The sequence below is a fragment of the Micromys minutus genome (genome assembly GCF_963924665.1).
Source record: "Micromys minutus genome assembly, chromosome: 12".
NCBI lineage: Eukaryota > Metazoa > Chordata > Mammalia > Rodentia > Muridae > Micromys > Micromys minutus.
This window is the reverse complement of record NC_137981.1, coordinates 11781049-12069406: the sequence shown is the minus strand read 5'-3', so window position 1 is coordinate 12069406 and position 288358 is coordinate 11781049. Positions and strand designations below refer to the sequence as shown.

Here is a 288358-nt window from a genome sequence, read left to right as displayed (position 1 = left end):
TGAAGAGCGAGGCAAACAGACTTTCAAAGTAGAAAAATTCAGTTTTAATCAACAGTATTTAGAGTCTAGAAGTTTCATTGGTTCTTTGAAAACCACCCTGTTTGGTTTCTGCACCATTAAACTGCGTGGCAGTGAAATCCCCAGGTAAGCTCACAAAGTTGATTTGTCTTCTGATGCTGACTCCTCACAGCTACAGAGTAGACAAACTGGGGTGGGAGGCGGGGGGCTGAGCGAGGCTCATGGGAGGTGGCAGTTGTTGGCATATCCTATCTGTCTCTTACACAAAATTACAGTTGAATTTTTAAACGGAGGCCTCTTCTTGTCTTATTTGAGACAGGCTGAGACTGTGCTGCCCTGTACCGGGCACACCAAGGATGAATACAATAGGTGGACTCTCAGCCACACTGCAGGCTTCCTATAGCATAAAGACCTGTGAGATCTGGTTACACACCACACTCACATCACAACCTGACCTCTGAAATAGGAGGAATGTGTACTGCTTTCCAAATCATTTTAAGAACAAAAGAACCTGTCTTAAGGTTTTCCTTTTCTTTTAAAAGTACACAGCACTTGAAACACTAAATAGCTTTTGTCCATTGAGGCTGACTTAAACTATTAAAGCGAATAACAGAATGGACATTCTTTACCTTTAACTGGGGGCAGCTTGGGGAAGGAGGGAGAAACTGTCTCTGCACCTTCCTCAGGACTGGGCTCATCTCTCCTGTCCTCACAGGAGAGACACAATGTGAGATCCCTTTGTTTAAACTGTGAATGTATCCTACCAGCAGAGCGGCCACCAGCACGGGGTCTCTAACTTTAGAACCCATTAATACAGACATAGAATTGGGCCTTTGTTTGAGAGCTTTGGGGGAAGGGAGGCCCATGGAGGCTTCTGGAGTTTCATGGGAGGCCTGCAGGGACTTCAAAATGTGGCATTTAAGATGGGAATGTTTGCCTTGGGAAATGCTGGTGCGGATGCCTCATCCTCTCCCTCCCGTGCTTAGCAGCCAGGCAATGCTAATATTACACTGGTCTTTTGGATTTTCCTGAACAATACCTAACGAACAAATAGCACAATTCTGTGATGTTCAGAAGGATGCAAATTCCGGACACAGAAATCATGAACACCGTGAAGACAGTCTTCTCCGTGGGTCTGGAAATGAAGCAGTCCACTGTGTTGGGACAAGGCCAAGCGTTGCACTTCACCAGACGCTGCATGAAGAAGCCATTGTACATGATGTAGAAGACATACATGAAGACAGCTTCAAAGATGACCCGGAAGAAGATGCTGGTGGTGTAGGTCCACCACAGGGACCCTTCAATACGGACCTTCTGGGTTTTGATCTCTTCGATGTCCTTAAACTCGTTCTTTATCTCTCCCTTCATGAACTTCCGTTTCTTTTCATGTCGCCGGTAGGCCACATGCATAGCCACCAGGAGGGCTGGCGTGGACACCATGATCAGCTGCAGGGCCCAGAGTCGGATGTGAGAGATGGGGAAGTAGTGGTCGTAGCACACATTCTTGCAGCCAGGTTGGAGAGTGTTGCAGACAAAATCAGCTTGCTCATCTCCCCACACCTCCTTTGCAGCCACCACGAGGATCATGATTCGGAAGATGAAGAGGACCGTGAGCCAGATTTTCCCAATGCTGGTGGAGTGTTTGTTGACACCCCCGAGGATGCTCTGTAGTGTGCCCCAATCCATCTTGCCCTCTGGGTGGTAGGCACTAGAGAACACAAAAAAAAAAAAAAAAAAAAACAAACCATAAAACAGGAATCATCGGTTTGGCCAGAAAGTGGGTCCTATCTCTGGTTCTGGATATGCATTCTTAACTATCTTCCTGGGCAAACACCAAAGCACACACGGCCTTCTCTAGGATGCTGACACAACTTACTTTGCCACAAGTAAGTATGTAGCTCCTGAACCATCTCCAACATAGTTCTGTGTGCTCTCTAGTACAGTTCCCCCCGCCACCCAAAAGTTTGTTTGCCTGAGTTGATTCATCTAGTCTTTAGATACCAAAGATGTGGGTATGAGGTATACCAAAGCAGAGTACTTGTTACTAGGAAGGCAAAACCAAGTTCTGGCTAAGCCCACCTCATAGGTTTGCAGCCCCATACAGCTCACTTGGTGGGCTGTGTCAGTAGCAGCAAGCTTTGCTGTGTATCACAATGACAGACAAATGCTTGGGACAGCCTCACCTTAGAGGAATGGCTGCCTGGTTCCTATGACAGAATTTGTGAAATTCCACAGGACCCAGGTTTGTTTCCCTATAGTTTCTAGGCTAACGCCAGTTCTTTAGAATATTTTAATATTTATAGGCTTGGGAGGCAAGAGCCATATGCCATTACTAATGGTTTATATTTCCATTTGAGATTCCTCAACTTAACCTTTCACTATAAGCCTTGTTTCCATCTTCTGTGTGAGAGAAACGGGGCAAAAAACAAAGGAAAAGAAAACCAATCAACCAAACAACACTGAAATGAGTCTCTGCACTTAGGTTTTTATCCACAGGCTGGGAGTTCCACTATGGAGTTGGGACTGCTTGGCTCACGCTCCGTGTCTGTTTTGATATGTGTTGCAAGTGACTGTGGTTTTAACCTTGAAGTGATTCTAGAATAAATATATGATGAAAAATGAGGGAAAATTTAGCTCAGTGGTTCACCTGTTGTTGGTCCAAGGAACCACCTGATGGGGGTTTTGCCTTGGGTGACACCACAGTGTATATTGCCTTGGGTGGCACAGGGTGACATACTGTATACTGTCTGTGTCCTCACTGATTCATGCCTACACCTGTCTGTCACAATCAACATCTCTGTTGATTAAATCCCACCCTCCCTGCTGTCCTGACTCACTTGCTTGCACCCTTCCAAGCTGTAATGAATCCCTTGCTCTTTCTTAAAACTGTCCTACCCTCCTGTTCAGCAAGTGACATCCTGTTTCCCAGTGGACTCAAAGCAGGCAAGGAGAGAGTCCATCCTTGCCCGTAGTGGCTGTGGCAGGGCACCAGGGAACCCACTTGGTGGAACCCACTTGGTGGAACCCACTCTTTTCTGCCTTGGTCAGAGGCCAGGGGCTTGGAAGTTAAGGGAAGCTGACATACACTATACACCAGTAAAACGCCAAGTCCCATACAACTTGGAAAACAGAAACTCGGCAGGGAGAAACAGTGGCTGGGCAGGTTCAGCCCTGACCCATTTATACCTAGACTGTCGGAGGCCCTTAGGGAAGCTGGTTGTCCTTTGAAAGGTCTCACAGCTCCATGTGGTCTGCCCCCAACAGCAGAAAGATTGAAAAGCAACAGTGTTCCAAGTTTAACAAAACAATCTGATTGGAATTAGACCTTCTGTTCTTCCTTCCCCTCAGTTGAGTGGAGATCAGGACATCCACACACCTGACCCAAAGTACAGAGCTGGGGGATCCCTGGGGCATGTGCTTCTGCCTGCCACAGACTAGCCCAATTATCAACACAGGAAAAAAAAAATCAGCTTCTGCGTAAACTCTGCACTTGTTTATAAAATTAAAGTGTTTGCTGAGTTTGAATTTGCTGTGTTACCCAGGTTGGCTTCTAAATCTATGCAGCTGGGGTTAGCACGACGTGGGGGTATACATCTATAATAGCAGAACTCTGGAGGCTGAGGCAGGAGGATTGTGCTAACTTTTCTACAGAGCAAGACCCTGGCTCAAGAAACAAACAAAAGAGACAAAAACAAAACAGAACAGAACCAAAACAAAATTAAAAAAAAAAAAACAAAAACAAACAAAAACCGAGAAAGGGGTGGCCGGATTAAACAAACAAGGCCAAAGAGGAAAAACAAAACGAAACAAAAAAACAAAAAAACAAAAACTCAGCGCCTCCACCGCCAAACCAAGTAGCTGGGTCATAGCTGTGGGTCCCGCATATCTGATTGCAGCTGCTTGCTAAATCATCTTTCTGAGAGAGGGGGGAAGTTAAAATTTGACCTCTCAAATTTTAGGAGTACTAAGCCAGCAGGTGAAATCGTCAATATTCAACTGTGGTGTAGAAGGTGATTTCCAGGCTGGCCTTAGGACTAGGTGGTAGCATGCCGGTCCCTACCTGGGTCATATGCAGATTGACTTGAACCCTTTAATCATTAGTTCCTTAAAAATGGGGGGGGGCTTATTTATCATTCATTCATTCACTCACGGACAGTATATATGACCCTTATTTGCCTTGAAGGACACTTCGCCGAGCTGGTGGAACACTTCCAGATGCCCACCCCAGGGCACCCTTCTCACAATTGACTAGCTTAGCCCATAGTTTCCAAAGGACTCTGGGGTAAACGGAGCCATGACTGTGCCAGGCTTCTTAGAGCAGTCCCGTGGACCTGAGCAATTTGTCCCATTTAGGCTTATGCTCCTTTCCAATGTGGCAGCACCTAGGGGCTGATGCAAGAGTCCTAAGGGACACGTTTCTCAGCAGCATACCATCTGTAAACCCGTGCCTGGAAGCTTCCCTTCCTGCTGCAGCGTCCCGCCTGGACGCAAATCCTTAAAAAGCGTTTACGGAAAGAGAAAAAGCAATCAAACTCCCCACCCGAGTGCAGGCTGGGGTTCTCCAGCTCGCGGGAGCGGTTACGGACGCGCCGTTTTGGACGGTCGCCCACGTCACCCCAGTGCTTTAGGTGGTAAAGGTCAGTGTCTTCCCACGGAGGCCTCCTGCTTAACAAATAAAACCGAGTTTTCCTGCTAAGCTTTCGGTTAGTTAAAAAACTTTCAATGGCGGCAGATAACGCAGCCAGGAAGCCTCCGGGAAATTCTAGCAAAGGAACACTGGCGACACGTCGCAGTCGCGCGCGGAACAGCCTAGCCCCCGCGTCCCTCCCCACCCCGCGCTAAGCGGGACCTCCGGGCTAAGGCTGTGCGCCGCGGCGAGAGCAGCCAGCTCCAACCCCGAGCTCGGCCTGACGCCTCCAGCCGCAGACACGCATTCGCGGCTCGGGTCCCTATCCGCCGGTGGCGGTGGCCCGTGGGAACAGCGCAGTGCGTTCCGGCCTCGGTTCCCCAGGACCGTGGCGGCCCGCACCCCTCCTCGCACCTCACGCGTCCCTACTGGCAGAGTCTCGCGCCCCAGCCGCCGTGGGGGCGTCGCGATCAGGGGCGGGCTACACCGACTCACGGTGGCGCGGATTGGCGGTCGCACCTGTGTACCGAGGAACGTGCAGCCCTGGGTGGCGGGAAGCGGCGAGGCGCTGTCCCCTGTAAGGAGCAGGTCTGGAGTGGGTCCCGAGGTCGGTCCCGGGTTGGTCCGGAGTGGGAATCGGGTCGCTCCTGGGTTGGTCCGAAGCGGGTCGCCGGAGCTTGGTCACCGCGGGTCCTGGCGGAGGCTGCGCTCAGTAGGCGGGAGCGCCGCCGTCTGGCTGCGAGCTGGGGAGCGCGCCGCGCGCTGCGATCTCGGACACCTGCCGGCCGCGGCGCCTTTTAACCGAACCCCTCACCCCGCCTTCCTCACCCTGGAGCGATTGAGAAAGTTGCGGAGGCGGCGGCTCGGAGCGCGCCGCGGGCGGGGCTCTCCGGGAACCCAGAGCCGTCAGGACCCGTGAGCTCTCCTGGAGCCTAGGTCACTCCCCGCCCCACTCCACCCCACCCAACCCTCAGCTCTCTTGGAGCTCAAAGCTCTCCCAGTGTCCTGTCCTGAGCGCAGCCCGAGCTGAGCCCGCAGACCCAGTGTCTTCACCCAGGACGCGGGTCACAAAATTCCAAGTCCCAGCTCCCGGCTTTTCGCGGAGTGGGTGATGTTGAAAGAGAGTTATGTCGTTATTACAACTCCCACTAGTGGAAAGCGTGCTTTTGCACTCGAAGTTTTGCTGTAGTAACACACATTATGTATGTTAGATGAACGGATGTTCTGGTTTTGTGTAGACCCGCAGCTTCCAGTAGCGCACTGGAGGCTCCTTTCCCCGCAGCGCAGGCGGCTAGAATTTGCGTTCAAGTCGGACTAACAGAGGGCGCCGCCGGGGCTGGCCAAATTCTGGCTTCTATTTCCCTGAATTCCCGATTTAATTCGATCACTTTGAAACGGGTGCCAGTGGCAAGGCCAGGGGGAGAGGTGAGTCTCCAGGGCTGGCCTGGAAGTGGACATGTCACACAGTCTCTGAAGGGTTCTCTGCCTGTGACCTCTTTTCCACAACTGAGATCGTTTCAAGGAAGGGGGTGCCCAGATTCTGTGGTGGGGTGCAGAAGGGGGAGAAGAGCAGAGGTTAGGCAAACCCATCGGGGGGGGGATACCTAGGCCAGCTCCCTTCACCCTACTCAGTTACTGGCAACCCGAGTCCTAGAGGGGCAAGGTTTGGGGTGCAAATAACACATCCTCACAACGTTTCTTCAAATCAGGCTTAGATGAAGTGAAGAGGCAGCGATTCATTCTGACAAGGCTCACCTGGTCTAAGGAATGGCTCTCAATGAAAAACGACCATAGCTGGAGGTCCATGCTTTTCCTTGCAAAGCTGGTTCATTGCCGTGGGCAGACCTGACTGCTCTTGCTTGGGCAGAGGAGGGTTTTGCACGGGCTACTACCCCCACCTCCTTTCTAACTGTAAGTTTTAATCTACGAGGGAGTGTCTCTAAGGAAGAGAGCCTCAGATCCTTGTACAGCCCTTTAGAGAGAGATGTGTTGAATCAGCTTGTGAGGAATAACTGGTCAAGCCAGATGGGGTGGTACAACTCCCTTGGCCTGAGCACATCTAGAGATGAATTGAGGGGTGAGGAGGAGGTGGCAGCAGGCAGGGGCGGAAGGAAGTCCGCACCTTTAGCCTCTCATGGGCAGCACAGTTTTACAACAGTCGTGGAGCTCCTGTTCAGTGAGAATGAAAGAAGCTTCTAGAATCATTGTAGGAGGCTGACCAGAAAGAGATAGGTTGGCGATCAGAACTGATTCACTTTCCCCATTGAACAATTTCTCCTGGGGTTTAGTGCCCGTGTTATGATTACAGGTTCCCTAACTCACTTCCACAGATTTGCATAATGGCTTCGTGTTAGCTGATGGTCACAGCTGCTGGAATATTAAAACTTATAGTTCATCTCCTCCTCTGTTCCATCCATCCCCTCTTGTTTCTTTGCGTTATGTTTCCTTCCCAACTAGACCAGAGGCTCCTCTAGGGCAAGAAATGCTAAATTTGTTTGTGTATGTGTGTACTTGAGAGGAGAAGAGGTAAAGGGAGGGGAGGAGTGGGGAGAGGAGACGGAAGAGAGGAAGCTAGAACAGAGCCGGGACGGTTCCGTTGAGATTCTCTTCAAATGAGTCTAGATGTGCATCTGATTAGCAGATCATAAAAAGGAACTTGTGTACGGCTTGTTGTGCCTTACCTTGGTTAAGTAAGTGAGCACTGGAACTCACAGTCTTCTCATCCCAGCCCCCATGTCTTCCTGGTTCAACACTCGGACCCATGAGAAGCTCAGCTACAGCAACAGCTGGAAGGGAGCAGGAACGCATGGGCCCACAGCAGACCAGCTCACGTTTGTCTTAGTCGTGTGTAGAAGCTAACCGGACAGAGACTCATTTTTGATTTGGCTTTAAGCGGAATTCCATGGCATCTTGTAGGTTGGTGGTGAACGAAGGGAACGGCAAGGCCAGATGTGGTGAGGGGTGACCAGGGGCCTATGAAGCAGCTATTGATGATTAACTAGTGAGGATCTTTGACCACTGAACTTTGTCACCTTCACATGTCTGGACAGGAGAGGGCTGCTTTGCTCTGGTCAGTACTGAGACCATAAACTCTAGTTCATCAGCTGAACTTTCCTGATGATACTGAAAGTACTTATGAGGCCAGATGACCAATGTTTAAGCTATTTGGCATCTTAATTCTATAGTTGCTTTATATATATATATATATATATATATATATATATATGTATGTATATATACATATACACATACACACACGCATATATACATATACATATATACATACACACATGCATATATACATATACATATACACATACACACATGCATATATACATATATACATACACACATGCATATATACATATACATACACACATGCATATATACATATACACATACACACATGCATATATACATATACACATACATATATAAAATTATACAGCTTGCCGTTTTGACGGATGACTGCTTGCTGACTCCCCCTGGGGCAGTCTCTTGAATGCTGGGAAGGTTGCTCCGAACGCACATAAAAAACGTCTCGCATTTCTGACTCATAAATCAAGTGTAGGTGATGGCAGAGAATGCTTCCGAACAAGAAAAGGCTTGTGAATGTCTGGAGCTCCTGTCCTGCCACTTGATGAGTTTTCAGGCAAAATGGGGAGAGTCGCCCGCCCTTTGGGCTCCATTCTGCTTTCCCGAGTTTGCTATTGAACCATTAATCCTATCGGCATGATTAATAAATCATAGTCAGCTCTTCCCAAAATAGCCTGTGGAAACCGAAGGAAGCCTGTGGAAGCCTTCCTGGATAGTTAATAATGCCTTACACTGGTAATGTACGGTCATGGCCGAAATGGCTTCTCTGGGCCCTGCCAGTCTGCGTGGGTGATTATTTTATGGGATGCGCTTTCTCCACAACTTCTGTCTTTATTTTGTTTGTTTTGAGTCAGCTTCTCCAGCCCAGGCTGGCCTTGAGCTCTCTGTGTGGCTAAGGACGGTGTGAGTTACTGCTTCTGCCCTGTGACTTTAGTGCTGACATGGCTGGACCTCTGACCCGTATCTTTACTCACCCCGAGTCAAAGCAGTTTCCGTGCTCCCCAAAACTTACCAATCTGAGACCGTTTAGGGAGAAGAAACCAGTTGTTATATCCAGGGTAAAACCAGAAGGCATTTCAGACTTCCAACAATTTAACCTCTTCCAAATTAGTGACGTCTAAGTCCCTAACTTTTTAGCAGTGGCAGCCACTATAAGTGTTGTTTCTTCATTTCTTTTTCTTCTTTTAGGTTTTGGCACATAAGGGGATCCCGTGAAACCAAAGTGGCCGTGTCTCGGCTGTGAGCACGCGTGGGAGAGACCAGTCTCAGTGGCAGGGCTGGGTGAGCAGAGACTCTGGCAGTGTTTCTTTGGTTACTTAAGCAGACGGAGGAACAGTTACAAAGATCCTTTCAAACATGTCTGTGTCAAAAGCGCACACAGATCACTGTGAAAGCAACAGTAGCCACCTTTGCTGGCCAGGAGGAAATTTTTTTTCTACTGAATATTAAATTTCGTGTGCTGCTAGTCAGCGTGGACACTCCATTACTCACAGAGGAGCCAGCGAGATTTCTGTATTCCAGTTCTTGTGACAATGGTATTGTGCTCTGTGTTATTTTTAATTGTTTTTGGAGAAAGCTGGGGGAGGCTGGGGAGAAAACGCCAAAACCAAAAACAAACAAACAAGGCAAAACGAAAACCAGAAAACCTCATGTACTATTATAGAACAAAATTATAGTCAGGATTAATAATGGATTATTGGTTCTTTGGTGTATTATAATTGATAGACAATAGCAGTTCAGTGTGAAACACTTGTCTACAGGGTTCTGAATTTAAGGTTTTTTTTTCTGGGAACCACTGACTATGGTTTGGCTTTTGCTCCCAAGGTCTTAGTTATAGTGTGTTCTGCACCCTGCAACCCCCCCCCCCCCCCAAGTATTTGGTCTTAAGATTAGGAATAGAACTTATGTGGTAGTTATTCGCTTAAACCTCTCCTTCAACTGTTTGGAAAGCATTTCCACTTTGGAGGAGGGGGGTGTTCTTAAAAAAAAAAAAGGAGGAAACTAAATCTCAGGGCCACACAACAACCGCCTAACCTCAAATGCTTGCAATACCCAGAACTCACAGTAGATGGCACTGTTAAGACTCGCTCAGAGGCCCTGTACTGGGAGAGCAGCTTACATTTTATTTTTTTAGTTTACTGTTCCCCTCTTGATCTCCTGAGTAGGTTGGGAAATAAATTTATTTCTTCCTACCTTCTCCCCCTTCCTCTTTCCCAACCCTCACCCTCTTCTTCCTTAAGCATATATAAAACAATTAAAATAAAATTGAGAGAGAGAGAGAGAGAGAGAGAGAGTTTGCACGTGTGGACTCCCAGTTCTAGTGCAAAGTGCACTTCTTGCTGTCAGTCTCTTCCATAGAAAATGTGGAAAGCTACTGTTCTGTTCCATTTCCGGAGTGACACGATCTGTCACAGTGACTGCAGGCGAAGAGGCTTCTAACACAGAGGAAAGACATGGGGCCTCTAAATGTCTAAATCCTTTCTCTGCTGTGTCTTAAGTTCACAGATGGCAATTCCAGCAGGCTCCAGGCTTGCAAGATGTATGGTGGCTGGGCAGCTTAAGCACTTTCCTCAGGTTGGAGAAGGACATCTGGTCTGTTGCTAGACCTCTTTCCCCAGGACTCACTATTCTGAGCTGACAGCAATAACAATGCCTGGCTAGGTCTTCCTCTCCCCACTCCCCATCCCCATTCTCTCTCTCTTCTTTCCTCCCTCTCTTCCCCTCCCTCCCTCCCTTCTTTTCTTTCTTTTCTTTCTTTTCTTCTTTCTTTCTTTCTTTCTTTCTTTCTTTCTTTCTTTCTTTCTTTCTTTCTTTCTTTCTTTTGAATCAGGGCTGGCCTGGGACTTGCTGTGTAGACCAGGCTGGCCTACAGCTCACTGAGATCCACCTGCCTCTCTGCCTTCTCATGCTGAGATTGAAGGTGTGCACACCACGCCTTGCTTTTAGGTTGTTTACTAAATAAAAAGGAGTATAATTAGAGCACTGTCACTTATCCATCATTTTAGTGGACTCATGTATGTAAAGAACAACATGGAAATGTGCACATGTGTGATGTGTGCATGTGTATATGCACAGTTCTGTGTGTGGGGGGTATGTATACGTGTGACACAGTAGTGTTGGAACCTTTGTTTCAGTCCTTGTCTTCTACCTTTTTGAGACAGGTTGGCTGCCCAGCAAGTTCCCAGGAATTCTGCCTGCTTTCCACTTTGCTGTAGGAGCGCTGGGATTTCATAGGCTCTGAGGACCCAAAGGTGGGTCTTTATGCTTGCACAGAAAGTAACTTACCCGCTGGACCATCTCCCCTACCTCTTCTCGGATACTCTCAATGTGAAAGTTTGAGTTGGGTGTTCAGACTCTGAGAAGAGACAGCAAATGTTGAAGCATTGTGTCATCTCCTGGATTTGAAATGGATGTATTGGTGAGAAGTTTAGGGTACTAGTCTGCTGCTGTGGTGATTTGGGGATCCTGTATACATGCAGCTTACAGGCATGGAAATGGTGCTGATCGGTTTGCAGCGTCTTGGCATGACCATTGGAAGGGACGATTCACTTTCTCTGACAATCCCATGATCAGCATGAAGTCTACTGGGCTGCAGATTTTGATTTTGATTTTGTTTTTTGAGACAGGGTTTCTCTATGTAGCCATGGATGTTCAGGGAACTCTCTGTGTAGACCAGGTTGGCCTCATACTCATACATTCTCCCAAGTGCTGGGATTAAAGGTATGTATACACCACTATGACTGGTCTCTTGCTAGTTTGTTTTGTTTTGTTTTGGGGGCTTTTTTTTTTTTTTGCTTATGATTTATCAAAGGATGCAGATGTAACATAGCTAAGTTTAGATTGTGTAAGTGGTAGACAAAAACACAGATATACACACACACACACGTGAAGGAATCTCTGGGTATAAAGCAATGCAGGTTAGTGAGCTAATCACTTATGCAGAACTGAGTGTTTCTACTCATGCAGACTCTATCTGCTTATCTCATCGCACTATGAAGAAAGTTTCTGGTCTCTTGCATGCTTGCTTTTTCCCTAAGACAAGGACTTGTTATGGCATCCCTGACTACCTGGAAGTCACTAAGTAGACCAGGCTGACCTTGAACTTACAGTGCTTTCCTCTACAGCTTTTGCCTCCCAAATCCTGAGTTTTATAAATGGTGTTACCAATGTATCCTTCCAGCCACTAGAAACAGAATTAAGAATCCGAGAGTTGGACAGAGTCAGTGGCTCAGTTGGCAAAGTGGCCACGAAAGCATGAGGACCTGGTGGGGATCCACGGGGTTAATGGTTGGTGAGGGAGGGGAGGCTTCTTCCTTAGTGGAGGAGCTACTGGCATGTTTCCTATGTTAATGAGATCTCATAAACTTATATCCATATTCCTGTAAATAATGCTAATGAAGTTCATTCGTTCGCATGTGCAAACAACAATCCTTCTCAAGGCAAAAACACCCTGAACCTGACATGAAAGTAAAGGAAGGCTCGCTAAGAAGAGGAAGAGGATCAGGAGTGACGGGGACAGAAAGAAGGTCAGGGTCAAAATGTGCAGATATGAGAAATCATACTTAATATCTATGCTGACACAAACTTCAAACAAAAAGTCAACCATGAAGCTTCCAAAGCTTTCCCTCCCTGTAAGCTTCCTTAGGGGTTTTGTCACAGAGACAGAAACCTGACCCAAATGCAGTGATGACATCTGCAGTTTTATACCACATTTTCTCCCAACTGACTATAAAAGTGGCAGTTGAAACATGGTTGGAAAGGAGCTTCCCAGTGTTTGAGATCTGGAACCATGTTAGAGTTGACCACAAGGTGTGTCTCGAGCAATACTTACTCTTCCCTAGTTGAGACACTGAAGAGACCAGAGACAAAACATGGAGTGTGAGGGATGGAATGGTGGTCTGGGGGAGGAGTCAGGGGTTATTGTTCCCATTAGGGTTCAGTAATGTGCTCACATCTTCAGTCTGACCCAGCCTCAGCTCCACCTTCACCTTGAAATTCGACTGCTGAGGGTCTCAGTCTAACCTCTGGCAGAGAGAAAAGGGCTTACGTTCACTGGACTGGAGGTATTTTATACACCATCTCCACCATTTGGTAAAAGATTGTAAAGTGTGTAAAGAAGCAGGGAAATGAAACCCACAGTCAAGAGAATAAACACTGAGAAGTCGATCACAGATACATGGAAATTACCAGGGAGGAAGACAAGTTGAATGCCAACCCAAGTCAAAGGGAAGCCGAGTGCTATATCCTCAAACACAGCTCAAAGTAAGACAGGAGGAATCGAGAAGGCTCTGCAGGGCAAAGTGCCATTTATTTCATCAGGAAGATACCCATGTTAACTGCATACCAGAGTTGTAAAACACAAGAATAAAAACTGAAAATTCTAGGGGAAAAATGACATCTCTGTATTTGTAGACTAGCAGAGTTCATAGAAAATGTTCACAAAATCTTTACAGGCATAGAATATCTAAACCTTATCATTAATATTTGTGGAACATCAAGAGTCCCATTTCCATAAACTTACCTATTCATAACTGTCTCCCACAGGTACCATCTGTTACCCCCAAAGAATCTGAATCATAAAACAAGTCTCAATAAATTATAAAGAAGGGAAATTATATGAATGTTTATAGAACCAAATTTGATAATTACGTATCTAGAAGTTACCAAATGTTTGGGAATTGAACAATAACATATGAATAAAAAGATAATTATAAGAAAAATTTAAAATACTTTATTTTTATCTTATTTTGTTTTGAGCCAAAATTCTACAGTGTTGCCAAATCTGGTCTTGGCCTTTGGATCCTTTTCCCAAGTCTACCGAATAGGTGAGACTCATTTCAAATGGATAAAAATAAAAACATAAAGATAAAAGTCTTAGGATGCACTCTAAGTAAAGCAGACAGAGAAGTACATGCGTGCGTCTAAAACAAAAGACAGTTTAGAGCGATTCACCCACATTTCTATCTTAGGTTTCCCGAAAAAATGTGAAACTCAGTGTTGGAATAAACAGGTCATAAAGATGACAGTGTTTAAATTGGTGTCACAGGATTCAAAGCCATGTGCTGACAGACAAGAAATACCAACGGGCTTCTGAGAATGGATCAGGAGATAGTCAGAAGCACTCAGAATGGGAAAAAAAAGTGTCCCTGGGCGGGTTCTGAGTCACCTAGCAGGCTGCTTCTCCTCAGGACAGCACACTGGGGTGTAATATTTGAGGGCAAAACGTTAAAAAAAAACCTTGGAACATCTTTGATGAGACATCCGAGGTAGGCTGTGTGCACCCTTCACCACATCTCTACCTCCCCTTAGTCTCTGGTCCTTCCCCTTGTCAACTTGGTAGCCATAGGCAGAACAGCTTGGCTACCTGCACCTGTTCTCGAGGAGTTGAGGTTGCACACATTTACCATGTAGGGTGGATAACACCTGGTATGGCATCACGGTGGGCTCTTGAGGAAAAGATCCCTTGGTACAATGGAGGAAATCCTGGTTGGAAGAGGGCACTACTAGGCCAGAGCTCTCTCCCCACCCCCATCCTGGGAGGAGAGACTGTTTGGAAAGAGACCTTTTATTCAAATAACCACACCATGGAGGGGCTGGACCAATCTCCACAGAGCACAGAGCAAATGGGGACACTTGGTTCTCACCTGGGGATGTGTTTGCCTCCTGACCTTTTGTGGTACCAGAGGAGATAAGAGAGAACATTCTGAAAGAAAGAGAAAGAAGATAGCTCCAAAAACAAAGCAGGCTGCTGGCATAGAAGCCACTAGGGCCAGGGCAGCAAAGGACACAGAATGGAGTAAAATAACTGGATAAAGAAAGGAGGGAGACCCAGGTGAACTCAGCAGAGGTCTGAGGTGTGGCCTCTTTGGAAAAGAGCAGGTGCACCGTAGTGGAAAGGATGACTTACTGACCTCTGGAGGGTTGATCACCAGTATAATGCTGGAGACATTCTTGGTAGTCATGGGGTGGGGGTGGACCATCCCCAGATCTACTCCTTGAAGGGGACAAGTTGGGAAAGACCAAATTACTGTTTAGAGCCCATTGGGCTGTAAAGAACGATTTTAGTGTTTAGACAGTTGTTTTTATTACCCTGTGGCTGAGCAAGACAGATTTCCAGAGTGGATATTTCAGAGAGGCTGCTATTTTACAGGACTTACTGGAAATCGTAGGTGTTTCTCCCTCTATTTAGAACAAGCATGAGGATGGCCTAAGGAGCTTGAGAATTTCTGGGCTGTGAGATTAGACATTCTGATCATAGACTTGGGAACCTCTGGCCTGTGTCTTCCATGAGCACGTGACTCTTGTGATCTGGTCACTGGATTCACATGTTGAAATCCTGCTCAATGTGAAGGTTTTAGGAGGGATAGGATGGAAAGGAATTCTCATCCCATCCCTCATGTCCTTGAGGCCCCAGGCTCAAATCACTGCATGAAGTAAGAGATGGTTTCTCACAGGACACCAGTGGAAACTCATGGGTGCCTTATCTTGGACCACCGAGGTCTCCCACACTTCGAGAAATAGAGCTCCATTGTTTTTAAGCCTCGAAGGCTATGGTATTCTATTAAAGCCGCCTCAGACTAAGCCAGGACAATTTTGAAAAAGGCGCCTTGGACCCTCAAGACCTCTTCCCCAGCTAAAGTCACAAATCCCGTGCGTCTGGTGCACGGGTGAGAAGGTGTGACACATTTTTAGCCGTGATTATCTCTGACTCAAATACTGACGCCTTTGAGATATGATTCCATTCTTTAGGCCAGGCTGGCCTTGTGCTCACTGCCTGCCAGTGCTGGGATTACAGGCATGTACACCGCACTGTAACCAGTTCAAACCCCAACTCTTCACTGCTGTAAACTTCCCTCTCCTGTGACTATTCAGAGGCTCCAAAAGCAACATGAATTCTGCTCTGCGTTTCGCTTTTCCCTTTTCTGCCCAGGTTAGTCTGAAACTCACTATCTAGCCCAATCCCAGCACCCCTGCCTCAGCCTCCTAAGTGCTGGGATCGCAGGGGTGACCCGCCAGCTCAGTTTGTCCTCCCCGTTTCTGAGTGTGGAATGTTGAACAGACTGATGGCCAGCCTCTAGGTGTATTGATTTTTTTTTAAAGTTTTTATCTTTTATTAAAAATAGATTTTTTTCCCCTCAAATAGTCTTGACTATGGTTTCCCCTTTCTCTGTTCTTCCCGTCCCTCCACATCTCTCTTCTAGCTGGACCCACCCCTTTCTGTCTCTCTGCAGAAGACGAACAGGCTTCCAAGGGACAATAATAAAAATACAATGTAATAAGATGAAACAAAAATGACCACATGGGAATAGGACAAAACAAACAGAAGGAGAAGAACCAAGGAAAAGGGACAGGAGACCGATGCAGACATAGACACTCTAGAATCCCATAAACCCCCAAACCGGGAATCTATTATATATATATATATATAATATATATATATACAAAGAACCCGTTGGGTTAGGGAAAAAGGAATAAATGAATAAATATATAAATGAAAGAAGATATAAACGTATTTTTACAAGTGAATTCTGAGCAGTAGACTAGCCTCCCAGTGGCACCTGAGAGTCACACTGCAAACAGTTAAATGGTTCCTTACAACAAGATTAATGCTAACCAAAAATCAAAATACCACATAAATCCTGAGTCCATACATACACAAAGATATTAGGAGAAGTGAGAAAGGCTATTTTATTGCCTGTCTAATAAATCATTTGTAGAAATGATCTAGGCTGACAAGTACCTTCATGTTTCTGAGGCTGATGAATGACGGAGTCTCTTGCTCCTGGTTATTATCTTTAAAGAGATTCTTGGCCATCAAGCCCCAGCTCTCCCACTGTGCCCTGCCCTCTGAATGGTTTCAAGGCGTTCTTTTAAGGCACCAACTCCCCACCCCCACAAGACAGCCTGAAAAGGCCTTGGCCAGGCCTGCTCAGTTTGTCAATCTGCATTCACCTAGTAGTCCTAGGGGGTGAGAGAGACCATGGCAACGCAGTGCTGGCAGGCAGGACACTGTTTACTGGTCTTGGAGCCCCTAAGGTAAGAGTAAGAAAGCTAATGAGCCTTCATCCCTACCCAATAGCCACCAAAAAAAAAAAAAAAAAGTTGGTATTCCGGGTGCTGATCCATCCAACACACGTTTATGGGTTCTCATTATGTGAAGCATGTTGGGGGACAAAGGAACAGTTCCCTCCACCCCAAGAGGAGGACCCCTGAAGTAGCAGGGAGAACTCCAGAAAGCTCACATAGCCTAAGAGCAGGCTGGAAGGGAGGGTGTGGAGGAGTGGGCTTGCCCTTGGCAGAGGGAAAATGGCCACCGTGCAGACTTTGGACTGGTCCAGAGGATGCTGAGAAGACAGGAAGGAAGGACGTTCCAGGGTTAGAGAGTTTCTGCAGTGCCCAGAGGCAAGAGCAAGCCAGTGGCCTTGGAGAGCAGGAGACACCGGCTGGGGAGCCTTGAATGAGAGGACAGTGTTCAGGGCAGACAAGCAGGAAACCCAGTGACCACAAACTAAGATCCCACAACCCCCTAGTTAACCAATTACAAATAACTTCAGAAAGGTCTTTTCTGACCAGGAAAATTGATTCCTAGTGAGACAGAGTCTAGATACTGGCACTGAACTTAGCTCATTACCCCACAAAAGGCTCAGTAAGGACAGGCTATCTTGATGAGACTAGTGAGTGCTCTCTCCACCAAGAGTCAGCGAGGCCCACGTAGGAGCTTGGCTTTCATCCCAGCTGGAGCCCAGGCCTCTCTGCTCCGTGTTATGGTGTCTGCCTGGACTAAGGGGTTGCCTTCCTAACCCTGTGTTGTACTGTAGGAGCCTTGGTGGGAATCTTCCCCACCAGTGACCTTCCCACCAGTGGCCTCCCCACCAGGGTGTGGGTGGAGATCACAGTAGGAGCTAGAGCTAGTTCTGTCCAGCAGCCGTAAGGAACCCCACATACATTGGTTGTCAGTGGTAGCAGATACAAACTCTACACTTTCCTTCCAATTAACGGTGTCCAGAAGCCACCTGCCCTTGCCTTTGGGAGAGATCTCAGAGAGCATTGGCTGAAATAGCAAATTTTGATGAAACCCACATACGTTCTAAATACACTTGGTACTCATTCTTTTGTTATACTAAGAACCAAGAGTAACAATAATTAAAAAATCAATAGGCTGAATTTAATCCCTAGCACTCCTGTAAGAAGCCAGGCATCCTTGATTACCTTGCCTGTAATCCCAGGGCTGGAGAGGTTGGGAAGGTTCTCTGGGCCTTGATGAGTAGCCAGCCTAGAAGCACCAGTGAGCTCCAGGTTCTGTGAGGGGGTCTGCCTCCAAGCTAAGATGGAGGGAATGAAGATAACTGGCGCCAACTACTGGCCACCATACACACGTACACACATGTACACACACACATGCACACACACATGCACACACACATGCACACAGTCACACTTCACACATGCACACACATACACACACACTTCACACATGCACACACATACACACACTTCACACATGCACACACATACAAACACGAATACATGCACACACACTTCACACATGCGCACACACACATACACACACGCGTGCACACATGCACACACGCATACCACATACTCACACACCAAAAGAGTTCAAGCAACTGTAATAAGAGGCTTCAGTGAGCAATTATAAACACGTTTGAAAGAAATGAAGGAACAGAAATCCTCAGTGGAAAGATGGGTGGTTCCAGGGCTGGTGAGGTGGTTCAGAGCTAGCGTGCCAGCCCCACTTGTATGAGACGTCCATTCGGTACACAGCACCATAAACATGATGTGAAGAGCCAAATGAAAATGTTGGAGTTGAAAACTACAGCAGACAGAAAGTTCAGTGTGCGGCCTAGAGGCGGGTGAGTACAAACTCAGGGGGCTGGGGGTAGAGAGCCTTCTGTTTGAAAAGGGGGAGAACTCAGACTGGAGGAAAAGAGTTCCAGAGATGCCCCAATGTTTCTGTGTCAGAAGCAGTTTGGAAAAAGTTTGTGGAAAGAATATTTGCTGAAAACTTGGCAAATTTTGCAAGAGACCTAGCCTGAGAGCTAAGAAGTGAAAGTGGAGCAGGATAAACTCTAAGAAATCAATTCACGACATCACAATTAAACTTACTAAACTACGTACGTAGGTTCTGCTTGGAGACCAGGAACAAATCAGGAGGTATACACTTTACCTGATGAGGTAGGGGTGAGGGGAGCAAGCAGAGGGGTTCCTGTTGGAGGTGCCAGGGGAGCAGGCAGCCGGACAACTTCTAAGTCAACCCAGAATTCCTTTTTCAGCAAAAATATCTGCAAGTGCCAGGCACGCTTGGGATTAGGAGTTTGAGTGTGTGGCCTGGGTACACACTGGAATCCTATCTACAAGAACAACACAAAACAAAATCCTTCATGGATCAGAGGAGCGGGTTATGATAGGCCATTAAGAAAGCAAGCATGGGAGTACATGCCTGTGATCCGAGTACCTCAGAGACTGAGGTGGGAGGATTCCGTTTAAGGCCAGCCTGGGGAAACCAAGGATTACTTTTTAGTTTTTCTAGAGAGACTCCAAAGCAGGTCTTTTAGGAATTGGAGTGCTGTGTCAGGCACTCAATGCTTGCTCATCATTGACTAGGTGTCCTCCAGTTGATGTCATTAGTTATTTGGAATGGCGAAGCATTGAGCGGCATGCTAACAATCCCTTGAGAGAGAGGTTGTGTTGCTATTTCATTATTCTCAAGAGTGACCAGTCTGCACTGACCTGCTCACGCCCACCAGGAAGCCTATGTGTCCAATCTGGAAGTCCCTGAGGAGAATGGCATTTCCCCATCCCTAGGTGTGGGGTACAGGTGCTTTGCTCAGTCACTGTGGACCAGAGGGCCCAGGTGGCAAGCCCTGCAAGGTCAGTTTTGTCAGAGGCTGCTACTGGCTGGGTGTGTTCTGAGAGGGTGTTGCAATTGTAGTTAGTAGGCGATGTTGATGGCCGAACCTGAGAGACAAGGAACCTACCGGAAGGCATTAGGTCATGGCAGCCCTTAGGAGGGATGAACGATGGTCTTGTGGGAACCCCTAGGTTGTGATAGGCAACCTGACACATCCCCTGACTCACTGCCTCTCTCTGCCTTGCCTATAATCTCTCCCTCTCACACCCACTCCCACCATGAAGCCATTCTCCATATCCTGATGACCTGGAAGGCCCTAAGTGTTCAGGAGATGCTGGAAACCTCCAAGTCACATAGTCTCTAGCACTTTGCTACAATATCACAATATGGACCAAGATATTTGTATAAGACTTCCACCCTCCTTTTTCTTAAAAAGTCTTCCCCACACACAGGGTCTTAATATGTAGCCCAGGCTAGCCTAAAACCCATTGTGTAGCCAATGCTGACCTCTTCTTGCTCTGCTGTGTCTTAAGGCGCACCATCAAGGTTGAACTGACAGAGAAGACACTTCCCAGAGTTCTATGAGCATCACTTTCCGAGCTGAGGGAGCTAACCTCAGCCTCTGTTGGTGCCTACAAAGCAATTTATAGTAACTCTCCAGAAAAAAACTTACTAATGTTGTGGATTGTCCTGAGCTGTTTGTATTTTGATATTAATTCTACTTCCCCAAGAAGGGCTGCCTAGTCACTTACTCAGGTGACTTCATCAGAACCTTCTTCCCGTTTTAATTAGTAAAATAAAGGCGACAGCCAGTGATTGGGCAGGGGAAGGGAAGGTGGAGAGAGAGAGTCAGAAGAGAAGGGAAAGGGAGAGGGAAGAGAGGAGGATCAAGATGGAGCTCAAGAAGGATGAACTGGATCCAGGTGGACTTAATTGGCGTTAGGTAGCTGCGAACATTTTAAGGATTTTATAGGTCTTTTATCTCATATGGAAGGATGGTCTGTATCTTTGTCTATTGGATGTAATCTTATTGTATTGGTTTGTAGATTGAGAATTGAATATATTAACCTGTGTGAAAATCTATCAGGCATTAGAGTCATATTCGTGCTGGGCAGGGTGGTAATTCCACCCATGACAGAGGCAGTAGGGCAGGCGGAATGAACCTCCAGAGAAGAGAACAGCTTTCGGACTGAGTGACAGAGTCCGTGCACCCGACTCCACACTAGAAGCGGCGCCCTCGGAGTGATAAGCCATCCACTTTTAATATTTATTGCAACAACTAACACATCATATGTCTAGTGACAACGGTCTAGGGCCCAGAGGGTACAGAAATGAGCAGTGTACACAGAGGCTGAAGCAACAGGGTCAGGCTTTATTGGCGTGATCATGTTTGCACTGTTCACCATAGGTGGAAAGGCTGATTTTTAAAAAGGGTCCCACTTCCTTTGATTTCATTCTTATTTAGCAAACGGCACGATGTATATTGTCCAACGAACACCTCCCACCTTAAGAGCACACACTAGCTCATTACACTGTCCTTGGACAGTGTGAAGAAAACATTTATAATATGCAAGACCCTTTACAAGTACAAACTTCAGATCCTTGGAGAGCACTTGAAAAGCTAACTTTGTATATTTTTCCCAGGTGAGGAAGGCCAGTCATTAAAAAAATACTTTATATAAATTCAAAGTCAGAACTAAAATATTCATTTCTATAAAAATATCTTACTGATAAAACTATTAACTTCTAGATAAAATTGCTCTTTATAAACAAGTTATATAAATTTTCAGAAAATACTAAGTCATACAGTTCACACAGGGCTTGTTCAGGTGACTTCCAAGGTCTAGTTGTCACAGGGCTTGGTTTTCAGAGCTAGACCACAATTTTGACTTACATTATGTGTGAATAGTCGAGGTGTTCTACAATAATCGAACTCAAGTATCTATTTGCTAGGAGTCATTTATGGACAAACTCTTGATCTAGAGCAGGAGTCAGATCGACAGTGCCTACAGAGAGGGCGCATGCTCAGAAGGGCTCACCTACACTTGACCTTGAGATGCTTAACTCGGGAAGCTTGTGATTGCATTCTGGCCGCTATCTGAGATCAACTCATTCATTTCATTCTGCTTGCTCTCTTTCAGGGCATGGTTGGGGTGGTTTCTCTGGGCCTGCGTTCTTTTGGATCTCCTAAAGCACACTTTGAGCAGCAGGTAACACAACTCGGCCACATTGAGCAGCATGCAAATCACAGATGCCGAAATCATAAAAACCGTGAACACCGTTTTCTCGGTTGGCCTCGAAATAAAGCAGTCCACGAGATTGGGGCAGGGGTCAATGCCGCATTTCAGCACCCAGGGCAGGTGGTACCCATTGTAGAGGAAGTAGAACACATACATGAAGGCGGCTTCGAAGACGATGCGGAAGAAGATGCTGCTGGTGTATGTCCACCACAGGGAGCCCTCAATGCGCACCTTCTGACGTTTGATGTCCTCCAGGTCTTTAAACTCGTTCCTCTTCTCCCCACGGATAAACTTTCGGGCAGTTTCGTGTCTGTAGTAGGCGACGTGCATGGCCACCAGCAGTGCTGGGGTGGACACGAAGATCAGCTGCAGGGCCCAGAGCCGGATGTGGGACACGGGGAAGAAATGGTCGTAGCACACGTTCTTGCAGCCTGGCTGGAGAGTGTTGCAGACAAAGTCCTCCTGCTCATCCCCCCACACTTCCTGGGCAGCCACCACTAGGATCATGACTCGGAAGATAAAGATGACCGTGATCCACACCTTCCCTATGCTGGTGGAGTGCTTGTTCACACCCCCGATGACAGTGTGCAGGGTCCCCCAATCCATCTTGTACCTTTATCCTTAAACAGAGAGAAAGAAGCAAAGCTAATTAGTGGAAGGCATTTCCGAACTGACTCACCAATACCATAGTGAAATTACAAGGTTGTACTTTTTTTTTTTTTGATAAGGAACACCCACGATAAATATGTTCTTTATTTCTGACCACAAATAAGAAATAGTGGACAAACTTCATTTATTCCTCCCACGAGGCAACATCAACCAGGCAACTCCCTTATTAGGTGAAGGGTTTGTTTCAGTCAGTGATCGGCACTGTAAATAGATACTTAATTTCACTTTTTGCAAAATAACCATGCCTTTTACATGCAAAATAAATTGTCAAAATTCAACTGAACGCAGGTTGTACATTAGGTTGCTATTTGTCATTAACTCACCAATGCCAGTAAACAAGCACGGTTTTATTCAAGGACTCAGGATTTTTTAAGTTATTAAGCAGCTTATCCAAGCCACAAAACACAGCAAAAGTCTCTATTAGAACCGCACATTCTGATTAGCTCAGCAGACTAAGAAGAAACAATGTCACTGATTGACCTTTAATATTTATATTTCTAGTTTTAGCTTGAATGGGCCATCTGCTCAAATCATGTGCTGTTAGGAAAGTTAATATCTTCAACTACCTCTTCCAAAAGAGAATCACAAGGTTTGACATAAACTGTTTCCTTGTTCTCTGGTGGAAGCAGGCCATGTGTCAGCTGTTGCACAAAAAATACGGGTCCCATTGCACTAGGGGCCACAGCGGCCCAGGGCTGTCCTCCCTTCTGAAAGTCTGGGTTGGCAGAGAAAAGACCTTCTTCAGTCTGTGCCACTTCCTATTCTTGGGACCCTCTGATCCTGGGACCCTCTGATCCTGGGACACTCTGATCCTGGGACCCTCTAATCCAGTTCCTCATGTTGTGCTGACCCTCCCCCAACCACACAATTATTTTTGTTGCTACTTCATGACTGTAATTTTGATTCTGTCATGAATCACAATGTAAACATCTGTGTTTTCCAATGATTTTAGGCAACCCGTGTGAAAGGTTCCTTCGACTTCCAAAACTTGAGAAATGCTGTGCTATGTGGCAACTCTCCCTAATACTGATTCTCGGGGAGTTCATATCTTGTACCATGATCACAGTCACTTCCTAATCCTCTCATGTTTGCTCCCCATCCTTGTGCCCTCTCCCAAAAGTAAAAATAAAAATGAAGATAAAAATGGAAAAGAAAGAGAAAATAGCTGCTATCCATACACTCACCAGAGCGTGATCGAACTCTCAGTGGCCTGCCCCTAAACAGAACTGAGTCCTTCCCCCAGTGCACCCCACCCAGAAACCATCAGTTGTAGAGAGCTAAATTCAGCATCCTAATCACACTTGTAAAGAGTTTTCTTCAGTGACTTCCTGACTACAAACAGCCATTTATCCTACATGACCAAGAAGAACGAATTGGTTGGCAAGTTCTAAAAAAAAAAAAAAAAAAAAAAAAAGGTGTACATGACTGTGGGTAATGAGTGACAGACTCTGGACATCCTTAGAGACAAGTCCCCTCAGGCAACTTTTCATCCACTTGGAGGGAATAAGAGAGCCACCAAAGTCCTTTTGTTGGTGGTCTGGGTCACTCTTTACCTAACCACTGTGCCCCTTCTGATGTCCTTGGTTTGACTAATTTTAGAGTCTGTGTTTTTCTCAGAAAGCCACCCATTAGCAGCCATGCCCATCTGACATTTGTGTGCTGATCTCTGCTCCAGCTGGGTCAGACGGTGGCCTCTGAGGTGCACACAAAGGAAGTGAAATCGGGCATGATAGGAAATATCTGGAAATTTCCCTGTTTTGGATCCAAGAACTTGTCCCCCTGCCATGGGCCAGAACATTGATTGGAATGTTCATAATTCCGATAGTGATAGCTGACCACAGGCTGTGAGTACAAAAGAAGTATCACCAGAACGGGGTGGGGGGGTCCCGAGCCACACTGGACCTTAGCTAAAACCTCTTCTCCAGTACAGGTGTTAAACTGATTCAGTGATTTTAATTTAGCCTGGACTGATTAAATCTTAATATTTTAAAAATAGAAATGAGGAACTGAATTTCAGCATCAAAGGTTTGTAAAAGTGGAGGGAGGAGGGTTCTTAAAAATTGTGTTCTTGTTGTGAAGGGCAGGTGACAGTGGGGGACCTAAAGCCACAGAGAGGTGGGGACAACTCAGATTGGAGGTTAATGTAGAGGTCTAAACCTATAAGACAAAAAGGAAATGGGAAGACAATAGTAAAACATCCACACTATAAAATGGAGAGACAGATAGACAGACAGACACACACAGACACAGACAATATGTCCAAAGTACCAAACAGTAGTGGGTATAGTCTTGGATTACATTGCTATAGCTTTTGGCACTGCTGTTTCTGTTTTTGAGAGAGTCTCACGAGGCCTGGACTGGCCCGGAACTCTTGATTCTTCTTTCTGTACCTCCTGAATGTTGGGTTTATAGGCATGTGCCAACATGCCTCAAGCATGTGCCAATATGCCTTGCAGCAGACAGAACCATTTTAATTATCAACCAATAAAAGGTATCCATTTATTCTTAATGCTGGGGGTCAAACCCCAGAACTTTGTATGCATTAGGTGAGCAACCTACCCACTGAACTATATCCAGGAGCCTGACCTAGGATACTGTTTAACCTCCAGCAAAGTTCTAAAATGACACCCTTTAAGTATCTTGGTAACAATTATGCCAATGGCATGGGCAACATCTTAGGTATAACTAGTGCTTGTAAGCCATTTCATAACATCAGTCACATGATCCTTGCAGTTCCTTTAATAGTGCACCACAACTCTGTAGTACCTGAGCTCTGTAGGAGGAAGTCTGTTATCAGCAGGACGTGAGTGTCTTTCCTCTTAGAGTAAAAAAAAAAAAAAGACTAAGGTTCTGTGAGAACTGAGTGTCCAGGCTCCCTGAAGACAAACCCATTTCGTGGGTCAGGTAAGATGCTGGTGTTCCGGGGCACCTGTAGGAGTGTAAGTAGGTGGTGGAATCTTGAATGAGAGTCTCTTACTTCTCAAGGGGAGCAGCTAAGAGGCCCAAGACAAACTCGTTTGAGGGTCTGGACTGTAGGGCAGTAGTGTTGGCAGCTGTAGCAGAAAGCGTCACACCCTGCACTGACCTGAACGGAGAAGCTGGACTGAGTGTTTAGCATTAACAGCAACCTGAGGGTTTGAAAGATTGAAATAAGCTCTCCATAAAGCACTGATGCTCAGTCCTGGAAGTCTTTGGAGGCTGAATCCAATTGCTGATGCCAAGAACTGCTTGCTGACAGGAGCTTGATTTGTTGTCTCCTGAGAGGCTCTGCCAGAGCCATACTGATACAGATGAGGATGCTTGCAGCTAACCATCGAACTAAGCACGGGGATTGACTGCATGGAGAAGCTAGAGAAAGACCTGAAGGAGCTCAGGGGATTGCAACCCCATAGGAAGAACAACAATATCAGCCAACCAGATCCCCCTGCCCCCAGCTCCCAGGGACTAAACCACCAAGCAAAGAGTATGCATGGAGGGACCCATGGCTTCAGCCTCATATGTAGCAGAGGATGGCATTGTCTGGTATCAATAGGAGGAGAGGCCCTTGGCCCTGTGAAGGCTCATTTTCCCAGTGTAGGGGAATACCAGGGTGTTGAGGTGGGAGTGGAAGCATCTTCATAAAAACAGGGGGAGTGGGAGGGGAAATGGGAGGAGGGAAGGGATAACATTTGAAATGTAAATACATAAAATATTAAACAAAAAGAGAGAGAAAGAGAGACTTGTCTCAAAAAAGTCCAATAAATAAAAGTAAAATAGGACTGAAAAAAATTTCCTCTCATTAACTGATTAGCACGTAACTCCCACAGTCTGCTCAACAATTTACCCGATGGATGAGTTTTTTCAAATAAAACGTTTCCTCTTCCCCCAGGGCTGCAATGTTCATGGGGTCTGAATGGTCCTGTTGTTAGAGGCCTACTTCCTCTGTAAGCTCTCTATCATATCCCTTGTCACCAGTCACCTGACATCTAGGAAGCAAATGGATCAGGGTCTCAAAGGACCACAGGCAGGGCTTGAATGAATGCTGAGGGGCTGAGGTCAAGAGATCATGTTTTCTCCCTAAGAATATCTGCCCCACAATCCTAGAAGCAGGACAGAGACAAATGCTGGAGCTAGCTCTAATGTTTGTCCCCTCATGACCCTGGACCTCCAAGACTTTCTTCCTATCTACTTACCACACCTAAACAGAAGATAATCAACTTTCAATACACTTACTATATTACTAAAAGCCAAGCATTTAGCTCTGTGTGGTGATACGTGCCTCTAATTCCAGTACAGGGATAGCCAGGCAGAAGGCTTGGAAGCTCCAGGCCCACTTGGGCTATAGGCTCCTGTCTTAAATACTTCAAACCAAATAAAAACCACAAAGGAAAGCAACCTCAATGATGGATCTAAACCTTTACAGTGGCAGTTCTCAACCTTCCCGGGATCCTTTCAAACAGTTCCTCATGGGATGACCCCAACCATGAAACGATTTTTGTTACTACTTCATAACTGTAATTCTGTAATACCGTTACAAGTCATAATGTAAATATCAGACATTTACAGGGGTCTTGGGAACACCCATGAAAAGGTAAGTTTACCCCAAAGGGGTCCTGACCCACAGGTTGAGAACAGCTGATTTAAAGGAAGACATAGGATGTCTAAATCGCTAAGGAAAACAGGGCTAAACTTAAATACTGGCATATTTAGCCTACTGGTCACTCAAGACAACTGGGTAAAAAGTAGGGCACCTGATTCAAGGCATCTTCCTGAACAACTGTAATGACTTGTTTATAACAGAAGAAAGGAGTGAGAAAGAGGGCTATTATTACAATGTTCTGCAGCTCACCCTGGCCCTAATTGGCTGCACCAAGGGCATGAGGTGAACTTGAGCTGGTCTTTTCCATCAGTGAAATGGTTCTTGTGGTTTCTTTGTCTAGATTATGTCATTTCTGAGGGGGTCTTCCATAAGGTCTTGGGTATCTGTCCTACACAGCAGTTTTGTATGAGCCCGAAGCAAGAAATGGAGGTCACCTTACAAGTATCAGGAGCCAGGTCAGGGTGATGAATAGTTCTGGAGGTTCCTGAGCCCTACACTTTCTTATACATGACTTCTGCTCCTGGAAAAGCTTGGATGGTTCTCCTGGATGGTCCCAGGAGACTCTTCCCTGCCCAAGGAGCCCCATGAGGAGTGGACATGGTGGACAACTGGAGATTAAAGGACTTGTTCCTTCTGGCCTGCCTTCTCAGTGGGCAAAGGCACCCTGGCTAGTGGGACAGACTGAACATGGGGCCTAGGAAGTTCCTGCATCTTTGATTTGGTAGGTACCTGGGACCTCGAGGGATCTTTAGTTAGAGAGGAGAGAAAGTAGCCATCGCTCTGAGAAAAGGTCACTAATGCAGAAATCATTTCTCAAATTACTGCGGCCCCCAGAACCCTTGGCTGCTGCAGTGAACAAACTCCCACTTCACTTCCATGCTTCAGCTGGGCCAGAGCTGGGGGGAGGGGCCTTTTCCGTGGAAATCAAACTATTAGCTGTTTCTCTGTAGACCAGAGAGGTTCGTTTAATCTGACAGCTTTCTGGCTTGACTATAAGGAACAAATACATAGATATTCTTAGCCCCATAAATGTCACCTTACAAGAATGTGATTCCATTTAGGTTTAAGAAGACAAGTCACACATGTTTCTGTGATGTATTTAGTTACACTGCATAACTTTATACTCATTCTTTCTTGATCTTATAATTCCAATGCTAAATATTATAATTTAACACTAAAGTTACAACAGTGTGCTCACTTTTGGGACACACTTATGAAGTGGCTCTGTTCTTCCCTTTCACATTTCAAATAAGCTGGGTCTACTTTTGTTCCAGAAGTGATATAATTCCTTGATCACTTTTACGATCCTGTTTTGAGACTGGTCTCGCTATGTATTTCTAACTGGCCTTGGACTCCTAGGGTGACCTCAAACTCATAGCAATTCTCCTGTCTCAGCCCTCAAGGAGCTGTATGTTTTAATAACTGGCTTTTGAGGCTTCTGGTATTTGAAGTCTTAGGACAATTTTATTAAAGAGGAAACATCAGGGCAGGTGAGCTGTGATTCTCAGCAGCTGCCAAGGTGCGGAGGGGGCGGGTAAGAGGAGAGAAAGCCTCCCCTTCTGCCTTAGACCTGTATGCTCAGCAAGGACAATCTGAATCTTTTTTACTTAGGAATTTAATTACAGCTGGCTAAAATGTGTCATTTTAACTCCATGGAAGATGGGACCCAAAACAAACCCCTCAGCACACAGGGAGAGCTTTATTTTTCTACATCAATCTATAGTACTCTTTGGAAAAAAAATCATTTACTGGTTATTTACTAGACCAAAGAGGAAAGTGCATCCCTTACAATGCCCATGGAGCTCTGTAGAGTTGAAAGTACAAGAAAACCCAGTTGAAGCAAAACACCCAAACCTGAGTCTGTTCCCAAGGACTTCCAGTGCGTCCAGTTCAAGAGCTGCTGCGAAGTCCCTCCAGGAGGACTTCTGGCTTTCCCTCCTACTCCTCTGGAAGTCAGCAGTGTTAGTGGTGGTGGTGGCACTGTACCCCTGCTCTGTTTAGGGTGGCAGTGGGAATGTCACCTGTTGAATGAAAGGAAAATTAGTGTCGCCAATGTTGTCAAATTCTGTGCAAGTTCATTGGATGAACTTTGTGTCACCAGACACATTGAAGGGTGGATTTGGAAATTGTCGGTTTCCCCTGCCCCATGAAAGGCTCTCTCCAGGTGGCTTTATTTCCCTGTTAATCACAACAGCAATGGTGGTGATGATAATCCACTATCTCAAACCTCAAACCCAACTTTCAAATATGCAAAATGTGCTAGCATTTGAAAAGCTGGGTACAGCTGCATCCCCAGCACCAGAGTTAAAAAAAAAAAAAGCAAATCTGAAAAGTTGTCCTTTAATCAAGAAATCTCTAGAAATCTCAGGTGACCCAAGAGACAACCTGATAGTCCAGTTTGAAATTTAATGACGTAAACCATCAGGATCTGTGATTTCAAAACAGTGAGTAGTGACGGCGTCAGGTTTAGGATTCATATACCTTGTCAACATCGACTCGGCGCCAACGAAACCTTCGCTATGCCTTTAGATAAAGAATGGGCAGCCCACAAAACTGTGTTTCCTCTCCAGTTCCAAAAGACAATCCATTTTAACATCCCATCCCCAGGTCTTCTCAGCAGTTGCCTTTTCCAAGCAAGGCCCTCCTTTCTCCAAACATTTTCTTTAATTACAATAAAAAACTCTGAAAGAACAGGGGAGGTTCTTGGGACCCAGTTCTACTCCCCCAGATCAGGCACAAACAGCTCCTGAAAGTCCTGCCCAGGACAATGTAAGAGTATGGCCTCAGGGGCCAAGAAACTTGGCTTAAAAACAACCTCCCCATAATTGTATTCCACTTAACCAAGGCACCCAAACCTAGTCTCTGCAATTTTTTTTTTAGTCTGAATCAGAACCGCACGGTGAGGGTGTGCAAATCAGAATTTTCTTTCTCTTGACGGAGCTGTTCAAAGACCCTACCCAGTCTCCTTCTCTCCTACTGCAAGACAGAAAAAGAAACAGAACAAAGTCCCCACGGGGAATCTACCTTTCAATAGCAGCCACCAGTGTGATCTGGGTTGATGGAGCCGTCTTCTGGGTCGCAAGTCCCTGTGTTAGGTGAACTGGAACCCTTCACACCCCAGCTATGTGACAGACTAGCACCCAGGAGACTCACTCTGTCACCATGTCCCTTTCTTGGCACTGTTCAGACAACACCCCCAAAGCCTCTGCTGGATCCAAAGAGCTGACAAAGCTCTCCACAGGGGCAGTTCTGAGCAGCATCCTGCAGTTCTAAGGAAACTGCATCAGGACAGGACGTTTTTTCTTCTAGAACACTGGTTAGATTCTGCTAGAACTGGGGCAAAGAAAGTGTAGCATCTATTTGAAGGGAAACAGGCTGCAGTGTTAAACTTAATCAAGTACAAACTGACTGAAGTCTGTTGGCGTTCCTTACCTCGGCTTCCAGTGTCCATAGGTATGAACGCCACACTCTCTGAGACTGGAGGCCTGGTCCCCAGGAACAGAAGAGAGCCCAAGACTGCAAAATCCAGGCTGCTAACACCTGGCACTAGGCTCACTCAGGAAGTATTACCCAGGTCTGAACTTTTTAATCTGACATGTCACCAATTACTTTTAATTACTACTGTGGACTCTACTGTCATCTTTGTTTCATAAGTTCCCGAGTCTTAATCACGCAGTCTGCACGGGCATTTCTCTCCAACTCACAGGGTTCGACTGACTGTAAACATCATTCCTTGCTTTGCCTTTCTGTCTACTGCCCAAATCCAAGCGCAACAGGTCGGTGACAGTCCAAAACCAGCAAAGGAAATGAGAAAAGGGATTTAGTATGGACTCTGGTCACTTTAAACAACCTGATGTATTTATAAAACCTGTCGTGCAAGTCAGAGGGGCATAGTGCATGCAGAAGTCAAACTAATCCATCCCAGTTCCTGCTGCATTGCGCAAGGGAGGGGGCAGTGCGGGGGACAGCCACCCTGCTGCGGTTCTAGTGGGGGGGGGGGCGCACAAAGGCCGGATGCCGATGGGAGGCAGATAAGGATGCGGGCAACTCCCCCCCACCCCCGCACCGTCAAGATTCTGCCTGTAACCACCCGACCACCTGGGGACAGTCGCCACCCCAGCGACCCACAAATCTGATGAGGAAGGGGACAGACCACTTCCTTCACCTGCTCGGGCTTCTCTGAGGAACTGCTCCTCCTCGCGCTTACCTGCTCGGTGGGAGCCTGCTCCAACTCCCAGCGGCAGTGACACCCAAGCTCCGGTCCGGCGAGTAGGTTGGTCGGATCAGGCGCCGGCGGTTCGCAGCGGGAACGAAATCGGGGACAGTGCGGGTGGAGCCCCGGTTTCCACCTGCGGCTTCTTTTAACCGCGCCCCACCCCGCCTCTGCCTGACGCGGGCCACACGGGAGGGCTGCGGGAGAGGAGCGCGGGCACAGGACGCGCCTGCTGCGGTGTGCACCGCCCTCCCTCCGGGACAGCAGAGCGGGGCGGGTCCCCTTCTGTGGAGCAGGGAGCAGGGGGACCTTCTCTGTAGGGCCAGGGGGTGGGGGGAGCAGAGCGGTTCGTCTTAGGGGTAGAAAATTGGGGCATTCGTTTTGGACCCTTCTTCTGAAGCTAGGAACCACTGGAGTGTCCCCTAGGAGAGAGGCCAGGTGTAGGATGGTCTTCCCTTGGGTTGGGGACACAAAACATGTCCCTTCTTGTGGACGTGGGTGGAGCGTGGACCGTGATGGGCAAGCTCAGCCAGATCCCATCAAGGGCAGGGAAGAGTTGCCCGCTGAGGCCTTGCTAGGGCTGCCCAGAGTACCAGGGGAACGGGCTTTGGGTGAGTGGACCCAGCTAGTAGTAGTGTGTCAGCTCCCGTTGGTAGTCCTGTTAGGAGGCAGCTGGCTTGTTTTCATCCCTTTTGGACCCTTTGGGCACCCTCTCTCCTAGAGCAGCCTGGAGGTTCTTTATTCCTTAATGACCACTTAGGAGTCTCAAAGGTTTGTTTTTATTAGTCACCTGAATCCTTTACTGCCTCATTCAGGGAAGTGCAGTGGACTTCCCTCTTGAGAGACCCCACAGAGTCAGGTTACAGCCAATTCAGGGTAAGATCAGGGCAAGCATAGAGGGTGGTACAGCAGGTACTGGGATGGAAAGGTTGGAAGCCATTTAAGGACTGGGTTTTACAGGACCTGCTCTATGCTGCATCAGACAAGAGAAGTGTAACCTGGTTATTTCACAAAATTGGTTGGCAGGTATGTTCTTACCTATCGACACATACTCACTATAGCTACCTTCCACATGTTGGGTCATATCCTCTCACCAAACAAGAATAATAGCGCCTCCTAAAATGTCTCTCCCACCTTATAAAATATTTGAACACGGGGTTCCCAGAATTGGACCCGAATCATGAAAATCTGGAGCATGCATCAGATGGTCTCTGGAATGAACTTGAACCCAGGGATGGAGACAAAATGAAACAGCTGTAGGCTGCCCTGGTGTGCATTCCTGCCTCCCACAGTCTGGCTACAGCACGCTCTTAGTTCCTTCTCCACCCCACCTGAAGGCACAGATCCAGGCAGACTCACCTGTGGCCATTATTTCCCCTCAGCAGATTATAAACTTTTTTGGGGGGAATCATAACTTTCTTTTTAAAGTTTTAAGTTCTTGCTTTCTTTCTTCATTCCTACAGAAATGGTCACTTTGCACACAGTAGGTCCACAAGGATCTGTGCATTGCTTGACAGAGCTGAACCAGCCCAGCAGATAATCCCGGAGGACAAGTTTTGCTTCTTCTTGTAGAATGACATGGTATTACTCCGGTTCTGGCTCCTTGTACAGGCAGGAGGCAGATGCTGTAGGACCACATAGGACAGACATCAGATGAAAGAGCCCAGAGGTTTGCCTCGCCACTCGGGTGTCCAAAGAAGAGCCCACTCAGCACAGAAAATCACCCCCTTCTTGCTCACATCCTCTGTGCCAGAGCAGACGCCTTTGTTCTCCTCACATATTTCTTGGCACCTTCTTGGCACCTTCATTGTTCAGTGATCTCTTTTTGTTGGAACAGTTAAGGTAGATTTGGTGAGCTTACGGATCTGATGAGCTAGCTTCTCATCAGGAACTGACTTCAGTTTAAACATCATGTGGTGAAGACACAAAGAGGCCTGGAGTGGGGACGGACCTTGTGACTTTGTGTGTCAGATGTAAAGATGTTCAGGGGACAAATCTACCATCTCGAAGCATCAGACCACCCTGAGACAGGCCCTTGTAGACTTGGTTGTAATTGGCAACCGGAACTAGTTTGGATGCTGCCTTCCTTTTGCATTGCAATGGTGGTTTCTAAGGCCTCGAATTTAATGGTGCGAGATGTGTGACGCGTGGATTCTGCAATATGAGAGGAGAGGAGGTGAGCCCAAGAGGCTCTTGAGAACATTTCTGCCTGCTTGTTCCTTTGCAGAAGGAGGAGAAGGGGTTCTTTACTCCCCTGCCTGGCAGCTGGTGTATGTAAGGAGAGCGCCCTGTCTCAATGCTCAGACGTTCTCTGTCCAGTCTGGAAACAGAATCACTGGCACGGTTCTCTCTGTCAGGAAGACAGAAAAATGCGTGTTCCCTGAAATAAAAGCAAACATTTGTCAATTCACTCAGCAACAGGCCCAGATTGTACTTAGCAGAGCATCCCTTGTTGGGGTTTGTCTGATGCTGTTGGAAGGATTGACTGGGGGCTAAGTACTTTGAGAGAACAGCCATGGAAGGGAAGAGTTGTTTTCCACACATCAAAGACACATAACTAACAACCCCTCCCCCTTTACTGCTGATACCCACTGTGGCCAAGTGGCTGAGGTCGTGGCTGTCAGGTTTTGCCACTGCAAGATCACTCTCCCACTTCCACGTAGCACTTCTTTGAAGGAGGTCACTTGCACAGCCCACACCATCTGTGGGTTTCTGCAGGTGAGATCTGTCCCGTTTCCCAGCCACTTCTTCTGCATGTCCTCACAGGTATTTACTCTGCTCTTCGGATGACAAGCCAGTGCTGCGTCCACAGTTTTATTGTTCAGACTGTTTCTACTTTTTTACTCACTTCTCCCCTCCCTTTGCTGCGCCCCACCGTTGGGCATGTGTGTCTGCTGCAGCCATTTCCGTCTGTCTGTAAGATGCTGTAGGCTCTCTTCAGATACTCCTGGTCCCAGCCCTGGAATCAGGCATTTTTCTAAGGAGTTGTGTCCCTTTACTGGAGTTCCACTGTACGATGCATGCTTGCTTGCGTTGTTTTGTTGGGCTTCCTGCTCTGCTGTGAGATCCTCGCTGACAGGATCCGACTCTTCAGACCCCTGTACAAACACACGTGTTATGTTTTGATGTACTTTGGGATCCTGGAAGGTTGTCAGGTGAATGCATCTGAGAAGCATTTGTGGGACGGGGGATGTAGCTCAGATTGGTACCGTTGCCTAGAAGGCACGAAGCCCCGGCTTTGATGCCCTGAATAGTCTAAACTAGGCGTGGTGGTGGACACCTGTAACCCCAGCACTCAGAAGGAAGAGGCAAGAGAGTCAGAAAACAGTATCTTCTACTACATAGTGAGTTCGAGGCCAGCTTGAGTTATTTGATGGTTAATTGCAGACACTAGAAGAATCTGGTTTAACACAACAACAACTAATGGTTTAAAACAACGACAACACTGAGTGTCTCTAGCACATTTGGCCATCAGTCAAGTGCCTTGTACACAACATGGTGGCAGCTAGAACACAACATTGTGCTTTCTGTAACGAATGGTTCAACCAGACAGTGACGCATGACATACGCTTTTGTATGATAGGAGGGCATCAAACACAGATACGGTCCCTAACCCAGCCAGCCAGCCATTAAAAGGCGTTTACAGAGAACTATATGGGATAGCATTGCGGGTCGTTACTCTCCAGGTCCAGGAAGACTATTTTGAAGACACCATGCTCAGAAAGGGTTACATCCTAGGCCACAATGCCAGTGCATTTTCTGTTGGAGATGTATCTGCTAGGAAACACCCACAACTGATCTGCTGTTGAGACTAGAGAGAGGGTCATAAAAGCTGCAAGGTTTGAAGGGTTATTTCCACCACAAGAGCCCGATACACTGGCCTTCTGGTAAAGTGGTCTGAAGTATTTACAAGTAGGCCACCTTACCAAAGGATTCTGCACTGTCCACCTTTGGTTTCTTGCTGACTAACGCGTGTCCAGCCGACAGCCTGCAATGGGGTGGGCGGGTCTTCCCTTTGAAATGGCCCTGCAAGATTTAAGAATGTGACAGGGCTATGAGGTGATTAGGCTATGATTAGGCTTCCCCTCTGAAGAGATTAATACCTTCATAAAAGGGTGAGCTTGGTCTCTGTCTTTGCCCCTTCCCTCCTCCCATGTGAAGATGGAGTGCTTCTGAAAGCAGAGCTGTTCATCTGGCCAGCATCTTGACATTACATGTCCCAGCGTTCAGGACAGGAGCCAGTAACTTTGTGCTCATGGTCAACTGTTCAGTCTGCGGTGTTCTCTTAAGGCAGCGTTAAACCTGCTCAGTAGCCAGCAGCTATGGAAATTTGGATGGATATTATCTAAGCTACTACGAGCCAGCCATCCCCTGCCATGTTCTGACACAGGAGTCACAGCTGAGAACAGAACAAGCAGCTTGGGTGTGTCAGGCAATACCATGCCGAGGCCAGAGAATGGCTTTACAGGTAGGGAATGCTGAATGGGGCATGGGGTGATAGGTTTTCAAGTGACAGTGTAGAACTGAACCCCGGGGTCTGAGAATGAAGATTGCTGGGCCACAGTTGCCTCTCAGGAAGAAGACATTCCAGCGAGCCAGAGAGTCATTTTTTTTTTTTTTTTTTTTTTTTTTTTGCCACTGGCAGAAAAGAATGCTGACAGAGAATGCGATCTTAAGAGTACCGGGTGTTGGTGACCTTGGCCTTGGGCTGAGCTGAAAAAGCCCTTAGCAGTGCCGCTCTGGAGGAGAATACAAGCTCTGCTTCTGCCCCTTTGCCCTCACCCTGGGTCCTGTCTGTGTGGTTTCCTTCCGGTCCTGTGCCTGCTGCAGACATGTGCCCGCACATCCATTCTTCCCTGGCTTCATTCCTATGGAATCTCCTAGGCCCTGTCTCCTTCTCGCTGACTTGCCCCCACCCACCTACATTCTGGAACGCACTCATGGAAGTCATGAGACAGTACAGTTCAAATGGAATTAAATCAGCATACAGTTTGCTGGTCGGCCAGAGTGAGTTCTCTGTTCAACATAATTCAAGCCAGAGGAAGCCTTTGTACTCATGCCCCTGTGCAACAGAACACAACCTGCTTTAGTACAGATAATCGATTAGTCAATAAATCAGTCAGTCAGCCTTGGCAACTGAGCTTCAATCATTTCAGATGACCAATGGACACACATGAGTTGAAACACTATGCAGGGGACAGGTAGGCTGTCCCGTATGAGATCATTCTGACTCTGCCATAGGCGCTGTGTAGGCAACTACACTCTCCAATTCTCAGCTGCTCTGACACTGAGGCCTATTTGGTTCTAGAACTGTGAACAAAAGCCAGGGTTTGCCATAGCTTTGCATTTTGGTAGGAATGGGTTGGAGACAGTATGGAGGATCCAGAGCACACAGGCTCACCTGGGGTGGGAGTGAGAAGAAGGAATTAGGGAGGGTGACATGAGGTAGGGCAAGGGGAGGAGCCAGTGTGGCAATGTGTTCCCAGGCGGGGCGGTTTCCTGAAGGATGATGTGGGAGTGAGTCAAGAGTTCTCCAAAGACAGAGAGCCCACAGGCAGTGTGCGTGTGTATTCAGAGGGATTCACTTTAACGAATTGGCCTTTGAAATGTGGGGCCACCAAGTCAGTAACTCACGGGGCAGGCTGGAGAACCAGGTAGAGCAGGTGACTCAGTGCAGAGTCTCACGCCAGTCTGGGGCAGAGGTCCCTCCTTCTTAGCCTACCTCAGCCTTCTCTCTGGTGGCCTTCAGCTGACTGCGTGAGGACCACTCACATTTTGGGCCGTTTGTGTTATTCACATCTAAAAGTTTACACACATCTGTCTTCATAGTGATATCTAGACTGATGCTTGTCAAGACACATCTGGGACCTTTGGACTAGGGCAAGTTTGTATGTAACATTAACCAGCACATGTGGCCTCATTCATCCCCCACCAGCAGATGCTAGCTGATTCTTGGGTTAAGCTTTTGAACTCTGCAGCCCACAGGTTACTTCTTTGAGGATAATGGTTTGTAAGCATCCAAGTGTAGAACATTGGTAAGGACCATGCTAAGGTCAAGCAAGGGCTACATCCACTGTGGCCAAGAGTGTGACAGTCACAAAAACGTTTCTGGATGGAGCTGGCGCTTGTTTAGAGCCTCATTTTATCTGTGCTATGCACTCCCATAAATTTGTTGTGAGCCAGAAGTTTACTATACAACCAGGTTGGCCTTGAACTTGAGATCTTCTAGCCTTTGTTTCCTGATTCTCTAGATTGGAAGCCTGAGGATTTGACAGTTTTAGCAGGTGGGTAAGTTGCCAGTGGATGTTTTCAGGGCTTGGGCAGAAGACTGTGTGTTTTCAGTCCTGACGAAGAAGTAAGGAACCCAGCAGAATTACCAGGCAGCACTGAACACACTACTTGCTGGGCCAGGGAGTGTAAAGTAGACCATCTGCTGATAAGTCTCACTGGAGTCTTCCTCAGTGTTTCTGTGCAAACTTTCTCAGTAATGTACCATGATGGCTCACCTTCCATTGTCAACCGGCTTGGATTTGGAGTCACCTAGGAGACAGTGCTCTGGGTGGGAGTGTAAGGGCACTTTCAGACAGGACTGATGGAGGCAGGAGGACCCACCCCGAGTGTGGGCAGACATCCTTTGAGCAGAGGTTCCAGGTTGGACTTAAAGGAAAAACAGAACCGAGTGACATCATGCAGCTGCAATGTGACCTGCCCTACCATGGAGGTCTACGGTCTTCTTAAACAGCAAGCTGAAAAGAAACCCGAGTTCTCTTTGTCAGATAATTTGTCATAGCAACTAGAAAAGTGATGAGTATCCACCCTTTCCACCCTCTCTTGGCTACAATGGCTCTAATCACTCTTCCTGGTGAAGGACATTTTTCCTTGGCTAGTGGCAGTGTGTGTGGCATAGAGGTGGAGGGCATGTGGGAGCCTTGTTCCCTGGCTCTGGGGACACACTCAATGGGCAGCAAGTTGTGATTGTAATTTCAGACCATTCTGGGTATCATTTGAGAGAGAACAGGAGATCTGAAGCTGAGTGTGTAGGAGGATGGGAAAGAAGGCACAGGTCTGAGAAAGGCAGCGGGCTGTGCTGGAGACTGTAATATCTCCTATGACCCCTAGATGCAGTGCTATTTTGGGAAGTCCTGGAAACTCTGGGGTCTTGGGTCCTACCTAATAGAAATAGGTCACTAAGAGTTATATCTTATCTGTGTTCCTGCCTTGCCCTCTCTGCTTCCGGCCTCCACAGACCAAGCTCTCCCACTGTGTCTTCCCAGTCACAAGGAAACCTTTTGAAACTGTGGCTGACATAAACCGAAGTTGTCTACCTCAGGGATTTTGGTTACAGTGTCGTGACAGTGACTAATGCAAGCAGCTCCTACAAGATTCCAAACTCCCTGCCCTGCTGGGTCCCTCCTGTGTTTCCCTCAGAGTCCTAACCTCAGGAAGGCCTTCCCTTCTTGGGTTTTCAAGCCCAGTACACCCATCGCTCCAAAGACGAGAACACCCTACGAAGAATTGTGTCATGTGTCACCTGTTCACAGATACTACAGGTGAGGTAGGATCTCAACTGTCCACCAACTCACAAGAGATCTCCTTTTTAGGGAGGCCATTATGATTCCAGGATGCCCTAAACACTAGTTGCTTTCTACTGAAGCTGACCTCTGCAACTTCCTTCGTTCACTCTCTTTCATTCTTGCTCTTTAACTTTTCATGCATTTACATTTGGTGGTTTCCTGGATGTGACTGTCACTGTGAGCAGACTTCTGTGTCTGTGGCACATCCCTCAGCACATCCCCCATGGTTCTGAAAGCCTCCCTGGGCTGTGTAGGTTGTAGAATGTTTAACTATAGCCACGACACAGGTCTCATCAATGATAAATCTCAGCCGAGCCAAGCTGCAGCTGTGAAACCTTTGAAGGTGCAATGTGGGAATTTAGACAAGTTTCTACCGGTAGCTGACATCTTTGCAGGGTGTCCCTGACAGAATCATTCTTCCTTCTCTTCTCTTCTCTATTTCATATTCTTACTTCTTTCTATTAGTGCTATCCTTGGGACAGAGGAGCTAAGTTACAGAATTGTGACCTTAAAGGTGACCTTACCTCTGATTGTCCAGGCATAGTGTCTGTATATGCCTCCTCTGTTCCTAGTGACATCTCCCACACAACACACAATCGTCTATTAGACATTCCTATATATAACATCTCGTTTTTTTATCTTTTGCTCGTTTCTCTTGTCATGCTGTGCTAATGGTATTACTGTGTCACTGTGGTATGGGAAGCATTGTCTAGTCTAAGTGTGGACAGTGTCATGTTGTCACGGATGGTCCTCTGTTCCTCTGGTCTTTGGTGTCTCATTTAGCACCTGCACTGGATCGTTTCAATCCCCTGCTCTAAGATGAGCACAGGAAACACATGGCAAGGGAATGTGGTGACGTCACTAGGGCCACAGAGGCCATAGCCAGGGAGGAGCTGGGCTGTAGGCTAGAGCTGCTACCTAGGAACACTTTAAAGCATAGGCCTTGGGTTCAAAGCTGTCCAATGGGTTTCTCATGCTTTATTTTGAAAGATATTTCCTCAGAACATCTAATTGTTCCTTTCTCTTGTTCAAGATGTACTAAATGTGTGTTAGGTGTAGCGGTACACACCTATAATCCCAGGACTGGGCGGAGTGGGATGGTGAAACTTCGAATTTCTGACCAGCCTGAGCTACACAGTGAGGCCCTGTCTAATAACAAAAGGCGATATCTGTTCAAACTTCAAAAATTTAGATTTTTAGGAACAAAAGGAATTAGAGAAAAGATAATCTTTTTTAAAAAATGTGACAGTTCTCGCAAAATGGATCTCTGACTTAGAATGGATGATAGACCTGAATGAAGTGTGCAAAACTGTAAATCTTCTAGAAAACAAGTGGAAGAGAAAATTTAGGTGACGGTGGTTCATGATAGCATATTAGGTACAACATTAAAAGCATCATCCCAGAAAGAATTGGAAGCCAGACTCTGTGCCCCATTTAAGACATGGGTGGTGTGTGTGAGTGTGTGTGTGTGTGTGTGAGGATGTGCAGGCACATACTTAATTATGAGCTAGTATCAAAGACAGACAATGAATTCTTTAAACTGGGCCTCAAACTCCACAAACCATTCAAAGCTGGGAAAGGTGGCTCACATCTGTAATCCCAGCACTTGGGAGACTAAGACAGGATTGCCACAAGTTTGAGACCAGCCTGGACTATGCAGAGGGTTCCAGGCCAGTCCTTGTCCTGCTCCAGCTACCAGTTTATAGCACGAAAGGGCAAGAGCCTCAACAGACATTTCCCAATTATCTGACACATTATCGAGTGAGGCTGTCCCACGTGACGTCTCCTCAAGGAAACGAATGTTAAGACAGCAGTGAGGATGCCACAGCACACCCTTAGAACAGTCCAAGTTCAGAACACCAGTAACACCAAGTGTTGTCGAGGATGTGGAGCAACAGGGATCTTATCACTCCTGGCGGGGTGAAACATTGGAAGACAGCTTGGCACTTTCTCAACAAGCTACCTTATGACCAAGCAAACAAATTCCTTGTTATTTACCCAAGAAAGTCAGAACTGATGTTCCTATAAAAATTTGTACACGATGCTCATAGAAGTTTTATTTGTGAGTGGCAAAACTTTGAATCAAACAAAATGGCCTTCCTTCTACAGGTAAACAAAGTATGGTACATCCATGCAGTGAAATATTACTCACCAATGAACAAAAACCTGTATGGAACTAAGACCCCACAGAGGAACTGTGTGTGTGCTCTGGTGAGTGAAACAAGGCAGTCTGGGAAGACTGTCTACAGCAGGATTCTGACGGGAGTGAAAATGTCAGTGGATATGAAAGGATGCAAGAGTGAGTAGGTGTGGCACAGGATTTTAGATAGCACAAGAAATAAAATACAGTAAGTAACAGTGATATCTGCTAATTAAAAAAAAAAAAAAACTCTTGGTTCTTCGATGTTAGGTATTGTATTAACGGGAGCATATTCAATAACAGCATTTACATAAAGATAAGACAATAAGATGTTCAAGTACTTCCTTACCTTCATAAAGGTGTTGTCTTTTGCTTCTTGTGTTGACTTTGTTATTATTTTATTCCCAAGTAGTCAAATACTTGTTGTATCCCAGGCTTAATGTCCAATGTTTGTTGAATGAATAAATCCAGCTGAGAAATCTTAAGCTATGGTTCATTTGGATCTCAGATTGCACGAATGTCACTTTGCTCCTCACTCCAATCTTTATAGCTACAGCTGCCCCCAGCCTTCATGAGCAGGTCACCTTTTAACAACTCCTGTGATGTGGCCCATTAGGAGGAAGTTCAGAGGCTACATTCTTGTTTTTTTTTTTTTTTTTTTTTTTTTTTTTTTTTTTTTTTTACTGTTGTGTTGTTTCCCCAAAGAGAATCTCACTCCATTTCCCAAGTTGGGCGCCAACTCCCATTGATCCTCCTGCCTTGGCCTCTCGGGTACTGAGATTAGAGGAGTGGCCCATCACACCTCTCATTTTCATTAGAAACCAGCCTTGAACAGGACCCAAGACAAGTCATGTAGAAAGCTTTGTCACTTTCCCCAAACAAGGTTTTGTAAAGCACTTATGACCTCCTCTTACCCCAGGCTCAGAACTGGGGTGCTGAAAGAGTATAGGCTGGAGATTTGGGGATGCACTGTGAAGTGCTGTCTTTTGTACTCAAGAGCCCACAGCAGCTGTGGTTGCCTCGAAAGGCTTGCACAAGATCAAGCTTGTAAACATTCTAGCAAGGAGGGAGGCTGGGCTCATGAGGCTCCATTCAGTGACCCTATAGCTCCATGGAGCAAAAATGGGCAGTATTAGCTGGACTTAGTAGTCCAGAAAAACAAAATAAGAGGAGAGCATGAAGTTGGTAGGAGGAAGTAGAGATGTACTGGGAGGGGTCAGAGGGGAGCTGGATTGGGGTGGTGGGTCTGAGGAAGATACATTGTACACATATACAAGATTCTCAAAGGATAAGTAAAAATATTATAAACAAAAAAGAAGAAAAAAGATGAGCAATGAGCTACTTCACAGGAGTATCCAACCTGACTTCAGTCTTGGCTCTGTGGACCAGACCTGTACCTACACTTTGCCAGACTTTGACTGGGAGTCTAAGCTGTTTATCTTCCAGGCTCTTGTATCAAAGCCCCATAGCGACAGCAATCCAAGCAGACAGGATTCTCTGTCTTAACTGATGAAACCAGATTATGCCTCACTGCTTTGAGTCTTTAAGTAAACACTTGGCCCAGTGGAGAGCTGGCTGCATAATCACTAACTACAGCCCAGGGAAGGATCAACGTCCATCTTAAGACTGGTGATAAAGGAGTCTGTCTTCACCTTGACTGTTCCAGCTGGTGTCAGAAGGCACCAGAGCAGTAAGTATGCCACGATACACTCTCGTGTCTGAGAGGCTTCATACTGGAGGAGCCTCTCTGATGGGTTGGATTATACACTAGGGCCACTGCTCACCTACTTGACCCAGGCGAAGAATATCGCCTGACAGATTGAGTGACGTGCTTGATGTTGTTTCTTGTGTGATAGTTTTCCAGGGAGCAAGGGAATGGGGAGAATATGAAAGAAGAGACTTTGAACATCTATTATTTATAAGGCTTAGTTTCAGCTCCTAGCAAGGGGGTGGGCAGCCTGGTGGTTAGTGATGAGGTCAGAACAATCTGAAGATTGAAGGAATCCTTTCTTCCTTCTGGGCCTATCTCTGGCCAGGCTCTGGTAGCCTTCTCCTCTCTGGCTAGACACCTAAGCATCTTCTATGCCTCTGGAGCAGCAGTCAGCTACCAGCTCTGTTCTTTTCTTGGATTTTAATTCTTCTTTCTTTCTTTCTTTCTTTCTTTCTTTCTTTCTTTCTATCTTTCTTTCTTTCTTCCTTCCTTCCTTCCTTCCTTCCTTCCTTCCTTCCTTCCCTTCTTCTTCTTCTTCTTCTTCTTCTTCTTCTTCTTCTTCTTCTTCTTCTTCTTCTTCTTCTCCTCCTCCTCCTCCTCCTCCTCCTCCTCCTCCTCCTCCTCCTCTTTCTCCTCCTCCTCCTCCTCCTCTTCCTCCTTTTCCCTCTCCTCCTCCTCCCCCTCCTTCTTTTAAGATTTGTTTATTTATTATATATAAGTACACGGTTGCTGTCTTCAGACACACCAGAAGAGGGCATCAGATCCCATTACAGATGGTTGTGAGCCACCATATAGTTGCTGGGAATTAAGTTCAGGACCTCTGGACAGCAGTCAGTGCTCTTAACCACTGAGCCATCTCTCCAGCTCCTTCTCTTTTCTCTTCTCTCTCTCTGTCTCCCTCCCTCTCTCCTTCCCCCTTCCTCTCTTTCCTCTTCCCCCTCCATCCTTGTCTTCTTTCCCTTTCCCTTCCTCTTCCTCCCTTAACCCCTCCTTCTCCCTTTCCCCTCCTCCTTTCTTTCCCTCTCCCAGCAGTACTAGGGCTTGAAACCATGACTTTGCAATTCTAGGCAAACTTCCTACCACTGAGCTCTTTCCCCAACTCTTGATTTTTAGAGACAGGACCTCTCCATGTAGTTCAAGATGGCCTTGAACTCAATCCTGTACCACCCAGCAACGCAACACCATGCCTGGCTGGTTCCCTATCTTTTTGATGGCTTGCTTTAGGCCCTTGGGCTCCTTTTCATTCAATCAACAGTCTTCTGAGTACCTGCAAGTGTTGTGAAGCCCAGGCCACAAACAGGTCACCAGCCTCTGTCCCCATGCTGATGCCCTGCCATAGGAACAATGAAGGAATACTATAAGCACAGAGAGGATTTAAAATGAGATGGATGGGACACTGGGAAGCTGGTGGCACCTCCTGTGGCTTTCAGATAAAGCATTCTAGAGGCTGTGACACCTGACAAGGAAAGGAAGGGACTCCTGAAGCACCAGGAGCATGTCAGTCAGGTGCGCCAGCTCTCCCCTCAGTCACAGTCTGCATTGTACTTTAGGTTCCCAGAGCACACAGTTCCCTTACTGCCACGCAGCCCAGCAGCCGGAATCTGCATACAGCTTCTCCCATTTATGTTTCGTTTGTTTTTGCTTTTTCATCTTCAAAAGTCACTTTTAGTCTTCAAGACTCAAAGATAATTCGATCCTCACAAATAATGATGATTTTTCCCTCTGACCTGAAACATTTCTCTTTTGCCCATGTTATTTTGGATGTTGTTTTGCATGCCTTTAGAGTACAAAACCCTTGGTGACAGAAACCTCATTTCCTTGCCTAGCACCTAGTAGTACCTCATAGCACCACCAGCACCTAGTATCCAGCTCTTAGCGTAAAGGTGGCGTGGAAAGAGCAGGGTTTTCACGAAGTGTGAAGTCCTGAGCTGAATGAACACTGAATTTCTAGTCCGGTTGGCAGTCTACGGAAGATGCCTCCCTCACTAAGAAATCATCCCAGACTTACAGCTTATTAGACACTAGGCATCTGTAACTGTTTACACATGAGCCGTGGCTAGATACCGCGGAGAGGGTCCGGAGCACCAGGCAGGCCACAAGGAAGGCAAGGCAGACGTCGCTCTTCCTTTTCTCGCCTTTGTGGGTCTATCTGTTATCTATTTTTAAGAGCATGTGATAAGACCTGTCTACAGTGTCTAAAACATGTTTGACAATTGCCCAATAGGATCTGCAGAGCAACTGATTATACCTCCTCCACTGCACAGAACCATACCTCAGGGGACAACACTTGCCTCTGTCTAATTGAAGCGGGCATCTCCTGCATCCGCCCGGCTGCGTGTCCCAACCTCCTCCAAGAACGGAGAGGGAACAAATCAGAAAGTAAATGGCAGGATACAATAACATTAGATAGTCCACTGTGCCAAATTTAAATAGAAAGATTCGGAACATTTGGTAGCAGCAGGATGGCGACTGAGAACCATGAACCAAGAGCCACGACAGCTCAGAGAAGTACAACGCAAAGGCTCTTAGAGGGTTTGGGGGAGTCAAGCAAAAGCTGTCCCCTGCAGCGCATGTCCGTAGGTCAGGGATAGGTGTAGCAGGAGTGGCGGGGCTTGAGGGCTGGAGTTCCAGGTCCCTGAAGCTCGAAGATCCTGAAGGAATGCATTCTCACCTGTAGTCCAAGTGCAGGCAGGGTCTTAGAGACTGAGGTAGGAATGAATCCTGCCTAGTCGCTGGTCCTGTCCCACTCTTAAGCGAGCTTCTTGCCCAGGGCAGAAGCCTTAAAGCCAGGAAGCTTTTGAAGACTCTGTTCCCAGAGAATTTTAAAGGCGAGTCTTACTTCTGTGGTGAGGAAATAGGCTGGGGCTGGCTCCAAAAGCTTTCACACATCCAGTTATCTTCTGGGAGCAGGGCTCTGAAGTCTTCCCTTTCCTTCTTCCTTCAATTGGCTAACAGTTCTGTCTGTAAAGCTGTAGGCTATTGGCATTTACAGGGCTGTGGTTGCAAGCTGTGCTCTGGTTGGCTGAATATGAGTAAAAAAAAAAAAAACTAAAGTGGAAAAACATAGGCTCAATGAGGGACGCACTGTGAAACTTTGTAGAGGAGAGAGAGGAACGCTGAGCCCATCAAAAGTTGCTACAAGTTCACAGTCTATGTCTATGTCCCTACAGAGGAAGGGATCTTGTGAGAAAGTTTCTGTCTATTCCCAGAAGCCACTGTGGCCTTTTAAAGGCTTCCGGCTGCTACCCTGCGTCCAGCATTTCTTTCAGCCAGGCCTTTTGTTTCTCTTTGGAATTGCTGCTTCTGAATTAGCCCCTATCAGCAGTTCCTTCTCTGATGCTTTTGCCCTTGAGCCTGTGGCTCTCAGGAAGCTCTGTGGGACGAGCTGTTGGAGCATGTGTAAATTCTACCCATAGCCCTTTCCAGCCTGATAGGCCTGGAGATTTTGCTGGGACAACTTCGGGCCGTTGAGGAGTCTGCTGACCTGGGACAGAAGGTCTGGCTAAAAGAGCCCACAGACCACTTCTAGCTCCACGCTAGAGGGCTGTGCCACTGCGATATTGATCCGTAATTATTTCGCTTTCTTTTCAAACTCTTCTTCAGAAAAATGCTAGGAAAGATGAAAGCTTTGACATAGAAAACCGTTTACCTTGAAAACTCTTTCTTCTGAAACAGAGTGTTTCATTTCTCTCTTGGTCCCAGGTGCCTGGTTCTCTTAGTCTCCCACCTTCTTACACGTGATCCATTTATAACATCCATTTCTGATGCTTCCACAGGTTGACAATGTGCACGGGCCTCATCAATTTCTTTCTCTCTTTTTTTTAAAGGTTGGATTATTATGATTATTGCTTGGTTTTGGATCCTGGACAAGGGACTGAGGTACATATTTTACATATCAAAGCAGGCCTGGCCTCCAGGTTCTCCCAGCATTCCTACCTGGCATACCCTGCCCCCAACAGTGAACTCTCCAGCCCAGGGCGGCCCTTCCTCCAGAGGCTCTTCCCTACATTATGTAGATGTTTTGCACACTCTCTCCCTCCCCCTCCCTTCTCTCTTCCTCCTACTTCTCATTCTCTTCCTCTATCCATGTCCTTTCTCTCCTCTCCCCATGTCCCCTCAGTTCTTAAGGTCAGTGAACTCACCCAATAAACCTGCCTTTAATACACTCTCATCTGGCTTGAACTGGCTCATTTCACTGGGGTAGAGAAATAACCTATCAATTGTTATTGTTATTATTATCATTATTACTATTATTGCAGGTGTGCATACCTGCATGCGGATGTGTGCAGGGGACCTCAGCGGCAGAAGCATCAGATCTCCTGTAGCAGGACTTACGGATGGTTTTGAGCAGTTTGGCACAGGAGCTGGGAACTGAACCTAGTTCCTACTGAACAGCAGCAAGTGCTGTTAACTGTGAAGCCATCTCTCCATTTCTAATTTCCCCTCTTGTTTTTTTATTCTGCAATCATTCATTCTTTCTTGTTCCCCTTTTATTGTTTTTCCTTGAGACAATTTCTCACGTAGGTCAGGGTGGCCTGAAACCCTCTCCAGGAGGAAACTCTTGAACTCCTAGGCCTCCTCCTTCCGTGCCTGGATTGGTAATTCTCTTCTATGTGGCTGATTGTACCTCTCACTTTCATAAGGTTTGTTATTGGAAAACATGTTCTTTGAGCCCCAACATGTTCTGCGCATTTCCAAAACACAGAAATTATTGAGTAGCCACCTGGCACTTTGTTATTCACTGTGAAAAACGTCTTAACATATTCATTTCCTCAGTTTATGGGTATATATCTGTGTGGTGGTTTGAATATGCTTGGCCCAGGTAGTGACACTATTAGGAGGTATGGCCTTCTTGGAGTAGGTGTGGTGTTGTTGGAAGAAATGTGTTACTGTGGGGGTGGGCTTTGAGACACTCCTTCCAGTTGCCTGGCCTACAGACTTCTCCTGACTGCTTTTAGATCAAGATGTAGAACTCTTAGTTCCTCCAGCACCATGCCTGCCTGGACACTCCCAGGCATCCCACCATGATGATAATGGACTGAACTTCAGAACCAGTAAGCCAGCCCCAATTAAATGTTGTCTTTACAAGAGTTGCCTTGGTCATAGTGTCTCTTTACAGCAATGAAATCATAACTAAGGCAATATTGTTTCTTCTATGTGTATGCACTGTCTGAAACTTGGGAATATGGCTAACAATGAAAGAAGTCTCAGCCCAGGGGGTTTTTATTGGAAACTTGTAGTTTTACAGTTTTCTGACAAGAGTGATAAATTGACAGATGTCAGGAGCTACAAGCAGGAACAACAAAATTATAGACAATTGCATGCACTTACTATGCTGCTGCTGTTGGTGCTGCTGCTGCTGCTGCGTGTGTGTGTGTGTGTGTGTGTGTGTGTGTGTGTGTGTGTGTGTGTAAGTGTGTGTGTGTGTGTAATGAAAGCTGTTGCTTTTCTACAGGAGTGTGTCTTCTCCTTTGCCTTCTCCTGGAGACAAGAATGTGTCCTGCAGTTCTCTTTCTCAGTCCTATAAGCACCCCCAACTGGAATCTGGGTTTCATTTAAGCTAGAATCTCACCCATGCTTGGGAAATGTATTATAGAATCCTTGTGAAGTGACCTGCCCAATAACAGCACGCTCTTGGGTGTTGGACCACTCTGAAGCCTCATTTAGTTCTATGTGAGTATGGAAACTGATCCTCCAACATTAATAAGAAAATGAATCACAGCTACCTTTTCAGCAGCTGTGTGTGGAATTAGCTCATCTCAATTTTATAAAGACGAGAACTCAACATGGGGAATTTTCTACCTTTTGCAGAATCATGTTGGACAGTGTTCCTGTGGCGGTTTGAATGTCCCCCACAGGCTCAGATATTTGAAAACATGGCCCCCAGAGTGTGATATAATTTGGGAGGTCCAGGGGGTGTGGCTTCCAGGAGGAAATATGTCACAGGGGGTAGGCTTTGAGCGTTTAAAATTTTACCCCATTTCCAGTTTGTTCTCTCAGCCCCCAGGGATGCTCATCCCTCTGGAACCATAAGTCCAAATAAACTCTTTGTTCAGTACGTTACCATGGTCACGGTGCTTTACCACAGCAACAGCAAATAACTAATATAATTCTTTTCAAGGCCACATAAAAGAGAAAGGCAAGCCAACAGTTTGATTGACCAAATCAACTGAGAACACAAACCTTCTCATCCTAAATTCCTCAGTGTGCTTTTATTTTTCATCACACAAATAGCCACTGATACTTTAAGTTATATTACTTGTATAGAATGAGTTCACTATGTCAGTTTCATGTTTATATGCTGTACTTTGAACATATCCACACACCTCTACATACCATTTTCTGTTCCCCACATGTTAAGACTGGAAGTCTTGTATTTTAAATTTGTTATTAAGTCTTTTGGGTCAATGGGATCATAAGATGATGTCTGTGGTTCTAATTAGTGGCCAGCTAGATACCTTCAGAATCAATGACTAGTGGGCGAAAGTGAGCAGACAGTCCAGGTCAGCAGCTAACAGAGCATCAGTGAGAGATGGACAAAGAGAGCTTTCATCAACCCCTAACTGGGTGGGCAGCGTGTGAACAAAGTGTGATCATCACCTTGCTTGGACCTGGGAGACCGGACTAGAGCGTGCAGGCCCTCCATTGGCTTGGCCCATGACAGCCCAGGGAATAAGCCAACCTCAGCAGAAATTACCTCAGTCTTTGTCCAGTTTCTGATGTAAGTCTCATTCAAAACAAACAAAACAAGCCCAGACAAAACCAGTTTGTTGTCTTTTTCCTGTCTTGGGAACTGCTCCCACTCAGGAATTTCTCAGTTTCCCTCAAGAAAGTTTGCTTCCTTCCACACACATCTGTGTCTTTCTGGTTGGAGACTATGAACTTGATAGCCCAGGTTGAGCTTCCTATACCCTAAGTGCCTGGGTCAACCTGAATTGAGAAGGGTCCCGTTATTCTCAAAACTGCATCAGTAGGTCAGTTGTATACTCTCTCACTTAAGCATGTATGTATGTATGTATTCATGTATGTGTGTGTGTGTGTGTGTGTGTGTGTGTGTGTGTATGTATGTATGCAGTGGGGGAAGTGCCTTTGTATGTCTTAGCAATAGTCATCTACATGATTTTGAATCCATGTTACTTTTTTCCCCTCTTTCAACTTTATTTAAAAAAAAGACAGATACATGTACAGATTTTTAAAGGCATTTTGGCATAACACTTTATTAATATATTTTGTGAGTATTTAATTCTTTAAAAAGTTTGATAGTATGCATTGAAATCTACTGGTTACCATAAGCATAAAGTACATGTAGAACAGAATGTAACATGGAAACAGTCAGAGTTTTCTTGGTGTGTATAGATTAAACATAACGATTTCTGAATATGAAAAATTGCCACAAGGCTATATTCTTAGCTCTTGGATTATTAATGATTTAAGGTCTGGGAGTACCACACTCTGAGAGGGTGCTATACACTTATTTTTTTTCCTCAGAAAGACTGGGGCTTTCACTTTTTGGCCATGTTACTTTTAAAGTAACCAAATTCAAAGACTAGGCAAAATTTAAAAATTAACTTAAAAAATGAGCTGGTTTGCTTACTTCCCTGATCTTAACTCCTTTTTGTGAATGAAACTATAGGTGCTGTGATGAGGTGACTTATTTAGGTTTAGGGGTGACAGAGAAATGCTGACAATATAGTCTTAGTTAGGGTTTTACTGTTGTTAACAGACACCATGACCAAGGCAACTCTTATAAGAACAACATTTAGTTGAGGCTGACTGACAGGTTCAGAGGTTCAGTCTATTATCAACAAAGCAGGAGTGTGGCAGCATCCAGGCAGACATGATGCAGGAGGAGCTGAGAGTTCTACATCTTCATCTGAAGGCTGCTGGTGGAAAACTGGCTTCTAGACAGCTAGGATGGGGGTCACACATGCACTTCTTCCAGCAAGGTCACACCTCCAAATAGTGCCACTCTTTGGGCCAAGCATATTCAAATCACCATAGGTACCTTTAAAAGAACGCATGCTTCGGCTTTAAACATTGTTTATCCTTGTAACAGACTGGTTTGAGATCTCTCTGCAAAGGGAATGTTATCATTAATTGAGAATCTTTTCATTTTTTTTCTTAGTGTATATTCATTGTATACTTATAGTGCTGAGTTTTACAAAGGCATTTTCTATTTATTTACATCCCAAATGTTGTCCCCCTCCTAGTCCCACCTCGAGGAGTTTTCTCCCCCAACCCCCCATCCCCTTGCCTTTGAGAGGGCACCTCCTTCCAGTATCTCCCTACCCTGGTGAATCAAGTCTCTGGAGGATTAGGTGCATCCTCTCTCACTGAGGCCAGATGTGGCAGCACTCTGGTACATATGTGTTGGGGCAGGGGAGGCTCAGACCAGCCCGTGTATGCTGTTTGGTTGGCGACTCAGTCTCAGGAAGCTGCTAGGAGTCCAAGTTAGTTGACACTGTTGGTTTTCCTGTGGAATTGCCTTTCCCTTGAGGGTCTTTACTCCTTCCCCTAACTCTCCAACAGGGGTCCCCAACCTCTGTCCGATGTTTATTTGTGGGTATCTGCATCTGTCTCAGTCAGCTGCTGGGTAGAGCCTCTCAGAAGCCTGCTATTCTAGGCATCTGTCTGCAAGCACAACATGGCATCAGTAATGGTGTGAGGCATTGGTGCCTGGCCATGGGATGGGTCTCAAAATGATCTGGTCCCTGGTCAGCCATTCCTTCAGTCTTTGTTTCATCTTTGTCCCTGCATTTCTTTTAGACAGGACCAATTTGGGGTCAAATTATAAAGGCATTTTCATGTTAAGTGTATAATATACTTTGACCATGTTCTCCCATATTCTCTTACCCTTTTGTTTGTCTCCCTCCTTTTCTCATTAGTAGTCTTCGTTCTGGACAACTTTACCTCTACTTTCATGGCGTATGATACACACATGATTTAGTGTAACATAACATGGAGCATCTACAGATAAAAGAAAGCCTTCGATATTTGTCTGAAACCTGCTCAACGCACTTAATATGACAACCTCTGTTTTCCTACAAATAAGAGAATTTCATTCTTCTTTATAGTAGACTAAAATTACACACACACACACACACACACACACACACACACACACACACACACACTACATTTTTTTCTCCAATCCCTCTGTCTTTGGACACCTAGGTAGGTTCCATTATGTAGCTATTGTGGGTGACGATATGTTGACACAGAGTTCTTTGGATAAATACCTAGGAGTGGTGTAACTGAATGGCAGTCAGTTGAGAAAACAAATAAGTTGGTGAGCACGTGGGAAAAGGAGGCTTTTACACATGGCTGCTGGGAATGAGAGTCAGTCTAGCTGCTATGGAAATCAAGGAGAGGGTTCTTCAGAACCTAAAAACAGAACTGCCGTATGATCCAGGCAATCTTTACAGCTGATTGATTTTTGTCATCTGTGCTTGGGTTCTTGTCTCTGTCAGACATAGAGAAACCAGATCTCAGGCGAGAACTTCCTTCCTTCTCCGTATCCCCTTAATCACCCTCTTCTTGCTTGCCTCAAATTGTGGAAGTGCGTCTTCCATCAGGTACCGAGAAGAGAGAGGATTTGAAAGTCACATGTCACCTTCTAGCAACTGGAAGAACCAAACACTCTGTATCTGAACAAAAGACTTCACATCTGCTTTGTAGCTCATGGAAGACTCAGCAACAGGCCCACCGAAGCCACACAGAACAGTAGAGGTAACAGGTTGAAACAGCTTCCAGGAGGAGGGGGAGGAGGGCTGGAGAAGTGGGATGTGTAAGTCCAGGTAGAGAAAGTCATTGGAGGTACAGAAGGTTCTGGCAACCCGGAGGAACAGCAGCTGATCCACCAGCTGCAGGGCCAGGCCTCTGGATGCAACAGAGCCAAGTCAGAGCCCAGCTGGGCCTGGCTGTGTTCCACCTGCTCCCTGGGTGGCCCCAGGCAAGTGACTCCCCTGAGAACTGACTTCAGTAGTGAGCAGAAGAGGGGTGGAGTGACAATAGCCTCTTTCCAGGGTTACTTAGAGGACTAAATAATGCACACACAAATATACATATACACAGACATATACACATAGACATACACAGATACACACACATATACATGCACATACATGGAGACATATACATATATATACACACACATAGACACACATATATACATACACAGACATATACACATACAAACACACACATATATAGACACACACACATATAGATCACATATATATACACACAGATATACAGATACACATTTGCACACAGACACATATATACATACACAGACACATACACAGAAACATAAACACACATGCAAACACACTTATGCACACACACACACACACACACACACACACACACACACACACACGGGTTTAGGAACTCTGCAGCATCATAAGCTTTGTTTTCATCAGCTTAGACAGCAGTAGCCTAGGAATGTTAGTGTGCAAAAGTATTTTTTAGGCAAGGGAGAGACAGAAAGTGGTTGTGGTGGGGGAGCGAGGCTCGTGACTGTGAAGTGGGCAGTGTCTAGTATTTGGGGACAGTTGAGATTGGCAGCTCACTGGCCCCTGAATAGAGTTGCTGCTCACAAGTGAGTCCAGTGGAAACTTTTAGTCTGCTCTTAGGAATTGTGTGTTCAGCCTTGGAAACTGAAGATGTTCCTTTAAAAGAAAAATCATGCTTTTGAAACTCCAGTGACAGTATTGACCATGGTCTGCTCTCTCTCTCTCTCTCTCTCTCTCACCAGTTTTCTTGGGATGTTATCAGGGCCAGCATCAGAACAATGCTCACTTCTGTCTTGTGTTTAACCTGAATGACAAATGACCAGTCAGCCGATGTAGGTCACTCAGGGAAGTCTGCCTTTTGGATTGGGTTCAGGTTGAGGCCCGGTGGCTGCTTCATCGTTTCCTTTTCCTTTTCTGAGCAGCGAAGACTGTTTGAGAACTTGACTGCTGGGCCCCTCTGACATTTCCTGTTGCCAACTGCTTACTCCTTATTCGAAAACAGCAAAACAAGCCCAAACTACTTCTTCAAACAATTCCGAGACATACCGCACAAACAGAACAGACGGAACCCATCAGTAACCCCAGCTTTCCCCGGAATGTTTGTGAGAACCAGGATATTTTTTGATCACTACTAAATTCTATCTAAAACATTTAAAAAGGATTTTTCTTTCTCATTTTAAAATTTGTTCTTTGAATACAATGTATTTTGATCATATGTGCTCCCCTCCCCCAACTCCTGCTTCTATCAAGCCAACCTGGTGTCCCTTTTCCCTCCCCTCCCCACTTCCCCTCCCCTTTTCTTCCTTCCCCTCCCCTCCCCTTTCCTTCCCACCTATCAAAGCCAGTTTGAACTTTCTATATACTCCTTGGATGTGTGCCTGTCTTCTGGAGGTGCTAATTTTCAACAATATAATGAAAAAGTTTCCTCCTCTTTCTCCTTCTCCTCCTCCCCTCTTCTCCCCTCCTTTCCCCCTCCTTTCCCTTCTCCCTCCCCCCCCCCGTCCTTTGTCCCTTCCCCTCCTCTTCCTTCTTCCCTCCCTCCCTCTTCTGGAGGTCATGGTAGTACTGGGAGTCAAATCCAAAGCCTGACACTCTAGTGCTGATCGAATGCCTGACCCTTCTTATTTTTATTGTCCACATTTATTTCTTTGAAGGAGGAATTACATAAAAATGAATTTCTGGGCCGTGGCAGGCTTTAGAGTTCTCCAGAACCTCACCCTGACAAGGTTTGTGCTGATGGGTGACACTTAGTTTTTCCCATTAAACAGTGGGCTTTGTGGGGACAGGGTGACATTGTCTTCCACTTGCTCTGAGTTCCCTGAAGACATCACCCCACCCTCTCACCCACCCACCCACCCTCCCACCACCCCTACTGGTGCCCCAGTCTCTATCTAGACAGGCTGCAGGGCCCCTGCTCACAGTTCTGTTTTGACTGTGCAGTGGTCAGCGCAGGCAGGAGCTGGCCTTTGTAAGGCTGGCCGACTAGAGCAACGCAGAGCTGGCTGGGTACCAACCAGGGCTGCTCTGCTGAAAGCTGGTTGGTTTTCCAGTCTGAGCAGGTGACTGTGACTTCAGGACCAGGGTCTCGGTCAGACGCATCTCTTTATCCATCCTTCATCTTATCCCTGTGTTATGAATGCAGATGGTAAGTGAGTGAGGAAGAGAAGGAAGGTGGAGGACCAGTCTCACAGGACTCCTCACCCGGCCAGGCTTGCTCTGAGCAAGTCTTTAGCAAGTTTGGTGGGATCTGAGTATTCGCTGGCCCTTGCAGAGGCTGTCCCAGGTCTGGTGGGCTTCAGCCAAGGTGTCCTATAGAACACCGGATCCTCAGACAGCAGCTGCCGTCAGAGACAGCCATCACCCTGAGCATCTGAGACCATGCCAAAGCAGAAGGTGCCAACATCTGCATCTCACTGCATGGAAATGCAGTTTGTTCTTTTTCTACCTTTTGTGTTGTAGGGCCGAAAAGATGACATGAAAGAACTTTAAAACTCCGCTAGGGTGTTTTGCTTTGTTCACTGTAGAAGGTCACCGAGAGTTCGAGAAAACAGGACAGGGACGATAGGGATGCTCATGTGCTTCTCTTGTGAGCGGCAGGGCCAGCTCCTTCTCAAAGGCAGGCTTTATCTACAAGCTGCTGAGAAGGCAGGAGCCTGGGAGGAGGGAGAAACTGATTTAAATATTTTCATCAAACATTCATAGCTGGTGGAAATTTCACTTGTCCTCTCCCTCCTAGTCCCCCACACTTCTGGACAGGAGGGAGAGGACACATGCAGACACGCATACTTACCTGCAAACACGTGCACACATACTTGTGAACACAGTGATGTGCTCTGACGTTTACTTAAACCAGTCTTACTACTGAACCATCTCCTCTAAAAAAGTATGATCAAAACACAGTCGTTCTAAAAAGCAGACTCTAAAAGACTGACCTAGTCTCTGGCAAACGAGTTTGGGAGTTAGCGTTTCTGCAAGAGAAAATGCAGCTCTTAGTCTTGTTCGCAAACCTGACACAGTATTTGTTGATTTAACAGGCAGGACTGACAAACCCTCAACATTGATGTTTTCTCTGTTCGTTTACTCCTTAAGTGCTATGACTGCATCCAAGTGAGATACTGCATTTGCTGATGCATTAAATAGGCCGAGACTCTTCCAGAACACAGCATGGTGGGGGAATAATATTGAGTCTGGTTTAGTAATGTCCAAATGTTTAAAGAGAGAATAATCTATGTATGGGGAACACTCACGAGCCTCTCAGTAGTTACTTTATAGTGGGTAATGACAAAATAAAGGTAGCTTCCAGTTTTCGAATGTTTACTGTGTGTAGATGTAACCGTTGCTAATCACCACCTTTACTTAATCCAAACAACAGTCCCATGAAGTACAACTATTATTATCCCCATTTCACAGACAAACAAACTGAGGATTACAGAGGTTAATAACTTGCCCCAAGTCATAGCACCAAAGGCTTTGGGAGCCATTATTTATTTCAGTCAAATGCTAACCGAGTGTGCACGGTCTGCCATTGTGTCAAAGAAGGTGCTCGCCTGTCTGTTTTATTTATATTACTTGATGAGATGGAACTACCATTCCCGTTGCATATGAAAACTCCTAAAGATGCCTGCTTAGGATGCTGTGTGATTCCACAAAGCTGTTGCTAGACACTGTCCTAGGGGCTGGAGATATGGATCATTTGCTGGTGTTCTTGCCTAGCACGCCTGAGGCCCTGGGTTTGATCTCCAGCACTGCATAAACCTGGCATGGTGATGCATTCCTATAATCCCAGGACTCCAGAGATGGAGGAAGCCAATCAGTCCCATCACCCGCTACATAATGAGTAAGAGACCAGCCTGGAACACATGACACTTTGTCTTTAAAAAATTGACATTCCTTTTGACAGGTATCTTTTTTGCTTTTGTAAATTTTCACCCCGAAGCTTTGCACTGGTAATGGTACATATCTGAAATTTCAGCAATCCAGAGGCTGAGGCAGGAGGATTATTGAGTTCCAGGTCATCTGGGTCTAAACACAGAAGGGAAGTAGAGCTTTGAGTGGAAACCATGTTCAGATGCCCAGTGGTCCTCAGAGTTATGCTTCTGGCAGATACCATGCAGCAGCAGCAGCAGCAACAACAACAGCAACAACAACAACAACAACAACAGTTGCCTTCAAAGGGAGGGCAGCCTTGCAAAGCTATGATTCAAAGGAGAATTGTCCTTTGGAGTCTGAATGGATTTGGACTGCTCTGACTGGGTCCTTCCAATTCTACTGGCATCCACACCGAAAACAAACAGCGGTGCCCGGATTGCCACAGACACTCTCTGCTGGGCAGACGGCGCACCGCAGTTCCCAGGCTGTTCTGCCAGCATCTCTCAGGTGTTCAGCCTGGGTGGGGAATTGCAACACTTGTAGCCAGCCAGGTGGCCCTGCAGAGCCCGCCTCCCGGTGCTTCTGGGGACACAAAGAACATTAGGGCATGGAATGATTCTGCCAGTCTCTTTGAGGGAAGCCCTCGCTCACCACACAGCGTCTTCCCCTAGATGTATTCCTGCACGTATTCTCATGTATTTTAGCTCTGTATTTATCGTGAGAATAGTTATGAGGATTTCAGGACTGAGCGTGACTGAACCAGACAGAGACAGCAGCCCCATGTTGCTGGCAGATCTTACACAGGGTTAACCTGGTTACAGCCACCAGACCAGCTCCCTGTTCAATGGGAGATGGAAAGGACATCTTTTCTGTAAGTCCTGTGGGAGAAGGGAAGGTTTACACATAGTTTTTTTTTTTCTTTTCTTTTCATTATTTGTTTTATAAGTCATGATTTTATTCACTAGTCCAGGCTAGCTTGGAGCTCACTCTGTAGCTCAGGCTGGCCTTGAACTCTTAGCAATTCTGTTTCAACTTCCCGAGTATCGGGATTATATATGTGATACTCTACCTGGCTCCCAGATGTGTTTAAAAGCTTCAACTTCCCAATGGGCCTAGAAGCTTCTCTCTCAGTTTGAGAAACACAAATTCACCTCAGTCTTTGAATGTAATCACAATTCTCTCAAGGGTGTTTCTGAAGCTTATGAGCACCTTGGAGCAATCTCCCGTAATGGGGAGATTTGTTTCTTCATTCACTTAACTGGTAAATTCACAAGTATACAATGTTATTCATTTATATAATTCCATTTAATTAATGGAGACAAGAGGTGTGATTGGATAGGAGGAATAACTTAATATTCTGTAGTGAAGTAGGTAGTCATCTATGGTTGACAATAATGAATGGAATATTTAAAAGTAGTTACTAGAAAGTGAGAGATGGCTCAGCAGTTAAGAGCGCGCACGCACACACACGCACACACATGGGTTAAGGTTCGATGGGGCTGGAGAAATGGCTTAGTGTTTAAGAATGCATCCTATTTTTTGCAGGGTACAGGGGTTCAGTTCCAGAACCCACACCTCACGTAGCTCCAGTGCCAGGTTATTTGATCACAGATATAGTCTCATACATATACACAAGAATTAGAGAACAATAAACAAGCCAGGCATGATGATGCCTGCCTTTAATTCCAGAACTCAGACAAAGGCAGGGAGAGCTCTGTGAAGTTGAGGCCAAAGGCCAACCTGGTTTCTACAGAAATCCCAGGCCTGCCAGGGCTTCAGAATGAAATCCTCTCTCAAAACAAACAAGCAAAATGACAAATGTGCAAAATATAAATATTTCCAAAACATAGCTGGTAGAGAAGATTCTAAACATCCACAGCACAAAGGAATGGTGGATATCTGAGGATATGGAGTTGCTGGTTGCCCTGATCTGGTAATTAACTCTACATTGCATACACATACTGAAATGTCACATGGTACCACATTGTCTTAGGGTCTTAGTGTAAAGAGGCACCATGACCACAGCAACTTTTATAAAAGAAGACATTTAACCGAGCCTGCTAATAGCTTAGAAGTTTGATCCATTACCGAAATGATGAAAACTGAGGTAATGTGTAGGCAGCCTCAGTGCTGGAGAAGGTGCTCACAGCTCTGTATCTGAGTCCTCAGGCAGAAGAAAGAGACAGGGAGCCACTAGACCTAGGCTTGAGTTTCTGAGACCTCAAAGACTACCCCTCGTGACACAGTTCCTCTAGCAAGGCCATAACTTCTCCAATAAAGTCACATCTCCGAATAGAGCCTCTCCCCACGGGCCAAGCATTCAAAGACACGAGTCTATGGGGGCCATTCCTGTTCAAACCACCACACCCATAGTTGCAATACCTGTATGTCAGTTAAAAATATACAGATAAAGCAAACACAGAGTGTAAAACTGAGGAGAAAAGTAAGCCGAACCACACGCAGTGGTAATACAGAATGATTTTTATTGGTGGCCAAAGCTGGAGGATGGGGGCCCAGTTTTAAATGTATTTCTAATTGTATTCAATTATTTGAGGTTCTTCATTTATGAATTGTGTAAGCCCCTGACCAGGTGTTCCTGTTTCTCGGACATACTCTAGGATGTTTGGGAGCCCTGCAGGTATTGGAGAGGTGGGACCCACTCTTAAGGCCTGTGTGTCATCAGAAGTGGAAGGGGAAGAAGCATGCTCAGCCCTTGGCACTTGGGCTGTGTTTCTCAGTGAACTCTCCTTGCTGGCTTAGCAGTGAATGGGATGCAGAGGGCGGTGGCAGGAGAGAGACCAAGAGTCTTCTGCCTTGGTGGACAGTGGGGGACCAAGCCCAGCAAGGTGCTCAGAAAGATGCTGTTCTCTCATGACCCCTTCCCTGCTCCGATAATTTACACTGTCTAGCTGGAGTTCCTGTCAGCTTAAAAACAGAATGGAAGAGCAATCAGAGACACCTGATGATGACCACACTATGATCACACCAGGGGTGCCTCCCAAGTTCACCAAAAGGGACTTTAGCCTAGGCAGTGACTACACCTGGAACAAAAACCTTATTTTGGAGAAAGCAGATTCCATTTTTCTGTGGCCCTCAGGTGCAATGGCTTGCTTTTAAGGGCATCTACTAATTGCCTGCCAAAGCTGTCTTCCTTGGTGCTAGGCTTCCGTGAGATGTCCACATATGTTTAGACACTTAGTCTTCAAATGCTGGCACCATTTGTGGAGTTTACAGATCTCAGGGTGATGTGGCCTAACTGGCTGACTTAAGGCCACTGTAGGTAGACCTTGAGTGTTACAAGGTACCAGTCAGCTTTAAAATCAGTGCTGTGTGACAAGTAGCTGTTGCATGATCCCATCATGGGCAGAACCACCTGCAGCCATGTGTTCCCCACCACGATGGGCTGAAGGTCCCTTGAAAGCCCGAGGAAACATAAACTCTTCTCTCAAGTGCTTCTGCAAAGCATTTGGTCACAGCAATGGGGAGACTCTGGTGTTAGCCTAGACCATTGCTGCCTTGAATGAAAAATAGCTTTTCTGTGCAGTGTGGTGTTGAACATGTGTGATTACAGTTTGAAGCAGGAGAACAAAGCATTTGAGGACAGACTGTTCCTCATAGTAAGACACTCTCTTAAAAAAGAAAGGTGGGGGAAGCTCATAGACTTTTCTGACTTCTTTTCTTCTGGCTTGGTGGCTAGATTAGGGTGGAAAGAGATGAAAGGGGATGTGTTGGGGTGGAGCTTCCTGGAAGGCTGATTCAGCTGGGGCTAGGCAATTTTGATTTTTAAAGTATGCAGCTGCTTGGAATACGGATGTACCTGCTGGCACACAGCGGCCATAGTAAGTCTGACATGGTGGTTCTCAACCTGTGGGGCTCGACCCTTTGGGGTGGTCGAATGACCTTTCACAGAGGTCGCCTAAGACCATAGGAAAACACAGATGTTTACATTATGATTCACACAGTAGCAAAATCACAGTTGTAAAGTAGCAGCGAAATGATTTTATGGTCGGGAGTCACCACAACATGAGAAACTATTAGAGTGTTACAGTATTAGAAATATTGAGAACCACTGTCTTATGGTGACCTTGAGACTAGAAGCCCTTGGCTAAGATGGCAAGGCAGAAAAACAGCCAAAGCCCAAGTCACGGATGCCTTTAGAGACATCAAGAGAATTGTGGATTTTCTCTAAATGGTAACAAAGGTAAACTGTGTATTTGAAATGGTATGTTATATTTCAATGGAGTCAGACTCTTTGTTCCCATTTTAAAAACCTTGTCTCTATTAAATGTTAGCAGTCTGTTATCTTACCTCCGCCCCACTTACTCATGACCTCCACTGCCTCGTTCCCAACCCGTTCTTCCTGTCTAGTGTCTCTTAAACACTGACTTCTTCCCCCACCCGAGTCCTGCAAGTGTCCGTTTGTCAGCTCCCTTGAGCATGGCCAGTTTTTCCTTCTTCCCTGCTGTCTGCTCTGCTCATTCCGTGATAAATCCAGCCTCAGGTGTCAAGCCCACACCTCACACCACATCCTACACACTGCAAGGACAAAAGGAGGAGACATCGACACACCCTTGTAGTTTAATGCTCCACTCCTTGCTTCCAGTGACCCTCCTGCCCTCTCCCTACACCTCTCAGGGCAGCCAGCCTGTCTCCACCCAGCCCACCCAGTCTGGGATGGCTATTGAGGTACCCTGGCTTCCTTGGGTGGAACAGCCCTCTTTGCTCCAGTTTGCTCTCTGACTTTGGCCTCCTCACACTGGAGCCTATGGGTTTCTTGCTCACTTCCCAGAGGTCACCCCAGCCTCTCAAAGGTCACCTATGCTCTATTTTTTCCCACAGCTTTGATTCTGAAAAGACTTTTGTACTTTACCTTCTTCTCACTCACCCTTTGACCCCTTGCAGACGGACTGCCACCTCATTACCTCAGGGCAGCTGTCAGAGTCACCCCTGGCTGACACCTGGGAGTACTTTTGCTGCCTTTAATCTCCCCTGCTTTTGGGTGTTTGATATGGGGCTGGTAGTGTCCTTCTCTGAAGGTATTTCCTGGGTTGTCTGCTGACACTCTCTTGCCCCTCATCTCTCTTCTTACATAGCTGTGCCTTCCCTCATGTAGGTGCCTTCTTACATAGCTGTGCCTTCCCTCACATAGGTGCCTTCTTACATAGCTGTGCCTTCCCTCACGTAGGTGCCTTCTTACTTAGCTGTGCCTTCCCTCACGTAGGTACCTCCTGCTACAAAACCCAGACACTACCTTCTCCACCTATGGTAGTTTGAATAAGAATGCCCCCCCCCCCCCTTAGGCTTATATGTTTGAATTCTTGCTCTCCAGTTGGTGGAACTGTTTGGGAAGGACTAGGAGGCGTGCCACTCCTCCAACAAGGTGAGTGTTGAGGTTTCAAAAGGTAACATCATCTGCAGTAGTTCTTCCTGCCTTGTATTTGTAGACGTAAGCGCTCAGCTGCTGCTCCAGTGCCATGCTTGCCTGTTTGCTGCCATGCTTGTCATACTGTAGGTCATAAATTCTAACTCTGGGACTGTGAGCCACAAATTAAATACTTTCTTTTATACGTTGCCTTGGTCACTGTGTTTCACCATGGTGACTGAAGGTGCACATCTATAGTTTTATATCAGGGTCAAGTCATGTGTCAATAACCCACAGGGTAGCTTATATTTCTCATTTCCCCAGTTAATAACTGCAATGACTATTCTTGGCTACCAGCTTGAACAAATTTGGATTTAACTAAAACACTTGAGCAGCTAGCCGTACTTGTGAGGAATTTTTTTGAACCTTCAAAGTGAGAAGACTTTCTCTAAATCGGTGCCATACTTTCTTGCAGCAGCCTATGTAAAGGGCACAGAAGAAGGCTTTTGATGTAATCCCAATGCTTAGGAAGCCAAGGCAGGGGAGCATCTCTATGACTTTGGGGCCAGCCTGTTCTCACAGAGTGAGTTTCAGGACAGCCAGGGCTACACAGAGAAATGCAGAAAAACCCAAAACCAAAAGTGTATGAGTGGCTTGTTTTCCTATGTGTTATGTGCACCATGTGCATACCTGAACTGAACCTGGGTCCTCTGCAAGAGCAACAAGTGCTCTTAACCACAGAGCTACCTCTTCAGTGCCCCACCTCCCCTGACCCCGTATCTTCTTGAAGACATTTAAGAACACAGTGTTTGTGCATGCCTACCATTCTACCAACTATACCTATATCTTCTAGGACAATTCTGATTAAAACTCTTCATTTTCTTTCCACACAGCCATGAAACACTCTAGTAATAAGAAGCAAAACATACCCACCCATATTCTCTAAACCCAAGTATTTCTAGAACTCTGAAAATTAGGAGTGGTGCTCAAATCTATTTTTAAGGAAAATGAATCTCTATATCAAATAATTCTGAATCTGTTTTTAAAAATACACCAATCAAGAACAGATTTTGAAGCTTAGTAGTTAGTTTACTTATTTGACCAGAGAGTTGTAAGCTAAAATAAACCCTCCCCTTCCCGGGTTGCTTTTAGTCTTGGTATTTATCACAGCACTAGAAACCCAACAGTGTCTTTATCATCAGTTGATAGATTCTTTTATCCTTTAGGAAATATTGGGCTTGGGTACTTATTTGTTCTTCTGAAACTGCATCTCATGTAGCTCAGATTGGCTCTGTAGCCAAGGATAACTCCAGACAAGGATAACTTTGTACTCCTGAATTGTCCTACCTCTACCCTTCAGGTGCTAGGGGGTCACAGGTATGTGAATGGAATTTGTCTTACTAATGTATTTTCTCTACATTATTAAAATAAGTCATGAATGCATTTTCATAGTCATAAACTTTTATTTCTAGATCAAAATCATCTTTTTGTCCCATTATTTTGTGTTCTGGGTGTGGGTATGTGTGTGCACAGCACACATGTGGAGGTCTGAGAACAGCCTCTGGGAGCTGGCCCTCTCCTTCCACCCTGTGCGTCTTGGGGATGCGATGGAACTTGGGTAGTCAGGATTATACCCACTGACTCACCTTGGTGACCCCAGGTCCGTCCTTTAGTGTATTTGTCCTGGTTGGTTTTTGTTTGAATTTGTATTTGTTTTGTTGTTGTTTTGTCAACTTGACACAAGCTAGAGTCATCTGAGAAGAGGGAACCTTAATTGAGAAAATGCCTTTACAATATTGGTGTGTAGGTACATCTGTGATTAGCATGGAAGGGCCCAGTGCACTGTGGGTGGTACCCCTGGGTTGGTGCTTCTGGCTCCATAAGAAAGGAAACCGAGCCAAGAGGATCATACAAGTAAGCAATGTTAATTAATAGTCTCTTCTTCAACTCCTGTCTCCAGGTTCCTGCTTTGAGTTCCTTTCCTGATTTCTCTATGATAGATTGTGACTAGAGATTTTTAGCTGAAATAAGCCTTCTCCTTCTGATGTTGCTTCTGATCATAGTGTTTATCACAGCACAGGAAATGACCTACTTGGGTACTTGCTATTGTGAGTCTTGTGCATGAACTATGGGGGCCACACCAACCTTAATGTGGTTGGGTCCTAAGGATCCAACCCATGTCAAGTGGCAAGCCATTTGACAACTGTGCTGTCTCCTTGGCTCCTTTCTTTTGTTTTGCTTTGTTTTTGAATGAGCCAAATCTTGAATTTGAAGTATTCTTCAAGGACAAAAAGAGCTCAGGGGCACACACTTAGCAAGGATCCCACAAGGACACAGGAAGGGAGTGGGCATTTGCAAGATAGGCAGAGGCCTCCCAAGAAATTGGTTCTGCCTATACCTTGATTTTGGATGTCTAGCCTCTAGAATTATGAATGTATTGCCTTATTTTGCAAATCTGTGACTGAGAGAAAGGAGGGTGTTATTTGTTTTAGCTCAAGTTCTAGTACAAGGTCACTTGGCTCCATGTGCTTGGGTGGAATATCATGTCATTTGGCAGAAGACAGCCATTCACTTCATAGGGGGTAGAATGCAGAGGACAAGAGGAAGGAAAAGGGACTGGCACTTAGGTGCAACATCCCTGGTGACCTGCTTATCCCAGCTGGGCTGATACCTCCTGAGGGTTCCAGCACCATCCAAACTAGCACCACAAGCAGGAGAACAGGTTTGAGGGACATTGTGCATGCAAGCCATAACAGAGGGAAGAAATTTCTGCCAAGTCATAAGTAATTCTGCCTTAAATATTAGAATCCCAGGGAGGCTGATGAAACTCAGTGGCAGGGCACTTGCTTGAGCTAGAGGCTCTGGGTCCCCATCTCTCCTATAGAGTTTCCCAGCGTCTTCCCTTGGTGTTAGTAGTTTCGGGTCCTCTTGCTCTTCCCATTAAATCTAAAATTCACATAGGATGATTTTTGCTAATGATGAGAAAGGGTTCATTTTATTCTCATTAAGAGAGTCATCTAAGAATCTCAAACACACACATACATATGCATATGTACACACACACACACACACACACACACACACACACAAAGATTATTTGCAGCCCCTTGCTCATAGGTGATGCAATTGCTGTGCATGTGTGTCTTGTGAACTATGTTCTGTTCACTTTGGTGGCTCACCAGCCTGTGCCCACACTGACTGGAAGAACAGGTTCTCTCTGGTTATCCGTAGCACATTGCATTTCCACACAAAGTTTTTTTCACCTTTGTTGAAATACAGTCAACAAACAAAAATTGTATCTCTTCAGGGTGCATAACTTGATGTTTCTATATGTGTACCCATCATAAAGGGATTATCACGATCAAACTACATGTGGTCATCACCTCACATAGGTGGCCTGTGTGGGGATGCTCGGGATTTTAGCAGATTTCAAATATAATCAGCCAAGTCAGCCCTGTCACCATCAGACCTACAGAGCATTTTGGTTTGGTTCTGGGACAAGGTCAGGCTATGCAGTATGGTTTGGCCAGGAAGTCAAATAGCCAGGCTGGTCTCAAAACTCACGCTCTATCTGCAGAGCCTCCTGAACACTGGGATGATGGGCCACGCACACCTCATACCCAACTTTAGAATATAAATTGAACTTCGTACCCTTTGACCCATATTCCCACCACTACCCTCATTCACTCTGTGTGTGTGTGTGTGTGTGTGTGTGTGTGTGAAAGAGAAAGAGATTCTCAAAACAAATGAACAAATAGATAAGCAATAAACAAACCATTAAAAAATTCATTGTGATTTCCCACATGTATGTAGGTGGCTAGAAGAGAGGTATGTGGAGGTCCTGGGGGTTGGGGGGACCCAAGGCTTTATGCCCGGCAGGAAAATGCTTAACTTCTGAGTCACACCTACTATTTTTCTGGTTTAGTGTGTTTGTTTGTTTTGGGTATTTTTTGGGGGGGTTGGTTGGTTGGTTGGGGGGTTGGTTGGTTGGTTGGGGGGTTGGTTGGTTGGTTGGTTGGGGGGTTGGTTGGTTGGTTGGTTGGGGGGTTGGTTGGTTGGTTGGTTGGGGGGTTGGTTGGTTGGTTGGTTGTTGCTTTAGTTTGGGTTTTTGAGGCAGTGTCTTGCTACATAGCTCAGACTGACCTCCAACCTTTGCTCTCCTGCTCTGCTCCTGGAGTGCTGCTGGGATGGCAAGCACGTGGCAGCATTCTTGGAAGATAAACGCAGAACTGGGCTGGGGAGGCAGCTTGGTGGGTAGGATACTTGTTTGTTGTGCTTGAGGACCCAAGTTCTGATCCCCAAGTCCATGTAAAAGCCATGCAGGACAGTATGTGCCTATAACCCCAGCGCTGGAAGGCAGATGAGCAGACTCTACAGGATCACCAGCCAACCTGTCTAGTGGAAATCACAAATTTCAGATTCAGTGACACATCTTGTCTCAAAAAATTAAGGCAGAAAAGTGATCAAGGAAAGACATCTCAACATCAACCTTTGGCTTTACACAGGTGAGTATGCACACACACATACCACACACACACACACACACACACACACACACACACATACACACACTACAGACACATACACACCACAGACACATATACCACAGACACACATACCACAGACACACACACACCAAAGATACACACACAGACATGCACACACCACAGACACACACACTCACACAGACACCTACCACAGACACACACAGACACACACAGAGGCACATACATACACCACAGACACACACACAGACACACAGAGACACACAGACACCACAGACACACACACACAGATACAGATACAGACACACACACAGACACACACAGAGACACACAGACACCACACACACACACACACACAGATACAGATACACACACACACACACACCACAGACACACAAATATACACACACCATAGACACACATACAGACACACATACAAACACACATACACACCACAGACACACATACAGACACACATACAAACACACATACACACCACAGACACACATACAGACACACGTACAAACACACATACACACCACAGACACACATACAGACACACGTACAAACACACATACACACCACAGACACACATACAGACACACATACAAACACACATACACACCACAGACACACACAGAGACACAGACAGACACACATAGACACACAGACACATATACAGATATACACACACCACAGACACACATCACAGATACATACCACAGTCACACACAGATACACACCACAGACACACATAGACAGACACACAAACAGACACACACCACAGACACACAGACACATACACACCATAGACACACAGACACATACACACCACAGACACATGCACACACACATATGTACAGACACAGACACAGACACATAGAGACACACAGACAAACACACACAGAAACACCCCCCCCACAGAGAGGGAGGGGGGGAAGGAGGGAGGGAGGGAGGGAGGAAGAAAGGGAGGGAGGGAGGGAGAATATTCCATGACACTTTTCTTTCCCCTGGATCTCGGGATTGAACCCAGGGACTTGTTCATGACAGCCAAACACTCTGCTACTGAGCTATATACCCAGGCTTTTTGGGATTCTTCTTGGAATTGCATTGGTTTACTGTGGGCATTTTTATGGTACTGAGTTATTCATTCAAGTACATAATACATTCTTCTGTCTATTTAGATTCATCTCTCGCACTGCATTGTATTTATTATGAATGTGGGTGAATGTGTGCCACCATGCACGTACGGAAGGTTGGTTCTCTCTGCAATGTGGGTCTCGGGTCATCAGGTCCAGCTGCACTGAGCCATCTCACCAGGACTTTGTTAATCTGTATACTTTGTGCTGTAGTGTTTCACAGTGCCTGCAGAGAAGCCTTGAATATCTTTAACTAGTTTCATCCTCAGATACAGGTGTGCTGTTATTTGTGGGTTCTGTATTGGCACATAAATGACAAGAACTGGACACTTCATATTTGTATCCTGTTAGCAGTATTATCTTTTGAAATCTTCAGATTGAAGTACTTTCTGTTGATACTAAGAAATCCAATTAGGCAGGATATGTGGCACATACCTGTAATCGCAGCATTCAGAAAGCAGGCCCAAGAAGACTAAGAGAGGCTGGCCTGGGCTATGTAAGACCCCGTCTCAAAAGTAGCTAATCTAATTAATATCTTTTAAAATAAATTGAAATCAAGAAATACCATTATATTTTTCATAACTATAAACACATTTATTAAAATCATTGGAGCTGGAGAGATGGCTCAGCAGTAAGAGCACTGGCTGCTCTTCCAGATGTCCTAGGCTTGACTCCATTCCAGCATCCACATAGCAGCTCACAATTGTAAGTAATTCCAGGTCCAGAGAACTCAACACCTTTATCTGGCCTCAGTGGGTACCAGGTGTGCACATGGTATACAGACATGCATGAAAGCAACAACACTCACACACACAAAATAAAAAAATAATTGTTTAGCAGGGCCCAGGCCTGCTGATGCATGCCTGTAATCCCAGCACCAGGGAGGCAGAAGCAGGTGGGACTCTGTTAGTTCAAAGCCAGCAAGTTCCACACAGTAAGTTTCAGGACTACATAATGAGATCTTATCTCAAAGAACTATTCAGCATAAGAGATTACACTTGAGAGTTTATTGATGAATAACTATAATGCTCATAGAAAATATCAAATGTTCACAACTGTTCTTTTTATCTGCTTGTTTTATAATATTATTTTCAATGTAATATAAAGCCTAAACGATAAAATTTATCAACCTAATTGGGAGTCAAATTTTACAGTACATCATTGTGGGTGCAATTAAAAGAGAGTGGACCATACACTGTGACCCGATGACTTAATGAATGTTCTGGAAAACCAACAAGCAGCTCCACCAAGAGAGCCCACACGAAAACATCCTCCCAGTGTGTCAAATGGTTGACCCAGGATCAGCTACTTATAATTTCTGAGAAGCAGCTCTATAGTTTTGAGTTATTTCATTCTTAATTGTTTCACGATCATGCAGTAAATGTTTTGAGACATGCAGTACCGTGAGTTTTAGCACATGGCAGATTTGTGTGGTCACCAGAGGCCATGTGCTCAACAGTTCATCCCCACCACCCACCATGCTACTCTACTGTGGTGGGTGAGACTCTAGCAACCATGATCACTTCTCTGTGTCTTTTCATACCCAGTGTCTTTTCTTGTTGCTATGATAAGAGACATACCCTGGTAAGACCAACTTTATTAGTTACTTTTCTATGCTTCGATTAGATGTCATGACCAAGACAACTTATAGAAGAGAGGTTACTCGGGCTTATGGTTCCAAAGGGACAAAGTCCATCATGGCAGGAAATCTTGGCACCAGGCAGCAGGAACTGAGGCAGGAATAGAGGAGAACTCACATCTTAAACTTCACTAAGGAAGCAGAGAGTGATCTGGGAATGGTACTTGGCTTTTGAAACATCAGAGCCTGTTCCCAGCGACATGCTTCCTTCAGTAAGGCCACACCTTCTAAGCCTTCTCAAACAGTGCCATCAACCGAAGACCAAGTGTTCAAATGCTCAAGGCAATGGAAAGACATCCCATGCAAACCACCATAGCAACTTAAGGGAAAAAGGTTTTTATATGGCTTGAAGTTGCAGGTCATAGACTTTGTGGCAGAAAGTCACAGCAACAGGATCTGGAGGGAGTTGCTTACATTATATCCACAGCCAAGCAGTGAACAAATGCATGCTAGCACTCTGTCCATTTTCTCCTGGATATCCTGCCCAGGGAAATGTGCCACAGATAGTAGGTGGGTCTTCCCACATCAATTAGTGTAATTAAGATAATCCTTCACAAATGTTTTAGTTAGTGTTACTATTACTGTGATAAAACACTATGACCAAAGCAAATTGGAGATTAAAGGGTTTATTAAACTCACAATTCCATATAGCAGTTCATTGTCAAAAGCAGTGAGGGTAGGAACTCACTACAAAGCAGAAACCTGGAAGCAGGAGCTGATGCAGAGGCCATGGAGGGATGCTGCTTACTGGCTTGCTCCCCGTGACTTGCTCAGCTCACTTTCTCATAAAACCCAGGGCTAGCCCCACCCTCAATGGTCTGGGCCCTCCCTCATTAATCACGAACCAGAAAAATGCCCTACAGGCTTGCCTCCAGCCTGTAGGGCATTTTTCTCAATTGAGCGTTTTCTCAATTGAGGCTTCCTTCTAACTGGTGACTTTAGCCCGTGTCAAGTGGATATAAGACTAACCTGTATAGCAGACACAGGGGTCCATCTCCCAGGTGACTTCTAGATTATGTCGGGCTGACAGTTAACATTAACCATGTTATGTTTGTTGACCAGTGAAACAGGAATAAAGCACCAAGTTTTTCAGTCTGAACTTTGACTGTCTCTCTACTGAGTCATTTGAGTTTAGCTTAATTAATTAATGTTCACATCAGTTACCCCTCTCCGGACTGTGTCTCTGGCTCACTGAAACAGGCTAATATATATTCTCTCTCCAGGAGGATCCCCTGGTGTCCTGGGTGTTGTTCTAGTCTTGTGCTTTTTACGCGTATCTACGGTAATCTCCTCATTAGACTACGAGCATTTAGGGGCAAAGACTACCCAATTCGACTATTTCTTCACTGCATGTGCACTTATAGACACAACTAGTAATTGTTTATTAATACTGATTGAACGGATGAATAAAGAAGAGAGTACCCAGAGCCACACTGATGCTCCAAAACAGTGTCTGGGTGTGCAAGTTAAGAGCAAACAACAGGTGTGACGTGTGCAAATTTCAGGAGAGGGAAAGTCAAATAGAGAGGTATTGTAACTTCAGCTCTCTGGTAGATATTGTAACAGTGCACAGATGTCCAGGTATCTTAGCACAAAATACTTCAACAACAATGCTTAGCGGGTGGCCAGGCAGGATGGCTGGGAATAGAAACTTAGGAGAGAGCAGTTTTTCCAGGCGTGGAGCTTCCCAGCCACCCCTTTCTTCATAGTTCTAATAAGCAGCTTTGGAATCCATTCCAGAGTCCATTGGTCTGAATGATGAGGATTCAGAGCTCTGATCTCAGCCATAATCAGAGCTTTGCTTTCTTTTGTTTTTTAATTGGGAGAAAGAATTCCGGTACTTGAAAAATTAAGTTTGAGAGCCGTTATCTCAGAGCTGGGGTGAATGCAGTCCCTGTCAGTACATCTGTGCTTGCTCCCTGGACTCCCTGTATTGGGGTGTGTGGGGGGTGCTCTTCGGGTCTATCCTTTCCTTTGATACAAGGTGTAAGTCACTGTTAGAGTCCACTCTTGCCCTGCTATGTTCTGGAAACTTCTATTAGTGTGACAAACCTGGAGGTTTGTCATGGGAATATGGTCCTTAGCAAACTTCCTAAACTCTTCCATTAGACACCTGACACCCAGTTTCCTCCCCCCTAGCAGTTAGTGGTGCAAACTTTCAACAGGCAGGTGCAATGATTAACTATGCTTTCTCCTGTTTGAGTAGTTTGTTATCTCACTTACATATGGTACTTGTCACACACAACACACACACACACACACACACACACACACACACACACACACACACACACGAATCTTGTAAATAACATCATCTGAATTCCTAAACTGAACTCCCTAGAACTGTAATTTAAACGCAATTAGGATGAACTCACACTGTGTAGCTTTAACTCACCATTTCTGGCTCTGAGGGGGAGTGGTACTGATGGCCATCTGCAAAGGAAGGTATCTAAGGAGTAGGAGAGCAAGTTCAGGAGCAGCTGCCAAAGGAGATCAAGCTCCCGGGCTGTGAGTAAGAGGGAGGGTAGACGTTCCTCCCAGGAGGCCCTTCCTAATAGGAGATCCTGGAGGTGGAACAGGCCAGAGCGGTGACATGCTGACAAGATCAAGATGTGACAGAGCTGGTGGGTGGCTGAGCTGGGAGGGGAAGGCCAGTGCAAAGGTAGAGGTCAGAAGGCCACTTAGGTCTCAGTTCTCTAGGTAAATTCAGTGCTTTGTCACAGCCCCCAAGAGAGACCGACCTTCCGCCTCAGAAGTACCCTGGGAAACTTTTAGCAAACTTTGGCTGCTAACTCAGTTCCGGGCAGAGTCCTGTTCACAAGAGAACAGGATAAACAAAGGTCAGATAAGAGCTGGTTGGTCAGTGGGTACCATGTTGGCAAAGGGCTGGATAGGAGCCTTTGTACTGAAAACATGGGGATCGGAGTGGACCCCAGAGCCACAATCTGGCTGGGCCCCGGGAAAATGGAGAAAACCAATCTAAAAGAAGACTTTGGGCACTGGGATTAACCAGGGATGAAGAAAAAGCTCCTTTCTACTCAGTTGGGCCCAGATGCCCTATGATTTAAAGTGCATTTACTTATTTATTTATGGAGACAAGGTCTCATGCAGTCTAGACTGGATTTGAATTCTCTATGTGTCTGAGGCTTGCCTTGAACTCCTAATTCTTGTTCCTCCATCTCTGGTGCTGAGATTATGGGCACATATGACTACACCTGTGCTAATCACAGGACGTGAATCCTTCCTTCAGCAAAAGATTGTCATCAGATCTTTGTGGTGTGACAAAGTCTGAGGTAAGACTGTGTTGACAGAGAAGGTAAGGCGGGTGGCCATTAGATCTGTCAGATGTAGCCATTGTATGGCTGCTCCAGGGGCAGTTCAAGAAGGGAACGCTGTCAATTAAGAAAGTAAGCATGAGTTTCCCAGGGCTGCTATAAGAAGGAACCCAAGCTGTGTGGCTTAAAACAACTCAGAAAGTTCTGAAGGCTAGAAAATGAGATCACAGTGACCACGATCCCTCTGAACCTCTGGGCAGATTCCTCCATGCCTTTCCACACCCCATTCTCATCCTCATTCTTTGATAACTTTTCTGAAAGTAATGCCTGGCTTGTATCACTTAACAGTGTCACTTACTGTATTGTACTATGTTTCAAATGTTATTCCTGATGGCCATGTACACAGAGACACACAGACACACAGACACACACACAGAGCACACACATACCATATACACCATACACTCACACATAACACACATAAATGTATACACAAGCACATACACACACATAAATGCACACACACATGCATATCACAGAATGGGGAAGGGGAGAGAGATTGGGAGAGATTTTGTTTGAACACATCTGTTCATGGATTCTGGGGTTGTTCTCATTTTCTGGAGTTGTGATTAATGTTGCTATAAACATTCATATATAAGTAGATGTTGGCGTCTCTTTTCTGCTATGAATCAAGCAAGGACTGGAATTTCTGGCTCAACTGGTAATTTTGTGTATAGCTTTTTGAGGGATCACGGAACTGTCTTGAATAGTGGTGACACCCAGTACACTAGGGTTCTGATTGTCCCCGGTCTTTGACACCACTGAGTGCTGTTCTCAGTCCAGTCATTCTCATGATGTGAACATGGCTTCCCGTTCCCTAGTCATGAGTGGCACCGAGTATCTTTTCATCATCCGTTTGCCTGACATTAGAGAAACAAGTCTACGCAAGCATGCTACATAGCTTTAAACTGGTTTCACTTCGCTGTTCTCGAGTTACAGAAGTTAGGATTGTCCACAACAGACCATCAGAGAGATGATTTGCAAATGTCTTCCCCTATTTTCTGTACCATCTTTTTATTCTTCATATTGCTCTTGATGCATAAAGTTCTCAGGTTTAGTGAGGTATAATTTACACATTTTCATTATGATTATCTGTATTTGAGTCTTATCTAATAAATCATCAAATTCAGGGTCATGAACTTTTCTCTACGTTTTTCTCTGAGAGTTTTATAGCTTTTGGTGGGGGGGCAGGGTGTCTTATGGTTGAGCCATTGATCTTTTCTGAATTTATTTACTTTATTTGTAGATAGAGTGTCAATGTGTAGTCCTGGTTAGTCTCAAACTTGAGGTCCTCCTGCCTTGACACCCCCTCCCACACAGTGCTGGTATTACAGGCATACTCCATGGTACCCATCTCTGGTCAGTTTTGTGGTTAACATGATCTTAGAGTGACTTCTTTAGAAATCTGTAGAAAAGTCGAGAGGTGTTCACCGGTTGACTCTGAGCTTGGAGCTTCTTTTATCCCTTTGGTACTGAAAGCTGAAGTAGGGGAGAGTCCAGCCCAGCATCACTGTTCTGGTGACGGTGATCTGACTGAGAAAGCCACCGTTCACACATGCACTCTGGGAGGAACTCTGCAGCAGTCAGCTTCATGTTACTATGACAAAATGCCCGCAATAATTAGATTACAGAGAGAAATGATTTCTTAGCTCCTGGAGCTGGAAGTCCCATAATCTCTGGCCCATTGCTCTTGTTTGACGGAGTAAAGTATGGTAATGGCAGGGAGCATGTGATGGAGAAAAAAAAAAAAAAAAAAAAACAACAATGGACCAGTGCCCACAGCCCGCTCCGACAGTATCTTCAGAGCGCTAAGGCCCTGCATTTTGAAAGTCCCACCGTCTCTCCGCGTGCTGCACTGGACTCCAAAATTTAAAATACAGACCTTCAAGGGACATTCAATGTCCAAATCATATTGCCCTTCTGAGTTTCAGCTGCCCTTACTTCTGTTACTTGTCATTAGACTTTCACATTCCAAAGAAACAAAACAAAAAACAAACAAACAAACGAAAAGCCAAAGGAATCCTTAATTTTCGTCAGGCTTGGCAACCTTCTGGTTACCCATGGAGAGGCTGTCTTCCAAGCCTTGTTCTGACACCTGTGACATCATTCCTGTTTGTTTTGTAAATTTTGATTCTCTGGTTTTACCCTTTTGTGGGCGTTACCTTAATACCTTGATTACCCTGGCCCCCTATTTTCATAACCTTTATTTCTTCTCATTTCCTGAAAAACAATATCTTGTCCCCCTTCCCCCTCCCTCTCTCCACTCCCTTCTGTTTTGCTTTCTCTTTTCTTAAAAAACGCTCCTCAGAGACCCAGTTTACTACTAATACTGAGGGAAGTATGGTTGGAAAGCTGGTTGGGAAGGTCACATGGAGGGTACGGATGGACAGATTTCCCTCCAGAGGGATCGATGGGAACCTGGTACCTCACTGAGGTCAGGTTTCTCATTGTTCAGGATCCAGATGTTCCCTGAACATCTGTTTTTAAGACCATTATATGGATATTCCTAAGGCCAGTGTTTCTTAGGTCCAACCACTCCGGAGAGCCTGCTTCTATCTCCATCCGCAGAGAAGAGCCGGCTCCTGCCTAGTGCCTGTGGTCTTAGCACTCCTCAAGACTTCTTCCAGTCCTCATCTCAGCTCCGCCCACTTTTACCCTTAGAGGTTCCCATTCCCTCAGTGTCCTGTAGGCAGCATGGGCTGACCACACACGAAGATGAAGAGGCTGCAGTTGTTGGGGTCTTTTGAAATGGCTGCCACTCGGCCATCTGCTGTCTGCTCCCACCTTGTCACCTTGTGATGATATCTCTCTGTGTCTCTGTGTCTCTCTTTGTGTCTCTGTCTCTGTCTATGTCTCTGTCTCTGTCTCTCTCTCTCTCTCTCTCTCTCTCTCTCTCTCTCTCTCTCTCTGCTATTGTCTATCCCTGGCTCTATCCATAGGGATTTGTACATCTCCCAGATAATTCTCTGGACATTTTAATGAGACTTGGGGAAAAACAGTGATTAAAAATTTGTTCGTCTTTGCCCCCATCTACTGCGAGAATGAAGACCATTCTCAGCAATCAGACGGTCGACATTCCAGATAATGTGGAAATCACTCTGAAGGGGCGCACAGTCATTGTGAAGGGCCCCAGGGGAACTCTGCGGAGGGACTTCAATTACATCAATGTAGAGCTGAGTCTTCTTGGGAAGAAAAAGAAGAGGCTCCGTGTTGACAAATGGTGGGGTAACAGAAAGGAGCTGGCCACTGTCAGAACCATCTGCAGTCATGTTCAGAACATGATCAAGGGTGTTACACTGGGCTTCCGTTACAAGATGAGGTCTGTGTATGCCCACTTCCCCATCAACGTCGTTATTCAGGAGAATGGGTCTTTGGTTGAAATCCGAAATTTCTTGGGTGAAAAATACATCCGCAGGGTTCGGATGAGGACAGGTGTTGCTTGTTCGGTCTCTCAAGCCCAGAAGGATGAATTAATCCTTAAAGGAAATGATATTGAACTTGTTTCAAATTCAGCGGCTCTGATTCAGCAAGCCACAACAGTTAAAAACAAGGATATCAGAAAGTTTTTGGATGGCATCTATGTGTCTGAGAAGGGAACCGTACAGCAGGCTGACGAATGAGACCTCAGTTTCCTAGCTCCAGAAACAAGACCCTGATCACAAGTACAATTTGGGGACAATAAAAAATTTAGATATTAAAAAAAATTTGTTCAATTGACCATATTTCCACATTTTTTTAATATAATAGAGATAGAGGAAAACAAAAGTCACAAATGGTGCGTGAAACAAAACAGGAACTGATCTAGCACTTGGTTGTCAGAAAATGTGTCACAGACAAACTCCAATCATGCATGGTCAACACAGATAGTCTTGAGGTAAGGTAACTATGACCGTACTCTTTTTTTCCAGTTTTAAAAGATTTATTTATTTGTGTATGTACTTACATGTGCCTTCGTGGGTTTATGTGCACCACATGTGGGGTCAAAGAGCATTGGATCTCCTGGAACTGGAGACACCAGGTAGGTGCTGGGAACTCAACCCATGTCAACTGTAAGAGCAGTCAGTATTTTTAACCACTGAGCCATATCTCCAGTCCCCACTTCATTTCTTCTTTTCTTTCCTCTCTTTCCTTCCTTTCTTCCCCTACCTCTCTTTCTTTTAGCCTTTCCTTCTACATGAATCTAACAAAATGTATGCATTGCAAGAGTCATACTCCTTCGTCTTCCTTGGCCTCTAATGGTTTACCATCCATATTCTTCCTGTGATTAACAGGGCGCTATTAGTCTACACAACTAATACAGAATGGCTCCAGTTCTAGAACACCCCGCTCAGTGTAGGCTCCATGCTTCTCCTTATGAAGGGGAACAGAAGACTTAGTTGAAGGAGTGTACAAGTACATATCATGGTTTTGTGGCATAGGAGGTGGAATTCGGAGCTTTGCACATGATAGACAAATACTCTATCACTGAGCTGCTCCTGACCCAAGAGGGATAGATGCGTTAGTTCCCACTACATAGCAAATAAATATAACCAGAACAAGCTGCACTGAGTATTCTGGGTGGTGAGAAGATGAACATTAGCCTTAGTGTGGTTAAATAGCCCTTAAAAACAACCTTTGGTTCTATCCAAGAAATGATTATTTGGCCAAAATAAAAGTGTGCAAGTTGACTTTGGTTCCCCTTAGAGGTTATGATGGAAGGTAGAGAGTGTGTAGGTGGTTTGAATTTTTCTGACTCCAGAAGAAGAGTTGAAGGAGTTGAAGAGATTTGCAATCCCATAAGAGCAACAGTACCAACCAACCAGAGCTCCCAGGGATTAAACCACTATCCAAAAAGTACACATGGACGGACCCGTGGTTGTGGAGAGCCGGTGTGGCGGCAGTCCAAAGATGGCGCTTGGGACTCTGGCCTAGTCTTGTGACTAGCACTTGACTTCCTCCTGCCACACCCCTTCAAGATTAGCCACTCCCACCGTGCGAGTTGCACAGGCGCATCCATGATGCGAGATCAGGCCAGATAACACGGACCTATGAACCGTAGCCACGCAACATCAACTGAGGATGTGGAGTTGAGAGAGGATAAAGGGACTGTGCTTGGGGGCAGAGGGAGAGAAAGAGAAACAGAAAGAAAGAGAGAGAAGGGGAGACAGAAAGATTTTTAACTTGCATGCTGTAAGGTTCCTGAATGAACCACTTTGAGAAGAACTTTTCTGCTGGCCGGAAACGGTAGTGACACATGGTATCAGCTGCACATGTATCAGAGTGTGGCCTTGTTGAGCATCAATGGGAGGAGAAGCCCTTGGTCCTGCCAAGGCTTGATGCTGCAGTGTAGGGGAATGTCAGGGTGGGGAGGAGGGAGGAGGTGGGTGGGTGAACACCCTCATAGAAGCAGGGAGAGAGGGATGGGATAGGAAATATGGAAAAAAATCTGGGAAGGGAGATAACATTCAAATGTAAATAAAATATATCCAATAAAAAGAATTAAATACAAAAAAAAGAAAGAAAAAAGAGTGAGTGGGTGAAGCCCATTTCTTTAAAATGACTCCCTAACTCAAGAATATCCCAGAAGTTAGAATTCAGGCATATAGCCATGATTTTGAAATAAATAAAAAAATATACTTATTCAAGTGTATCAGCCAATGATTTGAGTTTTGTTTTTGAGGAAGAAGAGGATAGATAATGAAGGATGAGAAGCAACTATGGAATAGAGAAGTGATCATTTGAGAGGATCTTTTCACTAAAAACAAACAAACAAACAAACAAATAAATAAAGAGGCAAAATTAAAAAAAATATATAAAGAAATTTTCTGACCCTAGAGGAATTAATGAATATGATTAACAGTGGCCAGTACCAGCTCACCTGGTGGCATCTGCTACTACCTCTGTGACTGGTGGTGTCGTTACTTGATGTGACCATGGTAGGTGCTCAGACTCTCCCTCTATACTGTGTGTTGTTGTGGTCAGGAGCTTGTCCAAGTGGTAGACAGACCTTCGTTCATCATTCATGAATGGAGGTGGGGAGCTCTCTACATGTTAACCTTAGCAGTCATTCAGAATCAGAGATGTAAAGACACTTGTCCACATGGTGGCCCTCCCCAGGTGTAAAACTGGCCTCTGCCTATGGTCTTCTTTGGGCTCTAGTGACCTTTGTTCCTTGATCATCATTTGGCCATGCTCCTGCCTTAGTATCTTTCTCTTACTGAAAGTCTTACTTCCTCATTTGAACTTCATCCTCATCAAGTATCTCCTTCTGAGACCTCTTCTGGTGACTATCCATCTAGCAACATTCACGCACACACACTTAACCTGCCCGCCACCCACTCCGTCTGTTTTCTGCTTTATATTTCCACAAAGCTGTCAGTACCACGTGCTCCCTTTTCTGTTTCCCCTGGCAGAATGTGCACTCAACAAGCACAGAATTTTTCTTCTTTTCTAAAAGCTACAGCAAGCATTCCCTAATACAGAGTGGCTCAGTGGGGGACCAGTGGGACAGGGCAGTCCAGTCCAGGAGTGAAGGGGCATAGTACAGTGAGAGCAGCAGAGCCTGGGGACACATGGGACAGTTTTCCTGCACCTCGTCTTTAGGCATACCCTCTGAGGTGTGGTGTCCTGTCCAGCTCATAGCCAGTGCTCTTCTGGTAACTGCTCGGTGCTATGCTAAAGTTGGTTGGTGGCAGATGCAAAGAATGAAGCAGCCAAGAGAGAGGGAAGGGTGAGTGCTGTCCTTTGGGTGCTGACCTGGAAGGTGCCTTCTAACAGCTCTGTGACAAGGCTGAGGCCACCATTAACTATTAACCGGTGAGAGAGATGAGGTGCAAGGTGGATTCCAAAGCCAGAGAGCATGCAGGATCAGAGAGTGGATCCTCAGCCCTTCCTGGGTCCCTCTTCAGCCACAGGTAGGATGTGAATTAGGTCCAGCTTGTCCTGTTGAAGCCATCTTGCCAACTGCCTGTGCAGTGTGAGTCATGGCTGCCTGTTCCTCATTATGGAGAAGGTGGGGAGGGAACCATCAATCCTGTGGCTTACCCCAAAGACTAAGACAGTATAGAAACAGACTCCTAAGAGGTAGAATGCCAACCCATGTGTGTATCTGCTTAATGTCAAGCGTGTTACAAGCTTCATTCCACACCCTCAATGTTCACATCCACAGAACACCCATGCAGACTGGGCAGTGTTACCCTATTATATTTCCTATGAAGAAACATGGTCAGAGGCATCGGGTTACCAGCTTAAGACTCAAATACCAGGTAGAACCTGTCTTGGACCAGATCTTCCTGGCTGTTCTTTCTATTGACTGGGATGGCCCCTGATAGCAGTAGGGCAGTGTCCGGGCCAGGATGTCACATCTGTAACTCCATCACCTCTCACCTGCTTAGCAACATTCAAGAAACTAAAAGAAGGGTGTTCCTAGGGTGGCTGATGTCCAGAGAGTCTCCTCCCATCCTGAACCAGGCCATAATTATTTCCAGTACAAATCATGAACCTCTTAAGTTTGGTGGCTCTGTTTTCTTACCTCACATTTTTTTTTAACAGATTCTCTTTGTATCTGATATATAAGAAGACTCCAGCCGTCACCCAGGGGGCTGGATGACAGGAGGAACAGCGTTAAAAGGTGTCTTTTGAGTGTGAAGAGCCCTGTACTACAGTGTGATGTGTCAAAATCCAAGGAAATCTCATTGAGCTGAACAAGTAGAGCCAGACTTCAGGGTACACAAGAAGATACAATAGCAGGGCAGGGTTTTAGGGCAGGGATCTAGCACGGTCATGGTAGAAGCCCAGGAATGCTGGTGGAGACTCGGGGTACTTCCTGGAGCATAGCTGACCTATGCAGGCTTGACTCACTGCTGTGAGCTGAGACAAGGATGGTGGTGTGGCAGGCTATGCCCAGTTGGCAGACGATTGAGCTCTGCCCTGGCCACAGTGGAGGCGTCTTCCAGCACACCACGTAGTTCAGTTAAGAACCTAGAAAGGACCTGCTTCAGGAGAAAGGCCACATCCTAGAGGGAAGGTCACACCCTGTAATTAAGTTCAGAACCTAAACAGACCCACCCAAACAAAGTAAAACCACACAAGTGCGGTCCTCAACAGCCTCTATTAGCACATGACCTTGTCCATACAGAACACCATCAGCAGTGTAGAGCATAGAGGTTATAGACGTGTGAAAAATGGGGTCTGTGACCCATAATCAAGAAAAACGACAGGTAATAGAGGCAGGCCTCCTGACCATCCAGAGGTTGGAATAAGCAGATGGGAAGCTGAAGACTGAAAATGTAAAGATGTGATGTATATTTATGTATGGAAATGAGCAAATAAATGAGAAGATGGATGAACCAGAGCAAAGGCAGGAGGGAGATTCTTCCTTATTTGTAAGATGGGGCCATATTTGTTCTAAATAGATACCTGTTATCAACTGTTGTAACTGCAGAGAAAGCATGATTGGGGGATTATAACAGAATCTTAAGAGGCTTCTTACAGGCTTAAAATAAGGCAAGAAAGAAAGAACCAAAGACTTGATGTAAAAGTAGAAGAGCCCCACGCGCAGCATATCAAAATGACAGACACAAATCCAAAACTCACAGCAGTGTAGGTGATTATCTGGATGTAAGAGGATTATGTAAATAGATGCACTCTGGAAAACACACGTTAACATGTCCTGATGGGTAGGCAGAGGAGAGAAAAGGTTATGTCATCAAAGCGATAAGTGGCCCGAAGAGAAGGTTCAATGGATAAGAGCAGGCAGGGTTCTAACCCAGGACCCAGATTTGGTTCCCAGCATGCCAGTGGCTCACAACCACCTGTAAGTCCAGCTCCAGAGGACCTGGTGCTTGATTCTTAAGGTACTTGTACACACACACACACACACACACACACACACACACACACGTAGTGAGAATTTTGGTTTCTTTAGAAACCCAGTAATGTTAGGGGATTATGCTTTTGTTTTAATCCCAGATGTGGAATATGGGGCTAGGAGGGGTGTGATTTTTGCCAGCTATAGATAGTTTATGTTTGGAATTCTGGAAACTCTCGAGAAAGCTATATGAGAGGGTTTGTAGTGCCTTCTGTGCCTGCTGCTGCTGCTGCTGCTGCTGCTGCTGCTGCTAGATTGCTGATTGGAGATATCCTTTCCCCTTTCTCTCCTACCTAGTGCTGGGGTACTGGAAGGGACTGGGGTGGAGAAAGGTGGTAGGTAAAAGAACCTAATAAAGTAGCTCCCAAAAGGTCAAACCACAACACATACATACCCACATGCACAATTGTAATAAAATAAAATCTTTGTAGATAGTATGACTGAAGGTGCAGCCTACCAAAGTTGGCCTGAAGGGCAGTTGGCCACCCCTGCTTCAGAACTAAGGTGGTATCATTAGTCACCTTGAAAAAACTGGTGTCTAGTTGGATGCAGTGTCTGACTCAGAATCCAGCAGCAAGCCACTCTTCTGATGAGGAACATTAGAAGTTTAGCTAACTCTCCACATTAGATTCTTCTATTAAGAATCATGTAATCATGCTTTTCATGAATGAGAGTTTATTGTAAAATTTAAAAGTGATATCCATACAGTTTAGTATCTAATTTAATGTTTTAAAAACTTAATGAGAATGTAACAGAATCAAAGTATTTAAAATAAATACACTCACTACCCATTCCAGAAATTCATGTCAACTATACTCACAATAGAATATAAAAATAAATAAATTCAGAAGCATAATTGCTTTAAAATACAGCACTGCTTTTATCAATAGAGACCAAGGGGCTCACACAGCCTGGAACGTTCATTTCTGTATCCTGAATACAAACCCACTAAATACTTGTTAGCCTGTGTTTTAAGAAAGGGAGTATGAGTTTGGATTTTAAGAGATGTGTTGGCTTTTCTAGGAAGGAAGGAAACTTAATTGTATGGCGTGTTCTTTCTCATTAAAGAATCTAATATCAGGAAACATTTAGAAAAGTTTTAACAACTTGCCATTAAAGGTGAAATTTGAAAAGGCAATAAATCCTGTAAAACAATTACATGAAAAAAATGTTTTTATCGCTGGACATACTCTAATGAGGCTGATTATTCTGCATCTTGCAAATGACATTAGACGGGCAAGCTGCAGAGAAGTAAGAAGCATTCTCTTTCAGTGGCTATTTTTACCCTATAATCAGTGGGAAAAATTATCTTAGTCTATTTTTAAAAATGCACCTAAGTAAGCTGGACATTGGGCTATACATGCCTGTAGCCCTAGAATTTGGCAAAAAGGATCAGAAAGTCACCATTATCCTTGGCTACCTAGCAAATTCCAGGCTACCTGAGACCCTGGCTCAAGAAAAGATAAAATGTACCTGAGATTAGCAGCACTAAAAAAGACTCACCCTTGCTGGATGTGCAGTGCACGCCGGTTATCCCACAGGAGATGCAGACACTGGAGGACTGTGGATTCAAAGCCAGCCTGAACCACACAGGTCTCTTCTGAGACACAGTAAAATATACTCCAGGCTAACAGAGGCCTGCACACAGACCTGCATTTGTTCTTCTAGCACCACACTTTGCCCATGTTTGACATAAGCACCACACCGTAAGTGATGCTTTTGTGTTCGAACCTTAGCAGCTCAGCATACTGGCTTTGTCTTGAAAGTGTTAGTGAATGCTAGAAGTCTGCATTGGTGGACAATATTGATCCACAAATGAAGTGTGGAATGAGTATTTCTGTTCACTCTGGTCTCCTTGGAACTGATTGATTTTTTTAGATTGATTTGTCAATGTCTGTCGCTAAGCAGTATTTGGCCATTGCCCTTCTGAGCACCGAATGACTAACGTAACTGACAAGTGTGTCACCCTCAGGCTGGCCTAGCTCCTCCTGACACACAGGTTTGCAGTACTGGGATTTGCAGCTGACCCTCTATTCTTAACTTTAAATGGGAAGCAGGAGTTTTGCGTTAAGTCTATTCATTTATCTGCATCCTATACTTACAAAGAAAAATAGGTTTTATGAATCCCCTTTTTCCTTCTTTGATATAAACTTATTAAAAAAATTTTACAATGAAATTTACCTTGGGAGACTAGAGGAAAAACAACTAAGGTGACAGGACTTAGAATGCACATTGAAACTAGTAGCTTGTAGCTTTTACTCCTTGTTACCCCATTCAGTGAAAAATATCACGTTTTCTCCAAAGTTCTAAGTTAAATCAATACTAATATGTACTCATCATCAAAGACAAAGATGTAGTAAATGTGGGATTAATGTTTAGTTCTGGTTGTGAAATGTTGATAATAATAGTAAAATGTGATTTTTTAAAAAATAAGAACACTTGGTGTGGCTATTTTAATGTAAGATTAAATTAAAGCAAACTCTGAGAAAAGGCAGTAGAGAGGCACCATTTTATCTGGAAATATACATTGATCCTAGTACATATGCCTCAGAATAGAGCTTTGTAAAACATGAAGGAGACCGGGCAGTACCTAGGGGCAATAAATAAACAATAGTATGTAGATGTTTTGAATGTCTCACAGTAAACGGTAGATGAAGAATGAATTAACATTTATGAAGAATATCCTCAGCAAAGGACTATAATATCCAATATATTTTCAGGTTTACATGGAATATTCATCCAGGCAGGATACACGTTTTATGATAAAGTAAGTTTAAAAGATTTTTGTTGTTGTTTTGTTTCCTAGAGAATATGTTCTCTGAATACAATTGATTTAAATTAGAAATCAATAGCAATAATGTACCTGGAAATGTTCCTTAAACTTCCTAAGTATTTGTGAGTTACAAAGTATGACGTATTTCAAGCCAGGTAATAATTAAAAGAGGCATATACGAATGTGTATGATAACGTTAAAATTTAATTAATAAACCATTAGCAAGACTGGTCACAATATAAAGACAGAAAATAATGATCAGTAATAAGAACAAAAGATGAGTTACTGAAGGCCTAAATGCAGTTAAAGAATCAGGCAATGTTAAGATGCTGGCGCTTGATGTCAATACAGTCCACACAGTGGCCTGAGTTGGCGAATATCAAAGAGGAAGTAACTCTTCAAGCCTAGCGACCCTATTTCCCATGATGCACTGTGCCCCGCCCCCTTCTGGATCCTGGTGATTCCAGAGCACTTGTTACTCCTGTGAATGGCACAGAAATGGCATAAAAATCCCTGGTCACAGGGAAAGAAATCTCAAAAGGGGGTCGACCTCATCTTGCAAAAAGGCACAGAAAATCCCCGGAGAAGATGCAGGCAGACGCCGTGAAGGCAGTGCTCCAAGCGGCAGGTCATCCCAGGCCCTTGGGAAACCCATGGAGACCCAGGCCAAGAAGAGGCCGGAGGACCCCAACCAGGAGCTCTGTCTGCTTGCCTTCACTGTTCACCCCAGGAATAGGGTTTCATAGATACAAGACCAAGGACTGCAGATTATTCTAACCAAGGTCATGGATCCATCCCAGGATCCCAAAGGATTTGTTAAGGTTTGTGTCTGCCAATGCGGACACAGATGGACCAGTGTTACCCCTCTACCGTCATACTTCGCACATGATGTGCTTACACAGGATCTGGTTGCTGTTGTTTTGTTTTTGTAACTCAAAAATCATAGCAAAGAGAAATGAGAGTTCATAATGGCTTTAAATCTAGCAAGGAAATTGAATTTATAAGGATAGATATAATGTAGAGAAGAAATATTCCCGATTACAGAAAATAAAAGGGGAGGGGGAATCTCTTGGTTTATGATGCTGGCATTATCCTGATGCGGAACCAGATGAAATCATTGCAAGAAGAAAAATCCCAGAGCATGAGGTGCTGGCTCAGTGGTAAAGTGCTTGCTGCAGGTGTGAGGACCAGAGGCCCCCCCACACAAAGCACAGCAATACACCCCTGTGGTGCTAGCACCTGGCTGAGGGCCAGGGGAGACAGGTTCCTTGGGATCTGATAATCAGGCAATGTACCCAAAACAGTGATCTACAGAGGGAAAGGCCCAATGTCAGCTCTACCCGAACACCCATGCATATATGTGCAAACATAGACTGACATTCCTCATGAGCAACTACGCAAAAATCCTTACCAAGCACTGGCAAACTGAACTGAACAATATATAAAATGAGAGACTGGTTAATTCTGAAAGAAAACCACCACAGCAATGTAGACATAAATATTTTGCAACTTACTTTTAATAAGGGTTTAGCCTCTCCTCTAGCCTACCACCCAGAAAAAGTAGTAGAAAAGTTATTAGGATATGGGGAAGTGGACCTGTTTAACAATAGTACTTTGGGGGCAAGCTCCATCTTCCTTCGGAGCAGTTCAGTCCTGTAGCAAACACCAAATAAAATTCAGCAGCTGCAGTCCTCTAAGCAGGCAGACACCAGGCACAAACCAGCAGCTACAGTCTAGTCCTTTCAGCAGACATCAGGCTGCTGTAGCTTAATGGTGGCATTACCACAAGTTTAATTCAACAACGCTTTGGAAGGCAGACCAACACATGTGTGTCTTTAGTGAAGAACAGCGAGGCAGGGAAACCCAAAGCTCAGTGATCGTCTCCCACTGTCTGTGGGGTCATATTTATACTCCTTCATCAAATGTCCTTCCAAGTGTCTGCTATATCCAAACTTCCTTTTACCCGAGTCTGCTTCTTGAAAACAGTCTTTCATGTGTTTGCTTTTTTAGCAAGACAGTCTTTCGCCTATATGCCCCAGGAAAATATCATTTGATGTAACTAACTATCCAACGAACTAGAATTTCCCACTTTACAGCAATCCTTTTTATTCTTCTCTCATACAATGCACCGTGACAGCAGCCTCCCCTCCTTCCGTGCCTCCCAGTATCCCTGACACCTCCCCTCGCCCCCAAATCGACTCCTCCTCTGTTGCCCTTCAGAAAAGAGCAGGCCTCCGAGGGATATCAACTGAACCAGTCATAACAAGGTACAATAAGACTAGGCATAAACCCTCATATCAGGGCAAGAGGAGACAACCCACTAGAAGCAAGAGGGTCCAAGAGTAGGCACAAGACTCAGAGACACCCTCACTCCCACTGTTAGGAATCACACAAGACCACCAAGCTAACAACCATTAACGTACTTGCTGAGGACCTAGCACAGACACATGCAGGATCTGTGGATGCTGCCCCAGTCTCTGTGAGCCCCTATGAGCCCTGCTTAGTTGATTCCCAATACAGTAATCCTAATGCTAATGCTTTTGTTTTTCCACAGGTCCAGACAAACAGCACCTTTGTTAGTAGTGCTGGGGTCCTTAGAGATTTGTGTGTGTGCTGACGATTTCCCAAGGGTAGCTGTGGTATGGCCTCAGTGTGCAGGACAACACTGGACTTGAAGGAAGCTTCGATGCAGTTTTCAGCTCTGCTTTATAAAACTGAGGTTTTGTGACATTTAAGTAAGCAGATGTAGAGCTGTTGCTAGAGCTATACTGTCTGGGAGTTCTGTGTCCCTATCACCAGCCTTGCTGTGTCATGGGCAGATGCTGTTACTCCTAGCTCACGTGAAGGAGGCATAGGTGGCTGGTGGTGCTCCTGAAAAATGTTTGCCATTATGTTCATGTAAGCCAGTGTAATAGATTCTCATAAATGCACCTGTTAGTTCTGTTCCTTTAAGTAACCCGGTGCAGCGAACACGTGTGCACCAAGACTGCCTGTGAGCCACTGGGTAATTCTATCAGTGCCCTGCCAGTCTACCTGATGCTCACTTAGCTTTTCCAGGGCCGTTTTGATTATTTTTTAATAGAACTGCCTAGCATCTGAATGGCTATGTATTCCTTGGCATTGAGAGTAATCCTGAAATTGGATGGTATTCTGTGGACTGATTTAACAAGTGTCCTTATCTGCCACATCTATATTATTCTTCCCCAATTCAGTTAAACAGCACAGACACTGGAGTGACCATCGTGTGCCTGGGCTGGGGAGAGCTTCAGAAGGACAAAGAGGAAGGAGTGGCATTTTGACCTGTTTCTTTCTATTTCACTTTTTAAAAACATTTTCAGTGATTGTCAGAGGACATGTGTGTGGCATGTTGCACATGTGAAAGGCAAAGAACCAGGTGGGTTCTGGGGCTCAAATTTAGGACATCAGGATTAGCCATCACATCAGCTCCTGTTTCTTAATTCTTTATGAACAACACAGTCTGTAGTGGTTTGACTAGAAATGGCCCTCATAGACTCTTGGTCCATAGAGAGTGGCACTATTAGAAGGTGTGTGTACCGACTGGTTTTGTGTCAACTTGACACAAGCTGGAGATATCACAGAGAAAGGAGCCTCCCTTAAGGAAATGCCTTCATGAGATCCAGCTGTAAGGCATTTTCTCAACTAGTGATCAAGGGGGGAAGGCCCAGCCCATTGTGGGTGGTGCCATCCCTGGGCTGGTAGACCTGAGTTCTGTAAGAAAGCAAGCTGAGCAAGCCAGGTTCCCCTGCTTACAAGCCAGTAAGCAGCATTCCTCCCATGGCTTCTGCATCCACTCCTGCCTCCAAGCTCCTACCCTGTGTGAGTTCCAGTCCTGACTTTCTTTGGTAATGAACAGCAATGTGGAAGTGTAAGCTGAATAAACCCTTTCCTCCCCAACTTGCTTCTTGGTCATGTTGCTTTGTGCATGAATAGAAACCCTGACTAACAATGTGGCCTTGCTGGAGGAAGTGTGTCATTGTGGGGCTGGCTTTGACGTCTCAGAAGCTCTAGCCAGCTCACTTCCTGCTGCCTGCAGATCTGGATGTAGAACTCTCACTCCTCCTGCACCATGTCTGCCTGCACACTGCCAGGCTTCCTGCACTGATGACATTGGACTAAACCTCTGGAACTGTAAGCCAGACCCAGTTAAATATTTTTTATAAGAGTAACCATGGTCACAGTGCCTCTTCAGAGCGATAGAAATCCTAAGACACAGACACTGAAGCCAAAGCATCCATCAACTTCACCCTGACGTCACAGTCATGCACAGGTGGTAAGTAGAAAGTAAGCAGAGTGGTTGAGTTCATGTCTTGCTCCCCTCCTACCCTTCAGGTCCCACCTATTGACTTAGATTTTAAGTAGAACTAAGATGCTGGATTCAACAGGAGAGACTGTAGCCAGAGTACAATGGGTAAAGGAACAGAAATGGATGGGGTGGACTTTAACAGGCTATGATGAGAGGCAGCCATAATGCTATGACTTAGTCTGGAGAATTCCTCACCCTGAAACTAGGGATTCCCATGGGCACCCCTTAGGAGATCCAGGGCCTCCTCCTATTACAACACAGCCCAGAAGTCAGGATCTATGGTGGGGACCCTGATCATCAGAAGTGTCATTATACCTAGAGTTACCTGTTTGAAAGACATATATTATATGTTAAAGTTATTTTAACAGCATGAACATGGCTAATTCTATTTTACCTATGGACAAAACCTTAAACAGCCCTTAAACACTTGTGTAGGTGGAACATCCTGCTCTTCAACAGGCTAGCTATTTTGACAGAGCTACGTCAGGAAGGACACAGTGTTCGACATTGGCCATGGGGAGCTGTTGAAGAATTTCAAGTGAAGACAGAAGATAGATGAAGGAAGGTAGGTGAAGCCTGGAGGTGTGGAAGCCCCTGGGATGCTTAAGAACATTCCATGAGAAATGATAATGATAAGAGAGGGCAGTGGAGAAGAATGTGAAAAACTATGGTGTATTTGTGTGTCATCATGACAAAGCCCAGTGACCAATCAGATGTGCAGATAATAGAAGTATGATTCAGATTGTCTTGAGCAACTGGGTGTATGGTGGTGACATCTAAGATGGAGATGAAGATAGAGGTTTCTATTCATCATTGCTCAGGATGATGAATATGTACTTGGCATAGCAGGAAAATAAGAGCAGAGAAAGAGACATCAAGATTAATATTAAAAAAGCCAATTGGCAGAAGGACAAGAAATCTTCCCCCACCATGGCGACAATGTAAATAGATGAATGAATGAATGAATGAATAAATAAATGGGATACACAAGAATGCCCTCATTTCTCCAAATGTGAGAAAAACCTAAGCAACCTAAAATGGTCATGATGCTGAGGAAGAGGGAGACTTTTGAGGCTTAGACTCACTATCCCACTTCCATTTGGGGGGGCATTATTCTCATATTTATCATCTGTTCTCATCTTTATCATTATCTGTGTGTCCCTGGTCTCTGATTCCTTGTTCTAAGACAGAGGAACCTGGAACTCTCAGTGGGTCCCTTCTAGATCCACATGTGTAACAGTGGCACAAGGTTGGGTTGTAGGGGTGAAGAATGGATTTGGGAGGAGTCAGTGATAAGTCACTGGGGTGGTGAAAAGACCCAAGGGAATATACGTGGAGCCATGCGGGGAGGAACTCTTGATGCTGGGGGGACAGTTGATAACTGCTGTCTCCATTGTAATGTTAACCATCTTGGTCACACTCAATGCTTTTGCAAGCAGCATAACTTATGAATTATAAGGCAGTACGTAAATTCCTTGACTCTGGTAGTTTCCAATCCCCTTTATTCTGATTTGTTTAATTGCAGAGGTTTTGCTCTAAAATTAGCGAAGGCCCTGAAGCGGCCACACAGAAAGCACCTCTGAATAGACTGCCTTGATGGCCCACATGTAGCAGCGTGCTCAGCTTTTCCTTGATTTAGAAGAAGGGATGTTCAGATTCCAACTACACCAGTTCCCACGTTCTTAGCCAGTGGTTTGCCTGAGTTGTCAGAGTCTTGAAAGAAATATGGTTGGACAACTGAGCACAAGTGCATCCAGGGAAGAGATATATGGGTAGAACTCCTCCAAATGGGCAAAGCTGATGTGGATTTGAGTATCCCCAGTGAATGCTCACCAGAGTGAAGGGTAAGGAGACATGGTAGGAGAATGCATCCTACAGATACCAGGCAACTCCTCTCCCTAGCCAGCGCTCTCATTGCCCAGTGGGCTCATGAGCAAAGTGGCCATGGTGAGGGGAAGAAAGTTATTGATCAGCTAAATACAGAATCACATTCCCCAAGGCTGAATGCCTAACCTGCCAACAACAGAGACCAGCATTAAACCCCTCCCCTAAAAAAAAAGTGTATCATTCCCCAGAGTGATCAGACAACTGCTATCTGTAGAGTTATAAAGTGTCTTACCCAACATTATGCTCTCCCACAAACATTGCTCTGGGCCCAGGAACTCACTTCACAGCAAATAAACTACAATGAGCACCGAACATACAATCTATTGTCTTACCGAGCTTTCTACTTTACTCAAGCAACCGACTCACTAGAATGGAGAAATGGCCTTTAAAGAATTTAGCTGAAGAAGGCTGCATATGCTCTGAATCATTATCAAATATACATGTTGTTTTTTCCATAGTCAGAAATCATGGTCCAGCAATCAAGGGTTAAACATGAGAGCAAAACCTCTCACTTTGCTCCTAGTAACACTCCAAAAAGCATTTAGTTTCTTATTCCTAAGACCTTAGGCTTGGTTGGCCTGGAAGTCTTAAGTTCAGAGAAGGATGTTTGTATTAAGATTCAATAGCAGTGCTACTGGACTAGATTAGTGTGAGGCTTTTCTTGAGGCCCTGAACATTGTTCCTTCTCTAAAACCAAGAATATATTTGCCAGAGCCAGTAATGACTTGGGCCCAGGCTCTGGTGAAACTGTGGCTTCAGATCCTAAAATCCCAATCCTTCCCACCCTAAGGAGCTATGGTTGTCAGTCCCAAGGCTGCTGGGAGCTCAGTCTGTAATGTTTTAGGATACCCTGAGTCCTCTTTACACAACGCTTCTTGCTAATTAGCTCATGATATTGTATGATAACTCTCTGTTGACTCTCCCCACCCCCCACACAATATATAAGATGTTGTACTTCTTAATAAGTTTGGTTGGCATAAGACACAGATAGCTTATATAAGACCTCCTGATCTCAAACTCTCCTATATTCTTATCTTCTGATCACCTGGTCCTCCCTTTCAGGAACTTGATGCTGAAGAACAACTTGCTGAACCAGGTCAGAGTCGAAAAGCAAAGCTGAGTTACTGTGCTGGCTGGAAAGACAGATACTGACTCCCGAAGCAATGCTGGGCTGCTCTTCCAAAGGAGGGAAGGAAAAGTGTGTCTGGGATAAAGGAAATTCCTTAAGCCCTCTTTCAACATTTTTATGCCCAGAGAGTGAGGTTGACAGAAAATCACAACAACTCACTTAAAGCAGGGTTGTTTATAAAATGGTCCAATCAGTCCAGGTTTGATGATTTGGGTCAACCCACTAGGAGGAAAAGAAATCACAACTGGGAGCTTGTTTGTACAGTATGGACTACACAGTAAGACTAAGGTAGCTATAAATTCATTTGTGTACATGTGACCAAGTACAGAAGGTAAAGATGAGTCTTGTCAGAACATTCTTCCCTATTTCTTCATATACATGGAATACACTGACCTTAGAGCTCTGCATTTATATATATGGCTAACTTTCATCATATTATTTTAGTTATAGCTAATTAAAAAGAAGAGCAAATACCACCGAAAACTTTGTATCCTCTATGGGAAAGAGTGCACTTTTGTTTGCGTCCTGGATAGTTGTATTAGGCTGAAGTGTGGCCTTGTTTAAAGAGATGTATTAGTGGCAGGCTGACATTGGCAAACACTGGTGAAAGACTTTTATATGTCAAGTTGTCTGAGCCATAGCTCCCCAATGGTACACAAAATGCTATTCTGGATGCTTTTGTGAGGGTGTTTGTTTCAATTACTGTGACAAAATATCAGAGTTAACACCAACTGAAAAGAAAGTATTTGGGCCCACAATTTCAGAGATCTCAGTTAGACCACAGTGGGTCATTTGGTGTGGTCTATAACAATGGGAGCTTGTGGTAGATGAGGCCTGCTCATTTGATGTTAGCTACAAAGCAAAGTGAGAGACAGTAAGGGCCAGCCCCCCATCTCCCTTCAGAGTCTGTCTCTGCTCCAATGACCTACTGTCTACCCTTGAATTACTTCCTAAGGCTCTACTATATCCTTGTAGCACCAAAGGCTGGAGACCAAGCCTTCAATACATGGCCTATAGAAGACATTCCAGATCTAGACTATAGCAGGGCATTTGGATGAGATTAACATTAAAATGAGTGAAGGTTGAGTTTGGAAGATTTCTGTGCCCAATATGATGGCCGTGTCCATCCATCTAAATCCTAGATATAAATAAAATATTGAGCTTCTGTCTTATTTTGCTCTTTTATCGCTCATATAAGACATGCAACCAAGCCAACATACAGATTAAGGTGTTTATTTGAAGCTTAGAGTTTTAGAGGATGAGTCCATGTTCATCACGGTTGGGGAGCATGGCAGCAGGCAGGCATGGTGCTGGAGCAATAGCTGAGAGCTCACTTTTTAATTAAAAATTTTAATTGAAATGTATTTCATACAATGTATTCTGATCACAGTTTTCTTCTGACAACTCCCCCCAGACCCACCCCACCCCTCCATCAGCCAATCCCATGCCTTCTTTCCCTTACATCTTGTGACACAACCCTGAGGCACAACACAGAGAGGCACAGGGAATGGCAATGAGTTTTTGAAATCTGAGAGTCCATCCCTGGTGACACACCTCCTGCAACAAGGCCACACCACCTAATCCTTCCCAAAATGTTCCACCAACTATAGTCCAAGTATTTAAAAATAGAAGCCTGTAAGGGCTATTCTTATTCAAACCATCACAGTCTTCCTGAAAGAGAGGAAACTCTTTATAATGCAGTTTTCAAAGGGGAGATTCCACAACAATAGCTCTTTGGGTCTCTAGCTCACTAACTTACCCTTAAGACTGTGTGCTCACAACCCTTGTCATCATGTGACCCCATCTCTTGGAGTAAAACTTTCTGTTTATAAAGATCTGTGTCTATATTGTCACCACCATCTATCTCTGTAGTGAGAGTTTGGGTTTCTATTTTTAAAAACACAAATATTATGGGAATATGTTTTTGTTTTAATCCCAGGTGTGAGATATGGGGCTGCTTCACAGCATCTGACTATGATTTGCATCATGCTCTAGCAGGGGCCTGGGTTTGCCTGATGCAGGTAGTTTCTATGGGTTGTCTGACCTTGGGAATCCTGGGGACTTTTCAGAAGATATATTAAATAAGTGCTAGGGCCCTGAGAGAGTGGGTGAGCAGTTATTGGTAGATTGCTGTTGATTGCTTTTGGTTGCTGTAGCACAAAGAGATGAGAGGAAGATATTAGATATCCTGGCAGCTAAGATCAAACTTGTCTCAAGGAATTCAACACTCCAAATCAGCAGGAAGTAGTGTAATGGTATCATCTCCACCTTTTCTACCCCAGACCTTATTCAGGGTCTCTCCCTCTCCCTCTCTCTCCCTCTCCCTTTCCCTTCCCTCTATCTTTCTCTTTCTTTCTTTCCTACTTAGTGTTAGGGGTTTGAAAGAGTAGAAGAAGAGGGGTGAAAGAAAAAAGAACCTCCAAAGTAGCAAAAGTATGGTTACATATATCTATATATGCTCTGCCATTTATATATCTATAGAAATGATAGATAGATGTGTTCTATACCTTCCTCTAAACTTCAGTCTGGATGTTGAAATGTTCTGGTTTCTGCCTCTGGAGTGTCTGGATTAAAAATGAGATATCATGCCCATCCCATTCTGAATCTTTAGTATACAAACTGGAAGGGAATCTGTTTAGCTTTGTAAATCAAGATACATCCAAGTGATAGCAGAAACTATATAGATGCTTCCCGCTCACAGCTTAGAAGCAGGCATATCTCTGACTTTTCTGATGCCTAGAATACAGATGAAGCCACTCATTAATCTCTGGGCACAATTTCCTGGGGGAATAAGTTGAATCCAAAGAAACCCAAAGATAGGGAGAAGGTTTAGAGTGACAGGGCCGGCTTTGTACGTTGAACAGAAACACCGAGTTTCTGTAGTTGTGTCCAACGTCCCCCCCCCATACCCCATGAGGCTTCTCACCCTGAACAGCAGATGTTGATGGAAACCCTTGGGCCGGTCCAGTGAAGACTAGAGGCTGGTTGTGTATGGTTAGTAAGAAGTTGGAGATTTCTGCTCTACAAGCTGATGGATTGTGGCCATGTTCATTCCATGCTGTGGTCTGTGCATGGAAGAGACTTTCTACAAGCATGCTGAGGCTTTTTCTTGGTGGGTGTATTACATATAAGTTGAAGAGTATATAAGTTTCTAAGTTAGTTTCCTAACTGTGTAGTATTAATTTCCTAATGACATGTCCCTTATAGGCAGCAAGGTCTTTGGAGAGCAAGACTTTAAAGGCTAAGCAGCTGAAGCCCAGAGTCTTCCCATGGCTTCTTCTGTGTGACTATCTAGTAGGCGAGACAAGCCTTTTCATAACTGAGGGTCAAGTTCCTAAAAAGCACCACTGTAAATGTCCTTTTGGAATGGAAGTATTTAGCACAAAAATAGTTTGTGTAAGTTCTCTCTACATTACACATAATCTCTAGAGATAAAAGGGTGATATCCAGTCCAAACCAGGTCTCCCCACCCTATAAACCACTGTATACAGAGAACTGACAACTGAGGGAGAAGCACCTGCCTCCATTCCGGCCTGTCCTGTGGCCACCTCTGTTTTGCAATGTCTTTGAATCCCGAGCTCAAGAGATTGGGAGAAACCTCATTCAGCATGTGTGGGCAGACCTTGAGTTCTGACTGTCACCTCGCAGAGATGATGGGCAGATCCAGGGTGTCAAATGACTTTCCAAAGATAACCCAAAATAGAGTGAAGCAGGGAGAATACATACGCACCTGGCCCTGGTGGCCTAGTCACTTTTTCACACTACTTAGAGCTAGAGTGGGCTTTTTCCTGTTTTTTCAGTAACTGGGGGGAGGTTTGTCCTTAATGAAACCAGCTCCATGTCATCCCAAGGAGGCAAAAAGTCTGAAAATATGAATACTAGTGAGTACATGACATGGTTCAAGGGACGTTCTGTCTTGTGAACTTATTTCACATGTATGTATGCGGTTGCATGCACAAGTGGAAATACATGTGTGTGTATGTGTGTGTTGTGCAGTTGTGTACATATGTGCAGGTATGCACATCTGTGTGAGTGTGTGTGGGGGTCACAATATAAAGTTCTTCTTCTTATTAGTTATGATCTAAAGTGCTTTTTAAAAAAAGCAGAGAAGGCTATGCTGGCATGAGGCTCCTTTGGGAATGTCTGGCTTAGGATGTTAGGTTTTCCCATGTTTTAACAGTTCCCCTGTCCTTCCCACTCCGCCTTTGTCTTTCTCACTGTGATCCAGATTTGCCCCAGAGGGGGAGAACACAGTAGGTAAGGGTTCATACTGTACTTCCATGTTAATTAAGTGATGTGGGAGTCTCGGAAGGACCGGGAGGTTTTTCCTGTCTTCCCAGGAGCTGAGGGAGGTTCATCCTTAATGGAACCAGCTCCATGCCATCTCCAGGAGGCAAGAAGTCTGGAAACATCAGTAATTACTCAGTCACAACAGCCCATCCTCCTTCCTCCCCCTAATCCTCAACTGCTGACTTCAGATGAAGTCCATCTGATTTCAGTCAGACTGGAAGACCAGTCAGAGGCCTCCTCCAGCTTCTGGGCTGCAGCGACAAGCAGCACAAGTTACAATACCAAATGCTTCCACATTGAAAGCTTCGCACTGATCATGCACCAGGCTGGTACATGGGCCCTTAAAAGCAAATTATCCCCGGAGACTTGCATTTTTGTAACACATATATACTTACACATATATGTTGGCTTTGTTTTTTCTGGCATGCTGCGAAAATGCCTAGGATACATTTAAGGATGCAACATCAAAGTCATTTCATGGAGTAATTATTATAATAGTACTAGTTTCTGGGGGAGTCCATTGAAATATTTCCCAGTGTAAATTGCCAAGTTAAAACAACATAAAACGTTGGAGGACTCTCAATGGAGCCAGAAGGCCCTTGTTAGTCAGATCTCAGACACATCTGCAGCCAAACTTTGAACTGAGCTGCAGATATACCAACCTTCGATGGGAAAGCTACAAAGCAATGTTGGTCTCTGCTGGCCTCCTGTAAAATGGACTAATGGATCCTTCTTCTAAAATGCTACAACCAATCTCTTTCTTTCTATTCTCTGTTGAGACAAGATCTCACACTGTAGCCTAGGTTGGTCTGGCTACACTCACTAAGTGACTCAAGGTAGCCTCAAACTCTTGGCAATTCTCCTGCCTCCGCCTCTCAATTCACAAGTGTTAAGACTACAAGAATGAGCCATTACACCAAGCTCCTAATTGCTTAAAATTTTAAACGTTATGTTTGCTTTAAGAAAAATAAAATTGGGCTGAGAGATGGCTCAGAGGTTAAGAACACTGACTGCTCTTCCAGAGATACTGAGTTTAATTCCCAGCAACCACATGGTAGCTCACAACCATCTGTAATGGGGTCCGATGTCCTCTTCTGGTGTGTCTGAAGACAGCAACAGTAAACTCATATACATAAAATAAATAAATTGTTTTTTTAAAAAAGAAAACCATCTTATTCTGGTGAACTAACTCATTGAAGCATCACATGATTGGATTAAGGAAGCCACTCAAATGTGGCCCGTCCCAAACTCGTCAATCTCAGTGAACTGTGCACAGTGTGAAGGTGCTTCCCTTAATAATTCACACTTTCACCTTCCACTCTCAGCTAAAATTCTTTTACACCTATGTACCACAAAACAGAAAACACCACCACCACCACCAGAACAACAACAAACCACTATAACAGAATTGAAACTAGAAAATAAATTGCTTTATATCTAATCTGTCATGATTCAGGTGTCCCTCTGCCTACATTCTGTTTAATCCCTTTCCTAAAACACAGTTCAGCTTCTGCCAGAACCAATAGAATCCCTGACTAAAAATGAAAGTCGTTTTCCATTAGGTCAACAGGATTAAAGTGTGGCTTATGTACTTCTTTTGTTTTGCTGGAAGTCATCTACAAATGACTTATCTTTTGAGTCATTAATATATGAATATATATATTTTGAGTCATATATGTATATGTATACACACACACACACACACACACACACATATGATGTTATGTCATCTTTATCTTTATAAGCTTAAACGACTCTTTGGGGAGGGTGGAAAATTAGAAAATGGGGGGGGGGTGGGAACCCGGCTAAACTAAATGTGGCACATTTAGTACCGTACAGATGTAGTTCAACAATTAAACCTGAAATAAAAGCCAGAGCAAGATGGAGGGAGAATTGAGATGCAGAGAGCAAGATTGACAGAAGAGATGGGACTAAAATGGCTTCCTTCTTACAAATTATATGTAAACATATCAAAAAATGGACGATCCTGTAGATTGAAACAACTGTAGTTTGGACCACGGCTGTCCTGAAAAGGCCTATGCACAGAGATTTGGTTCCCAGCCTATAGGGAGGTGATAAAGCCTTTAAGAGTTGGAGCTGAGTAAGAGGGAAGAGGGAAGTCTCCAGGGACATGCTGCTAATGGAGACATTTGAGCCCCAGTGCCTCCATCGCTTCCTTTTGCTTCTGGTCCACCGTGGGATCAGCAGTTGCTCTGTCACACAACCCTACCATGGTGTTCTGAAACTGGCTCAAAACTAAGCCTTTCCTCTTTGTAAGGTGATCTGCTGCAGGGAAAGACGACCAACTTAGAAACCCAGTAGGATAAAGCCTGAGAACACTAGAGAAAAGTGTAGAAAGCATCTTACATTCTAGTGCAGAAACATCATCATCTGAGTAGGGTTTTTTTGTTGCAGGAACAAAACTAGAATCCCCATGAGGTTAGCAGATAGGCTAATAAGAAAAGTTCATTGTTTTCCCAAGACTTTTTATGCACTGAGGAGTCTGTGAAATTTGTTGGTGACTTCTCCCTGTGGCAGTCATTCTGTGAGGATCATATAGTACTGAGAGTTCATCACGCACATCAGGATAGGTCCTGCCTTCTCAGATGAACCTCTTTGCAAACATTCTCATGGACACATCCAAAGCTTGGTGTCCTGGTGACTCTAAATCTAGTCGAGTTGACAATGAAGATGAAGCACCACTCAAATGAGGACTTTAAATGCTAAGACAATACAAGATGCTGTGCATCTGTGTCCTGTGCAAAACACCTGACCCACAACTTAAAGGAGAAAACACTGGTTTGGGGAGGCACATGGAAGTACAGGGCAGAATGTTCAGCCCAAGGTTAGTCTGAGCATCATTGAGGTGAGAATACATGGAGAAAGCTATGGTGACCAAGAAGCAGGGAGAGAAAGGGATTCTGGGACCAGGTCTAACCTCCAAAGGCACAACCCTTGAGAACTCCTTTTTGTATCTCACCCCCTCTCCAGCCAATGTCCCTAACACGTCTCATATTAGAGGTACTACTGGACCAAACATTGATCATGACTTCACTTCATATCTAGACTATGATAAGCAATTTGCACAGTGATATAAAACACTGGGAATCATGTGTCTGATGAAGAGACATAAAGAATAACTACAACTCAACACCAGAAAGACCAACAACCCAACCAATGAGTGGGCAATGGACTGGAGAGACATTGCTTTAAAGAAGATATGTAAAATCTCCCAATCGTGGGAAAAGCAAATAAATACAACACTGAGGTATCATCTCACACCCACTACAACAGCTACACTTCATTTAAAAATAAAACAAGAAAAGAAAGAAAACAAATAAAGATAACAGACAAGAAGAGAAGAATTCGGAGAACTACTGCTGAGAGGGATATAAAATGTACATCAGCTGTGGCATTTTGGAGAGTCTTCAAAAGCTAAATGTAGATTTGCCTTGTAACACAGCACTTCCACCCCTAGAAATAGACCCAAAGAGTTGAGAACAGATACGTATAGTTGAATAGTATGATTATATGTTATCACTAAGAGATGAAGTGTGTGTTTTTGTGTATGTTCTGAAATAAGAAAGATTTAGACTTTAGTCTACAAGAAAACCTCAAAGTAATACAGAGCACTTTGCAAGCTGGTGCAATGTCTGTGGCTCCCAGAGAGTATCAAGATGGAGGCTGATTGGCAAAGGAACAAGCCAAGCTATTGTAGGTTGGAACCACACATACCTCCTGTGGGTAGGAAAAAGAGGGTAGAACTAATCAAGCCAATGATGAAAGCAAATATACCTTCATAGGAATGCCCTTAAAACACATGAGCATGGGGTCAGAGGGCTTCCAGGTTGGGAAGCACATGGAAGTACAGGATATACTTCCAGAGATCATGGAGTTGCCATAACCCTCTCTTCCCACATGTATTTTTTCATGAAGTCTCTTCCATTTCATTGTTTCTGCATTGTATCCTTCATAATAAACCAACAGACACAAGTAAAGTGTTTTCTTAGCTGTTCTATCAAAATACTGAGCCAGAGGAGAGGCGGTCAAGGGAACCTTAGATACGGGGCTAGTCTGAGCCAGAGTTCAGCCTGGAATATCCATAGAGATAGTCTATGACACTGCATTCTCTTTAAAGTATGGGGTTCACACTAACTTGGGGACTATTGTCATGACGGAATTAAACTGTAGGATCTCCAGTTGCTGGAGAATTTTTTTATGTGGACTGTCCACACATATTTGGTTTCTAAAATGTCATAGAAACAGACATTTCAGCTTCTCCGCAATGGAACATCACCTAGGTGTAATAAGGCGTTAGGTAAAAGCTTCAACACGGATGAACATTAGGAAACATGCCAGTGAAATAATCCACACCCCAAGGGACAAACAGGAAATGACTCTTCTTGTAAGCAGAGGCCAGCTTAAAGAGACAGTCAGAAGGTGTGAGTACCAAGGACTGGGGAGGGGGATGATAGCTAGTACTCTGTGGGTGCTGAGTTCCTCTGGGGGTGAGGGCGACAGTTCAGAGGTAGATAACAGAGATGCAGGACTGTGAATGGGCTCAGGGCCACTCACTAAACCAAACACCCTAAGCGTTTTCAGTAACAAAATCCATACTTACATAGACCCTCTGTAGCTTGAAAAGGTTCTTAAGTAACATTCCCCAAATCACTTTAAACAGGGAAACCATATGGAATATCAATCTGTTTCTGTGAAGACGCTTTGTAAAGTGCATCTCATATCAGAGGTCAGAAGAAGGAAAGCTTGCTGGGAGTGGAGTTGGCTGTGTATCTCAGAACTGTTTTCGCAGGAGGAGTGTGCGCTCCAGGATTTGGCAGCATCTCGAATCATGCCTTGTGAGGGGCAGGCATGGTGCGTGATCCTGGGGATTTTCTGTTTTTAGTGTTGTATTTATTTTAAAGACATTGCTGAGTTCAGCAGAAATGTCCTACATCCATTTGTATTTTCCTTGGTACTCACTTCCTTACAAAAATGATGATCAAAGCAAAGAAAACAGAGTCTTCATATTACCCCAAAGCAAAGTGAGTACACTTCTAATATTATAACAGAAGACGCTGCGGGCCCTTAGGCAGTGCTTTAGAAGCTGGGCAAGGTGGCGGGTGCCTTTAGTCCCAAAGTAAAGTGATTTTCTCCAAATGTGAGAGGCCCTTTGACGATGGGCTAACCCCCACAGTACATGAGGACTGATTGGCTCTGGCTCCTGTCCCTGCTGTTTATCACAACACAGTACTCTACCTGTACGGTACCTCAGGCTGCTAATTGCTAGTTCCCAGGATGGCAATGCCCCCATCGCTCTGGAGCCACTGAGGACTGTTGTATCAAGGTACTTACTTTCCATGTATACTATGAAGTTGTGGGTGGGTCACTAAGGCACAGTTCAAGAACAGCATACGTCTGAGTGGTGGGAACCTCTGCTGTGATGAACCCTACAGCGATGTCACTGTGAACATTGAAGATATCTCTCAAATGCTCATGCTGGAAACTAAGCCCTCCGGTTTCTAGTTGATGTTTCTAGAGGTAGGAGTTTATGGGAGGAGATTAGGATTAGATGAGGTCGTAGGGGTGGGGCTTCCACAATGGCATTAATTGCTTTATAAGAAGCAGACACGACTGAACTAGCACATTTGCAGTCTGACTGTGAGAGAAATCTGCTATATCTTGTGAGGCATGTGAGAGAGGCTGTCACCAGATGTCCACACCACGTATTTGGGCTCCACCCTCTCCAGAATCATAGGGTTTTGAACCTCTATTCTTTATAAGTTTTCTAGCTTGGAGCATTCTGTTACAGCAGCAAGAGCTAGACCAATAAACATCTGTCCTTCCCATCTGTCCTGTATGTACTCAGTGGCTCTTTTTGGTGATCTAATCGAACAAAAATGTTTAAGAAGGCTATAGCTCCCTATGCCTAGCTTCTCTAGGTTGGTTCTAATATGTACCAGTGACATGGTCTCAGGTGGCTCTAGTTTGGAATTTGGCCCATTGCTATCTTTTGGCTCAGGTCTTTTCTACTCTCAAGAGGGCTGCCTTGGGCAAAGTCATTTCTAGACTTTAACCTGAAGCTGAATAGGATTTCCAACAGAACTCTACAGTGAGTTTGACTCAGGACTCACCTAAGAGATATCCTCATGTGACCAGCAGTGTCATAGGGCTGATATGCTCTGGTTTCTGTTTGGCAAGAAGCTTCCCCACCCTTCAATCCTAATTTTGCCTTAATAAAAGCCCTTGATTAAAAAAAGAAAGGCAATGCTGTCACCTGGATCTTCTGGGTGGTTTCAATCCTGGTCCATCCCAGATTCTGTACATCTCTTGAGATCCTCCCCTTGGCTCTGACTCCCATAGGGGTTATTCACCTGGCTGCCTCCTGGCTCTTGTAAGTTTCTTTCTGTCTTTTTCCTTTTAAAATAAATATCACTTAAAATGCGTTTATTCAGCATACACATTGATCTGCCCAGAGCAATTTCCAGAGTCTTCAGCATTTAGCAGCAAGCATCCAGCTCTGCCATGAAAAGCTGTCTGGGTCTAAATGAGAATACACATGCACTGTCTCCACTGGAAGTGGGGCTGGAGGCTCTGGAGAGAGCTGTCGGGGCTCCAGAAGGATGTGCGTTTAACATTGTCTTGAGGGCTCTGGGAAAAAAATCTAGAAAGTAATGTCTACACTATGAGCAGAAAGTTCAATCAGATTTTAATCAAAATGGTCTTGGGTTCTTAGATCTGATCCACTCCACAAACAGATGTTCTCTGATCTCAACACTTTTGACACCTCCAACCCCCACATGAAAGCTTTTTAAATGGTTAATTCACGAAATGAGAAAGCTGTTAAGAGTAAAGCTCTTGTACTCAGATGACATTGACTGATCACAAAGCACTGTCAAGTAGTTCTTAGAATTCCATTCTCTGGAGGCAGAAACATGTCCCATCTTGGAGCCGTTGATGTCTTTTGTCTTTATCATTAAAGGAACCCATGAGTTATGTGTAGAGTACCAGGTTTTCTGGGAGGGATTTTGTTGCTGACAACTAGACATTTGACATTAGATTAGTCTGTGTTGATCACACTCTTCTAGGAAAGTTTGTGGCCTCAAGAAGACAGCAAATTAAAAAATGTTAAAGGCACATAGATGTGATGGACTGGGGTTATATCTCTTACCTAGAATGTGTGGGGCTCTAGGTTCAATCCCCAGGACATCAAAGACACATAGATGTTCCTCATTGTAAAAAATTTATAAGCAATACTCATTAAATTTAAATAAAGGACCAAATCCTGACTGAGTCACGTATCTGCCTCTTGGTGGGAATCATGTTAGAATGTAAACCAAGAATAGTCACACAAGTTAAAGTGTTGAGGGGAATAAGGAGACCATGTGGAGTCTTCCAAAGTTCTCAGGGTTTCCTAAAGTGGGTAAATTAATCTGAGATAAGAATGTATACCCAGAGGGATAAAGGCATAAGCATATTGGACAGTGTGTTTTCACACGCATCTCATGCTATGAAGGAGAGGTGCTGGCTTCTTCCCTGAGGAGAATTTAGTGTTAAAGTTTGGGGCTAAAGGTTCTGATTTCAATTTTCAGCAACCACATGGTAGGTCATAATCATCTGTAATGGGATCCAATGCCCTCTTCTAATGTGTCTGAAGACAGCTACAGTGTACTCATATAAACAAAATAATAAAATCAAATAACCAATCAAACAGGGAAAGTTCATCTTTTAGGACCTCTGGTCCTGACTCCAGATGTTATTACCTGCTGGGCAGTTCTAGGTGGCTTGAAGCTGTGTGATCCCAGGAACCACAAAGCAAAGCAAAGCAAAGCAAAGCAAAGCAAAGCAAAGCAAAGCAAAGCAAAGCAAAGCAAAGCAAAGCAAAGCAAAGCACTCTGTTCAGTAATAACTCTTATTCTACTGGCTCCCAATTGCTAGAATTCGGGTGTTTTGGGTAATGGAGGTTCATTGGTATCATAGAGTTCAGTTGGAGTACTTCCTTTTACAGCATCAATCTCTAAAAAAATCAAATGGCTTAGATATTATAGGCAACGGACAACCTTTTCAACCAGAATAAAAACCAAACAACAACAACACTAAAACAATCAAACAAACAAAACCAAGCAGCTGGGCCCCATAACATACAAATAACCACAAAACTGAGAGCTGTGGAAATGTTAAATAAGTAACTCCTAGAAGAGCTAGAATAAAGTCTAGATTGGGTCACATCATACACCATCCCTGCAAAAGTACAGATATGTAGACAGTGTCTTCTCATCTGGCCTATGTCTCATCGATGGCGTCTAAGAGGTACCTGTCAGAGAGGCAAGATAACAGAATCAAAACACCAGGAGACAGGTAGAGTGAGCTGGGTATTTGATAGCACATCTGAATGACCACAGCATACACAATTGTGCTAGCTAGTTTTATGCTAACTTGACACAAGCTAACGTCATCTGGGGGGAGGGAACCTAAATTAAGAAAATGCCTCCATAAGACCAGGATATGGGCAAGACGGGGGGGGGGGGGAGTGATTGGCAGGGGAAGGCCCAGGTCATTGTAGGTGGTGCCATTCCTGGACTGGTAGACCTGGGTTCTATAAGAAAACAGTCTGAGCAAGCCCTAAGGAGCAAGCCAGTAAGCAGCACCTCTCCATGGCCTTTGCATCAGCTCCAGCCTCCGGTTTCCACAGTTTCTTCCATAGGAGTTTCTGCATTGACTTTCCTCAATGAAGTGTGACTCAAAATACATAAGCCAAATAAGTAATCTTTCCCAAGCTGCTTTTGGTCATGGTGTTTTGTCATAGCAACCATAACCCTAACTAAGGCAATGTTGTACTTCAAGATAATTAGAAGTTTTTCAAAGAAAGAAATTATAAATATTTCAGATGATAGAGTTGCTTGCTGTCCTGACTTGGTTGGCACATCTGCTATATATGCATTCAGTTGTTGTTCTGTCCCCCATGAAGGTTAAAAATAAAAACTAGAGCAAGATGTTTAGCTATGCAGCCTTGGGCAAGCCAACACGAATGCCCACAGGATCTTTCTATAACACATAGACCGTTGTTTAGAATTATCACTGAGCGGAATGAAGGGAGGCTCACCCTGAGGACAGCCCTGCATCCAAGGGCAGCAATGTACCCTGTGTGACTTGGGAAGCTGAGCCTAAGGAGAAGAGGGTGCTATGTTCAGAGAGTGAATGGTTCAGCCTGGAGCCCCAGAGAGAAAGCCAGAGGCTGGACCCGGGCAAAGGACCCAAGACTTCTTATGGAGGAGGCTTCCTGCCGTCTGAATAAAAGGACCTTTGCCTCCATCTGGATAGCTTCCCTGCTGCCTACACACACACTTAGCTTAGTCATAGAGCTTTTCCCTAGCATGCATAAGGCCCTGAGTTCAGTTTCCAGTACAAAAGAAAGAAATTTGTAGACCAATAGATGATGTAAGTATTTATTATTTATAAAAATTGTATGGGGATGGAGTAACAGCTCAGCAGCTAAGAACATTGGCTGCTCTTCCAGAGAACCCGGGTTCGATTCTCAGCACCCACATATTGGCTCACAAAAGCCAGGCCTGGTCATGTGCACTTGAAATCCCAGCCCTGGGGAGGCAGAAACAGGCAGATGCCTAAGGCTCACTGGTAAGCAATCTAGACTACTCAATACAAGAAACAGATCTCTAGCCTAGGCATAAACCCCTCCACACACTCGGTATCTATCTCTTGACACATGCATTCTCTCACACACAAATACACATGCATACACACATATCCACGCACAAATTATAAAATGTTTTTGACAAAAATAATCCACTTGGCAGTCAAGAATTTAAGCTAACTAGCCAAGTGAAATGCAATTTATGTGATGATATTAACCAACAATATTATCATATTGAATATACCATTCTAATTCATAAGATGCTTTGCTCTGTGGCGTGCCATTGCTTCTGAGTTTGCCTTGAAGTAAAAGTAGCTGTCTCTACTTTTGGAGGGTGTACTGGCCAGCTTTCCACTGCTGTGACAAACTTCCCGAGGTGGGGAAAATAACAACTTAAAGAGCAAAGACACGGGATGTGGGGCTCAGGCCTGTAGCCCCAGCATTTAAACACTGCATCTTGTCTTCATTCTATTGGCTTGGACTCATGTGTGGCTGGAGGCTGCACAGGACAGTGATGTGAGCTCTCCAACAGCTCAAGGCTCCAGGAAAGTTCTCTGTACGGCTCAGTTTGAGATAAAGCTCCCAGAAGAAATTGCATTTCTCTGTTATGGTTGGGAAAATGCCTGCTAACTATAGGTCAGTTAAGTAAGACGTGGCCAGGGTGTGAACAAGGGAAGACTGGGCCTTGAAGGCACTGCGCAGGAGCTTTCAAATGTCCCATCTTATTAGTGTTCCACTCAGGGGTAGCATGTGCAAGCCCCAGATGTGTGCACCAGCTTTGATTGGTGCTGGAGGTTACCCGTTTCCTGGTGATCTTTGCCAGTTTTTCTGAATGGCTAATTTATCTCTGGACTCTGGCCTGTGGCTGATACATACGTAGTCAGGTACTCAAAAACCCATGGAGGCAAAGGTCCTTTTATTCAGGTCTCTTTTGTAAAGCTCTGTAGTCATGGATACAGTGCTCTTTCCCTGGGTCCAGCCTCTGGCTTTTTTTTCTGGACTCCAGGCTGAGCCAGTGTCTGGCCCCTAGTCACTCCCTGAACATGACGTCCTCATCTCCTTAGGCTCAACTTCCCAAGTTGCACAGGTTACATTGCTGCCCTCAGACACAGGGCTGCATTTGGGGTAAGCCTCCCTTCATTCAGCTCAGTGATATTTCTAAACAACGGTCTCTGTGTTATAAAGGGCCCTGCAGGCATACACGTTATCAATTTAGTAGCTATGCCTAAGGTTGCATAGCTAGTAAGTGGCAAGACACACACACACACACACACACACACACACACACACACACACACACGCTTGTGCTTGAACACAGCACACACACAGGCACAAACAATGTATTGAATAAAAGAATTATGTTTTTTTGCATATTTAACTGTTTTATGTCAACTTGACACAAGCTAGAATTGAAGAGGGACTCTCAATTGAGAAGATGCTTCTAGTTTTTGTTGTTGTTGCTTTGTTTTTGTTTTTGCCTGTATGAAAGTCTGTAGGGCCTTTTCTTTATCGGTGATTGATATGGGAGGGCAACCTATTGTGGACAGTGCCACCCTGGGGGTTGGTGATCCTGGGTGCTATAAGAAATCAGGCTGCGCCTGCTGTGGGTGGGTACAAAGCAGTAAGCCGCACTCCTCTGTTCCTCAGCTGCTCCTGCCTCCAGGTCCTGCCTTGAGTTTCTGCCATGATTTTTTTAGATGATGAAGTGTAATCTGAGAGTTGTAAGCTGGAACAAATTGCTTTAGGTAAAGGAGAGGAGAGGAGAGAAGAGGAGAGGAGAGGAGAGGAGAGGAGAGGAGAGGAGAGGGAAGGGAAATGTAAGCATTTTCAGTAAACTTTGAATTATGGCAGTGACTTCCACCCCTCAAGCTATAGGTGGTTAACTGCGGTGTGTTCCAGGCACCCAGGGTGACAAAAGACCTGGATAATGACCAAAGGATCCTAAAAGGGTATGTTAAGGGGTATGTTAAGGGAATGTTAAGTCCCGCATTCAGAGCTTCCCCAGGAAGCCTTGACAGTTTTCAAAGATTCAAGCTGCTCTTGAATCTTGCAGGACCACAAAGACCCATGTATTTGGAGGCTTTTCCCAACCATATTGGGAGATGGAGAAACCTAGAAGGCTGAGCTAATGGAAGGAAGTTAGGTTGTTGATGACACAGTTTGAAAGGAATACGCTTCCTCTGCCTCTTTTAACATTGTTTTTTAATGTAGTGTATATGCACATGTGTGCATGCAGCTACATACATGTGTACATAGGAAGAAGGCAGGAGAGGACATCGGATCTCTTGAAGCTAAGTTACAGGAGCCCATGGGTTGCTCAGCTACGGGGTCTGAACCCCAGTCCTCATAAGTGATGAAGCACCTTTAAATGCCCAGCCATCTACCAGCCCCTTGCCTCTGTTTTCTGACCCCAAGTGGTAGCCATGTAGAACCAAGTGGTGGGCCCATGATTCCCACTTAATGGATTTCGCTACTCTATGTCCAAAACAGTGTGGCCAAGTGACCATGGCCTGAGACCCCTAAAAACAAAAAGCCAAAATAAACCTTGCCTTTCCCTGTATCTGCTCTCTTTTACATTCCCATTGAAATGTACATTTTGGTTGTTTTATTGACTTCAGATAAAACCATTCTTAGTTTTCCTTCTTTTTCTTTTGAGTGAAGCAGATATAAAGAGTTAAGTTTGCTCCACAGACTAGTTCTCTCTTTTGTGGATTCCTATTTCTTCTTTTATTTCTCTGTCTTCTCCAAATTCATCTCTTTCTCATTTGCTGAAATGTATTTGAAGAGCTGACTCTCAGGCCTTGCTAGCTTACTAATGCCAGATAGTCATGCATGCATGTGCATGTGAGTGTGTGTGTGTGCATGGGATTGTGTGTGTACATGTATGTGAGTGTATGCGTGTGCATGTGACTGTGTATACATTCAAGTGTGTGTGTATTCATGTGCATGTGAGTGTGTATGTGTGCATGTGACTGTGTGTGTGTGTACATGTATGAGAGAGAGACAGAGAGACACACAGAGAGAGACAGAGGGAGACAGAGAGGCCTTGAATTTCCCAACCTCTGAGAAAACAGGCTTCTGGTAAACTTCATCTTTTACATTTTACCTCACTCTTTTAATCTGATTTGTGTGTGCTGTTCCTACAACAATCTTTGATAAGATACTTAAAAACAAAACAAAGTCAACCCCCCCCCAAAAAAACCCCACTTATTTCTCACAGTTCTGGAAGCTGAGAATTCCCAGTTCGGCATTAGGTTCGGTTTTCTGGTGAGGCTGTATCTTCTCAGACAGGAGGAATGCTGTGTCTCCGTGGCTGGAGGTCCAGCAGGAGGAGTGAGGAGTCTCCGTCAGTCCCTTTCATGAGCATATACTGTCTATACAAGAGCCTTGCCCTCATGATTCAATCCCCTGCCTAATGTCTCACTTGAATGTTTTTCTGTTATTTTTGAGATTATACTACAGTTATTTCCCCTTTCCTTCCCTCCTCCAATCCCTTCCATATAGCCTTCCTCATTCTCTTCAAATTCATGTTTTTTTCCTCATTGATTGTTGTTCTATGCATATACATGTTTTAATATACACATGTATATTCCCAAATGCACAAATAGAACCTGTTTGGTCTGTGTAACATTACTGTGTCTGCTTCCAGGGCTGACCATTTGGTATTGGATAGCTAGTCAGCTACTAAGTTGGCCCTCATTCAGGCCAGTTCTCACTCAGGAGCATCCCTTGTTTCTGAAGTGAAAGGGCCTCAGCAACAGGGATTTATCTTCCACCCCGGAGGGCAATAGCAATATCCTGCGTGCTTCAGGAGTCTGTATAGTCTGTACCAACAACTCCAAAGCCCCTTGCTCTGCTCTCCTTCCTGTCCTGACTTCCTCCAGGGAAGAGTGGCCATATGGAAGTGCATGCCAAGTAAACCCTTTCCTCCCCAGGTTGCTCTTGGTCATGGTGTTTCTTCAACAGTGACCCTGACTAAGACACCCCCTTTCCCAGTTCCCCAGTCAGACTACCCGTATCCTATCACTCACCCGTCTCCTGTCCACAGTGGTCCTGTTTTTATTTTCCTGGTTTCTGTAGTCACATCTAAAGGTTTGGATCTAGAATCCTCTGATGAAAGAGAACACACAATGTTACTTCACTTGGTGTGATATCTTCAAGTTGTGTTTATTCACAGAGCTAGGCCCTGGAGAAGGATGTGGAAGATCTATCCCTTTACTCTCCTTTGTATCGAATCACAGCTTATAGTTTCAGCCAAATTTTAGGTTAAACCTTTTTGGTATTACCCTTACTACTTCACATCACATAGTATTCAAAGCTCTTTAAACAAAACAAAACAAAAACAGAAAACACCAGGGACACGAGAGATGGCTCAATGGTCAAAAGCATTGGCTGCTTTCCCAGAGAACCCAAGCTTGATTCGCAGCACCCAGAGGACTACTTACAACCGTTTGTAACTCCAGTCCCAGGGATCCAACACACTCTTCTGGCCTCTGTGGGCATCAGGCTTGCACGTGATACCCAGACATAGATACAGGCAAAACATTCATACATATAAAAATAGGTAAATAAATACATATTTAAACCCTTTCCTTATCTGAAAGCATCTGCATGTTGACTTTTTTAGATGTCCTTTCCTTTTGTCCTCAGGAAAATAGGTTACCTCTGTATCACTGTTCATAGTTTTAGAGAGGAAGTCGAGGCAGGTAGGGACGCCTGTGGTGTGGCAGTTGGGAGCCCCATGTGCAGAGGGAATGCAGGAGGCCCAGAGGGCTTCTCATTATCCCCACAGCCTAGACCTCCTCCCTCTGGTGACGGGCTTGGAGGTCAGGGAGAGGCTTTCAGAGGGGCGTGAACAGTGTAGATTTCTGTTTGGGGAAAACCATCTATCGGAGGGCAGAGGACAGGGTGGAACCCAACACAGCTGGGAGCTGGGAGCTTGCTTGGCTGGGCAGTAGTGGAGAGGAGCCTCACAGGAAAGATTGCCTCTGGGGTGCAGGGGCTATGATACTGCCCTATGAAAAATACTGCCTCATTGCCTTGGCAGTTTGGATCCTGACCCAGTAGCAGCTCAGACAATTGTTATATAAAGTTTCCAAAATCCAAACCTGCCCCCTTCCTTTCTTCCTGCTTCCCCCTTCCTCCCTCCCCCTCCCTCTCTTCATCCTTCCTGCTTCCTAGCTACCTGTGCGCCCATGAGTGGTAGAGCAGGTACTCACAGAGGTGTGCCCACTACAGCAGGTCCTGCTGAGCAGGTGGCTACATCACTAAAGAAAATGTTTCCCTCCCTCTCCTCTCCCTCCCCATTACTTTTATTGCAAAGCAGAGCCTTACTATGTACCCCCCCTGCCCCCGCAGCTGTGGACTTCACACTTTTAATCCTCTGCCTTGGCCTCTCTGGTGTTGAGATTACACACATACCTGTGTCACTATGCCTGGCTTCCAACACTTCTTTGAGTGCTGACAGACACCTCAAGTGGAAAATTCCTGTCCTTGCTTCATTTGACAGATCACAGTGAGAATGAAAGCCCACTAAAAATACTGTATAGAATTATCTACCCTCAGGCTGTGTCTAAGGTGGGTAGGAAACACAATGACTCTCATGTTTAGGCTTCAGTCCTGTCACTGAGACACCTATCTCTTTATATCTATAAAAGCATTTCACAATTTGAAAAATTCTGAAATAGAAAATGCTTCTTGTCCATAGCATTGTAAATAAAGACTATTCAAGCTTGTATGTACAGCAGAATTGAAAGGGAGATTCAAGTATGCACAGATGCATGTGTGCATGTACCAGCAAGCCTGACAGTTCTCAGGGCTGCTGGGCATAGACTCAGGTGGCTGCTTGACATATTGGTGCATGCATCTTTGTTTTCTCCTTTGAGTTTTTTGGTTTTCTTTTCTTTTATTTATGAACAGGATTCTATGCAGCTCAGGCTGGTCTTGAATTCACTGTATAGCTGAGGATGACCTTCTTCTGCCTCTACCTTCCAAGTGCTAGGGTTTTAGTTACATACTACCACACCAGGCTTATGCAGTGCTGGAGCTCAAACCCAGGACTTCATGCTTGCAGGCAACCAAGCAGGCTCTCAATTCAGCCACATCCTTAGCCCTCTCTGTAGGTCTTTTGATGCACATTTTATTAGCATGTATTATGTACATGCATGTATGCAGATCTCTCTCTCTCTCTCACACACACACACACACACACACACACACACACAGACAGACAGACAGACAGACAGACAGACAGAGAGAGCAAGGACACTTGAAATTTATGTTTATGACTAAATGTCAAGTGTGTGTGTGTGTGTGTGTGTGTGTGTGTGTGTGTGTGTGTGTGTGTATACATATGAAGACAGCTGTTTACAAACACACAGATTTTGGACAAAAAAAACCTCACTAGGTGTAGTGTTTGCTGAACAAACCTGAGGACCTGAGTCTGGATCTAAACACCTATGTTACACTCCAAGTGAATGTTACACTCCAAGTGAATGTTAAACTACAAGTGAATGTTACACTCCAAGTGAATGTTACACTGCAAGTGAATGCTACACTCCAAGTGAAGCAGAGTGAGCCCTCTATCCCAGGACTGGGGAAGCTGGGAGGCAGGGTGGGGTGGGGAGTGGAGACAGACACACTCCTGGGACTTGCTGACAAGCCAGTGTAGCTGAGCAATGAGCTTCCAGTTCAGTGAGAGAGCCTGTCTCAAAATACAAGGTGGGAAGCAGTAGCAGAAAATACCCCAAATTAACCTCTGCTCTGCATGTGAACCCACATATAGGCATAACACACACACACACACACACACAGAGGGAGAGAGAGAGAGAGAGAGAGAGAGAGAGAGAGAGAGAGAGAGAGAGAGAGAGAGAGAGAGAGAGAGAGAAGAGAGAGAGAGAGATACCTACTAAGAGTGGCTCAATATTTCTGAGCTCCCAAAAGTGCCTAAAGAGCTAGCCACCACAATCAGTGACCCTCTGCACCTATCCGCTGGGAGAAGAAGCCTAAGGACCCTGCCCTGCTCTGGCCTAGAAGGTTTACATCCCACACCCAGTACTTTGTAGCTGGGTGTCCATCAGCAACTTACTTCACTCTCCTGAGCCATGGCTGTCTCATCTTTAATGGGAGTAATTATAGCACAGGGCGGGTACAGGAGTGTTGCAAATACTAATCACAGGAGCCTTATTATTAATCCTAATAACAGCCTTGCAGGCAGGCAGGACTCAAAGGCATTACTGGTTTATAAATGAAGAGACAGCTCAGCACAGCTCAGATGACTCATCCAGGGTCACAAGCTGCCTGTGGGGAAAAAGGAGCCGGGTCCCAGCTCCTTCCACACTGGTTCAATACTATTTTCCCTACACCCTAAGTGGGGAGACAAGGTAGACCTGCAACTGACATCTTATGGTTTCTGATTAGTAGTTTAAACATAGCCAAGAGCCATATTAGATCTCACCCCTTCTTATAGTTTTACATAAGGCCTGGTTTCATGCATTTGATTCGCTTCCATTGTGTCACGACACTGTAAAGGTAGATAGCTGTGTTCTATAGGCAGGGATGTTCAGGAAACTCTGGAGCCACCATGGAAAGTGCACCAGAGGACCGACTGCCCAGGTGGCTCACATAGCTGCCTCCTTTGTGAATTTCTTTATGAGAATTCTATTCGTAAACTCTTTGCATCAAGGGATGACACAATTAGATATATGTGTACATGCAGAAAGATGGGTGGATACATAAATAGACTTAGAGCTTGCTGTCACTCATGCCGAGTGACAGGGGCCTGTGATTAATGTGCTGTTTGCAGCTAGGTGAAGGAGACCAGTCATTTGTGTGGGCACCGTCCTTGGCATGTACCAGATGCACCAGCCCAATGCACTCTTCAACAGAGTGAGGCCTCATTAGTTTTAAAGGTATTAAAAGGCTATAGACATGGGGCTGGAAACAGAAGGCCAAGACATTTTCCAGCCATGAGAACCTGCCTTTTCTGTCCAAATATTCCAGATTCTTCTTCTGTGGCCAGCTGGCTTCCCCTTAAAATGCCAGCTCTGGTTGGATGGCGGGTGGCTCATGAAGGAAACTGTCAGGCTGTGATCAGCTATAAAAAGATAGTCCAAGGAAAATGAGGCTGTCACTAGGTAGCTAGGAGGCTACACCCTGCACACCAGAAATTGCCTGAGTCTTCTTTACACTTCTAGAACCAGAAAGAGCATTTGGACAGGCAGAAACTGAAGTTTAGAATTATCTCAGGAGCTCAATGTGATTTCCGGGTTCCTATCAGAAAGATTTTTCCGTGTAGCCTTGTAACCCATGAAATAAAGAACCAGAGACCAGTCCACTGGGACGTGAGCAGTGTTTACGATGGAGGAAGCTCCCCGGAAGTTCACCTGGCATCCTTGGGAAGTAAAAGGAGGCAGCTGCTTAGTACAGTATTATTTCTTCACCTTGGAGAGAGGCATTGAGTCCACACAGGAAGAACGACCTGCCTTGGGTTATTTGATGATCCAGGTGTGTAATTTAGGTCACTTAACTCATTGGTGTTTTTCTTTTCCATAAAAGGATCTATGGCTTGCTTAGCATGTTCATCTGCTCCTACCAAGCCCAGCCTCTTCCCTGTCCCCCACTCTTCTCACCCAGGTGACTTTAATTAAGCCAAGAAGACTGTCAAGTCTGGCAGCCTTGCATCAGAACAGGTCCCCAGAACTCAAGCCTGAGGTCAGGACAGACAACACAAGTGACCCACAGGGACAGCGGGCTGTTGTATGTGACTGAGACTCATCACACACATGTTTAGTGGAGACCCACATCTAGAAGGCATCCTTAGCTGAGTTTGTTCCTGCATGAACATTCTGGACCATTTCATCAGTCATATCAGGAGGTTGCCGGTGCAGTTAGGAGGTCAACAGGAGACATCAGAGGCTGCCTCTGCCTACAGTGATTTTTTTCTTCCCTTTTCTTTCTGGGGAAGTATTATATAGTCTGGGTTGGCCTGGAACTAGTTTTGTGGCTAAGGATGTCCTTGAACCTCTGATCTTCTTGCCTGCCAAATGCTGAGGTCACAGACATGTGTGACTTATGACACATGAGTGGCTTATGAAGATTTTAATGAGTAAAAACACGGTCTGAAATAATAATAAAAAAGAATAGTACAGTAACACACAAACCAGTGACCTACTCCGTAAGAAGCCAAGCTCGGTTCAGGTCACATGGTGGTGATGGACTAGGTGCCACTGAGGCTCAACTCCTGTGGAAGGTCTAGTTCACCCCCTGTCTTTATGTGACTGTCACTCCAGTGAAAGTTATTTTCTCTTAAGAACTCTAGCTGACCAAACCCGACACCTTTCTCTTCCCACTTAGCTCTGTTGCACTGCCTGAAGCAAATGCCCATGGGCATCCTGCATGGTGAACAGCAGGACTTAGAGCAAAGCAAAGGATGGACCATCACTCTACCGAGAACATTTCTATGCTGGCCTGCAGGTAGGTGGATGGAGATTGAGCCATCAGCTTGAGCTAAAGCCTTACGTGCAGTATACGACAACAAGCCCAGCAGAGCTGTGTGGTAGTCACAGAGGAGAAAAGCTAAGGCATGGGCAGAATTTCAGTCTTGGTTTGATTCTTCATCATTCGTTGGCCTCCTCATGAATGAAGATGGAAAATGATCATTCTTGTGAGAAGTTAAAGGAAAGTTTATAAAATACCCACAACTCCGCTGCCACAGAGGCTGTAAGCGTTCAATCCCTTCTCTGGGAAGAAAAAAAGAATCACATCACAAGATGACTTTAAAAATGGGGGTGTGGCCACTGGAAGAATTACTAAATGATTATCCTCATTAACCCCTCTCCTCGGGGACCAGGAAGCTGGGTGGAAGAGGAGGCAGGAGATTGTAAGAGCAGAGGAAATGGAGAGATGCAGGACACGGAGAAAACAGCGTCTTCCAGACACAACAGGACTCACAGATGGTAGCGGCCCATAGGATCAGCACACGTTCAAGACAGATGGGGTCCCAGCACCAAGCGGGGCAAGTGAATATTATCTCCTATTCCTAACCAAGACGCTGTCTCAAATTGACAACTGCTTCACAGGAAAAATTGGTTTTCTCCAAAGGAGTCTCACTAGATATGAAACCACACTAAGGTCAGCTCATGCCCGCAGTAGATGAACTCAATGGTATTTGGGGACATTTTTCGTGTCATGGTGCTTTGTCATGCATTATGACTTCCAATTTTGTGCTTTTATGGATTTTTTTGTGTGCGTATTCATGTGTCGCTGCTTGTATGTGTATTTCTCATGCTTTCTCTTCTTCTCTGCCAGTTTTGTGTTATTCTGGCTTGTTCCTCTATTTGCCTGTTTGTTTTCTAACTAGAGAAAGAAGGAGGACATGGAATTAGATGCATGGTGAGGTTCTGGGAGGAGAGTGGAAACTGGGATCAGAATACATTATAGGAACAAAACCCATTTTCAATTTTAATGAAAAAAAAAAAAAAAAAAAACATACGCCAAGGATGGAGAGATGGCTCAGTGGTTAAGAACCTGGATTGGATTCCCAGAACCTACATGGTGATTCACAACCACCTGTAACTCCAGGAGACCCAACACCTTCTGGCCCCCTTCAGGCAGCGTGCACACATGTGGTGCACAGACATACATGCAGGCAAAATACCACACTCAAACCGTGCTAAGCCATCACATGCCCCACCCATGGTCTACTTCTATTTGTCCCCCCACCCCCACCACTGCTACCCCTAACCCCCAGTCTAGTACCTCACTTTTTAGGGAGTATAACATTGCCTTCATGGATATTTCTTATTCCTTGGAAACAAGGGCTCTTCCTTCTACAGAGTTCTCCTGCCTGAGGTTGTTTCCCCAGGGCCACACTTTGAGGGTCCTTGGTGTGTGTGCCTTTGCCCAGGTGGCACCCAGTGCTAGGTGCCCTGCTAACTGAATGGATGGGCTTTCTCAGCATTGTCTTCTTGGTCTCCATCTTTGTGCTTGAGTCTTCTGGACCACCAGCATCCTTTGCAGGACAGGGCTGCCCTGGGCACCAGACCTTCCCACAGTTCTCTAGAACAGATGTTTCTAAACACTGCAGGGTTTGCCTGTCCTGCCCTGCTTCCTTACAGAGACACTCCCTGAAGCTGCAGAAAACAAGAGAGCAGAGAGGTGACCCTCTCCACAGGTGTGTGGCCAGAGTCGCTCGTCCATGGTGGCCAGGCCTATCCAAATATTAATGATGGTTGTTCCCTGCTTTGAAGTTGAGAATGCCGGTACTCAAGAGTCCACCCTGAAGAGAGCACAACCGCATCTGTTTCCTTCCAGGGAGTAGGGTTTGTGTTGCCCTTCTTCTCTGTCTGTGCCCAGAGCATGCATCTGAGCATGCCCAGAGCCAAACACAGCATCTGTTTCCCACTGATCTTCACAGCTGGACATGCTCCACACAGCCAGAGGCTCCCTGGGGAGCCCACAAAGCAGGGTGCACCAGGTGGAGCTCTGGGGAAGTTGCTTTCAACTCCGCCTTGGCAGGGCTTTGCCTCCTGCACCTGGCTTTAGGACGGCTCCAAGATGTAGCATAACATGGGACGGATATCAATATCTTAATGCTACTATCTGATCTTATAACAAAGGTCAATTTATAAAAGTCAGAGGGAGTTGCACAAGTTACCAAGTCCTTTCTTCCTTCCTGTCTTCCACACCCTGCCCTCTAAGATAAAATGGATCCAACTGAAGCCAGAGTGTGACTGGTAGGGTCTGACTGTCACTTCTTTGGGGTGAATTTTAATGCCAAATCGGCCAGCAGTGAGGCCGAGGAGAGCCAGGTTCACACACAGTTCAGCATGAAATTTGAATTCAATCCTGTTGAATCTGCACTGCCGTGAGCGGTTTAAAGGGACAGCGGGCTCCTGGAAGCGCATGCTCCGACACAGGTGTCAGCCGTCAGCTAACGTGCTTTTCCTACAGCAGAAGGCATGAAGTCAGGTCTACTTAAGGCTTCTGATGTCTGGCATCACCTAAACGTAAACAATCAAAATGTCTGTCACCCGAAGAGTGACCAGACAAATATGGCAAGTCCTTTTATGAAGATTCCTGCCGTTCTCAGCCATTAAAAGACACACTGTAGTGACACTGACCACGACACACCACGTCTTGGAAATATTAGGACAAGTGAAAGAAGCCAGTTGGAAAAGGCTGGATAATGTGTACATCCACCTGCATGAACGGGTGTAGAGAATGGGGGAGATGCAAAGTCTTCTGAGGCTGAGGAGACAAATGACAGGGGCATGGCTGTGGAGTGATCGAAATGTCCCAGAGTTGGTTTGCCAATGGCACAACTCTGTGAGTGTCCTGAGAGTCACTGGGTTATCTACCCCAAATAAGTGTGCTGTGAGACTCAGTCTCTGTGAAACTTGTTAAAGTAACAAGGTCTGAGGAAGTGTCTTGTGGAGAGCTCTTTGCTCCATGTTTAATTAAGACAAATTACACATGCAAGCCTTTTATTATATAGACAAAACCACTTAAAACAACTCAGTCTGCAGCTGGCAGGATGCTTGGCAGTAAAGGTACTTTCAACCCACATAGTGGAAGGAAAGACACATACACACACACACACACACACACACACACACACATATACACACACACTGTGTTTTAAAAGATCCAGATTTACATAATCAACAGTTACTTTAAAAAGTTATTAAATTTATCTCGTGTGTTTATATGCCATAATACACACGTGGAGGTGGGAGGACAAATCATAAGTGTTGGTTTTTGCCTGCCTGTGGGTCCTGAGGATCAAATTGTGGTTGTCAGCCTTGGTGGCAAGCTCCTTTATGCACTGAGCCAGCTTGCTGGCCCCTGGGGCTACTTTTTTAAAGGAAATATTTTATTTTTCTTGTGTAAGAAAGTAAACCTGTTTCCTCTACACCTTGGACTAAGTCACTTGACCAGATATGTGAATGTTAGGTGTGATTAAGGCTCAAATAAGAAGTTATTTAAAAGAAAAACTAAATACATTAACAGTGGTAATAAATAAAAGTGGATTAAATCTGCCTCTTAAAAGACAGACTCCAAGCCTCTCCACAGACCATCTGCCTTCCAGGTGTTTTCAAATGCACATCTCCAGCTCCAGTGTCAGTCCTGTGCTCCAAACATCTGTATCTAGAACAGGGCTCTAGACCTTAGCACTACTGACTCCATGATGGTCACCATTCAGGCTGCAAAACTCAGCACACAGACAGCACCTCCTGCCGAAATGAAAACAAAGGCCTAATCCATTCAAGTCAACAGCTCTTGCAAAGTTTCTAAAAGTACTGACCTGGCTTTTTGGCTTCTGTCTAACTGTTCTTCTTAACTGAAGTATGTCAACCCAGAACATGATTTTTGTGTTTAAGGCTCACCTTGAGAAAGGATCAGTGCGGCACTAGGATCCCAAACTCCCAATGTAGTTGTTGACAGTTAATAAAGACTCTCTTTTTCTTCTTTCGTTTTTTGTTTGTTTGCTTTTTATTGTTTTTGTTGTTGATTTTTGTTTTTGGTGTGTGTGTGTGTGTGTGTGTGTGTGTGTGTGTGTCTGTGTGTGTCTTGGAACTCACTCCATAGTCCAGTCTGGACTCAAACTCAGCATCCCAATAAAGATTTTCTGTTGCCTTAACCCATGTCTGAACAGTATTGTCTGGTGAATGCCCCACAGCACTATCTTCATCTGAGACATCTGAGATTTAATCTGACCAAAACATGGTCGATTTCCTTCTACTTCAGTCTTTCTCATTTTAGTAGATATGTCACCAGTGGCTCGGTGACTCTTGGCCTCATGGCGGCTCTTGGTTTTTACTATCTCTCCAGACTCTGCTCGTGGCAAGCTGTGCCACTTTCTCTCCAGAGCCCTTTACAGACCTGCCAGCATCTGTCCATCATTACTGACATCCACGTCCACCTCCTGAGCAGCTCAACATCCCTCTGCGAGTCTATCCTGCCTCCAGTACATCCCATTTCCTTTGCAGGTCGTGGGGATGGAGCTGGGGGTGGGTGTAATTTATAGTATTCTATATTATCAAGATTATATACACTGTATTTCATAGCATATAAAACGACGCTTGTGTTCTCAGCGGGCCCACAGGGAGAGCAGTTCAGGCTCTGCTGTAGACTCTGGGCTTCAGCGCTCCTGCTCTGCCTATGTGGCCACCGCTGGATGGGGGAGGGGAGGGCCTGGTTCAGTGTCATTGAGCCCCCACCACCTTCGTTTCTCCCCGCAGAGGCACTGACCATGGAGGTGCTCTGGAGTGGGGGACGGGCTCCCCACCTTGGGCTCTCCACGCAGGAATGAAGCTGGAAAGGGGCCATCCTGGAAGGGGAGCAGATGTGAAGGAGGTTGATTTCTTCTATCTTTATCAGGACAGTACTTGGGGACTTGAGGGGACTTGAGGCAGGAGGATTGCCAGGAGTTGCAGCACAGACTGGACTACAGAGAGTGATTACCCCCTGGGGGTTGGGGGGGTAGCCAGGAAATAGGACTGAGACACCTCAATGAGTTTCTTTTACATCGAGATTGAAGGGGTCTGAAAAAATAAGGATGGAATTATATGAGCTCCTTGGAGTATTCATAAATCTAACAAAAATATTTATGGTTATTAACCAACAAAAGCAAAAAACAAACAAAAACAACAACAACAACAACAACAACAAAAAACAGTCCCCTGCAAGCTCTTGTCAGACTTTTCTCTCTTCCTTGGGGTCGCAATCACTGTGCCCTTCTTTCTGCACTAGGGCCTTTGCTCCCCTTGGCATCTCTACTTTAGATCTTCTGAGAGCTGGCTCTTTGTATCACCTCAGATATCACCTTCCCAGATGGACCGGCTGTTACTACCTTGTTTGTTTAAGTAAACAAACCCACACAACCCTATCTTATTTAGGGTTACTATTTCTGTGATGAAGCATCATGACCAAATCAAGTTGGGGAATGAAAGGTTTTATTTGGCTTACATGTCTACATCACTGTTCCTCATTGAAAGAAATCAGAACAGGAACTCAGTGGTAGGAACCTGGAGGCAGGAGCAGATGTTGAGGCCACGGAAGAGTGTTGCTTACTGGCTTGCTCCCTCTCCATGGGTTGCTTAGTCTGCATTCTTATAGAACCCAAGGCCACCAGCCCAGGTGTGTTCCTGTCCACAAGAGGCTGGGCCTTCCCCCATCAATCACTAACTTTAAAAATGTCCTGACTTTACAAGAAGGCCAACAGAGTCAACTAACCTGGACACTTGGGGGCTCTGAGAGACTGAATCACCAACCAAAGAGTGAGCATGGGCTGAACCTAAGCCCACACACGTATGAGGCAGATGCACAGGTTGGTCTTATGTGGGTCCCTAACAACTAGAATGGGGGGTTGTTCTTGAATCTGCTGCCTGCCTGTGGTCCCCATTTCTCTAACTGGGCAGCCTTGTCTACCCTCAGTGGGAGAGGATGCACCTAGTCCTGCAGTGACCTGATGTGCCAAGGTGGGTTGGTACCCAGAGGGGCTCCCCCTTCTCAGAGGAGAATGGGAGGGAGATTGGGGGGAGGATCTGTGAGAGGGGGTGCTAGGAGGAAAGGGGGGCTGATATTGAGAAATAAAGTGAATAAATAAATTAATGAAAAGAAAAGCTGCCCTATAGGCTTGCCTATAGCCAAGAATCATTTTCTCATTTGAGGATAGCTTCTCTGATGACTACAGCCTTTGTCAAGTTGACAGAACAAACAAACAAACAAACAAACAAACAAACAAAACAAAAACCTACCCAGCATGCACCTGAACTATGCATAATGAGCTGTTTTGAGTTTGTGTCAGTGTTCACGTATGCTACTCTTTATGAGAAATTGTCAATGTGATTGATTCCTAAAACTTCACACACGTGAGTGTGTACATTCCAGATAACTTTGGAGCATTAGAGACCAAGTCAGGTTTGCAGGCAAAGGTCTCTCCCGAGGGAGGTCAGCAGACAGACTCTACTCTCTTTGGCACATGACTGGTGGAATTCGGCCCAGCCCCGAGTGTTTTTCCCTCAGTTCCTCTAATGAATCTGTCCAGATGTTAATGTACATTGTGACTTTGTATGTTTTCCCAGGGTCATGAAGAAGGCACCGGGCACCTTCCCACCTTCCTGTTGACAGCAGGTTCAGACTGTGAAACAACCTTGCATCCCCGAACCCCTCATGGCTCTTTTTGCAAATTCTCTTCCAATTAAGTAGCTGGAAGCGATGCTACAGGGATCCTCAGAGTCAAAGTGCAAAGCAGTGATTTGTACTGTTGCTTACACTGCAGACTTCTGGGCTCTTATTCCAACCCATTCTTTCGAGCAGAACCTTAGATTTGTACGGTTGCACCCCACATCAAGTGCAGGCAGCCTGCTGGTAATGCTGAGACAAACCTCAGGGAACCAGCTGGGGACCCATCAGTGTCCGAGACGTACAACACCTCTTCCTGGGGTCTGGCCAAGGGGCCATCCATTACCAGAATGAAAGTTCCAGACCCTCTGGTATCCCGTTCACCAGCACTGTAGTACTGTCTTCTCAGCCGTACTGTTTGCTAAAAACCTCCGTTGAGTGAAGCTAGTCATTAAAAATTTGCCTTGGTGCCTCTTGCCAAGGGCTATTTCTGTTGTTGTTGTTGTTTAATAGCCCTAGTTTATGCGTTCCCAAAAGACAGAGTGCAGCCAAATGGGGTGAATACAATCTCAGATTTTCTTGTCTCCTTCACAGAATCAGCTTAGAACTAGATCACCTGGTCCTTTCCCTCCCAATTCAAAACGTTTGCACCTCTCAACACCAGCATATTCTTCTTGACCAGAAAGGAAGAGGTCAGAACACAGAAGCATCCAAGGTCTGTTAGTAATGGACCTTTTTAAAAGGAGCTTTTCTAGGTTTACAGTAAAATTGAGCTGGGTATGAAGACCTCCACCTTCTCCTCTGGTTTCTGTGTTTTCTAAATATCTTTTATGGTATAGAGATGCCTTTATCAGGTCATGGAAACCGTGGCCTGTTTATTAGTGTTCATTGTTTCCATGAGGGTCACCTGATGTCATACAGCTGTTGGTGTTGTCATGTGGATAACACATACTCACCATCACAGCGGTACACAGAATGGGCTCACTGTGTTCCTCTCGCCCTTCCTCTCTTCAGACTGTATTTTTTCATTTTAACAGATGTCCTCAGAGGACTGAGACCAGCCTCATCACTCATCCACCCGTTTTTATAAATATATTCAGTCCCAAAGTGTGAATTCAGATCACCCTTTGAAGGTGACGTGATGGATTGGATTGCTCCCGGAGGCATAAGCAGCACCTGAGTCTTATCTTACGACGCCCCTGGCACCTCAGCTGGCGACTCAACAGCCAGCATTCCAGAGCTGCTGTGACCTGTGTGCTTCACTGAAATACATCATCAGCTGTCACAGTCAGATGAGGATGCTGGGCTCCTCAGAACCAAGGAGGGTTTGTGGAAGGTGCTGGATTGCATTACAATTCACAGCAGACTACAGCTGGAGCTGAGATGTCATGGTAGCCTCGGTCTCCCAAAGAAGGCTATTACCAGCTGGGACCCAAGACCATTATGGACATCCCAAACACTGGCCGATACATAGAGATGCCCGTGTCTACTTGGGAGGATTTCAGGGGCTACTTACATTTATTTACTGGCCTATGATGGAAAGAGGTGAAGGCTTTATTTCCTGTCCTCACTTCTGCCATGTTTTCCCCAACAGCATTGTGTGTTGGAGGCTGTGTCCTCAGAGCAGGAGAGGGTGGTTCAAAGGCTGAGCCCAGTGGGTGCTGGGTCACTGGTGACACTGCCCTCAGCTGGAATTAATTCTACGTAGTTCTTCAGAGACTGGGGTGTTGTAAAAAGGCCAACCCTGACCTCTGATCCCTCTGACGTCTGCTCCTAGCATGTGTCCTTTTCTTTCCAAACATACTGTACCAACATGGTGTCCTGCGCCCACCACTCTCCAACGAAAGAGCCCTCAACAAAGCCTCCACTCAGGAACTGGGAACTACTCCAACCTTCTTTTGTAAAACATTCGCTAGCCTCAAATATTGCATTATGGCGACAGAAGAGACTAAGACACCTAAAGACAGCTACGGATGAAGAAAATGACCACGTCTGGACGTGAGGACATCATGGATGTTGGCTATCAGCAAAGAACATAAAGTTCCCATTCTCACAGATATTCTGAAACCTGCGTATTTTGTGTTTGATGGAGAAGGGCAGCACAGAGAATGGTAAATTAGCTAGAGGGAACTTGTGAGCACTTTCCCCTCACACAAACAATGGGGCCTAGTGTCCGTTCCATTCTCTTTGTGCTGGACCGAGACCCAGATGGCTCAGTGTCCCTCAGTATGTCCCTGCTGCTTCCCTGCTGAGATCTCATTGGTTGTGACGCACTGCCCTGCTCAAGCCAGGACACTACTGTCTGTCTTCCCTGTGGGAATGTGTTCCCAGAGCCAACTCCGACAGCGCTGACCTGGGCATCACTTGGGTGGTGCTAGAGTGAGCTGTAGGCTCTGGTCCTGCTCTTGTAGCCTGGGGTCCTATTGTCATTCCCCTGACACAGCAGAGAGGGCCAAGAGCAGATCCACTGGCTGTAGCCCCGTGGTAAACGGCTAGACCTCCAGGCAACGAACAGTCCATGGGCTTGAGAAATCAGAGGCACAGCCAGAGGTACAGGAACCAGCCAGACAAGAATGGAGTTTGCTCTTGGGACCCTGCTGCCGCCCCAGCCCGCTGCACTTCCTTCTCCACAATGTGTCCACTATCAGAGGGATGCCAGGGCTGAGAGAGAACTGCCCTGTAAACTCTCTGCCTGTTAGAAAAGTTGACCAAAAGCCTGAGATGTGACAGAAAAGGACAAAGGGAAGTGTTTCGTGGCATTTGGGCCACAATCATCTTATTTGTAGCCTAAGCTGACTTTGAGTTTTCAATCCTCTTGCCTCTACCTCTGGAGTGATAGGATTGCAGAACTTCAACATCATGCCTGGCTTTACCTTGGTTTGCTTGCTGGCCATGGGGAATGAACTCATGGCCTTGCACATCCCAGACAAACACTTCTACACAGCGACACCCCAGCTTCTCCGTACCAGCCTTATGGAGATGAGCACTCTCCACAAATCCCTTTTTCAGTCACCAGTTCAGGGAGTGGTAAGAGCATCGTGATTGCCTACCAGGGTATGTTTTTCATCACTCTGGAGAAAGAAAAACCATATACATATCATTGGGGAAGTTCTAAGCTATTTCCTCTCTCTGTGTATGTATTACTCTGGAGATTCCACATAAATGGATTCAAACAGCACTGCCCTTTACTCTCTGGCTTCTTTCTCATATGGTTTGGTCAGGTTGTAGCATATGTCAATGTTTTGTTGCTTTTTGGTGGCTGAATAATATTCCATTGTATGGGTGTGCCACACTGAGCTGATGCATTCATCTACTGAGCTGTTCCAATTCCTTTTAGTTATCATGAATTATGCTGTTATGAACATTTGTGTCCATCCTTTTGTGTGTCTTCTACTTTCTGGGCACACTCACCTTTTAAGTGAATGAAGCATCACTATAGATGCCTCCCCTCTGGTCACACCTGTCCTTACAGCTTGTTCTTCTCCATGTTCTGGGTTAAGTGTACTGAGAAGGATGCATGTTGCCACTGAATGCTTCTATTCGACACTCTGAACTGGGGACACGTCACACAACAAGACAAAGCCTTTTGACTCCTCTTCTGTGTGTCTCTGCCTGCTCTGTCGCCTTAGCTTGGTCTAACTCACATGCTAGCTGATGTAACTGACCACTCTTCTGCCTTCCCTCTCCCAATGGAACCAACCTGCTTCACCCCATACCCACTGGGGTGTTCTCTACCTACAGTCAGAGCCCAGTATCCCCTGAACTATGAGACCCTTCACCTGCAGAGAGCAGCTTAGTGTACTTCAATACTGCTTACTGAGTCCCAGGCTCCTGTGTGTGTGTTTGAGTCTTTAAGCTCAAACCCTTAAACAAAGAAAGTTCTATTGGTGAGACAGAGTTCTTCCATCATTGAATTCCAATGTTTAAAAGGGAAACAATCAAGAAATAAGAAAAAACAAAACAAGTGTGTGTGTGTGTGTGTGTGTGTGTGTGGTGTGTGTGCATGTGTTTATTATGTGTGTGCAGGTACATGTTTGCATATGCATGTAGAGGTCAGAAGACAATCTCAGCTGTTCCTCAAGGACAGTTCGTAGTCAACTCTCTCTCTCTCTCTCTCTCTCTCTCTCTCTCTCTCTCTCTCTCTCTCTCTCTCCCTTCACAAATACATGAACGAATGTGTGTTTTAAAAAAGAAGTTTTTCAAACTTAAGGTGGCCCATATCCCAGCTCCCCCTGCACTCTGACTGTACCAACTGGAGCCACTCAGGCCAGCCCCATTGATTCGGCTCTGTATCAACACATCTGCTTCACAGATCATGCTCCGAGAGTGACTCAAAGACCAGAGCCCCGACTTCCAATGGCTTACAGCCTAAGGGTAGAGAAGTTACCGGAATTCTGGCAAGATACCAGGTATTGTAGGAGGGGTAGGGACCTGGGGAGGAGTGAATGCATTCTGTGTGGAAGATACAGGAAGGACTGGCAGAGCTGGTGATATTTGAGTTGGTGTTGGGCTGGTAAATGCAAGGGAGCATCTCCCAGGTTGGGGGTCAGGCACACTGGTAGGGTTTTTCAGCCATCCAAGTCAAATGGAGGGCAGGTGTCTGGATTTAAGGTTAGAGGGCAGGGAAAGAAAGTGGAGAGGAATGCCTGGGACTGTACCAGAGTATGTACAGAGCACTCAGTTAACACTCTGAAGAACAAAGGTGGACGGTCTCTGGGTGTGAGACAGAGCAGGTAAGGTGGGCTAAGAGATGGTAACATCACTATGCAATAATCCAAGATAAAAACCTTGATGATCTCTGGCGGGGTAGCAACCAGGGTGAGGGGTTTTTAACGCACAATTCAGTTCAGCAGGAACTCACACACCCTGGAGGCACTGTCTGAACTGTCCTGTGTGATGCTCTTCATCAGACCTGGTGTTCACATGGCCGGTCTAGTCACAGAACAGGGCATGTATCAAGTTTTTGAGACGCAGGAAGCAATGGAAAAATTTATCTTATTGGTGATTGACGTGCAAATGATACGAGGTGCTAATCACCAGAAGATGACTCTTCCAACCGGGTGGGGGGAGGGGTTGGGTGTCTGCTGACTCTATGAGTCTCTGACCTTGTGTGTAAGGAGTCACCGGGGTGTGCGGTGATTCTGGCCAGCACTGACAGGCCTCTCTTATGCAGTAAGGACCCACCATATTAAAAATCTCTGCTCTGGGCTGGTGAGATGGCTCAGACAGTAATGGTGCTTGCACCAAGCCTGATAACCTGATTTTGATTCTGGGAAGCCTGTATGTTGGAAGGAGAAAACTGATGTCCCTTGATCTCCATACGTGACATACACAACACACACATACACACACACACACACACACACACACACACACACCACAAAACCCCACGTCTCAGCAGTCTGTACTACCTGCTAAGCACAGTTCCAGTCTGCTTCTAACTGCCTTGAGGCCAAAGATGGAAAGCGACAGTACCAAGCCATGTCTCCACACTGAAGTGAGTGAGGAGAGAACCAGGCAGCCTGGAAGTCCTGGCTCACCACGATTCGTCCCCTACATAACGCCTGGCGGGCTGCTCTGGCAGTGTCCTGTCTTCCAAATGGGCTTGCTACATTCCTCTCCCATCCGACTGACTCACACCGGCCCAGTGCTCTCTATTCCAAATCACACCCAGCCTTCAAAATAGTCTTGAATATCAGTGGAAGACATCGGTGGAGACCTGTCCCCCAGGCCTCTCCCTCCCTTTGCACCTTAGTGTGAATAACTTCAAGCTGAGCGGCCAAGGATGATCTTCAAAATGCTTCCTATATAATAAGACAGGAGTTCCAGTCAGATAGAGTCCTGTTGAAACCAGGAGTGTTGTGAATGCCTGTAATAACCCCACTTCTTGGTCACCGATGAGAGGATGGTGAGTTTGAGGGCAACCTGGGCTACATAGCAAGATGCTGCCAGAGGAAAGCCAGTCTGGTCACAGGTAGCAGGCCTAGGGCTGCAGGACTCTGTGTATTCTAGCCAGTCTTTTAATTTAGCTCTCGAAACAGGAATGTCACCCAGGTCTTCTCTCAGGAAAGTCTGTCTCCCATATTGCACAGAGCTAACGGCACCAAGCCCTGTTTTTCAGTGTGGGTTTTGCCCCAAGACCAGCAGAGTTCTACAGTTTTTAGCCCACCAAGGGGACGCTGCTGGTATTCCTAAATCATACTGCAAAGAAGCACAACCCTGGCCCTTCCAGCTGGCAGGGGTCTCCCCACAGACTCCCGCCCTGTGAAGAAAAGACTGATCTGTCCTGGGTGAGCATTTGGAGTACGGCGCTCTGAGCATGGAGTCAGCAGACAAGACACGCTGCTGTTTGGTTTGGGCTTGACTAAGGCATTAATTGAAAGCTGGCATAAGCGCAAAGATCTTGTTCCATCGCTTCTCCCAAACAAACAAGGTTGGGTAAGAGTGATTTCCTTCGAAGACCCTGCTGGTTCTTCTCTTCCTCTCCAGGGAGGTCCATGGGCTAGTCCTGGCAGACACGGCCCTGACCGTTCACAAAGCACGTCTAGGCTGGTTGCATGGATGGTACAGCCCCACACAAAAAGGACTGGATGGGGAGTTCAGAAGGGAGAAAAGGAAAACATCAGGAAGCTTCAGGGGATCGCCTATATCATCCTTGCCCTTGGGGAAACTCAAGAAAAAGAGGCTTGGTTCCCTTCCCACTGTTATAGCAAACACTCAAGGCTGGGTAAGTTATAGAAAAGTTACAGTTCTGGGGTCTGTCCAGGGTGACTGCAGGGATGGTGTAACACTCTGAGAGAGGGGAGAGGAGCTCCCAGGCCTGCCCTCATAATGACCAGCTTACTCTTCATAACTGATTAACTCCTCACTCACCAGAGTAGAGCCCTCCTGTCCCCAAGTGCTTCTGAAGGGCTGCTGCTCTGAGTACTGAGCCTCATTTTGGTGGGGACAAGGCACACAGTTTGGAGTATTGGACACCCGTCTGTGGCATAGGCCTACCTTTACCTCAGATCATTTAAGTTTACCCTGCATTTACCACACAAAACAGTCTATCCAGAAAAGTTGATGTGATGTTCCCTGAGAAAGCGCAACTGAAATATACCCAATAAAAACTCGCCGTCTTACAACCAATGCCTGGACCAGCCTGGAACCTAGTGTCCATTTCTGGGATTTAAGCCAGAACAGCCAACTTAACTCAAATCTGTTCCTATGCCTTTTCTTCTCCTTATGGTGGAGATAGAGCCCAGGTCCTGCTCATGCAAGGCAAGCACCTCAACCCAGGGACACACCCCACCCTTCTAGGCAGACTTGAGGTTTCAGTAAATAGCTAATTTTCAGACCCCATGTGTAGTTGATTTGTAGCAATATATGTGGAACGACCACAGGAGCGAAGGACAGGTAAGGACAGAAAGCAGCTGTTGATGTGAGGGTTTTCCTTCAGGGGAACCAGTCTGGGTCGGACGCTGACTGACACTGAGAAGCCGTGAGTGAGACTCTCCGAGGGAGCCCCTGGCGTGTTTTGTGTGTATTTCAGCTGTGTTTTCTTAGGCCACACCACAGTCACTTTTCTGGAAGGAGTTTTTCTGTTTAGGTGTAAGAATGATTCTTGTCTTTCTATGCCGGGAATCTCAGTACATGGAAGGCTGGTGCAGGATAATTGCCAGGCAGATTGGGCCAGCCTGGTTTACACCCTGAGTTCCAAGGGACCTGGGACAGCGTGAGACCCTATCTCAAAAAGGAGACGGAAGAGGACCCCTGAGGTTCTGTGGTGTTGTGTATGCTTGTGTGCACATTTCACGTATGTTCACAAGTATGGAGGTCAGTGGCTGACATCAGATGTATTTCTCAATCACTCCTCCCCGTTAGTTTCTGAGACAGTCTCTCCACAACCTTGAAGCCCACTGGCTGGCATGACTGACTGCCCAGCCAGCTCCAGGGATCCTCCTGCCTCTCCCCTCACCCCCAGTAAGTGCCGAAAATCCAGCCCGTGCCCTTCCTCATGCACTTGGCGACTGAGCCGTGAGTTTGTTGTTTGTTTGTTTCTACTTTGTTTTGTTTTCAAAGAAAAAAATGGCCCATGCCTGGAACCCAGGTCTGTGGTTGCTGACAAACCCTCAGGTCAGTATGCAGAGGAGGCTTTGGTGTGTGCTGAAGGGGTAGCTCCTTATTTAGGACTCTGACAATTCCAGCCTTCTCCACTTGGCTGGGTTTGGTTAAGGAGAAAAACTGGATTCCTGGTTCCTGTTTTAACTAGTCTACCCCCCTTTGCCTCCCCAAGTGAACTCCCATCCCTGTGTGTAGCTCTTACAGTTCTTGATCCTAGCACTTCTAAAGCAGTTGACGATAAGATGCATCCTTAAGGGAGGGATTAGACTAATCTCCAGCTGCCCCAAGCTAGGAAGGTGTCCAGTGCCAACATGTGTCCATCTGCCAACACGCAGAGAGAGCACTGTGGCTGCGCAGTTTAAAATCAGAAGCTGGACACGGTGGCACGGCCCCTGTAATCCCATCACTTTGGAGTCTAAGACAGGAGTGCTACAAGTTCAGAGACAGCATGAGTTACGTGTTTAGATTCTGTCTCAAAGTTCTATGACTACTCTCTGATGCACCGCATTTTCACAGGCACGGGCCTCAGAGACCTGTCAATTGCTTACCTCAAGTATTTTATTACAGTAAGAGAAAGCTGTCTAAGAAAAATATGATTCTTAGATGACAGTTTTAGACATAAAATAAGAACACATTTCTCACAATAAGACTCCTATGCAAACTTCACAGAGGTTTGATTCTTAAAAGTCAAAACTTTGAAGAGATAACCCCCAGCGAGTCCATTGTCCATCAACAGGTGAACGAGAACCATGGCATAGCCACCCAGTAAAAACCACTTACTATTCACTGATTGTTGCATAATCATGTGTGTGACTCTCAGACACACTGCAGTAAGGACAACAAACCAGACAGACCAGAGTCCCCAGAAGTGATTTTCTTTGCACAAAGTTCCACATCTGGTAAATCTCATCTCTCACGACAAACTTGCTGCAAAGGAGGAATGGACTTCATACAGGGAAAGAATGTCCCACATCTGGACTGGGGTGATTTGGGTGCTAGATATAACATACTAGCCCAGCTCATGTGAGACGCTGAGTTCAAGCCCAGAGATAATTTACAGAGGCACGCGAATAGCATTCATATCTACTATATGGAAGCTGGTTAGCTAGCACACAAAAGTATTTCAGTCTTTCATGGATGTTGCAGAAACTGGTTCTGAGATTCAGCATTCATTGCAAGGTGCTGGACAGGACTGTGGTGGCTTCATCAACGGCCCTGGATTTAGAATCACCTGGGAGACACACCTGTGGGCATCCCTATGCGGTTTAACTCAGGAGGGAGGACCCACCCTGAATGTTGGTTGCACTATCCGGTGGGTTGGTTCCAGGACTGCTTTAAAAAAAGGGAGAAAGACAGCTGAGGATTCTGCTTCCCAAACTGTGGATGCTGTGAAACCAGATCTTCACACCTCATTGCCATAGCCTCCCACCATGGTCGGACTCATCACGCTGAACCAAGACAACCCTTCCTTCCTTAATGTGTCAGGCATTTTGACACAGCAGTGAGAAAAGTAACTGACACAGAGACTCGTCTTTGTTGGGTCTTAGTTCCCAAATCTCAGGAGTCAGGAAATGACTCTGCCTGTTCAGTGGATTCTGATAGAGCCTCGGAAGTGCTGAAGTCAAACGTGACGTGAAATTCCCCACAAAGCACTACTGTGCTGGCAGGATTGCTGGTTGAGCTGGTGTGTATTGAATTAGTATAATTTCCATTGCATTTTCACACTGAAACATTTTATGTTAATTTAAATAATTCATAGAATCAACTGGAGCCAAGAAACAAAAATAATTCAGTTATCTATTTTAAGCAATAAAGAAAATAATTGCCAACACAAAATACAATACCCATAGAAAATAGCATTAGAAATTCGGGATCAAATTAAGATCTTCACCAACAAACTTTACTATACTAAAAGAATCATTATTACATTTTCAGTCAGAAGAAATAAGATATTAACCCAAAGCACAGAAATACCAGGAATACTAAAAGAACAACAAATGCATATTTATATGTAAATATGCTCTACTGGTTTATAAAACTAACTGTGATACTGTAAAACTTGAACCGTATTAAATTAAAACTCATGACTATGACAATATAAAAGTTAGTATAGGGTCTCAAGATTCTATGACTTTGGCAAATTTGAGTTGCAATGGAAAGAGTGAGCCATCGAGTACAGTAACTTGAAGCCAGTATTCTGATGTCCAGTTCTGGGCAGGCATGTGGAAATAAGTAGCGTGGATTTTATCTAAAATAGATTTGGAACGTGTTACATGCAAATACTCTGTAGTCATCATGAAAGAGCAGAAATGCCTGCTTTGTCTGGTTCTGTAGAAGGTGGTTCTCCGGGCAAGACATCCGCCATCTTTATCAGATCATCTGCACCTTGTTGGAGGAGGGGTGTAGATGGTCATTCAACCTTCCCAAGGAGATTCCAGCTGCTTTTCTCAGCCATGTGTGTGTAGTTCTGCCCTAACTGCACAAGGCTTCAGAATTCTAGAAGTCCTAGACTGTATAGGCTGGGGAAGGTTAGTGAACTGTGTGTGGCTATGGGGAACCATCTTCCATCAGGGGTAAAAAATTTCCTGTGTGGCCCCTGTGAGGAAGCCCCCACCTACACTCAATAACTCAATAAGTCAATTCAACAACTCCTTGGTTCCCCGTTACCCCAGGGTAAATTATGGTGGAATCAATTTTTAAAACATGGGCAAAATCAAAAGTTAAAGATGTTGATGTTTTTGTTTGTTTTGACTTAGTTAATAATTATCTTATTATTGTACGTGTATGTGGTATGTAGGGACACATGCAGGGGCACAGGACAGCTCTGTGGAGTAGAGTCTTTCCTTTCAGCCTTATAAGGATTCCAGAGATAAAACTCAGGTAGGGTGGCTGGACAGATGGCTCCGTAGTTGAGGCCACTGGAGGCTCTTACAGAGGACCAGGGTTCAGTTCCCATCCCCAACATGATGTCTCACAATCATTCATAACTCCAGTTCTAGGGAACTGATGCCTTCTGCTGACCTCTATATACATAATACATGCAGGTAAAATATCCATTCATATAAAACAAGTTTATAAAAATCTAAAAGAAAAGAAAAGAAAAAAAGAAAAAGAAAAAAAAAAAAAAAAAGAAAAAGAAAAAAATTAAAAGAAATCCTCAGGTTTGGGCAGGACGAATTTTACCCACTGGGTTTACACTGAAAAACTAGAGAAAAAAAAATTGTGCCTAGAGAGTGATTTGAGTATGACAGAGTAATACATTAAATACACGAAAATTCCAAAATAATGGAGGACCCCTCCCCCCCAAAAAACCAGAAACATTAAACTGCATGGATAGAGAACAAATAGTAGGTAATAATTATAAACCAAATGTATTGTAATTACACCAGGTGTTGAAAGATAAAAGACACGGTGCTTTTAAGTTCTCTGCAAATGACACATCATCAGCCTGAAAGCAACATCTTAAAAAAAAAAAAAAAAAAAAAGTTGACCTAGGAATGTAGCTAGCAAGCACGAAACCCTGGTTTGGATTCCTAACTCTGGATAAATTGGCCACAGTGGTTATGTCTCTTGAGGTAGCTTTGTGGAGAAATAGAAATAAAAATAAAAGGCATTTGAGATGGCCCAGGAAGTAAAGGCGCTTGCTGCCAAGCTGATGTGTAGAGCTGATCCCTAGAACCCAGCTGGAGAGAACCAATTCCCACAAGCTGTGCTCTGGCCTATACACACACACACACACACACACACACACACACACACATACATACACACTCACACACACACACACTCACACACACACACTCACACACACACACACTCACACACACACACTCACACACACACACACTCACACACACACACTCACATAGACACTCAAACACACACACACACACTCACACACATAGACACTCATATACACACACACTCACACTCACACACATTCACTAACACACATACACACACATACACACACACTCATACACATAGACACTCATATACACACACACTCACACACTCACACACACTCACACACACACACTCACATAGACACTCAAACACACACACACACACTCACACACATAGACACTCATATACACACACTCACACACATAGACACTCATATACACACACACACTCATACACATAGACACTCATATACATACACACTCATACACACACTCACACACATAGACATTCATATACACACACACTCACACACATTCACTCACACACATACACACTCACACACACTCACACACACACCCTCACACACACTCACACATACTCACACACACACACACACACTCACACACATAGACACTCATATACACACACACACTCATACACAGACACTCATATACATACACACTCACACACACACTCACACACACACACTCACACACACTAACACACACTCACTCACACACACACACACACACACACACATCTTTAAAAAGCAGCAGCTAAGAATTTATCATTTCTCTGGATCCCTATTCAGTCAGGTGTTCACCCTCCGTCTCTGCCCTTCTACCACAATACAAGAGGGATGTCTGTCCAGTCCACCTATCTGAAAGGGCGGCACATGTTGCTTTTTAAAACCAAATTCCCCTCATTTCCTCACCAACCCTCACCACTCACAGCAGAGTAAACACGGCACAGAAAGATATTACAAAACCGTGAACACGGAGAGGAAATTAAGGCCGTTTAAGGCACACCTGGGCAGGAACCGTGACTCAGATCCAGCAGCCAGCATCCCTAGTTCCCAGACAGGCATGTTTGTACGATGCAGCCACACACCTTCCCAAAGACTAACCTCAATAAATTTAATGTCAACAGCCAGACACAAAGAATAGGAATCATTTGTTCAAGCAATCCCATTGGTTATCACCCAAAGAAAACTTTACCCCAAACTGCAGTGCACGGAACATTCTTGTACTTGTTGAAACATTTTTTGCCAATGTATACGAAAGAAGTTTGTGTGTAAACAGAGTTCTGTTTGGAAACAAATTCAGGCTGGTCTTACACTCATGGCAATCCTTCTGCCTCCACCTCCAAGAGCCTAGGCTGCAGGCCTGTGTCATCACAATTGATATCAAGACATTTAGAAGTTCCTTTGTATTGCACACATATTCGCTTTCTGATAACATGTTCTGAGCAGTGGAGAATTACCTGGCTTTATGTATAAAATAATAGTCTTTGCAAAATTTCTTACAGCAGTAAAAGCATTATGGTGATTGAACAGAAAGGAAACAGCTATGTCACTGTGGGAAAGGAGCTGCTAAGCTCAGAGCTGACATGAAAACGGGAATTAAAGAGAATCCCAGAAAGCAGGTGACTGCAGGGAAAACGCAAAATCAGGGGGTGGGGGGAACTCCCTCTAGGACCTTGGCTACTTTAACTGGAGCTGGTGATGCTGCTGTTGCTGCTGCTGCTGTTGCAGTGGTGGTGGTGGTGGTGATGGTGTGTTTGTGTGTGTGTGTGTGTGTGTGTGTGTGTATGCATATGTGTGGTGTATGTTTGTGTACATGTATGGTATGTGTATTTGTGTGTGTATGCATATGTGTGGTGTGTGTTTGTGTGCATGTATGGTATGTGAATGTATGCATACATGCATATATGTGGTGTGTGTTTGTTATGCATGGGTATAATAATTATGTGAGTCTTGTGCCAAACCAACAATGTTTTTTTTTTAGACATATTATTTTCTTAAGATTTATTTGTGTGTGTATGTACATGTGTGTGTGCATGCATTTGCACACTCCAATGCTGGAAGCCTTACAGACGGCTGCAACCTCAAGTCCCCTTCAGAGTTTGGCAAACATAACAGCTGTTCTTGAAGAACTAGAAGCCCTGTGCCCCGAGGAGCCTGCGCCTCATCCTGAGACTAAGTCCTAGATCACTGCAAAGCCTGAAGAACAAAGCCTGAAAGCAGGGTGACTTCAATAGCAGAAGTTAGTGCAATTCAGAGTCTCTACAGCACACCCACACACTTCAAATCATCATAACTTTAAAATCACCAGACAGAAGAAAAGCAAATAAACAGTCAATGAGACCTGTGATGGGAACGCAGAAAGACTGTGGTCCGCCAGACACTGTTTCCTGGACAAGGGATTGACACCAACGGTTAGGCATGCTACAGTAGCTATAAGAAGGGGTGGAAGGAAGGAGCAAAGAGATAGGCTCTAGGTGGAGAAATGTGGGCATTGAGTTATAATCTGAAAATACAGTTCTGACTCTGACGAGCCATTGGCCCGGCTTCCCTGAGACTGCAGTAGCTAGAGGACTATGACCTGCAAACACATTAGGAACAGTGTGCGGGCCTTGTAACCCCAACACTGAGGGCTAGGCCAGATGGCAGGTGTATGTAGTAGTAGCACTTGGGAGGTAGATGTAGGAGGATCAGGAGTTCAAAGTCACCCCAGCTTCACAACTAAGATAGTCTGGTCAAATAAGTAAGTCTGTAAATGGATGGCAGCGCTAGGGAGATGGCTGACTCAGCAAGGTGCTAGCTGCCCTGTCTCTGCGTCCTGGGTGAATGCCAGGAACTGGCAGCTTACATCTGTGACCCAGTATAGGGCAGAGAGTCCTGGAGCTCGTTAACCAGTCAGTCTAAAGATGAGCTCCAGGTCCAGGGAGAAAGCCTGTCTTGAAAAATAAGGTAGAGAGTAACCCGTGATACAGACCTCTGATTTCATGTGCATGTGCCTGTGGACCACAAACATACACACACATATGTACACACACATCACAGGCACACATAGATACATACAAACACATATATACTACAAACAGACACATACACACACACACACACACACACACACACACACACACACACACACACACAAACATATATATACATATCACAGACATGCATAAATTCAGGCCAAAATCATTTTCAGGCAAACACTAAACACATCTGTTGCTGATTTCCTCCTGACATGGAATCTTGTATAGAGAAATAGGCTAAGATTCATTGCATTGCTCATTTAAAATGGGTAGCTTCTGGTATACAATTATGTCTCAGTAAAGCTGGTTTTAGAAGCTCTTAGGACTGAAGAAGCAGCTTGGTGGTGAAATCTCAGCCAACATGCATGATGCCCTTGGGTTCTATCTCCAGCACTACAAAATAAGTAAATAAATAAGAAGGGTTTTGGTGCATTTCTTTCTAGGAAGTCATAAAAATGACCACTAAAGAATAGCAAGGTGTAGCAATACTACCCATCTGTTGGGTTATATTTGTAATCCTTCTTTACATCATGAATCCTTTAGTAAAGCATCCTTTCACCTCTGTCTGCTTCAGTTCCTTCACAGGTCTGCCCCAGCAAAACACCATCCGACACAACTGACTTTCCAAAGAAACCATAGTTTTCAGACGAAGATGAAGATGAATTAGATGCTCCATGATAAAATTATATAGCAATAGACAGAGAGTTCTGACCTTTGATGTCTCTTCTGGCTCCAGTAATCTATAATTTGCATCTGACAAAGGAGTGATTTTAAATGAATACTATAGTATGGAAGACAATATTTGCCAATGATGAGGGTGACTATAGCAATTCTGGTATTATTTGTAAAATAAGTATGGTAATTTAAATGAGATTGGTTTCCGCGGGCTCATACATCTGAATATGTAGGCCCTTGCTAGTGGAACTATTTGGAAAGAACTAGGAGGTGTGGCCTTGTGGAGGAGGTTTTTGGGGGTGGGTTTTGAGGTTTTAAAAATTGTGTTGCTCTTCATTAGCTGCTTCTGCCTCCTACTTGTGATTCAGAATATGAGCTCTCAACTGTTCTAGCCATTACATTTTAACTCTGCCATCTTGAATCTGTAAATTGTTTTCTGCCATCAAGTGTAAATTGCTTTGGTCATGCTGTTTGATCGGGCAGTAGAAAGGCAACCAATATACACTAGTTGTATTGTTGCTATGACCAAAATACCCAACCATATAAAAGAAGGATTTTTTTCTTAGTCTGGCTCATGGTTTTAGAGAGTTAGTTCATGGCTGCTTGGCCCATATCCGTGAGCAGAATATCATGGTAGTAGGAGTGTTTGGCAGACTGTTCACCTCATGGTGGCAGAGACAGGGAGGCAAGAAGTACCCCAGGATAAGATACTCCCAAAGGCCAGCTCCTAATGACTTATTTCCTCCAACTAGGTATCTCTTAATGTTTCTAGAACTTTCCAAATAGCATCACTTATCTGGTACCTGTGTCCTTGGCACATGAGTTTATGGAGGACTTCCTTTTACCCTTGGAGGACACCCTGAGAAGCCTGCTGGACCTCATGTTTCTCCTGGGGAAGGGTTTGACATTTGGCTTTTGTCATTGTTGTTTGGTGTGTGTGTTTTGACATGGCGCCTGTGTAACCCAGGCTAGTATCAAATTCTCGATATTCTTTCCTACCTCTTCCCAGTTTGGATTGCAGGGTGCATAGATGCACCTGGCCATGAGTTCTTGTTATGTTTGTAACATTTAATGAACCATAACACAGCTTTTAAATTTTTGTCTTCTAGAATAAATTTTAAGAAATAGATTTTCTATTATACCATTTTCCCCAAATTTGCATTGAACGATCACATGTGCATTGCTTGTAATATTATCTTATGTTTGAATGACTACAGAATCTGGGACTGACCTAGGGCTATGTATGACACCAAATGACCTCTGATGTCATTGGGCCCTTTTATCAAACTGTCTGGCTCTATTTGTATTGTATCCCTAGAGGGGCACTTAGTATGCCGTTTTATTCTGTTTGTTGAATTGAAGCATCAAATAGAATTCAGGGGGAAGGGAAGGTCTTCTCCATTTCACTATGTCTGAATCTTTGAATTTCCAGTGCCACTCCTCCTGGAGGTCATCTTGTCTCTCATCTCTTCATTTTCATAGGATCTAAACAAGGTCTATTCTCAATAAGTATTCATTAAATAAACTAATGACTAGTTTCATGCACACACACACACACACACACACACACACACACACACACACACATGTATTCATACAGATAGATGATAGATACATATCCCCTAAAGACACAAAAAATATAAAATAAGACTGCAAAGATAGAGGTGATATGCACTCTGAAAATTCCCAGAAGGGACATACCATCAAGCTAAGATGCTCTCAACAGCCAACCTGTATCAAAAACCTCCCAAGCCAACAGGACAGGGGTCTCAGTTGCCAAAGATAGGTGATGCTTTTCCCTGAGTCATAGTTTTAGCCTATTAAAGGATACGTTCCTGGGCTTATACTACTAGTAATGAATTCAAAAGCCTCATTGATCACCTTCACACCAGCTATGACCAACTCATACTGGAAATGCAGGTAAAGCATCTTACCTACTTTTTATTCAAGGAGGATACATTCTCACTCTGTGTATTCCTGTTGATGGGTTGAGAATTGTCGGAGGATATGGTGTTGAGCCATGGTTTAGTACGCACAAGGTCCTGGCTTTAATTCACCAACACAAAGCAACCAAATATAAAAAAGAATGGTGGAGAACCTGAGGATGCTTTTCGGTAAGCAAAGTGCTTGTCGTGCAAGAAGGAGGCTGATTTTAACTCCCAAGAGCCCATGTAAAAGCCAGGTGGGCAGGAGATGTACATTTGCCATTCTAGCACTGTGAGATAGAGATGGAGGGTCCTTAGGGCTCACTGGCTGATTTAGACAAATCATGGATTCTAAGTTAGACTGAAGAAATAAGATGGAGAAAGACAAAGAAGACAAGTGATGTTGACCTTTGACCCCTGCACACATGTACAAATAGAGGCATGTATACCTGACACACACACACACACACACACACTGAGACAGACAAACAGACAGAGAAAGGCCTCCTCACACTCAAAGATGTCTCCAGTCAATGGAAGCCTGCATTTCTCCTTTTTGATCACCATTTAGGCTCAAGAAGATGTTTTCTGTCTAAATTTAACTGCATGGCCCGGCATCTTTCTATGACTCCTCTCAATTGGCTTGAGGATAAGAGACACATTTAGATTGCATGTGTATTTCCCATCAGCTTCGAGGGTGTGAGTGAGGTAAGATAAAGTTATTTGGGGGAATCATTCAGGTGAAGAAGAAGAAAATCAGCAAAATCTCTCTTGCTATATGGCTGCTCTGGGAACACAAAATTAAAAGGCAGTTTTTCAAAAGGAAAGAAAAGACAAGAGAAAGATAGGAAGGACCATTTAACATAGTCATGTAGTATGGAGAGAGGCAGCCCTGAGCCTTAGAGAGGTTAGGTGGAAGCCTGGCTGACTGATCACCGTGTAAGGTCACTCTTGTCCTAAGGAAGGGTGGATGAGACAGAATTCTAGTTGGGAAGGTGAATCCTACATCAGACTGCTGGAGGGTGGCAGAGGGGAGGTGGCATTTGCATCTGAGCTGATAAAGGATACAGAAAGTCAAAAGCCTACAAAGAGGTAGCTTATTTCTACTAGATACAAATGAGTCCCCTCTGTGCACCCTACCCCTGGGAGGGGACACTTTTTCACTTGGAAGAGAAAGGTTGGGAAAGGAAGCTTGAAGGAGGCCTGGTCCTCTGCAGGCCCTGACTCCCTTCCCTTCTATAGCCTTTGGCTTTGGGCAGGCAGAATTTGAGGACAAAGTGGCAGATATCCTTGTGACACTCACTGAAGGTCCTATCTATACAGAGCGATCTCTGGACATCTTTACGTACTGGCTTTAAAGCTGAGGCATTGCATTGACAAAGCTGGTTAACTTTTACCTCAAAATCTGACTCAGCCCACAGGATCTTGAGAAACAATGGCTGACTAAGCCTCCTAGCCTGTGGTCTGTACTGCTCAGATCCAAGCATCAGGTGAAAGTCCCGGCCACACGTTTCTTGGGACTGAGGGTGTGGCTCAGCGGTACTACACTCCCCTAATGTACAGAGTGGTTTTGAGCCCTGGCACCACAAACATTCTTTTCCTGTTCTTCTTGATTTATCTTATGGCATTGGCCCTGAAATGTAACACTGACAGAGATGGTGAACTCTAGACTCAGAGCTTCATCCCTGTACTGCCAGTGAGAGGTTGAGAAGGACCCACAGCTCTCTCCACAGTCACCCCGACTGGATGCAGAGGTACAGACGGGGAGTCTCCAGCAGTGTTATTAGAAGGTTGAAAGATACCACACTCATGGCTCACACCATGCAAAACCTCGAGGAGTTGCATACAGCTGAGGCCATCTTCCTAAGTCTTTTAGAGCTCTTGGAAATCTGTCCTCAGGTTAAGTCTGTCCTCTCATCAGAATTCACAGCTGTGTGATGAGGACACAGAATGTGTCTTGAACCAAACATCAGACCCTAAGACTTGCCTGAACTCCAACATGTCCCCATGGTCTAAGTCCCATGGATTGGAGCTTTTATTTATAGTGAAGAATTACATTTTGCCTCATCTTCAGAAGGGTTCCTGACTCATCTGTCTCCCTCTAATCTTCCTAGTCCATTCCCAACTGTCATGGTACCTCCTGGCTGCTCCTGCTGAGGGTCCTTTCTCCCAGCCCAGGCTGGAGCCAATGTTTGCCTATGTGTACCTTCCCAGAGTAGCATGGACCTAGAATCTCCTTTCCACATCCCAGAGAAGTCTGCCAGCCCTCCAGCACTAGTGAACCTTCTGCAGCTGCCCTGCCACAGAACTCCAGGGCATCCTCTAGTCAGCAAGCCATTTGTTTATCTACCCACTTATCTTTGTTTACCATTTCCCTTGGGTGAAAGACATTTCCTAGAGGAGCTTCAACACACCTGTCTACTCCCACCAAAGTAATGATGGCACCAAACCTGGTGCAGTCCAACCTGGTGAACCATGAGTTTTTATTGTAATTACTAGCAGAAATATGGGTGACAGGTTCCTTACGGGAGCGAGGATGTCAAAAGAAGCTGCACCGTCCAAAAGCCCACCTCAATATGGGTGATGTCTCACAAAAGCTGTATTTTTGGATTTTTTTCTGCATGACCTGAAGGCAGCTCATTAGGGTCAAGATTCTCTCCACAACTGGGCCTGCTCACTGCTTCCATAACCTTGGAGAAGGTTTCTTGGGAATCCTGTACACTTCCTTTTTCTCTGGCATTAAAGTTTTTTTGCTTCCTTATTAACCTCCCCTCCCTCCAATCCCCCATCTAATCTGAAGGATGCTGGTGGTGGTGGTGGTGGTCGTGGTGGTGGTATTTAGACAGTGATAGTGGTGAGAGGGATGGAGGTGTTTGTGATGGTGTTGAAATGGTGGTGGTGAGTTATTGAAAGTTCAGTAAGATCTCACGTCAGACCCCAGCACTCTGCACTGAGAACGTCTCCTGTATGTCAAGGTACTTGGGTTCTCTACTGCATATAGCTGGCTCCATCTGTACATGGTTGAATTAGTTTACTGAGGTCTATCATACATGTGAAGCCAGCCAGGGGAGGGTGCTGGAGACCATGCTCACCAAACTCTGGTCTTGAATGGTTGGAAGTCCCTAGAGCAGGAGGTTCAATGTTAACAGCACCCTAGCTTTTAGTATAAAAATAATACATGCTTGTGATAAAGACAGAGTATAAAGGAAAACACACACACACACACACACACACAGAGAGAGAGAGAGAGAGAGAGAGAGAGAAGAGAGAGAGAGAGAGAGAGAGAGAGAGAGAGAGAGAGAGAGAGAGAGATACTGTAACCATCTTTTCATTCCAATCCACAGAGTTTGCAGAGGCTGGCCAGACTAGGGGGGAGCTGACCAGAACACACTGGGTATCCATGTTGCTTGGAGCGTCAAGCAAGGCTTAGTAAGGTGTCCCTTGAACCTGGGCTCCTCTCAGAGTAAGACTCAAGACCAAGGCAAACTGGTGAGCTAAGCACAAGATGCAGCCATGCCACCCGATCAGCCCCTTGGCAGAGGGGCACCTTCCAAGTACACCAGAGAGGGTGGCTATGAGGAACCGGCACCCAAACTACACTCGTTCTACATATATTACCCTTCCCCACCCACGTTCATTACTCTTATTTTCTGGTATGTGTGTGTGTGTTCACACTACAGAACACAGTGTGCATGTGGAGTTCAGAGAGCAGTGTGAGGGAATCAATGTGGGAAATTTTCTTCCTCTTTTTTTTTTTTTTTTTTTTTTTTTGCTTGCTTTATTTATTGCTCTATCTTCAACATTTGACGTAAGTCTTGACATATGACCGATATTCAATAACTGTTAAGTGAATCCACTGGAATTTAATACATTTCTAACAAACTGTGACAGCTAGTGGGACAGTCTTGGCCATTCTTGTGGTTTCCCATAAGGGCCCACTCTCTGACGAGGTCAATGAGAATCAAGGCCACGCCTCAGCTGTATGGAAGGCTGCTAGCTAGCTCTGTCACTGTGTATGCCAGGACAATGCAGTCACCGTTAAACACAGGGGATGAAACAAGGCCAAGCCAAAAGTTAGCCTAGTAGTAAAGATGGCCACATGTAAGAGAGCTACTCCCACTTACAGTAGGTCACCTCCATCAGACCTTCTAATCGCCTGAACCTACAGGTGGAGTCTTCAAGGTCCTGAACGCTTTTTCAGGGGACAGCATGGTTCTCCCAGCTCAGCGATCCCATCTGGGCCCAGCTCCTGAGTGCTGAGATTATAGATATGTGTCTTTTAGAATGGAAACAGAGATGCTGGGTATGGTGATGCACCTATAACCCTAGTTTCCAGAGGCTGAGGCAGAAGGATAGAGCGTTCAGGTCATCTTAGGCTGTGTAAGATGTCAAAGTAGTTAAAGTCATCTTTTGATCCTCAGCAAAAGCTGAGCAGGAACTGTAGGCAGTCCGCTGTTGGCATCCCAAATGGAGCAATCATGGGGAGTCAGTACACACAGACACTGTGGCTGCTTTGGAAAAGACACTGGGTACATTCATCATGCTGAAAGAGATTTATGGTTTTGTAATCCCAAGAAAATGATTCAGAAACTAGTCAGGATGATATTTGATCAGGCAGGTCCTTCTGATTGACTCCCTGTTTTTTTTTTAATAGTAGCAATTTGAAATAGAGAAATGTATCACTGAAGCCTATGGACAAAGGCCCAGCAGTATTACTTGAGTGTCACAGACCCAATTATGAGGTGTCAAGGGTCACTTTGTCTAATCCCAAACCACATCTCCCTTTAACCTCCATGTTTGGCCAAATCCTGATTCTTCCCAGCTGCTTCCAGAACCATCTTCCTCAATCTGGGTCTGTGCTTCCTTCCATTTGTCCTCAAGTTTGATCTAACTGTTATTTTCATGTAGGTGAGGGCCTGCATTTGCATATCCTATCAGCTACAAGACCTTTCTGCTGTATCAGATCCTCCCTAAGAAGCCGTAAGATTCATTCCAGGATTCCTGTGGGCACCCAAATCCACAGATGTTCAAGTTCCCTATATAAAATGGCTCCATATATGCAAAATATTCCACACACATCTGTCTACATACTGTAAGTCATCCCTAGAGGAGTGACAGCAGCTTGTGCAGTGTAGATGCTGTGGGAATGATGCTCTAGCAGTAAGGGAGAAAGTTTGTACATGATGCTTTTTGGAACTTTCTGGAATTCTTTCCAAAAATTTTTAATCTCCATTTGGCCAAATTCCTTAGATTGCCAATCTGCAGATACTTCTAAACATGTCTGACTTTCCCAGGAAGACGTGGCAACAAAAGTAGGAAAATATAGCTTAGACGTACAATAAAGACCAATGGCTCCAAGTGGCACCACCTCTGTGCCTGTGACCCCACAGCAATGCTGCCCCTGCCTGGCACCCCTACATGGCCAGCCCTTCCAGGACTCCCCGGCCCATCAGCGCCAAGAGCCAGACAGATCACAAGTGGGATCTACCGGTGCCCGGTGCTTAGCTAGGCCATATGGGTGCTCAGGCGTGGCCTGGGGACTGCATGGCTTTCAGGACGCAGGGAGGGGTAGGCAGGCAGCTCTGCGAGTAAAGCTGTGACTGCAGTAGCACTGGAAAGTGCCTTGAAGGGAGGGATAGGCCAGGGTTCTCTGTTGGCTGGAGCAATAGACCAGGAAGTTTGAGGGCCTGAGTCACCAGCTCAAGGAGCTGAGGCTCAATCAGGCAAAGAGGCCGAGGCCCTTGAGGCCCAACACTTCCTTTCCATCTGTCACATCATCCCAGTGAGGCTTTCAAACACATTCAGATCTCCTGCCCTGCCTCTCACTTTCTGACCTCCAACAGGGCATGTCTAGCACTGTCAAGGCATGACAAGCAGCTCCTACCTGCAGGCATCCCCGGTCCACCTCCTGACAGCCCCGCAGCAGACTTGCCTCCAGTTTGGTCCTTTCTGCTGTCAGAGTGAATGTATGAGAGTCTGACCGGACCCTGTGCTGAGGTCTAATAGCGTGGTCTAGGGTCTCTTCCTGATCAGGCCCATTAGGGCCTCTCTGCAGAGCTCTCTCCTGGCCACTGTGAGCTGAGCCATTCTATGCATAGCCTGCTCTGACCCCACATTCTTCCTTTGCTGGGAGGTGCTGGATGATTCCTGCTGTCCACCGAGGCTCACAGCCCAAGTCCTTGAGGCCTCTCTTGCAGGACCTTTCAGTGTTACCATATTCCTCCATGTTGCACGGACACTAGAATGGTTTAATGGTCACTTTATTGCTTCATGGTAATCCCAGATCCTCAGCCACTCAGAATATGCTGAGGACACAGGGGTGTGTGGATTAGGACTCACAAATAATTGAAAATGATCACTTCCTAGTCAGGGTCACTGCTTCCACACCAGAGCAGCCTCCACCTTGAGGAAATGCAGCTCCCTACCACATGACAGTGACATCCTCACCCAAAACTGCAAGGTCAGCACCTTGCCAGAGCTGCCCAGAAGCCCTGTGATGGTGTCCAGTAACCAGAGTCGCCGTGAGAGACATAGGACAGGTGTCCTCGGTATCCTGGGAGCTTGTGCCCGGAACAGACCCCACATTGTAGGAGGTTCTAGAAATGACTGCGAAAGCAGATCTCTCTTTGGCTGAACTCTGCACCATTTCATTTACTACAGACACGAAAATCGCAAGGGTTGGGAAGCCTACAATGTTCCTGAAACAACCACAGGGTACCACTGAAAAGCTTGGCCAAGTACTAGTGCAAACTGGAGGACTGTGTGTGTGTGTGTGTGTGTGTGTGTGTGTGTGTGTGTGTGTGTGTAGAAACAGACTGTCTCATGCAATCAAGACTTTATTCAGAATAATAAGTGGCAGCGGACTGAAAGCAATCGCTTTCTCATGCAGAGTTACAGGACACATGGAGTGAGATTAGAAAATGATTACAAAAAATACACTTGAAGAAGATTAAGGAAACAAAAAACTGCAAATCATCCCTGGAAAGGCATGTGTGATCACACTGGAAAGAAAAGGTGAGAACCTTCAGCCTGTTTGCCCAGGTGTCAGGAAGCCCACGCCTCAGGACCTAAGCTGTGCTTCCATATCCCGGTGCACGGTTAGGCAGGAGTGACCAGGAGACGCTTGGCCTCCACAGCTGCCCACGGTGAAACACCCGGGGAGCAGACCTGGGCTTCTTGATGCTGCATAGGGATTGGATCAAGAGCTTCTCATCTCTCTAACAGAGCTGCCCAGGAAGGAGAGGCAGTGGCATTACAGGACATTCACTGGGACTGCATCTGGTGCTTCAGTTTGGAGAGTTTCATGAGACAGTCATCTCTCCACTGCCTCCTGGCAGCTAAGTGCTCCGGATTATCAGGAACCTTCATGCACATGTCCTGGGAGAAGGAAAGGGGAAGAATAAGAGAGTGCACACGCAGAAATCTGCCAGGAATGTAACTGTTTTCTTATTTATGCCAGCTGTGTGTATCGCTTCTAAACCCCATCGTCAACAAAAGCTCCAGATCCCCAGAGATTTCCCCAAGACAAGTCAAAATGAGCTGCTGGTCACCATTGCCTTGTCCTTAGGTATCCTGGAGATCAGGACGCAACTATGGGCAGGTGGGAAAAGCAACTTTCAGAATGGAGGGTTAAGACTGCAGCTACTGACAAAGCCCCACCCACGGCTGGCATGGGAGGGAGATGGCTGGTATGTGGTAGCTTGCATCTTTTCACATACCTGGTTAACTTTCTCCACGGTGGCCCCTGAGAAGTCTGGAACAGGCCCAAAAGTCTTGAGGACACGCTTCATTCCTTCACTGTATCTGTCACAGTAGCTTACCATACCTGTAACGGTGTGAAAACAGGGACCCGCACATCAGCATCAACAGTCTGTAACTCCCACCTGAGACCTATGCAGAAGGTTCTGTCCTGGGAAAGGGGAATTTGCAGAGAAGAGGCAGGAGGTGACCTCTGGCTTAGGTAAGCACGACCTTATCCTAGATTTCTTGATACGGAACCCTGTAAGAACACCCTCATGCCTGCCAAGTATCCTTCACCAGCACATCTCAGGGGTCCTTGGTCAGAGCATCTCAGGGGTCCTCAGTCAATGCATCTCAGGGGTCCCCAGCCAGTGGTATTCATATTTCATACTCTGGTGTATTCAAAGTATCTCTCCTTCAGCCATTTGCTGTTAAGGGTGCATGCTGGGCTTCAGTGCATTTTTTTTTTTTAATTTACTTCATTTCCCTTTTTCTTTTACCTCCCACCCTTCTCTTTCTTCCAGAAGGAGGGGCCCATGTAGCCCAGGCTACACAGATGACCTGGAAGGTCATGTCCCACTTCCACTATTCAAGGGCTGGGATTACAGGCATGTGTCACCACTCCTGCCCTGCTGAATGCGGATCAAGGGTGTCATGTGTGCTAAATGAGGACATCGTCAGGTTCCTCTTCACCCCCTAACCTCCTGCTTTGAGACAGAGTTTCACTTTGTAGCTCACGATAGCCTTAAACTCCTGGTAATCCCCTGGCCTCAGCCTCCCAAATGCTGGCAGTTCAGGCATGGATCATCATGAATGGACCTCAGATGTCAAAATGAAAGTCACTCCCTCCTTACCGTGCTCTTAAGCCTCCTGGGCAGGTTATGCTTTACCTGGTATTTATGCAGAGGGGAGGCTGCACCAGAGCTATATTCACCACTGACTTATACTTCCAGTATAAGGGGGCCGGAGCCCAGCCTGCCTGAATCCCTGTGCACAGGCTGCCCAGCCCAGCCAAGACGATCAGTTCCCCACTGCAGGGCTTTGCTGGAGAAACATAGGGGGTGAGGAGGGGCGCACAGTTGGTACGAGCAGCTCCAGGGCTGTGTGGGCTGAAGCCAAGACACTGAATCCAGATGAGTTCTGAAGAAAAGCTCAAGCCTGGCCTAGCCTGGCACCTTTCCAAAATATAGCCACCCACCCCAGGGCACTCAGTCTTCTCCTTTCTCTCTCTTACAGGCTGAGCCTTGGGTCTGCATGAATACGCAGGGCTAGAGACAAGACACGCCAGAAGCCAGGCTTAGGATCCCAGAGGTCAAAGTGCTGGAAGTCCAGGCTGTGCTGACCCCCACCCATATCATTTTTTTCCATTTTGTGGTACTGGACTTGAGTTCTACCACTGAGCTAGCCCTGGGGGCCTTGTTCAGTCTTCAGGGGCCACAAAGCCCCAGCATTAGAATGCTGTGGCACAAGGTTCCAGAATTTGAAGACTCTCGGTTACCCCGTGAAGAGAGTATTTGATTATCTAAAACAAAATGAACACCAGATACTCCTTTAAAAGAAGAGCTTAGTTTGGGGTTGAGTTTTCATTGATCTACACCGTAACAGAAGCCAACTTTGTCTGGGTTTCTATTTTGTTTCAAATAGCTTTGCTTCCTTTTCAGTGTGCCAAAGAGCCTTGGTTTTGCAGAAGCTAAGCCTAATCTTTTAAAAAGATTTATTGATCCTTATGTCATGTGTGTGAGTGTTTTGCCTGCACGTGTACCTGCTCAGTAGCTGTAAATCTCCGTGTGGGTGCAGGGAATAGAACTCAGATTCTCTGGAGTAGCACCCAGCACTCTTAACTGCTGCTCTCAACTCTTTGACCCATGAACACAATTTCTTAAGAGACGCTTTGATGAACAAAGAACACACAGAAAGGAGTTGATTCTCAAGATTCAATTCAGCTTATCAGTTCTCTAGCTGTAAGACCTGCCGGGTAAAACAGGGGCTTTCCTTAACCCTAGCACCTCTACCAACAGGAAGCCCTCCTGTCTGCCGAATGTATGGGTTGAGACATGGCCCACCGTGCTGTACCTGGCTGGCACCCACACCTGACTGGCATTCCCCAATACTGAACCCACAACTACATGGATTCACTTCAGCTAAGATGGTTTCACAGATTTTATGAAAACAGGTCAGAAGGACCTGAAAACAGAATGACAGTATCATATGTCCTTCAAGAACAGAGCTGTCATGACAACAGGGCCCACTCCAGCACACCCCCCCTTTCCCAGCGTAGCTGCTCCCATCAGCAATGGTGACTGAACGTAGACAAGACCTCCAGCAAGCTTTCTTCTAAAAAACCAGGTAAGTGTCTACAAGACAAGGAGCGATCAATTCACCTCGAGGGGGACTTGGGGTGGCCAGATTCTCAGATGTTGTCCCTCCACAGAGACAGCAATACACAATGTCCAAAATGCTGTCAAGGCCAGGCCAGGCACAGAGTTTCAGTAAAGAAACAAACCTGGCCTGATGCTAAGGCTTCCTCTACCCCATAATCAAGAACCCGCCTCATCTACACTTGCTCTGTATTTCTCCCTCCAGCCTCAGGAAACTAAAACCAAATAAAAGCTCTGGAAGAGTAATGAGCTAAACCCAACAAGCTGAATGAAGATAACAGTTAAACACGTGTAGAGCTCAGCCTCACATGTCTAAGGCTCTGGGTTCCAGGCCCCGGCATTGCCACAACAAATGAAGATAAAACAAACAAAAGGTCATTTACTAAGCACGTAATCTATCTGGACCTTCCAAGTGGTCTCTTTGCACATCTCCCCCATCCACTTGCCAGAAGTGGTTGCTGTCCCCCCACTGAACAGCTGAGAAAACTTAGGTGCACTGAATCAAGTAGCTGGTCTAACAGTAGCAGCTAACAGATGGAAAAGCCAGGGTAGGAATCTAACTGTCTTGCTGGTTGGAACCTCTAGTCTGAAGCACACTGTTTCACAAGAGACGCTTTTTAAAAAAGTAGACAAGAAAGCAAACCGAGAAAGCACCTTACCCTATTGCTTTCCTATTTAATTAGAATTCTCCCCTCACCCACACAGCTTCTCAAAAGCACCTCCGCCACAGGGTCTTCCCAATTCTCCGGGTTTCTCAGCAAATGGCAGCTCTTTTCTTTTGTTTCTCTATCTTTCTTTCGGATACTAGCCAGAGTTTGCAAACACTTTCCCTGGAACTCTGGGAATTTTTCCTTGATCTCTGAAGCTTCCCCAGCCTTTCCCCACACAGGTACTGAGGCTTCCCTGACCCTCCCTCAAAAGGCAAAACTCCTCTTCAATAACCCCCTTCTCCTGGTGGCTGCTGACATTTATACCTTGCCTGCCCTGGTGTTTTCTCTCTAACTGGAATAAAATTATCCTCTAGTTTTATAAATAAATAAATAAATAAATAAATAAATAAATAAATAAATAATCTTAGAGTATCTGCAGTTGTTTTGGGGGTAGGGTCGGGGATGGAGCAGTTAAGCCTAAAAACTTAACCTGAGATGAAAGCCACGTCAGCAAAGCCAAGAAGCTTGCTCCCTACTTCAACCTTCCGGCTGACAGCAGAAGAATGAAGGGCCATTGGTTCCCAGCCAGATCTTCTAATTTTCTAGCTCTGGGCTTTGGAATGCTCAGAAGTTGAAAGCTACATCCGACCCCTATGATCATATTAAGCCAATTAAGCCTTCTTATCATATCAGGTTTTGTTTGAAAAATTGTTGTGGCCTCCTTCCTGTCTGCCACCCCACTGATGCTGGAGTGTCTGGTGTCCCTGGCTCCCGTTTCTATTTGTTTGAGATTCAAAGCTGTTCTCAGTTCTCTCCCTATTGATTTCTCACAATTCCTTAACTATCTTAGTTCTCCCAAGTAAAAGAAATATGGTGGTTATCGGGCAGAGCCTATGTCCATTTCAAATGCTTGGCTATGCTCCTTACTCATAAGGTCTGGCTGAAAAGATGTCTGAAATGATCCAATCCACTTCAGTGACATCTCAAACCTCTTATTTCACATGTGTGAAGGTGTCTTCTTGGTGTTTTTTTCTCATATTCAGCAATTATCCTCCCACACAAGGTTGGCAACTGCTGGGGCTCCTTTCTCCCGTTGGCTGCTGTGGACAAGGTTTGCCTTTAAGAAAGACTAGGTTATCGGACTGCTAGTGCAGGACTTGTGTAGTGGCTCCATCCTCAAGCCATATATTCACCCTCAGCATATAATGCTGGGTCTGGGAAACCTCCTTGGCTCCTGGTCATTAACTGCTGCAGTGGAACCTGGCTGAGCTAGTAGCAGAGCAGCAAGGGATCATGGGATGAAAGTCAGACCATCAGCTCCAAGGCACCACTGACAGTAATTCCCTCTCAACATCTACTGTGGCCCTTTAGCTCATCCAGGGTGTGAGCTCTCCCTTCCCAGGTCACTAGCACCAGGTACTAGAAAGTTCTTTCTGTCACGTCAATCACATATTAAACATAAACCTGTCTGCCTGTTATGTCTTCCATTCTAGTCCCAACCACTCAGAAAGCAGGATGTAGCACAGTTGTGGGGTGGGGGGGGCTGGTCTCTTGTAATCAATCCCAACACTGAGAAAACTGAAGCAGGAGGATTACTTGATATCTGAGACTAATTGGGCTACACAGTAAGTATCGGAACAACTGGGATTAGAGTGGGCCTCTGTATCCAAACAAAACAAAGGGAACACATTCCTACCCTTCTCCCTGCAGGGAGGAAATCTCAGCTCCTACCCCTCTGCCCTACCACAGGGGGAGATCTCAATTCCTACCCCTCTGTACCTCCTATGGGGGGACATCTCATGTCTCAATGTCTCTTTTGACATACAGTCTTGACACTACAAATAGTATTTTTCTCTTCTACATCTCACTGTAGAAGCTTAAAGCAACAGAGCAGTTAAAAAGATGATAGTTACCTGTCACTCAGCAGGGTGGTGGTGGTGGTGGAAGAGGGGTGCTTACCTAGCATGCAGAAGGCTCCAGGTTTTATTCCCCAGCAAAACAAAAGAAAACAAAAGGGAAGAAACCATAAACACCATTTCCTAGTGTATCAGATATGGCACATGCCCACAGTTCCATCAGGAGATCAAGCACTGTGGCTAGCCAAGGCTATGTAGTGGGACTTCACTCCAGGCCAAGAAAAAAAAGGGAAAGTTACCATCATGTTAATACTAAGAGATAGCTAAAGTATAGGTAGCATCTTTCAGATTTTGGCACATCGCTGCACTGGTGTGCTTTAATTTGGTCTGGGTTTCATCAGCTCGTCATCTTTGGCTCTTCGATCTTAACTTTCAAGTTATCTTTCTTTGGAACTGCCAGGTCACTCTGACTCCCGCAGCTTCCGGACAGTTGTCTGGCTTGCCCTACCCTGCCAGGCCCCTCCTGTGAAACACCTGCCTTGTGACTCCTAGCCTTTGGGAAGGCCATCCCCCTGCTCAGCAGAGGCACCCACAGGCACTCCAGTGTAGACGGTGTAGACGAAGACTCCGGAAGCGCCAAGCCTTTCTGTGTTTTCCTTCTTGCACCGTGATTAACAAAGAAGCTGCAGCCTCTCTCCAATCAAGCAATAGATGCACAGCAAGGTCACAGCGCTTTCTTCCCTTCCTCTCTGATTCCGTCAAGGACGCCTCAGGATCCAGAGCCCCAAGCTTCGCAGACCCCGTGAGGACTTACATATCAGCTCATATCATATCTGTGCGAGCACCTGTCTGAGTTACTAGGGTTGAGCAGGGTCCCTTCTAGGTACTGCCATTACTACTCTGTTTAAAAGGAAACAGCACACATTGGTGGCTAATAAAGCCCACAGAAATAGTCAACAGCACAGAGTTCCATCTTTGTTGCAGGCATACCTTCAGCATTGAGGTGCATAGTCTCCAAGGGTCCAATGAACGCGTACCGCATGCCAAGCCCATCTGACATGACCAGGTCCAGGTCGTTAGGAGATACTATTCCTTCCTACATGGGGAGAAGGCGGCAACACACAGGTGAGCTCTTTGGAAAGGCGATTTTGTTAATGTTGCTTGTCCTAACTTCTTGTAGGCAGTACCCCCCACACCAAAAAAAGCCCCCACTTGCCAATGCACTATAATATTTTAATGAGATTTTGTGAATCCAAGCTACCCTATATGCATGGGTCCTTGAAAAATAAGATGGCTATGGCACAAATACCCCTCCTCCAGGTTACCATCCCTACAGGAGAATTTTCTGGATATTTGATCAGGGGTGGAGGTTGGGGGGAGTTAAACACCCCGGAGAACGGGAAGTGGTTCTCAGGCTTCACCTGCCTGCAAGTCAGGCCTTGTTCATCTGCTAATGAGTTTGTTTCTTTGATGAAACACAGTTTAGGATGGGTTTGTTTGCTGAGGTGGGGCCCAGGAAGTTTCTACAAATACGAATTGCCAAACAAGAGGGAAGTTGCTGTGTGCTGTGCTTATGTGCAGACCAATTTGTGCTCATGGCTTTGGGCATGGGGCTGAACTCATTAGTGGTGTATCCCAGGAACACACTGTAGGTTTACTCCCTGCTGAGGACCTCTGTACCTTGGGCATCTCAACTCTTGGGAAGGCAGAGATGAGAAAAGAGAAGCACTTCCCCAGAACTCCCCACTGACTAGCTGACTAGACCAACAGCATTCCTCAGGGACCCTTTCCTGGGCAGTTTCTTTCAGAGAGGGCCTGTGGGGAAGCCACTTTCCTATAAGCAGCCTTGGGGGCGGGGCTATCAGTCCATAGCTGGAGGATCCAGTTCCTATACATGGACACACACTGTCACGCTATGCACCTTGCTCCCAGTGACAAGCTCAGGCAAGCAACCCATCAGACATGTTACCTCAGTCTGGGATTTAGATCTTTCCCTGAAAGGGCTGTCTGACATCCTTAAGAAGACAAGCCTTGTCAGCCTGAAGGAGGGACCTGAGAGGTCACAAGTCCTTGGTCCTTGTGGTTCCATAGGGAGGAACCCTTTGTCCTTCTAGTCCTTCTGATACCCCTGGGATTTGGGCCTCAGAGACTAAATCGCCCCCTGCTGGCTTGAGCAGCTGGTACTATCCACTCTACAGACTGACTCCAAAGGTAACTTAGAGCAGCTGGCAAAGTGGATTTGTCACTGTCACTGCCACTGCACCCCAACTAATAAGTGACATAGGAAGTTCTTGGGTCCGTGTGTGCTTGGATCACCTCACTGGAGACAGCTTATGGGAGAGGACAGAGTTTCAGAATGAAGATGCAGGAGAGCCCACCACCCTGACATGCAAACATAACCCATGTCTGACTGGGCAACTCAGCTTCACACTTTCATCCAGTTGCAGCACGTGAGGTGTAAAGTGCAGAAAGACTGTGTGTGCTCCAGATGCCTGCACAGTGGGAGAGTCAAGATGGAGTAAGACACTGGCGCCAGCTCACGGTCTTCCTAAAGCCGGACACCCACCCCTTAGGATAACCATGTCCTGGCTCTTGAGGCTGGACCTCAGTGCACACTCCTCAGCAACAGAGCTTGCTTGCTGCACATTTCTAATCGATCAGATGCATAATGTCCGTTCTCCGGAGACTTGGTTCTATTTCTCAATATCATGTTTTTAAGCTACACAGTGGGATGGGGGTGAGACTGAGTATTTTTAGAGCCGACTTTAAAAGAATTTCAAGATACCCAACCAGTGAGCTACCCAGAGTCGTTAACCTTTGTTTTGTTTTTCCTTTTTTTGCTGGGAATGGAAGGAACCCAGCCTCACAAGTAATCCCTAGGAGCTTGTGTTTCTTTCTGATGTCCTCTGGAGGATGAGACTGTTTTCCTCAGTCTGGCCCCTACAGGACAGACAGAAAGGGAAGAGCACTAATCTTCACTTCTGCATTCTTTCTTCTCTGTGTGGCATTTTCAAGGGGATTCCTCAAGTCTGTATTTTTTTTTTTTTTAACCTACAAGCTAATCTAGAGGAAGAAATTGGCCGTGGGTATTTCCATTCAACTGTGACTCTGTGTCGCTGTGGCAAATGTGCACACTTCTCCCGGAAGCTGCACTGGACGCTCACCTCCAGATCTCTTACTCGGGATGTGCTGGTTCTGCCCCTGAGCTCATTTTTACCCCAGCTGTATAAGAATGTGTGTGACAGTATATACGGCAATGTTCTCAGGGGTGGAGGAGGTAGGTGCCATGCTGATGGTGAAACACCAAGCTAACACATGACTCCTGGGACCTGGATGGGCTCAGCACACTGGTTTGCAGCATGGAACCCAATGCCAGCCCAGATTAATAGTTATCGAGTTAGCTATCAGTACTTCCTGCATTATGCAGCAAAATTCTCAAGACGCACATACAAAGAATAGTCCCAGGAGGTTAGAGTCCTAAAAACTCGTACAAAGCAATGAACACTGCTGTCACTGTTCTCGGCCCGGCTTTTGTACCACGTTCTGAGAAACCTCGGGGTGAAGAAGGCCCAGACACAATGGCAAGGAATCCCCTTTCATGGAAAAACTTCTGGGCTGGTCTTTCTTTAAGATCTGGGACTTACCACAGTCTGCACTGATGCATCAGGCTGGGGAAATGGGAGGGGCAAGACAGTCATCAGAGACGAGAACACAGGGCGGTGAATGAAGTGTTCAGTTACCCTGATACTCATTTTAAGCATAATTAAAAGTTTGGGGATTCTATTAGTGGTCTCTCTCTCTCTCTCTCCCTCCCTCCCTCCCTCCCTCTCTCTCTCCCTCCCTCTCCCTCTCCCTCTCCCTCTCTCTCCCTTCCTCCCTCCCTCCCTCCCTCCCTCTCTCTCTCTCTCTCCTTTCTCAGTGTCCCTGGAGAGTTTACTGCAGAATATCCTGTCTTCTCTTACTGAAGACCATAAATACCGAAGTCCCTCAAGTGAAATGGTGTGGAACTGCCTTAAAGCCTATGCGTATCTTCTCATGAATTTCCCACGTCTTGGTTACTCACAACACAGAACACAGAACAAATGCTGTGCAATAATTTGGTCCAGCGGGATGACTCAATGCGTAAGGTGTTCATCAGCCAAACCTGATAGTTTGAGTTCCATCCTTGGGTCCCACGTGGTGAAATGATAAAAGGAGAGAACCAATTCCTGGCAAGTTGTTGTCTGACCTCCATCTGTATTCATGAATGCATCACCCTACCTTACACACACACACATACACACACACACACACACACACACACACACACACACACACACACACATGACAATGGACTGGTGAGTCTTGAGAGCCCTTAGTTGAGTTCTTTAGACTTCTTAACCAATTAGTTGCAACCCACCCCAATTATAGAGAATACTGCCCTGTAGTTCAGGTCAGCTGATATACTAAGTCCCTCCAGGAGCAGCTCTACTCTGTCTGACCCTCGACGCATGCACCCGAGGACCGACAGTTAGCAAGGCAATGCACAGTGTGACTCTGACTGGAAGGGACCTTGTGTGGTGCACAGTAGCTGAGGACTGCATCCTGTGACTGTCACCACCACTACAGGTCGCCAGCTACACACGTGTGTCTTCCCCTCCCTTAACTGCCCATTCTTCTGGTTTATTCCTACGTGGTTGCTTTGCCCTCATTTTCCCTCCACTCTTCCCATTTAATCCAGGCCACCCTCCCTTATCTAATTAAAAAGACAATATGTTTTGTTTTTCCATTTCTGCCTTGTTGATTTCCCCAAGCTTGGTCCCGGCTTGTCAAATATCTCAGAACACATAGTTCTTACTTGGCCACCATGGTCACCTCCAGGGACCCAGCCTTGCTACTAGGCATGTGGATAAGATTCTACACATGCCCCCCCCCAACCTTCACCCAAAACTGTTAGGGTGTATGCCCAGGGTCTTGATAAACTACAGAAAAAAATGAAGGGTGAAGAGAAAGAATAGGTTACATCACGAATAAATCCTAAACTGTGATATGGAAGGATATAGGCCTCCACCATCTTAGCCACTAGAAAGAGGTTACAGGTCAAGAGACCATGTCAATCCCTATTTACATGGAATGACCTTGAGCTGCAGCAATTTCTGTCTCCTGAGGTGTCCTGGGTAGGTTGGATAAGACAACCAACGGGTATGGGTTTACTCATGAGAAACCTCTTCTTACTCTTCACCCTTCCATTTTTTTCCTGTAGTTTCTCAATTAAGACACCTGGACATGCACACTAACAGTTTTGGGTGAGGGTTGAGGAGAAGGGGAACTCCTATAAGAGCCAGGTTCAGGGGTGTCCCATTCAGAGGTACTCACTCCTGGAGCCCTTGTAGAGGGTCCAAAGACAGAGTTTCAGGTCTGGAGGTTTAAACTGGGAACTCTTTAGGCTCCGTAGCTTAGTGGATAGAGCACTGGTTTTGTATACTGAGAGCTATTGCAATGCATTTCATAGGAGATTAAATGAGACCATGGACTAGCTCTCTCCGCTGGTGTAGTCTTCTATATTCTGTTCTGCAGTTTATTCTCCAGGTCTTACTGATCTTCGATGCACCACAAACATGGCAAGGGCTGTGGGGATGCCAGAGAGACGGCCAGCAGTCCAGAGTGCACACTTCCCTTGCAGAGGACCTGAGTTCGGTTCCCAGCATCTGTATCAGGTGGCTCACAGCAACCTGTAACTCCAGCTCCAGGAGCAAGAGCAAAAAAAGTCCTGGCCTAAACTCTCCCTCCACACCCAGGCCACCGTCAAGGGAGATGTGAGGCAAGAAGAAATTTTAATAAGGAGAAAATAAAAGACATCCAAGAGCTGCTTCATGACCCATAGTTACTCACGGGTTTGTGAGCAGCATGGCCGCTTACCAACACTTACATATTTCTTTGGAAGCAGGACACAGACATTCCTGCATGATGACATGGGCAGATTTAGCTAACTGTACAAGAAGCTACTGAAGCCCACATTTAGCTCATGCAACAAGGCACTGAATCGCACCTAGAAAACACACCCTGTCAGGAGCCATCTGAGAGAGGCTAAGGAGCCAGAGTGCTGGGAACGGGAAGGAGAGGCAGCGGGTGGGCCTCACTGGTAAGCCTGCTGGTGACAGGTATCCCGTGGGCCTCTTGGGTGGCAGGAGAAGCATGGATCATTCTCGGGGACATTCTGGTCACATCTAGCAAGAGGAAAAAGTCCTTCCTTGGCCTGGAAAGCTTGCACCCCAGAGTATCCATGGAAAGCCCCAGCGGGAGTAAGGCACAGGTGCACAGGGGCGGCTAAGTCTAGGTCAAGACAGAAACAGAAGCTACCTCAAAACAACCTACACTGAGAGGAACATCCAAACACTCCAAAGCCTACCAAATGAAATGAGGAAGCTGTTAGCTGTCTACAAATAATACTGGAGCAAAGCATTCATGTTAGGGAAGAGACAAAGGCAGAGGTATTTTCCACTTTGAATTTTCTTTAAAGTTTTGAAATAGGAACAAGCCAAAAACCAAAATAATCAAAAAAATAAAAATTTCTGGAGCACTATTCCTCAATGTGTTATACAGATTACTGTGTTCGGGGAGACAATGAACCATGCTGCTGAGTTTGAAGGACAAAGAATGTCTACCAGACACCGTGAAGACAGTTATACAGACTAAGAGGTTCTTTGATTGAAATGCTGAGGACCAGAAATATACTCAGGACCATCAAGGACTGGAAATACACAAGATTATACAGTTCTTCATACATTAGAATATTTGGATAGACTATTGGTTGAGCACCCTAATCTAAAAATCTGAAATCTAAAATTAATTTTAATCTAACATTAGAATCACTAGGTTTTCTATTCGAAAGTATTTCAGATTTTGGATTGACTTGTTCAGGGGCACTCAGCCTGAACCATAATGAAAGGGCCACCTGGGAATACAGTTTGCCACAAAGGTTTGAATAAGAAAATACAAGACATTGGCATGAAAGATACAGCATGGCGTAAGCCCTGACTGCCTCTGGCACAATGTAATCTTAGAGCTCAGAGTGCCAAGACATAAGGGTGAGTGAGCGAGACCAGTCTGTGTTACACAGCAAGACCCTGTCTTTAAAACAAAAACCAAAAAGCTACCTCAAAAAAAAAAAAAAAAAGAGTTTCAGATTCTGAAGGCCCCAAGTTGGCTTTCACTTTCAGCTGGTGGAAGGTGACAATCCCCCCACCCCCAACCCCTGGCAACAAGGGTGCCTAGGTCTGGGTACCTGATGCTCCTTCCTTCTTTCTCTTTGGTACCTGATGCTCCTTCCTTCTCTCTGAGCATCCCTTTATTCCTCCATTTCAGAGACCCCATTTACCCTGTCTGTTAACCTTCCAGCTTCAACCAACTGACCTGTCACCTGTGTGAGGGTATTAAGGTAGAATAAAAACAGCATTTTCACTTACAGCCGACTTGCTTGCCTGCCATTCATCCCCCCCCTTCCTGATTTTAAACTTAGGATCCTCCTGCCTCAGCCTCATACACTAGGCTTGCAGGTGTATGCCAACACACCTAGCATGTGTTTCTTAGTTGCTATCTCTTCACAGAAACTTTCGGAGGTCTATGTCCATCTGCTTTTGTTTAAAATACTTCATGGTTAGTATTGTTTTGTGTGTGTGTGGAACTAGAGACATTCTATTAGACAATAAAATACAAAATAACTCTCTTCAGAAAACAGAAATACTTAAATCTTTCCTGCAAATTGCTTTGTCTTTACGACTGGTTTGATAGCCATGAGTGTGTTCATGACTTGTTCCATAGTCCCTATACTGATACTGCACTGATCACTGGGGGGAGAAAGGCACCAAAAAGCCATGGCTCAAAATAAACAACCGTTTTCTTTCTCTTCCTGTCCTGGGTGCTGTGAGAGCCTGTAGGTTACCGTGCTGACATGGCCAAGTCCAAGAACTATACCACACACAACCAGTCCTGCAAATGGCACAAAAATGGCATCAAGAAACCCCAGTCACAGAGATACAAATCCCTTAAGGAGGTTGACCCCAAGTTCCTGAGGAACACGTGTTTTGCCAAGAAGCACAACAAGAAAGGCCTGAAGAAGATGCAGGCCAACAGTGCAAAGGCAGTGAGTGCACACGCAGAGGCCATCAAGGCCCTTGTGAAGCCTCAGGCCATCAAGCCCAAGATGCCAAAGGTCCCCAGCCTCGAACTCAGTCATGAACAAGCTTGGGAAGAGGATCCAAAGCTACGTGGCTAAGGGTCGTAGGCTCTGCCAACCAAAGCCCAAGGTTCAAACCAAGACAGAGGCTGCAGCTCCAGGTAAAGCCCAGGCCTCAGCTCCAGCTCAGGTTCCCCGAGGTGCCCAGGCCCCTGTGAAGGCTCCATAGAGAAGGCTTCTGTCAGTGTGCAGACAGACGGACTGACACACCTTCTACATGTTATTTGTAGATGACCAGTGTCCTATGATGTTTTTACAAATAAACTTGAAGCAGGATCTGGAAAACATCATCTAGAAATCCAGCATCTCTTAAGTTTATCTTGTGACTTCCTCAAAATTATTCTTTATCATAATTTTGTTGATGCTGACAATGTTAGCTAGGGCTGGAACCCAGGGCAATCAAGGCAAGTGCTGAGACCTGCTTTCTGCCACCATAAGATTTCTTTCCTGGATAGAGCAATTCCATCAAAAGAGCCACCAATGAAAAAAATCTTCCTTTCCCACTACCATGGCCCAATAGTCAGTCACACCACCCATCTGCCGGCAGAAGCACCATCCGTGCCCGTTTCTCCTGATACACTGGCCTAGAATTCCCAGAACCTCAAAATCCCAGGTACCATAACCTGTGCCAAGAGTCAAATCTGAAAGAAAAAGGCAGAAGTCTAGCCTGAGCTTTTAGCAGGCCACTTGCTTATTGATAGCGTGTTTTATGAGGATCTACGTCAGTGAGCAACACCATCAATGAATGAGTGGTCTGCTGAGAACCAAGGCTAGGACAAAGTCTAATGCAGATGATTCTCAGCCAAACAGGCTCAGTTTCTGCAGCACTGGAGGGCATCCTGTAGATGGCTGTCACTGTGTATAGGCATGAATGTGCTCCCCTGGGAACTCAGACGGGGTCAATGTGCTCAGCAGGAGAAAGGAAACCGGAACAAAGCTGAGCTGAGCTGACATGTCCAAGGAGACAGCTCCGCAGTTATGCTCAGTTGACTCAGTTGCCCTTTCTTTGCACCACGTACCCACTCTTCCGGGAAGATCCTACACTTCTGGAAGCTCATATCCGAATATGCTTTGTGTTACAATCCTAACACACTTCACAGGGTATCTAGACTCTTCCCAAAAGAAGACCACACTGGTTTTATGGAATTTAGATAGAGATTGTGCTGAGTCTGTATATCTCCTGGGCCTGGCATCTTTAAAACACTGACTAAGAAAAGCAAGGAGGCGCAGCCTACACTAATGGATTAGAAGACCTGATCACGTTAAATGTCCACCCCACCCAGGAAATTCGTTTACTTGACAAAATTTAAGTATTCTTAATTTAATTTTATTTTTTGTAGCTATTGCAAACTTAAAAAAAATTGGATAGTCCGTTGTCAGTGTATAGAAGTGCTTTTATACCTTACACCTTTATTGAATTTTAGCTTCAGTGTTATACTTGTGAACTGCAACTGTATCTGTTGTAACAGGGCTTCCCCCCACCCCCTGCCAACATCTTTAGTGTTTTCTGTATATAAAACCACATAAGAAGAGGAGATGATTTAGTGATTTAGCCTCTGTCCAATCTGGATGTGTCCTGTTTCCTCTTTTGTGTTGTTTATCTAGAGAGGATGACTAATGTGGTATCCAACAGAAGCAGTTAAATTGACAGCCATGTTTTTCTTAATCATAGAGAAACAGTTTTTGACTTTGAGTTAATGTACGATCTCTGAATTATGATGTTTGCTGTGAGTTTGTTACACATGGCATTTATTGTGTTGTAGTGTGCGTGTGTGTGTCTGTGTGTCTGTGTGTCTGTCTGTCTTCTTTTCTTTGAGACCTGATTCTCAGGGCAGCTGGGGCACCTCAGCCGGGCATCCTGCACATCTCTAAGAGCCATCACTTCCCAATGCTGCTGGCAGCCAGGCCTGCCCACTTCCCCTTGCTGCAAGCAAGGGATCTGGACACAGCTGTGACCTACAGCCCTCCCCAGAGCTGTGTCTCCCAGGTACCGGCTCCTATTCACATAGGTTCTTTCCTCCCCAGAGCTGTGTCTCCTAGGTACCAGCTCCTATTCACATAGGTTCTTTCCTCCCGAGAAACCTGACAACTATTTGCATCTCTGCTCAGGAAATCAAAGGGTGGAGTGTGTCTGGTGTTACACATATGAGCGGTGTAGCCAGGGAACAGGTCCAAGTGAGACAGGCTCCGGCCAGTAAGCTTATGGTTGGTAGAACAGTTCTCACCTCTTGACAATTACAGTCTTGTGTTTGTTCTGACCTGTTTGTTTTTGTTTCTTGAGACAGGGTCTCATTAAAGCCCAGCCTGGCCTCAAACTCCCCATGGTTTGTGTGGTATGTAAACGAGCACCTCATACACACTTGGCAAGCACTCTACTAACTGAGCTACGTCCCCAACCCATACTTGTGTTTTAATGAGGATGAATTAAGACTTTTAAAACCAGTTTTTGGGCTGGAAATACAGATAAACACCTTTAATCCCAAAACTCACAAGGCAGAGACAGGCAGATTTTTGTGAATTCAAAGCCAGCTTGGTCTATGCAGCAAGTTCCAAAACAGCCAAAACTACACAGTGAGGCCCTGTATCAAAATCGATTTTCACATCCCTTTAGGAAAAGTCAGAGGTATTTAGTGCTTTAAACTGGGGTTCAAATTCATATAGTGCCAATATTATCTGAGTCTCTATTTAAGTAGAAGCTGGTATCAACAGGACTGCATCCCAGATAAAAAGACAGAACAAAATACATAAGCAGCCAAAGAAAGATTAAAAAAAAGCAGTTGAGAAATAAAATGTCATATATCTCTGTGAAATGAAGACTCCATCAGGTACAAGCTAAATTAGTATTAATGTCCAATTAGAAAACAAAGAGCTACCAGTCAATTAGGCTACCTCCCCCCCCCCCCCAGCTGTAATGGACAGAGTTTATCTTTGAACAGATGAGACCGTCTAGGGAGACCTTCAGGCCCGGGCCTCAGAAGTCACATTCAGGGCTACTTTAATATTGACATCCATTAGAACCTCTAGCTTGTCACAGTGTGGTCTGATCCTGCAGCCTGGGAAGACCTAGAGACTGCATTTCTTATGAGCGCCCAGGTGAGAGAGATTGTCTCTACTAAGCTAAGAATGTGAAGACCACGTCTTAGGATGTCCCTGGTGGCAGCTGCTGCACATGAGAAGCTAAATCACCTAAGCCACATGGCAGACACTGGTCTAAACCCTTACAGAGACCCCCCACCCAGTCCTCTCAGATTCCAGTAAGAAATCATCTCTGCTTCACAGACCTTGCAGCAGAGGTGGGTCTTAATTCCCAACCAGGTTGTAGCTCGTGGACCAAGCCACTTAATGGATTAGTCACTTTACTATTGTGTAAAGTCTATACCAGTAACATGCTTCTCCTGACAGTGAGAAGTGACTGGCAGGTCTGAAAAGATCTGATCATGGAAAATGAGAAAAAACGCTTCCCAGGTTCTGAAATCCTATACCAGAGGACAAGACTGCCATGAGCAGGTGACGGCTCCAGGTGGGCTCAGGTGGGTTTGGCTGATTCCTAATTCTTGCTCCAGTGTCAGGTAAGTAACCACCTGCCAATCTGATGGCATGACCATTGAACCACACTTTGTTAATGGAATGATCCTCCCAGCACTTATGTCTGAAACAAAGCTTGGTGATAAAGTTATAGAACCCCCAGGGAATCTTGATCAGATGCACAAACTATGCCCCTTGTGAGAAAACCAAGAGACTAAGCACTGAATCCAGTAGCTCGTGATGCAGGGGCCCATAGTCTGCCCACAACACAGTACACCGTGCGCAGACTTTAAACGGAGTGTTGTGCATGCTGGCAGATGCTGGCAGACTGTATATGCATAGACTACCCTTCCTTTTCCTGCCTGAAGACTAAACTTGCCAAAGAGGAAAATAGCTGCAGTTTCTCTAAGTATCACAGGACTGTTTTCCAGGTCATTCATTCTGCCTAAAAACCACAGCCCCTCAAATACGTTTTATAGTTCCTCACTTCCCTCCCCCTTACAAAGAAGGGGCACACAGGCATCTGGACCTTAAGAAGTTATCCAGCACTCACTCACTGTCCTGTGATGTCGTTCTGCTAGGGAAACAAATGTACATGCCTTATCATTTGTCATTCTATTGTTAAACCTCTTAAGGACAAGAGGGATGCTTTCTTCTCAACCTTATAGAGCCCCAAGAACAGGAATCCTGCTAGGGATTATACTGCTCATAAGGATAAAACATGAGGTAAGCAATTTCTAAGGCTTACTGCCAAAACATGCCAACAGGCTGAGACCTTGCTGATGGCTTCATGACTCATTCCAGGTTCCTCCACCCACCTTGCCCAGATGGGGAAAGAATTTATGGACATTAAACTCAGCCATTGTCTGGCCAAAGAGTTTTCATCACTACACACATTCCCTCAGCGTGTTACTGCCTCAGGAACACAAACTTGAAATTACATTCCCAGCCAAAAGGATCTCATCACCCAGTGACCCAGCCCTGACAGGGAATAATAGTGTTACTAGACTGCACCCAGACTTGCCATTTACCAGTTCATGAAGGTTTCCGTGCCACAACTATGAAGCCAAACTAGAACAGGGGACAAAACAGGACTAACATCTATGAGACAATACTACAGACCCTAGCTCCTTCATATTCTTGGATACTATTCCTCTCCAGAAGGGGTGAGGATGGCAGCAAACAGCCTGTCATAGTTAGGGTGTGCAAAGAACATGCCTCTCACTGCTGCACTTTCTCTTTCTTACCTAGATATGCTGCCACAAAATGGCACTCTTCACGAGCGCCTGCCGAGCACATGTCCACAGGTAAACCTTCTTCCCATCAAGCCTCCTTTGCTTCTCTTAGAATCAGTCTTGTTTGCTTAGCCATAAGAATTCTGCTATGCCCTCACTAACTAGTGACTGAAATTTAAAACAGCAAAATTAGACACTGAGAGATGAAAGAAAAGGTTCTGCTGTTCAGACATTAAATGTCACCCAAAGGCCCATGTGTTAAAACCTTAGCTTACAGCTTGGCATTATTAGGAGGTCTTCAGAGGTCACTGGGAATGTTTCTCCAAAGGGATACTGAACCCTGGCCTTTCAATTCTTCTCTGCTCCACCCTCACCCCAAAGCTGGTCACTATAACATAAATAGGCTTCCCTTTCCACATGCTGATATGCTATCTTGTAGTGCCAGCCGATCATGGACTGGACCCTCTGATACTGTAAGATGAAATAAGTGTCTGTTCTTTGAAAGTTGCTAATCTCAGGTGTTTCATTACAGTGATAGGAAGCTGACAAGCACAGTTTTGCTTCTCAGAGTAAAATTTACAAATAAGTAAGATGACAAATCCCTAACCAAATGCAATGAAGTTAAAAAAAAAAAAAGCAGACACAAATCATGAAATTCAGAACGAAAACCAAAGACCTCACTATAAACGGTGAAGCCATAAAATGGATAAAAATAATATTATGAACAGCTTTACACTTATAAAGTCAATATGTTGGGAAAATCAGAGCAATTTCCGAGTAACCATAAACAATCCAAACTCAATTGAGAAGAAAACAGAGAACAGTTCTACAAAAAGCTGTATTTGTCTTTTAAAGGTTCCTGAAAAAGATTTTCCCAGTCTCAAGTTATTTCACTATAGATCTGTCAAATATTTAGGGAGAAACCTTTCAAAAATGGAAGAACCTTTCACAATCCACTTTACAAAGAACTACCCTGAATTCAAAGTCACATAATACAGCACACTAACTATCGGTAACGTCTACTGTGGATTCGGGTGCAAACATGAGCAAATCAAATACAGCAATGTCTAAATGACATACAACATGAGAGTGTGCAGCATGCAGACATGGAGAACAGGCACACACAGGAGTGTGCACCATGCAGACATGGAGGACAGAATGAAGAGTCAAATACCACTGTGCATTCTACAACTAAACATGATTATTTATCGATTAAAACCAACACTTCTAAACTAAAAATGAAGAAAAAAAATACAAGTTCCATAATCAAGTGAGAGTTATTCCAGACAGGGCTGGCTCTATACCAGCAACTCATAATCACAGCAAATGAGCAACACAACCACTTCTCTGTCTGCTTTTCCCATGTCATCATCAAAACATGCTGGGCGGAATAAATAGTCCAGGTTCCCTCCAGGCCTGGATGGAACTTGTCCTGCCCAGCATATACCCTAACTTAGGGTCAGAACACGGACAGTCATACTTGGCTCTGATCTGCTCTGAGCCACTTTCACACCAACGACAGGGAACAGAATTACTCTTTTGGGCCTGCTGACCTAGCAGCAGGGAGCCAGGACAGAGAAGGCTCAGAGGACCCACTTCTAACAGGCTTCCTTTACAAGCTCTACTCATGAATGCAGTGAGCTTGTGTGGAGCAGAAAGAGCTTTTCCCACTTTCAACTTGCTTTGTGACTCCAGAGAACCCACAGTGAGTTGGGGAGGTGGAGAAAGCCTCCCCACACGTGGAAGTTCTTTCTGTTTTCTCAGTCTAGCCATTTGAGTAAGCCAGCCCAGGCTTCATGTGCAAAGAGAAGGTCTGAGCCAGGTCTTGTGGTGTGTGCCTATAAAGGGAGATCAAGTGGTTCAAGGCTCACACAGGATGCATGGTGAGTTCCAGACCAGAGGGATCTTCTTTAAATGACCTTGTATACAAAAGCCAATGAGAGAGGGCGAGGACAGGAGAAAGAAAGGGAAGGGAAAGGAAGGAAAGGAAAGAAAAGAAAGGGGAGAAGAAGAGAGGGAAGAGGATGGGAGGAAAGAGGAGGAGAGAAGAGGGAATGGGAGGAAAGAAAGGGAAGGGGAAGGGAGGGAAAGGGAGGAAAGGGAGGAAAGGGAGGAAAGGGAAGGGAAGGGAAGGGGAGGAGAGGGAAGGGGAGGGAAGGGGAGGGAAGGAAAGGGGAGGGGAGGGAGTGCCAAGGAAGGCTTTGCAAAGCTAGTGACTAGCCTAGATTCTGTTCTTTTTGATATTTAAGTTTTGAAGTAAACAGAAAATCCCAATCCAAGTTGAAACACCCCAATCAAGTTGAAACATCCCAAGATTCAAGTTCAACTGGCTCTGTCCAAAGTTGTGAGTTGGAGTCACCTAACTCCTGCCTACAGAGAGGCTCAGAGCAGGCAGATTTGCAGCAGGAGGGCAGGGCTCTGGAGAGTTTTTCTAATCCTTGCTGATTGTCCTGTTTGAAGAGGAATCAGGCCACAGGCAGCATGAACCTTCCTATAAAAACTTATACAATGGTCAGGGATCCTTTAGCCAGCCCCCAGCAGGTACAGTGTAGCTGGCAGTGACTGTGGGGGGGATTTCTCTAGAGTCACCTCAAGATGAAGCACAGCCTATCACTCAGCTCTGGAGACCTGAGAAAGAAAGGGATCCATGTAGACACCTGGAAGCCCATGCCAGCAGCTGCCTCAGCAGAGAGCCAACATCCCCTGAATCTGCTCAAGTTCCGGGAGAGAGTTAAGGAGCTGCTGCTAAGTTGACATGTGAAAGGAAGCACACTCCCGGATTTTACATGGATGCTCTCTGCATCCCTTCTGCCTCCCTGTCTATGTGTAGAGCCCAGGGCCACACCTACAGCGGGGCGACAAACCTCCAGTTTAGTCCTAACAGCCTTCGGGTCACTTTTGCGTTTGAGTGTAAGTTATCTTCTAGAATCTATTGGAAGGCAAGACTTTGGGGTTGTAGGACCACTTTCTTAGCCTTCCTGTGCCTTTTCCTGTCAACACAAGATGTGACCCGTCAGACCTAAGACAGGGGCACATGTGAAACTGGCTTTCTTGGAAAGTTGTCAGACCTGAAACCCGTTATTCTGCCAACCAACAAAACAAATCCATGGGGCTTGCCGTGAGCTCCTGGGAAGGGCAGACAGAACAAGCCAGAGGGGCTTCCAGGGCTGCGAACTCAGCATCCTCTCCAGGGTGCTCTCTTCTAACAATACAAGGAGACACACCAACGCTGCTCAGACCTTCCGGTCTACAATGTTTCACCATGTGGCCAAAAGCAGGCAGTTTTCTATGCACTCCTCCTGCCTAAGTCTATGCAGCCTTCTGAAGTTGGTTCACAGCTTTCAGAGTAAAGTAAGACTTGACTCAGAGCACTGGCAACCAGATAGATCCAAAGTTAAAGCAGCCACACCACCGCTCCTTGCTATGTTGTACTGTAGTGCTGGTTTCCCCCTTGAGTCTGTTAGACCTTCGTTCTATTATTTTAAATAGACCTTTTTTTTTAAAAAAAAAAAAAAGAAGGGATTTTAAATGCAGGATTTCTTTAAAGCATCCTGATATCAGTTGATTTCTAAAACAAGAAAGGAGTGTGAGATCCTGGCACGTATCTTGCAGATGTCGAGTAGGAGGCAGATTTTAAATACTGAGTCACACAGCACAGCGACTAGTTAGTGCACACGAAGTGGGGTCACAGGATGACTCTAACAGGGCGAGCCGAACACATCATCCGCACCTGCTGAAGACTGGAGGAAATGCTGGAAGGAAATAACACCCACGAATGGCGAGCTGCAACTGGCTTCCTGGTTCCCGTTCTGAGTGTTCTGAAAGGAGATGTGGGGCTACACCCAGTGTGGAGTCTGAGCTAAGTACCGCCCTCCTCACCCTCACGCACTTTCCTATGGCCTCCATGGATGTGGCTTCTATGTGCTTGACCCACACGGAAGCTTGTCAAGAGCTAGAGATCTGACCCCTAGAGCATGTAGCCTTTACCTCCAAATCCTCGAGACCACTTTGCCCTCTTTCCTGACAAAAAGAGATCTTTACAGCAATGTTCATGACAATATATTCAGCCACATGTGTTTTCATATGTAAAATACTATAATTAAAGGATGAGGCTAAGCTATAGAGGGAGTGCTTTACATCCGTGAGGTAGTTCTAGGTCCCCCCAGAGATACCAACTGATGGGTGGTCAAGTTTATTACACCATACAAGTGATGGGATTTCAGGTGTGCGCCATCCACATGTGTTAAGTAATCTAGATCCATCGTCAGAAAAGATATATATATTTTTAAATATTTTAAGCCATGATTAATTGAATGCACAAATCCTAGATATATGGATATATATGGTACACACATGTGTAAATTTCATTATTCACTCACATACATATTCCTCATACATATGTAAGGCCAGCCTATTACTAACAAGTTTAGTACTCATCATGGTTTTCCTGGTTCTCGAACTAAAACTGAGTCCTTTAAGGGAACAAGTTTCCTCTGCATAAAAAGAATTTGTTTTAGTCCTGAAAATTTTAGACACCAGGAGTAAAAATCTGTCTGTGGGAAACGCAACATGTCACACACAGGTAATTTTGTACAAAGGGCCAGAGTTTCTCATTGTATCTTGCTATCAAATAGTAACTTAGAGAAGGGAGTCTCTCAGTGAACTGCTATGTTGTATTCTGTCTCCAAATAAAATGCCCTGGGTCTCCAGAATACAACAAGGAACCCTGAGTGTCCCTTAGCTTTTAGAGACCCAGAAAGTGACTCCTGCCCTACTTAACCATAGAGGCAAGGGAGAACAAAGGGGAGGGGGAAAACAGACAAGAGAGGGAGGGAGAGAGGGAAGGAGGGGATGGAGGTCAGGAGAAACAGGGAAGGAAGAAGGGACATGGGTACCAACCTCCACCAGCCTCCAGGACTCACTGATGATAGCGTACTGCAGGCGGTTCAGGACAAAGCCGTCAATCTCCTTCAGGACTCTCACTGGGGACTGTCCAATCTTCCTCATCAAGGCATAGGTTCTGTCCATTGTGCCTGGATCCGTCTCTGGGTGAGGGACTAGCTCAACCAGCGGGACATAATATGGTGGGTTGACCTTAGGAGAGGGAGAGAGGAATAAGAGGGTCAAGGTCATGGCCCACGGCCGGGTGTTGCTCTGGCTCACTCTACCCAGCTATGAAGCGGCAGATTGGAGGTGGGCAACTTAGGAAAAGTCCCCAGATTCTACATCCAAAGATAGGGCTTGAGAAAGGGATGCATATATAGAATTGTATGGTTTTGCTTTTGAAAAGAACACACAAGTTGCCCCTTGCCATCATACACTTATGAAGAACCCCAAGTTCTGTGGTCTCCTCAGGACAAGGTTTCTGTACCAGTAACTGACATAGCTTTATCCTTCCCCACTGTCCGGAACCACTTTCCCTTGCTAGCCTTCTCAGGCTCGGCCACTCTCCAGTGTCCATGTTAAAAACAAAACAGGAAAGTGGGTGTGGCAACTCTTGCCCGTAACCCCAAGGCTAGGAAGAGGAAGCAGCGGATAGACAGACACTAGCTTGAGTTATGAGTTCTAAACAGCCTGGGCTACAGAGTAAGCAAAAATACTCCATAAAGAGAACCTCCCAACGCTTGGCACTTCCCTGATTCCTCCTGGTGCACCTCGCCCACTTTGGCAACTCTGGAAATCAGCAGGTTACATAGCACCTCAGCAGTCTTATACCTTAGAGTGCCTCAAAGCAGGAGAAACCCAGTGGTGTGGCCCTCAGCTCTGATTTTCCTGGTTCACACTTGGTTCCTTGGTTATTTCTCATCAAGAACTACCCAACATTCCAAGAAAACACAGCTTAGTAGTTACTAAAGAGCCTGTACTATGCCAGTCTGCTCCATGGCTTTTCCTCTGTGCACAGTGATGGCTGTAGATGATTGCACCGATATCCTCCATGACTAATGGTATGTGTGTGTGCGCGTGGGCACATGCATGTGCCTATGCTCAGGTCTACTCAAGAATAAGCTTTAGTATTTGTTGTTATTTTAAATTGTATTGTATCTTATTTGGTTTTAGAAATCAGCTGTTGATAAGAAACTCACTATGCAGTCAGGACCGGCCTCAAACTAACAGAGATCCCCCTTCTTGGCTTCCTGGGTTCCGGGATTACAAGGATGAGTCTGGGGTCTTTTCTTTTGCTTTGATTGGCTGGTTGGTTAGTTGGGTTTTGGAGACAGGGTTTCTCTCTGTAGCCTTGGTTGTCCTAAAATTAACTCTGTAGACCAAGCTGGCCGAGACTTTCAGAGACTGGCCTGCCTCTGCCTCCTGACAACTAAGATTAAAGGTGTTTGCCACCACTGCCCCCACATTTTTGTATTTTTAGTGCGGGGAACTGAACCTACGACCTCACTCACTCTAGGCAAGCACTCCACCTCTGAGCTATATCAGTGACTCAACTCTAAGTGAATAATTGATATAAATCAGTGTTCCAGTCTAATCACCTGACTCCTGCCAGATTCTTATAAAATCACTTAACTCATGACATTTAAAAGTCAAGATTATGGAGGCCAGTGAGATGACAAGAGGGTGAACCTCCTTGATGCCAAGCTTGACAACCTGAATTTAATCCCAAGGACCCACATACTGGGAGAGCCAACTCCTGCAAGATGTCTTACAACCTCAGCATGTGATGAGCTGTACTTTAGTGTAGACTGGAGAAGCTGGGCTCCAGGTCTCTGAAGCACAAGTGGAAAAACAGACATGTGTCTCCTGAGATCATGGAGTCATTTTATTCTGCTAATATATCATAGGGTGTGCAGCGGCGGGGACTGAAGAGGGAACGGATGTTTAAGGAATAAGACTCGTTCAGGAAGGGACGGTTTTCACGATGAATCGTTAGGAAAAGCACAAAGGTATGTGTGTGTTTAATATCTCTGAGCCACCCCCTGAGGATGGCTAAAGTGATCAATTTTATGGTAGGTATATGTTATCACAATTAAACGTTTAGAAAAATTTCTAAAATCAGAAATTACAGTGTTTCGAATTGTAGCTAAAATTTCTGGCATGATTTCCTGTAGCCAGTATAAACGTGTGGCAGGGCTGGGCATGGTGGCTTGGGCCTTTAATCCCAGCACCCAGCTCTCAGGAGGCAGAAGGAGGTAGGCCTCTGTAAGTTTGTGGCTAGACTGGTCTACACAGAGAGACCAGCCCAGCTAGGGTTATATAATGAGAAGTGGTACATCTGGATCCTTCAGACCTCCTAAATCCAGACCCAACTGCTTTCACTTTATCCACAAGTCCAGGAGGAGCTCTCCAGGAAGATGTAACTCCACCCAGAGCACTTGCCCTCTGACATTGAAGCCAGTCCCTGTTTCCAGTTTGAGGTGGCAGTGATAGTGCCTTGGGCCATGCAGTAAACAGAGGACAGGAGAGTGCAAAATGCCCCAGAGGACAGAGGAAGCCCACTTCTAAGCCTACCTGGCGGGGTGTTCTTCTCATGAGTCTGACTAAGGCAGGGTGATGCCTGGTAACTTGCACAGATGTCTCTTTCTAGGTAATGGGGTCATGGTCTCCAGACACTACAGGACAGTCATTCACCCACATGCATAGGGGTCCCTCCTCTCAAGCTTCCTGGAAAGTAAACTGAAGACCCCCATATGAGCATGTCCTGATTCCAGCCCTCCTCCAGCTAGGTGCCCTGGGTACCCAGAAGTATGTGTGTGCAGCACACCAGGGCTCCCTCAGCCAAGGGTGTAAATCCATGGGACTAATTTAGTGCCCACAGAAAAGTCACAGGGAGCTGGCCTTTCATCCCAGCTCCCAAAAGGCTGAGGCAGGAGGTCTCAAGCTTGAGAACAACTTGGACATCATGACAAGACCCTGCAGAATGAGAGGGTCGGGGTGGTGCTCATTGTTAGAAAGGGAAGTCCTTTCCTAAGAAGCATGGTGGCAGTGACCACAGACACTATGCAAGAAAGCAGGTCCCAATCTACTTCCAGAAAGAGACGCCCAGCAGCTAACAAGGAATCCTTGTCCACCCCAGCATCTGTGGCCAACACCGAGACAACCTGGCCTACGGACCTGAGCGCCGAGAGGGGCCATAAACTCCAGACGACACCTTGATTCCTTAACAGATCAAGAAAATAAATGAAGGCTGTTTTTTAAAGTGGGGCCAAAATAGGTACGTTGTTCTGCTGCTTGGGTGGGACAGTCTCTCTGTCCCGCCCTCTGTGCGAGTCCCTCTAAAGCCACCCTCCCTACAAAAAGAAAACTTGATATGAAATACATCCAAGGGCAAAAAGGCTATAACCAGAAAGGTGGGTACATGAACACCCCTCCCCTTCGCATGCAGCTCCATATAACAGGTCTTCAGAAGCCTCTGAGGGGGCAGTTCAGGAAGCCCTGTGCTGAAGCCCATGTGAGGCTGACAGCACACACCTTTTCCTCAATACTTCTACTTACTTCTGGACCAGAGAGGACCAGAAATTCTACCCTCCCCTGCAAAATACATGCTTGAGAACGTGGAGCTGTCCTAACATGCTGGCTGAAGCTTCCCTGTGTGGAGGTGGAGGCCATAACCTACTGCAATGATAAATATCCACCTTGCCAGGGCCTTGCAGGGGCATGACCAGGCTTCCTTCTCCACATCTCATTTCCTGTCCAGGCAAAAATCCCAGAGGACTACAGGGCTGAGGGCGTGAGCTCCGCCACTCTGCTCCAGTCTGTGGGGCTGGAGAAAATGTAGATGCTCAAAGACTTGGGATTACTCTTGAATATCTAGGACTGTCCAAATTATCCAAGATGGTACACCTAGTCCCCTACACGCCATGCAGTGACAGAAGCCAGAGGTCTAATTTTGGTCATCTGAAGTGCTTTAGTTAACATCAATTTTGGCTAAAAACATACTTTATAGAAACAACAAAAAATTAACTCTCTCTCTCTCTCTCTCTCTCTCTCTCTCTCTCTCTCTCTCTCTCTCTCTGTGTGTGTGTGTGTGTGTGTGTTTGTGTGTGTGTGTGTGTGTGTGTGTGTGTGTGTGCATGTATACTCATTTATACACCTGCTAGGACTGAGACCTAGGGCCCTTTTGTAGGTGAGGCAATTTCTGTACCACTAAGATACAGCCCAAACCAGAGATCAATTTAGGGCGGCTTTTATATTTCTTTGACTTTTTGTTTTTATTTTTTTGAGATTAAAGTCTTACTCTGTAGCCTCATGTCATCCTCGAACTTATGAATGATCCCCCTGCCTCAGCATTCATAATCCTGGAATTACAGGGGTGAATCACTGCAGCTAATTCTACAGAAGTTTGGATTTATGCTTTAGTTTGTGATCTTTTTAATTTTTGTTCTTTAATAATTTTTATTCTTAAAATTTAAATATAATTATACCATTTCTCCCTTCCCTCCCTCCCATGTACTCAATTTGATATCCCCCTTTTCCTTTACTATATTCCTAAACACAACATCCTCTGTCCATATAATGTTACTCATATTATATACATTATTAATATTTCAGGGATGACCACCTAGTATTTGATAATCAAGTGGGGCCACTTCTTTGAGGAAGACTGTTTCTCTCTCTCGGCATTCCTTAGTTGTCTGGGGTTGAGGCTCCATGAGATTTTTTTCTTCTACATATCTATGGGTGTCTTTTTTATTCAGGTCCATGGTCTTGTTTCTCTGGCTCCCCCTCTACCATTAGAATCCCAGAGCCTCAGGTGCAGTTGGGCTATGAATACAGCCATTGGGACTGGGTGTCACATGATTTCTTCTCTGCATTTTAATTGGCTCCACGTGATCTCTTGTTGGCTGTGGTTTACTCTCAAAGTTTCTGTTGCAAAGGGACATTTTGTTGATAAGGAGTGAAAACTATGCTTACCGGTGGGTATAAGAGTAAATATTTGGAGTTTAGCTAGGAATTATGGTGGTTTAGTAAAGTGGTGATAATATGTTTTCCTCTAAGATCAATGACATAAGAGGCCCACTACTGCACCCTTGGAATTATTGTCCCATGCTGGTTATTTTTGTAGTTCATAGGTATTGTCACCAGGTAGAACTATGTTTGCTTCTCTCCCTTCATGTCTTGTATGACATGCTCTAGTATCGTGATCCATCTTTGGTCCCCCCAGTCCTGTGTCCAAAGCATATTGTGTCTTCAGCAATTATTTTGTGTTTGGGCGAGGGTCTCATAAATCCTGGCAGGCCTCAAATAGACCATGAAGCTGAGGGTGGTCTCCAGCTCCTAAGATCCCCCTGCCTTCATTTCCTGAAAGCTGGGTTCCAGGCCTGTGCTAGCCACCCCACCCCCCCACATCAGTTTCATGCATTGCTGAGATCGAATCCATGGGCTCCTCATATACACTAGGAAAACCATTTACTAACTGAACTTGCCTTGTGTCATTCATCTTTGCCTAAATAAGGTAAAGTCTTTTTGAGACTGTACAAGTAATTTCCAAAGCCTTTGATTTAAGTTCCAGTTTTATCTAACTTAAATGCAAAACAACTGGTTAGAAATAAGCAGCTTAATACAAGCAAATGCCGTCTTCTGCAGTAGCTGGTGACTGTTGTCAGAGGGACACTTTTTGTGACATCTGTCTATCATAGAAGAAAAGAGAAAGTCATAGCCTTGATCCCTAGGTACTTCCAGTTAGTGTCCCCCTTGACTCTGAGGTCGCTAGTGCATTTTGTGCCTGATTGTGGCCATTTCTAGTCTGTATTTTTGGTTCTGTGGCTGTGCCTTTGGTGATCTATTGCCTTTCTTTCTACTGTATCTCACAATACAGCAAACCTTTGAGTCTGGACTGCCTGCATCTTGACATTTAGTATCTGGTGGGTGTCCAGCTGCTCATCCCTTTTCTTCACACTAACCTGTCTGGCACCTCCTCCCAACTGCTCCACTTTGGAAGAAAACTTTCCCAGCTCCCCACTCCGGCCCTGAGCCTTTCAGCCTTCAAATGTGGCTCTATGTGCTGCACTGTGGAGGCGAGGAGACCGTTACGTTCCCAAAGCAGCATTTCCAATGCACCGTGCTGCTGCTATGTCTAACCTTACACAGTTCTTCAGACCAACTTTCATGATCCTCTAGAACATGGCTGGTGGGGTTTCATCATCTCCAAAATGTTCTGGATATCTGAAATGTTTTGAGCTCTGACACTGTGTTAAAAGATATAAATTTTGGAGCGTTTCAGATTCGGGGGTTTTACCTCTCAACTGGTAAAGACTGTGTAAATTCTGAAATACTCTCAGTCCCAAGAATTTTGGCCAAGGAACAGTGCTGTGGTTTGGATATGAGGTGCTCTGTGAGGCTAGGTAGACCGCGCAGCAGTTAAGACACTAGCTGCTCTTCCAGAGGACTCGGGGCCCAGTCCCAGCACTCACATGGTGGTTCACAACATGTGACTCCTCTTCTGGCCTCCGAGGACACAAGACATACATCTGGTATCCAGACACATAATCAAGCAAATCACCCAAACACATAAACTATATCACACACACACACAGACACACAGACACACACACACACACACACACACACACACTGTGTCAAAAAAGAAAAAGAAAGCCACTAGCTCATGTGTCTGACACTTGGTCCCCTCTTGCTGGTGCTGTTCTGGAAGGTTGCGGACCCTTTGCTCAGTGGAGAGAGTGGGTCACCATATAACAGGTCTTGCAGTTTGTAGCTGACCCTGCCTCCAGCTCTTTCTCTGCTTCTCTCCACTATGCCTTCTCTGCCATGATAGCAGCTATCCCCTCAAACCAAGAGCTAAAACAAACCTGTCCTCCTTTTATTTACTTCCTGTCAAGTAGTTGACCAAATCAACAAAGAAAGTAGCTAACACAGATGTCCAGTATATATTCTCTAACCTTCCAACCTCCTCCTACGCCCCCATCCTGCACCCCTGCCTCAGTGTGTGGGCTCTCCCAGTGACGTCATCATGACCCATCCCATATACTCCTGCTTGTTCCTGTCCTACGGCCTCAGCTTATTCAATACCTCAGTTCCCAGCACAGTTCTCATCACTCATAGCCAGGCTGGCACTGTTCCTTGGTGTAGCTTTTGGCTAGTAATGATACACACTAGGCCATCACATTTATCATGGTTGGAGCTAAGTTAGCCTTTCCACCCAAACAGGCTGCCCTGGTACTTCATGGTCATGCTGAGTTCACAGTCAGGACCCCAGCATCATTCACTGAGTGATCTTTAAAGCCCCTGTGCTTGCTTCGTGCCCTCCCAATGGTGCATTAACCTCAGAAAGACTCCCGGAGCCCTTCCTCACCCACTGATGAGAACCCGTAGCCCAGCTTACCACATAAGGCGTTTCTAATGAGGAAACGTGTTTAGTCAGTTACGGTGGGTGGTGAGAGGAGCATCGGGGGAAGGTTTCAGCTCAGACACCCTACATCAGAATTCTGACAGTGACATCATCAGATCTGCATCTTAACAGATCTGGTCCTACTGTGAATGACACAAAGCAAGTGGCATGTCTACAAACTCCTGCGTAGCATGTATATTTAAAATCTCTCCCTCTCCCCTTCCCTCCCTCTTTTCCTCCCTCCCTCTCTCCCTCCTAGTCTGTCTCTGCCCCCCCCCCCCGAGTGCTCAAGTATACACTTGTGCTATGGTTGCATGTGGAGGTCAGAGGTCAACCAGTCAACCATGGGTGTGAGTCCTTGCCTTGTATGAAAGGAGATTTTGTGGCTTGAAGCTGCCTACGCAGGGCAAACTGACCCTTGGGCTTTCAGAGTTCTCCTGCCTCTACTTCCCCTCTCCCTGTAGGAGTCCCAGGATTACAGAAGCACACTACCATTCTCAGGGATTCAAACTCTGGCCCTCTTGCTTACAAAGCACAGGCCTCATCCACTTAGCCCCACCCCCTGCCCCCACCCCAGCCCATGGATATTTAATGCAGCACCTCCTCATCCCTCCCGCCAGCCCACATGGACATTTAATACAGCACTTCTCTCTAATGACTGCTTATCCAGCAACTAGCCCTATATCACATGATAAGTGCCCAGAGGCTTAAAGCAGTAAATACTGCTTGTTTTATGCCATGACACTTTAGACGCACAGATAAAATTCCAAAGAATTTTGGATCCTATTCCTTTTCTATTTTTAATGATGATATTGCACAATCCTAAATGTATACAAAAACCACCAAGTTGTATAATGTTGGCTAACAGATTGTATGGCATGTGGACTATATACTCAATAAAGCAGTTCAAAATATTTGCAGGTCTGGTGCAAATTATTGCCCCTAAAAAAAGAATGAGACACAATCAAGTCCCAAACTTACCACCCTCCCTGGGGCTAGCGTGCGCCTTGGTACTAGCATGTGACAGGACCCGGGTCTGGCCTCCCACACCACAAAGGAACAATCAGCGTACTCACGGGATGAGCCACAATGCATTGTTTCACGTGCCCCAAGCCGGTGAACAGCTTGGAAGGCAGCAGACAAGAGCTGGAGCTACTCAGGATGACTCGGTTGTCCACGATGCGGTCCAGCTGGGCAAAAATCTTCCTCTTCAGTTCTAGGTTCTCTGGAACACACTCCTAAAAGTGACACATTTAGATGACTACTTACGACCAAGACAACGGTTGGGCTGTGTTGGCTTTGTTTCTAAGATGAATCAGTTTGGAAGTGATGGATCTAGGGACCCACAGTCCCATCATAGAACCTTGAAAACAGCTGATCCAGGAGGCTTGCCTGGCTTTTCCCTGGTCTCCTCTGAGACACACCAGAGATAAAGAGGGGTCTTAGCTTTGAAGACAGGGATTCAGACAGGGCGAACCCTGCCTCGGAAGCCTTGCTCATTTCCTAGTCTCTGACCACTGGGTCAGGATCCCTTTCTCTGCTCCTTCACCTGAACAAACATTCTCTCTTTACCCGTCTGTAAAACCACATGGCTGTTCTGGATCTGACGTTTGGCCAGTCCTAAGCCATACAAAACTTTATTAAGGTGCATGTGTGTTCTTATAAGGCTTCGTTTTGTTATAGGAACCTCAACTACAGACCTCCTCAGAAGAGTGGAAAGACCACCCAGTGTCCCTGGCAAAGCACAGCAGGAGTGTAAGAGCAGAAAAGACTCCTGGCTGGGAATGAAGAATGCGGGGACTCTTGGTTTTAGATGGGTCTGAAAATTTTTATCCTAAGAAGCTCTGTGGGAAGGCACTGGGGGGTGACTCTGATCCCACTTCCCAGGACCAGGGCTGACAGGGAACCTGCCAACTGAAAGTTCTCATGATGAAAAGTCAGGGAGACATCCTACAACAGAACTCACAGGAGCCCTCCCTCTGGCAAACCGCTATGAACCTGAGTGGAGTGCTTTCATCAGGGCATACCTCCCCTATCCGCCCCCAAGATCCTCAAGGGGAAAATCTCATCCTACAAACGAAGGCATTGCACCTGTAACTCCCCGGAGGCACTCCAGGACCTGTTTCTAATTGGGAGTCCTTTTGAAAAAGACCTTTGTTTCTAACAATTGCAAAGTCCTAAATGGGGTGGGCAACTGGATAGAGAAGATAGAGGAGTGTATTTGGATTAATTACTGCTGATAACAACCACTCTGAAATTCTAATTATAGGCCGGGTAGGCCTGAGACAGCAATCAACAGCCCAGGCTGGCCACAGGGAGTGTTCCTGGGAACTTGGGTTTGAGGAGGACAGCCTGCTCTGGATGGAAGCAACTGTGAGAAAGTGCCCTTCTGCACCTATGAGGACCTCACTGAGGGTCACTCTTACCAAAGCAGGTCCCTGCTCACCAGGAAGGCAAGTGACCTCCAACATCCCTTTATGACATTCACTTTCTTTTCACAGTGGCCAAAGAGCCAATGACTGGAATCAACTAGGTGTTTAACTAAAAGAATCTCAAGCCCCTATGCCTGACCCTAATACGGGTGGGACTAAGGTACCTGCATTTCTCACAAGCATCCCGGTGATTCCTAAAGCTCAGAATTACTGTTCTCAAGTTCAGCTTCAAAGAGCATTGTGACTATTTTAAAAGAAAGAGTGGGTATGCCCCACATTTGACATTCTTCCAATGTCAGGGTCCCCTACCTCCTAAGTCAGTGGTCCTCAACCTTCCTAATATTCATCTTGATATAGATATCTGATATGCAGGACGCCTGTTGGGAACTGCCGAACTAGCTGTGCACACCGACAGAGTCATACTAGCGCATGGGTCACTTGTACACCTCTAATCGGCCAGCCTATTTCACTGGGGCATTTCATTTATGTAACGTTTAAGGGAATAAAAAGAACCCTGAGAGCCCAACTACAGAAACTCAGTGTCGAAGCGATGTCAGGATTACCTCTCACAAATAAAAAACATTTCAGTCTAATCCCAGCATTTGGGACAGAAAGGCAGGAGGGTCAAAAGGTCAAGGGTATCTTCAGTTTCGTGGTTTGAAATGGAACAGGACTATACCATGCCTCAGAAGAATATATAACAGATAGATGATAGATGATAGATAGATAGATAGATAGATAGATAGATAGATAGATAGATAGATAGATAAACAGATACTCACAAGAAATAACAAACATAACAGAGGCTAAAGAGATGGCTCCAAAGTTAATGGTATTCGTTGCTCTTGCAGAGGACCTGGGCTCAGTTCCCAGCACCCATATGGTAGCTCACAATCATCTGAAGCTCCATTCTGGGGCAGCCAATGTCCTCTTCTGGCTTCTGTGGGCACCAGAAACACACAAGGGCACAGATATACACACAGCCAAAATGCCATCACATAAAATAAAAAGGTTTTAAAAGTTTTATTCAAAAGGGAAAGAATCTACACTGTGTTTGTTTATACTTTTAAAAAGTATAACCAGGCCAAATAAAATTTTATTAAGACCCAAAGGCCATATAAGCATCACATCTCAAACAGAACCAAAGAACGGAGTCATTTAAGAACTGTAAAGCCCATTGTGTTCTGTCCCCTTATCAAAAAGGGAAAAGAGCCACAGTAGCTGGCTGTTCCTATTGAGTCACTCCTGGATCAGTTAAGTCTGTGAGGCGGGGTCAGTTTAAATGGAGCCTTGTAGTCAAGCCAGAGGTGAGGACCGACGTGGAGCTCGTGTGAGCGGGAAGAGAATGAGCTCATTGTGCGCCGTCCCGCAGATTCTCCTCTGAAACTCTATGCCTTTCTCCAAATCGTTTGATCATGACAGAGGCAAGAAAACTCGAACCAGAGGAAACCCAAACCTGCTACAATTATGTAAGGGTTCCCAGTGGCCTTGAAATCTGGTTGCTCTTGCTGTGTAACCCAGTTGTGTGAGATGGATGGAGTCGCAGACCTCAGGCTTCAGTCCATGTCATGCACGCATGGGGCTCAGTTCCCCACCATCTGCTAAGGTAGCTTGTGTCTGGAAAGGGGAGTGGGCCATTTTAGTCAGGATCCCAGACCCCCAAGGGTGCAGCCCTCCTTGCCTTGAAGGGCTGCTTAGATGGGACAGACAGCTATGGTAGAGGGATGTGGATACTCAAGGATCTCTCCTGCTTCTGTCAGGCTGCCTTGGCGGGGCGCATGTCTATAAAACGCTGCTTTAAGTGAAGTAATTCCGGTGGCGGCCATCACTTCGGCAGGCAACCAGCTTGCCTCTGTCTAATTAAAGTCTGACCACATCTCCCTGCGGAGCTGATTTATTATTGTTTGTTTGGGTTTACTTTGCTTTGAGGGAGTAGGAATGAAGCCACATCGAACCAATGATATGGTCCTACACGACCAATAGCGCAGGCATGCCCAGATTTGGGCAGCAAAACCAAGCAATGAACACTGACAAAACTCAACTGTTAATTAAGAATTCTTAATGGTTATCAAAATCAGCCTCTTTTGTTTGTTTGTTTGTTTGTTTGAGGCAGTGTCCCGTAGCCAAGGCTGGCCTCCTACTCAATATGTAACCAAGGGTGATGGGAAACTCTAGGCCCTCTTGGCCTCACCCCTCCCCCGCTTCTCAAGTTCTAGGATTCCATGAAATAAACCTGCCATGCCTGGTTTATGCAGGGTTAGGGATCTAACTCAGGGTCTGACAATTGATCCACTAGCCTCCAGACCCAGACAGTAGGATGAATCTAAACTTAACTCTGCTTCCTTTTCCCCTTCCCTTCTCAGACAGAAGAAGCTGAAAGATGAAGTTATGGATATACGTTTGTACTAGAACTTTTATAACAGCAAATTACAGACAAACGGCAGTGTTTCATTGGCAGCTAAAGCTACCCGGATTGCTGAGAGCTTTCAGGGTTGTGCTTTGGCGAATCTGCGCGATCACAGCAGGTCAGCTCACTGGACGATTCCCAGAGAGCACAAGTACCTGCTTTTCAAGTCCCGCCACTGGCCACAGGACACGCATTCCCACAGACAGCTGCCATGAAAGGCAAAGACAAGGTTTTGTTGAGGTTTTTTTTTTTTCTGTTGTTGTTAATGACTCCAACCCCACCCTGCCCCACCCAATCACCCCACACAATTTAAACAGCATCCCGTGACTCATGTGAAATATCTAGATGAAAACTTCAATGTGCTTTCCAAGAAAACCCAGATGACTGCAGTACTTGAGGTATTTTAGACACAACATGGCTTTAAGAGCGGCTTTGAATGTGGAGGAAGAAGTCTCAGGAAGGCCAGGGAGAGAAGCAGACAGCGCTCCATGGAGAAGCCAGGGCCAGAGGGGAGTGGAAAGTGGACTGAGCTGCATCCTGAATGCTGGTGTTGAATTTCCCGGCTAATTGTGTTCTCCTCTGTGCTTTCCCCAAGAGCACAGTCTTTAAAACCCTAGCATTGGGCTGCCACTCCTGAGGAGGTAGACAGTAAAAGCGAGAGAGGAAGAGGAGGAGAGACCTGAAAGGAACAAGGAGTTTTCCTGCTCCGAAAGAAATGGTGTCAAGTGTCAAGAGAAAAAGACATTCATTTTCAGCACCCAACCTCTCAGCCAAACGACTAGTACTTTGCCCAAAGCAGGAGCTCATTTACCCCTAAAATCAAATTAAAGTGTTTTGTTTTTTGTTTGGTTGGTTTTTTGAGGTTATTACATGTGCTCACTTTGCTAGCCTATAAGTTTCCACAATGATCCAAAACAAATTACACTCAGAGATCTCCCCAAGGGAAACAGGTACTAGGCGGGTTTGAGTTGGGGAGAGCATTGGCGGGGAGGGGTCAGGGAGAGGAGCAGCAGGGCACTGCTAGCCAAGTGGTCAGTTCCCTGAGCTTAGATGTTCTGCTTATAGAGATTAGCCCTGTCTATTGTAAAAACAGTCCTACCTCCCATGACGTCACAGCACCTCAGAACCGACTGTGGCCATCCCTCTGAGCGCCTATCCCCATCCTCAATCCAGGGATACTTTTGTTCCTTTAATGAGGTCATGTATTTAGAATTTAAATGCTTGACATGAAAAAAATAATAGACTAAAAACAGTTCACTTATATCTCTATGTATTCTATTGCTCTAGGGTATTTCTTAGGAGGAAGAGGTAAGTACCATGTGTAAGCCATTGTGCAGCCGAGCTTCAAGAGGAATGACATTCTTAAACACAAGTTACACTGAGGTTTCTTTTGTTCTTATAGGGTGTCTTTTGTTTTTTTTTTGTTTTGTTCTGTTTTTTGGTTTGGGTGTATGTGTCTGTGTGTTTGTATGTTTAGACAGGATCTCAGCTGGCTCAGGCTTGCCTTTGCCTTACCATGTAGCTCAGGATAAGTAACCATGAACTCCTGATACTCCTGTCTACCGCATCCACCTCCCAAATGTTTGGATTACATGGATGAGCCATTATACTTAGCTACAAGTTGGTTCAACTTTTTTTAAAAATTATTTTTAAAGCCGCCCAATCACAGTAGACTAGACCTGGCTCTCACTCTGTAGCCTAGGCTTGTTCAGAATTCACTCGGTAGCCCAGGTTAACCTCATCTCTGCCTCTGGCTCTGCCGCCATGCTTGGCTGCTACATTTTAAGACACTTTGCGATTTCCAATATGTTAAAAATCAACTTTAAAGCCACATTTGTTTTCCTTAATGTTGACAGCTGGACACCATGCTTGTATCTTCCCGATTCCTTTCTTATCCCTTTGATCTGTTTTCCTCACCTCTGTACTGCAGAGAGGACACACACTGCTCTTGGCTTGAGGCAACACCTCATGTGATCTGGGCTGGCCTGGCTGAGGGGCCGACGATAACCTTGAGAGCCAGAGGCAAACGATCAGAACTTTGATGGCACCCCGGGCTACGAGAGACTTGCTTTCAAACATAAAATAAGATTTGAAATGTCTAATACCAGCATAGACACGGTAACCCTCAATTTGTAGTGTAACCCTAGTCTGCGTCAACATGAACTACCCAAGCGTAAGTAGCTGGCAATCACTCCAAATGAAACCCACCAAGCATTCATATGATGAGTGCGGTAGGGCAGAGACAGCCATTGGTCCTAGGGTCTTAAACAGGAGCTCACCAAAGCCATTAAGTTTCCTTGGAAGTAGTAAGAAGGCAGGGTAAGGACCCCATGTTGATGACCTGCCTCACAAGGCCCCATAGAACTGAGGGAGAGGCTAGCATGTGGCTGTGCGTTATGCTAGGATGTCTGTATTGGTTTTCAGCCATGGTTGTTGATCTACAACTCCTTATCTAAGGCCTACTGTAGAAACCTTAATGCTCTCCTGCCTTTAACTGGCCATAAAGAAATTCTCAGACCTTTCCTGACAGGTAGTAGTTTATACCCCTTTCCAGAAGAGTCTTGCTCGTAAAGAAGGAATGCCTCACAGAGCGGCCGAGCAGCTTGCTGGATCCCTTGCTTCTGTCACTCTTACTCAGTAAGTCTCCCCAGTAATTCAAAGGACAGGCTCAGATGTCCTGCACTGACAAACGGGTGGGAAGGAAGCTGTGAAGGGTGCAAGCCCAGGGGAGGGTCTTCTGTCCTGGTCCTGACACCTGAGCCTACATATCTCATTTGTAGCCTTTATGATATGTTTTACAATAAACCAGGAAAGTCCTTCGTCTGCACCCTATAATCTGATAGGACAAATTAATCAAGCACAGCCATCCATCGGACTGTGGGAACCCTGATTTATAAGAGGTGCAGAGAAAAATCAGGTGGGCCTGGGGGCCTACAGCTGTAAATCACAGCAGGGAGAGGCGGAGGTAGGAAGCTGCGGGAATCCTGACTGGTCCTACTAGTTCCAGGAACAACAGCTTGTCTCTAAAACAAACAAACAAACAAACAGAAGAGGAAAGAAACCAGGAACTCCTGGAAGATTTGCAGGGGTGGGAAGCAGCCTTAGGGGCTGTTGTGCCCACCATTCACAAGACTGATTGGACTCTAATTCCAGACAGGTAGATAGAACTTTCCAGATCTGACTTAAGCACAGCCTCTAGCTAGCATCTGCTGCTGTGGAATTCGAAGCTTGTTTGGTGGGGGTTGGGGGGAATCACACCCACTTTTGAAGTCTGTTGACGGTAAGAACACATGTGTCACCTTGTGACTGACACAAACAAGAGCTGCATGGCAGTCTTGATGGTTTACCGTCTCCCATCAGCAGAGGATCGGAAAAGGAGATGCTTCTTATAAGTGCATATGTGTGCTCGTTGGCGGGTTTATCTCTATGACCTTTGGCCTATAATAGAATACAACTCAATAGAGTTCTCACCAGGGGTCCCCACAGGTTCCCAGATAGCTATTAAAATAAAATAACAGAAATATTCTATGACTTTGAAAACACGGGTAGACAGTTTCATTGCAGAGAGAGAGAGAGAGAGAGAGAGAGAGAGAGAGAGAGAGAGAGAGAGAGAGGGCACTGCCAAGTTGAAATAAACCTTTCTCCCATCAAATATGTAAAAACTTCTGATTCTAAAAATATGTGCTGGAAACGTAGTCCTCCCTTTTCACACACTGGATGATTCTACACAAAGCCAACTGTCCTTTTAAATTAGGTATTTCACTGTCAGAAAGTTGTTGTTGTAATTAATCCTCTCTTAAGATACTGGAGGAACCTAGAGATAAGCATTTTCACGCACCTTAACTTTTTCTATTGGATGAGCAACTGTCCGTTTCAAAGCACAGGGGTAACATGCCTGAACCGGTCAGCAGACTTTTAACATTCTCAGAGTTCCAGGGCTGGGGGCAGGGGAGGCAAGCGTGTTCAGGCTTCCAATCAGGAACACACTCACAGGGTCATTCCCTAGGAATAATGATGACAAAAGATAGACCAGTGTCCCTGTCTCAGCTCAGCCACAGCTCCAAGTACATTAGGGAAACTTGCTTCTAGAAACACACCTCCAGAGACAGCATCAGCCGGGAGCTTGGCTTTATCACTGTCTCACAATTAAACAAAGAAAAAATAAATACTAAGGACCCCATGACAGAAAAGCAAGGAAAAACAGAAACAGGGCCAAATGGCACTCATAGAAAGTATTCTCAGATATGTACTTTGACATAACAATAAATAATACATTTAAGAAATTAAAAGATTTTTGAACATTCTCAAATACTGAGACTGTAAAAGGAATCAAATGGAAATTCAACAACTGAAAAAATATAATTAACTTAAAATAACCTAGAGGATGCTCTTCAAAGCAGATCAGACTTAGCTAAAGAAAGAAAGACACGTGAGGATAAAATATCAAAACCAAAGAATGGATAATACAGGAGAAAGCAGGGCAGGTTCACAGAAGTGCTATGAGATGCTCATATACAGGTAGGTGCACCCAGAAGTGTCGCAGGAGAGACAGTGGATGGGTGAGGGAACACTCAGGAGGAGCAAGGGATAACTTCCGAGTCTGATTAAAGGAGTTGCTTTATTCGTTTGCTTGGGTTCCTAAGGATCTATTTTGAAGGATTTATTTGTAAGGGGAGATGAATGTGCACACGTGTACATTCAGAGGTCAACTTCCACTTTGGTTTTTGAGACAGCATCTCTCATGTGGGACCTGGGCCTCACCAATTAACCTAGGCTGGCTGAGCTAGCAAGCCCCAAGGATAGTCCTATCTCCACCTACCCAGTTCTGGAGTTTACTAAGCCCTGGGGATTGAACTTGGGGTCTCATGTTTTCAATGCAGGCACTTCCAGAACTGAGCCATCTCCCCATTCCTTTTTAAAGACTTTTTGTTTAAGGTTCAACTAGCCTAGCACATTAAGAATAAAAAAACAAAAACTGTCTCAAACAAGGTAGAAGGCAAGGCCTGACACTTAAGGCTGTCTTCTGACTTCCACACGTGTCCTCCCCTCCACACACACAATCACACATTACATTACACACGCATATCACATACACTGACACATAAAGACTTTGGGCTTTTTTTTTTTTAAGATTTTAAAAAGAAATAAAAATTCTACTCTTGGGAGATGGCTTGTTGGTAAGACCCATTTGCCATAGGACCTGAATCTAACTCCCAGAATACATGTAAGACTGGAATGCAGTGGGGTGCACTTGAAATCCCAGCACTGGAGAAGGAGAGATAGAGGACAGCTTGTCTAGCCTAGTGAGCCACAGGCCAATGCACTCATGCTTTTTTAAAAAGCTATGTCTAAAATTTCAGTCTAAGAAAGGAAAGAGCCCTTCCAAGTGGAGATGTAGAAAGTTTCTGTAGCATTAACTACCACTAAATCAAAGGCTCTCGCTCACATAACACTCACCCAGGGAAGAGAACTGATTAGGAATATGATAAGCCAACACTTCAAACAAAGTTACAATCCTTCTTGATTATAAAACTATGGAAAAATAAAACTTCTGAAGTCATGAGTCTCAGTCTTAAATAACGAAGGACCAAGAGAGGCACTTAGGTGTCAGCATTGTCAGGGTCTCTGCTGGTTTAATTAGGTCTCTGATGTCTACTACAGTGCAGGGGGGAGGGGAGTGGGGGGCTCTCAGTGAAGGACAATCTCTCTTCTTTAAAATAAAAATGCATGACTGAAGACTGAATGGAAGGTGTCTTGTTGCCCTAACGAGTCTATTTTGAGAGTTGAAAACAATTCTACAGAAAACCCTCAACTTCAAAATGACTGTATTTATTTAACTGGGTACTACAGAGAACATCCATGGTACCAGTTATTAGAGATGCTGGGATAGGAGAATCCATTGAGCAGAGAGGTCCAGGGCTATAGTATGCTCTACTGATTGGTGTCCACACAGTATTTGCCATCCTTATGGTGACCTCTCAGGAGTGGGGGATAATGGGGCTCTACATTATGCTCAGCAGTAGGAAGGTGCCTATGCACACCCACTGTAGCCTAGACAGTATGGACAGATCTTCTCATTTAAAAAGTAATAATAGTAATTGTAGCCATTGTCACTGCCATTGTATTGTGTGCAACTTATGATAGAATTAGTGTCTCATCACTGTATTCACTCTGAGTAGCTGCTTTTAGCTCAGAATTTCTAAGAAGCAAGCCCAAAGACAGGACCAATCAAGAGCTAGCACATAACATCTCTGTGTGTAAGGAACAGACCTCCATTGGCAGCTAAAAAAATAGCTTTTGGTGCTGAGGATACAAGGTTACTTCTGGCCATGGGACAGATTATCAGAAAAACCTGCAGTGCAGGATGACTTTATAATGTACGTATGACTGCTCTCGGTGGCTTTCACTCCTCGGTATGAACGTCCACAGCAAAGTATGGGAACTGTTGACCTTCCTGCTTGGATGAGAGTGGTGTGAATAGCCAACAGAAACAAGCAGGAACAATTGAGGTTTTCTGTGACATCAAGTGTCTCATGGACTGTGACATGCACATGTTTTTGCCTCACTGATGAGCCCTGAGATTCCCATCACTGAGCTAAGTGAAGAGGAACAGGAATAAAAGCCTGATTCCTGGAGGAGGCGGGAGAAGGGATGCTGCTCACCTCAGTGCGAGCCCCGAAGAGCCTCCGAAGCCCCAGGGACATAATGCCTGAGGCAATGGCTAAACCACAATCTCACCCAGACCGATCTTCAGTCATGGGTTAGAGGAGTTTGAGGAGGAGAGCGTGGACACAGACCTTCATGGGGGACTTGGGAAGGGAGGACGAAGAGCACAGGACGAAGAGCACACAGGAGAGGAATCGTATAGAAGCCTCTAGGCAACCAGTCCTCACCTTAAGCACACGGTGTTACTGACAGGATGAGAAACCTTCAATGCATCTAGGGTAACCATAGCAACGCCAAACCTTAAAATTTACCCACCTCTTAACCCGGATTAACTCAGATTCCCCACAATGAATGCCTAGCAGAAGAAAAGGTGTGCCCACGCAGACATAGAGACTGTTTTTACCAACATCTACTGACTTTTTAAAAGTCAGCCTATACAAAGAACAATGTTGATTATCCTAAGATTCAGATGTGGCTCAGATATTAGGGTGATTTGGCAGTAAATCAATATGCTAAAGTCACTCATGAAAAATGCAAAATCACATGTATTGTTTCAGCAAAGAATCAGAAGCCATTCGAAGGTGACTAAGAGAATGTTAGAGGAAAGGAACAAAGTAACAGAGGTAAAAAAATGTCTCTAGACAGTTCACAGGTAGACACAAGTCAGTTAGAAAGGAGTTGGAATCCTTAAAGATGGGTTTGACTTACTGAAATCACCCAAAGAAATGAGCAGAAAGGCTGAGAACGGAGCATCAAGATCTCCAGTAACATCAAATAAGCCAACACACGTGAACATGTGGGAACTGAGGCAGAGGATGGAAAGGTAATGATTAATGGCTACAACTCCCATACAATAATGAATCAGGATGTAATATATGAGAGATGAATTTTTAAAAGCTATGATCTAGGTCAAGGTCATTGTGGGTACTTCCCTTCAAAATGATTAATTCTCATGGGGACCTAGTTAGTTCTTGAGGAATAATAATTACAAAAGAGCAAGCCTGCCATCTCTGTATCCTTCTTGCCTCCCATCTTACAAGTGATGTGAGCAAAGGACCCTCATCAAGAATGATTAACAGTGTTTAGACTTTCAGCCAAAAGCTGTGATCTGAACAAATCTCTTCTTACCTCCTCAGTGGTCTAATGGGTAGGGCAAATATCTTTTCTTTATAAAGTCCCCAACCTCAGGTATTTTGTTATAGCAAAGAAAACAAGTACAAAACTGTCTGGTGTAAACATGAACATGAGGAACTATGCTAATATTTGAGAAGAAGACCTCACGACAAAGAACAGTATCAGACAAGGCAGAGCAAGCACCCTGGAAAGTGATTGCAGTTCCAAGAAGATACATAAATCCTAAGTGACAATGCCTCTCACAGCAGAGCATGCAGCAGAGAAAGAGAGAACACAGAAAACTTTAGGACAGTGAGCGACTGTTTGATACCATATTTACAGACAGCTCGGTGTGCTCTTGACCTATGGAACATACGCCACCAGAATGAACTCCACCTTGACCTGAGGATGCTGATTGGTGTGTTCCAGTGTGGTTTGGCAATTGCATTCACTAATATCACTGATGGTGGAGGAGGGGGCAGCTGTGTGGTAGGATGGTTGTGGGAAATCCTGTGCCTCCTTCATTCCACTGTCAAGCCAGCACTTTTCTCGAAAGTAAATAAAGATATTAGACAAGATATTTTAGGTATTAAATACTAATTTCTTAATAAAGTTAAAAATATATAAGTGAAGTAAGAACTAAGAATCAAAAAGAGAAATAGGCAAGTCCATAGCTACCACTGGAGACCTCAGTAATTACTTCTCAGGACAAGCAGACAGAAAAGGCAATATTGTTAACAGCAGCTGTTGGTCTGTTGTATCAGCCAACTTGCTTTGCTTGACTACTCCTTCATCAGGAGAGGCTACACACTCTTCCCACAGGCATGTATGGACAGGTCACAAAGATGGAGCATATTCTGGCCATGCACTAAACATACCACCCAGGCATGCTCCTGCATTAAAACTGAATTAAGATTGAAATAGACAACAGAAAAATAGTTGGGAAATATCCAAATATCTAGAAATTTATTAATGTCGATCTTACAAATCCAGAGTGAAATTATAGCTATCATGAAAAATTACAATTATTTTGTTGAGACAAAGTCTCACTCTGTATCCCAAACTAGCCTAGGACTCAGCTAGTTATATATATATATATATATATATATATATATATATATATATATATATATATATATATATAGAGAGAGAGAGAGAGAGAGAGAGAGAGAGAGAGAGAGAGAGAGAGAGAGACAGAGACAGAGACAGAGAGAGACAGAGAGAGAGACACAGACTGAGAGAGAGACAGAGAGAGAGAGACAGAGAGAGAGAGACAGACAGAGAGAGAGAGCTTAGGCTGGCCAAAGTGGAAATTAGAACATTTTTGATTTAACTAAATGTAAACAACACATAAAATAATTGGTTTCAACTAAATCAGAGTTGAAGGGCAGTTAAACTTGGTGAGAAAGAAGAAAAGTTAGTAAATTATTTTGGCTCCTATGTCCCTTTGAATTTTCTTTTTGTTTATTTATTTTTCAGTGTTGGGATAGAGCCTGGAATGCTAGGTATACGTGGTCACTGCAGTGCAGCCAGCCTTTGAATTTTTGAGACCAGGTTTTGCTGTGTGGCTGTTCTCTCAAATTCACAGTGTTTCCATCTGTGCCTCTCCAGTGCAATTTTTTAAAGATTTATTAATTTGTCATATATAATTACACTGTAGCTGTCTTCAGACACACCAGAAGAGGGCATCAGATCTCATTACAGATGGTTATGAGTCACCATGTGGTTGCTGAGATTTAAACTCAGGACCTCTAGAAGAGCAGTCAGCGCCCTAACTACTGAGCCATTTCTCTAGCCTCTCAATTTATTTTTTTAATTGATACATAAAGGCACAAAAACTGGGGTTGAGGAGATGGCTTAGTGGGTGGGAGCTTGCTATGCAAATATAAAATTTTATTAAAATTCAAGACTGTCCCTTAAGAGACCCAAAAAGAAGAACTGGGCATGTGCTGCATGCCTGTGATCCCTGGGCTTGGGAGGTAGAGAGGCAGGGGAACCAGGTGCTCAAAGCTGTCCTTGGCTACATAACAAGATCAAAGCCAGCTTAGAATGCATGACTCCCTGTCTAAAACAAGCAGGAAAGCAAAATTTCAACAAACTAATTCCTGAAAGTAATATGAAAAGTAAGGCAGGTCTGTTGTGGGCTTCAGAGCATATTCACATCTCTGAGTTCAATCCCTGGCATCCAGAAATCTTACCAATCATACAAAACAAAGGAGATATTTTGAACTTCAGTACTCAACATTATAAAATCTACACATCTCAAAATATTACATAACACCCTACAAATATGTATGATTTGTATGGGGACATGTTGCACTCATATGGCTGTGTAAGTACACAGGCACAGAGAAGCATATGCCAAAGCCAGAAAGGATATTAGCTGTCTTCCTCCATTGCTCTCAGCCTTATTCCCTCAGGTACGGTCTCTCACTGAACCTGAAGCTTGCCAACTGGTGCCAGGCTGACTGGCCAGCCAGTGCACTCCCAGGATCTACTTGTCTCTGCCCCAGGTGAGGTTAAAGGGTATACAGCCAAAAATGACCCCTTACATGGGTGCTGGAGATTCAAACCAAGATCTCTCTTTTGTATAGCAAGCTCTCTCACCCACTGAGCCATCTCCCCAGCCTTGAGTTTTGTGTTTTTATGTATTAATTTAAAAATAAATTGCATTGGAGAGGCACAGCAGTGGCCATGTGTCCCGAGCATCCCAGACATTATCCCGATACTGCAAAACAAATAAACAGAGAAATTTTAACTGAGAAAAAGAGAGGGCAAAGGAGCCAAAATAATTCTGAGGTATTATTAAGTTCAATGATACACACATTCTGATTTCAGATGCTAGGTTTATATGCATGTGCTGCCATGCCTGGTTTATGTGGGGCTGGAGCTCAAACCCATTGCTTCCTGCATACTAGACAAGAATTCACCAACCAAGCTACAACCCTGCCCCAGAATGTGTCCTTTTAGGCTAGTGAGGTATTTTTAATGTGTAATTTATTTGTGTTATGTGAGTGACTGTACATCATGTGGTGCCAGAAGAAGATGGTGGATCTAGACATGAGTCTTGGGAAGAAGGTGGTTAAACTCAATTCTCTGCGAGAGTAGCGAGACTTTTAACCATTGAACCATCTCTCTGCTCTCAAAGCCCGTGCGTTTTATAATTCTTGTGCGTGTGTAGATGCAGAAGCACATCAGGGCCCAGTGCTTTCGGGGTCCAGAAGCCAATCTTAGATGTCATTCCTCAGTTACAATCCACCTTGGTTTTGGTTTTTGGCTTGTTTGTTTGTTTCCAGACAGGGTCTGTTTGGCCTAAAGCTTGCTTGCAGAGTGGACTGCCCTGGCTGGCTATAGTAGAGCCCCAGGGACCCACCCGTCTCCACACTAAAGCCATGGCTGGAATTTTTTATGTGGATTCTAGTAATCAGACTGAGGTCCTAATGTGTATCAGTGTGACAAGCTGTCTGCTGACCAGAACATCTTCCCGGAAGTATAGCTCGTTAAAAAAAAAACTGCGTTCATTTTTATTTTAAGTGTTTGGAAGTTTTGTCTGAATATATATGTCTGTGTACCACATGCAGGCTTGGTGCCCACAAAAGCTGAAAGAGGGCGTCATATTCCCTGAAACAGGAGTTACAGAAAGTTGTAAGCTATCATGTAGATGCTAAGAATCAAATCCAGGTACTCTGAAAAAGCAATGCTCTTAACCACTGAGCCATCTTCCCAGACTCCTAGACTACTTCAAATTATAGGACCTCCTGCCTGCCTGCTTCTCTCCCTCCCTCTCCTTCATTACATGGTCTCACTATGTAACCCATGCAAGCCTTGGATTCATAATAATCCTCTAGAGCAAGCTTCATTTCTGTTCTCAAGTATGGACCAGTGCTTAGGAACCACTTGCCCATACTGAATAAAGGGATTTGCTAGGAGGCCTTCCCCTAGAAGATGTACCCAGCAGGACCCTGTGCATGGTCATGTGCACACCCCCGTAACACCCAGGGCTGTGAAAGACAAGAGATACACAGTGAACAGAGAGCTTGGACAGAGTGTCACATTAAGGAGTCTGCCCTGTGTCCAACCAATAGGAAAAAAAATGATGGGAGAATTTTAAATGATGGAGAACCAATCAGAATAACCATCTGGAAATCTAAGCCAATGGCAGAAGAGACAAAGGAGAGGTGGATCTAAAATAAATTCAGGGAGTTGGGTGGACAGTGAGGGGTCTGGAGCTGAGGATATGTGCCAGGCATCTGGCTCAGTGGGTTGGCAGAGAGTGGTTTGTTTGGCAGTGCTCTCCAGGCTAAAGACACAAATGACAGTCTTGGAGTAGGCGGACGTTTGGATGTGCTTTTAGCACCCGTGTGGTAAATGTGATGGCCGAGCCTGCTTCATGGGAGCAAGGCAACAGAATAAACTAGAGCAGGTTTGAGCACTGTCCTAAGGGATGCTCTGGAGCCCTTCCAACCTCTTAGGCAGAGAAGACTTTAGTGACTCGCCAGTGTGAATATTTCTCTGGCAGCTTTCATCACCAAGGAAGCCATTACATACCTACACAAGCCATTTAGCACCTACGCTTAGGATAATAACCATATTCTCAAAGATATCACAGGCTTCATCTGCTTAGCTTTGTCTGGGCCTGTGGCTACGCAAGACTGGCATCATACGGGAGCCTCCAGTCTAGCAGTTCATTTAATTGTGGTCAGTCACAGGGGAGGTAACCAGGTTCACCCCTTCCTAAAGCAGGGGGTACGTGATTTTGTTTCCGAAGGCCTGCAGCAATGTGTCTTCCCACTGCCTTCATACTCTGAAATCAGTCAATGGTGATGACGTTGCACCCAAATGTAAAAAAGCAGAGAAATGCTGGCATATGTTATTATCACTAATATTTCCAAGTATTTTGAATGATACCGATTCATGGCAAGCCCTTTATATGCTGTCTTATTTAATCCCGAGTGTAAGGCTGGGGAGATGTCTTAGTTGGTACAGCGCCTTCTGCACAGCATGAGTACCTGAGACTGTACACCCAGCACCCACATAAAAGCCAAGTGTGGTCACATGCATCTGTAACCCCAGCCCAGGGCTGTGGAGCAGTGGGGACAGGCAGATCCTGGAACTCACTAGCCAGCTGGTGAAGTCCACATCTGGCGAGAGACCTGATCTCTACAACTAAGGTGGGCACAGTGTTAATTAACTCTGGCTGTCTCTCACACATGCAGGCAAGCACAACCACATATGCACAAACATACACATGCACACATACACTACACAGATAGACACACAAAAATAAATAAGCAAATGCCAGAGTAACCTCATTACAGTTTGGATTTGAAATGATTCCCAAAGACCCTTGGGACAGTGCCTTAGTCCCTAGCCTATGATAATACTAGGAAATAGAACTCTTATGAGGTAGAAGACCCTATTGAAAAGTCACTGCCCCTCAGTGGGAGAGGCATTGTTTTAAAAGGAACTTATGATAGGCCCATTCCTCTTCCCCTTTCCTTCCTGGCTACCATGTGCTCCCTCATTACAAGCTCAAGAGACCAGTGATGAGCCTCATCTCCTCCACATTTTATAAATGAGAAGCATTCATGAACTCGCGGAACTAAGTAACCAACAGTAGTAGGACTTAAAGCCAGGTCTGTCCAGCCTGCAGGCTTTGAACAAACAGGACAACTAAACCTGGGTTCCCATCCATGAAGCCAGCTCTAAGTGACTCATACATCACTCATGATTGCCAAGAGTGACCCGTGTGCAAAGCCTCTTTTAAAACCCAAGTGTGCTTGCATTGCTTCAAAGGCAGTATGTGTTCACTACAAAGAATTTAGGCAAGTCTCACTCAAATCCTCTCAAATAAAAACATTTCAAAACAGTGGTATTTTGTGGGGGAGGTGGAGATAAGAGATCAGCATGCACACAAGCTGGTGTTGGAGATGGGACTTTCCCATCACTTCGGCATGGACAATCATGCCATACACAGTGATTGCTAGCTCAGTGTTTGATTTTATTCAGGAAAAAGAATGAATGAGGCTCCTTTATTGTTCTGGTGAGAGCCAACTGGTATCAACTTGACATCTCTCTCTCTCTCTCTCTCTCTCTCTCTCTCTCTCTCTCTCTCTCTCTGTCCGTGCCTATCTCTGTCTCTCTTCATCCTTCCTTTCTACCTTTTCTTTCTCCCTCCCCTACCCCTCCCTTCTGTTTTTTCACTGAAAATCTTGCTATGGAGCACGGATTACCTGGGACCTGCTATGCTGCCCAGGCAAGCCTTAAACTCACAGTAACTTCCTTACCTCTTCCACGCTGGGATGCAGGAGAGCACAACCACATACAGCCAGCAAACCTGTCCTCTAATAACTTTCAACCTCCAACAGGCTAGAGACTTTTTACCATCCCTCCTTTGAGTCAGGTGCTACACTGACCTCATGTTGAAGGTCAGTGTGACCCTGCTTAAACCCAAAGCCACCTCCCACACTCTCCTTAAGCAGAGACAGGCGGCTCAAAACAAAACAAAAATCTAACAAACCTAGCACTGAATGGGATGTGGATAGATTTCCTGGCTGTGGTTGGGAAAATATGTCCAGTGACATGTTTTGGACAGTGTGACAGTATGAAATGACATAAGACAACATGAGCCGGATATACAGAAGTCCTTCAAGCCTGGTATGTTAACACGAAGCAGAAACAGTCATGTGACCACAAGAAGGCCACATACAGCTGGGTGGAATACCATTGTATCTAAAAGCAAGTAGGTAAGAAAATCCAACACCCATCAAACCAGGAGTACATAATCTGTAACGCTATCCTGTTAACTGACTTTCATTTGATGTCCTGGACAGAACAGACTAAAGAAAGCATAAGGCTAAGTAAAAAAAGAAAATTTCAAAAATATATACGCAGCATGTCACACTTATATCAAATTTAATATGCATGATGAATATTAAAGTATAGATAGAAAGGGCACCCATCAAGTTTGTACCAATGGCTGCCTTCAAGGAGGAGGAAAGGAGGGGAGATGATACTGAGGAGGGACTACTGAGCACTTCTGCTAAGAAATAAAGGAGTCAGGCTGTGGTGGTACACACGGCTTTAATCCCAGCTATCAGGAGGCAGAGGCAGGTGAATCTCTGAGTTGGAGGCTAGCCTGTTCTTTGGAGTGAGTTCCTGGACTTCCAGGACCACATGGAAGAAAGAAATATAGAAAAACGCATGAGCTAAGAAATCACTGCCCTGTCGTGTCAAGGTGACAGTGAATAGAAATGACATCACTTGCCATACATTTCTGTTTTTAATTTCTCATGGTTCATGATAGGATTGCTTTAGGGACTATCAACAAATGTCTAAAAGCCACATCCTTTTCATATCAAATTGATATTTCTTTTTTCTGGCTTAGCTGTGGCTTCAGAAAGGATCCGAGAGAAGGTTTGCAGCCCCTTTCCTGAGTTTATAGAGATTTCCTCTACCCTTCTATGTTAGCCTCTTATAGGACTGTGTCATCCTAGAAAGGGCACAAACTGGAATTTCAGAGCAAAACATGGAAGATATAAAAGCCCTTCATGTATCCTACAGAACAGACCTGTTACAAGGCAGGCAGAGAGTACCAGCAGAACAGCCCTGTCCCTCACCTGTCCCCAGGATCACACCTGCCAATACTGCCAGGTGCAGTTTTTCCAAGCCTTATCATTTGTCACATGTGTTGCGAGTAAAAAACAGTAACACAAAAGCCAGTGACCTCCCATTCCTGCCCTAGCACCACGGAGGCTGAAGCAAGAGGAGGGCAAGTTCAAGGCCTGCCTATGCTGCACAGCAAGTCCTTGTCTTACAAAACTAAATAATAACGTAACAAAGACACAGAAAGGGGATCTGGAACTTGCTCTCTGGGTTTTCTAAGTCAGTACAGATGAAGCTACTTTCTTCTCGAGAACTGTACTACACACCCACCACTACATTAAGATCTGGAATTTTCTATTCTCTGAAACACCCACCACCTCCATCCATATCCCCTCCCCCATCCCTATCCCTACCCCCATTCCCACCAACTTGGTTTTTTGTTTTTGAGTTTGTTTGGGGGGTATTTGCTGTTTGTTTGTGTTGGATATTTTGGGACAGGCTTGCCTAGAACTCTCTGTGTAACTCTGGCTGCCCTTGAACTGCCAGTAAAATCCTCCTCTTTAGGCTCCCAAGAGCTACAGTTACAGCCATGAGCCACCACACTAGTTCTCCTAGCCTCTTAAAAATGACTATCATTGAGCGTGTGCATGTGTGTGTGTGTCAATGTGCCATAGTGTTCAGGGGAAGAACCAGAGGACAACTTTCAGGAATGAAACTCGGGTTGTCAGGGTTTGTGACGGTGACTATTCTCACAGAGTGATCTCCCTGCCCTTCTACTCAACTTTTGAAAAACACTTATACCCAGAGTATATCCACTTAGAACAAGGAAGATGACATGCCAAAGAAAGAGTATGATGAAGTTTTACACTTGGTACCTATAAATGTGACCCTACTTAGACACAGGACTTCTATGGATGGAACCAAGTTAAAATGGGGTTTTCTGTGGGCCTATGGGATCCCAGATTAGAATGGACTCTGAATCCACTGTCTTATGTCTTCATAAGAGGAAGGAGGGGGAGAGACACGCAGTGTGCGAGGAACAGGACATGTAAAGACAAAGGCATTGATTGGAGCAGGACAACTATCTGCCTGTGGATACCAAGGCTGATTCCAGGGAAGCTGGGAAGGGGGTGGGTGTGCTGCAGGTCACAGCCTGCAGAGGGAGCAGCCTGCTGGTCCAAAAGGGCCCTTTCGGAACTGAAAAAAACCATTTCCAGTGTTTGTTATGGTGGCCTTAAGACACTGATATAGGGGATCCACTAAAGATCTCTACATCATACTCTCTCTACTACAAACTCTCTCCAAGGCTGCTTTAACAATCTTTGAATTTCCCCAATTTGATAGGGAGAAATGCTTCAGACTTTCATGGACTTGAGTTCTTGTAAAGTATGTGTGTGTGTGTGTGGATCAGTTACCATCATGACATCTGGCCATCTCTACACTGCTCTCCCAGGATCCTTTGCATTCTTTCTGTTAGCATTAGCTTTCTGTGTGTTTTGTTTTTGAGACAAGTTCTATCTGTGTACCCCTGACTATTCTGGAGCTGATCGTGTAGAGTAGGCTAGCCTTGAACTCACGAAGATCCTCCTGCCTTTGCCTCTCAGGTGCTAGAAGTGAAGGCATGTGTCACCACTGCCCGGCTGCTTTAGCTTTTTGAAATGTGCTTCACTGCCTATTATAAAAGTTCTCCCAAATTCTCATTTACTGTCTTATTATAAAAGTTCGCCAAAATTCACACTGTCTTGTGTCTGGAAAGTTTAATTTGGTGAAGATTGGTCACATTTGTTCTAAATACCATTTCACATAAGGAAACTCCAGAAAAACTTTCAAGGATATAATAAAACTTTTCACTGGACGTTAAAAAACAAAAAGACAAAACAAAAACAAAAACCACCTGCAGTTGAAAAACTCATTGCTCTTTTCAAAATGACAATGATGCTTTCTGCCCACAATTCCCTACAGATAAATCCTTTAGTCAATAATTTTTTTCAAATGTTTAATTACTCTCACTTTTTGATGACACAGAAGCTGAGAAAACCATATCTGAAATGCTTAGGACTGGAAGTATTTTGGATTTGGGTGAATTTCAGATTTTGAAACATTTACTAGCATGCAATGAGACACCATGGTGCTGGGAAGACTGTCTAAACAAGAAGTTCAGTTACTATTCATCCATTGTCTGATCTAGTCTAGATATAGCATGTCTCCTCAAAGGCTAGTCAGCAGGCTGTGGAGCCATTGGACACTACAGAACCTTTACATTGTATGGCTTCCAGTTCACCCCAGAGAGAGAGGGTACCCACTGTTCCCAGATCAAAGAAAGAATAGCATCCAACTCCAGTCTGCTGAACTAATGAGTTTATAATGGTTATCTACAGGTACACCAACAACCCCAGCATGAGGGATGCCTCAGCTCACCACTGAAGCTGTTTACGACATACTTAAAGACTTTGTGAGTCTTGTGGGCTGCATGACCCTGGTGTACCTCTTTCCCCTATGTAAGGGAATTCATGAAGATGCTCTAAGTGACTTCCTGTTGTGAGGCATGGCAATTTTCAGACCTTGATTTTCTTTGGGGAACTCCATTTTGCACCCAGCATTTGGCTCCATTTTGAGTGCAGAGGCAGGATGACTGTATCTCATTAGGTACTTAACACCATCTCCAAGGCACAGGCTGATAAATTGCATATTCCTATAAGTAATCTTACCCAAGCAGATTGGAGAGACATGAGAGACATGGGCATATGGATGCAGTAAAATCCTATCAGGAGAGAGGACCCAAGCATACATCACACATACTGAATACCTGTTCCTGGACCCTACAAAGAGGGAGCCACCTAAGGTAATGGCTAAGTCCCCAGACAGCCTGTTTTCTGAGCAAAATTTGTGCATCAAAGGAGGGATAGCAGAGAGTTCCCAAGTGTTCCCGGGGCTTCACCTCAACGTGGTCCCCCTAGTTTTATGCCTTGCCTCCTGCTTGTCTGTAGACTCCAACAGCTTGTCTGTGTCTTTGAAGCACCCACAATGACTTTGTGTCAGCTTCTGCCTCCAGTAAGCCTTCTCTGAAGGATTCCAACCTCTTTAACCCTTGGTTGCTGTTCTTTAATCTACATACATATGTAGACAGATAATACTGTGTGAGGTGATCTTACTGTTCATTCTAGTGATTATAATAAAAGAATCCAGGTTTGCCATTGGTCAGCTATCAAGGGCTATCAAGACTACTTGGCAAATCACAGACAATAAGAGGCGCCTTGTGACTTTATTGTTATTCAATACATTCTGAAAGTGTGGAAAGGTACACACATGTCTGTTATGCTTCAGGGGAAAAAATGCTACTCAACACTTTAAAAAGTGGGATATTTGGAAGGAGCTAGCAAATATGGGACTGGTCCTCTGGAAGGGTAGGTATGGGGACTCTGGTGTCCTGATACTTCATGGCTGCCATGAGGAGAGCAAATCTCTGCTACACAGTCCAGAAGTGACAGACGTGACAGACTGAGAAACAGCAGGGTCAGGTGGTCATTGTAAACCATTAGGTCTTCTAGCTGTCCTCCTCTCAGTCTCCCCCTCTCCAAGGCGAGCTGAGCAGGCTGTGACCCTGCAGCTCCCGTAGAGCCCTCCCCCTCCCCCTCCCACCACTGCTCAGACCCAACACAACCTGGACTTATCTGTGGTGTGGTATGATATATGTGGAGTGTGTATGCGGGGAGGTGTGTCTCTGTGTGTCTAAGTATGTTTCTGTGGAGTGTGTGTGTGTGTGTCACTGTGTCTGTGTCTGGGGACAGGGGAGCAGATCCTGCAGAGACCAGAAGAGGGCATCAGAACCCCTGGGGTTTGGTGTGGGTGCTGTGACCTGAACTGGGGTTCTTCGCAAGAGTAGCAAGTGTTCTTAACCTCCTAATCATGTCTCCACTCCCATAACTTTACTCTTATTGATGCCTTGTGACTTCTAAGGCATGTTTAAGGACATTGTCTCCTCCCTCCCCCCACACACACATACACAAATCCAATAAGAGCAAGAGCCCCACTGTGTTCCCTGGGATCTGAAGGGAACTGTTAGAACCGAAGGTCTGTTCTTCATCTCTTCAGGATCCCACTCCGTCCTGTGCCACCCAACACTACAACGTTCCTGCTCCACAGAACTGACAGTTGTCTCTCCTTTAGGACCCCCGGAGCTCCCTGTGGTGTATGTGATGTTACAGCTCTCCTTGTTCTGGGAGAAGACGGCCCTTTCCTTTCAGGACCTTCACCACACAACCTCTCTGTCCAAGGTTCCCCATTTCAAGGCCAGATCCTGATGCTGTGGCCACAAAGCTCACGTGCAGGGTGGTTCCATGCCTGATTCCTTTCTGGGAACTCCTGTAACATCTTTAGCTCTAAAAGGCACAAACTGAAACCTCTGAGACTGTGAACTAAACTAAGCCCCCCCTCCTCCTACACTGACAGTCTGAAGCCTGCTGTCACCGTGACAGAAGCCCACTCACACGTACCTTCTACATATACCCTGAAATTATGGAGCATTCGTGTGAGTGGGATCATGTTTTATGAGAAAATATTGTAAATTCTTCCACCTGTGCCATTATGTGCAAACTCAAGAAGTTTGGGGTTTTAGAATAGTCTGAATTTTAGATTTTTAGATTAGTTATGCCCAACCTGTACATACAACAACAGCCATTGATGTGGAAAGACAAAATAATTTCTTTATCAGACCTTCCCAAACATTCTAAGGTTGGACAATAGTCATGAGTTAAAGGATTCAGATTTTTAAACATCCCAACTATTCACGAAGTTTAGCGGGCCAAAGGACGAATAAACACAAGTTTCGCGGCAGGGAGCAGTTTGAACAGAGCCAGAAAACTCAGCCAGGAGTCCCAGAATTCCACAACCACACCCCGCCCTGCTGACCTGCTGTGTGAACTCAGGCCACTCAGCCTCCGAGAAACAAAGACACAGCAGCTTCAGCTATGAGCCAGAGCACCTTCGAGTGCAAGGTCTCCTGGGCTGGGTTGGGGTAGAGAGCTCCTAGGAACCCCTCTGGAGTGGATGAACTGGGAGGACCCGGTTTCCTTTTCTCCTTTAGGAAAGGAACAGCCCTGAGCAAGCCTTTAGAGACCTCCCCTGGGCCTGGGAGAGGACAGTTCAGCCCTTGAGAAAGACTCAGAGAAAACAAAGTCAGGCACAGATCATGCTGTGGCTCAGCAGCTCCCAAGCAGGTGGCTCACATACTCCTGCTTGGCCATGATTTGGGCATCTCCTCTCAGGAGAGGCCTGGCACTAGCCCATACGAGCTCACCAGAATATTAGCAGCTACAAAATACTGCGCGCCTCTTGAAAGTCAGGACCTCAGGGGCTTCCAGCAATTCTACTGGCAGAGGCAATAAGAAGTTCTTAAACAAGCATCAAAAAGCACAAGAAATAAAGGAACATGTTGATAAATTCAGCCATACTGGAAATGACAATTTATAAGCGAACAAGACACATCAGGGCACCCTTAAGACAAAGGAGTGAGTGTGTACAACTTACAAGCATTTCCTAGGAATCATTAAAGAGTTAAAAAGTACAAAACAGGTTCTGCGCCACAGGCAGAGAAGAATTTTTAAAGCAGCTCCAACTGTCAGGCTTTTGGAAGGAAGCACAGGTTACTGTGCACCCTCATCAGAGTGTGTGTGCACTTACACAAACACATCTTTCATGTAATGCTGCTGAGAAAATGAATTGGGATGCTCCCGAGAACTGTGGTGTGTGTGTATGCATGTGTGTGTGCATGTGTGTGTAGTTGTACCCATGTGTATTTAATTATTCATACAAATATAAACATTTATACATATGTGTATGAATGTATGAATACTCACTAAAGTATTCTTATTATTTAAAAATCATATTTTATTTATTTTTTGAGAATTTCATAAAAGTATACAATGGTTTTGTTGTTGTTGTTTTGAAGACAGGGTCTCATGTAGCCAGGGCTGGGCTCCTGCCTGTCCCTAGCTCTTCAGTGATAAGATTGCAGCCAGGTACTACCAGGCCTGGCTTTTTGGCATTCTTTATAATTCATTATAATAAGCTAATAATGCTGAGGGACCTGTCAACAGAGATTAACTACATGTGTAATATTTAAGCATTGCAATGAACGAAGAAAAGTTGCAGAATAACGCAGGAGAACATCCATATAAAATTCAGAAACATCCAGTACAAAACTATGGCTGCATTTACCTGTAATGAAAATACACACTGGGACTGGAAGTACACATCAGTGTATAGCTCTCATGAGCAAGGCATGATATGAACCTCGGTGCTGAAACATGTACGTGCATGCGTGTGTGCGTGTGTGTGTGTGTGCCTGTGTGCGTGTGTGCGTGTGTGCGTGTGTGTGTGTGTGTGTGTGTGTGTGTGTGTGTGTGTGTGTGTAAGCAGCCACTATGGCTCATGCTAGGAATCCCAACACTTAGGTGACCAAACCATGGGGACTGCTGTAAGTTCAAGGCTAACATGGGCTAAAGAGTGAGTTTCAGGCCTACCTAAATGTAAGACCCAGTTTCAAAAACAAAAACAAACAACAACAAACCACCCAAAATGACAGATTTCACATTTGGCTAAACCCCTCTAGCTGCTGCTGTCTTAGTTTGGAAATCAAGCCACTTGGAGCTGCTGCTCACTGGCTGCAAAGCTAGCCTTCTGTGGCTCTGCACTCCCTTTCCCTAGCAGCCACTCAGAACCTCCTACACAGGCCCCAAATAGTGTTATATTAAACTTTACTTTTATCTAGTGCGTGTTTTGTGACACTCAGCAGGTAGGAAGGTCCCATATATGAACCTTCCCCTGAAACCTACAGGAACAAGAAACTCCTTTGTTTTCCAGAACTGAAGGCTCTTCCCCTTCAGGACTCTGGCTTGCTATTTGTGCTGGCTCTAACAAAGCTTTTCTCAGGAAAGCTTACCCTCCTGGTCCAGGGCCCCATGAGACTGTCTGTGGCAGTGATAATGTCAACTGTCAACTAGCAAAGCTCTTCTGAAGGGTAATTTGTCTCCACCACCCCTCTACTGAACCTATAAAAAAAATCTCTTTAATTTTTATTTAACATCTTGTAGTGATCCTTTGAGGAGTCATATTTGTGAAGTTGGGTTTTTAATTTTTTAATTGTGTGTGTGTGTGTGTGTTTTCTTATGCATACAAAGATACCATGATGCTCATGTGGAAGTTAGAGGACAGTTTGTGGGAGTCAGTTCTCTCTTGAATCCTAGAGAGCCAACTGTTTGTCAGGCAGCAAGCAACTGCCCTTTACCTGCTGAGCCATCTCAGCTGCCAGAGTTGTTTTTTTATTTTGCTTTGTTTAGTTTTTAAACCTGATGTTCCCATTATTTTATTTTATACAGTTTTGAATGTCTAGATTCTTTCATAAAAATGCTGCCAGCCTCACTATAAATACCCGAACCAACAGACGTCACTGCCTTGACGGAGATGCTCCTTTATCTACACTAAAACATGCTAACTACTTGAATTTCACAAAAGCAGCTAAATTGCTGACATTTTCCAGTTTTGCAACCAGTGAACCTTCTCCCGATCCCACATCTCCTCAGAACTTATTTTTCATGTTGAAACCATGCCTCAGCGGTTCAGGTATCTTTGGTATGAACCCATGACCCCTGGTAGGATTCACATCCTTAGCCATCCACAGAACACACTAGAAGCTGTTGTGCAAGGCTTCTTTCTAGAAATGCCTCCTTCTTTCCTGTACCTCGCCACCCAGTTTCTAGTGTGCTGAGTGAGAAGCTAGCTATGAGGCTTCCAGAAACTTGTATGTGAAAGCAGAGCCAAGAGCCAACATGGGACTCCACAGACAACACTGGTGTCATAATCCATGTCCACAGCCAAGGTGCTCATCCTAGGCCACAGTATCTGCTGGAGATACAATAGCCTACCTACTTTCTGGAGCATTGGGGGGGTGCATTAGAAATCTTAATGCATAAAGGGCATTTCCTTCAAGAAATGAGGCACATTATTGGGTAGGGGGGAAAAACAAGCTTTGGCTTAGGAGCTTTCTTTTCAACATATCCATCCATGCCATTCAAATCCAAGCCCTATAGTGATTTATAAACTCAACTTTACTTTAATCTTCCTCATACGTGCCCGTAGACAAACAAGCAATATGTCACACCTCCAGTCCTGCAGTCAAGCTTTTAAAGGCAGCCTTCTAGAAGGTCAAGTCTGGGTCAGCATATGATTTACAGTATTTACCAGTCAAGTGCTTTCAGACAAAAGCAATCAAACACCTAATCCGACCTGCCTGGAACAGTGAAGAAATGAGTTGGTCCACGTCACACAAAGGTCAGACCTGAGGAAACTTGGGGCTCAAGTCTCATAGCAGCTTCCCTTAAGCACATTCCTGCCTCACTCACTGAGGCAGCCCCTGCAGAGGGGTGCAGTGAGGAGAGAACACCCTACTAGGATGCTGTGGGCATCCTAGGCCCAAGCAGCCAGTGAAATGTGTGGCTTCTAGGTGGTCGGGAAGGATGAGAAGCCTGGAACCTCGGGGCTCTGGGGTGGGGTCAGGGGAGAAGAACCTGAGCTGCAAAGGGAATGGGAATCAGCTGGCCCTGGCGTTTGGGGTTGAGGATAGTATTCTCTGTTTGCACAACTGAGCCTCTTCCTGCTGTTAGATGTGGATATTTGGGACAGAAAGAAATCGAGTCAAAATTATGACCTTTAGTCTGGTTCTCCTTTCCCTCCTATTGCCTGAGGTACAGAGACGAATATTCTATTTTCTTTACCACGTGAAGGAAAATCAAGCAAGTCGATACATGGCCAGCCAAGAACTGAAGAGTCAGCAGGAGGGAACACACGTCAAATCTCACAGTGCCCAGATGGTACCTGCTCTCTGCCTGCCGGAGGCCCTGAACTAGCCTTAGGTTGGAAGCACTCAAATAGCCCTGGGTATCTCAGAGAGCCACCTGGAGCTATGAAGGATGGAATCAAAGCCCACCAGGAAGCGACAATAGTATCTGGATGTCAAAGCCATGGGTCCAGGCCTGACTTCTGAGCATAGTAACATGGTCCACCACGAAGCAAAGAGTGTATCAAGGCTGTGGGCCCAGGCTTGCCTTCTAAATATAGCACTGTGGTCTCTGTGACAAAGTAACAAGGGTGCCACCAGAAACCTTGGTTACAGGGCTGCTAGGAGAAGCCCCTGTGTATTAGTGCAGAGACTGGGAGAGGAAGGCACACTAGGGGGGCATGTGAGGTAACTGGTAGTTCATTTCTCATTCCATCACTGTTATTCAACAGAACAATGGCTCCCACATAGTCTAATGTCTTCTCAGGAAAGTACCAAAACCAAAACCAGGTTCATTGTGTGTAAGGAAGAGATACTTCTTGCCCCTCACTCACGGAGATACTCATGAAAAACCTCAGTTCCCCTGCATTTCTTAATCTCTAGGGAAGGGAGTCCCTGCCCGTGGACTGAAGAAAGAGTAGACATAAACAAAAGCATCCAGCAGAAAGGGAATAGCACCATATATGGCCCTGACAACAGTCGGAGGTGACAGTTGCTACCAGAAACTGTCCCAGTTAAGGGCTGAGGCAGACAACAGAGTTTGGGGATTTGCTTTCTTTTATTTATTTTTTTTAAATTTGGGGTTTGGGGGTTTTGTTTTTGAGACAGTTTTTCTGTCTGTAGCCCTGACTAGCTTACCATATGGCCCAAGATGACTTTGAGCTTGAGATCTTCCTACCTCAGTCTTCCAAGTGCTAGGCTTATAGGCACACACAGCCAGGCCTGGCATAATACAATTGTAAGCAACGGATGGTATATTTTTCATAATTTCACCTCTGTTATAACTGAGTCAATTAAAGTCCTCACCTGGTGACTCGGGACTCAGCTGAGAATCCAGCAGCGGTGGTCCCTACTTTCTTTAGCTACAGGGGCAACTGTGAACTCCTTCCTTTAGGATGGCTAAGTTAAGAAGACAGTTCACACCCAAACATTGGTTAATTAACGCAGAGGGGTGGGGGAGACAAAATTCTATACTGCACGGTTTGACCTAGTCCTGGACACAACACATACCATCGATGCATGGAATCCTTATTTGTGTAAGCAACTATAGTTAGGATTTATTCTTTTACAACTAAAATATGTATCTCAAGGTTTAGCTTGAGGAGGGGAAAGGAATAACAAGAAACCTTACGAGGAAATAAATGTTCCTGGCCTTTTTTCTGACCCCAGTACCACCTTGCCCCCCAACCTCAGATGGAACTTTATTTTTCAGTTCCCAGCAATTCCAGATAAGGCTACTGTTGACACAACAGTACCCAAAATGTGGTGCCTTGACATGCTGAGTACATTCAACTAAAGGACTTAAATCAACTAAAGGAACTGAAGAAGGATTTAAGGCTGCCTCCAATACAGTCCATCCCAACCTTCCACCAAGTGCAGGGAGATCTCTCTCAAGTTCCCTGTATACAGAGCATGGCCCACTGTGGGCAAGAAGGCAGGGTTCCCTCTGTCCTTCAGAGGACCAACACAACAGGCTCTGTGACTCATGTCCCAGGTGTGACTCACTGATACCAACTGCCATGGCTTCGAAGTGATAGAAAGGCCTCTGCTTGGGACAGGGGACCCACTCCGCACAACTCCGCTCAGAAGGGGGAGCCATCCACTGAAGGAAGTTCTTTTGGTCCCACCTACTACAGCACTCCAGGCTGTGGGCATAAACTTTCCAATAAAAATAAACAGCTGAAGCAGTGCAGAGTCAGCGGATGGAGTCCCCCGGGGGCTAAAGCAACAGAGTGAGTAGCAGGAAGCCCAAGAGCCAGGCAAACCAAACAAACCATGGTGGACAGCTTCTCACTAGCCACCCACACTCCACAGTCCTGTGGTCTCCGCCCAGCACAGAGGTCTGCCCTGGTCCCTTATCAATATTAAGTGGCTGGAAAGATTTCCTCTTCTGCCTTTTAAACAGGCAGAGTCCCTGGTGTGTTCAGCACAGAACAGAGGATCTAATGGACTTGGCGAATGGCAGCCACACAGCAAGAACCATGAATGAAAACACTCAGGGAAAAATACATGGAAGTCAATGTCCCAGTTGTTAAACCTCCATGTTTACGCAGCTTTAACTAAGTGTGCCTCACTCCATGCAGAGAGCTTACTTAGCATGCATGAGGTCCTAGGATTGGTCTCCAGCATTGAGTGTGTATGTGTGTGTGTGTGTGTATGTGTGTGTGTGTGTGTGGTGTTCACATGTGCTTGGCATGACCACTCTTGGTGGCATCCTGTGTGTTCTAGCCTGATGATAAAATCAACTATTTTCCTAGCATTAATTTGTTTATTCCACATAACATGCTTTTATGAAAAAAAATTTTAGATATCCATTTATTTTTACTTTAAGCATTAACTGAACAACGTACAATTTGTAGACCACAATGAATAGGATATAATTAGCACAAAGTCAGAAGCCTACTTCAGAAATGCATTGTTCTGGCCTTCTAAAAATGTTCTGGGGGATCCTTTTCAAGGATCCGAACTTTCTGTTTTAAACTCAGAGGATGGCAAGGCCATTAAGCTTGCTCCTATTTTTGTTTTGTTTTTGATACTCAGCTCTACTATGTAGAGCAGGCTAGCTTCAAAATGGTGATCCTTCAACTTTAGCTCCCCAAGTGCTGGGATTACAGATGTGTGTAAGCACGAATATCAGTGTTGGGTTGAGTGTGGCAGCACACACCTGTAATATCATCACCGGTGGTATACAAACACAAGGATCAGAAGTTCAAGGTCAGCCTCAGCTATATAAGTTTGAGGCCTACCTGGCCTGCACGAGACTGTTGAGGAGAAGAGAGGAAAGGAGAAGAGGGGAGGAGAGGGGCAATGTTGGGACAGTGTCTAATTTAATCCACTTAGAAAGCAGTATGTACAATATCGGCAAACTTAAAATCAAGCCACACTATCAGATTGCTCCTAAAAAGGAGAGAGGGGTCAGGAGAAAGGAATCAGTGGTTCCGAGCACTTGCTCTTGCAGAGGGTTCAAGTTGGGGGTCCCAGCACCACATGGTGGCTCACAACTATTCCAGTTCCAGGGGATCTGGCGCCCTCTTTTGGCCTCCAGGAGTACCAGGTACGCATGTGGCGCTTTTATATACACTGATACACATACCATAAATAAAGTCTCTAACAATAAAAATTTGGGCTCAAGAGATGGCAGAGCAGTTAAAAAGCACTTGTTGCTCTTGCAGAGGACCCTGTTTCATTCCCATCTGTGACTCCAGAGGATCTGAAACCCTCTTCCAGCTTCCTTCAGGAGGCACACACATGGTATGACTACATACATGCAAGCAAAGCATGCGTACACATGCAATAAAAGATAAATAATTTTAAAAGGGGAAGGGGAAGGTAAAATATTACCCAACAACACATATCAAGAGCCAGCTGGAGTGTTTGCCTAGAAATTCCATTTTTTAATGAACTTCCCTTTTAAAGAGTAACTGGAGTCATGGAGGGAGGCTGTAGAACGATAGCAGGGCAAGTGTGATTGCTTAAACCATAGTACTGGTCTGCTTTGCTTTGGTTGTTGCTGGGAATCAGAGGAACTGGGAATCGGACCTAGGGTGTTACTCACAATAGGCAAACACGCTCCCTCTGAGCTGCAGCCCTAAGCCAGGTACTGAAGGAGCCATAAGAGCATTACTTTCAGGACTGGAGAGATGGATCAGCAATTAACGCCTTGGCTGTTCTTCCGGAGGAACTGGGTTTGAGCCCCCAACATCCACATGGTAGCTCAAAACTATCACTCCAGCTCCAGGGGGATCCAATGCCCTCTTTGGACCTCTATGGGCATTACATTCATATGGTACACACACAGAGACACAAAACAAGCATACACATAAAATAAAATTTATTTTTTTATTAAATAAAAAAATCATTGCGTTCTGTTCATTAGGTGATCAAGTTGAAGTATTTCCAAGTAGATGCTATGATGACCCTAGAGCGTGGATCTCAACCCTCCTAACGCTGAGACCCTTTAATGCAGTTCCTTGTGTGTGGTGACCCCAAACATAGAATCATTTTACTGCTAATTCATTGCTGACATTTTGCTACTGTTATGAGTAGTAACGTAGATATCGGATATGCAACCCCCGAAAGGGCTCCCACAGGCTGAGAAGCACTGCCCTAGAAGAAACACAGGCTCTAAGAATGGTGCTATTACTGATTACAGAAACAGTCCCTAAAACTATATCAATAAGGACCCAGTGTGACAGCTAGTACAAAAACAGTACAAACAAAACTGGGGGCAAGTATATAAAAATGTAGCAAGGGTTTAAGGGCTTAGGGTGTAACTAAATTAGATGTTTTCCTCTTTCTAGCACGGGGACTTTGTTAGGATCCCATCGGTTTTGTTTTCTCTTGCTCACTGAGACAGGGCCTCTACATGTAGCATATACTGGCCCTGACATCGCTGTGTTCTAAGCCAACTCACACTCAAAGTAACCTCCCTGCCTCAGCCTCCCAGTTGCTGAGATTACAGCCACCAGGCCTAACCTGCCAATACGTTTAAAGTGGTGGTCTGTATCCTAGGGTGCCCTGAAAGTCCTCCCAGCTGGCCCAGCCTGGGGGAATGTCAGTCACAGTACTATGGCTGTCCCTGGGGCCAGCCCGAGAGTGTCCAACTCCTAGCATCCTCATCTCTCATCCTCAAGGCAGCTCACTGTCACTGGGGTCATCATCAGCCTGATGGTCACCTGGGTTCAGACTAAGACAAAGCCCACTGCCTTCCACCATTCTGCCGAGGACATGGGCTTTGTTTTCAGTCTCAGAAGGCAAAGGCCAGCAAGAGAAAACTGCCATGGAATAGTTTCCTACTGATCTTGCAGATCACACAATCCAAGACACACAGGTCATTGCTCCAGCTCCTCTGTCTCTGAGGGGCTCGTAGGGCAAACATTTGCTGGAGGGCAGCCATGCTGGCAATTTTCAGGCCTTTCCTGCAATTCGGTGGAATTTGAAGCAGGTGCCCTCCCTGCCTGTGGCTTTGATGTCCCTTTGTTCGTTCCTTGACTAATCACTTTCTCAGATCCTGATTTGGTCACAGAACCTAATATTGTCATGTGTTTTGTGATGGTAGGCATACTTCTGAGAGCTTGTGAGAGGGCTATTTTGTGGTTGTGCAAGCATGCTGGAGTGTAGTTGCACAAAACTAGCTAGTCCTGATCGGAGGCTACACATGGTCACTCATGAGGCATGCTGGCGGCTGAGGCGGTGACTCGGTGGGAGAGAAGAGCCTGATGTTCCTGAGTTTCGTCCATCCCTAGCACTACACGTAAAAACAAGACATGGCAAGCTAGAGGTGCGTAAGATTGCTGCCGGCGTCACACACACACACACAGTTTTGTATTCAGATTGTGTATGTGTGTTGTGTAGGACAAGGTCTCACGTAGCTTAGACTGGCCTTCAACTACACATGCAACTGAGGCTGATCTCAAATTCTTGGTCCCTTCTACCTCAGCATCTCAAGTGCTGGAATTACAGGATTAACTACCATAGCAAGGTATATGTAAAGTTTAAAGTTTACACACACACACACACACACACACACACACATTACAGTATAAGCTGAGTATGGTGTGGCATGCCTGGGACCCCCACACCATTGAGGCTGAAGCAGGAGAATTACCACTACAAGTTTGAGGCCAAGCTACTTGGTAAGTTCCAGTCCAGCCTGGGCTCAATAGGATCCCATCTCAAATAAATAATAAATAAAAAGTAAAAAGTATGCTACAGTAAACACACATACTAGTACCATTATTGCTTATTCCGGTGGTTAAGTATTGGGCACTGAAGGGCGCTGTCCTACTGGCATAAGACTTGCAGCATAGAGCAGTGTGTACAGCTTCAGCAGAGGCATGGTCGGCACACTGCGGTATGGCACTAGGGCACCAACGGTGATGCAGATCTTTCAGCTCTCGTATCATCTTATCAGCCCCATGGCAATGGTCCATGGGACCCATCAGTTTGTCATGCAGTATATGACTGCATGACCACCAAGAAAAACTTGCCTCTGTTTCACATGTATTTGCTAACATATTTTATTCCTTGGTTGCACTTTAACCTTGAATGCTATACATGTCTCTAGTAAAGAGGCAGAAGGAGAGAGAAAGGGGGAGAAGGGAGAGAGAGAGAGAGAGAGAGAGAGAGAGAGAGAGAGAGAGAGAGAGAGAGAGAGAGGGAGGAAGAATGCAAATACACAGAAACAAGAATCCAGACCTCCTGCCTAGGTCTGGAAGCCACTGTGAACTGGACAAGAAGAAATAATCAGAAAAATAAGGGTTCTGGTGAGAAGAAAGATGGACAGAATATTTTCACACTTCACAAGTCAAATAATGAAGCTCTGCTCCTCCAAATGACTGTCGAGCAGAGGGCCTTGTGCATGGACCACGTGGCAGTGTGTACTCCGTAGGGTCTGGAGCTGTGAGCACTCTAAGATATGACAGACTTCTCTGATTACCAAGTGGGCCAAGAGTATCCAAGAAGCCTCTCTCTTCATCCTCATCCTCCTCAACACTCAGTGCTACCCCTAAGACTAAAGCCAAATCCACCATAATCTCCCCTTCGTCCAGACCTACCACTCATGACAAAGCCAAACCAACCTTCTTCCCCCAAAGGTGGTTTTCATGGTGACACATCTCAGAAACCTTGCCCGGGGCCTCAGTCCACACACAATCTCCACAGCTTTGAGAAGACGGCTGATACCAAGATAAAGTCATTCTTTGTTGGGTGCAGACAAAACCCAGAGCCAAGAAGACAAGGGGGAAAGAGTTGGCGCCTTGCTTGTAGAGATAAGAACTGTCTCAAGGACTTTCCAGAAAGCCCCACCAGAAAATCTTCACAGCCACAGGCCTTGCTCACTCTTACTGTGCTCTGTCAAGTTTCCTCCAGAACATTCTGTGAGGTATCACACTACTCAGGGGAGGTTCTCTTCAAGTAGCCTCTCCTCTAGAAAGCTATTGTCATCTCCCACCTCAGTCAGTGCCTAAGGTCCTGGGACAGTGTATGAAACTGACTTACTTGAATTTCTCCTGCCAAAGTTTCCCTTGTATGGTACACATACACCATGCCATAGCTTGCATCTGGATTATAACTGTTTTTCTCACTCTGAACAAATTATTTCTGCGTGAAGGCATTTTTCCTATAGCTTCTTGGCAGCCTCAACCCTTTGTAAGCCAACACAGGCCCTGGGACTCAGCCCGCAGACATCAGTGTCACTAAGCCTTTGTTGCTCAAACCCAGGCCCCTACCTGTAGGAATTAAAACTGAAGAGGTCGAGCAGACAGCAAAGTTTCCTTCTATTAACAGAAGATATCTGAGGGACAATGGCTAGGAAACTTTACCTAAAAACCAAGTACTTAGAAATCAATCCCACAAGAGTCAAACCTCTTCATAAAGAAACTGACAGGGCATTTTGGTTTGGGTTTTGGTTTGTAGTAACAAGTCAACTAAATTGCATATTTAGTATTTGAAAAGTCATTCTCGTGGTCTGAAGACAGAGCTCAGTGGCGGGATTCTGCACAAGGCTCTGAATTCTATCCCTAACAGTCAAAACAAATTTTTAAAAATATGCCTTTATTAAGAATAAATTTCATAGCCTAAATTAGGCAATGCAGCCGCTCTTCACATCATCTGTATATTGTATTAATTATTATAAATCATTTAGGGATGACCTAAAACATTTGACAGGGTATGTGTAATGTCTGTGCAAATACTATGCCATGCCATAGAAGTCTCAGAAGAGGGTCATGGAGCCAGTCTCCCATAGAAGCTGAAGGTCACTTTAGTGACAATGCTGAGCCCTGAGTCCCAGAGCTTACTGCTTTTTAAAGACCAACCCAGACTAGAAGTGCTGAACTGTGGAGGGGCTCAGAGGGCCTGGCACAAAGGCAGAGGCAAGAATGTTCATAGTCAGCAGGAGTCAACAAACATGGCCCTGGGTCCATGTCTAAACTATCAATGAAAGGTTATAAAACACAAACAAAAACAAATAAAAAATATGCAATAGAGACTCTACCCAGCCTCAAACCCTAAAATATTTATGGCCCAGACCTTAAAGAGAGGGTTTGCTGAGCCTTGCATTAGAGTAAGCTTTACTAGCACTTGAAAAGACAAACTGGGGCCCATTAAACTTTTAATCATTTATTTGATCAAACCATGATCCCTGAAGTAGGCATCACCAAACCAAGGAAGGCCTGGGACTCTGTCACTGGGGTGTGTGGAGAAGGCTTGCATAGAATGACCAGATGGGCTGAAGTCTGAGCAGTGGTCTCACTTGATAACCCAGTGGAAAATCCTGTTACCCAGGAGTACCCAGTGGCCCTTTATAATTGACTAAGACCTGCCTGCATTTACACAAGCCCAGGACAAGGGGCCCATTGCAACCCAGTGAGCTCCCATTAAGTTATTTTAGACACAAACCTTTAGCAGTCGATCAATAGTCATAACTATTTCAGTCTTTGATCCATAAAGATTACCTCAGTATGTTAAACTATATTGTTTCCTGGGCATTAATGCTCAACTGTAAAAACATAGTTAATGATTGAATGGTATGCATGTAAATGATTTCCCAACCCATACAAATGCATAGTTTTGAAGGTCAGTATGATAAAGACATGGAAAAATGGACATATTATTAAGTACGACTGTTTAGTCCTCAGACTGGTGTCAAACTTGATATGTAACCAAGGACAACCTTGACCCCCTGTTCCTCCTACACCCACTTCCCAAGTGCTGGGATTACAGACATGCACCTCACTCCCCGGATGGGACCTGACTCTGTGAATCTAAGCTGTTCTACCAACTGAGCTAGATTCTCACCCCCACTTCTAGAATTCTTAACATACGATTTGAACAAATGGGAGTCCTGTTTGTCCTTGAGACAGAGTCTCACTATAACCAAGGTTGGCCTCGGGCTCACTTAATGTAGCCTGAGCATCCCCAAAATCAAGACAATCTTCCTGCCTCAGCCCCGCTGCTGGCTAGCGGATTAAGGGTATGAGACTCCATGTCTAGCCCACTTCCCTTATGTTAAATACTAGTGTCCTGGTGCAGCTTATAAAAGAAAGAAAAACCTTGGAATCCCACTTCTGCCTGGGATAAAGACAGCTGTTTGTATGTTAATTTTGTTACTGGTCTGTATGTGTACAGAAAACATGGATATCTGGGTTTTGCTAGTCTCCAAGCATCCATTCAAAGTCTTGGAAATTATCTATGCTGAGAAAAGGGGAAGGATGTGGTGTTTGTTTTTGTCTGTGCCTCCATCCACGATGAGTTAAAGATAAGGCTTTCAGGATTTGATTTGTTTTCTTTATTCATACAGATGACAAAATTTAACAAAAGCTGTGCATAGCAAGAGAGGGCCACAGTAGGTCCAGAGTGTGTGCTAGTGTGAGGACACAGACACCAAGTGATGTTTACCCAGAAAGCTCTTCCCCATGGGGCTCTCAGGAAATCTGGGTGCAGCTGGAGGACAGACGGAGCTTTCCTTGGTGTACAGGAGCCAAGCAGATGCTGCTGTGGGAGACTTATGAAGTGAGGACATTAAGGATGCAGAGGCATTTGTAGCTGATGGCAGACCTCAAGTAACTACAGAAACAGCAAAATGCACCTGCAGGTGACTTCTGGATGGGATGCCATTCCTCAAACCATCAACCTAACGGGAAGAACTCAGTGGGAAATTACAGAGAAACACACACATACAAAAAGAAAAACACTCGAGGGAATTGGATCTAGTGAAAATCTAGAGACAGGAACCATTAAATAGGAATTTAAATAAAGATCAGTATCTTGAATGTTCTGGTGACAAAACAAGGGACTTCAGAAGAGAGGCAGATGCTGTGGGAAAATGTTGGGTGAGAGTGACAGAGAAAACAGACTTAGTGCATAGTGGCCGGTCTTCGAGACGGACGCTAGTGACACCGGAAATCATACCTGTGTACAGTCCCTGCTCAAGGTGAACAGGTCTGGCCTGTGTGACCTAAAGAATGAGGAAGGAATGGCCTTATGACTTTTGAGACTTACTGTTTGTTTTGTGCCACTCTATTGTGAAGACAGTCAGTCAGGAGACCTGTGAGTCTCACTTGGCCAATGTGAGAAGTCTGTCTTAAAAACGGGGCTCCAGGCTTGGCTGACAGCCGCCCTGGCTAGTATCAGTGTCAAGAGAGATCACCCAAAACCACTTTGCAAAGAATCTCCTATATAAAATGTGTTTACCATTGCTGCACAGCTAATGGGACGTCTAGCAATAAATAATAACACAGCCAGGCACATCACCAGACTACAGAGATAAGGACCCAATAATGTTGGCAATGGGTGGAAATCACAGAAAGAAAGAGACAGGAGGAAAGGGAGAGACAGACGGAGAGAGAGAAAGAGGGGAGAGAGAGAAAAAGAGAGAGAGAGAGAGAGAGAGAGAGGTGGAAGAGGAGGAGGAGGGGAGGGATCTAAAATGTAGAACTCAGTCCAATTTACTGGTTGTCTACATTCGTAATTTAAGTACTTAGAAAAAGGAAGAGATATCAAATCCAAAACAAGAGGAAGGAAGGAGATAAAGTTGACAGCAGAAATTGGTACACCCTAAGAAAAAAATCGCGTGAGAGAAAATAAATAAAACCAATATCTAGTTCTTTGAAAAGATTCATAACTATGAAAAGCCACTTAAGAAAGAAGACTTGCTCACTGTGGGTATCTGGAATAGAGGAAACAGTAACAACCCGGGACACTAAAATGGCAGTAAGAATGTTGCTAATTTGGATGAATAGACAAATTTCCTCAAGAGCAACAACCTCCAAAGTTGTTCAAATAAAAATGGGAAACCCATCCTGCATCTCCTAAGAAAACTGAGACCATTGATTAAAAGTTTGCAACCAACCAAATCACTAGGTAGTTTTTACCAGTTTAGTGCACACAACATTTAAAAAGAATCATTCCCACATAGGTGTGTTAGAGGACTGTTGGAACAATCCCTAGTTTAGTTTATGAACCACTTTTATACTAAGACAAAAGGCAGATGAAGAAATGAAATTTCAAACTAATATTCCTCATAAAGACATATGCAAGAGTCTTTAATAAATATCAATCAATTAGGGCCCATGAAACAACTCAGCCACTAAAGGTACTTCCTACCAAGCCTGATTACCTGAGTTTAATCCTGGATCCCATGTGGTAGAAGGAAAAAATTGCATATGTGTGTGTGCACACACACACACACACACACACACACACACACACACGGCATAATTAGTTAATTAAAGAATAACCTAGTAAACCCAGAAAACATAACATAGGAAATACTTCATGACCTAGTATTCTCGGCATTCAAGGCTGATTCAAAATTCTGAAATAATCCAATAAAATTCACCATATGCACAAGACCCCGGGTTTGTTCTCCTGGAAGGGGGGAGGGTGGAATACAGTAATAAGAGATTAAAAAGATGACTACACAGTTCTCTTAGTGAACAAAGAATAGCATTTGACAAAATTCAGAGTTCAAGAGTCATTTATTATCAAACTTCAACAAAATGGAAATAGAGGGAATTTCCTCAGCCTGATAAAAGGCACCAAAAATAAACTTAAAAGGGAACTCTAACATCATCAGTCATGAAAAACAGAATGCCCCCTCCCGCCCACCACCACAATAAAAACCATGACACAGTGGCATGGGTATCAGATCTTATATTCCTGATCAATACCATATGAGACAGCTTAGTCAGCACCCAAACCCTTCATCAATACAAAGCAAAGCAATCAGAAAATTATTCAGACACCTGCCTGTCTTGATGGAAAATCCTTAAAAAAAAACAAACCAACCAAACAAACAAAACCTGCTAGAGACAATGAAGGAGTTTGGCAGGACCTCAGGATATAAGGCAATGAACAAAGCAACCAGAGGGGCTATTTTTGATGGAGCTACTGGAATGGGACTAAAATCACTACATCCTTACAAATATATCTGAGAGAATGCATGCACATTTGATATTAAAATCTATAAAACACATGAAAGAGAAATTTAAACATTAACTAACTAAAGGGACATACCATGTACATGGCTCCCAAGGGGCAGTTTTGTCAGAAGCCCGTTCTCCATACTAATCTATAGTCTCCCAAAGGCAAGCCAAGGGGTTTCTTTCCTTTATTTTTCCCCCAATACAGGAGTTGGGTAGGGTGGGGTACACACGTGCTGGGGCACACGTGCTGGTGCACACGTGCTGGGGCACACGTGCTGGTGCACACGTGCTGGTACACATGTGCTGGTACACATGTGCACAGTTCTATGATGAAGGTCAGAGGACAAGAGGCATGGGTCATCACCACATACCTTCCACCTTTTGTTTTGACACCGGATCTCTCACTGGCTTGGAAGTTCACCACACAGACCAGCCAAGCTGGCCCTAATGCTTTCAGGGTCCAACCCAGGCTGGCCTGGAACTAACAGCAATCCCCCTGCCTTAGCTTCACAAATACTATGACCATAAGTATGTGCCGCCACACTCAACTGTATTGTTTCAGGTTTTGTTGGGGGGGGTAAGTGGAGTAGCGTTAATTTTTAAAAAATTAATAATTTGTAATATTGATAATTTAATAATGTTTTAATAATTTGTAATATTTTTATTATGTGCATGTGTGTCTGTCTAAATGCATGCCATGTGTGACCATAAGAAGATGTTGGTACCTGAAGAACTAGATGCTAGATGCTAGACATAGGTGCTGGGGCCCAAACTAGGTCCTCTGGAAGAATGCACAGCAAGCATTCTTAACCCCTGAGCCACCTCCAGCCTGGCATATGTTTTTGTCACATTTATTTATTGACTGTGTGAGTGCATGCCATGGAACGCATGGAGAGCAGATGGCAACCCTCAGGAGTCGGTTCTTGACTCCTACTGCGTGGGTCCCAGGGATCAAACTCAGGTTGTCAGGCTCCGAGGCAAGCAGCAAGCCACAAGCCCCTTCACCTGCTGAACCACCTCACCAGTCCCCAGATGGTTTTCTTCTAAGTAGTCTCTGTCCATGATTGGCTGTATCCATAGATGTGGAACACACGTATTTGACAAAATTGTACTATTCCCCCTCCCCAAACTCATGTTCCTCTGGTTAAACATGAGATCCAACCCCTCGGGCCTGTGTGGCTCACAGGCCAGCTGTGTCACGGACACCCTGAACACCGAGACAAGCACACTCCATGATACCTTGCCTGTGTGCCGTGATGCACATCTGTCATCCCAGTGCTTGGGAGTTCGAGACCAACCCTAGGGGTACGTGACACCCTGTCACAAAGCAGACAGACAAATGAGTAAATACAACCCTAGTAAAGTCAGTTTTATTCCTTAGAAGCTGAGGGGAGCTAAAGCTACATTCGGTGGTCGAATGCTTGCCTAGTAGACACAAGACACTGGATTCAAACTGCCGGCATGAATGAACAACAACAGAAAGCCATATTAAAAGGTATTTTAGCGTAGAAAATAGGTGTCAACATGCCTGTTGTAAAAAGACATTCCATAGAGGAGCCACGAAACCCCAGTTTCAGTGCAGACCCCTGCCAGCTTCCTGTAGCTGGGGCCTGCCTGCATCTGGAGGCCCTTTCCAGCACTTTCCAAGCTGTAGAGAAAGCAGGGGAGGGGTGTCCAGATGGGACGTCCCATCCCTTCATCTGCGGGGACTGTGTGACTAGAGGTTCTAGATTTCTGCCTTGGCCTTGCCTTTGGAAGCAAGCTTCATTTCTACTTTGAGTTAATAAGCTGCCCTCCAACCCGACACCTTGATCCCCAGGGAGAGTGCTCCAGCAGCGAAGGAGCTGTAATACTCTTTAATGGATGACTTTCTCAGATGGGCTTCTGAGATGCAGCTTGTTTTCCAGTACAGTAGACTTTCTTGCCAGGCAGGATTTGATTTCAAAATTACACTACATTCTAGAAAATCAGGTTTCCTTCTTGGAGACTCCCACATTTCAAGAGTGCTAGGAAACCTTCAATAGCACCTCTGCCCTCTGAGATTTGTGAGGAAGATTATGTGTGGGGGTGGGGTGGGGCGGGATTGGTTTGGGTTGAGGGGCTGTGGCAGGCGAGCTCCCTGGATATATCCGCTTATCCACAAGTTCTGCCTTCTGCTTTGAAACATTTCCCTAGAAAAACAACTTTGAGAAAAGGAAAGAGCCAGCAAACAACCTGTTTTCTACAATTTAGAGGGAGTTTTGGGTACTGGGAATGGGTACAGCTTCCCAGGCAGTACTAGTGGGACAGGATTAGTAACAAGCACCTTGGGCCACATTAGATCCTGACTCCAAACAGAAACACAACCTCAAAGACCTAAGGTTTGTAGACGCACCTCAGCGTCATAGATGTTCTCTAAGTGGGTGTGGTTATATTTGGAAGGGCACCCGTAGGCTTTGGAAACCTCAGCTTTCCTGACATTTGTAGACAGAAAATCTCATCAAAACAGTTCTGTCTATATTCAATTAGGAAATTAAATATAGCAAGAAGTGGATTTGTTTTGGGATAATGGGCCTAAGAAAATACAAAAACACTTAGTCCTCTGTGAGACATACACACACACACATATGTGTGTGTGTATGTGTGTATCATATAGTGTATGTATAGACACACAATACAAAAGTGTTTGCTTGTGAGATCAGATCTTGCTGGCCTCTAGTCTGTGTCGATACCTTTGCCTCTACCTTTTCAATGGTGCAGTTATAGGAATGACTCACTACAACCAACAGTCTCCAAGTCGTATGTTTAACATTCCTGGATATTAAAAATGTCACCATAGCCTTTAAAACACGTTGCATAGCTTTAGACGGTTTTGCTATGGGGGTCTCTTTCATTTGTTTGCCTGGTAAACTAAAGTTAAAACATTGAGAGGTACTAATGGTAGGCATTGAATTAGTAAGTCTCTCATTTGCCTGGCATGGTGGCAGGAGGGCCACAAGTTCAGGGACAGCCTTTGCTACACAGCAAGATGATCTAAACAAGCACCTGAGATGTAGATGTGGCTCAGTGGTGGGAAACTTGTGTACTGTGGCTCAGCAGTGGAGAACTGACACACAAGATGCAACACCCAACACAACAAGGAAGTGAGAATTTTAAAAAATACTGTGTAAAGAAACTACAGGCCAGGTGTACTGGCTCGTGACTATAATCCTGGCTCTTAGGAGGCTGAGGCAGGAGGATATCCTTGGGTTCATGGGCTACAAAATCAGGCTACCCTGGACTGAACAAGATGAGACCCTGGAGAGAGGGAAGGAGGGAGGAAGGGAGGGAGGGAGGGAGGGAGGGAGGGAATGGGGAGAGAGAGAAGAGGAAAAGACAAGACAAACTAATGCAAACATACCCAAGAACACCAATCACGTAGCACATGGGATATCCATGCTTCCTCTCCCACCTTCCATTCTGGTTAGTCTCATTCTGCGGAACATCCTTTTGGGAAGATTCTATTCAGGATATTAAGTATAACTCAAATTCTCTTTCTAAAGGGAAATACCAAGCGCTCCAGTGTTATTATTATCCTTGACGTGTTAGAAATGTAACTCATTTCATCTAAGTGACCTTAAGCTGGCATTGAAGTCACCCAGGATCACCCCTGCCTTCTGCTTTCTCCTCCATGGGGCACCTGTCGCGGTCACAGGGACCTTCTAGGACATACACACTCATCTCTCCCACCTCTCTGAATACAGTCCCCACCCTGACTTCCTTCCCTACCCCAACCCCAAACTCCACTTGTCAAGTCCTCTGCCTCAAACCTCCCCAGTCCTGCATTCTCTCTCCCTGTCTCTAGATTCCTGGAGACAGTTTCCCAATGTAGTCCCTTACAGGAATTAGACCTATCAGGGTCTGAATCACCCTCTCCATTCTTCCCCCTTCCCCAGCTCTGGTTGTTCTGCATAATAGACATAGCTCAACATAAACACATTCGTTACTTGGAAAACAGAGACAGACCTCAGCTGCACAGAACACATCACCTCTTGCTCCATGCCATCCACTTGCTGTCAAAGATTTGCACAAATTATACAGCATATAATTTGTAAAATAATTATCATTTATGAAGCATTGTCTGGGTTGGACCTTATCTCCTTAAGATTTTCCTTTAAAGGGTTGACTTTATAACCAAGACACTACAGCGTCTTCATACTATTGAAGATTTCCATTTAGGTGTTTTCTATTTTACGTGTTATGAGTGCTTTGCTTGCATGCATGTATATGTGTCTAAAGAGGGTGTCTGATTTCCTGCAACTGGAGTTACCAGTGGTTGGGAGCCACCATGTAGATGCTGGGAACTGAACCTGGGTCCTCTGGAAGACCAACGAGCGTTCTTAACTGCTGAGCCATCTCTGCATCCCCACAGTATGCTAGTTTAGGTGGCTGTGGTAATTATCTGCCAGATCAGTTTTCAAACCTGGGGAGAGAAGTCAAAGAAATCCACAGGCATGGCTATACCTGCCCATGTTACTGCACCCGGGAGGCTGAGGCCCAGGAGTATCACTTGAACATGTGAGTTCCAGACCAGCCTGAAAACTGTAGCAAGAAAGTTCTTGAACATGGGTATATTCACTATCCCTGGGGCCTGGCTGGCTGCCCACTAGTCCTGGAATAGAGGTAAATAAGCTTTCTAAATGCAAATGTCAAAGGAAGCAACTTGACAGATTGTCCCATGACAAACCAGAAGTATCCCCTTAGAGAAGAGAGAAATAACTTCAATGTTTGAGAATTAGTAACTTCAGATGGGATGAAATTTCTTTCTTTCTGTTTCTGGGGGGGGGGGGGTGTTGGGGAGGGTTGAGATAGTCTCGAAGGTGCAGGCTGACTTAGAGACCAAGAACTACCTACCTAAGAGTGACCTTGAAATCCTCCTGCCTCCTCCTCTCAAGTGCATGGAATACTATGGACCGCCATGCCTGGCTAGGGGTAAAACTTCATGGATGAACTGGAAAGACATACTTATGAGCATTTCTGAAGAGGCAAAGATGCTGTGCCTTGGACACCTGGCTAGACAGACCCATGGTGTGACAATATGCTGGAAAGAGAAATGCCAGGTGGGCCACAGGACCGAAACCCTCTGTGAAATGACAAACTGGAAATATACAATGTATGTTAACAGATCCACATTTCAGATTGCACTCCATAGCTAAATCAGACATGTATGTAATTATAATGTGGCAGTTCCGCCACTTAAATAGATATGGCCATGCCCCTGCATCAGCAGGTTCTAGGGATTCAACCAGCTTCAGATTGAAAATACAAAGGGGAAAAATGTGCCTACACTAGATATCTGCAGACTTTTCTCACATCACCCCTCAAGTGGACGGCATCATCACCCGGCACATTTGTCGTACTGAGTATGATAAGTCATGGAGAGATTATTTTAAATACCCAGGAGGATGGAGACAGGTTCAATGCAAAGACAACACTGTTTTTTGAGGCACCTGAGCAGGCTTGGATTTTGTCCCCTGGGGATGCTGACAGTAACTACATCAAATCAACCCCCAAATGAGGTGATTTTAAATCCCATCATTGGATAAATAGAGCCCTGCCTTCCAGGAGAGTCACCTTGCATAGATACCCAGACAGAAATCCTCATTCCACTCCAGAGAGAGGTGAGTACCCTCGTGCAAATGAGGAAGTGGAGCTCTCAGAAGTTAATGTCAAAGCCTCCCAGCCACTGTGCACCAAGACTGTCCCCAGGCCTGTTTGACCAGAGTCCGTTCTGAGCCTTAGGCTCCTTCCTGTCTTTGCCACGATCTGAACTGTTCTTTCTCCCCCAGCCCCCGGTAATATACTGTCAATCCCAGTACATGAAGTACACACGTGCTTCAAAGCGAAACCCACACAAAGAAGCTGCTTCACCAAGACCAAGACCCAGGTGGCTTCTGTGCTCTCCAAAAGCAAGCCTACAGAGTGAATGTTGATGTAGGACATCTGCAGACTCACCCAGACATCTTCTGCCTCCTCACAGGGCCCCAAATTTCAAATTGCTTCTACCAAACCAAGAGACTGAGAGGAGCAAGTCTGGTGCCCATTCCTATAATCCCAACATGCGGGATACAGGACAAATGGACTGCCGCAAGCTCAAAGCCATCCTACACAGTCAGATGTTGTCTCAAAAAGGAAGATGTGGGGGTAGAGGTGGGGAGGGAGATGGAAAGGGCCTGTGGCTACCCAAACTACACAGTTGGTCTCAAACAGTATTCATGTTGTCTTTCCTAAACATGTACATACGTGATAAAGTTCAAGTTATCATGTGAAAGACTTACAGAGACTAACAACAGAAACAATAAAGAAACACGTATCAACACACTGAAAAGTGTTATATGACAATGCTGTCTACATCTGGTAAAGTGGAGAACTCAGAGCCACGGAGACAAGGAGCCAGCCTCTTGGAACAGGGTCCACACACGAGACATAATTGGCTTCTCTGGCTTCTCCACGTTCTCAGAGTGTCCCCTTAAAACATGACACTGGGGAGTATTGAGAATAGCCTCTGAGTTATAGGTAAACTCATCCCAAGCTTATAGCAGAAAGTGACAGTTACACTTAAGATGGGTGGGGACAGCCGGCAGGGTGGGCACGTGAGCTGTGTAGACAGTAGCCAGGGAAAGTTTCCTCCCAGCCCCCACATGCCAGGCTCTTGCCTCAAGCAGCCGCCGTGGCTGCTCTCCAGGAAAACACAGAGGAAACCGTGTCTATGAGAATTCCTTTTTCCCTCTTTCGGTGAAGTTGTCCAAAACTATAAATGCTGTGAAAGGCTTTTTTTTTTTTTTTTTTTTTTTTTTTTTTAAGTGATTTCCTTCAGCTTTCTACTCATGAGAGCAAGAATGTGTCCATTTAAGAAATGACAAAGCCAGACCTAGTGGTACTCACCTTTAATCTTAGCACTCCTGAGACAGAACTCTGTGAGTTCAAGTCCAGCCTGGTCTACATAGCAAGCTCCAAGAAATAGAACAAAAATAAACAGGGTAATCAGTCCAAAAACCCTATTTCCCTTTAACAACTTTAAGACACAATGTCATAGTAGTTGATGAGGAGTTGAACAAGAGGTGTTTTGATGACCCTGTTTTCTGCCACACAGAAAATTCTGGCCTTGAAGGTACAAAATCTCTACATCTTCAATGTCTGAATCTTGCCTCTTGCTTCCAGAGAAGTTGGAAGACAGTCTCCGGACTCTTCAAACCTGGGACCTTGGCTTTGACTTACCTGAATGTGCATGGCGCCCTCTACTGCTTCAGCCAGGTTACTGCAGCCACTGATGAGAGACAGCTGCTGCTCTGCGCTCAAGGAGCCTTTGAGTGAACCCGACTGCTCCAGGGACTTCATCTCCTTCCTGCAAAGGGGAAAACAGTCACCGTGGCAACTGACAACAAGTTCAAAAACAAAGCTGGACAGATCCAGTGCAAAGTCACAAAGAGGTACAACCACACACCTTTCGGGTGTGACTCTCAAAAAAAGGAGGAGGAAGTGGAGAAAGAAAGAAGGAAGAAGGAAGGATGGAAGTGGGGGGGGGTGTTGGTGAAATTGCTGGGAAACTCAAATCCTTGTTCCCTCCTGCGGAAGCAGACAGTGCCTCAGCTAAGGGAGTCAGCATGAAGATTCCTCAAATCCTTAAATCAGAAGCACACAGCATGATACAGCAGCTTCTAACAACCAAAATGACTGAAAACAGCCTTTTTTGGTGTGTGTGGGTACATGTTTGTGCACACGTGGGTGCACGGAGAGGCATCCATGTACAATATGCAAAGTGTGTGGGGTGCAGAGGTCAGCTTTGGATTTCATTCCTCAGGGACTTTGCTTTTGAAACAGGGGGCGTTTAACTGGGCCTGAGGTTCACTGGTACAAGGCTGCCCTTCATCAAGCCATAGGGATTCCAAGTGTGCCACCAGGCAGAGAAACTCTGTCGCAATAAGAACAAACAAAATCTTGACTATCTCCTCGGGCCCCATATACAGTCTCAAGGATGTCCTACATAATCATGCTCACAGCAGCACTGTGTAAGGTTCTATTGGTTGATTCATGGAAAACCAATGGAACACATGCATACAATGAAGTGCTATTCATCCGTAAGGAGCTGGATAGATAAGTAAATGTGATCAAGCCAAAAGGAATACTATTCAACCTTTAAAAGGGAAGAGACCCCGACACACACTATGTAGTTGATTTAAAGGCATCATGCCAAGTGAAAATAAGCCATTCACAAAAAGGAAAAGGCGTGTCACGGATCACACTTGGATATAGTGCCAAGGGCAGCCAACTGGCAAGGGACAGCAGGGTGCAGCCAGAGCTCTGGACGATGAGAAGCCTCTGCAGATGCATGGTGCTGGCTGGCGACTGCACAGCATAGCCTCCTGCACTAACTGACCTTAAAATGGTGACCGTGGATTTTGTGACATACATTTTGTCACGTCTTGAAATTTTGAGGTGTGGACATGACCATCATTCTCATTCCTGGCTCAGTCCCCTGGGCACGGAAGAGTTAGTTAAAAACGTCTAAGCCAGGTATAGTCGTATAATCACACCACTTAGAAAGATGAGGCAGGAGGATCATGGGTGTATGAAACCAGACTGGACCACATAGTAAAACGCTGTCAAAGAAAAAAAGAGAGTTGGGGGAGGAGCCAGCTTCACACATGTACCATGTACCTGGACAGTCACACTGGGCTTGTGCTGCTTGAATGGGGAGCCCACACCCTCATTAACTAATTATTTAGCCAACACTAAGTACAATGCATGAAACACTGAGCAGGCAAAACATATGCATTAACTACACACAGCTGCCAGGCAACATCTGTGCCCCTCCCCAAAGGTATTGCAGACTTTTTACCAGCAAGTCAAACACCTTTTAATTGATTTCACATCCAAGTTTTTACCCTTTGATAAGCAAATGCATCAAAATGGCACATGTTTATAGAATACTATGTGATGCTCTGATACAGGTACATATTGTCTAATGGTCAAAGCACGGCACGTATCCATCTCACACTCTGTAAATATCCAAAATCACATGAGATGTATGTGCTGTGCCTCTAAATGTACCTCAGTCCCCATTGTTCAACCTGCCCCTGTCCTTCCTCACCCTCCTCATCAGCCTCTGGTAACCACTTTTAACAGATAAGGAAGGTCGTGTTCTTCAGCCCAAAGCCAGCAGGAGCGCATGCTGGGGGTCAAGCCAGACCTGTGAAAGTGAGGAGGACACACATCATGAGAGCCAGGGGTCTCTCAAGAAGATGGAGGCAGACAGGCCTCACACGAGGTTCAGGCTGTCATTAGGTTGTCCGCCGGGAGCCTCTGGAAGTGGGCTCACCTCGGTAGATGCTGTCAGAAAGCAGCACATTACACACTCCGATGAGAAGACCTACGCTAAGCTTGTGTGGACCAGGCATTCTTCTCCACCTACAGAGGGGCACTTGGCTCTGTGAGGCCTCATTATCTTCAGGACATCCTGTGACCTTGCTCTGTCTGTAATTAGCCACAGTGAGCCTGCTCTCTCTCTTCTGCCATAAAGCCTTGGGCAGCGCACCATGGCACAGTTCTGAATGCTAGGCAGTTACGTTACACAGCATCGGGGGCCGCTACCAGGTTTAGTTTGGGTTTCATTTTAATTTTGGTTTGGGTATAAAGAGAGTACCTTTCTATTGCTGGGGGAGAAAAAAAATAAGATTTGCCAAAATATAAATAATTTTTATGCTATCTTTGGCAAAAAGAATTTCCATGTGATGATGAATCTGCATTGTTAACTTGAAAAGATTTCAAACCACCCAACTGACGCACATCTGGACAGGTCTGTGAAGATGTTTTCAGAAAAGTTTCGAAGAGGAGAGAAAGATCCGAATTTTGGGCAGCACCATCCAATGGGGCTGAGGCCCAGACTGAAGAGGGAGAAAGCAAGATGGCCGACAGGATTGATCCCTTTCTTCCTGACTGGGACCCAAGGTGGCCAAGTGCCTCAAACTCCTCCAGCCTTGTTTTCAGTCTGTGTGCTGTATCTTTTCTTAAACTGTAAAGCAAATAAACCCTTCCTGCTGACATTGCTCTTTCAAACATTTTATCACAACAAGAAGGAGGTAATTCTCCATGGAAAACAAGTTGGAGACCAGCACGGGCCAGCCGCTGCAGTCTCTCCTGGTACAGGCAGAAAATGGTACCAGTATATTGTCACCACACATGGGAATTGGACTTTTTTCATGAAGGGTCTTTCTATGTAGCTTAGACTGGCCTTGAATTCATGATTCCCCTGCCTCAACCTCCTGAGTGGTAGGATGTGCCACCACATTCAATTTTGGCCTTAATTTTCTTCTTATCATTTCTTTTCTATTTTAATGGTCTCAAAATCTTATGACATTTTTTTTTTTTGGTCAAGCTGTTTCTATTAAAAAATACTGGTTTGTAAATCTAATAGCTGAAAACACGCACACAGTGATTAGTAAAACTTTTTCTTCTGAGGCGTTTATGATGCACTGTTAACTATTAACTAGTCTTTCGTTTTAAATGTATTTTATTTATTGCTATTGGCAGGTGCATGACACAACAGTATGTGGAGGTCAGAAGTCCACAGTGTGGAAATGGCTCTCTCCTTCCTCCTCGGTGGCTGTTCCAGGGATTAGACTCAGACGTCAGGCTTGTGTGGCAAGTGCTTTCACCTGCTAGGCATCCCACTAGCCCCTGAGCCTGTCTTTTTGAGCTTAACTAGCTATTGAGACAAACATTTCTAAGGCAGTCCCCCCAGTGCTGGTGAAGACCAGGTGGTAGGTTCTGAGGTGGCCTTTGTTCAGCCCTGTGAGCTTTCTTGGCAGACCTGTGCAGGTTTAACACCTTTCCATACTGCCCTACACAATGGTGACACTTGTTGACATAGTGAATTCGAGCTTTCTTTTGTCCCCACTCTTTACAAAGCACTAAAATTCATAAGATAAACAACACGCCCTAAAGATACAAAGCGGGAACACAAACCTGGAGGCATCGGGATGCCCATGTATAGACACGGCATGCATCCTGAAGACCAAGGCAGTGTGGGAGAACAACACAGGGGCAGAGATCCCTGTGGGAACACATAGCTATAGCCAAGAGACTTGGCAGAGGAAACAGAACAGCTTTGCTAGTCAGCGCTGCTGAGGAAAGAGTCCACAGGAGGAAACTCCATTCTGGGAAAGATGAATCAAAGTCAGAGAAGTACAGGGTTGTCCTTGGATGCTCGGGGAGTTCAAAGCCAGCCTTGGATACCTTAAACTTAGGATCTGAAACTACAAGGATATGAAGCGGGGAGGGGAGAATTTGATATAATGATTTTTTATGAGCCCAAAGTAGGAAAACAAAAGTAAAAATAATTTAAAAGAATAGATAAATAAAACAGGCAAACAGGATTTCATCAAACTAAAAGCTTCTCCAGGGGAAAGAGACAACAGAAGAACGAGACAACCTGCAGAAAGGGGCGAAATCTGAAGGATCAATACCTAGAATACAAAAGGTACTCAAAAACCTAACAATACCAGAAATCCAATTCCAAAATGGGCAAATGGGGCTGGGTGCACAGCATTTGCAGGGACTTGGGCTCCATCTCAAGTGCCACAGAAAACAATAGGCTGGGACGTGAGAGAGAGAAGAAATATACATAGTCCAGGAGCTCATCACTGGCTTCGTTGGTTACCTTTGCTGCAATTTGGCGGGGGTTGGGGGGAAGCTTTATTTTGCTTAGACTTCTGTATCACACATCGCGGGCTGCCATCAAAGGAGCCATGGAAGAACTCTGCGTACTGGCTTGTTTTCCATGGTTTGCTCAGCCTATTCTCCTAGAGCACCCAGGGTCCTCCACATTAATCGTTAATTAGAAATTGTCAATTAGGACATGCACCCAGCTTGCCTACAGGTAATCTGCTGGAGACATTTTCTCAGTTGGCGTTCTTCTTCCAAATAGATCTAGGTCCCTGTGTCGAGTTGACAAAAAACACCAGCACGGTTGCTGTTAGCTACTTATTTTTAGATCCCCTAAAACATCTATTTCAGGGCACTTGCTTTGTAATATTCCCAGAAGCAAGTGTAAAGTGTAGCCTTCAAGTTCAGTGTTCACACATCTGTCACACAGAGCGTATGGATGTATCAATACTACCACGAACCACGTCGTGGCTCCTGCCCATGTGCATAGAGATGCTCTTACTAAAGTGTCAGCCATGTGAAGGCCTCCTGTGTTCCTCGGAAGCCTGGCCCTGCCATCTGAAACAAAGGGGGAGGGTTTGAGAACCTAGGTCAGTGATGGACAGCTGCCTAGAATGTGTGGGGAAGACTTTAGTTCAAGCCCCTGCACAGAAAATGGCCGCCTCAAACTTATAGCAAGCCTCCCTCGATGTGCACACGCACCCTTCCTTACAAATCATCTCCACACGCAGGTGCTTTACACACAGGGCTCCTATTTTCCCTCCAGATCCCCCCACTCTGCCTGGCAGACCCACTGCTTCCTTCTGGATGTCGTTATCGTGACACCGACGTTCTCACTGTGGATACGACGCCTGGCAGAACAATTTCTGAAGGGAAAAGTCTCTTTTGGCTCAGTGTTAAGTGTCAGCCTATTACGGCAGAGAAGCATGAAGGGACAACAGAGTTCACACAGTGCAGCCAAGAAGCAGAGAAGGGACTAGATACAAAATGGGGTCAGACTTCCAAAGCTCGAAACAATATGACAGAATACTTAGTCACGCTGAACTGAACTGCCTTCTTGACTCCTGCAGATCTGCTGGCTGTGGTAATGGCAAAGAGCCCTGAATATCTGTGTGTTTGTGTGGTGGTGTGAATAGAACACCCCCTCAGACTCCTAGGTTTAAATACTTCATCATAGGAAGTGGCACAATTGGGAAGTGTGTCACTATGGGAGCAAGTTTAAGGTCTCCTATGCTCAAGTTACGTACAGTGTGGCACACGATCCCCTTCTGCATTTGGATCAAGACGTAGAACTCTCAGCTCCTTCTCCGGCACCTGCACGCTGCCATGAAGATAATGGACTGCAGCTCTGAAATCGTAGGCCAGCCCCAGATATATGTTGTCCCTTATAAGAGTTGCCGCGGTCATGGCATCTCTAACTTAGACAGTGTATCTGTGCTTGTGTATCTGTTTGTGTAAGGACTTGTCCATGTCTGTGCCAGTGTGTGTATGCATGCTCAGAGAAACAGCTCAGCCTTGCTTCCTAGAGTTTCCTAAACTTCTCAAAATGGTACCAGCGGATGGGAACCAAATATACAAACAGTACTCTGGGGAGGGCATTTCATATTCTAAGCATAAGAGTCACTAACAGACACACCATGCTATATCCCGTGAGCATCCACGGGTTACACCTCGCTGCCAAGCTTGTTGTCCACAGTATCTGGACAGCTTTTCCTGAGCTCTGCACAAAGTGAAGAACTACCTTTTCTTAACAGGGCTTCCTCTTTTCTGCCTGAGCTGAGAAACCAGACCCCAGAATCTTCTACCCAAGAAATGTCAAGTAATCCTTGGCAGAATGACTGGAATGCCTCTCCATGCAAATGAAGTGCCTCAGCCAAACTTTACCTTAAGAAGAACCTTCCCACTCTCCAAGCTGCTACACTGACTATTGTCTAAGAGAGATGTTTTCTAAAAGAGCTGTAACAGCCCCGGGTTTAATCCCCCGCACAACATGAACAGGATGTAGCAGAGCAGATACACCTGTGATCCCAGCACATAGGAAGGGAAGCCGGGGGGGCCAGAAGTTCAAGATCAATCTTAGCTACATAGAGAGTTTGAGGCCAGCCTGGGATGTATTAGACCCTGACTAAAGAAATTAAATTCAATTTTAAAATTAAGTATCTGATATTACAGGTGAATAGGTGAGAGATTTAATATGGTTATTGTCACTTTTCCATAATGATTTTATTTTCAAAATTCAAGAAATAGACCAGGTTAGTGGCACATGCTCTTAATCCCAGCACATAGAAGGTAGAGGCAGGTGGATGTCTGTGACTTTAAGGCCAGCATGGTCTACACGGGGATTTCCAGGACAGCCAGGCTACACAGAGAAACCCTGTCATTGAAAACAAAGAAAGGGATAATAAAGAAAGAAAGAATGAATAAATAAATGAAAGGAAGAGAGAGGGATACAATTCCCTCTCCTGCACTCCTCTTCTATGGAGCAGAAAAACATCAGGAAGCCGCCACAGCCCCTGCAGATCAGACCTGGGATGATGACTCTTCAGAAATGTTTCATCTGCACGGCCCTTCCTCCCTGGGCGGGCACTGAGGGGACAGAGACAAATTCCAGCATTCGGGATACACTGTCAGGAGAGTACAGTGAGAAGTTTGGAGAGGGTTTCAGAATGCCACACAGGTACCCGTGTCCTCTCTAAGCTCACGATCTGCTTGCCACTCCCCAAACCTTGCCATTTGTCTCGTTTCCCTTCATTTGAATTAGTTCTAGGTTTTTGTGGAATATCTTGAAACAATGTTTTGTCTTTTGCTTTGTTGAGAAAAAAAAATCGTCTGAAAAAAAAAAGTGCCCATCACTGAGATTCTATACATATTTTTACAAATGCATATTAACTGTCCAAATGGGGATTAGTGTAATGCTTCCAAATATACACTGTGTTCAAAGGTTAAGCCCGACCTTTTCCTCCTATTTCCCACTTCACCACCTGTAGTAATCACATTCAGATTGACGTAGCTTCATCTTCCGTGTATGAGAGAACGTGTGGTGTCTATTGGCCTTTCTGTGGTAGGTTTATTTGACTTGATACAATGACACCGCTTTCTCCTTATAACTGTGTAACACTCTACTGAGTTTGCACATAAATTTTCCATAGGCACTCATCATTTCGTGTGCGCCTACAGATTCCATAACTTTGTTACTGAGCATGGTACCACAGGAAACACGGCAAGTAGGCATCTCTTTGGCATGCTGATTTCATTGCCTTTGGGTATATCCTGAGACTCAGGATACATGGATTGTATATGGTAGACCTCCAAAGTGTTTTTAGGAACGGTTTTAATTTACATTCCCTCTGACTGTGGATGAGCCCCCTTCTGCTCCAGCCTCTGTTACTGCTTGTTTGTGATAGTACTCTAACTGGGCTTAACCCCCACACCTCCCACAGGGCCACCCTGAGGGTTAGTAACGACTGCAATATACCGAAGTTACCACTAGATGTCAGGCTAACACTAGGATGCAGAATAAAAATAGTTGCCTGCCAAGCCTGTGGAAAAAGCAGAGGCAGGATTAGTTCAAGATTTTCCTCAGGTGCATAGCAAGTTTGAAGCCTGCCTGGGACACAGGAGACTGTCTCAAAACCTGAAAACTTAGAAAGAAAAAAAGGTATGTAAACAATTACCACTATAAGGTGAAATAAGGGTGGATTTTTAAAACTTAAAAAAAATCTTTTAAATTTACATTTATTTACGTATTATTTATTCATTCATCTGGTGTGTGTGCACATTTGCATGTATATGTGTGGGCATATACTACACATGCCACAGTGCATGTATGCCCCATCAGGGCATATGGAGGTCAGAAGACAGCTTGCCAAAATCTGGTCTCTCCATCCATCATGAGTGTGATGGGACTCAAACTCAGGTGGTCAGGCTTGGCAGCTCCGTTACCCACTGAGCCATCTCACTGCTTTAGACATTGTATTAAAAATCATCAGTGAGGGCCAGGTGGTTGTGCACACCGTTCCTGCACTGGGGAGGCAGGAGCAGACAGATCTCTCTGATTTCCAGCCTGGTCTACAGAGCAAGTTCCAGGACAGACAGGGCTACATGGAGAGACCCTGTATTAGCAAACAAACAAAGTAGCAACCCATCAACTAGGGACTCTCATCTTTAATCGTAGCACTTAGAAGGCAGAAGCAGGCAGATCTCTGTGAATTCCGGGCCAGCCTGGCCTATGTGGCAAGTTCCAGGCCAGCCTGCTCTACAGTGACGCTTTTATCAAACAAACAAAAAGCACCTGACTAAGCAGGTAAGAGCAGTGGGAAGCTGGAGCCCTGGCCCACTGATGGAAGGAAGAAACGTGGCTGCTGTGCACATGACCATCCCTTGAAAATTAAACACAAGGGGCACACCAGACTTCTTTGCCAGCACACTGCTTTCTAAAACCTCGAGGGCCTTCCATCAAAGACTATCTGCAGTTTGCTAAGGGCCTTCCACCAAGTGGTCGGTCACACCTGCTACCCCACCCCCACCCCCAACCAGCTCTGGGGATCCAGAACCCTCTCTGCAAGGCACTAAGCTTGAATGTGCTGCCAAAGACAGAAGAGTGCCTCCAGCTGCCCCCAGGAAGTCCAGGGGTCTGACCGACAGGCAGGAATGGGTCTGCTCATGTCCGCTCTTCTCTCCTTCCTTAGAGGCTGGTGTCTGCCTAAGTCTTAGGATACTCAATTTCACCAAAAGGTGCAGTGTAGTGTCCGGTGTCAGCCCATTCATGAAAGTGGCACTTGCTAGTCAGACACACAAGGAGACTGCTACAGTTTGGATGTGTCCCACAAGGTTCACAGGCTGGAAACTTTCATAGTAATGAAAGGTGGTGGGACCCCTGAGTGGACGTGGCCTCCTGGGCAGTGAGGTCACACACAAATGAAATGATGAGGACAGGGTTCACAGGAGTGGGCTAGTTTGGGTGACAGCAAGTTATAAAAAGAAGAAGCTCCGCCCTCTCTGGTTCCTGTCTTTCCAACTGCCACGCCACCCCCTGCTCTTCCCAAGTCTTCCTACTGTGTGAAGCCATTTGTGATGGAGCAAAAGGCCCTTGCCAAGGCCTGAGTGGAGCTGCCCAGCACTGAGTCTTCAGCCTGAGTCCCTCCTCTTTATAACACAGACATCTCTGACATTTTCTTACAGCAATGTGAGTCTACTTGGTGAGGCAAGGGTCACATCATTCCTTTTCAAATGTATCTTTAAAAAACAGACTCTCTGATTTGTAAAGACTTGTTTTGTTACATATGCAAGTGCTCTATCTGCAAGTACACCCGCAGGCCAGAAGAGGGCATCAGATCCCATGATAGATGGTTGTGAGCCACCATGTGGTTGCTGGGAATTGAACTCAGGACCTCTGGAAGAGCAGTCAGTGCTCCTAACCACCAGCCCCACTTTTCTAATTCTTGCCTGTGCATCCTTGCAGGCTTGTGAAGGCCACTGAGGGTGGCAGGTATCCTTCTCCCACTCTGCCTTATTTCTCTGAGGCAGGGTCTAGAGTTCACAGTTTTTCAACTCCCCTAGCAAGCCCCTGCAGTCCTGTCCTACACCACCATGGCCCCAAGGCAGCAGACATGTTCTTGGTGCTTGCTGTATGGGTGCTGAAAGGTGTAGCAAGCTCTCTTAAGCATCCATCCATCTTGCTGGCACCAAGTCACATTTTTTAAAGCATGATATTTTCTGTGTAGCCCTGGCTGTCCTAGACTTCTTGCGTAGACCAGGCTAACCCCAAACTCAGAGATGCACCTTCCACTACCTCCCAAGCACTGGGATTAAATGTGTGTGCCAGCATCCCAGCCCCAGTCACACCACTAGAACCCACAGCTTCCTCATCAACTAAGCCCCTTCCGCCACAGCCAAGCGCAGCGTTGAACAGGAGCCCTGCCTCGAGATGTGCAGGGACAGTTGCTTATAGCCCTGCCATCGAGAGGAAGTCACACAGTACTCTGGCTCCTCCTCGGCTTTTCAGATGTCAAATCCTTACATGCCAATCAGACCCACGAAAGCTATTTCACTTTGGGTAGGAAAACAAATAAAGGAAATGAAGCAACTGTTTGGACTGCTGTGGCGACAGCCAAGTGACAGCAGAATCTGTGAACACCCAGATAACTGGGGTAAACAATCCAGCTGAAGCCACAACCTGGGACTGTGAACTGAAAACCACCAGGCCTTAGGCTACTCTCTTGGACCTGTGTGTCCTTCTAGGTGGTTAGACTGCATCTGCCTTTCCACTGACCTAAGTTTTATTTACTATGCATCAGTAAAATGAGTGTGCCATTTCTCCACGAATGCATCTATGATGTCTCACAGTTGTGCCTTTTAGAAACATATATACTTGGTAATGGTGGCACACGGCTTTGGTCACAGCCCTGGGGAGGCAGAGGCAGGCAAACCTCTGTGAGTTTGAGTCTAACCTGGACTACAGAGCAAGTTCTAGGACAGCCAGGGCTACACAGAGAAACCCTGTCTCAACAAAAGCCAACCCCTCCCACACACACTTTTTTAACTGTATTTACACTTACGTTTTCTGATAATATATTTGATGGTTTTTGTGTATAGACAATCTATAGAAATTTGGTACCTTTTATTTTTTGTCACATGATGATATTTTCTTTACTTCCTTAGAGTTTTGCCTTTGAGACTCTATGTTCAAATTTCTCCTTTCCTTACTCACAACTCACAAGCTAGAAGTCCCAGCCACCAGCAGCCTCACAGTGCTCCTCGCCACTGCCTGTTGCTCCTGACTGGGAGTAGCCCTTTTGGCTTTGCGATCACAGGGTGTACTCGAGCTACCGACTGACAACAATCGACCCTCTGAAACCAACAGGTGGGGCTCTGTGCTGAACAACAGCCTCTGTTCACAGAATGTCCCTATAGAGCATGGATTGGGGCAGTGAGAGTCCCCAAGCCCTGCAAGGCAGGCATGGTAGCTCCACCTGTCCATCACGGTCCCTGGGTCAGCCATTTAAAATGGCAGTGCTTTTTTTTTTTTTTTTTTGGTTTTAACTTTTCATTGATTCTTTGTGAGTTTCATTTCACCCACCCCACTCCCACTCATCACCCAGTCCCTTCGCATCACCTCCCCTCCAAACAGGAAATAAAAAGCACAGGAAACACCTCATCATAGGAAGCTGTAGTGTGCCAGAGTGTGCACCTCTGCCCACACACTGTCACTTGTAAATGTTCATTACGATGAGTCACTGGTCTGGTTCGAGGCTACTGGCTTCTGCTACAGCATTTACATTATTCCAGATACCCTGTTGTTGCCCTGTGTCATGGAGACTTTGCAGCTTTGGATCTGTTAGACTGGGCCCCTTCACAAGCTCCAGCAGTTCATAGATGGGGTAGATGTTGGGGTGGACCAACTCAAAACCCTGGGTCTAGGTCTGGGTAGGAGCTGAGTCAGTCAGCTCTCCCACACCTAGACTACCAGGGCTAGCTTTCCAGCACTGCCAGGGCCAGCTCACCTAATGCCACAGCCGGCAAGAGGAAGGGTCAGCTCTCCTGCCTTCAGGTCTGGCTCACCTGAATGCACTTAGCAGGGCTTTCTAAAACAGCAGCAGTCAGACTATGGCATTTGGGGGCTGCTGCTCTAAGCTACATTCCTCCTCTGTGTCGCAGCTGGTGCTGGGGAGTTCCTTGGAGTCACAGTGAGCACTCTAAAGAAAAGTTTCCCAACCCCAATGGACCCCAAGTGACAGTGCTTTCCAGGCTTCTGCTGAGTCATGATTAGCAATGTCCCATTGGCCAGGTCCAAGTCCAAGCTTAAAGTTGAAAGCCACCTTGTGCTGGCTCAATAAATTCTCAGGGCTTGGGAAGCTGATGGCACCCTGGACTACACTGTGACACTCTGCCTCAAAACAAAACAGGTAAGTACATTGCAAGGGGCCAGCATGAGCGTGTTTGCCTCACAGGCAAGAGCCCCAGGTTCAATGCCCAGGACTTCAAAGCAACAAAGAAGGGGGTGTGGGGCATCATCACACCAGATAATTTATGGGAAGCTGTTTTGTATTCTTGTTTTATTTTGTGATAGTGTTTCATGATCCCAAACTCCTGACCATCCTCCTGCTTCAGTCTCCCACATGCTAGGATTACAAATAACCACACCCCGTCCACTATTCCAGCTGTTATGGCCCATTGAGAAAACTAAAATTCAGTTCCCAAGCAGGAGAACAGACAAGTGCAGAAGAATCCAGGTGGAAAAAGAGTTTAAGCTGAGGCAGAAAGGAGGCTGGTGAGGTAAAAACAGGAGATCAGGGTCGCCTGCAGGGCATGAGTTTGAAAACGTCAGCTGTCTAGGAGCCAGAGGACAGGGCAGCTGCCTTGTCTCAGAGATCACTTCCAGTGGTTTATTAACTCCTGAACCATCTAAAACACTGACGATTTTGCAGAGATAGATGAATTTCAGTGACCAGAGAGTCGGAAAGGCATGTGGCAGAGATGTCACCCACAGACAGTGGTCATAGGCCAGGATTTGAGCCACACAAGACAGCCAGTTCACACCTGAGTTAGGGTAGGCAGTCAGATGATGACCCCACAGCCTGTGCCAGGGTCTGGAGGACTTACAGAAATGCAACAAGCTGTACATCCTAAGAAACAGCACACTCAGATCTACAGGCAGGGCTTTGCTTTGCTTACTGGGTTTCAGTTTATCTGCTTAAAGTGTTCCCTTCGCTCTGAAGGGCTTTGAGACCCAGAACCCACCCAGCTCCGGGCAACACAAAGGGGAAGCAGAGCCGTATGGGCAAGGCCTCTCAGAATTAGATGCTGCCACCAACCTGGGCCAGGAACAAATTCTCACTGTGCTCCCAGCAAGGACAAGATTACCTGCGTGACATTTTCCCCATGTACTAAGAGTTCCTGTCACATGGTGTGAATTAACTTCTCTAACTGCTTGTTGTTTTGTTTTGTTTTTGAGCCAGGGTCTCATTTTGTGGCCCAGCCTAACTTGGAATTTATAGCAGTCCTCCTGCCTCAGCTTCTAAGTTCTAATGTTACAGATGTGAGACACCATGCCTGGCTTCTAATTAATTGTTTAAGTCAAATTTTCCTATTCTACATTTGTTTTCATGCTTTCCAAATCGATGTGTACTATTTCTGCTCTTTAAGACTGGCAGTATGTAAAAGTGGCAGTACACACCTGTAATCCCAGTACTCTGTAGAAAGAGGTGGGAAGGTTGTGAGTTCCGGGATAGCCTGGGCTGGCTGCACAGCAAGTTCAAGGCCAGCCTCAGATACATAAACAGACACCATCTCTGAAATTATAGAAGAAAAGTGTAGCTCAACAGCCCTGCCTTAGGGTCAATGTAACATACATAGGCTTTTCAAAGACTGCCTAAAATAGGTGTGTGTGTGTGTGTGTGTGTGTGTGTGTGTGTGTGTGTGTGTGTGTGTGTGATTATATTTGTGTGATTGTGTATATGTGTGTGTGTGATGTGGGGTATGTCAGTTATGTGTATGATTGTGTGTGTTTATATGTGTGTATGTGTGATTGTGTGTGATATGTCCGTATTGTGTGATTGTGTTTATGTTCGTGATATGGGGTATGTCTGTGATGTGTCTGTAATATGTCTGTGTGTGTGTGTGTGTGTGTGTATGATATGTGTGTGTGATTGTGTCTGTGTGTGATATGTGTGTATGTGTGATTGTGTGACATGTGGGTTTTGTGAGTGTTAGTTCCTGAAGAGGCCAGAAGTGGGGTTGAGTGCCCTGGAGCCAGAGTTATATGCTGTTTTCGGCTGCCTGAGATGGGCACTCTGAACACAGGTGTTCTTCAGAAACAAAGTGCTCTTAACCAGTGAGACAGCTTGCTATGAACTGCTTATAATTTTCTGCTATAAAATTTTCAAAAACATCAGAATAAAGCAAGGCCCAGTGCCACACTTTTGTGACCCCGGAATTAGGCTTGTGGATCAGAAAAATAGTAGATCAAGACTTTGTGAGTACTTAAAGAATTCAAGGCCAGCCCGGGCGACATGAAATCCTGTCTCAGAAAACAAAGACTCAGAATGTGGGAAGTAAGCCAAATCACGGGTGAGAGGAATGGCGGGGGAGGAGTCTGTGAAAAATATCATCAGAGCCAAAAAAGCAAGCGAGAAAAGAAGTGTTGCCAGGGGAGCTCTCTTCTGAGGATCTAAGATGCTGAGCATCTTGTTTTACTTAGTTGGGGCGGGGATCTTAGGAGAAGAACTGTTTTGAGGCAAGCCTGGGCTACATGGGTTCTAGGTCATCTAGAGATTAGCATATGGCCCTTCTAAAACCTACTAACACCTAGAACCTACAATATTCCAGGCTCTGAGCTAAGAAACGTCATCTGCAATGGTTAACAGAGCTCGTGTGACATTGAAAAATGAAGACCACAGTAAACAAAGTGCACAGACTGAACCTTATGGCCGCCTACCTACTGCAGTGGTCACACACCACAAAACTGTCAGGGAAACACCGTAAACACTGCGCCACAAGTGACTCTAACCCATCGTACTACAGCAGCACGAGGACAGTTCTCAAGTTAATGTCACTCAGCTCCAGGGTGACCAACCGTGAAGGATACAACCACCACACCAGGGGAAGAGACATTACAGGACAGGCACGTGTGCTCCTACGCTCAGCAATCAGACTATTGATACAATGGGTCTCTAAGAAATGAGAGTTCTCTGGGAACCTCACACTGAGGCCCTGACGCCAGCCCTGAGAGAAACTTGGTTCCCAGAAGTGCTAGGTCATCAGGCCATCTTGTAGAACCAGAAGCAAGACAATAAAGGCTCAGCAATGGGTAGGGCCATACCTTGACCAGGCCAGGACTGCTCAGTCATTTGTAATACTTTCCCTCTATGTAAACCTACGCCTTGTGTTAGTGTCCCCAAAGGCGGACATGCGGGTCACTCAGCTCTTTTTATTTGTCCCTCTTCCCCATGTGGTCACACTGAATAAATCTTCTTTCTCTGCTTTTCACTATAACTTGTGTCTGTATCACTAAGCCTAGCTCATTGGGCAGCCGAGCCTGGGCTTTAACCCTAAAACCTCTGGTCATGGACGATTTTACCAGCTACCATTTCCAAAGCAAGGTCTGCAAAGTGCTTATATAAACTACTCAGTATGGGAATAGAAGGTGACTGTGATCGCTGTTCCTCCTGTCTGTAGGTTCTGCATCCTCAGGAAAATAATCAGAAAAATACCTTTCACCGGTATAGAACATGCACGGGATGATTTCTTGTCGTTGTCCCTGAACCCTGCAGCATAGCTCCTGCCATAGCATGCCGTGGCACTGGGAGTCATGAGCCATCTCGAGATGATGGAAAGGCTCCAGGGGTGGGTAGGTTCGATGTAGATACTGGGCTATTCTCCTACAGGGGACTTGAGCATCTGTAGATTCTGCTGAGGGATGTACTAATGTAGTAAAATATTCTCTGAAGACTACTACTCCTAGAAATATGGTGGACCAAGTTTCTGAAAAGTCACTTTACAAAGTCTTTGTGTGGCATTTTGAGCAAGAATTATTATGTGCCTGGGAGACACCACAAATAAAAATCCTTAGGGTTTTCCTGTTAACCGAAAACATGTTTTTGATAGAAGGAAGGAAAATATTGGGTCTACGTAACAGGAGAGCAGCTCACACACACAGGGCCTTGATTCGGTCCTCAGCACCAAAGGAAGGACTGACATATACAGATGGCAAAAGGTATGGGGAAAGCTGACCTATGTCACATGCCATCAGCAAACCAAAAGCAAGATGATATCATTAGACACATAGCGTGACTCACTGAGACCCAGAGCACCAACTGTCCCGACAGAGCACCAAGAACTCCACTTATTCCTGGGAAGAGTGCAAAAAGTACAGACTCTTTGAAGGTTAGTACAGTGGCCCTTTATAAAGCTGAGTATATTTTTGCCATTTAACCCAGGAAGTTATATGATCTTTGGTAGTTATTCAAAGGAGTTTAAACAGGTCTACATTAATCTGCACATGAATATTTTATAGCATATTTATATTTTCCAAAACTTGCTTCCAAGAATGAATAAATAGTTCATCCTTCAGAAAGTAAGAGAATATCTAGGCAGTGGACTATTATTCCGAGTTAAGATGTGATAGGCCATTAAGACATGAAGACATGCACATTGTGAAGTGAAAGATGCCACTTGGAAAAGGCTACAAACAACCTGAGCCCATATCCAACATTCTCAAAAAAGACTAATTATAGACACAGTAAAAATATTGGTGTTTTTCAGCAAGGGGGGAATGAACAGGCAGAGCACGGAGTGTTTTCAGGCGGGAGAACTATTTGGGACAGCCCTGTGACAGTGGACACATACACATGAGAGCGACTCACAGAACACACAACACCAGGACAGAACCTCAGTGTCAGCCAACAGCTCTGGGTGACATTGATGTGTCGGGTCAGCTTGATCTACTGTAACAAATTACCAGACAGAGAGGAGTGTGGAAGGTGGGAAGCACTCACTTTTGGGGAGTTTGGGGTATATAAGAAGCAGCTCAGTTTTGCTGAGTCTAAAACTTCTCTAAAAGCTTAAAGCTAGGGCTGCTGGCTAACACTCACTTTGGGCTCCTCCAGGCCTCCCTCACTGACCAGTGTCAGGCTCTCTTCACAATAGAAGTCCCTTCACTGGTCTAGATTCATGCTCTGTGCCAGTGAACCTTAAACCTGGCTTTTGTTATCCCGGTAACCTGTTCTCCTGGGAGAACTAGAGGAACAGGGCCATGTTACCTCCAGATGTGTGAACCAGGCCTACCTGATGTTTTCCAGGGCATTTGTTATCTGCTGTTGCTCAATGTCATAGAGTTTCACCTTGAAGCCTCCGCTGGCAAACAGCATAGCCCAGCTCCGACCAATGAGTCCACTAGGGAGAAAGGATACAGGTCATTATTTCCCCCAATCATTCTTCATGTTTATAAAGCAACAGTATAAACAAACAAACAAACAAACAAACAAATAAATAGAACCACAGCAGCCCACTCTTTTCAGGGGTTGGGGGAGGGGGGGTTCGGTTTCAAGACAGAGTTTCTCTATGAAGCCTGGCTGACCTGCAACTCGCTCATTCTATAGGCCAGGCTGACTCTGAGCTCAGAGATCTGCCTGCTCCTGCCTCCTGGGTGCTGGGATCAAAGATGTGTACTGCCACGACCCTGCCACAAGGTCCCACTCCAACATTTAATAAATATCTGAAAAGTTTGCATCTTGATACTGTTATCTCTTAAGCCACTGCCCACTTCCACGTCTACTGAGCACGTGCAGGGGCAAAGCCACCATCTGTACTGTACACAGAGACATTCCTTGTTATTTTCTGTAAATAGTACAACATGACACCTGTTTGCACAGCCTTTATGTTGGATTGGTGGCACAAACTAAAACCTAAAGGAATTTAAAAGGAAGGTGTGTGTTACCTCTGCAAATGCTTCTACCTTTATTTACATAAGAGACTTGAACATCTGCGTTGATCCCCTCTGGGGACCTTAGAACCCTTAACTCCAGAATACTAAGGGACAAAGGCATCTTCCCTATCCGACCTCCACTCCGGGTAATGGCCGCCACGGTCATCACATTTAACCGTGGAATAATGCCAGGCATTATTAGACACTTTGCAGGTCTATCTTTACAATAACCCTAGGAAGTAGATGTCATCAATTTCTCTTTTATACCCAAGGAAAGGAAGGCATCATGGGATTAATTCTAGGCTGGATGCTGTGACGAGGAGGTGACACCAAGAGTCTGACTTACTCTCTTCTTAGGTTTTCATCCTGTTTTTACAAAAAGTCTTTTATCGTAAGATGTTTGTAATACACACTCCAAGCATGTGGGTTAAGAGAAAGAGAGGTATTAAGAAAGACACACCAGAAAGAATGGGTGTGAGCTTCCCCAAGGAGGGAAACCCCCAAGATCTAACTTTTATCTTTCCTGCTTCCAGACAAGGTCTCCTTTAACAACCCAGGCGGGCTAGAGAGCCAACCCCCCCCCCAAAAAAAAAAACAAACAAAAAAAAACCTTGAGCTGATTCCTTGGCTTAGACCTCTGGAATGCTGGGATTTCAGGCATGTGCCACCTCCCCAGTTTATAGCGCTGAAGAGCCAAGCCACAGTTTCTTCTGAGCAAGGCTTCACTCTACCAGACGAGCTCAGACCGGAGCAGATGTCTTTTCCCTGAATTTTACCCGCCCTGACAGACTACTGCAGAAGACAAAAAGACCAAAAAGCCAGTTGCCAAGGACTAAAAACAACATTGTAAAGCATGCCTGGGAGCATGGCAGACATTTAATAAACCTCTTATCTCAGAACTAGGGGCCCAAGAAAGAAAGTCCTGTGTTCAGGGCCAGCATAGATGACATACAGAGTAAGATATGTATCCAAAGAATGTCCAGAACATTCCCAGGGTCCAAGTAAGATAAAAGATGACCCTGGAGTGGTCTACGGCACCAGAAAGCTAGAGTTGTTGCCTGCCAGGCCTGGCATATCAAAGGGACACACACGACCATTAAGAGAGTGCTCAGTAGCCAAGGCAATAAGAGCCAATTTTCATTGCATAGAAATTAATAAATAAAACTACCCTGCAGAAGAATTCTAATAACTTTATGCAGCTCTACCATTTTTAGAGACATGTGGTCTTACTCTTTGATGACTGTTCTTGGTTGTCAACTTGAATTTATCAGAAATAACTAAAGTCCAGGCTGGTATGTCTGTGAGAACTTTTCCTTAATTGAATCTTTTCAAGTGGGCACACCCACCTTTAATCCAGATCTTAAAGACGGGAAACTCCACCTTTAATCTTGGCTACTCCTTCTGCTGGTAGCCCATGCAAAGGACAGGGGATTGGGGGGAGGATGTGTATGCTCTTTGCCTGCTTGCATTTACTACTCACTGGTAAATCCATCCTTCATTGGCATTAGAGCCTAGTTCTTTAGAATCCTAGTGCATACTGAAGACCAGGTGAGACATCCAGCCTTGTGGACAAAAAAAAAAAAAAAAAAAAAAAAAAAAAAAAAAAAACTACTAGACTCTTGGACTAGCAGGACTACAGCCCATAAGCCACTCTAAAAACTATATAGATATAGTACTGGTACTTATTTCAGTATATATATTATATAATATATACATAATATAATGTATATTCATTTGTATTTTATATATATACATTTTTTTTATTCTATCAGATCTGAACCCTGACTAGTACACCCTCCTTCTACCCCAAAATGTAGTTTAAGCAGAGCCACTCTCAAAAGTACAGAAAGGCAGGAAACAGGTAGTGACACAGCCTTGGAGAAACCTGGCAAACATGACCTCAGCAGGTGTTCTAGGTCACTACCAATCACAGTGAATCAGGCTGACTTTTCACTCCCTGGATATGCTGTGATGAGAATGACCCTTGACCTTTGAGCGCTTCCCCCATGGCCTCAGCCTAATCAGGAGCAAAGTATTAGGAAGATAAACAGAATTCAACTTTTTGCCTGCTGTTCTTCAAAATTGTCAAGGTCACCAAGAACAAGGAATGTCTCAGAAACTGTCACAATCCAGAGGCATTGGTTCAGAAACAACAAATGTACTGGCCCTCTGCATGCGTGAGGAATTAGCACCAGGCCTTCCTCCCCCTGTCCTAGTGGGCAGCCACGTTTATTACCTAAAATGGCACAGCATATGTTCAGAACCTTCACCCATCCTCCTACATCTGTAGATCCCACATGGATCATCTATAAAGGACTTCCACAAGTAATGACAACACTATTTTGCAGGACTGCCATATTATTGTTTACATTCCTAACACTGCAACCTTTAATACAGCTCCTCACATCGTGGTCACCCCAACCATAACATTTCATTACTACTTCCTAGGGTAATTTTGCAGCTGTTATGAATCATAATGTAACTATCTGTGTTTTCTGATGGTCTTAGGCAACTCCTATGAAAGAGTCATTCAACCCCAAAGGGGTGGAGACCCGTAAGTTCAGAACTACTGGTTTAGAAAGTAACCACAGGAAAAAGTCTGCACACATGAAGTCAGGCACTTTTTGTCAGTTATTTTCAGCCCATGTTTGGTTAAATCTCCAGATATGAATCCCAAGGACACAAAAGAGTCCAGACAGTCTCCCCTTCCGACCGACCGATTCTAAGCAAACTCCATTGTTGGATGATCTTCCATGTCCAGGCAGGCATGTTAGCAGTTGACAAAGCCTAAAAGAAAATGACACGCCCAAGCAAGACCTTGCTCCTCCTAAATCCCAAGACTGGGAAATTCACTAGATAGCAACTGGATCTTTCTGGTACTTAGGTCAGCATGCAGATAACATTTCAGTTAGCTTTGTGCAGGGAAGTGGGGAAAATGGAAAGACTGTTTTACACTTGTTTGACGGGATGAACTCCATGCTCTGGGAACCTTTGTAATCTTGGCACATGATACAGTAGAGCCTGGTAAGTGTTAGTTGTTGACAACGACAAAAAGCTGACATATGCTAGTGACAAACTCTGGATAAAGGTCAGTGGCACTTTCTATGGGGTTAACACAAGAGCAGCAGCAGTTTGTAGGAGACACACAAAGTGCCGGCACACCAGCTGTGTGCCAGGCACCACTCCAGCTTCTGAGCTTACAGTGGGCGGAAGACGGCCAACTAACGGAAGTGCTGAGAGGCCGAGAAAGAGGAAGTAGCCGGAAGGGAGACAGTGGAAATCTGAAAGCACCATCAGCAACTATCAGGGAACTGCAGGAGGGGAGGGACCAAACCTGAAGGTATCTGGAAGAAATGGCCCCCAGAAGAGTTGGAGTATGTTTGCAGGTCCAGGTGAACAGGTCGGCAGCACCAGCACGGAGATGTTAGGAAAGAGAGGCAGAGGATGAGGTCAGAGGGCGGAGGGCAGAGGAGAGGGGTGATCTCATCACATACAGAGCACCTCAGAGGCCATAGCAGGACTTAGGCTTTTAATCTGAGTGTGATGGGTAGCTAATGAAGGGTTTTAGATTACCAACAGACTGGTTTTAAATGTTTAAAAGGAACAGTCTGGAGCTGGGCATAGTTGATGTATACCAGCACTCGGGAGGCTGTCAAAGAGATTTTCATTGTAAAGGTATTCTTGGTTATACAGTAAGATCCTGCAGCTCTCCCTCTCCCGGACAAACCCACACATACACACACAAACAAGATGCTAGGCAGCAACTGCAGCTCCCAGTCAGTCCTGAGATCACCAGGGACACCGATGCTCTTCTGTGTGCTAAGACCCTAAACGGAAATGTGTAGATGGAGCGTAGTATTTAGGGCATTTCCCACTCCTGATATGTTCACCTTAAGATGAGTGTATCAACATGGCCCCATCACAAGTCATGAAATGTCTGTACTTGGGCAACCACGGGAGTAAGGAGTGCAGAGGCTGTTACAGGATGTGGTGGTAAGTGGACGAGGGTGGTCGGAGAATGAGAAGTGGAAAACTGGGTTCTTGACTTGTATCTTAATAATCGCTGGTGGCCCCTGTGTTATGAGGGGGGAAAAAGAACCAATGCCAAGTTATGTTCCAAGAAAGCATGAGATCTCATTAACTCTGTTGGTGAAGACTTTAGGAAACAACCAGGAGTTCAGTGCAGGATATTTTTAAGTGGGAAGCAGACAGTAAAGAGGTATGGGGCTAGTACACAACTGGATAGGAACTAAGTTCAGAGTCAAGGCCTGGCCTAAGATGTCAATGTGTCCATTGCTGGATGGACATTTCTAACAATGAGACTAGTGAGATCCCCAGGAAAGTGAAGGTTGACACAGAAAGCTAAGGCCTGGGCTTTGGGACAGTCCAACTTTTTCCTTTTTGTTTTTGTTTGTTTGTTGAGATAGGGTCTTATTAACCCTGGCTGGCCTGGTTTTGTAATCAGCAGAATGTTCCGACTCTAGTAGGGAAGTGCAGGGCTCTCCAGGTAACTCAGCAAGTACAAGTGGTTGTACACATGTCTGAGTTCAATCCTAGATCCCGTAAGGTGGAAAGAGAACTGACTGCTGAGAACTGTCCTCTGACTCCCGTATATGCCCTATAGCATGAGGTGCTCTAGATAACTGGATGGATGGATAGGTGATAGATAAGAGACAAATAATAGATGATGGATAGATAGATTATAGATAGTAATAGATGTATAGATAATGGATGGATAGATTATATATAAGTAGATAAAAGATAGAAATAGATGTATAGATGATGAATAGAGATAATATATATATATATATATATATATATATATATATATGATAGATAATAATACATGTATACATAGATGACAACCAAAGGAGAAGACAGCACCATCTGTGTTCATAAGTCATTGGTCATGTTCAGATTTGGGCTGACACTCAAGTCATTGGGTTTAGCTGGATAAATGGGAATGTGGATCAAGGTAAGGGTAGTTTAAGTGTCTGTCAGAGAAAGGCATGGCAAAAGGAGCCTCTGGATATAACAGCCAATCTCTCAGGAACTGAAGGATTAGGTGGGTTTATATTTGGCATTGTCTCAGCTGTGGGAGATCTGGCTCCATGTTCTACATTATCAGAACCATCTGTAATTAATGTAGGATATGGTATATTGAATATATACAAAATTTAATCAAACTCTAAGAGCTCTAGATGTGCACTGATCAACGCTAGACTTTAGCCATGTGTAGCTATTAAAGATTAGATGACAGTCAAGTGAATGTTAAAGTTCTGTTGGTGAGCAGAACTTTATATGTCCAGATGTCTCGGTGGCTACCAGGTTGGACAGCACGGTTGGACAGATGCCTCCCCACAGGTCAGACATTGGGAGAACTTGCATCTGGTCTGAACATTTCCTTGGTCATTACTCCCTAAACATAAACAAACATTTACAGGCCACTTACACTATAATAAGTGAGGCATAACTATGGGGAAATTAAGGAATGGACTCCTTGACCAGAATCTAGCTTAAGTCTTTCACCAGCTATGAGTCACAGCAATAACATCATCTGTTGTGAAACATCTTTGTGTAGAAACAATATTCCTTTTTCTTTCCTTTCTTCCCCCCTCCCTCCTTTCCTTCCTTTTTTCTTGAAAGATTTATTTATTTAATATGAGTTTATTTATTTATTTATTTATTTAATTTCACTTTCAATGTCTTTAGATGCACCAGAAGAGAGCACCAGATCTCATTACAGATGGTTGCTGGGATTTGAACTCAGGACCTCTGGAAGAGCAGCCAGTGCTCTTAACCACTGAGCCATCTCTCCAGCCCCAACAATATTTCTTTTATACAAAGGTTTCTTTAAAAAGAATGTTAAAAGAGCAAAAAGCCATATTTAAGGACTAGGAGTATATAGCCTTACTCCCACATGTAAAATATAAATTTCTGGGAATGTCAAAAGTCAGTATAAAGCATGCATTGGCTCTAAACCCTTGTGGCCTATAGTTTTAACTTATTAGCTGTAATTCTATCCAATGTACCCCAGAAACTGCCCTGTGATCTCACTGAAGTTCATTAGCAACACTTTGAGATGTATGTTTTTATATAATAAAATAAAATGTAATAAGATAAAGCACATAAGAATTGAAAATAATACTGTATATATTCAATACACCATATCTTACATTAATTACAGGAAAAGAGCCAGAGACAAGGCACAGGAAACAGAGACCCCCTTGTTTTCACACTCGGGGATCCCACAGAAACACTAAACTGGAAGCCACGATAGACTACAGAGGACCTGGTACAGACCCAGGCAGGCCCTGGGCATGTGACCCCAGTCTCTGTGAGCTCATAGGAGATTTGCTGGTGTCGATTTAGGAGGCCTTGTTCTTGGTGTCCTCCATCCCCTCTGGCTCTTCCACTCTTTCTGCCTCCTCTTCTGCAGGGTTCCCTTAACCTTGAGGGGAGGAATTTGATGGAGACTTCTTGTTTAGGGCTGTGTCCCAAGGACGCTCACTCTGCCTGCCTACAGCTTTGGGTCTCTATATTTGTTCCCATCTGCTGCAGGAGGAAGCCAGAAGTCACCAAAATCTCACACATGGTTACTATAAAGACACGTAAGCACCCCTTTCTTTTAAGAAACTCATATCATGTACTTTTCCTGGGCCTTAACTCCACATTAAAATCTCACTGAATAAACTCCAACTCTGCTTCTTACTGACTGGCCCCAAAATTGTTTCTGCAGCAAAGTCAAGAATCCTGGCTTTACATGAATAGAAGTTTCCAGAAAAGCTTCCTCAGCTACGTCTCTAGCGCATTAGTTGTCTAGCAATGACTGAAGTATGATGTGCACAGAATCTATGCAAATCCTCCCCTGTATCATGTAAGACACTTGAGCATCAGATGTTTGTATCCTATGAGGCAGCGCAGCTGGGATCAGCTGTGTAGAGAACATCTCACCTCTGTGCAAAGTTCTCTGAGACTGTGGAAACCCATTTGATGGCAAGCTAGGCTTTGAAGAGAAGGGTCCTAGGTTGAAGATTTATTTCTCTTCTTCAAACAGACCTCCTACCTGTAATCCAGTCCTCCAAAAGGCCTTTGGCACTGTTTAACAACTTAAGACTTTCTGTTGATAGGTCAGTAACGTTTCAAAACGGCCCTCAACTGGCCATCCACTAGCTTTAGACGCCTTTATTCTGAGTCAAGTTCATCAGAATGATGACTTATTTAAAAAGAAGCCTCAGAAATGTTGCCACCATGGGGATTGCAGTGGTAAAATCACTCTGTGATAACTCATATCCCAGGCTGGCCTGGAACTCCATATGGCCCAAGCCACTTTTCAAATCTTGATCTTCCTGCCTCTGCCTCCTGAGTGCTAAAATTTCAGATATAACCATACCCGGTGGGTTTAAAAACAAATAACAAACCAACAGAAGCCAAGAACATTTTTAAATGTTATCAGAGCTAGATATGGTATTGCATGCCAGAAATTCTAGTCCTTGGGAAGTAGCAGAGTCAGGAAACTTAGAAGTTCAAGGGCAGCCTAACCTATATAAGACACGGCCTCAAAAAGAAAAAAAAAATCTTGAAAGATGGTAAAAAGGGAAGAAAAAAAGAATATTTCTTTTTACGTTTCAGTGTAGGAAGACCCTGTAGAGTGCCTATCCAATCTGCACCTTGCCTGATGCTGATCAAGCCACACTCATAGAGCAGTGTAGCCTCAGACACCTGTGTGTTGACACTCTGTGACAATGAGCAATGGTGGGCTGCAGACACAGGCAGTGCTGGCAAGCTGCCTGCATATAGAAGGGTGTGTTCTCTCCCTGGGTATAAAAAGTAAAGGTGAAAGACTAAAAAGGGAGGCCATGGTCAAGGAAACTCTTCAACCTGGACTGCATTTCAAAGCAGTTGGGAGGGGGTTGGTCCGGTTTGATCTCATTCATTATCTGCTAAAGAGCTCCGAGGAGCCTCGCTGTACACTAGGCCATTGCTGCACCTGTCACTGAACCACTTCTCTGTCGTAACAAGGACTGCTTTTGTTTGTGTTTATTTTTTTTAAGCCACAGACTCACTTTCTGCTGAAGCCTTCTGGGTGTTGGGATTAAGGGATGTACTACAATGCTCCACTTAACAACATCCTCTATTTCTTTAATGTTTATTATTACATTTTATGTGTTTGGGTAGTGTGTGTGTGTGTGTGTGTGTGTGTGTGTGTGTGTGTGTGTGTCTGTGTGTGTGTACACATGCACCAAGTTTCTGGGAGGCCAGAGGAGAGCTCTGGACCCTCCACAACTGGAATTACAGGTGTTTGTGAGCTGAAATGTATGCCCTGAAAATTGAACCCTATATCCTCTGGAAAAGCAACTGTGTTCTTAATCATCTGAACATCTCTCCAGTCCTTTTCCATTTCCTTAATGCAACTACAACAACATTCAGTTTCTCAGTGTGGTTTGTATCTGTAGCAGACAATGAGCCTAGTCACTTCAACATCACCCCATGGCTGGAAAGTTCCTGCCTGTTCCCTCAGCTTTGTCATCTGGAGTGCTATGTAAGTAACTACCTTCCGGCCCATAAGCGTTCTACCACCCTCTAACTATATCTGAACGTCTATTCACCTGAAATCCATATGGCAAGAACCCAGAGAAGAAGAAGTTCGAGTCCTTCCCATTTAGATGCATCTTAAAGTTTCAAAATTTCTAAATCTATCACAAATGCTACCTTGGGACACAGCAGTAAAACATCAGGGAAAAAAGTTGGTCCTATTATAATTTTATCACTAATGCCAGCCAGATCGAATGGAGTCACTCTGGGTTCATTTGATTTATTTATGTATTTATTTATTCTTTTTAAATACTTGTCTTGTGTTATAGTTATGGATGGTCTCAAACTTAACAGCAATTCTTCTGCCTCAGCCTCCTGGGTGCTAGGATTTCAGGCACCACAAAGCCTGACTCTAGCTACTTTTAAAATTGTCTGTCTGTTTACAGCTACCTCTTCATGAGGACAAGCTGCTCCTAAGCTACCAATGTAAGTGAACTGCATAACGTTGGCCATTATTAATCGTTTCCTAGGAAGGGCATATAAGCACAGTCTTGGACACAGAGGCAGAGAACTATGTATACCTATGGCTGGTTCTCTGTGAAGAATTAACAGAGACACTCAGGGCAGCACTTGGATGAAAATATCTATCTCAAAGAGTTTATGTTGTAAAAAAAAAATGCAGCTTAAGATCCCCTACTCTATATTAATCCAAAAGCTCAGAATACCCATGATACAACTCACAGACCGTATGAAGCTAAAGAATAAGGAAGACCAATGTGTGGATCCTTCAGTCCTTCTTAGAAGGGGGAACAAAATAATCACAGAAATGCAGGGACAAAGAGTGGAGCAGAGACTGAAGGAAAGGCCATCCAGAGACCACCCCACCTAGGGATCCATCCCATCTGTAGACACCAAACCCAGACACTATTGCTGATGCCAAGAAGCTCTTGCTGACAGGAGCCTGGTATGGCTGTCACCTGAGAGACTCTGCCAGAGCTTGACCAATACAGATGCTTGCAGCCAACCATCGGAGAGAGCATGGGGACCCCAAAGGAGGAGTTAGGGGAAGGACTGAAGGAGCTGAAGGAATTTGCAACCCCATAGGAAGAACAACAATATCTACCAGCCAGACTCTCCAAAGCTCCCAGGGACTAAACCACGAACCATAGAATACACATGAGGGGACCCATGGCTCCAGCTGCATATGTAACAGAGGATGGCCCTATCTGGCATCAATGGGAAGGGCTCTTGGTCCTATGAAGGCTCCATGCTCCAGTATATGGCAATGCTAGGGCAGTGAGGCAGGAGTGGGTGGTTAGCACCCCCATAAAGGCAGGGGGAGGGAAAAAGGGATAGAGGTATTGTGGAGGGGAAACTAGAAAGAGGGACAAGATTTGAAATGTAAATAAATAAAATAACCAATAAAAATACTTTAAAAAAAAAGGAGCCCCCACTCCTGAGGACCTATTGATAGTTGGTGGCTTCTGGGGGAGGAAAAGTCAGTTTCTTTAGAAGTGTGGCCCCTGGGATGTTAACTGACCACTAGTGGATGGTTCCACACCCATGAGTATATATGGGCAGTACAAAAAGTCACAATACTGGGAGGTGTGGAGAGGTGGGTGTGGTGGAGTAGAGGGTAAACATAATCAAAATACATTTTATAAAATTCTCAAATAATCCATAAAATGTTATATTAAAATCACAATTGCCCCAAAGCAAAATTCTGGAATCTTATTAAAGAGGAAGATTCTAGAGTATAAATCTCATGTTTAATATGGTACTGGCTAGTTTAATGTCAACTTGACACAAGCTGGAGTCATCAGAGAGGAAGCCTCAACTGAGACAATGTCTCCATAAGGTCAGGCTGTGGGCCTGATTTTCTTAGTTTATGACTGATAACGAGGGCCCAGCTCATTGTGAGTGGGGCCATCCCTGGGCTGGTGGTCCTGTGTTCTATAAGAAAGCATGATGGGTAAGCCCTGAGGAGCAAGCCAGTAAGTAGCACTCCTCCATAGCCTCTGCATCCGCTTCTGCCTCCTGGTTTCTGCCCTGTGTGAGGTCCTTCCTTGACTTCCCTCAGGGGTGGGCAGTCACCTAGAAATGTAAACAGAAATAAACCCTTTCCTCCCCATAGTAACCCCAACGAAGACAAATATCAAACAACATCCTCCAAGGCCTTCACATTACGGGGTGATCTTTATAGGAAACCGCCAAACATCTTTCAACTGGGACCAGGGGGAGTAGATATGGATTAAAGTACAGATGTGGACAACACAGTATCCCCAACACAGCATGGAGGGGAAGCTTCCAGAAGCCAGTTTTATCTTGGGGAAGACCAACCCTGAGCTGAGATGAAAAGAGGGCACGTGAAAAGGCAGGTCCAGCACCAGGATATGCAGTGCCAAGCTTTAAACCCACCCCACGATGCCAATCCTCCATGCTCCCCAGACAGCTGTCCTAAACAAGCTCAAGTCTAGAACAGGTTTACCAGTGAACTGGAAAACAGGTGTGTACAGGTGACAGGACAGTGACTGTCTGGGAACACCACTCAAATGTCTGTTCACATCTCTATTCCAGCTACCAAAGCTCTCACTTCCTGGTTTTCTGTCTTTCCCTCCTACAGCATCAGACCATGGGTTTTGTTTTTAGGTTTTTTTTTTTTCCCCTCCATGCTTATTTCCCATACATCTACTCTTCCCTGGCATTTTAAAAGTCTGTCCAGAAGCTCACAGGGGTAAATGGTCCTAAGGAAAAGTAGCCTTGGTAAAAAGAGCAATAGAAAATAATGAAATCAAAGCCAAATTTCTAGATGGGTGGGTTCTGTAATTCCAATACTGAGGGGGCTTTGGGGAGAGACTGAGGCATAAGGACAAGAAGTTCAAGGTCATCCTCAGCGCCATGGGAGTTTGAGTCCTATAACAGTAACTTTTAGTCTCCTGCTATACTTGTCTGCCGGGTTTACTGCCTCCATTGGCTAACCTAGGCCTAGTTACTCTAGGCCTAGAATACTTTCAGCCTCTGAGACTTACTGCTGAATGAGCTCACCCCTTCCTAGTTCTAAGCTCTCATTGGCTGGTTCAGCTCAGCTGTTCTGGCTCAAACGCTTCTCCACATTGACTGATTCCATCTGGCTTCTCTCTCAGTTTTTCCTTACTTTGCTTGGCCTTCAACTAACTCCGGCAATCTGTTCTGGATCATTCTGTCTTCACCTGTATCTAGCTTGTCACTCTTCAACTCTTTTTTTTAAAACTCTCCTCGTAAAACTGCCTCCTCCCTTTTCTGCACTGCCCCTCTGGTGGCTTCCCTTTCCTTTCTCATGAGAGCTGGGTAAATCCTAGTTTGTCAAATCTTTCTCTGATTCTTCAGTCTGTCCTCCAATTAGACATCACTTTCAAACACAGGTGCGTCCCTCTACAAACTACTCTACCTTCCTTGTTTGGGGTTAAAGGTATCTAGTAAGGGCAGGTCTGAATTCCAGCCGGAGGGATTAAAGGTATGTGCTAAGGCCGAGCCACACCACAACTAGAAGCAGCTTTCTTTTTTTTTCTTCAGCAGATAACACAATCTTAGCGTTCACAGTAAGATATCCTGCATCAGGGTCTAGCTTGGACTACGTGAACCCTTCTCCCCACCTCCCCTACACAACGCACTTAGAAACTTAGAATGAGCCAGTAATCTGGCACATGTTCATAGTTTTTGCACTTAGAGGGCTGAGGCAGGACCAGCCTAGGCTACATAGTAAGGTCCTAGATCAGATGGGGTTAAAAATGACCTAGGGTATAGGTTAATAAGGAACCTCCCCACACTTGCAGGGCCCCGTTTAATCCCCATACTTCAAGGGAACCGGAGAAAAGGGAGGGAGGGGTAAGGGTAGAGGAAGGAAAGAGGAAGGCAAAGCCCAGGGAGAGGCTTGGGGTGTAAAGTTTCTTGCCATGAAAACCTGGGGATCTAATCTGAGTTTGATCCCCAGGCCCCACATAAGGGTATGGAGACACCCAACTCCACAAAGTTGTTTTTTAAATCTCTGTTCACACTACATACACACAAGCACAAACACATACATTTTTTTTAAACTTATCTAACCTCTTTCAAAAGAAAATAGTGAGTCGCTGCCAGGTCTATTTCTGCGCTGCTTTTGGCTTTGTTTGAGACTCTTGCCCAGGTTGGCCTGGAACTTTAGCTCCTCATGTCTCCACCTCCCTAGGATTACAGGTATGCAGGCGTTAAGGAATTGATTTACATTCTGGGCACCTCTGTTTAATGGATAGTCCCAAGAGTCACCCATAGGGCCCTGAAAGATAGAGACGGGGAGTGATAAAGAGGACGGATAGCTGATAGAGATGAGATAGACGGTGGAAGACAGATAACAGATGTAATGTAGATAGAGGCAGATGAATGATTATCAGCTGGATGGGCAGGGAATGGGGGGAAAGCAGAAAACAGAACTTTCACATTAGAAGACAATGGCCCCAGGTAATCCTGTGGTGCTTAAGATGTCCTGGCCCCATTCTAGTTCCCTGTCCATGTGCCCAGAAATAACTGACTGTTGAGTCTCTCTCCTTGGGAATCCATGAACCACCCACAGTCAGACGAATGCAGATTCCAGCCAAAAATCCCACTTGATGCCTGTCAGGTGCAGGCAGAGGACTATTTCCCAACGGAGATCTGCAAAAAAAGCCCTTGGCACCCTTGGCTCTCACAGAAGGCGAGGCAGGACCGTTCCCCACAGGGGCAAAGTACACTTTTTGATATTTCTTGACCACTCAACCACAGGCATCCACAGGAAAGGACAAAGGTACAGTTAATTCTACAGCTCTGTAAGAAAAAAATGGCAAGAGCATTCTGATTCCTTCCTCCAAAGGGCTCTCAAGGAAAAAGCCTGAACTTGGGACTGGTCTGCAGGCAGGACAACAGGTAACCAAAAGTATAAGGAGGGACATAAGCCACTCCATTAATAGCTACCAACCAACACTAAATATGCACTGCTACATGTTGATAGAATTTTAGGCAGCTACCCAATAAAAGATGTTCTAAACGTCCTTATTTTAAAAAACAAAAACAGAAGAGAAAGGGAAGCATGAAAACAGAAATTGGTATGTCAGATGATCTTGGGCTATTAAAAGTGACTCAGCCTCCCACCTTGGGGGACATGCACACACACACACACACACACACACACACACACACACACACACACAGGAAAGTCCGGTGTCTTGACTGACAAGGGTTCTGCCTCCAGAGACCTATCCGCCTAGCCCAGTGGTGCATAGGAACGAACCTCCTTGCCAACCCAGGCCAATGCCCATCAGTTACTGTCATCTTGGGTAAAACTCTTGTCTGCGTTCTTAATAAGAATGAGCTGTTTTCAAGCTGTGCGTGGTGGCACACACCAGCAATCCCAGTAATCGGGAGTATTTTCCAGGAAGATCAGGAGTTCAAGGCCAGCCTTAGCTACCTACAAATTTTGAGACCAGGATGAGCTACATGAGACCTCTGTCTCAAAAGTATTAGAACAGTTTTCGCAGGTTTATCGCTCGTATTCGTTTAGTACTTGATGCCAGGCACCTCTAGTAGCCCTGCACCTCTGAGCTATCCAGCCTGCACTGACAAAAGTAACTCCGCACCGCCTTAAGGTTCTCCTCGCTGCTTGGCAAGCCAAGGCCACCACCTTGTCTCCTGCCAGGCTAGTTCCGGAGCCCAAGTGCAAAGCGCCTGGAGGAGCGAGGTACAGCCTGATGCCCACCCGAGGCACCCACGGCCGCCCGCGGGAGGTCCCGCGTTCCGGACGCTGCCAGGGCGCCAGCCACTGCAGTTCGGCGCCACTGAGACCTTTACCTGCCTACGATCACCACCCCGCCCGCTGCTGGGGACGCCATGGCAGATCCGGGCCTGGCAGAACAGCTGCGCTAGCGGAGGGAGCGAGCAAAGCAGAGCTTGTCGCCTGCCAGGCTAAGGCTGGGCGCCTGGGTGGGCGTGTCCCAGCTTCGTGAGGCCTAGCCCATTGGCTGACAAGCTCCGGGGAGGGGCCAAGGCGCGGGAGGGGCGGAGCCCTCGGGAAGAGGCGAGAGGGTGACCACTGAGCTCTAGCACTGGGAACCTGGAAGCGTGGGAAGGTGGATGGAAACAGGGAAGACCTGACACTTTTTACTTTTCAGTTTCTATCACGAAACCATTAGACCAGGAGCGGATACTGCCAGGTTAGCCCAAAGCTTCACCCCAGAGACACTTTCAAGAGAATGTTCCTTTAAAGATGTTAGCATCCCTTTGGCACTTTAAGGGCTTTTGTTTCACTGTTTACATTCTACTCTACCCTGGGAATCCAGGTCTGGTGAGATACCTGCAGCCTGGCTTCACTGATGTGTAAGGAGGCCCGGGTACTTAGGGGACAGCTGCAAAGGGAAACTCCGGATATGTCACTCTGAGAAACGGAAGGACGCTTTTGAATTCCTAGTAGCTAGTGTACCACAGCTTCTGTTTGCCTTACTTCCTCCTTCCAGAGGCGTGCAGCGTCAAGTGTGTTAAGAAAAAAGAAAAGAAAGAAAAAGAAAGGAACGCCAAGCAGGACTTGATGAAACACACTTGCTCTCCCAGAACCTGGGAGGCTGAACCCGGAGTTCTGCCGCCCCCCTCCCCCCCCCCTCCCCCGCTACATTTAGAGACTGCAAGACTCTGTTGAGAAACAAAAAACGTCTAGGGCCCTGACACCTGGCTCTTATAATTGAGACCAGAGAACGAGAGTAACAAGTTTGGTGCCCATGATAGGAACTGGAAACACTTTTGAGGCCAACAGTTTGGGAAGAGCTGAAACCAGAACACACTAACTAAACCTTTTCCTCCCCAACTTGCTTTTTGATCATGGTGTTTCCTTGAAGTATTAGAAACCCTAACTAAGACACAGATGTACAACATTTTCTTACAAAAACCTCAGGCATCTTTAAACTGCCTCTTCCTTCCTGAAAAAGAGGGTCAAAGGACTAAGGTGATGAATGCTATCTTGTCCTATCTGTTTTGTGTCTGCCTTGACACTCCTAAGTCTTCAATGCCCCCAAAGCCGTGTCCACCTTGGCAATGCTTTCTCCCCCCCCACCCCTCCCCCGTCCAAGAGGATGTATAAATAAAAAAGAATTGACACGTACTGTCTAAAAAACACTGCTGAGTTTTATAAGAAAACTTAGATGTTACTAGGACACTCCCAAATTACTCACATGGACCCCACCTCTAGCACTAATACAACTATGAGGTTTATTTATTTATTTATTTTTCTTGTTGTTTTTAAAAACGCTGTGCCCCTGAGCTTGAACATCAAGAGACATTTTGGAGTCATGAAAATGGGAGTAGTGGCTTCTTGTCTGGAATCCCAGCACTTTGAGAGGTAGAAGCAGCTGGATCAAAAGTACCAACTCAAGATCATTTTTAGCCAAATACTGAGCTGGAGATGAGAATGAAAGAGGCAGGGGAATGCTGTGGTAAATATTAAAAAGTGATTTAACCTTTTATCCCGAGTTTTGCTGGCCCCTGAGGAGCCATCTGGCACTACAGGGATCTCTAACTTGGTGCTCCATGCCACCTCTAAGAACTCAGGCCCAGTCACTCCACCACCCCTGCTGTTTCTGTCCCAGGTAGATACGCATGACTCACATCTATTAATGTATCAAATAGGTTTATATGTTAAATTCTCAATCTACAAATTCTCTATACAATAAGCTTACAGCCAGCACAAAAAGATCTAAACTGCCCATCCAGAGAAGACAAATTAGACCCATAGAAACTCTTAAAAATAATCATAACAACCTCATCAAACTAGAGATGTACCAAGAGGAACACACACATCGGCTTCCATGTTGCCTTAGGACTCTGCCTACTGCCTCTTCTGGTCCTCTAGCGTCTTTCTCTGCCTAGCTCTTCGATGTCCAATCATGTATCACCTTAACATAAACCTACAGGGGAAAAGGGTCCCGGGGGAGATGGAGAGACCTGATTAGGTCATTGGGTACATATTCTACATATTCCTCAATTTAATGTAGTTCTAGGGACCCTAGTTAGTTGTCACCCAATTAGTATAAATAAGGCGAATTAGTATAAATAAGGCTAACTCACCACTCATGTCTTCATGCATCTATTTTTAATTCCCTCTTCATTGTATTGTGATGCAGCAAAGGCCAAAATGGAGGTCACTTGGACTAGTAGCCTCCCATACTGTGAAGTAATTAATACACATCCTCTGTAGAAAGCCTAGCGTCAGATGTATGTTATAGCAACAGAAAACTAACTCAGGGGGAGCTGCTGCTGAGATCCTAAAATTCTCAATATAACCTGAACTCAGGAACTCTGGATGAAGGGAACACCTTACTTTAGAACACATCCTTTTTGTCCACACCTGAGTTTAGTTAGTGAGTGCCTTGGGAAGGCCTCTTCAGGGTAGGGACCACTGTCAGGAGAATGAACCATAAAGCTAGAGAGTAAGAACTTCCAACCTCACCCTCAGGCTTCCAGGAGGAATGGGGGAAGGGAGGTGTTAAAGATCAACTTACCCATCAACAGCCAGTGATTTAATGAGTTATACCTGCACAATGATGCTGCCATAAAACCCCCAAAAAAGGAGTCTCAGCCAGCTTCCTAGTAGTGAACAATAATGTATATACTAAGTGAGACAACCCAGGTCCAGAAGGACAAATGCTCTATGTTTTCTCTCTTATGTGGATCTTAGCTTTGAATTTTTATTTTTATGTACTGAAGTAGGAGCAACTGTCTCTAGGGGCCAGGAAACAGGGTAGGATCATAGGAGAAGGCGGGTCAGAGATTTGAGAAGGACAATAAAACACAAGTGACATCGGAGTAGATGAGTGACTAATGGAGATGGGAAAGGTTAACCGGACATGGGAGTGATGGGTTGGGGAATGCAGGAATTAGAAAAAGAGAACTCACGGTGTCTGGAAATGACACGTAGAAACCTAATATGTTGCAAGCTAACTCAAAACTACAATTTAAAACAGAAGTACCCTGCACAGGTGGGCAACACTCCTCCTAGAAGTTTTTAAACAAAAACCCCAGTGTTAAATGTGTGGGATTCCTGATGAGTTCTTAGCCAGGGAGTTCCCAGAGACTCACAAAACAATAGAGGCTGTTGCTGTTGGTTTCCCACCAGCTAGTTGACAAGATCCCATTGCTGAAGATACCACACACTAGGACACAGAGAAACCAAGACAGGACTTAGTTCAAAACCTCCTCCCTACTGCCTAGCATATGTAGTGCTAGAAAGTGCTGTATAGGTTTCTGGGAAGAAAAACTTACTAATGGCCTTACCAAGCTGTGAACTTTGTACTTCTACACCGATGGCTGGCCAAGCAAGATGTGCCCACTGAAGCAATAGTGGAACGAGTGTTTGGAGAGCAACCAACTACTTACTAATTAGATATGAGGTCCCACAGAAGGGTCAGAAGTCTATGGCTGGAGAGGTCACAGACCCTGGAGGGCAAATTTGCTAATGATAGTTTTGCAAATGGACATGTAGTGAAACTGCCTTCTGCCAAACAATCCCCTTCTCCAATGAGAGTTGTAAAACCAGTTCAGCAAATAAAACATGAAGACCAGGTGTATTAGCCAGGGCTCTTTAGAGGAATAAAAGTTAGAGAATAAATACATATGATATATACTACATATATACTACTGCACTTGTTAGGGTTTTATTGCTGTGAACAGACACCATGACCAAGGCAAATCTTATAAAGGACAACAATTAATTAGGGCTGGCTTACAGTTCAGAGGTTCAGTCCATTATCATCATGACAAGAATCATGGCAGCATGAAAACAGAACTGGGGCTGGAGGGACCAAGAGTTCTACATCTTGATCAGAGGAGACTGTCTTCCACAGGAAGCTCAGAAGAGGATCTGATTCTACACTGGGCAGATTTTGACCATAAGAGACCTAGAAGCCTACCTACAGAGTAACAGACTTCCTCCAACAAAGCCACACTTCCTCAAATAAGGCCATACCTCCTAATAGTGCCACTTCCTATAGCCAAGCATTCAAACACATGCATCTATGGGGGGGACAAACCTATTCAAATCACCACAACCACATATTTATATACTTATATATAAGTATAAAGGGGATTATTTAGAATGGCTTACAGGCTGTGGTCCACCTGGTCCAACAATGACTGTCTCCCAGTGTGATACCCAAGAATCCAGAATCCAGTAGTTGTTCAGCCCACCAGGCTGTATACACCAGAATCCCAGAGAAGTGAGTTCTACTGCCAGTGAAGGAATTGACTTAGCAGTGAGGGTGAGAGCAGGCAGGCCAAGTGAGAGCAAGCATCCTTCTTCCACGTCCTTTATCTAGGTTGCCAGTAGAAAGTGTGGTCCAGTTAAGGTTGGACCTTCCCACCTCCAAAGATAGGGATTAAAGATCTATCTTCCCACCTCAAAAGATCCAGATTAAAAGTGGGTCTTCCTGTTTCAAACGATTTAGTTAATAATAAAAAAAATCTGGTGAGTAGGCACCAAGACAACCCCCACCCAGTACCATGAGGAAGACACCCAGAGGCCCTGGGAACCACTGGATGAGCAAGTGAGTGGAGTGATGGAAGGGAATGAGAAACAGGACGGTGTGTGCACAATGAAGAGAGGTGGAACGGGAGACTGGAGGGAGTGAGGATCAGCCTGATGCTTGCTGTACCACCTGAGACCTCAGTAAATAACTGTTGGCACCAAGAACCACGTATGTAACACTGCAGCAATAGGGGTCTATGTCAATGTCTGATATCCATGATCTATGTTACCAGTGAAGGCCATGTGGACATCCTTGGTCTGGGATGCCTGGGGGGGCATATTGATATCTGTATAAAGCAGGCCCATGTGTAGCCTGGAGAGCAGAGAGGAACAGGCCCTGTCATCCTGAGAGTAGGTGGGCTGGTCCTGCCCCTTGGGCAGAGCTGGAGAGCTGGCCCAGGTGGTGTGACCATAGGAGAGTTGTCAGGCTGACCAACTTAGCTACCACCCGGGCTCCAGGGCTTTGAGTTGGTGCAACCCAACATCTACTCAACACTACTGGAGCATGTGAAGGGGCTGGTCCTATAGATCCAAAGCTGCAGGATCTCTGTGACACTGGGCAGCAACAGGGTATCTGAGAGGAGTCCCAGTGAGGATCCAGTATTGATAGTGTAGCGGAAGCCATAGACCTCAAATCAAACCAATGACTCATTGAAAGGAACATTTTCGAGAAAAGCTGTTTAATGCAAAGTGATGCATCACAACTTCCACTGGGAGATTTTGTTTGTTTGTTTGTTTGCTGGTTGTTTTTTTTGTCTGTTTCTTTTGGGAGGGGGGTTACAAGGGTGGAGGGTGGATCTGAAGAAACCAAGAGATAAGTGGGATTGGGTGCATGATGTGAAATTCACAAAGAATCCCTCACAGATGTGCCCAGCCACTTAGTTCCAAATATAGTCAACAACCAAGAGCGGCCATCAGATTTGGGGTCACTTTTGATGTAAAGATAACTGGAAACATCTGGGTCATGAACTGCTTACAGAATAACAGAAGTGCTGTGTCCAAACCATGTGTGCCCTGAAGGAAAGAGCTAGAAAAGATTACATCAGAATCAGGTCCTTGTAGCACAGAGGAGACTGTGAATTCTGCAAAGCCAGGCCACCTCCCAACCTCCAACAGTCAGAGCGCATAGAACCAGCTCTGCACCCTCCCAGAGAAACAAGCTATAACTGAAGCCCACCATTGGACTGTCTGATGGGGGTTAGTCCCTATAAATACCAGTTTCTGTAAATAATGTTTATCAGCCAAAGAGAACATCAAGAATGTTTCAATGAGGCCTCTTGAGTTTCAGAGGTGGGGACATCAAGAATTCAGCCTGAGCAGGACCGTGGTGGCGGACGCCTTTAATCCCAGTACTAGGGATTAAAGAGATAGGTGAGTCTGAGACTAGTCTGGTCTGCAGAGTGAGTTCCAGAACAACTGGAGCTACACAGGGAAACCCTGACTTGAAAACAAAATAACAACAACAACGACAAAAACCATCACTCTCCCTGCCCCCAAAATTCAACCTGGTGACCATTTTCCTCCCTTAACTTCTTGTGTGGCCTAAGTCTTAGTGAGAGTTGTCATATGCACAAGTTGATGAGTAAGTGCTCTTGAGGAAATCCTCAAAGTGTGTGTGTGTGTGTGTGTGTGTGTGTGTGTGTGTGTTGCACTTGAGCCTTGGTGCCCATGTGACTAAGGTAAGAAAGAGTACCTGGGAAAAGAAGTGTGCTGGCTCCATGAAGACAAGATTATCAATGTTGTTCTGAGTTCTCAAGGGCTCAAAGGTTTCTAGAAACAAAAATACTTTGATGATGGTTGGATTTTTTAATGTGAAGGTTTTTATATAAATCATGAATTTGAACAATTTTGAATCTAATAGATGGTCTAGTCATCAATATTGTCAAGCTACTCTCTGACATGAGGGACCATATAGGACTCCCCGCATTTAGATGTCAAAGAGTGGGTTAATGTGTGTAAGATGGGCCAGAGCAAGAGCTGGTGAAATTTGAGCCATAGTTTTATGAGGCCCAGTGAAGCTTGGCTAAGAACAATAATAATAAAGTGTCAGGTTTTTATCGTATGAAGTAATTTCATATCTCATTAAATCCCTACAGTTGTCTAACTCGTTCTCCTCATTTTACAGGACAAAAAACCACAAGCCTCGACAGCATTCTTTGAACGTTCACTCACTCAATATGTATGGAGTATATTATGTGTACAGTCACTACTCTAACTCAGTGTTGTCCAGAACTTTCCACAGTGATGCTAAGGTTTGATGTCTGCAGAGTCTGCTCTAATCTTTCCTCTTCTTTATTCTTATTTTCATGGTACTAAGGAGTTAAATGTTAGATCAGTGGATTTACACAAGCACAGCAAGTCCTCTGACACTGAGTTTGGATGGTAAGAGTTTCTTACATGCCTGTGTGTTGGAGGCTTGGTCCTCAATCTGCAGCACTTTTGAGACTTGATGGAATCTATGGGAGACAGACGTGGAAGACACTAAGTCACTGAACAAATGAACAATGGCAATCTTGAGTCGCATCTTGGGACCCTAACCCTTTTGCTTCTTGGCCATCATGAAGTATACCAATCTCCTTAATCATTGCTGCCTTCGTAATGTACTTTATTGACACAGGCCCAGAGCGGTGGGGCCAAGACCACCAGTGAAACACTCAAATAAAGCTGATCATCTCAGGTATTTTGTCTAAGTGACTGAAAGTTGACTAAGGTTTTTTTCAATATGGTGTTCACCAGCCTCATGTATTGACTGGCACGTTAAATATGGCTGAAGTATCTGAGGAAATCCATTTTACGTCAGCTAACTCTATTTTCAGTCAAATAACCTTGTGTGTCCCGTATTGGATTGCTCAGTTCCAAGCACTGAGAACAGTGGTAACCAGGTTCATCAAGCTTCTTTTAATTAAAGACACAGAAACTAAACAAAGATGAATAAGAGGCACAATATATATGGTTTTGGAATCAGTGATTAGAAAGGCCTCTTGGGGAAGATAAGTTCTGGAATGCTGAAAAATGTCAGGGCAGTTTTTAAGGGTTTGTTGTTGTTGTTGTTGTTGTTGTTGTTTTGCTTTTTTGTTTGTTTGGGTTTTTTTTTGTTTTTTTTTTTTTTTTTTTTTTTTGGCCAGAGGAGGAGATGGGGGTTGATCCTTGGGCCTAGTGTATGGTAGGCAAGCATTCTAACACTGAGCTATATCTTCACCCTGAGATCATGGGTGCTGAAATGGCTCTATGTATCCATAGCCTCTCCAAATCTCAGGCTGTTTCTACCAGAGATTATCTGAAACTTTGTCTCCTGTTAAGTAGCCTGCTCCATTCCCATCTTGCAGCTATGACAGCATCATCTTGATGGCTGTCTTTTCTTTTCTTTTTCTCTGAGCTCCTTGGATGCTGGTCACCAGCGTCACACAGTATATAAGCCAAACCTCATTCTGGTTATTTATTCGCCCCACCTTTTTTCCCCCTTACTAGCGAGCCAGTTTGTTAACAAGCACTTAATGTTTGGGCTCCAACTAAATAATAGATGTTTTATTTTTTCCTTGCTAAGCACATCATAGGCTGAAATCTTCAGTGATGCTCCTGAAAGCTTTCCCTCACTCATCCCCAAGACCAAGCGAAGGAACACAGCATTCTCCTGTTTTCTTCCCTTTTCCAGTTTGACAGTGACACTGTGCAGGTAGGGACAGTGTCAATGGAATCTGCCAGGCTCCAAAATGGTTCCACTCATGCCCCACAGAATGCAAAAATCAAAGCCGTGAACCCCTGAGCAGAACACCCACAGGTGCCTGTGATGGCCGCCTCAGGAGGCTGAGGCAGAACAGTCTCCTGAGCCCAGGGTTCCAGGGCAACACAACGGGACTCGGGCTCAAAAGAAGAACGAGAGTATATTTTAAAGCCATAATAGAAAAACAAAAACATATTCACAGCACACTGGTTCTAGGCCAGCCTGCGCTATAACATAAGACCCTGGACAGGCCAGGGTGGGAAGCAGGAAAGAAGGAAGGGAAGGAAGGGAGTATCATTTGTTGATGACAGAGATGCCATCGTTTGAGTGTATTGCAGTATTATTAAAATGATCGGGAAGAAATTAGATAAGTCAGCTGCAGGCTCTGCGGTGAGACTTATTTTAAGGAGCTGGAGAGCTGGCTCATCAGTTAAGAGCACTGACTGCTCTCCCAGAACACACAGGTTTGGTTTCCAGCAGTCACTTGTCAGCTCCAACTATGTGTAACTCCAGATTACAACTAAAATCAGTTTAGAACTAAGGGGCCCAGTGCTCCTTCCCCACGGACACCAGCACATTCATGGCCATACACAGACAAAACACCCACACACATTAAATAAAAATAAATAAATCTCAAAACCTTTATGTTGGAAGCCTTGTAAATGTCTGTTTCATAACAATAAAAATTTTACTTCAGCCAGGCAGGGGTGGCACACTCCTTTAATCCCAGCATGCAGATCTGTGAGTTCAAGGTCAGCCTGGTCTATAGAGAGAGTTCCAGGACAGCCAGAGCTGTACAGAGAAACCCTGAAGAAAGAGGAGGAGGGGGAAGAGGGAGAGAGAAAATAATCTAATAGATCTCATTTGTCAACATCTGCTGCTGACTAATGGTGTAAAGAACTCTGTACAGCATGGTGGTCATGCTTTGAAAGACAGGCTGTCAATTCTAATTTTGTCTTCTCAATTTCTAAAGTGAGGAGAGGAAGTCATGCCCCTGACTTAGTTATGGAGAGCCTGGGTGGGTTCCGGATGATCCGGCTATGCTTGGGTTCGGAAATGAAGCCTAAAAGGAATTTAGTCTTAAATGCAGCTTCGGTCGAGAAGTTAAATCTCCTGCGCCCCCTGGCAGCAGTAGGTGGGAGAGGGAGAGAGTGTAGGCTGGGATCAGGCTGTTCTCAGTCTCTGTGACCTGGGTCTCTCTCTGGGTCAGGCTGGAGGACTGGGAGGGGCTTTGTGATTTCCGGATCCCAAGGACCCTCATCTCTTTTAGCCACTTGGGCCAAACCTCCGGAAGGACCCTCCGGGTCATTTAAACCAGAGCCTTTGTCCCTTTGCCTCCCTTCCCTCCTGACCTCCCGGTGGCCTGCTTTGCACATTCTCCTGGGGAGTTTTGCTGACTCAGGTGAACCATTCCTCTTGGCCTGGAGTCATATGATCCCAGTGCCCCCCCCCCCCCAGTTCCTCATCTAGGTTCATTGTAAAAACTCAGATTTTTGCTAATCTCAGCATAGCAACATCTCAGGCCTTTGCTTCTTCACTGAGCAAGCACTAATCTCAGCATAGCAACATCTCAGGCCTTTGCTTCTTCACTGAGCAAGCACTCACTCACCCACTCACACCCCCCACCACTTTTTTCCCTTCAGTTTTACTGCTTTTTAGATTTTTCCGAAGTCAAATACGAAACCACCGCTCTGTGTCCCAAAACCACAGCTCTGAGTGGCCATGAAGCTCACATTTCCCTTTATAGTCAGACCTTTTCACAGACATCAAATATACCTGCCTGTCAGATATTTCCAGTACAAGTCGCAACAGTAAGAAAACCGCACTTACGAAGTAGCAATGAAAGATTTTATAGTTAAGGGTCATCACAACATGGAGATCTGTATTAAAGGGCTGCAGCATTAGGAAGTTTGAGAGCCACTGCTCCAGTGCATTAAGATGGATAAACATTGACTCCGGCAGATCTCAATTTATGATGTTTTCACTATAATAATGTTTAGGTTTTTTGTTTTTTTAAAGACAAATCCTAATCAGCAAAAAATTGTCGCAGTTTTTATGTGCATGTGTTCAGGTGTGTATGTGTGTGTACTTGTGGGTATGTGGCTGTGCACCTAAGCGTGGAGGTCAGAGGTATCTTCCCCAATTGCTCTCTACCTTATTTTTTTTTTCTAGTTTTCAGCCCCACCAGCACCAGGAATACATGCACCTCCCTGAACCGGCCATTTTGGTATGCTCTTTGGGAGCCCAAACTCAAATCCCATGCTCATGTGTCAAGCACCTCAGCTACAGAGCCATCACCTCACATTCAAAGTTTGTTTTTTGTTGTTGGCTTTTGTTCCCCTCAAACAAAACCAAGGTACTTTACTGCCATCTTCTGGACAATTATTTTTACTATTACTATAAGTATCAAATCTATGAGGCCCATGATATAAATAGGGCCACCTTAGGTAGTTATGTCCTCTTCAGGCAATGCACAGCCAATCCCAACATGTGTAACAAAGGCTGTGATAATCGTAGTATTGCTTAAGGAGCTTGATAAGCTCAACTGTAATTACAAATGGTGGCTCTTCATCAGAGTCCTGTTTGTAAATATTGTGACTTCTTTCCAAAGGAATCTTTGAATTCACTAAGCGATGAGGTCACATATATTTTAAATGTGTGTGTGAGGGGAGATGCTCTGAGTGGCAAGTGAATTGTCAAGTAGTATTGGAGACCCCGAATGTGAAATCTATCCAAAGCAAGATGCTAGTTCAACAAGCACACGGTCAAGGAAATAGACGTATAACATAGTGACCCAGGGTGACTTTTGACGGTTGTTTGTCTGTGCTAGAAATGGAAGCCAGGCTGAGAGAATTCCAACAAGCAGCCTTCTGTTGAGCTGCCCAACACTTCCTTTGACTTTTTTTCCTGGGGTTTCAGAGGATGCACCTAGGTGATCCTTTCAGAGTTGTCAGTGGGTGAAGATGTACTTGGACTGACAAAGCTTCCCTTGTTTCTCACAGTTCTACACCTGCACACACATATCTACCTTGCATTTGAAAACAGGGGACAAGGACTCTAGTATCAAAGTTTCAGGTCAGCATACAAAATACCGGATTTCATTATGGCATCTTTATACAGAAACTACACTGTTTTTACACTATACCTTTTGATTTTTTTTCCTTACCCACTGGTTTTCTCTGTACTTCATTCCCTGTTCCAGCTGGGTCTGCCCAACTTAGGTCCCTTTTGCTTGTCTATTACATGTGTCTCATTACCTTCACCACACACACACACACACACACACACACACACACACACATACAAATAGAGAGAGAACAGCCAGGTGTGGTGGTGATCACTTAATCCTATCACTGAGAAGGCTGAGGCAGGAGGATCTCTATGAGTTTAGCGACATCCTATCTACATAGTGAATTCCAGGTCAGCAAAAACCAAACAAAACAACAACAACAGAAAATAGAGAACTAAGAATTTTGAAATAAATGAGTCACCTAAAAGGCTGTACAGCTGTGACCAGTGCATTGTACATTGTAGGAAATACCTCCTGGTACAACTGTGACATGAGAGGGGACCTGTAGGTGGCTACTAGACCGCAAAAGCAGAGCCTTCAGGGACCAGAGAGATGATAGCATTTCAGGAGTGTGTTCCTGATAAGAGAACCTCCGACCCTATTCGCCCCTCCACTGTGGAATCCTTACTCCCTAGATCTGCAGGACAGCGATAAAGCTAGAGGTGCTACTTGGTGCTGCTCACCTGTTGGAAGCCACCTACTGTCTGCCACCTTTGCTCACTGCTGCTGGACACAAGAGCTACAAAAGCTGTCCAGGTACCAACGCTGGAAGAGCTTCTCCACTGTAATACAAAAGCATGAGGGACCTAACATGGGAAAGAAACAGCTGGGATGTGACATACCCTTCTACTGTGGAAGGGATGTCACAGACAGAAGACCTTACCTGCATGTAGGACTAGATCTTAGATTTTGAGAAACATGAGCCATGTAAACTACTTTTTACACGCTATGCGGTGCCTGGTAGTATATTACAGTTAGCCAACTGGGATTCTTTTGCTCTGTTCAGATAGTAATCATGGGTAACTGAGGAACAGTGTCCTGTTCTCCTCACTGTGAGAGTGTGCTTTGAGGTCTCCTATGCTCAAGCTACACAGAGTGTGGCACAGGGTCCTCTTCTTCTGCATTTGGATCAAGACATAGAACTCTCAGCTCCTTCTCCGGCACCTGCACGAAGATAATGGACTGCAGCTCTGGAACTGTAAGCCAGCCCCAGATAAATGCTGTCCTTTATAAGAGTTGCCATGGTCATGGCATCTGTTCACAGCAATAGAACCCTGATTAAGGCTGGAAGGACTGATTTCAGCTTGCAGTTTGCAGACCTGCGAAGTTATAATGACAGCAGACTCCATGATGGGGCTGTGGATCTGGACTCATCACCTCACATGGAGAAACAGGGCCCAGGCACAAGAACCAATGTTTGTTTACCTGTGTAGTTGACAGAGGGGAGAATGGAGCTAAAAAAGTGACGCAGACTAAAGTCTCCTGCCATAGTCAACTTTATTCCGAGTTCTACCCAAGAGTAAGAAGAATCATGGGAGTAAAATGTACAATTAAAAATGTGTTACAGAAACATGTTTTTCCCCCCATTGAGACATATAACAATAGAGTAAGTAACAAAAAACAAAAATCATCTGTAAGGAGTAAATCTGAAGAAAATGTTAATCCCACCAGGTGAGAGTAAGACCTCTACCACAATTTTGAGCCAATTTGAAGCAAGCTTGATTTTCTTGGGGTGAATCCAAGAGCTGGCCAGTGATTGTCTCTTAAATCAAGTTAAACAATCCCAGTCCATTTCTAGGGTTCCTTCTAAGGAATAAAATCACAAGTAATTGCAAAGTAGGTTTAGATAAGAGAGTCAACGGGGCAATAAGGAAGCACAGATAAATTTCAAAAAACAACCTCAAAAAACACCCACAGGCTGATTAGGGAAAGTAAGGGAGAATTAGGGTGTTCTGGAAAACAAGTCAAGGTCATGGGTTAGAGTAGGCCAGACTCCAGGAAACAAACTGAAAAGCAGCAACTCAGTTCTTACAGTAAATGGAAACTTATTTCTAACAACACAGCATAATGGCCTTGCCTTCAAAATGGAGTCAGACAGGTTCTGCCTTAACCTTATTCCTATTCACTCACCACATGTGGGAGGAGCACAAACACGTCTGCAAAACAATTTCGTGTTTCTGAGGTCGTGAGACTTCTTGTTTTGTCTTCTTGGAGTTTTCTCATTGACAGTAGAATTCTCTTCACAGGACTCCATTTTGGGGCCATGTTACAAGTGTTTAAAGTTCTGGGGTGCTGCAGTCCCTGGTGGAGTCTGGAGGTCACTGAGGGAGGCTTCCACACCGCCTAAGAGCCCAAGTCCACTGTCATATCACGTGACACAAAATAGAGGCTTCTAGCAAACTACTGGCACCTCAGAATGGGCCCAGAACAGGGCAGTGGCTGCTTCCCGGTCTTTATGGAAGTCCCCTCTGGTGCTGGCAGCCTGGTATTGAAAGACCCCCGGAGGGTATCTTCCGTCTGAAGAGACCCCTCCCAAGGAGCAGCGAGACCACTCACTTCGGATGCAAGTAGCAAGAGGTTTATTTACACAGGTACCTGTGGGCACACGGTCTCTCAGAGGACTTGCGCGCCGGACAAAGGGGCAGTCCCCTTTTTATAGGGCTTGGGGGGCAGAAGCAAGGTACAGAAGCAGAAGCATAGGAACAGGGTTTTAATTGGTTAATTTAAATGAAACTAGGGTGAACTGGGGACAAGCCTCAAGTTCTTCGGAAAGGGTGGCCTTGGTCCCTCCTCTGGGACAGGGTGCTGTTTTTCGTCCTTGTCTCAGCATGTATGGCAAAATATTGTGTCTTTACCCAGGTCCAGGTGGTCAACTACAGACATCTTGTTTGGCAGGGACTGTGGCAGAAATATGGCTCCAAGGACACAACTCTTGGTACCAGTCGGGGGCTGCAGCTTATCTGAAAGCTGGGCTTGTCTGAGTGTCTCCCTTTCTTTGTCTATTGCTAGCTGGCTGCCCACCGGTATCTTGCTTGGCTACCTGGGACCCTGACCTAGCCTGCCCCGAATGTGCACAGCCTTACAGACATGGCATTTACTGTTGCTAAGCGGGGTCTTTCATTTCAACTATAGATATCTTGTTTTGACAGGGACTGGGCTGTCCTCTGGCTCACTCTTGTTTCAGTATTTTTCCATTCCTGCCTGTTCTGGGCCTTGCACAAAATAGCGTTACTGCAGCTAAAGCAGGAGGGGGTTTTTCAGTATCTTACCATGGTTGATACCATGGAGGGTTGACAACTCCAGAGCTCTTATCGATTCCCACATTGGTCAAAAGGCTGTATTAAAAACAAACAAACAATCAATCAAACAAACAAAAGGCCTGCTGCTGCTCTGCACCTTGATGCTGGTCTCCAGAGTCTGTTTACGGGGTTCATGACTCTACCACACCCCCTCCGACCAATCCCAGTTCCCACATAGAGTGATTTCCTTTGAGTCATATTACATTTAGTCACCAGCAGCACGTGGTTCTGCATCAGGCAGCTCAGCACATCTTGTGGGTGCTCTTGCATTTGCTAGGATCGCCTCCTTCCTGACTTACACGTGTGAACTCCCCGTAAACGGAAGAATGACTAAGAAGTGAGCGTGCTCTGCTAGGCCTTCAGGAACAGATCATGGATGCCAAAAGCAGCAGGTGGGTGATTTTTGTTTGTTTGCTTGCTCGCTTTCATTTCTGTTTGTTTTGTGGAACAAAATGGAAACTAGGACTCCGGGCTTCGAGCATGGTAGGCAAGGACTCAACCACCGGCCTAGGGCCCCAGTGCTTTACTGTTTTTTATCATCAAATGTCTTTGCATAATATTCCTTTGGAGATTCTAGTGCTCTGATTTGTTGGTGATTTTGGAAGCAGAACAAAGAGTAATTTACTTTGGGTTGGAAAGGACATATCTGTTTTCTTTCCAAACCACATTCCAACCTTCACCAATGTGACTTTAAGGTGAAAGATAAATTTGTTGCAATGAAATCAGCTCCATTACTGATGCAGGCAGGCAGACAGAGGTGGTGGGGGTGGGGTGGGAGGCCTGTTATACTAGGGGAATAAGGCTTTTTATAAGCAAGCACTTTTGAAGTTTAAAAGAGGAATGCCCACAGGGTGGAAATTTACTTTGCACATAGGATACACAGACCATCCTTTCAGAAACTGGCTTCAGGAAGCCTGGAAGCCTGGGCTACAACAGGCAAGCTGTGTGCAAAGCCCATGAAAGGGACCTAGTGTGGGATCTTCGGCAGACTCCACTTTGCTCCAAGCATACTCAGGGTCTTCTGGGCAGCAATGAGAGAGCGCCAAAGTCCCCCTTCTACCCATTTTCCATCTATAAAAGAAATTTGAAAATTTAATATTTTCCCCTATGTATTATCCACACCCCCATCTGCAGCATCCTCTTCCATTTTAATCAGCAATCGCCTTTACGCTGAATACAGAGAAGTTGCCTTAACCCTAGAACATTCAACTGGTTCTTATAGTGAGAAATGGACCTGACCTAAGTTCTCTTTGGCAACTTTTGAAATTCCTTTCCTTGTGAACAATGAGGCAGTATAGGGCCAGGGTCAAACTGCTTTCCCAACAAGTCAATAAAAGAGAGATCAATAACCCAAAAGCCATTAGGGTACCAGGAGGTCTCATCCCAAGTGAAAAGATGATTCTAGAACAAGAAAGGGCTGGGCCAAAGACGCACGGTACTGAAATGGTAGTGCTGAAGAGAGAACCAGGACCCTGCCTTAAACACACTTTCTGTATTAGTCAGTGTTCTCTAGAGTAACAGAACTTATGGAATGTCTATATATTAAGACAGATTATTATAATGACTTACAGTCTGTAGTCCAACTAACCCAACACCAGGCAGCTGTGATTGAGAAGTTCAAGAATCTAGTAGTTGCTCAGTCTCAGAAGGCTGGGTACTTCAGCTGGTCTTCGGTATAAGCTGGAATCCTGAAGAAGTAGGTTCCAACAGATGTGTTGGCAAGTAAAGGCAAGCAGGTGAAAAAAGAAACCTTCCTTTTTCTATTGTCCTCATTAGGCTTCCAGCAGCAGGTATGGCTCAGATTAAAAAGGTATACTACCAAAGAGAGGTCCAGATAACTGCCATCAGGACTCAGGGCCTGCCCGCAGATTGCTGAGCTCTCAGAACAGCCCCACAAGCACTCTCCCACCAGAGCCTGCCACACATCTCCACAAGCTCTCCAGGGAGGGATCTCCGGAGCTCTCTTAGTACAGGTAGCATGGTGCTCTCTGGGAACCTGTCCTTTTTGGCCAAAGAGGGCCAGGTCACCGCCATCGGAATTCAGGATCTGTCTGCAGATGGCTGAGTACCAAGAACAGTCTTACAAATGTGTTCCCACATGAGCCAACGAAGGCAGAACCAAGTCACTGCCATCAGAACTCACTGCCTGCCTGCAAAGAGCTGAACACCCAGAAGCAATCTCCCTTCTGAGCCCACGGACCTTCAGACCCACAGGAGAGACAAGCTCCAGTCAGAGACAAAAAGATCATCTATAATCACAGATAATAAGACGGCAAGAGGAAGGTTAAAGAACGTAAGCAGTGGAAACCAAGACAACCTGGCAACAGCAGAACCCAGCTCTCCCACCACAGCAGTAGTGGATATCCTAAAACACCAGAAAAACAAGACTTAGATTTAAAATCATACTTGATGATGACAATGATGGAGATTTTCAAAAATCGCATGAATAACTCCCTTAAACAATTTCAGGAGAACCGGGAGAACACACATAAACAAGTAGAAGCCCTTAAAGAGGAATCACAAAAATCACTCAAAGAGCTATTGGAAAACACAACCGAACAGGTGAAGAAATTGAAAACAGAAATAAAAACAATAAAGAAATCACAAAAAGAAACAACCCTGAAGATAGAAAACCTAAGAAAGACATCAAAAGTCATAGATGCAAACATCAGCAACAGACTACAAAAGATGGAAGAGAAGATCTCAGGGCCAGAAGATAAGATAGAAAACATTGACACAACAGTCAGAGAAAATGCAAAACTAAAAAAGCTCCTAGCCCAAAACAACCAAGATATCCAGGACACAATGAGAAGACCAAACCTAAGGATAATAAGGGTAGAAAAGGGTGAAGACTCCAAACTAAAAGGCACAGTGAATATATTCAACAAAATTATAGAAGAAAACTTCCTGACTCTTAAGAACGAGATGACCATGAACATACAAGAAGCCTACAGAACTCTAAATAGATGGGATCAGAAAAGAAACTCCTCCTGACACATAATAGTCAAAGCACTGATGGTTCAAACAAAGAAATAATACTAAAAGCAGTAAGAAAAAAAGGGACAAGTAACTTATAAAGACTGACCAATCAGAATTAGACCAGACTTCTCAACAGAAACTATGAAAGCAAGAAGATCCTGGACAGAGGTCATACAGACCCTAAGAGAACACAAATGCCAGCCCAGGTTACTATATCCAGCAAAACTCTCAATTTCCATAGATGGAGAAACCAAGATATTCTAGGACAAAACCAAATTTACACAATATCTGTTCACAAATTCAGTCATGCAAAGGATAATAGATGGAAAACTCCAACACAAGGAGGGAAACTACATCGTAGAAAAAGCAAGAAAATAATCATGCAAGGAAACCAAAAGAAGAAAAGCACACAAACATAATTCTACCTCTAACAACAAAAGTAACAGGAAAAAAACAATCACTATTCCTTAATATCTCTTCCTTGATTCCCCAATAAAAAGACATATACTATTAGACTGGATACGTAAACATTTTGCAGCATACAGGAAACATCTCCGAAACAAAGACAGACACTACCTCAGAATAAAAGGTTGGGAAAAAACCTTCCAAGCAAATGGCCCCAAGAAACAAGCTGGAGTAGCCATTCTAATAAAGAATAAGATTTTCAGCCAAAAGTTATCAAAAAAGACAAGGAAGGACACTTTCTACTCATCACAGGAAAAATTTATCAAGATGAACCCTCAATCCTCAACATCTATGCTCCAAATACAAGGGCACCCACATTCATTAAAAAACAAACAAACAAACAAAAAACTACTAACACCCAAAGCATATATTGCACTCTACACAATAATAGTGGGAGACTTTAACACCCCACTCTCATCAATGGACAGATAATGGAGACAGAAACTAAACAGAGACACAATGAAATTAGCAGAGGTTATGAACCAATTGAATTAACAGACATCTACAGAACATTTCATCCTAAAACAAAAGAATACACCTTTTTCTCAGCACCTCACAGCACCTTCTCCAAAACAAGCCTCAACAGATATAAGAAGATTGAAATACTCCCATGCATCCTATCAGATCACCATGGATTAAGGCTGGTCTTTAATAACAACAAAAACAATAAAAAGCCCACATACACATGGAAGCTGAACAATGATAACATGACCAAGGAACAGATAAAGAAAGAAATTAAGGATTTTTTTAGAATTTAATGAAAATGAATGCACAACATACCCAAATTTATGGGATACAATGAAAGCAGTACTAAGAGGAAAACTCACAGCTCTGAAATCCTCAAAAAAGAAACTGGAGAGAGCATAAACTAGAAGCTTGACAGCATAGCTGAAAGCTCTAAAACAAAAAGAAGCAGATATACCCAAGAGAAGTAGACCACAGGAAACAATCAAACTCAGAGCAGAAATCAACCAAGTAGAGACAAAAAGAACTATACAAAGAATCTACAAAAACAGGAGCTGGTTCTTTGAGAATATCAACAAAATCAATAAACCCTTAGTCAGTCTAACTAGAGGGCACAGAGAAAGTATCCAAATTAATAAAATCAGTAATGAAAGAGGAGACATAAAAACAGAAACTGAGGAAATTCAAGAAATCATAAGATCCTTTTACAAAAGACTACACTCAACAAAACTGGAAAATCTAGAGGAAATAAAGAAATTTTAGCCAGATACCAGGTACCAAAGTTAAATCAGAATCAGATAAACCATGTAAACAGTCCTATAACCCCTTAAAGGGAGGCAGTCATCACAAGCCTCCCAAGCAAAAAAAGCCCAAGACCAGATCGGTTCAATGCAGACTATCATAGGAGACCTAATACCAATATTCCACAAAGTATAAACAGAAGGAACACTACCCAACGCATTCTTTGAAGCTGCAATTACACTCGTACCTAAACCACTCAAAGACCTTACAAAGAAAGAGAACTTCAGACCAATTTCCCTCATGAACATCTATGCAAAAATACTCAATAAAATTCTTGCAAAACGCATCTAAGAGCACATCAAAACTATCATTCACTATGATCAAGTAGACTTCATTGAAGGGATGCAAGAATAGTTCAATATACAGAAATCTATCAATGTTACCCACTATATAAACAAACTCAAAGAACAAAAACCATATGATCATCTCTTTAGATGCTGAGAAAGCATTTGACAAAATTCAACACCCGTTCCTGTTAAAAGTCTTGGAAAGAGCAAGAATCCAAAGCATATACCTAAACATAGTAAAAGCAATATATGGCAAACCAGTAGCCATCATCAAATTAAATGGTGAGAAATTTGAAGCAGTCCCACTAAAATCAGGGACTAGACAAGGCTGCCCACTCTCCCCCTACCTATTCAATATAGTTCTGGAAGTCCTGGCCAGAGCAATTAGACAACAAAAGGAAGTCAAAGGGATACAAGTTGGAAAGGAAGAAGTTAAAATACCACTATTTGCAGATGATATGATAGTATACTTAAGTGACCCCAAAAATTCCACCACAGAATTCCTACAGCTGATAATTTCAGCAAAGTAGCTGGTTATAAACTTAACTCAAACAAACCAGTAGCATACTTCTACTCAAGGGATAAACAGGCTAAGATAGAAATTAGTGGAAAGACATCCTTCACAATAGTCACAAACAATATGTCACAAACAATATGAAATACCTTGGTGTGACCCTAAATAAGCAAATGAAAGATCTGTAAGACAAGAACTTCAAATCTCTGAAGAAGGAAATTGAAGATCTCAGAAGATGGAAAGATCTCCCAGGCTCATGGATTGGAAGGATCAATATAGTAAAAATGGCCATCTTGCCAAAAGTAATCTACAGATTCAATTCAATCCCCATCAAAATTCCAACTCAATACTTCATAGAGTTGGAAAGAGCAATTAGCAAATTCATCTGGAATAACAAAAAAACCTAGGATAATGAAATCTATTCTCAACAATAAACATATAAAATCACCATTCCTGACCTCAAGCAATATTACAAAGCAATTGTAACAACAACAACAACAACAATAATAATAAACAGCATGGTATTGGTACAGAGATAGGAAGGTATATCAAAGGAACAGAATTGAAGACCCAGAAAATAAATTCACACACCTATGGTCACTTGATCTTTGACAAAGGAGCTAAAAACATTCATAGGAAAGGGGACAGCTTCTTCAACAAATGGTTTTTGTTCAACTGGAGGTTAGTATGCAGAAAAATGCAAATAGATCCTTTCTTATCTCCTTGTACAAAGCTCAAGTCCAAGTGGATCAAAGACCTTCACACAGGTATACTAAAATTACTAGAAGAGAAAGTGGGGCAGTGCTTAGAACACATAAGCACAGGGGAAAACATCCTGAACAGAACACCAAGATCAAGAATTGACAATTATCATGAAATTGAAAACCTTCTGTAAAGCATAGGACACTGTCAAAAGGACAAAATGGCAACCAACAGATTGGGAAAATATCTGTACCAATCCTACATCTGATAGAGGACTAGTATCCAACTCAAGAAGTTAAACTCCAGTAAATCAAATAAGTATTTAAAAATGGGGTACAGAGCTAAACAAAAAGTTCTCAATCAAGGAATATCAAATGGCTGAGAAGCATTTAAGGAAATATTCAACATTCCTATTCATCAGGGAAATACAAATCAGGACAACCCTGAGATTCCACCTCACACCAGTCAGAATGGCTAAGATCAAAAACTCAGATAACAGCAGATGCTGTCAAGGATGTGGAGAAAGAGGAACACTCCTCCACTGTTGGTGGGGTTGTAAGCTTGTACAACCACTCTGGAAAACAGTCTGGCAGTTCCTCAGAAAACTGGGTACAGTACTACCTGAAGACCTAGCTATTCCACTCCTGGGTATATACCCCAAAGATGATCCAACATCTAACAAGGACACTTCTTCACCATGTTCATAGAAGCCTTATTGATAATAGCCAGAAGGTGGCAAGAACCCAGATGTCCTTCAACAGAGGAATAGATAAAGTTTGGTATATTTATACAATGGTGTGCTACTCAGGTACTAGGAACAATAATTTTATGAAATTTGTAGGCAAATGGATGGAACTAGAGACTATCATCCTGAGTGAGGTAAACTAGTCACAAAATAACATACGTGGTATGCTCTCACTGATAAGCAGATACTAGTCCTAGAAAGCTCCGAATACCCAAGAAACAATTCACAGACCTTAGGAAGCTCAAAGAGAAGGCCAAAATGTGGATGCTTCAGTTCTTCTTAGAAGGGAGAACAAAACACTCACAGGAGGAAATATAAGGTCAAATAGAGGAGCAGGGATTGAAGAAAAGATCATTCAGAGGCTGCCTAACTTGTGGATCCACCCCTTATGTAGCCACCAAACCAAAGCACTATTGCTGATGCCAAGAAGTACTTACTGTCAGGAACCAGATAGAGATGCCTTCTCAGGGACTTTCCAGAATCATACAGATACAGCTAAGCATGTTTGTAGATAACTGTCGGACTTAACATGGGGACCCAATGAAGGTGCTAAAGAAAGGACTGAAAGAGCTGAAAGGGGTTGCAACCTCACGGGAAGAACAATATTATGAACCAACCAAACCCTCTGCAACTCCTGTGGACTAAAACACCAACCATTGAGCACACATTGAGAGACCTATGGCTCCAGTTGCCTATGTAGCTGAAGATAGCAGTGTTTGGCATCAATGAAAGAAGAGGCCTTGGTCCAGGGCAGGCATGTTTTTACAGTGTAAAGGAATACCAAAGCACTGAGGTGAAGAGGGTGATTAGGAATAAGTGCACCTTTGTGAAGACAAGTGGAGGGGGAGAGGGATTGTAGGGGAGGGGAAGGAGATAATATTTCAAATATAAATACAAAGAGTATCTAATAAAAAATAAAATATAGGATAGAGAATTCAAGTAGACTTACTGAATTTTAAATATCATACAATGGAGACTAATAAACAAACATGTCTTACTAAGACATTTAAAAAAGGGGCTGGGGGTATACTACCATATGTGAACCTAAGCTGTTCTTTATTTGGAATTTGCTCTGTCTCAGGTTGGCCTTGAACTCAGAGATCTGATTACCTCTGTCTCCTGGAATTAATAGCATGTACTACCTTGCCCTGGCCTACACTTTTCATAGCCACCATTCCTCAGGATCTAAATCAAAAGCCTATACTTGCAGCCTCAAGATCTGGATCACAGGTGAGCCCTCCATTTCTGGGTTGTAGTTCATTTCAAGTTTAATCAAGTTGACCGCCAGGAACGGCCATCACACTTTCCAACACACTTTCTTCTCTGGGTCGAGAACCAGCCTTCCTCTAAGCCTAACACTGTTCTGAGAAGTTTTTGTAAAAAACCTTCCTCAGTTGGTGGTAGAAGCACATATCCTGAAAGGCTGAGGCAGGAGGACCACAAATTTGAGGCCAGCCTGAGTCACATAGTGTCCTTTTCTCTCCCGATATCTCTTTGTGGAGAACCTTTTCTCAGCTACTTTATTTTAAGCAACCATCCACAAAGTGTGTGTTTAAAACATCACCATACTTATGCTGGGATTCAGGGTCTCTAGTAACACAGGCTAGTCTGATGGTTCACAGACATTTGAGGGCTGAGGATGTAGATCAGTGGTGGAGCTCATGCCTAACATACGCCAGGTTGGGCACTCCATCCCAAGACAAAAACAAATGTTTTCTTAAAAAAATCCACTTAAAGACCTAAGTTTTTACTATACTACATAAAAGTTATGTGTAAATTCCTAGTGTTATTCTTTCTTCCCCAGCTACACCGTGATGACTCTGGAAGGCACAGATGTCCAGGGCTCAGCTAATCAATGCAAAGCAGAAGCTTCCCCGGCTCTGATACAACAGTGGTCTCCATTCATGTCGCTACAGTAGACTGCATTCACAATTCTCACACCAGCCACCACTTCCCTTTGCTTTGTACCTCTGTGAGAAAACTTAGGTTACCACCTTCAGCCTTTTCTATCTAGGGTTTTTGTTTTGTGGTCTTGTATTGTTTTCAAACTTTCCTTTTAATTTTCTTCCAGAATGAACTATTTGTTTTTATTATTAATCATTTTATATTTGTTTACATTTCAAATGATATCCTCCTTCCCATTTACCCCTTCACACACCCCATCCCATCTCTCCTCTCCTGCTCTCCTTTGCCTCTATGAGGGTGCTCCTCCACCCATTCACACCTCACCACTATAGCATCCCCCAATGCTGGGGCATCAAGCATCCACAGGACCAAGGGCCTCCCTTCCCTTTGATGTCAGACAAGGCCATCCTCTGCTATGGGTCCCTCCATGTGTACTCTTTGGTTGGTGTTTTACTCTGGGAGCTCTGGGTGGTCTTGTTAGTTGATATTTTTACTATGGGGTTGCAATCCCCTTCAGCTCCATCAGTCCTTCCCTTAACTTCCACTGGGGTCCCTGGGGCTCAGTCCAATGGTTGGCTGTATCTGCATCTGTATTAGACAGATGCTGGAAGAACCTCTCAGGGAACAGCAAGCGATTCTTGGCATTAGCAATAGTGTTGGGGTTTGGAGTCTGCAGATGGAATGGATCCCTAAGTAGGATGGTTTCTGGGTGGCCTTTCTTCAGTCTCTGTTCCATTTTTGTTGTCCCTGTCTTTCCTTTTCTGGAGCATTTCTGGGTTAAAGATTTTGAGGTGGGTGGGTGGTCCCATCCCTCAACTGGAGGTCGTGCTTATCTACCATATGTGGTCTCTGCAGGTTCCCCTTTGTCACACATTTCGGATAAACTCATCCCTATTAGGTCCTGGAAGCCTTACTTCCCTGGGCTCTGGGACTTTCTAGTGGTTACCCCAAGTTCCCCACCCCCCACTCCTATATATTTCTATTCTGTTTCCTGGTCTTCTGTACTTCCCTCCTGTCCCTTCCAATACCTGATCCTGCCCCCGTTTTCCCTTCCCTCCTCTCTTCCTCCCAGGTCCTTCCTCCCTCTACCTCCTGTGATTCTTTTGTTTCTTTTCTATGTAGGATTGAAGTATCCACACTTTGGTCTTTTTTTTTTTTTTAATTTGTTCATTTTTTTACTGGATATTTTTAAATATACATTTCAAATGTTATCCCCTTCCCCGGTTTCCCCTCCAGAAACCCTCTATCCTATCTTCCTCCCCCTGCTTCTATGAAGGCACTCAACTACACACTCACCCACCCCCTCCCACCTCCCTGCCCTGTAATTCCCCATACACTGGGGCAAAAAGCCTTGACTGGACCAAGGGCCTCTCCTCCCAATGATGCCCGACAAGACCATCCTCTGCTACATATGCAGCTGGAGCCATGGGTTTCTCCATGTGTACTCTTTAGATGGTGGTTTACTTGCTGGGAGCTTTGGGGGTTCTGGTTGGTTGATATTGTTCTTATGGGGTTGCAAATCCCTTCAGCTCCTTCAGTCCTTTCTCTAACTCCTTCATTGGGGATCCCATTCTCAGTCCAATGGTTGGCCATGAGCATCTACCACTGTACTTGTCAGGCTCTGGCAAAGCCTTTCAGGAGACAGCTGTATCAGGCTCCTGTCAGCAAGCACTTCTTGGCACCTGAAATTGTCTTGGTTTGGTGACTGTATATGGGATGGATCCCCACGTAAGACAATCTCTGGATGGCCTTTCCTTCAGTCTCTGCTTTTCAATGTTTGTCTCCATATTTCCTCCTGTGAATATTTTGCTCCCCTGTCTAAGAAGGACTGAAGCATCCACACTTTGGTATTCCTTCACTGGCCCAGATTGCCTTTTGCCACTGAAAGATCCCCGAATTGGGGAAGTCCCTCACTCTAGTACCAGGAGAACTCGAACCCAAGAACTGGCAGAGAACCTATCTTGCTGCAATCAGGCAAGAGGTTTATTTGGGGGGTTGGGGGTAAGACCAGAGCTCTGGGGATGACACATATCTCACACAGGAGATAGAGGAGTCGACCCTGAACTCAATTAGTGGGACATATTTATAGGGAAAATTACATAAACAGTTAGCAACAGGTGCATAGCAATTTCATTGGTTTATTCAAATTGGCACACTCTGTCTGCTTTTGGATAAAATTCAACTCCAGATCACCCTGTTTTGAGGCACACTGACCTTCATACTAGTTTTTCTCAGGACTGCAGAGCCAGACCTTATCCAGGTGGTCTGAGGTTTTTGTTCTCAGCCTTGAGACATACTTGTCCATAAGGCAGGGTTAGTGGGGCTAATTTAAAATTTTAACTCTTTCACCATGATCCAACATAAACTTTATTTATTTTTTTTATTTCTTTGAGAATTTTTCTGCTTATACAGATCAAACAGATACACAGTAGGCTTCCTATCTATTTCATGCCTGGAAATACCATGACTGATTAGCCAGTACCAAAGGTCTGAATGAGTCATGCCATTATAAATTTCACTTCTCCCGTGCTGACCATTATGTGCTAGGTCATTATAAACATTGTTTTGTCTACGATGCCCCAAAACAACTATGATCACTTTGTCTCTGGCAGCTCAATGCTACCACCTGGCTCTTGTTACCTTAGGGCTCAATTAAACCCATTGCATTTAATTCATCCAGCTGAGCAACAGCATCTCCAACCCTAAGGCCTGGCACAAGGATAAAGGCAAGAAGAAAACCCTTCAAATGTGCTGGTGCCCCTCTCACCAGATTTCTTATTACTGCATTTGTGAGGGGCATGTCTTCTGGGCCTTCCCATTGTGGAGGATTAGATACACAAAATATCCACTCTAGCATTGCAAATTCCCTGAGCCTTAAAATCCCTTTATTTCCAATATAGGATCTAAATATTTTGTCCAAAGGTCAGGAGATAATTTCTTTGAGCTTTATTTGTGTTAGTTGCAAAAATACTGTTTTTCTTCTGAAAGAATTATTATTCTTATTTAGTGAGATCTTAAACTGGAGACAAAGTCACAAAAGAGGTATTATGATCATTTAAAATATTTAACTGGACCCAGTGGCATTTTCTGGATAGCATAGGTGACAGGCCATCTAGTGCCTACTAAATGCCTTATTAGGTAAAGTCACATGTTTCCTGTTTATCCTGCTAGGTCTTGGGATCTGGTTGTGTCAGTCAGTTTTCTACTTCTAGTCAATTCCAGAGTCAACTTAAGAAGAAGGCTTGGATTTTGATTTTTAAGTTCATAGTTGGTTGGCCAGTGTTTGGGAGCCTCTGATGGGGGGGGCCCATTTTGCTCTCCTCATCCATATATTTTAAAGAATTTTAATTTTATTATTGTGTCATGTGTGAGTATAGATGTGCTTGTAGCACAGCATGCATATGACCAGAGGACGACTTTTCCTCAGGGGTGGTGGTATTCAGAGACACTGTGGAACTTCTAGTAAGTGGGGCCAATGGAATTTCTGTGTGCTCTTAAAAGGAACAAGGGCTTTCCCTTAGGATCCTAGTTTAGTTTTAATACAAAGAATATTTACTTTTTCTAATAGAAGCCTAGACCTAGCCAGTGTAATGCCACACACCTGTAACACCATGTTAAGCATGTGGAAGGTTGGGGAAGAAGGATTTTGAGTTTGAGTCCAGCCTAGGCTACATAACAAGACCCAGTATCAAACAAAACAGAACAAGGGGATGTGACTCAGCAGAGTGTTCGTCTAAAATGAATGAGGCCTAGATTCTATACTCAGCTCTACATCAAACTAAATGTGATGATGTAGATCTGTCATTCTAGCTCTTAAGAGGAATGCAGAACTCAAGGTCATTCTTGCTATGTAGCAAGTTTAAGGCCAGACTGGGTTAAAAACAAAAAAAGAGAAACTGCCTCAATGAGTTCTATGCCAACTTGAAAAAACTAGAGTCATCAGAAAGGAGGAGACCTCAATTGAGAAAATGCCTCCACAAGATCCAGCTTAGGGTATTTTCTCAACTGGTGATTGATGTGGAAGGGCCCAATTTATATGTGTGGTGCCATCCCTGGGCAGGTGGTCCTGGATTCTATAAGATGCAGGCTGAGAAAGCCATTGAGAGCAAGCCAGTAAGCAGCACCCCTCCATGGCCTCTGTACTAGCTTCTGCCTCCAGGTTCCTGCCCCGTTTAGGAGTTCCTACCCCGACTTCCTTCAACGATAAAGTGTTTTGTAGCATAAGACAAACAAATCCTTCCTTCCCCAAGTTGCTTTTGGTCATTGTGTTTTATCATAGCAATAGAAACCCTAAGACACCCACCAAAACCAAACGAAATCAAAACCATGCAGAACAAAACAGGACTAAGCTAGGTCACAGCCAGTGGAAGTTTCCTACATGGTGTGATAACTTGCTCCTGCATACTGCTCCTATTTGTCTTGGGGCCCTTGTCAGAGACTGACTCCTGTCACTTCGACGCTCACTCTCCAAGAACACGTGAAAAGTAAACTTGTATTTTAAACAAAGTTAATTTGCCATGGGTGTTTCATTGTAGGGAACATGAAATAGACTAATACAATCCTCAATCATCAGCCAATCTTGTAGAATTGGGCTTCTATTCCACTAGACACTACTAAATCTAAGATGACTTTCAAGTTGCTTAAGCCTAACCTCTCTACCACACTCCTGTGTGTGCAATTTCTTCCTGTTTAACACACTTCCTTTATTCCATTGCTTTCTCTAATTTTACCTCTGTATGTCTGAATCACCAAAGAGTCATTAAGGGTTCTTCTTCTATAAAACTAAATATTAAAGCTCAGTTCTAGGTTTTTTAAAGAAGCATTTTAAACTTGTATGTGCTTACATATAACAAGGTTCACTATTATATTTTCATGCATGCACTGCCTTAGTTAGGATTTCCACAGCTGTGAGGAGACACCATGACCAAGGCCACTCTTATAGAGACAAACATTTAATTGGGGTTGCCTAGTCCCTTGTCATCACAGCAGAAAACATGGCAGCAAGCAGGCAAACATGGTGCTGGAGAAGGAACCTAGAGTTCTGCATCGAAGGCAAACACGGAAGACTGACTCTAAACTTAGACATGTGTATACCTGTCTCCTGAGTTCTAGGATTAAAGGTATGTACTACTATGCTGGACTTTTAACTGAAACTTGCTCTGCACCGGGCTGGCCTTGAACTCAGAGATCGCCTGGCCTCTGTCTTCTGGGATAAAAGGTGTGTATTAACATGTCTGGGCTTAAGCTTTTTATGGCACTGTCCCTCAAGATTCAGACCAAAATACTGTGTCATCCCAGGTCAATATCTGGATCAAAAGCCTGTGTCTTCCAGAAATAGTGAAGTTGACAACCTGGGATAGTCATCTCATGCATACGCTTTGTTCTGATTGCATTTTCTCACCCACATTATCTTTTTTTTCTTTTTTCTTTTTCTTTTTTGCTTTTCTACATCCCCTTATCCCAAAATATATCTTGCTCATTCACAAGCTTCCAAACCATCTTTTAAAAGGGATTACTGAATCCCAAGTCTGTATCTCTAGATGGGTATCTTTTCTGAGCTTTGGTAATTATGATGCTGGGAATCCAAATTAGGGCCTGGAACATGCCAAGCAAATGTTCTGACATTAAGCTACATTCCTAGTCCTCTCCTCTGAGCTTCATATCATCATATACAATTGCTTACTCAATACCTCTTCTTGCATATTCTATAGGCGCCTAACACTCATGTGTTCAGAGCGAAACTCATTTCTTCCTCAAACCTGCTTTTCCTCTCATGTTCTTCACACTCATACATGGGACTCACTTTCACCCATTACTCACGTCATGGGGTCCATGCTTGTTTGCTTCCCATCCCACTTTATAAATAACATTAACTAATTACAAGTGTTGACAATTTATTCAATAATTATTGTGGGAACAAATAAAAAAATCTGTTGCCTGATGAACCTTTTTTTTTAACAAAGACATAATAATGTTGTCTTCTCAAACTGGGCACCCTGATGTACTGTCATAAAAAACCAATCAATCCTGGGTAATGGTGGCACACACCTTTAATTCCAGCACTAAGAAGTTTGAGGATAGCCTGGTCTACAGAGAGAGAGATCCAGGACAATTTGGGCCACACAGAGAAATCCTGTCAGGAAAGAGAAACAACGAAATGAAAAAAAATTGACTCTACTATTTATCTTTTTGTATTGAAGTAAGTAATTTTGTTACTACAGTATTTTTTATTTTTCTGTATTGAAGTGCAGTAACTTGAAAGGTCCCTATGATGTCCACTAGTTAACAATTACTTATTGACTCTGCTTTGAGTGCTGCACAGTAGCCAGATACTGTTAATAGTTGTGGAATACACCTCCCTTGCAAGGTAACACATTAGTCTAACAAACACTGCTACCTTCTGAATGCTGGGAAAAAATACCTAAATCAGAGATAAAGGGGTTTAATCTTCAAAACACACCAATTATCCTGAACCCGATCAACCTAATAGTTTGTACCTTAGACCTACTTCCATGAGAGCCTTGGGAAGCTAAGGTGGATGTTACATATGCAGTGACTTTGACACAACTGAATAAGGTTAGTAAACGCCAGTTTTTTTATAATGGGCTTCAAATCAACATGTCCAACTTTTGCTCCGGAGGAAAACAGCCAGTCTTGTACTCCTGAGCATCTAGTTTCCACCTCCCAAATGCTGGGAATACAGATGTGTGTCATTCTTCCTTCCTTCCTTCCTTCCTTCCTTCCTTCCTTCCTTCCTTCCTTCCTCTCTTCCTTCCTTTCTCTCTCTCTCTTTCTTTTTCTTTCTTTCTTTCCTTTCTTTCAAGATTTATTTGAAGAGGGCATGAGATCTCCTTAGAGATGGTTGCGAACCACCATGTGGTTGCTGGGATTTGAACTCAGGACCTCTGGAAGAACAGTCAGTGCTCTTAACCACTGAGCCATCTCTCCAGCCTGTGTCATCATTTCTGGCATTTTTAAAAAACTTTTTAATTGTTCAGATTAAATTTGTTTAGAGAGAACCCAGTGAACCCAGACAGGATAATATGACA

At 45.0% G+C, this 288358-nt stretch overlaps 4 protein-coding genes across 4 annotated transcripts in view; 1 reads left to right on the top strand and 3 right to left on the bottom strand.

Annotated features, from left to right (window-relative positions):
- The window catches only part of GJB2 (gap junction protein beta 2), a 5532-nt gene extending 128 nt beyond the window's left edge, over window positions 1-5404 (bottom strand). The window contains exons 1-2 of the mRNA XM_080926130.1: window positions 5165-5404; window positions 1-1726 (exon numbers count right to left, since the gene is read on the bottom strand). The exon at window positions 1-1726 is cut by the window's left edge and continues 128 nt beyond it. Of these exons, the coding sequence (XP_080782256.1) occupies window positions 1024-1704 (681 nt within the window). The 5' untranslated portion in view covers window positions 1705-1726; window positions 5165-5404 and the 3' untranslated portion in view covers window positions 1-1023. The remainder of the gene's footprint in view (window positions 1727-5164) is intronic.
- A 16269-nt stretch (window positions 5405-21673) lies between these two features.
- On the bottom strand, window positions 21674-22459 carry GJB6 (gap junction protein beta 6; the record flags this gene model as incomplete). The annotated part of the gene is made up of 1 exon (XM_080926426.1): window positions 21674-22459. The coding sequence occupies one exon, from the start codon at window positions 22457-22459 to the stop codon at window positions 21674-21676; it is 786 nt and encodes a 261-aa protein (XP_080782552.1).
- Window positions 22460-75640: 53181 nt separating this feature from the next.
- On the top strand, window positions 75641-76301 carry LOC308428160 (large ribosomal subunit protein uL6-like). Its single transcript, XM_080926523.1, has one exon. The coding sequence runs from the start codon at window positions 75647-75649 to the stop codon at window positions 76223-76225; it is 579 nt and encodes a 192-aa protein (XP_080782649.1). The 5' UTR covers window positions 75641-75646; the 3' UTR covers window positions 76226-76301.
- A 69597-nt stretch (window positions 76302-145898) lies between these two features.
- Window positions 145899-257769, bottom strand: CRYL1 (crystallin lambda 1). The gene is made up of 8 exons (XM_080926140.1): window positions 257640-257769; window positions 242630-242737; window positions 225401-225527; window positions 178039-178200; window positions 169567-169761; window positions 152683-152788; window positions 146787-146893; window positions 145899-146445 (listed from the first exon to the last, which is right to left on the bottom strand). Exons 1-8 carry the CDS (start codon window positions 257678-257680, stop codon window positions 146332-146334), a joined length of 960 nt encoding a protein of 319 aa, XP_080782266.1. The 5' UTR covers window positions 257681-257769; the 3' UTR covers window positions 145899-146331.
- Window positions 257770-288358: the final 30589 nt, after the last annotated feature.

Coding starts and splice junctions, on each gene's coding strand:
- LOC308428160 (XM_080926523.1), top strand. CDS start 75,647: ATGAAGACCATTCTCAGCAATCAGACGGTCGACATTCCAGATAATGTG.
- CRYL1 (XM_080926140.1), bottom strand. CDS start 257,680: ATGGCGTCCCCAGCAGCGGGCGGGGTGGTGATCGTAGGCAG. Junction 146,894..152,682: donor TATGCACCTCAATGCTGAAG/GTATGCCTGCAA, acceptor ACACCGTTACAG/GTATGGTAAGCTACTGTGAC. Junction 146,446..146,786: donor CCGTGGAGAAAGTTAACCAG/GTATGTGAAAAG, acceptor TCCTTCTCCCAG/GACATGTGCATGAAGGTTCC.